Source organism: Pyxicephalus adspersus, chromosome 2 (genome assembly GCF_032062135.1).
Source record: "Pyxicephalus adspersus chromosome 2, UCB_Pads_2.0, whole genome shotgun sequence".
Taxonomy (NCBI): Eukaryota; Metazoa; Chordata; class Amphibia; order Anura; family Pyxicephalidae; genus Pyxicephalus; species Pyxicephalus adspersus.
The window spans coordinates 70,191,910-70,440,695 of NC_092859.1; the positions used below are offsets into that span (position 1 = coordinate 70,191,910).

General features: G+C 37.1%; 2 protein-coding genes across 5 annotated transcripts; both read right to left on the reverse strand.

Annotated features, from left to right (window-relative positions):
* Nucleotides 1-30,870: 30,870 nt before the first annotated feature.
* Nucleotides 30,871-84,546, reverse strand: AFAP1L1 (actin filament associated protein 1 like 1). Its single transcript, XM_072400960.1, has 18 exons — nt 84,183-84,546; nt 50,610-50,738; nt 49,707-49,790; nt 48,085-48,273; nt 47,192-47,290; nt 45,243-45,454; nt 43,353-43,532; nt 42,897-42,971; nt 40,972-41,062; nt 40,436-40,588; nt 38,683-38,894; nt 37,883-38,028; nt 36,809-36,875; nt 36,402-36,516; nt 36,047-36,211; nt 34,265-34,443; nt 33,695-33,814; nt 30,871-32,830 (listed from the first exon to the last, which is right to left on the reverse strand). Exons 1-18 carry the CDS (start codon nt 84,196-84,198, stop codon nt 32,807-32,809), a joined length of 2,256 nt encoding a protein of 751 aa, XP_072257061.1. The 5' UTR covers nt 84,199-84,546; the 3' UTR covers nt 30,871-32,806.
* Nucleotides 84,547-90,474: 5,928 nt separating this feature from the next.
* On the reverse strand, nt 90,475-233,173 carry ABLIM3 (actin binding LIM protein family member 3). Of its 4 annotated transcripts, XM_072400965.1 has the most exons (22): nt 232,633-233,173; nt 156,646-156,789; nt 138,909-139,092; nt 137,160-137,272; nt 134,074-134,200; nt 130,678-130,771; nt 124,778-124,865; nt 122,388-122,446; nt 118,699-118,770; nt 117,265-117,420; nt 116,239-116,368; nt 114,715-114,813; nt 112,744-112,794; nt 106,752-106,865; nt 105,580-105,644; nt 100,605-100,746; nt 99,778-99,807; nt 99,209-99,267; nt 98,234-98,294; nt 97,837-97,844; nt 95,714-95,794; nt 90,475-94,440 (listed from the first exon to the last, which is right to left on the reverse strand). In XM_072400965.1, exons 1-22 carry the CDS (start codon nt 232,643-232,645, stop codon nt 94,327-94,329), a joined length of 2,004 nt encoding a protein of 667 aa, XP_072257066.1. In that variant the 5' UTR covers nt 232,646-233,173; the 3' UTR covers nt 90,475-94,326. The 4 variants fall into 4 exon arrangements, with proteins under 4 accessions (XP_072257066.1, XP_072257065.1, XP_072257064.1 ...); XM_072400962.1 differs by lacking the exons at nt 90,475-94,440; nt 95,714-95,794 and having other exon boundaries at nt 95,854-97,844; nt 156,646-156,786; nt 232,633-233,171; XM_072400964.1 differs by lacking the exons at nt 90,475-94,440; nt 95,714-95,794; nt 117,265-117,420 and having other exon boundaries at nt 95,853-97,844; nt 232,633-233,171.
* Between the last annotated feature and the right edge of the window lie 15,613 nt (nt 233,174-248,786).

The window sequence follows — 248,786 nt, forward strand, 5'->3', positions numbered from 1 at the left end:
GTTTTAGAAAAATATATTACTATACAGTATACCGAATTATTGCATTTTCAGTATTTTGTTATTTATTTATGTATTCTTGTTTCAGCTGATTTTTGTGTTTTTTACTTAATATTATTATTAAAGTAATTTATTTTTTTTTTTTTTTACATAATTGTGTTTTTTAAACTTTATTATAGTAAAATTCAGGATATCTACTAGACCCTGTTCGGATATATTTCTGTAAATTACAGGTCTACAATTAGATATAATGGAACATATGTATAATGGAACATATGTAATCACATACGTTTTAACATATGGCCAAGGATATAAAAAATCACAACACAGCTTCACAAATTGACTTTTGGTCCCAAATTTTAGTTGTAGCCCAATGTCGATGACAAAATGTGTCAGTGGGAGCAGTTATGCTTCATCATTTCTATCAGTAGAAGACATAGTGCCTAAAAACGTAGTGTCCCATTATTGGTACCCGTGGAAGACTTGTGCTCTTTAACAGCTCCAAGTTAATGGTGACCCTACCACTGCTCTTGGTTAAAGTGGACCTATCATCACATTTTTTACTTTATATAAAATGGTAGATTACCCTTTTATATCAGTTACAAAAGTTTCTTTAATTTTTTTTTAACCCCTACCCTCTGCAGCCTCCAGGGATTCGTACATCACAGCAGAAGGGCTTGCTTCTACGTTGAAAAAAATGCTAATCTCAAGCATGCATAGTGCAAGATCTTCTGCCTGCATGGTGCAAGATTAGGCAATGTAAGAAAAAGAATCTGGAAGAAGAGGAAGAGAAGCCCGGTTGCCCGTCTGCTCCGGAACAAAAAGCGAAGACGGGACAACGTGGGACCAACTGGACTAGGATCGTAGGGGGATCAACAACTTTCCACCTGTAAAGATGTTTGTCATTTGTTTAGTTAGATCCGCTTTAACCTTCTTTATCTCCCCCACTCCCCCGCCATGAAAAGTTACGGGTTACTTTTTTAACAGTACACTCAGTTTAAGGCAATGTATCTGTATGTAGTTTGCTGGTTGCTACAGGCCTGTCCTTACAGGCTTCCTTCATGCTGCAATACCTGGGTGATCCTTCCACTACCTGCTTTTCTGAAATAAACTAAGCACACAGAGGCAGATCTTTGCTGGCCTTGTCAGTTTTCAACCCTGGGCAGTGAAGGAGATATGGGATTCAAATTGGAGATAAAGGATATAAGAGCCACACCTCCTGCCAGACTACCTTGTGCAGTGGTAACCTATAGAAGCATTATTTGCTCAAGACACACACTGTGACAATTCAGCATACACAGGCAGGGTGTGAAGTTCCCTGTTATGTGTGATGTGATTTGATGCCTGTCCACTGCCACTGACAAGATCATTCTTTGTGCCTCCATGTGACATTGCAAGATGCTTAATCAGCCAGTTACAAAATAGCAGTGACGTGACAGGCTCCTTCGGATTAACTCTGGTGATTAACTCTTCTAAACATCAGCAATCATTGATGCACTCAGAATTTCTAAATAGTTCAAACTAAGTCCAATTACATGTATGCCTCCTCTGTCTATATCCTGAAATGTGAGACAGTGGATGCCGACATGTTTGTAGACTGACAGCCGTCTTTTAGTTTTCCCTATCCAAAGGTGAGAACAATGTGCATCCATGATAAAATAGGAAGATCCTCTTTTCATTTTAACGTTTTGTGTCAGAAAAAACTCTCATATAAACAACACATGTAACTAATGTTCCCACCTGTGGTTTTGCAAGCCTTTTTGAGTGTTTTACTGCTTTAAAATGCTTGCAGAAAAATAGTTTCTTAAACTGAAACTGAACCACTTACAATTGCCTATGCAGTCTTTTTTGAGCGTTTTCAGGCTTTTGAATGTAGTTGTTTTTAGGCATTTGTGAAGCCTGGAAATTGCTCTGAATACCTTGAGATAGGAAATAACCTTCCTTTCACTTTCTGTCATTCACACTTGATGGCCAAAAGGATTGACGGTGCTGTGCTGGCTGAACTTGTGTGATATCGCCTAGAGCTATGAGACATGAACAATTCCAACTACAGGACACCTGGAAAGCTAAAGAATGGGAAAACCTTTTGCCCCGATTTGTTAAAGCTCTCTAAGGCTGGGGAGACTACACTTTCATCAGTGAAGCTGGCTAATCCAGCAAACCTGGAATGGATTTCCTGAAAGTCATTAGCTATTTGAAAGCAAATGTTTTTAATCCTGGACCAGATTCATTCCAGGTTTGCTGGATCACCCATATTCACTGATGAAAGTGTATCCTCTCCAACCTTGGAGAACTTTAACAAATCAGGGCCAAAGACTGACACCTGGAGGCAGGAAAATGGCTAGCGTTAAGTATTACATTTTTATGTTTCAGCAAGAAAAGAGAGTCAGGTGGAAGTGTAGTGTTCTCAAGTGTGAAAAGATGTGGGTTTGGGTGAGGCAGGAAGGGATCCACATGTATGGGTAGTTTAGGAAAGCCAAAAAGACAGCCAGGTGCAAGTAGAGGTTCATATCACTTCCATAGGAATTAGGAGGTGCTGGTAATGGTAATTAAATGCACTTGATTTATTGCTCATCGACAAGTCAGATGAATTATGTAAGAAATCAAAAGAATAGATCCGAGCAGGAATTTTTTTGTGGCAAAACAAATATATTGTAACAATAATTGGTTTTCAACATATGCACATATGTTAATTGGGTTCATACCATTCACATCATGGGATTTCCAACCTTTCACCTAGACAAACCTCAATGAACTGATACATTGTTGTGAAGAAGATGGGGCCAAAATTCCTCCACAACATGTGAGAGACTGAAAAAATCATGCAGACTACATCATGATGTTGTTGCTGGTTCTACAAGCTATTGAATCATGGGTGTTGTTTTTGTGTTTTGGCATGACTGTATCTAAACATTCTGTTATAAAATGTGTCAAGAATTTGGAGACCTTTTAATTATGTGTCAGCCTCTAATGACTACTAGGCTTCTTGTGTTTAACTCCTGAATTGTGGTAGGTGGGTCTTAATGTAGGGAGTAGGTAGAGCTTAGTTTTAGTTAGCCAAATAGGATGAGGAAGACCATTCCAGAGAGTTGGGGCAGCTCTAGAAAAGTCTTGGAGCCGTGCGTATGATGAGGTTATGAGTGAGGAAGTCAGTAGTAGGTCATTGGAGGAGCGAAGAGAGCGGCTAGGGGAGTATTTTTTACCAGGTCAGAAAGGTAACTGACAAGAACTGTGGAGGGATTTGAAGGCAAAACACAGGTGCTGGAATTTGAAGGTGAAATGGAAGCCAATGAAGAGAACTACAAAGAGATGCAGCAGAAGAAGAGCGGTGGGAAAGATGGATGAGTCTGGCTGCAGCATTCATGATCGATTGTTGAGGAGAGAGTCGCGTTAGTGGAATACCAGAGAGGTGGAGGTTACAGTAGTCCAGACGAGAGATGATAAGAGCCTGTACAAGGAGTTTGGTGATCTCTGAGGACATGTAGGAGCAGATTTTGGAGATGTTGCCCAGGTGAAAGTGACAGGACCTGGAATTGTTCTGAATATGGGGGGTATATGAGAGGGCAGAATCAAAGGTGATGCCAAGACAACGTGCCTGAGGGTAGGGACGAATACCAGTGTTGTTAACAGTTAAGAATATGTCAGGGGGAGATTTGGAATTTGAAGGGGGGAAGATGATGAGTTCGGCTTTAACCAGATTGAGTTTCAGAAATCTGGCCGACATCTATGATGAGATGGCTGACAGGCAGCATGAGACCTTATCCAGGACTGAGGGAGACAGGTCAGGGGTGGACAATGGTACTTTAAGCCAAAGCAGGATATGAGACTACCGAGAGAAGAGGTGTACAGAGAAAGGAGAACTGGTCCAAGGACTGACCCTTGGGGAACACCAACAGGGAGAAGAGTAGAAGAGGAGAAATTACCATTGAAAGAAACTTGAAAGGAGAGGTCAGACAGATAGGAAGCAAACCAAGAGAGAGCAGTGTCATTGATACCAATGAAGCACATGATTTGTACTAAAAGGGAATCAACAGTGTCAAAAGCAGAGAAAGGTCAAGGAGAAGGAGGAGGGAAAAGTTGCATTGAGACTAAGCTCTGATAAAGTCATCGGCCACTTTAGTAAGGGCTGTTTTGGTGGAATGGGTAGCTTGAAAGCCAGACTGAATAGGGTCAAGGAGAGAGTTGGTGCTTAGGTAACCGGTGAGTATTTTGTAGACAAGGCGCTCAAGAAGTTTGGAAACAAATGGGAGAAGGGAGATAGGATAATAGTTAAAAGGTATGGAGGGGTCTAGTGAGGGTTTCATCAGGATAGAGAGAATAATGGCATGTTTAAAAACTGAAGGGGTAGATACCAGTAGAATGGGAGAGGTTGAATAGTTTGGTAAGGGGGGCTTGCTCCTACTTTCTGCTCATTTAAAAGAGCACTCAAAACCCATTTTTTCAAACTTGCCTACCCATCTTCTTCTGTCTTTTGAAACCATCACTACTTCCCACCACTACATATCCCCCTCCTATTGTGTGTAAATCTCCCAACCTACTAGTTTGTAAGCTCTTCGGGGCAGGTTCCTCTCCTCCTGTGTCACTGTCTGTATTAGTCTGTCATTTGCAACCCCTATTTAATGTACAGCGCTGGACTTCTGCATTGTGCTTCACATCTCACTGCAGATGCGAGCAGCGGCGTGGCCAGGAACCGGGTGGTATTTAAAAGCAGATTACTCAGTAAGTAACAGACTGGCGCCCCGGCATCACAGCGGGACCATCCGATCGCCGCTGGAGCATGGGGCAAAGGTAAGGGGGGCTTCTAACGTTACCCTGAGTGTGACTCGGGATTACCGATTTTTGCATGTAAAAGCCACCCCGAGTCACACTCAGGATTACCGCTAGGGGGGTTAATAATAATATTATTAGATCAGATAGAAGCGGACAGGTAGTAAATGAAGATGATGAGAAAAGAGAGGAGACTTCATCCACAGTAACGGCTGAGGGAGGCCAGTGATGATTTACAGGTGGAATGGGTTGGATATGGTTGGAGTGGCCCGGTGGGCAGAGACATCATGTCTGATTTTGTCAATTTTATCTCTAAAGTAGGGGGCAATGTCTTGGGCAGAGAAGGTAGTTGGGGGAGCAGGTGTGGGGTTTAAGAGGCAGTCAATTGTTGAGAAGAGGCTGCATGGTTTGGAAGCTTGAGAAGAAATGACAGCAGAGAAATAATTTTGCTTGGTGACAGTGAGTACAGAGGTAAAGTGTTGTAGTCTGGCTTTGTAGTCCATGAAGTCAGCGATAAGGCCAGATTTCCTTCACATGCGCTCAACTGCATGAACAGTTTTTTGTAGATGTTTGGTGTGGTTGTTGTGTCGAGGTCGGGGGTTGGCAGGACGGGGGTAGCAGAGAGATTGTGGTTGAACCGAGTGCCAGCTTTATACGGAGATGTGATTTTAGAGAGGATGGGGGTTAGGGATGTGAGGCAGTTTGAGAATAGGTTGTGGTTAAGGTTATGGATATCTCTGACACTGATCCAACAATTGGATACACAGGGATGGAATTTGGCAGGCGGAATGGGAGACATAACATACACAACCAGATGAAGATTGCAAGGGAAAACGATTGGATACACAGGGATGAAATTTGGCAGGCAGAATGGGAGACGTACCATACACAATCAGATGAAGATTGCAGGGGAAAACAATTGCACACACAGGGATGAAATTTGGCAGGCAGAATGGGAGACATACCATACACAATCAGATTAAATTTGCAGGGGAAAACAATTGGATACACAGGGATGAAATTTGGCAGGCAGAATGGGAGACATACCATACACAGTCAGATGAAGATTGCAGGGGAAAACAATTAGATACACATGGATGAAATTTGGCAAGCAGAATGGGAGACGTACCTGTAGAAGGGGAGATAAATGTATTAGTTTCAGGCAGATGAAGAAGGTGAATTCATCAGTGATGATAGTAGAGGAGGATGATGGTGATGTTGATGTTATTCCCTGGATTTATTTCCATCGCAGTTTAAATTTGGCACTTAAGATTTGGGCTTGTGACCAGGGTCCCCACATGACCTTGTCTGTTTAAATAGAAGTGCTTTTTGGCCCTGAATATGGATGTTTTCTTCTAATGGCACTGACCCATGAGTGCCAGAACTGTTAAGAAATGTAAGGATCTGTCCAAAATGTGATATACTGTACTGTGATATACTATATATACTGTATACTGATTTGGCCCTTTGTTATTTTCAATTATTTTTATTTGTTTTGTCAATAACAATACAATAGATAATATTGTAAAAAAATTATAGGACAACACATGTTGTAATATGTAACAATGTCAAATATGAGGGGGTGCTGAGAAGTTCCTGGCTTTGCCCCCTTCCAGATGAAATAGAAAAATGAGTGTGTGGGCATATCTTATCTTAGTATGTAACTGTGTAAATATATCAGGTCTTTGCGATTCTTAAAACTGTTTTTTCTTTTAGTGAGAAGCGGTGATGGCAGAGGCACAAACCCGGCAACTTGCGATGCTGTGCATGAGCTGATTATTGAGGACTGAAGAATATCCGCAAAAAAGATAGCCCAGATACTTGACATCTCACAGGAGCGTGTTGGGTTTGTTATCACCCCACTATCCTAGACATGCGCAAGCTTTCAGCGAAGTGGGTGCCGATATGTTTGAACAGTGACCAGAAGAAGGAACGAGTTTAACCATCCAAAGCCGTTTTGGCCCATTTTGTAGCTACACAGGAAACCAAGAAACGTCAAAGGAATGGCGCCACAACGGGTCCCCACAGTCGAAGAAGTTCTGAGCCCAGAAATTTGCCAAAAAAGTCAAGGTGTCAGTTTTCTGGGACAAAGACGGTATTCTGTTGGTGGACTATCTACCTCAGGGCTCTAGTATCATTGGACAATATTATGCTAACCTCCTGGACCAGCTGAAGGAGGCAATTAAGATGAAACACTGTGCAAACTTGACCAAGGGGAACCTTTTTTTGCAGGACAATGCACCTGCGCACACGTCCAATGTTGTGGCTGCCAAATTGAACACCCTGGGTTTCCAATTGGTCCACCATCCCCTCTACTCACCTGACCTGGCCCCTTCGGAATAATATCTGTTTCAGAGTTTAGAAAGTATACATTCCATAAATATCTGATATTGCCAATCTAAATTATCATTAATTAAAAAGATTTTACATTTAAGAAAAGGGAACAAAAAAGGAAAGTGTGGGGAGGATAAGTTTAGGTTGCAAGTGAGCCGATTGTATAATGCTTTTAGTTTCACACCAGACCTAATGAGGTCAAATGGTCAAACTGGAGCTATCCCAATCTATAGGCTTGTAATAGTCTATCCATGGGGACCATATTCGTTAAAATTTAGTCATGGAATCGGTAAGAATTGCTCTCATTTTTTCATTTGTTAAAAAACAGGTCATTTTATGTTTCACTTGTGGTATTGTTGGATTAGATTTTTTTAGCTAGTACCATTTTTGCATATGTAAACAATTTAATAGTTTGAATTGAGACAAGCAGTTGTGGTCAACTTGAGAAAAAATCTGGCTGGTGTAGAGCTGTGCCCAAAGGTCGTTCATGACTCCCTGTGTCGCACTTACCTCCTGCTCTCCAAACTGCAGACAAATCTCTCCAGCGCATGCGGGCAGTTCTGACTCTGGGCATGCCTCTGATCCCATGCTTTATCAGTTTCACTCAATCCGCCGGCCAATCAGAAAATAGCCTCATAATCCTCCCTGGCTATTTACCTAGCTCACACACTTTACTCAGTGTTCGTATAACGTGTCACCACTGGGCACCAGTGCTCGACACGAGCCTCTAGATATGTTGAGCTATTCTATGTTAAGCTATGTGCTGTACCAGTGTTCCTGTCTGTCTGTGGATATCCCTGAGTCACCTGTGCCTCCTATTGCTTCTGATGTGACCTATGTTCCCTGTGTCCACAGTGACCCCTGTGTCACTGGTGTCTTTCCCCTGGATCACTAGTAATTGACGCCTGGCGTGTGACCTGACCTCTCTTGATGGCTGCTTGCCTCGCCCCCGGCCTTCCTCGATTATCCTTCTGCTTTGTGATTTGGTACCATGTTTTGCCCACCTTGGTGTGCCCCACAAAAAAAAGAACCGGCATGTTTCGCAAGAGACCACTTCTTCAGCGAAAATATCATATATAACATTTTTATATAACCTTAGGCTATATTTTCGACCAGAATGGAATAATCTGTTAGGTAGACATCATACAACAAAAAACAGATTTTCTTCCCAAGGGGCTAGGTATGCCATGTATCTTCAATTGACAGACCATGTATGTCCAAAATCAAAAGATCAGCAACCAAAAATGAAAGAAAGTTCCCACTTTCAGACCAAATCTTCTTACTATCTGAATAGTCCCATATAAGGACCCTTTTGTGTGTGTATACAGATTTTACATTTACAGCACAAAAGCTGATATAAAACTGTCTCTGTCTTAGTTTTACTTTTATAATTGTTTCAGTTTAGGTGATGTCCTTCAGATGTAGCAGCAGTTGCCAAATGTTGGTTATGTTGCAAGGTAGTAATATTATTTTTCTACACCCATCAGAATATCCACCACAATCAGATTCAAGATACAGCTGTCACTTGTCATGGCAGCTTGGATCAAAGTATTCTTCTTTATTCAAAGATTTTTATAGAAAAAGCCGTGTAATATCACTGCTAAAACCAGTTAGCATTTGTGCTCATACAGTATATTACTAACAGTAGAAAACTGTACTGCATCCAACATTTAGTATAAATGGTGGCTGAACTTTCCAAGATTTATTTTAGTGATCTATTTATAACTTCTTTTACAAGCATTCAGACTTTATATTTGATCTTCTGAGTACCTCAAAGTATCTTACCAATGACAGATGTAAAGATATCCATCAGAAATGCTGAACTCTAGCCACAGACTTGCTTGCTGTGCTTACAAAACATTTTGGAGTTGGCAGTGGACCAAATGCTTTAATGCTCTGATCACATACATCATTTCCACAGGGTAGTACTTAGAACGGTTAATAATTGACATAAATCTTCCAAACAAAAAGCATACCTTGGGAGATTAGAGATCAACAGTTAAGTGCAATTGTAAATGATAGAGGTAGTATTTGCAAAATAAGCTTGTGCTTTAGTCATTGTGAGTCCAAATTTTACTTGCAAAATGCTATTTTGGAAATTTGAAATGCTCCAACAAAATTCTTTCTTTATTTTAGACTTTTCCTTAAAGTGGAACCTAAACTCACATTTTCATCTTGGGTTTATGAATGATGTAAATCTAAGTCTGTCTGATCTGTCTGGGTTTACTTTTCACCTGTTTTACTTGCATCTAAACCCCCTAAACCAGCGGTTGCCAACAGGTGGTCCGCGATAATGTTTTGGTGGCCTACAGAAAAATGTGGACATTATTTGAAATTTTAGTTTATAAATATTCTAATAAATTCTTTCATTCTGAATGACAAATTTTGCCTTTAAATTGCACTAAATTTAAAAACTATACTAGAGACGGAAAAACAAGGAAGGTGCAGTGTGACATCAGTGTAGTCTTAAGTTGTATGAGGCAACTGTTGCCGAGCCGTACGCTTCAGTATTGTTTCGACCATTACTACAGTCACCTCGCTCATCCGATACATTTATTTTATTTTTTTATTTCTCAGATGCTCTTTTAGGTAAGTATGACCTTACCTGTGTATTTTCTTTAACTGTTATATTTAATGCCATCAAATAGATTGACTATGATAACTATCATTTTTGTTTGGTCTTAGGCTATGTACACACATGCAATAACTGTCGTTGGAAAGGATCTTTCACGATCCTTTCCAACGACTAATGACTGCACGATGCATGAAAGAGTTCTGTACATACAGCACCTTTCTGGTCTATGGAGAGGGGAGGGGGAGAACAATAAATTGGCGCCCCGCTGCGCTCTCCCCCCTTTCTCACTTCCATTACGATCATTCATCGTCCATCGTCTGTTGATCCGCCAAGATGGACGACGAGCGCTGTACACATGCCAGATTCTCCTCCAAAATCGGCACTGAGCCGATTATCAGATGAGAACCATTGCACTGTGTACCCAGCCTTGGATTCGAATTAAATAAACCCATATTAAGTGAGAAAATGCAAACTATTATAAATTTTGCATTTTATTAGTAATGACAAATGATATTAGTAACAATAGTAATTCTTCACTTAACCGTGAGCTGATCAATGAATCAGAGCCTCCCTAGTCCTTGTCAGGCACCATTAGGAAGATCATTATTTTATTAGGGTGTCGGCACAAAATAGGGTAACATCATGGATGAGGGTGACAATGCAGGGTATGGTGACAATGTAGATTAGAATGACAACACAATTTAGGGTGACAACACAGTTTAGAATGACATACGGGTTAGGGTGACAACGTAGTTTCAGGTGACAACACAGTTTGGTCATATAACGAGCAGTGGAGCAAATTGGAGCAGGATTTTCCCTGGGAAAGTTGAAGCAGAACATAGATGGGGAAATTTGCTATTGCAGTACCCCACTCTCTCCTTTTTCTTTCGTGGGAATCTTCTAGATCAATGTGTTTCAATGGCAGTGATTGATTCCCACAAGGGAATGTATAGGGAGAATGTCAGATTCCCTGTTTTAAAAATAAAGCCCAAAGAGTGATCATTCTAACAGCAGATCTAATGCTTCTCAAATTTAGTTTTGAAGTTAGGTAAATTTTAAAAATATAGAAAAAATTATATGGAAGGCTCATTTAGTTCCCTATTGCTGTAATAAATTACATATTGTGTCATTATTTACCCTAAAAATTCTATTCAACATTTATAACTGACGAATAAATGAAATTATAAAACAACATCTATCTCCTTTTTGTCTCTAAAATACATATTTTTTATTAAGGAATTTTTAGGTAACTATAAGGTAAAGGTACTGTTTGAGGTATTAATATTTTATTGCTACATTTTAATGTGGGGGAGTGAACAGAAAAAGAAGCACTGCTTTCATCAAGCAGTCCTTTTTTGTTTTCCTCCCTCAGCTTCACTTTTAGTTAATATTTGAGTATAGGTTTATAGTAAACATTTCATTTGATCACAATTTAATGTTTTAAACAGTTTTTATGTTGAATTATTAGTAATGCAGTTAATGCTATGTTTATAGTGAAAATACATGTAATAATTACTTTTATTAGCCAGGTGAATGCAAATATACAATGACAACTAAATAACTGTAAGCACATTCCATGAGTTGATGGTTGATATTTTTCTTGCTGAATAATTCACCTTACTGTCAGGGCATGCAGAAATTATTTCTAAAGCAGACTATCTAAAGTCACCAGTCATTAAACATTTAATAATAATCCTATATGAGGAGATAATAAACAAAGTGTAGGAATTGCTGGAGAAGTATGTCAAGTACCAGGCCCAGCCAACCCAGAGCAAATATGACACACAACTACCCATGAAATAAATTTTTTTTAAAGAGCCATAACTTGACAACTTGTTGCCTCCTAAGGTAATCCAAACCAATAGATTTCTTGATTTTATCACTGAATACTTTATTGTAATAATCCAGCTCAACCACCTCAACCAAGCTCCCACTTGACCCCACAGATGAGTTGGGATGGGAGGCGTAAGCACAAAAGATAGCGTAAACATAAAACAGAAAACATCTTATGACGTCAGAGTGCGGAGTATCCATCCCATAGTGGGCTATTTTTGAAGAAGTAAAAAACCTTGATTTTTTAATTTTGTAACTAACATGCTGAAGGGTGCCCTGGTTGGCTCACTCAACCACAAATCATTGGAAAAGGTCTCCAGAAGAAAGGTTTTCGGAAACATACTCCTAGAATGTTCTGAAAGACCCACCACTCTGATATTCAAGCGTTGGAGCTGATTTTCAGATTACTTCTGTAGCAAAGAAAGATGTTGTTGCAGCTGCTTAACATAGATATAAACTAGCTAGACAATGTCCTCCAATTACGTATTGCAAGTCTTGGCCTTAGTCATGTATCTGTTCAAGGCTCATCTAACAGCACTTCTTCAACCTTGGTTGTAGGTGCAGTTGAGAAAGTCTTAATAGCAATCAAGATTTTAGCTACTGTCTGTTGCTTTGCTGATTGATCAACCAGGGGAGAGTCAAGATAAGTCGCAGTCGCAAGCAAGGTAGGACCAGACTTACATGCCCCCAGTTTTTCTGCTGTTACTTTTCCAATTTAGTCCCTTTGTCAGAGCGTTTAAGAAGGGCCTTAGCTCAAGAAACAAAAGAAGCAGAGGGGATGCTAAAAATAAATAATTCTAGCAGCCTAGATCAGTGTATTGAAGTGAAAACGCAGAAGTTTAGAAATATATGCCCACTTCTTAACACACAGTGTCTTCCATTATTCATAAACATTATAAGTTCAACCAGAGAGACCCAATCCTATTCTATGGAACAACAAATAAAATGGACCTTTGAGCATATTTTATGGTATATCATGAGAATGATTGAGAATAACCCTCTTGTTATTTTAGTGGACAATGCTGTTTGATATTGTGTTACATATTGGTTTACTACTGTTTGCATTGTACTCCTTCTGTTGTCAATATTATTTTCAATATGGAAATTATGTAAACACCTGTTATTTATCTGATGTTATTTACCTGTTATTTATCTGATGGACTGTACGAGTACATATGGACTCGTTATATGGAGTTCTGTATGGACTCAAGGGCCAGGATCCATATGTATTTTTGGTATTTCCCCCTCTGGAACTAGACCCCCCTAGCCTACAGTATATTCCTAGATGTTTAAAGCTTTTTTTCAAAGAAGTCCAAAACCTAGTATAACTTGTAAACTTCAGCTAGGTGCGTTAAAATAAAAGAGCTAGAAATACATTTGCCACATTTAAATTGTAGGTGTAGGCAAACATCTAGATGCATAGTTAAAAAAAGCATTTTTAATTTTATTTTATGAAGTTAGCAATACAGCTTGATCAAGGTTGTAGCTACATAGTAAAGGAGCAGCTACTTTCTGATGAGGTCATCTCGTTTCTCTCCTCTTGTTTATTTAGATCCATGGCATTGTGTTATTAATTTTAGCCTGATTGACCACGAATGTAAAAAAATCAAATTAACACTTAAAAATACAAAATAGAAAGTATTTTTAATGACTAAACCACTGGTGTAAATAGACACTTGTATAACTGCCTATATTTACACTGTAAATATTTTGCACTGGGTGCCATGTTAGCTTGTGGACAATGCAACACTATTGCTAAACAGGGTTTATTCCTTCACAATGCCTTTTCAGTGCTATACCAGAACATTTAAGTTCATGCTTGTCTTTATTGGCAAAATGTTTGAATAGAATTTAAATTTAACTTTAAAGTCGATCCTGATGTTTATATTTGCATTTATACTTGAATATTTATTATAGAACCTACATGTTTACACCCTTTAATCCTTTATCTTGATCTTTATTAATGTTTCAAAAAAGTGCATGTTCAGTTAGGATGAAAAAGCAAGGAAAGAAAATTAAAACATTTAAAAGCCCCAAGCACTATATAGTTCAAAAGCAATATATATAATATGTGGGTTATTTCTATGAGATAGGAATACACTCTGTGTGAGGTCTTGTATTGTTCCCCTTCTCTACACTGCATCCATTGCTATTCTTTGTTTCTGTGCTGTTTCCTTTTACAGGTAGTCCCCGAGTTAAGGACATCCAACATATGGACAACTCCTAGATATGAACGGAGATTCCCTGCTCCCTACTGTGCAGGACAAAGGCTTGATAGAGGGGAGGGGGTGGTTTGCATAACTTGCGGAAGAAATCTTTTGCTAAACAGAGCTGAGGTTGCGGGTGATCTTAAGAGCTGAGCTGATCTGTAACATGTTGTAACTCTTTAAAGACCAAGACAAACTCTGCAGTTGTTTCTTTTTACATATCAAAGCACAGCTTGCTTTAGAAGTTAATGAATGTCTAGGCTTTATAAAGTTATGTTTTTTTTTTTTTTTGCTTTCTTTGTGATTTACCCACAGTGAGGATTTAATTTAAGGCTGGGTCTACATAGACGTTTTTTTAAAAACACATGTAAACATTCCTATTGCGTTTATATGCGTTTTTATGCACTTTTATTAGCGTTTTAAAGCTTGCCTTTAAAATGCTGTAAAATGTCTATGCCACGTTTTCCCGCGTTTTTCACGTTTTCCCGCATTTTTAACTAGTTTGCGAAAACTTCCCATTGAAATCAATGGAAGTGTTTACCCGCCTTTTCCCGAGTTTTTGGGCGTTTTCCAGCGTTAACCCAGCGTTTTAATTTTTTAAACATTGCAAGCAAGGGTTAAGATAACTGTCATAAACGTACCTCAAGGAAAAGTCCTGGTGTAGATTAACCCATTGAAATGAGTGGGGATTTCAAACAAGGGCTTCAAAAACCTCAGGTTAAGTGCTGGGGAAACAGTCCGTGTAGACTAAGGCTTATACAGTAACTGACACCATGTTGCCCAATAATATGTTGAGACAAACAGCTGTCCTAATTGCATTTAATAAAATAATGTACTTGTTCGGACTTATTTGCAAATTTTATTTAGGAACAAATCCACATTCACTATCAGTTTGCCTATTTCCTGTTCTGCTTCCATTGCTATTCCTATACTCTGTGTTGCTGCTGATGCTGCCTATTCTTTTAGCAGCTTCCACTGGTATTGTTATCCTCTGTGCTTCTTTTTTTGTTATTAAAATTAACTGTGTTACTTCTCTTTCTATGCTAGCCGAGGAAATTGGTTAGGTATCAAAGCAGGTGAAGGTGAAGCAAGATAAGGACATCTGCAATAATGTTCTAATAATATGTTACTTGATATGTGCTCATCCTCACTCATAATCAGAATGACCTACTGCTAACTGTCTGCCAATTTTTGACATTATTTAAAGTTATTCATGGATGTCCATTTACTTGGTGACATTTTGTACTGACCTAAATCTTTGGGGCTTGATCCAAATATATTCAGTGTCTAGAGATACTAAAGGTTTATGTTTGAGATCTTCTCAGTATATTGACCAGTAGAATTTCTTAGGACAGCATCCATCCAGACGCTGCATTTATTCGTTTTTACTGCAGCAATAAATGCAATGGAACAAATTGCAAATTGCTTTCTACTCATAATGTCCTTAAATGTATGGAAGTTTTAATTAACTTAAAATTTCAGTGTAAGTGCAGATGTAAAAAACCTCCTATAAATATACCGTATTCATGAAATATACTTAAATGTAATTTTAAACAGTATAGCAATCTCTCTTTCTACTAGACATCAGTATATCTCCTGCATATGTGAGCAATGACGCATGGAACACAAGCACTGTGAGCCAATTGAGCTTTATTATTCAGGGTTGTAAACCAACGGCTAATTTTTTTATGATCAGTAGACCTGAAATTCTGAACACCTAAATTTTTTTCACAGACAGACACGAGCACACTCCCCTGGTGATTACCTACTCTTTGGTGACTTCAAGGGGAACATAGGGACCTGCAGTGTGTCAGCATTTTACACCAGAAAATTTCAGTATTACACTATGCAGTCGAAATACTGTGTAAGAATTCTCCAAGAACTCCTAGGTGAATGCACATCTATGCAGCTGCAGTTCAGAAATGTATCTAACACACATATTAAATCAGTAAATAATGTCAGAAACTGTGTGAAATGCACCCATTATTACCAGAGCCTGCGTCTGAAGGGATAATTAATAGCAGCTAGCATTCATTTTCCGACATATAGCAAAATGTACAATTTTATGAGCAGTGTTAGGATAGTGCCCAACATATACTGGCCACTTACATAAACACATACATTGCAGTTAATATTAGAAGGTGAGAGTGTAAGTGGTGGTTTAGAGTTGAAGTGAATGTCCTTGGGGACAGTGTGCCAACCCTTTAGTATTCAATAGAATATATAAAATAGGCAGGAAAGAAAGAGTTTTTGGCAAAACAAGAACGTATTGATATAAGTGATACAGCTCATAAACAACAATACATCACATTATAGTACTGGTGAGCCACCATACCAGGTTGTGGTTCCAAGCAGTAAAGTTTGGGCCCTGGAGGGCGCTATACATATACAAGTCATCTACCTTTGTATGCACATATATATCTTGTCTGTATATATATATATATATATATATATATATATATATACATTGTATTACTGCAGAAAAATGTCAGTTCAGGGTAACCGTTTTTATACCTGATGCGTTTTGCCCATCGTCTTCTTCAGGGGTACTGGTACATCAGCACTTTATATGCATGCACATATAGTCTCTAAATCTATAAACATATACAAAGACAATCGTATTAGTATTCTGTAAACAATCTTGAGTCCCGAAAAATAAAGTTCTTGTTTAAGTATGTAAAGTAGGTTGCAATTGCAGCGGTTGATAAAAGGAAATAATAATTGATAGAGGGAATAATAATTGAAATTTTGCAAAAATCTGTCCAAAATATTATGTAGTATAGACATTTTAGTAGAAGTATGGAAGTAAGAATTAGGAATAAAAGATTTTTATACATAGTGATAGAGTAAACGAATGACTTACATGATATTGTGTGACTTGATTCAGTAGATGTTGGTAATATTCCCATATTATTTCCAACATTTGGGGCCAAAAAGGCAGTGTTGTTTGAAAGAGAGTGCACATGGAAAGTGTACTTAAGAGGCATACTTCAAAATACGGAATGGTACAAGATTATCCATGAATCAGACATCACAAGATATTATGATGAATATTATGCACTTATTCAAGATGCATACACATTGGGTATCATAGATACTCAAACCAAGGAATTTCTACACATCAAACATCTGGTAGTACCTACATTCTACAGTTTACCCAAAGTCCACAAAAATCTGACCAAACTACCGGGACACCCAATTGTAGCACGGATTGACTCTATATCATCCAGGGCAATTGATCTAGAGGACACTTTCTTTAGACCACTTGTCACCCAATTACCATCACCTAAGAGACACTATTCAATTACTCCAAATACTACATGAATTGTCTGTCCCTTCAAAAACATTTCTGGTAACTGTAGACATTGACGCTCTGTACAGCAGCATCCCCCACTGCTCTCTTGGGTACAGAGGACGCATCTCTCTCCAATTTATCCTAAAACTCCTCAAGTTCATTCTCGCCCGTAATTTTTTCACTTTCAACAACTGTACCTATTTGCAATCCCAGGACAGGTTCTCAGGATTTTCTCATAAATATGTGGCAAACACTACACGAAAATGACTATAATCTCAAATTTACGTTCAATTTCCACCCCCACCAAAGTTCCTTTCTGGACATATATGATAACATCTCTCACAACCTTCAGATTACTACTTCACTATACCATAAGAAACAGCAGGAAATACTATCCTCCATGCCCGAAGTGCTCACCCTAAATCCCTTGTCAAGAGCATTCCATATAGTCAGATACTCAGACTCCAGAGAAATTGTACTTCCAAAGATCCTGAGATTACCTATCATTTCTCGCTTTAATTAACATCATCAACACATACACCAAATAATTAGGGGTCACTGGAATATCCTAACCACTGATCCAAACATCAATTCCATTGTTGGTGAAAAATCTTGTATTACATACAGAAAGTCTAATTCCCTACGTGACTCTCTAGTCTCAAGTCACTATGTTTCCCAACCCCCTGTTACAGCACAGCCCTGATTGCATTGCTCATTTAAATGCGGTTCTTGTAATCAATGTGAATGGATTAATGAAAACCAAGCAATAGTAATACCCAATGGGGCGGTACACAAAATTAAATATCATGTAAATTGTCAATACTCTGGAATCATATACCTCATTTCATGTCCATGCAAAGATTTTATGCCCCTGATTCATCAATAAAATCCGCGCTCGCTGGAAGCGCGAAAGTACGCACGGCCATCGATCGCGGATTACCGCGGTCCGGACTCGAGTGTGTGCGTACACTCGCCTTACTGCCAGCCGGATTCCAGCCTTCACAATAGGGAGCGCGCATTATGTGATTATTCAAAAGTTTCTCACACAAAATGACTGTATAATGTTTATATTTAGTTCATATGTTTTTGAAATGTACTAACTCCATTACGATGTATATTCAGTTATTTTTTCAGATTGTAGAATGTTTATATTTGGTTCTTATGTACCTGAACTGTATTACCTTCATTATTATATAGATTAATTCACCTGTATATCAATGCATACTTGTTAGAAATCACTGTAAATAATGGTCTTTATGCAAACACCTTGCACTCCTGTCTGATCTTTCATACAGCGTGCATGTGGAGATCCCTGGAACGCCATCCTATTTATAGAGGCGGCGCCAGGGATCTCCACTCCACTTATTGGATAACATAAATTTGTTGTATTTTACACTGACTGTCCAGGAAATTATGGACAACACCTCTCTGAATTGTACACGAGAACCTAAACCTATATAAATGCCTTGCTACTTGCACTCAAGAAAATTTGCATAAAATACTCTATCAAATGTGCAAAATGGAAATTTCTGATATTTAAGTTGGCTTTCGCAGGGTAAATGTAATACCTCAAGAACATTTGATCCTACAAACAGTAAAAAGGAAGATTTACTCAGAAGAGGAACCTAAACAATGGAAAAAAAATACTTTTAGGACATTTGCCTTTGCCAGGTGCGCCTTGAAGTAGCTTTTACATTCAGCTCAGTCACACAACTTATGTTCACAACTCCCAAAATAGCCCTTGACCCAATATGTAGGTGTTGCAATTTAGAACAGGAAATAATAGACCTGGCTATGAGGTCTGGCAGGAATGTCTGGATTTGAAATCTCAATATACTTTTCTCACTCAATTAGGCAAGTGTGTTCACATACAGTTTATAAATTTTAAATGTAGCATTTTCCCCACTTACTTGTATTTAAAATGTTTTTAAACAAATGGGTGTTGAAAAGCTGACAGCTGAAATCACAGCAATAAGGCAGGAAACTGGTTAACTGATTTGTGTTACTGTTTGATTTTCTGGATAGATTTTAAAGTCCTTCCTAAACTTACTACCATCTACTGATGTCATACATTTAATGTGGAATAATTCATTGATATGAGAGTTTTTTCTCTGTAAGAACACAAGCCACTCATTACTTCAAGGTTAGAAGATCTGGCATCTTCATGAGTCACAGCCAAACAAGCTATTGTCCTCTTCCCAGTAATCTAAAATTATATTTCATGTATGAATGAAAAGCTTTTAATTCATCTCTCTCTGTTTCATCTGTCACTCTTTGTTGGATGATGCAGCTGCCTTGTCAGTCTGTGTTCTGTGTGTTATACTCAATATCATTTTACAAATGGTTTATCTCTAACTGATAAATTACATGATAGCCATGAGCAGGCCTAGCATGGCACCCCTTATTGGGTAAATTTTTATTTAATATCATTAATATCCCACCAGCACAATTCTTGGAGCCAAGAGAAAGAGTGGATTTGGTTGGTAACCTTCACCCTCCCAAGCCATGCACCTTCCCTACTATTGCCCCACGGTAAACACAATTTTAGTGGAAAATAACATTTTCTAACAGACTAAATGAAATCTTCACTCAAAAAAGATTTAATTAGATTTCACAAGGAGGATTTAGAAATGAGGAATGATTATATGGACAAACAGGAGACACATCTGATCTAGCTGCACAATTTCACCAATCCAGTAGAAATCAGACTTCCCTATATCTTTCCTGGCCAAAAAAACAAAAACAGATACTAGTGTTACACTATACGCTTTAATTGAGGAAATGAGGATTCCCAGGGATCCATCACAAGTGCATATGTGATAAAGGTGACGAAGAGGCCAGTACAGGCGATCTAGTGGCCAACACATCTCCAGGATAGCATACTTCCTATAACTTTATGCCTTCTCTCTATGAGCCTAATTTATTAAAGCTCCAAGGCTACAGATGATACACTTTCATTAGTGAAGCTAGGTGATCCTGCAAACCTGAAATTGACTTATTCAAAGTCATTTGTTATTTGCTAGTAAATGTTTTCAATCCTGGACCAGATCCATTCCAAGTTTGTTGGATCACCCAGCGTCACTGATGGAAGTGTATTCTCCCCAGCCTTGTAGAGCTTTAATAAATCAGTTCCTATGTCAGAGAATAGCCAATCAGAAGCATGCCAGCAAAATCATGTACATCTGCAAGTGTTATGGGGGGATGCCCTATTTCACTTTGTGAATGAGCAGGAATTGGTAAGTAATCACGGATTTCTTCTTTACCTAAGTTTTATTAAAGATGCCATCTTTCAAGATTCTTCAGGCTTTACACATCTTTATGCATCTTTCACAACTTACATTAGCCAATACATGATATCATTACAGTCCAAACTAAATGCATTAATGAACTAGCACTGTACAACACTGACAACTCAGCCACAACTTTTCTTAATGTTAGAGCACCATCTAGTGGTGAAATAGATAAATACTGCAATGGTGCTATAGCAGTGTGAAGGCAATGAAGGTGATAAAGGTACTGTGAACAAATGTAAGAAGCTTTCTTTGTGGACTTCTTTGAGGCCATTCAAATGCAGCATATAGGTATAAAGAACAGGAAGGACCTTTTATGCATCTAAAAATTGTATGTTGATACCTCAGACAGACACACACAGATTCATGTTTTTCTCATCAAGTGAGTTAATATTGAAATAACAGTGGTTTCCTAGATGCTCTTGATAATAATATGATCTGTCGAGAGTTCTGCTATCTGGCCCAGTAAATAATAACCTGAAAGATCAGTGTTTCTCAGGATGCCTTCAGATGTTGCTAGGGGTGCAATGAGCAGTTTGTTACTCAGTTAAAAACTTAGATAACAATGAACTTTTTAATATATATATATATTGATTTTACTGCATGGTCCTATTGCGGAGCATTTGAACTGCAAACAAATTCCAACCAGTGCAGCCTATTCTTGTCATTTGTTTTTGCATTAGAACCCATGTGTTTAGGTTTCACATCATTTGAAAAGAATATGCCGTGTTTTGTAACTATGACAACGGTGGAGCTTTTCTGTGCACATTTTGCATATAGAATTCTCAAAAATCTAATTTTACCCCTATTGTATTGGTGTAAACTACTTTCCTTCTCTTCTGCAGTTTTCTCTATTTACAATGCTGGAACTAATCAGATCATTTCAGCAGACAAGACCTTCCACTCAGCATTTCTAAGGTAGGAAATATCTGCAAGAAATAGGAATCCAGGTGTCAGTTTCAACAGAAATAGCAATTCTATGCTAAAATCCTTACAATGTAAATAACTAGAAGATTATTTAAAATTGGAGTTAACTCAAATAAAAGGTCTTGTTACCATGGAAACACTGGAACAATTTTGTACTTTTTATGTAAAGAACTCACCCAGAAATAATATTTCAGTAACATTTATAACATTTTAAATATAGTGGCTGTTGAGTTTTCCCTTGCAGTTTCTGCAATCCAAGTGTCAGCAAGTGTTCAAGCAACAATGAGTGAAACGTGTTATAAATTATGGGAATGATTTGCCAGTGATTTTATGGAGAATCTTTAATAAATTGTCCATTTTCTTTATATGGGTGCTACAGAGAATAGTGCTACAAAGAATCGGCATTTTACTACATATGTTCTACATTCCAATGTACATTGAGTCAGCAGCAATAATCACAGCAGCAGTTGTGTTTTATTGTACAAAATGATTTGAGATGAGATGAGATCAATGAGAAGAGTGGGACTTTGAAATGTGTCCATCACTAGTCAGTCTCTGCTTGCAGAGAAAAGCAGTATTGTTAATCTTCTGAATAATAATTTCAGAATTTTCATTAGTTTGTCCTAATGGTAAATGACAACAAGTCTGCTTTCATGATTATCCAATAACGTTGAAGAATCTTAGAATTTTAATAATAAATTAAGTTTACTACTTCACGCTTCACGTTAAATGGAGTGGGCTGTGTACCCAATGGGCTTTAATGTTTGAAAGAATTACTTGGCTTTGCTGTTTATTGACAGGCAGAAGTATTTGGTCCAGTCAGGGTTTGCCTGTCTCCTTAACCTCCCTGGCAGTCTGATTATTTTTAAGTCAAAAGCAGTACATTGTTTTGCATGGAAATTTGTTGTTTAATAGTGTAGGCCTGTAATTCTTAGGAATAGCTCCCAGGTATGTGAATAATAATAAAAATAAATCATTATAAATAATAATTATACAAAATATTAAAGATATATAAAAAACAATACATTGAATTTAATAATTTAATCAAATCAAAAACACTGAAATTTGTCCAAACAAGGGTACAATATTATTGATAAAATAGTAGACACTGCATATTAGTCTTGAAGACATCTTGGGTATGGTAAATTTTGAAACATGGGACTGCAAAGTCCAACATCACAATCAGGACAGTAGAACCTGGTTTCCTTTCTGATCTTCCTCCCACTGTCATCTCTCTTCGAGCAACAAACCAGTCTCAGTTGTTGGAATGTACTCCGTGAAATGACGCCCAGTCAGGCGTTTCAGGTTGACAACTGCAACAGCATGGCATCCAGGTCTATTCACAGCCATTGATGGTGTTTGGTGGTTCTTGACAATAGGTTCAGAAACTTTCCAAATGAAGTCAGAATGACTCACAGGCCTGTCACTGTTTTATTTGTAGAGAATGTAGGCATTCCACAAATATTGTTTAAGAAGATGCCTGAAGATCTTCTTGTAGAACTTTCTTTGCTGTTTCCTCATTGCTGGGTAGAATGTCATAGCTTGGTCAGCTCTGTCGACACCTCCCATAGTGGTATTGCAGTCTATCACTACTTGTGGCTTCATTATTTCTTTCCCACCTTTTGTTCGTACCACAACAGTGGAGGCATTATAAACTGTTCTTATTAGACACACATCTTTTTTGTCACAGCATCACAGGGCCATCATTTTGTCTTTCTGCCAGGCAACCAATTCTCCTGTCTTCAGTTCTTGTTTGCAAACATTGATAGCATGTTGCCCCGGTTAGCCCTAATAGGCATCTTGTTTTGTGTTGCAGAGGAAACTCATGATGTTCAGGAGAAGTATAAAAGTTTCATTAACAAAAAAATTGAAAATACTAGAAGGTACATCTGTACCTAAGGACTGACTTTTGGTAGCGATTGACATTGAAGCAATATATTCCAGTAAACCTCGCGATAAGGGATTTTCAGTGATCAGTGAGTTCTTGAGTGAAATAAGTCAAACAATGTTAAACAAAATTGTTTTCTTCTATCGCTTTTAAAATATATGCTTACCCCAAATATTTTCACTTTTGACAGTGATACATACCTACAGGTACAGCGGGTGACGATGGGGGCATGTTGGGCCCTGAGCTATGCAAATTTGTACCTGGGGGGATGGGAAAGAGAGATGATGTCAGACGAAGTCCTCACGATATACTTTCGCCGGGTTATTTCGTGACAAAAGTATATTGTGCTTATTGTCTGTCAGGGATCAGAAGAACACTTGTTAGAAGATCTGTAAAAATAACTACAACTTAAATTTTACTATACAATACAGTAGCTCTTCCATTTCATTTCTTGACATAGAAATCTATAAAAGGCCTGATTCAATATTTTCGTCAAAATTATATCGAAAACCAACAGCAGGAAATACAATAATTTAAGCAGAGTGTGGACACCCAGAATCATTAAAAAGAAGCATACCTTTCTGCCAATATTTAGGAATAAAGAGAAATTGCTCCAGTGAGGAGGACTTTGAGTCAGCAGCAAAAGATCCTCAATAAAGATTAGTAGAAAGCGGTAAAACTACTTTAAAAAAGCATATAACAGATTTAAAAAAGGAAAAAAAACACTAATAAAAGAAGAATCCGAAATTATCGCTATTCTGCACAACATTAAATACTGAAAAATGTGTGCAGTCAGTTCTGGTCAATTCTTATAATAGACCCTCAAATTAAAAAATTTTTAGGAATCTATCCAAAGTTTACATTTAGGAAGCTACCATCCCTAAAAGATAAACTGGTACACAGTCATTATAAAACAACAAAAGAGGTAATAACATAGAGAAAGGAGGTATACATCCTTGTGGTAATTGCCAGCAATGCGAATGGATATAAAATAGGAAAGATAATATATGTATACCTGTAAGCAATATCACCAAGTTAAAAAAAAGGGTTAATCGTAAAACGAAAAGAATAGTCTATTTGGCCTTCTACAGTTGTGGATGTTTCTATGTGGGCAAGACCAAGAGGGAATTCAGAAAGCAAATTTACGAGCATAAATATGCCATAACAAATTAAAAAATAATAACATTTTCAAGCCTACATATGGGAACACAGCACAATTTTAATATCAAAGAGGTCAATATCAAGAGGTCAAATTTTCAACATTAGAACAGATATATCATGACCCAAGCGGAGGAGACTGGGATAAAATTATCCAACAAAAGGAAGCAAAACGGATTTACCATTTTAAGGCAACACAGTGCCCAGGCTTAAGTGAAATAATATGTTTCAAACTATTTATTTGAATAAATCTTTACCTTCCATTTGTATCTGTTCCTGTCTTTATAACTTCTATGTGCAATAAAAGGAGTATCGATTCACAACATAAAGTTAAGACTAACATCAAGGTCAAAATGAAAATCTGTTTGATGATGAGAAGTAATATAAAAATCCCTACATACACATTTAGCAGACTTATGGTAACAGGGATAGTTCACAAGAAAAAAAAAATCTTCTTCTTTCCCCTTTCCATTACTTTCTTCTTTCTTTTTGAATTTTTACGTGTATTACATGATGTACAGTTCTCTTTAAAAATAATACAGTATATGAATTTGTTGAATATTATTATTAAAATGACAATGTATCTGACAAGTAGTTGTAAATAACAATTGAGTTCATGTATGCACGTATAGCAATTGTATAGGACAATGTTGACAGGTCATAAATCATTGTATGAAATTGTAAATAGCCAATGTATTTTTGCACTTATATCTGAAAATGAATGTCCCTGGTACTGGATATATGGGGCCAATCCCTGTACTATGTAGGGCTTACACTCTTTCCACCTGTCAACAACATCAAGGCATAACTTCTCTTTCTCACTGAGGTGACACTTCCCATACTCTTTCTGCACTCTTAGGAATGATGGCTGCCTCCTTTCTTGACCAGTGATAGCTTATTAAAGCTCTCAGAAGCTGGGGAGAATACACGTTCATCAGTAAAGCTGATGATCCAGCAAACCTGGAATGGATCTGTTCCAGGATTGAAAACATTTGTTGACAAACAGCTAATGACTTTTAGAAAATCCATTCTAGGTTTGCTGGATCACCCAGCTTCACTTATGAAAGTGTATTCTCTCCAGCCTTGGAGAGCTTTAATAAATCAGGGCCTATGCAAGAGGATCAAAGTGAAGTATATGCCAAGATTTAGGATGCACCCCCTAGCCAGTGATTGACAGGAAGCATATGCCTAACTACACAGTGCAGGTTACCATGGTAACCTGCATTGACAGACTACGTAACAGCGTTTTCGGTGGATGCATAGGGTGGAACAGGAACTCCTTATAAGGGTGATCCGTTCACACACGAAACACTGCCACACTGAAACGAAGCAAGACGACGTGAGATTTTGTAGCAGACATACATGGAGACATTCTAGGCAGCAATATAACAATAAGAAAACTGTTAGTAACTTGATAGAAATATAAGAATGAGTAGTAAATGTAATTTAAATAAGGAGTAACAGTATTTCCTAATTTAAGTAGGTTTGTTCATATATCTTGAGACAACAAAAGAAAAAAGGAAAACCCTAGGTGTCTTCAGATGTATATGATTTTGAAAACATAATCCCTTTGTATTCTAAATATACTGTAGGAAATACTGAGTTTGAAGACAAGGTATTTGCAATAGATTTTTGATTTCCATGATTCACAATATAATATATTAAATGGGCACAACATAATTATAATGGATACTCAGTCCTCCTTTTATAATCAATCATTCACAATACACAAGGTGTGTATAATTGGGATAACAATAATCCCAAGCACAGGTGATTAATTGAAGAAAATTGTTTAACTATATTTACAGATAGAGAGATACACTAAACCATGAATGGTACACATTTGGTGCAATATGGATTATGAAATAAGTTTCAGTAAGAAATCAATAAAACATAATATGGAACATGCAAATTTGCCTTACCTTCATATTTTATTATAATAAGGACATTACTTGGTCACTACTTATGTGGTAATATCTCCAGCTGTCGCTGTCCTCTTCGCTTTATACCAAATTAAGTGGGAAGGGCGTCGTCTTTCCATTTTTACGTGTGTCAATGTGACAATGATTTTAATAATGTTTGTGTATGTTTTTTTAAAAATGTAATTTTAATGTTATCCAATAAAAAAGTAACTACTTTTATATAACTAATGGTCATTTTTGGCCTGAAAAGTCCTACAAGTGGGTGATTCACCAAATATTGGCTTTTGGAAGTATAAAAGTTGTTGGTTCTGACACAATAGCCCTTATTTAGCAATAGTTCAATGAGTGAGAGAACAGAAGATGTTGCCATTCCATAGTTGCTGTATTTTGGATTAAATTGTGTTCCTTTTCTAGTGTATAGGACTGAATTCCAAATGTAGCCAGTTGAGGATTTGCACAGCATGTAGGATTTTACGCCAAATGGTGCTCTTTGATGCAATGTATTCCACCAAGCTGAGCCTCCCCTTGTAGGCCATTAGACTTTCAGCCGTGCTGATGTCTCTTTCTGGCACATAGAACTGTTGGAAATCTTTTTTGGAATCATTTGGGATACTTGGATACCTAATATCCCAAACTTGGTTTGGGATATTAGGATGAGTTGTTTCATCAAACTCTGTTGTTTGTGTAGTGTAAATATTTCATGATCAGAGTAAATCTGTACTCTGACATGACTGTGGCAAGAATGGAGTGGCAAGTAATTTATTGGTAGACCAATACCACTTCTGCAGGGGTTTGCCCACCACTCCCTGAAGTATCACTAAGCCCAGAAATAGCAAAATGTCATCTTTGGTCGCTGGTTCCCACTTTCTGCCTCTTGCAAACCTCAGGTGTGGGGCAGCTAATTGTTGTTCAGTGTATCTGTTTGACTCAGCAACTATTTTTTCAATAACTTCATCGGTCAGAAACAATTGTAGGTATGCCAAGGGGTCGTCGCGTTTAGCATCTATTTTCATACCAGGTGCTCCAGTAAATGTAAATTTTGGGGGCACTCCCTGAGCTGCATTAAGGTCAAGAGAGCACCAAGTTCAAGCTCAGATTTGTTGCTGTGTTCACTTTCACAGTCTGATGACAAGTTTCCTGGTAAATCACTATTGCTCAAATTCACAAGTGATTCTAAATCACTACCGCTGTTCTCTAACTGTTCAAAAACAGCTTTTGCGCTGGAGAGACGCCTTTTGGATGGCATGGTGTTCAAGTTTCCAGTAAGAAGTCAGAGAAAAGTGTTCAAATGAGGAAATGGTCAGGAAAAGTTCAGGAAAAGATCAGACCAAGGTCAGGGCTGGCAGTGGACAAAGAGTAAATCAGGGCCCTAGACAAAGCTGTTGGATGCACTAATAGATAAACTTTTGGATTTATTTTTTATAACTTAATCACTGTGATCAATATGTTAAAAGCAGATTACAATGTAATCAGCTTTTAAATTTCTCATCAGGCCAGGCCTCCCCAGCGTACCAATGCTTTACGCTTCACATCGATTAAGCCGAGGATGCAATGCAGAAGCCGGCCAGGGATCGTTGGAGGATGCCACTGGATCGTGGGGAGCAGGTAGGAATTTTTCAATGCCACCCCGAGTGTGGCTTTGGGTTAATGCTTTTGGTACTTAAAATTCACCCTGAGCCACAGCCAGGGGGGTTATATATATATATATATACAGTGATGTGAAAAAATTAAAACACCCCATGAATGAAAGCCTGTGTGTTTTTGCAACATTATTGGACATATGGATATTTAATGTCAAATTTAACAATACTGGAAGTATTAAGTACCTTACCTAAACAATTAAAACTAAAGAAAAGACTTTTCAAAAGTTTCTGTAAATTGTAATTCTACAAAAATGCAATTTCTGGTGAGGAATAAATTAGCACACCCCTACCTTTATTCCGACTTAAAATGTCTCAGATCACACACAGGTACGTGAGGTGCACATGATTAGAACACAGTTACTCAGCATTTTGAAGGAGGGTTGCCCTATTCAAACCTTGGAAATTTAGTTTGGAGGACTTCTGACTGTTGAGGTGAGGGTGAACACCATGGTGAGATCAAAAGAGCCATCCGAGGCCTTCAGAAAGAAGATTGTAGTAGCTTTTAAGTCTGGTAAGGAATTTAAAAAGATCTCAAAGGAATTTGAAATTATCCATTCCACTCTCTGGAAAATAGTCTACAAGTGGAGGACATTCAAAACACCTGCCAACATGCCCAGATATGGTTGTCCAGGCAAGTTCACCCTAAGAGCAGACCACAAGATGCTAAAAGAAGTCTCCAAAAACCCTAAAAAATCATCATAGGAACTACAGCAGGCTCTTGCTACTTTTGATGTGAAAGTACATGCCTCTACAAATCGAAAAACACTGCACAACTTTTGTCTTGCATGGGAAGTGTGCAAGGAGGAAACCTTTGCTCTCTAAAACAAACATCAGGGACAGATTAAAGTTTGCCAGAGTGAATGTGGATAAAGACCAGGCCAGAAGTGTCATGGTCTGTGGATGCTTTGCTGCAGCAGGACCTGGCCAGATCACCATCAGAGAAACCATGAATGATATTATGTATCAGAGGGTGCTTGAGGAACATATGAGACCATCTGTAAAAATTGATAGAATTGGACCCCGTAACACAACAATGACCCAAAACTTACCAGTAAATCCACCAAGGACTGGCTTAAAACTAAGAAATGGTGAGTCCTAGAGTGGCTGAGTCAAAGCCCAAATCTTAATCTGATTGAGATGCTATGGGCACAGCTGAAAGAATTCTGCATTGCGGAGTGAGGCAAAATTTCCTCAGACCAATGTCAAAGACTGGTAGATGGCCACAAGAAGCTTCTAACTGCCGTTATTTCAGCTATTAGGGGGTAGGGCATTCTAACTTTTTCCTTAGGATACACATTTTTGTTTATATATTTTAATGAGTAAATCAAGGTAATTTTTGTTTACCTGCAATTAAATCACTTTCTTTGCCAGAGATAAATAAAAACAATCAATATGTGAATATATTTTTTAATAAAGAACTGAATATTTAAAGGGGTGTCCTAATTTTTTTCACATGACTGTATAAATATATATGACTGTGTAATTTTTATGTATATACATGACTGTATATACATAAAAATTCCAGAAGCTTTAGTTAAAAATTGCTACAACATAGCAAGAATTTTAAGCAATCCATGCTTTTCATAATATATAGCTAGTGAATTCTATTTATGTCTTTTTTTTAGCATATAGTGTACACCAAGTGATAGGAGGTTGTTCAGCTTTACCTTCCAAACATATAAAACTTTGATCCTTATATTGCAGCACACTTTGGATTTTATTCAAGAGAGCTTGACATACAAAGTAGGCTATATATATAGTGAAATAATGAATACCTAAGATTTTATTTTCCCCAATTGAAACGGAGAAAATAGTATTTTTTGTTACTATAAAGCTGTGTTTCCTATTATTATAATGGTATTTGTTGTACATTTATATGTATACTGTATGTAGACTGTATATGTATACTGACTAAAGAAAGTCAGTGTTCTTGCATTTGCCTTACCGAAGTAGATAGTTCGTTTTAATTCTTTTGGAGTCAAATGTTCTAGACTTCAGATGCTAGCCTGCCAATGTTTTTCTCATAATTAATGTATGTTAAAATGTTTAAAATTGTATACCATCTAGAATTTAGGTACTGTGTGCTTTAGGAATCAAATGTTGGTGATTGCTGTTATTCTTCAAAGAGCTTCAGTTGACATAAAATGCTGAGAGATTAGGTTAAATTGGTATTATGTTGTTTCCTAATTAACTTTAAGTGTATAGTCATTGAATGTGTGTTAATGTTTTATTTGTTTGCATGCATTATTTTTATTTATACATGTGCGTGGCAACCTACATATTGGATGAAATACTGCTCTTTTTGTACGCTCTAAAGCAGGGGTGTCAAACTCAAATACACAGAGGGCCAAATATAAAAACTTAGAGAAAGTCGGGGGCCAACCTTGAAATTTATTGAAAAAAATCAAGGAAATTTTTCCTTCTCATTAGATATAAACCCTTTTCATATGGAAACAAAGAGGTTTTGCTTCACATTCAATATGGAACAAGCTTATAATAAAGAAAGAGGCATAACATTTTTTTTTTTTATTTATTAAAAAATCTCATGCCTTTTTCTCTATTTGTAGCCTTCAGAGTTAAATTTCAATGATAACCTTTTTGCACAGGCTATCAATAATAATAACAATATTCTTTTTCAATGAAAATCCAATCATTTATGTCCATGGGGTGGTGCTGGAAATGCCAGATGCGGCCAATGCGAAGCTAAATCTTATGAGTGGCCCGCCGCTAAAACTCCTTCTTCATTGAAATAGCGCCGCTACTAAAATTCCCGGCATTATTTGTGTCTATAAAACAGTCCAATGCGGGGCCACGCATAGGCAGAGAGGCCGCTGGTCTATAGATGCGAGTGATGCCGGGAATTGTAGTAACAACGCTATTTCAAAGCAGCTGCGGGCCAGCTGCAGTTCATATTAAGGATTCCTAAAACAAGGACTTTGGGGGCCAGAGTTTGAAACCCCTGCCCTAGTGTTTAGTGTTTAGTGGGACCTTCAGTCCTATTTTACTAACAGGAAATAAAGGAAAGAAGACACAATTATTTACATAAACATTTTATTGAAAAACAAATGTACGATTTGTAAAGTGCATACAGCTTTTTGTACAATAGTGGCACAATATGCAGAAAGAATGAGGCTAAGCTACGAGGGCAATTTTCAGTTGTGTAACCCCTAAATTCTGCATAACCTTTGCACTGTTTACATAAGTGATTTACAGCCATTCACTATTCTGGACAATTGTATGGGAATTACATGTAGTTGATATGGTCGATGTGTAAATTCACATGATTAGATTTGCACCACAAATTACATGGTAGAGTGCAAGGGAATGGCTGCAGCTCACTGCCACAACAGTTATAAAAGACTCCAGGGTTATTTCCTAGTTTACAATGCATGCAACTAAAAATTGTCTATGTAGTTTAGCTCTAGGGGTCATTTTGAGTTCCTTATCACTTACATTAAACCCAACAAGCAGTATCTCAAATCAACTTTCTTTATCTCTGTGTACTACAGAAATATAGGGTTTCCCTTTTTACAACACAACAGTCACAAAATCACAGCAGTGTTGTACTGGCACCATATATACAAAGTCATACAATTTGTAACAACCTGGTTTATCCATCAATATTATTTATCACAGCAGGTCATCAATATTCATCTCAGTAGAACGTTGCCACTTGCAGAATTCTATAAGTAGGAAATACATTACAGCTAAGCACTTGCTAAACCATCATTGATTGAAAGACCCTCTACATAGACATATTCTTTCGACAACATTCATACAAAGTAGTCTTTTATCCACATTTAAAAGCAGTAAACATAAATTAGAACTTGCTGGAACAATAAAAACCTTCTTATTAATACCCAGGCCTATTTCAAGGGAAACTTTCAATATACAATTATTGGAGCAGTTATTGCTGAACTTGAAGTTGTAATTTCCAGGGTTATCATCTTTCCTTTACTACTTGGTAAACCAATAACTTTGAACATGTGCATATAAGGTGTCACCGAGTAGTTAATTAAAGATCAGGATGAAAGCCCCAGAACATGCAAATTTAAAAGAAGGTCAATTGAAATATTTCCTTTATTTTTTCACATAAAGATTACCTTCAAGAAGGTTGTGCAACTACATTAACCCCTCAATAAATAGGTCATGGTCTTATAGTAAACTAAGGTTTAACTAAAAATTACTCTACTTATAGTAGAGTATCATTTTGCACTTTCTTATTGCACAAGTCTGATCATATATTTATTTTTAGAACTGTAGATATACAAAACCACACTAATTTATCTTCTGTTTTAATCAGTGGGTGGTCAGTAACCAATAGATTGCCAGGACCACTAGGCAGCTATGAAACTTTGTGGCAACATTGGTATAGTTTTGTAGCCACACTAATTGTAGTGCACAGCTTGGTACTGGAAGCAGTACTGCATGCTTACATCAATGACTTTGCATAGAGACTCTAATGAAACAGAGGTATAGTTTTATTCACACAGTTTAGTGTTTTGGAAGAGCAAATACTACTCAGAAGTGCAACCCATTCAGCGTACATTATTTGTTTACTGTATTAGTCATCAGCCATTCCATTTCATCTTTGGTAGTAGTTAGATGTCATTAGGTTGTTTTTACCAACCTAAGTAAAGACCATTAACCTATCCTAGAGCATGAAGTTGTCATATCATGTGCATGTGAGATGTAATCCATCTGAATATTCCAATCTGTTTACAAAAGTTTACTTTACTCTAGTAATAGAAATTATTTTACACATCTTTAAGTGTCTAGGACACAAAAATCCATCTTTTTTCCGTTTGTTAGTGTGGTTTATTATTTGAACACCTTCGGCTTGTGCTTAGTCTGCGCACCGGGTGAACAAACATTTTTGTCCTGTATTATCAGACCCCCCATTACAAATACTTTCACAATGTGAACAATTCTTGTTTTTCCATGTTTTTTTACGGTTTTAAAATATTGTTTTACGGTTTCTTCGCTTCCCATTCCTGAAAGAAAAAGAATTTCACATGTCAGTACAATGTAAGTTAAACGACGGGTTTTAAGAGCACAAACACATAAGCATTTTTCAAATGAAACAGTTTGTTTCAAACTGCAAAATTTCTACTGATGACCTTAACCTGTTTTATATAGGCTCATATTGTACACTTTGTGGCAGGGGATAGAAATAGTAAGCTAATTTTCCAGAACATGACACAATATAGAGAAATCATATGTTAATGTATACCAAATCCTGTCTTTTAATGAAAGTACCAAATCATACAATTACTTACAGCTTTTTACCTTTCCATTCCTCTGCTGTTCTTAGACCTGGAATCGTACAAATTATTTGACGACAATCTGTTTTAATGTACATGCTCCATAGGCTAGCCAGGATAATGCATGTTAAAAGAAGAGCTGTTTATGTCTTCAATACAACACTTGGGAGCATCAAACCTGTGCTTTTGTTCTCTTAGAATCATTTCTTGTATACATGTTTCTAGAAACCTTGAAGAAGGCATGTGCAATATAGAAATAGTGATATTATGCCTAATGACAATGACTGCAACAGTAACATTTTGAATTTGTAAACAATATATTTAATAGGTGATCTACCTGTTTACCCAGTGCAATTTCTAGCACTGATGCCTAGGCATATATGAACTAGAAAGTATGTTAGGAGCTCAGTAATGTGTTAAAATTATGCAAACATGTATCTCTATGTTATTGCTGTGATTTATTAGTGCACAATGTTGGGCAATTGTGCAACTGTGACTTTTAGTTCCAAACAAATAACCATACATGTAATAAACTGCCCTAAAAAGGAGCGCCAGTAATGCTGTGGATATGACCTCAACAGTGAAGTAGCCTACCTTGGCTTTTTGTAACACCTTCCCTTTACTGCTTGTTGCTATAGAAGGGGATCTGCGTCTCAGCTCTGCTGCACTGTTAACAGGTACAGGGCGTTCACTTTCTTGCTGTGTCTTGGGGATCTGTAAAGAACATTGAAGTTGGTGATTCTCACAAAAACGAATTTAACTGTAAATAAATGAAGGATATTATAATATTTTCTTGTAAATGATTTTGCTATCAATATTATACTGCATTGGCTCGTTTTATGTTGTACAGCATTTGACCTAATCCAGTGCAACCAAATTTTGCAGAAACTTGTCATGACCAGAATACGGAAGGTATATTTGCTGCCTTTTTCTTATAAAGAGGCTAGCAGCCTGTTATACTGGCAAGCAATATTTTAGAAGTCTTTATTTAAAACAATGTAGTAGGGAAGGAATCCATCATGAAACCATCACAGATCATAGCACAATCTTTTCTCATGTATGAATACATTTGTGTCAATCCAAATTTGCAATATGGCTTTGGAAAATGGAAAGATTCAAAATGACATATCAAAAATACCTTACTGCACAAATCTGTTTACTTACAGGATTTTCAGGTTTTCCAGTCACCGCCAGTCCAAGAGAAGGGCCTCCAGCAAGAGATTTCTTCAGGTTTTCTTTTACTTCTGTAAGCTGGAGCTCCAGGTCTACACGACTCTTCTCATTGTCCTTGCACTGTTCTTCTAGTGAGGCCAGCTTCACCTCAAGGTCTTGTTGCTGCTTCCCTTAAATCAAAGTGCAACTGCTGTGAGTAATGTTGCCATCACGTAGGAAATATTTGGGAATTATTTCTTTTCAAAAGAATATCCAAAACTTTTTGGTTTTAAAGAATAAAGGGAAAGGTTACACTCCAAATTTTAATGCTGTCTGCATTCCCTTGGGGAGAAGTCATCCCTGGTATTTGTTCTAGTGACCTTTGTCAATGAAACAGAAAGTATAGGGGAATCCAACTTTGTATGTTTTTGATTGGTGAAGGAAATGCTTCTCATAAATTTCCCCACTCTATTCAAAACTAAAATAAATGCATATTAAAAAGTTTGCCTGTATTTTTGTTTTTTCTTCTTTTTGTATTATGCAATCTGTATTATATGAAAAACGTTTCTCCAATAAAAATTATCATTCAAAGAAGTGTTACCTATAAACACATTAACTACTGACAACTAAATTTCTGATGTAGCTGCTATTGAAAGTCTTTTTGGTTTAATATAATATTAGTATCCACGTAAGGTCTTTCTCTACAGCATTGTAGTGACCCTCTTTATTAGCACCCCTTTATTACAGGAAGGTAACGTTAAGAATTAAGAGGTTAATCTCAGTGCATTCTGGACAGTTCTAGAAATAGTTCTCTCCAGGGAGTGATAAACCCAGCCTTAGCAACCAGTCACTGCGCATCAATTTTTGGACCTGTGACACTTTTTGGTGCCTTTTTAAAGAGGCTTCTGACAAAAGTTAAATATGTAGAGAACTGTGCTAAAGGAGGGGAGGAGAGGGTTGCCATGCATTACTGATGAAACTAATAGAATCAGGGCTGCTCTACCACCTCTGGGGCCCGGCTAGGCCAGTGGGGCCTGAAGACTGGACCGCTAAGGGGATGAGCTGAATTATTAGTGGTTAAGGAATTGGCTTCAGCATGGAGAATCTAAAGGATGGGAACGAGAATAGAGGTGCTTAGGACAGGATATTGTAGTAGCAGAATTTAGGACTGCCATCCACAGGGGGAACCCACTCCACAGCAGGAATGCTTCTCTCACATGTCACTACAGATTTAAGAAAAGATGCTAAAGCTTTTCATATCTACAGCATGGGATGCTTTTGTATCTAAAATGCTGCTACGCTCTGCTACCCTAACCCTCTCCCTATATTTGTTGACTTAAACCCCTAAAAATGGCTTTGCAGAAACCTTTGTGAAGTTCTTGTGCCACACTGCTGGGGGGACCCTGGCATAAACTGGTCATCCTTTATGAGGATGAGTGCTACATGTGTGTCTCTAAGCTGATTTTGTGGGTCATATTTGCTGATATAAATACTTCTTTAGGAACTCTATTATATCAGCATGGATAGACTTTAAGCCAGTGAAGAAAACTGTGGGAGAGAGGAATGAAGTCTTTTTTTTTTAACTGAAAAACTGTTTATATGCTTAGTACTCCGTACTCTGTACTTAGTGATGTCCCATTTGTCTTTTTTTGGAAAGGGAAGATTTCCAAAAAAAAAAAACTTAATATGGGGGAAAAAATCTTCAAAGTTAATCAAAGTTAACTTTGTAGTCTAAATTGTGGGATAAATCTTTACTTCAGCCTTTGCTATTATTGACAAAAATGCACCATTTACCTGTACTATTTTTTAGACGTTCTTTCAGCTCTCGTCTTTCTTTCCTAATGGCTACCAGCTTGTTCCGGATGGCCTCCTTCTCCTTTTCTAGACGTTCTTTTTCCATAACAAATTTCCGTGCATCTTCCTCAGCTCTGTTTTTGCCATATTTATATTGGTTGGCATCTGAAACAAGTAGAACATATATGAAAAATATTCTATAAAAATGTAAGCTGTATGTTTGCTATGTAAAATAATTACTTGGTAATATCCCCATTTACAAATCATTTCTGTATAGGATTAGAAATCCTCTTATGTATCTTCTTGTCTGGAATTACTTATCTATATCGTCTAAAGAAGTATAAAAAGGGCTTACTTGAAGCATGACGCTTGACCTTAACCTCGGTATCCACTCGCCGGGACTTTTCGCTACAAGAAGAGGCGTGGCGTTTTACCTGCGCTCCACCTTGTGTGCGCTTAGGATCTTCCACCTGGAAACATATCCACAAGCAACAAAAATTAACATTTTGAATGTACTGATCATAAGAATTCATAATTATTTTGTAAAAATGAACATCATCAATAATAAAATATATAATAAAATACCTGTACTTCACCTCTGCTAAGAATATATAGAGATAGCATCACATCTAGGTTATTTCAAAGAAAACCAAGAATAAAGTGTCACAATCCCCATTATTTAGAAAGCACAGAATTACATATGTAAAGAGAAAAAAACTGTTTACTTTAAATGGAAATTAAGAAACTAGCAGTTTAAATTACCTTTTCATAGGCCACATCATCGTAGATTCGCGAGTCACTACTACTGCTATGTGAAGATTTTGCCCACCTAAAAAAAATCTACTTTAAGATTACTTCTCAAAATGACATAGCAGAAGGTATTGTATTTATTAATGACTGTTGCATCTGACGATTTCACAAACTGAGAAAATATAGGATTTGCTCCTAGTTTTACTGCAGATTTCCAACTGCAATTACCTAGATGGTGGTAATTAACAGGTTGGTCCTAATGTATTCTGGATAGTGAAGACTGAAAATTTGCTGTATAATCCAGTAGAGATCTTTGTGCTTAAATTTACAGACCAGATGTGGCTTTTAAGAAGCTTGCCCCACTCTTCTTTTTGAAATTTTTAAATATATCTTATTTTATGGAGACTATAAAAGGAAAGGACAGAACATGGAAATGATCCCAATATTCTCAAATTGACAGCAACATACAGGACAAGAAGATTGTGTTGGAGTTTTGAAAACATGTAAGAACTCAGGATTGATACTGCGATTTCAGATTACTAAATTAACCCCACCATATCGCAGGATGGGGTTATTCTTTAATTCTAGACCAGCATGGGAAAACTTGGGTTATCCAGAAAACCTGGAAATGATTTTCTAAAAACAATTCTAATAGCAATTCTAATTCTAATAATTGGCAAATCTTTTGAATCCTGAGGCAGATTCATTCTAGGATGACTGGATCATCCAGGTTCTTTCATGACAGTCTATCTTCTCTAGTCTTGGTGAGCTTTCATAAATCAGACTCTCTCTGTATGTGAAAAAGGCTAAAGTTGTAAGCTTTTGCTCCCACACTTTTACTAGACTTGAAGTGATACAATGTCTACATGTGTTCAAGGAATAATCCAGCAAGTTTTTAACTTAGATATACTGTATATTTGTGGTACTGAATAAGCAACTTGGACACTGTTAGAATAACACTGTTTAAACATAGAGTAAAACATGCAGCAAAATTGGAGTATGGAACCTAAAATCATTAATGTGACTTTCCAGTTTACACCACACTTCACAATACCAAGAGGTTTAATTAAACAAATGAATACTTACAGGAAAGAATGACGCACGGCAGTGACAATGTTGGCTATTGTTTCAACATCAACATAGTCATAGTGCAGAGCATCAGGTTTGGTATTTGAGCCAGTCTGAGCTAGCAGTAGTCCCAGCCATCGACCCATTTCTTCAGAGGAGCTAGCCTACAGTAAAATAGAAAGTAGTAGAAATAAAGCACAATTCTTATATATTGCAAGAGTACCATGTTATAAAGTTCAGGGTCTAAACCTCAAAACAAAATGTATGTATTGCAGCTTGGCAATCCTTAGATGTGATGACCTTAAAGTAAAAATAAATTGTTTATTCATAGTAATCAGTGATTTCAACAGAACCTCCTGGCAACAAAAATTATCCTGATTTCCAAATACAGCCCCTATTTATTTTTAAATATTATAAATATAATATTTTAAATAAGCAAAAGAACGCTAACTGATAAATGCTAAATGTCTTCTGCCAACATCCAGCTCAAAATACCTAGCCAGGATTTTCGAATGCCCAGTCTTAGTTTCCAGTCATTGATATATTGAACCAAAGCTGCACACAGGTAGGCTTCCCAGCTAATAATGTGACTGTGAAGTTAATTAGTTTGACCAGATTTTTTTTACACAAGGTATTTTATTTATATTCCACTTCAACAATTTAGACTATATTGTTAGGTCTGTTACAAAAAATCCCAAAATTTTTATTTTACTGGCAGGTTGTATGCAACAAAACAGAATGAAAATTGAGGGGGATAAATACTTCAGCAAGCAAGAGTAGCAATACACTACAGGATATTATGACAATGGAGTACTTGCCTCTAAAACACAGACTTCTTGGTTTTGACGTAAGATTCGGAAGGCAAATGGATGCTTTGGTCCAAATCCTGGTGACACCTCACAGCCCCGCAGTGCAATAGAATTAACGTGAGTTCTTAGATCATTGCGATCCTTGTGGAAGTATAATGTATAACCCTTTAAACGACACCAACGTTCCTTCCAGCACTGGTTTACAAGTACATTCAAAAAACCTATGTAAGACAGCAAACAGTTTATAAGAGGGGATGTTAACAATCAATGTCAAGATAACATTTTTTGTATAACTGTATAACTAATAAGATTGCCATAATTGTACATTCCTGACATTCAATATGAAAGCTTAATGACAATTTGGTCTACACATAGACCCAAGTTAAACACCTTCTGTCATCGGCTCATCCGGTTTACAGCACGTCTGTTTATTTTCTTGTCACTGGATTATTGTGAGACATATAATCTTTCTGACATGTACTATAATATTAACAATATTGTGCAAATTGTTCAATACGGCATTAAAGGCAAAATTCATATTTGCTGGATGTGGGTTTTAATGTAAAACAAATGTTTGTTATGCTAAGATCTATTTGCTGAGAAAACTTAAATGAATCAATCACTCATGGAAGAAAACATCAAGTCAAACTACTAATTTTGTTAGATTGAAGGGTTTGGGGTTGGGGCAAGTAGGAATGTACTTACAACATGATGACTTTTCTCAAGCAATCTCCTCCCTTATTAATCCCTAATTAAATGTAAATAAATACATGCATTCATATATCATATATACATACATACATACATTCATCCCTGTGCTGTTTAATTTATTTGCCTTTTTGGATCATTCCTTGCTTATACAGACTGACATAATTCAACATTCTTGCCAGTAAAATAACTGGCTACACTTTACATGAAAATGTAATATATAACAGTTTAGTAGTCTTTGTAGTAGTCTTTGGATGTCTTGGCTGCAATTTTTTTTTGTTTTAGGAATGATTTCATTTATTTTCAGTTGGTAATATTGCTAGTAAAACTCCCACGGGGACAGAGCTCCTGTAGTGTATGTACTGTATAAATAGAAGAGCAACACTGTCACCCTAACTTGCTTTCCTGATTAGGACTTAAGGAAAAGGTGTTCTATATTTCACAAAAGAGAGCTGTGAATCCTTATAAAATTGTTTGAGATTTAAGCTTAGTATACAGGAAGATTCAATGGAAATTCTAGCAAAACTAAAACATGTTTTCTGTACTTGCACATAATGCACTTAGCCTAAAAAGAGAAACAAATGTAGTCACCATATCTAGGGACTGGTAAGATGCAATATCCTACAGTTTTGTTCCTAGGTTTAGCTATCCTTTAAGCAATGTGCCCCTATTTTAATTTGAGTCCTTGCAGGACCCTTCTAATTTCTCCCTAGAATTCCTACAGATAGGAACAGTGAGGGGATGAAATTAATATGAATTGTAGTTCCAGGAACAAATGTGAGCATCTCCCCTTTTTGTGAAAGCTGTGAAAACATATGATGATTATTTGCATGAAAAAAATAAACCACATTGATGGGAATGGCAGAACCTCCTTTGATGGAATTGGTTGATACTGCAACCGTTCATTTTGTGGTTGTGTTTGATGTGCATAATACAGCTCATTTTAAACATAAATATTACTGCCTGTGGAAGAACAAAGAAACTACGAATCATGATCGCGCTAAAGGTCAGATGATGCTATTAAGATTTATTTTGTGAATATTTAAGTCCATACCGCAACAAGGCACATCTTCATCTGTGGATGAGGTGTGCTGTTCCTCTGCAGATTGCTTCTTTTTGGAGAAACTAATTATCCTTGTAATTTTCTTCCCAGCTGCCCGACTCATGGAGCCTTTCAATTCTGCCAAGCCACTTCTTCGACACTTTGCTATGGGTAAAAATAAAAGAAAATTTGTTTTGGATATACAACCCTAAAGTTTGAAGGTAACTCCATCCTTGCAAATTTCTGTTTTAGATGAAATTTCATGCCAAACTCCACACCAAGTTTATGAGTTTTTTGATTGTGTCTTGTGATGCAGTCCAACCTTCCAGACCACATATCCACGTCAGTGACCTTATTTTTTACTTTTATAAAGATTAATAGATCACAGTCACCAACCTGCTCTTAGCTTGGAATTTGACATCAAAGTGTATGGGCCTACAAGTATCTATATGATTACACAGTGCATACAGTTATACCTCAGCAAAAATCAAACACTGAATGCCTATATAACATATATTTTACAAATATGCATTTAATGTGAAGATTACCATTGTCCCTGTTTTCTTTGCCACTACTTGGGGAGCTGTTGTCACCGTTTGCTGCACTGTCAGAGTCAGATGTCTTGTCATGGGACAACCTCTGCGGGAACAGAAACAGCACATAAATTACAAAACAGAAGATTCAAAATGATACATTAATAACTAAATATGTTCTTCATCATTCTCATATTAATATTCTTCATAATAAAAAACCATTACCCTTCTTTTTTGTTGTCATGAACCAGTTCTTTACCTAAAGCGTACCTAAACTCAGAATTTTCACTTTACATAAAAGGGTAGACAATTCTTTTATGTAAGGTAAAAATTCAGTTTTTTTTTTTTTTTTTTAGGTGCAACACCCTCCCTAATTCTCTGTCGGGAATGAATGAGAGCACAAAGCCTCCCGGGATATCTACGTCAAGCATCCTGGATGGTTCTTGGGCGCTCCTTCTGTGCATGCCTGAGGATCTCGGGCATGCGCAGAAGGAGCTTTTTTGTGCTAAGAGGAAAATTTGCCGATCTAACGCATGCGCAGTGAGATCGGCTAATTTTTTTTTTATCCTATGTCACCCAATCTCACGCCTGTGTCGGGTGACGTAGAATGAAGAACCTGGAAGAGAAGATGTTGGCACCCGGAGCGCCGGCCCTGGGACGGATGCCAGGACAATGTGAGACCCGATGCCGGACACCCCCGGAGTGATCGGACTGCCCTGTGGGATTGAAGGTTTTTTTTTTTCTGAATTTAGTTTATTTTTAAGGTTACGCTGAATCTGAGAAAACATCACAGAGACCCTCTGAGCTCTCCCAGCATACAGACTGCAATCAGCCTGTCTACCTGAGCCTACTGGTGTCAGGCTGCAACTTCCCCCAGTCTCAAAGACAGGTGCGCCTGAGCCATCCTCTTTTTCTGGCCTGGAAAAAGGTAGGAGCCCTTGTTTTTCGGGCTGGATGCCTGGATCTTGCTGCAATTCTTCAGAAACACAATTACTAACTGCCTTATACAGGCCATTTAGTCCTCTAAATTTGGCATCACATATTTAATTTCTCCACAGTACATATGCATTTACATGCATTACATGCACTTGTCATTTTCTAAATTGATTTTTAGGTTTACTGAATACCTTTTATATGAATAAGACTTTTTGTGCAGCAAGAAAACAAAGGGTTCCTTCATGCTATTGATTCACCAGTAGAGGGAGTTGCTGTCATAAAAGATCTGGAGTCATTGGCCCTGATTTAATAAAGCTCTCCAAGGCTAGGTGATTTATCAAACCTGGAACGGATCTTGTCCAGGTTTCAAAACATTTGCTAGCACATAGAATATGATTTTAGGAAATCCATTGCAAGTTTTCTGGATCACCCAACTTCACTGATGAAAGCGCATTCTCTCCAGCCTTGGAGAGCTTTAATAAATCAGACTTTGGTGTTCACAAATGTATACTATTTAAGAATATTTAGGTACATTTTTGGCTTACAAGCTTAATAAGGAAAACATGTAATTGCATTACTAACACGTTGGCCCCTACCTAATAAAGCTCTCCAATGCTTGGGAGGATACACTTTCATCAGTAAAATTGGGTGATCCAGCAAAACTGGAATGAATTCCCTAAAAGTCATTAGCTATTTGTTAGCTAGATTCACTGATAAAAGTGTATTCTCTCCAGTTTTGATAAGCTTTATTAAGTCAGTCCAACGTGCCTGAAAAGATTGAGCACTATTAAAGATGAGAACTATTGAAAATAGATGTATATTACTAATAGCCTATAGAGTATGTCTGCCATTTCTGTCTGTGTTCTCATCATATATTATAGTGACCAGCACAGGGAGCTTGGCAGAATGTGAACATCTTGCAATTGTGGAATGGCTGGCCCAATAAAAATAGGTGAAGAAAAGCTTCCTCTATTAAATCTATGACATACGTTGAGTATTCTCACCTTGTCCAGATCAAGTTTATGTCCCAGAGCTGGAGAAAATGTAACTGTAGTTGGGCTACTGGCCTCCTTGATCACCTGTATTAAGATAGATGGATAATTTTATTCATCAGAGCTTTTATTTACATTGGGCTTTTCCAGAAATTTACCTTTGTAATCAAACACATGATAACATAGTCATATCGTTAAATTGATAGTCTATGAAAGCCCTCTGCATCCCTGCTTAAACACTGAATCTTATATATAATGCTGACAAGTGGACTAGTCTGAGTCTCCAGACTTATAACAAATGTTTGTGTTTGGCAGCGATTTAAGGCATAATATCAGCCAGTCTCTTACCAAATTCAGACTTTTTACAAAAGCATGATGAAACATATACTGCACTTTTACACATAATATACCAATTATTCTAGGTAAGTAAATGCTATTCCATGTATACTTTGTGCTAGGTAAGCTCACCCTCATCCATTCTTCAGCCTGCTCTCCACTCTGACACGCCAACACAAGTATCTCTGAGTTGGGGAGACAGAAACGTAGTTCATGCTTCTTACGACGGCCATCTTTTGGGACATAGGTGACATTACACAAGGGCAGTGGCATCTCCAAGTGAGGATTCTGGTCCTTAGAGCTCTTGTAACACTAAAGAAAATGAATGGTATTATGGCATTAGTAGGACTGTGTGGATAACAACATCAGAAATCAAACATGCAGAAGTGCAATATCAATTTTGATCAATTTTATTGAATGAATGCACAAATCACATGCATAAAAAACTTAGGATCCACACAAAATATAAAAGGTACCTGTGGCTTTTAGAATGATCTATATATTAGAGATTGCTAGAAATTGTAAATATATAAAGAAATGACTTAAATTTCTTTCTTTAGCAGGTGTATACTTGCAGAATAGCTTTCACTATGGTAAATTAACTCTTTGTTAATCAAACTCTGTATGTTGTGGCAAATAAAAGAACTTTTGTAAGCCAAAAAAGGATTTTTCATCTTGCCAAGCATAAGAGACTAATAATTGAAGAAATGCCTATGAAAATGTGATACAGAATAGGTACTATTTTGTAATGAGTCCCATACATAAAATAAAAGGCTACAAAAAAAAAAAAAAGTATTCCAAGGTTGAAAATTGACACATTTCAGTGTGGCACACACCATAACTAAAATGGCTAGATGGCTCATGCATATTTTTTAACTACAAATTTTGTTACATTTTAATGAATTTTATTTTATTTTTTGTTCCATTCACTTGGTAATTACTTATCTTTCTTTAGCTTTTTTTCTGTTCAGCAATTGGATTTCTGCCATGCTGTCTGGCTGCAGGGTGGTATTGCGTTATTGTGTGAGTAACAAAGCTCACTACATCAACTTTAAATGTAATATAGCTCCAGGTAATAGACTGGGGTGCACCAGCAGCTGAACTTTTCTTACTTACAGGGGCTTTTGCACTCAATAGCTGGATACTTTCTTTTCAGAAGGGGGACTGCAATTGACTATACAACCATACAATGCCTAGCAATTCACATTAAATAAGTACATTTCAGAACCTAATTATAAATCTGAAATGAAAAGAAATAACTTTATTGGTGTGGCTACAGATCAGTTTACAGATCAAAAAATTTAAAGTAGAGAAGCTCCAACTTAGCCCACTGCCAATAAATTCAAATTCCCTGGTTGATCTAAGGGCTTTCTAATTTACTAACCTGTAAGTATGTAGACTTTTCCAGGTCATTTTCTGAAAAGATTCTAAAGCTAGAGAGAACCAAACAACTAGTATTTTCAGAAAATTAAAATTAGTGGCAGCCTTAGTCTTTCTCCTAATAGATTTTTCCTGGCTGTCTTACTTGAAGGTAAATTTAAGATATATATTTTTCACTACAGTCTAGTATAATATTAGAATTTCATATGCATCAAACCAAGGTTCAGAGGTGAGGTTTTGACATTGTGCTATTGCTGTTTGAGTTCCAAAACATATTATACTGACAGCAATTAGGGCTAAGCCAATGCAAACATCACATTCTATTTGTGGTGTGCCAGACTGTGACAGCTGACAGGTCGGTTATGCTGCCTGTGCTTTTTCAGTGCTTTCCAGCTCTCTCTTCCAAACACGTTGTTCACACACTCCCGCTCTATTCACAGTGGTCACAGAAGAGTGGATGCAGGAAATCCTCTTTGGCGCTCACACTGTTTTGTACAACGTAACAGAAAATATTTTCTTCCTTCCTTCCCTCCACAGTGTCAATGTTATTGTCAAATTTGGTCACTGTCTTAACTTTAGAATGGTACCTTCCAATGCTTGTTTCTACCAAGCTTACCATGAAGAATGCTTTTTTTCTCTTACCAGTAGTTTATTGTCTCTGATTAACGTTAGCTGTTTGGCCCACTGGCCAAACCGCTTCTTGCGCAGGAGAAATGCACATATTCTGCTGTCCCGGACCAGGTGCAGAGATGCCTCTTGGGAAGGCCATTGGTGCATTTGACGCTGAGCTTTACCTTCTTCATCTTCTTCATCATACGACTCGTATGAGCTGCTCAGACCATCAGATTCATTATCTGCGCAAAAAGAAACATATAGTTTACAAAACAGTATGAAAACAAAAAATATATATAGTACCTATCTTTCAACCTCAATATGTCTTTCAGTATTTATACTGGGGGAGCCACCTCTTTGGTTACAAGAAGTATAAAAAAATGGAGGAGACGAAAGGGCTTTCTGGCTCAGAGATAACGTTTAAAAATTAATTATGTCATTCTTGCTCTTCCCCTCTATCCCATAGAACCTCTGTATGCTGTAATCTTATTGGAGTTATTTATATGCTACCTACTGCGGTTAAAATTATATTGTTACAGTTTTATTGTATGTTTCGACCCGCACTTTGCTTTTTTATATGTTGTTATGTTATTTATTATATGAAAACTCAATAAAAATTACAATTATTAAAAAAAAAAATATGTATTGATACACTCCAGTTTCATACATAATTACACAATTTACATTTGAGTTGTATAGCCATAGGACTGGGATGTTTGGTACTAGACATAGATGTTCTAACCATATCAATGATATGAAGCCAGTATGGGCTTTCTCAGGGGTTTGACTATACAGTCTATTAATAAGTGCAAAAAATATGAACAAAAAATAAGTACAGAGCATGATTAAAAGGTTATTACAGCAATATTTAAAGTATATTACGTACAATAGTACCAAGTACAGGGTTAATGCAATATTTGAAGTATATTAGGCACATAAAATGAAACAAAAAATATTTGTTGTAATACTGTGTCAAGATGTTACACTTTAGAAGGTTGAATATGTATATATAGAAAAATTATGTTAACATATCATTGATTAGTCAAGGCGTATGCTAGCAGGGATTAAGGTAAGGTGTCATCATTGATGATTACCATGAAATAGATATCCTATTACACTAATTTGATATTAGTTCAGTGGTAAAGAATTGTACCTGTTAGGGTAGGTAGTGATGTGCTTCAAATTAAGAAAAATTAGGAAACTGGAGTGTATCAATACATAATTATTATTTAAATCCTATCTCTGAGCCGGAAACCTTTTTCTTTTGTCTCCTCCATTTATTTTATACCAAACACAGGGTTCTCCCCAGGCCCTTTTAGCTGCCTGTTTTTGGGTGGTTACTTAAGAGTTTGGTCACAGTACAGGGGCTGCCACCCACCTACAATTTCTTCCCACCCGGTTCAAAAAAATTTCTGGCTTGAGCAGTGAAACAGTATGGTCTAAACAGAGCAAAAAGTTTAGGCTAAATGTTCACGCTTTAGATAATAATTTGTTCTTACTAACTTAAGTAATTTCCAGCCATCCGCTAGTATCAGACTTACTCCTAGAGTTCAATTGATTAGTGGCTGTGGGAAAATTCATACACATTGATTTATATGTCCCTTAAAGACCTATACTGATCTTTGTGCCATTACTATGACCTGCAATTCTGTTTAACAGAGGTCAGTGGAGTAGGTGTCCCACTTATATGTGACAAAAGTCCCAAACCTTTCTTGTGAGACATATTCACATATAACTGGTAGTGCTAAGCCACAGAGGCAAGGGAAAATACGGAGGGGCTGTGCAAATAACTTAAAGAGGTAACAGAGAAACCTGTGGTTAACAAGGCAGTAATATAGATGAGAAATACCTGTTGGTTTATCTGATTTTGATTCATTTTGATTTGAACATAAAAAGCATTAATTTTCTAACAGACAACAGAAGCGGAAAAAAAAGAATGACCAAGATCAAAAACTGCATTTATATGCAAGGTCACTTACACGAATGTTTCTGCTCCCCATTTATGTGGGTAAGCGGGTAATTATTATCTGCTTCTTCATAATATCCATCTTCTATGGAATTGGGAGGACTGGAACTATCTGTGTAAAGTGGGAAATTCAGAAAAAATAAGCAATGGAAATAAATTGGCATTACGCAAATCACTCATCATATTCTAATAAAAACACACACATTTTGTTCAAATGTTAACAGGAAAACTCCACAAGTGTATTTGGTTGATGGGTGATAAGTGAAGCACAAGTGTAAATATCCCATGCACCACCTGTTTCCACAGTCCCAACAGCTCTGTCTCACACTGTCTGCACTTTGTATGCCAGATGATTCCCTTGGCTTAGATGGGAAAATTATTTACCATGAAGTTTAAAGTTATACTTATCCTGAAACATTCACCAACCACTACCAAGTGGAGTTCTCTTTCATCAATCTAAGATGATCTAGTGCCATAAGAACCATAAGAACATTTTAATAGTACGCCAGTACTAAAAAAATTAATATTAATATTAATAAGATGGCTTTTTCTGACCTCTTTCCAAAAACAGTAACTGACAACCACAAAGATCTGGGAAAATGGAGTAAAGGCATAATTTATGCAGGGTCCTATTAAAACTCAATATTAGCAACAGTAAAGAGCTCATCCACAGTTCGCATCTTTCAGTTTATTCAGCCAATAATTTTTCCTGATATGAACCTTGTAGACTGGACACATGTGTAAGGTCAGATATGATCAGCTCTAGATGAAATTTCCAACTACATTCCAGCCAGCTTTAAAATAGGTAAATGCCTACTGTAAGTAACCGATATTCATTCAATTAAATTTGAAAGTAGACCAAGCTATAGGTAAAAAAAAAAAGGGGAAAAGCTAAACAATGCTTACTGCGAGACGTTATATACTCGGGGAACTTTCCTGGACCGAGTGGAACAGCCTCCTCATAGTAATCTTCGGGTGGGGGAGTAGTAGGCAATGGCGGTGGAGGAGCACAAGGTGCTGGTGGAGGTGGAGAAGACTGGCTTTCTGTGTCTTTGTATTCATCTTGCATGTCCCGTAATTCCTGCAGGTCACAATCTAAAGAACAAATCCCGGAATTTGAACAATAAGTGCCTCGCAAATGGCTTCATTAATTGCTAACAACATATTGTTTATAACCACTGGGCTAATGCCAGCCCTGAAGACATCCCATACCACTTCATAGAATCCATGACCAAATACAAATCACAAGGTTTCTATAAAATTTAATGAGATGACTCACACAATAAGGCTGCTGAGGTTACCAATTGTAACTAAGGCAAAATTGTGTTGGGTAGCAAATGTGTAAAGTTTTTAAAATAGGAACATGTTTCTCAGTTTAGTAACAATGCCTCTCCTGAAATGAGCTAGGAGAGATAGAAGGATAATATGTAAAAAATCAAATGGACTCACTACACATAGGAACTTATAAGAGTTCATAAGAACTTATAAGAATAATCTGAAATACAATATATTTTTGTTCTCTAGCCTACATATGCTTGAAGATAAAATCTTACTGGTAGATTATCTAAAACAAAACATAAACTAGCAGGTCATGTAATCATTTAGAGTTAATTAATTTAATTCCCTTATATGGTTTGACTTGGTATAAGTAATTTAAATATGAAATATTAGTTTTGGGTAAGCATATCCTTTAATTCTTTGCAGTGAACAATAGCTATCCTACCCCCCATGTAGTAGATTTGGAGGTTCCATCTGTTTTCCTGGTTCAGCTTTCCTATCCCATAAACAAAAATTATTCCAATCGGTATGTTATATGACCACAAACATTGCCATACAATATCCTGTAATATATTGTGGTGTTTTCCTGCTAAAAAAGTTATACTGAACGAACATTAACAGGCAACATATGGATACATAATGTTTAAAAAAAAAGGTGGTACGGCAATTGTGAATTTTCCATAATACACTGTAATAAAAATAAATTCACAGATTTTTTTTTGGTTAGAGTGGTAGGGGGTTAGAATGGTCGAATTTAAAGCTACAAAAAGGTGTAATTTAAACAGATATAGTACGTAACTAAATTTCAAATTATCTTTAAAAAATCAACATATTTCTATGAATGACATAGGTCAATATGGTCCTATCCTTGATGGTACGGTAGTAGTGGTATTACTAGTGATCACTTCCAGCAGCAGTAGAAACAAACAAGTACTGTACAGAGCACTGTCCTATGGGGAGCAGAGTAAACAGAAAGTCATTAGTGTCTGTTGTTTAGTCATGCAGCATGGCGGATTATATGGTGGACAAGAATTTTGGAGGATAGCTATACTCAAGCTAGATTTTACTTGAGAAACAAACAATCACCCTGGGTGACCAAAATCTACAGTCTGTAGAAAACTTTAGAGTAAAAGAACTCTTAAAACACCTAACTTCTCTTGCTCATTTTACAGCCATCATAAACTTGTTTTTAACAATGTAAACAGACATCTGAATTGTTTATTGGCCTAATCAACAAAGACAAAACATACCAAACTCCTCAAAGAGTGACTCCACAAAGCTGGTGCCATTGTGATAAGCAGCAGTGTTCATATACTGGAAATCCAAGTCATCTCCTGCAGAGTAAAAAAAAAAAAGGAACAAATAATATTAACGTGAAGATTTGCAATTTTGTGGGGAATGTTTAAAAATGTTATTTTTGATGGTAAAATAGCACCTGGAAAATGTTTTCTTTATCTGAAATCCCTCCCAAAAAATAACAGTGTACTTCCTTTTTTTGGACTCGTGTCTATGGACCCATTGCTGTATATTTGTGTAATATCTACCGCATTGAAAAATGAGGAAGCCTTGCCCTGTACCTCAACATATGGACACCATGCAGAACAAGGCATGGTGAGTGAGCAATTGGGAAAGATCAGCTGTAAGGAGACCAGAGGAAAATCTGGTGACTAGTTACATGAACTTCCAGAGTTTAGTTCCTCTTTAAAGAAATCTATCATACAAAGAATATTTTGGGTACACCTGGGATAACTACCTTCTTTAAAGACACCTTGTAGAACCTCACAATCTATGCCTATCATTAGTGAATTATGAAGGCTGCCATCACTAAGCTCATCCTTTGAAAATGCTTGTTTCTTTGCTGTCAGTCTTCTGAACTTAATTTCTTCCTAATTCACTGACCTGGAACAAACAGAGTGAAGGAATTCTGACACTTTCCTGATACTCATTTACAGCAGGGATGTTTCAGGCCACCTTTATCTCCATGAAAAGTATTTTTATTACTCTGTGTTTATCTTTTGGGTTAGGAAATTTTAAATAGAAGTCTACTTCCTGATAGAAAAAAGCAAAAATGCCCATGTGAGCTGCATTTGTAAATACTGTTTTTTATGTAACAAATCACATACATCTAATAAGGGATATAGAATCATTCATACCAGGGGGAGGCTGTAGCTGGCGCAGGATGCTGCATACCGCACTTTGTTTCTCTCTGGTGGTGGCACTGAGGAATTCATGATCCAGAAGCTTTAGCAATACATTCAATTCTGGCAACAGCTGGTCTAGAACTGGAGCAAAAACAATCAATGTATTAGCTTATATGATATCTGTTTTATAGGCAAACATAGTAACTCAAAATGCAGTAATGTTATTTGAAGCCACCATTGACAGCATTCAGCTGTTAAAGGGCACCTAACCTGAAACGAAACACAAAGATGCTATGAGCTTTTTGAGTAGGTTTCTTCCATACTGGCAATTAGATTTTGCCATCCTGTTCATTTTTGCAAGGCCACATCCCTAATCCCATCCATAATACCAAATGGAGGTCTAAGGGGTTCCTCACAAAATGAGACTTTTCAGGCCATTTTTTCTGACATTGATTTGCCAAGACATTGTTGAAAGGTTTTCTGATTGTTCTGTATAACTGTTTAATAAGGAAACTATATTTTTGATACAAATATATAATTTATCATTGTAACATATTCATGGAAAAATCCTTACTTAGCACTATGCAGATCCTAATAAAAGGGATGTGTGTTATCACTGAATGCAGAACTTTACCACCCAAAACAGAGTTTTCCATACTGAATAAAACAGACAGTGAGGAAAGTGGAACAATTGCTTGAAAGACCTTAGGTTGGGGTTAATAATGCCCAGGTATTTAAATACCATGGTAGACCATTTGAAATGAAAGAGTCATTGGAAAATGTTAGAAGTGATGGATTACAGATCCTAAATCTTAAAGTTGGATAGTGGATAACAATAGTTGAAGGGTGCAAATTGTAAATAATAATTTAAATTACAGTGTTTGCTGCAAAGAACTAATAGATGTATGTACCTCTTAAATACTTCCAAAATAGGTGTCAAAGGTTAATCTTATTAGTGTAGGAACTATAAAAGATTATAGCGAGGAACATATTCTGTACTGAAATCCAGAACTGCAGAAAAAAGTAAACATTAGCACTTAGAAGATCTGGATGTATCTTGAGAACACAAAGTGGCAGGTGGAATGTGTGTAATGTATGCAATGTGAATAGTGTGTCTTAAGTACTGGAGAAGTAATGCAGAGACAGGGAATGGCTGTTTGCTTTATCTCAGCTGTTTACAGAGTCTGAACATTAAGGCGCAGGTCATGGTATGACTAATAATACAATCATGGGGTAGACTACTTACAAACCATCTAGGTACAAAGAGGTAACTGTCTGCATATTTTTTACATCTGGCAATGTTTTATATCTTTAACCTCCCTCTGAATTAATGCTATCAGATTCACATACCTGTATAAATGGGTGCAACAAAAGGTAAACACATTACATAAAATTATACCCCATTATAAGGAAGCATATGGGTCATATAGCAAATGTAAAAAAAATGGCATACTGTTTATGTAAAAATGGTAACAAAGTTAGATACAGACTTTAGAAATCATTGATGTTTAGAAATTGAGACAAAATAATATAAATGTAAAACAATATATTATAAAATATTATATATATATATATATATATATATATAAAATAAAAATGCTAACAAAGCAGCAATATGGGTTTTATAGAAATAATAACATAATTGCATACAGGCTAATAGAATTGGTAATGAATGGGACCTACAGGTTATAAAAACAGTAAAGAAGGGTTTTATAGGCTAAATAAAAATTGTATGTATAATGCATATAGACAATGTAAAAATGATAATAAAGGGGAATTCAGGCTATATATAAAAAACAGCTAAGTGGCATAAGGGAGGACTATGGTAAAAATGGTAACATATAGTCTTATAGTGCTTCTGTTTCAAATTGATAACCGAGTTGCATATGAGCTATATAAAAGAAGTAACAAAACAGCCAAAAACTGTGCAAAAATGCATCCCAAAATATAATCTATGTATAATGAGACTTTTTTGACATTCCATATATTTTTTAATGGGGGTGAGGGTGGCAAAAGCAATTTTAATTCAGTTAAAAACTATAGTTAGGATGGCCCTATTTATTCATATATTCATACTTATGTATATGACCCCTCTAACAAGCTTCCCTGGGGGGAGGTTGTCATATAGAGTGTTCAGCAGCTGTGTCTATAGTCTTATGATGTATTAGCATTGTGTAATTCATGACATGTTTATCCTGTTTAGGATTTCTATAGCATATTTTGTATAGCAACTAAGTCTGTTTATATTGGATTATCTAAGGAAGTGTCTAATATCCTCTTCCCTGTCATGGTTATTTACACCTTGATGTGGAATTTTACAGAAAGGAAGAAAAGGTGGTATTAGAGGAAGTAAAACAGTTACAACATGATACAGCAAGGATTGCGATACAGGGTAGGGAGACAGCAGACAGGGTAATGAAAAACTAAAAACTGTGGGAGCACAAAGGTCCACAGTCTTTAAAGTAAACCTGTTAACACTCTTATCAAATTGACAGTAGAACCTGAAAAGCAATACCTTGCAGGGCCCTTTCATACCTGCGGTGGAAAACTGTACAGTTGGCGGCATAACAAACCGCTGCTGTGAACCCAGGAGTCGCAAACCAAAGTGCAGGTAAACATGTTTGCATTGCTCATGGCCGCTGAGCAGTTCTTTCTCCAAAGCACTCCAAAAACTTTTGGGAACCAGGCCATGATCCATCACAACCATGTGCACACAATGGTACCTAACCACAGCTGTTGGAACCCCAACTGTAGGTCTGAAAGTTGGTCTCTTGAGCAACCCGCATGATCCTGAGGTGCACTGTCTGCAAATACAAACTTTCCACATGGAAAGGCAGAGCACCCATACACAACTAATGCCTCTCTGTTGATTGGAGAGGAATAGGGGTACGTAGTTGCACACTCTAAATTTCCAAACTGGAGGCTGCCGTTTTCTTCCTTCCATTCCTTACTTCCTAGGAGCCTTTAAAATTAAGGCAATACACATTACACCTGAATATAAACTTCTCCTTACCAACTTTGTACAACCATATGTCATATGTAAATCATGGGGCATGGGTACAATTAATTGAAACCAAATATTTTTGCTTGCTGGTGTTTACCAGTGCCAGTGTGTGTTTTCAAGCCCAAAGCCAGAAACATTAATATCCAAAAATACCGGCAGGTACATTATAAAATATAGAAGAAATAGAATAAACACACATTATTGTACAGTATTAATTAATTCATAATTAATGTAAATTAATTCATACAGGACATGTACAGCCACATAAAAAACATGAATTCTCATAATTCCATAATTTTCATTGAGCTTTGATCATGCCAGCATGAACTAACAATGACACAATAAGTAACAGGTCTGCACAAATCAAAGTGGATACTATTTAAATATATGGAACATTTGTGCAACCAGGGATGGCTGCTAGAGAAAAGCAAAGTGACAACAATGCATATTTAAATATGCCGTGTAGAAATTATGCTTTTGAATGGTAGATTTAATAAAGTCAATGTGGGTTTTGAAATATTCAGTGGGTGTCTTCTATTTCTTTCTTTCTTAATGATGTACCAAATTCACAGCAGCTGTGGACACTTTCTACCTAAGTTACATACACAAAGTAGCCCAGTAGGAAAAAAAATTAATTGCATAATGATGGTCTCCTACTCAGTAATCAGATTAAACAATGTATATGGACAACTGTGACTGTTGGGTGGTGAAAATAGTCACCTGGAAAAGATTCTACAGACAAGCTTTATGTAATCTTCACACTTCAGCATTTTAGCAGGGTTGGAGAGTGATAATCAACAAATGACACTGCTGCTATGCAAACAGAGCCTGGGATCACAGCAGGCCCAGCAAACAATCCTGGGAAAAAAAGAGGATTAAGGCCAAAAAGAGTCAACAGGCAAAGTGAGAGGCGGCTATGGGCAGGGGGCAGGCACCTGGACATATCCATGTGCTGAAAACCTTTTTCCTTCCCACGACACTCCCTCTTTTATTCTTGCTATCTAGACTTCCTCACAAACTTCTCATAATTGTCTATCTCACAAGCATTCTTTCTTTCTGTCATTCTTTCTTTTTGTGAATGTTATGAATTTGCCGTCTCCCTTTTGCACTGTGAAAGTCATGTGACCACATTCATTTCTGCAACAATCACTGGCATTCAGACTGCCATTATATTCAGCACTTTTTATGTCCAAAACATAGTCATATCATATTCTACAGCAAAAAAAAAAAAAACACAACAGTAATATTTAGGTATTCAGGGGAAAAAGCCATACTGGAAGTATTGGAGGCCTCTAAGTTTCCTGCATGACAAATATGCATTAATAGTTCAGGTCATTATTTAAAGTAAAATGATTGTTGCCTATGGGTATGGGTTCCTTATGAATTTCCCATGGATCCCTTGGGTGATTTTCCCACTTTGGATGAAAAGGCAAACCCCTTGCATACCCCTTAAAAGGATCAATATCAAGTATATTGACTTACAACTTTATGGGATGGGAAATATGGACACAGTGTACAGAGTATATAGCCAAATGAAACAGCCCAAGAGGTCAGACTAAAAATAACTAAAGAGTAACAGGTATTTGATATAAAGTGATGGACAGTCCCTCAAATGAGGGCTTACTGGAACTATGGTATTTGAGTTTATAATGTCAGCCTGCTAGTAAGGCCGAGACTTGCATTTTAATTTGTGTTCTCTTTTGCTATGATAAACTATACAGGTGAAATAGAGGTATTTATTAGTTAATAAATATATCTACATATACAGTTATTTAGGTAAACATGATGACAACAGCAACTGTATAAAATAATCTGTTACTTGTTTTGACTACTGTTTTTATTGCTGGTGCTGCATTTTTCTATTACCATTGCTTGGTGTACTGCTTGACTGATTAAAGAATATATTCAATTCCCAAACATTTAAGGAACTTTTTAGGCACATATAAAACAAACCAAAAAAAATATAACTTTTATTTGAACAATTAAAATACAAGTAAAAGATTTACACAAGTGAACACATATTTAAAAACATTTTCCATATCACACATGGTCTTGCATAGATTAAACAGAGTCTTCTTTCGACGCGTTTCATGGGTAGAACTCGCTTCCTCAGGAAACAAAGTTGAGACCTATCAATGCAATAAATTCACTGTATCTGATTTATTTTCTCAATTTACAATTCACATACCAGTTTAAAAGAAGTGTTAACACATCACTCAAAGGTGGATGTCTCCTCAAAAAGAAACAGTGCAGATCATAAGCCAAGGAGTAGCATAGCAACAGCAGCAACCAGGAATTATCAAACTGGACTTCTTAGGATGTCACCTAGCAATATTTATACTCAATGTTTGTATGTACGTAACAAAATGTGTAAAATCTAAATAGATCCAGCTAGATGTGTATATTTAAAACTAGTTTGCAACAGGGATAGTCCCCCTCCGTATAGGTACTGCCCCAGATATTGATATGCATCTATATTATATATCTATGTACATGTGTATCTTTATATTGCCATATATCTGGCAGCACTAAGGGTGGGAGTATAAACAATCAGGTAGAGGAGCAGTACATGGTCACCTACAACTGTGTACTAACATATATTCATCTTGATGGGAGCCTCATTTAAATGTCAGGATCTCTACTGCATAGCATTATGGGAAAACTGTGAGATCTGCATGACAGATTCGAATGGCTCAATGACATACCCTACATACTTTGACTCTAACATTTATTCTCATAGTTGCTGTATTTTATAACGTTCTTTATAAATATTTCAATCCTCACCTGAATCCATCCACTTCAATTTTGTTTCCACACCCAAATGCTAATGTAAATAGATCTCTAAATATCAATTCACTGCTTGCGCTGGAATCCATAGTCTGTACTACAATGTGCTTGATGTAAATAAATTACACTGGCAAGGCTTTGATCTGGACAAACATCCCCTTGGTGCTGTACCTCTGTAGCTCATTAAAGAATATATGTATGCACATAATCTATACTATATATCTATATTATAGAATCATTTTTTTCCTTGAGATTCTAGCAGTAACAGCTATTCCTAAGAAAAACTGTATATGGTGAGAAATCATGAAGATCATAAAAAATAAATATATAAATTAGGGATAACTTTTTAAACTTTTATTTTTTCTTTATCTTTGTGAGTTTGTTCTCTAACACCTGCTAAAAAACTAAAAAAATGTATTATAGTTAGCATTTTTATTCCTAGTAAAATTATTGGCACATACATGCGCATGTCCAATTTTTTTTAATGTCAGTTCTGTTTGCCTGACCATTGGTGACATTACTGGATGACCTACTCTGGGTCTCTTTGCACATTTGCTACTGTGCTGGATGTAAATGAACATTTTACCCCCACCTTCCAAACACTGCCCTTCCTGCCTACCCCTGCTGTAAACACATCAGCAGCAAATGTATATCTATCTATGAAGAACGTCTGTTTCCTTCCAGATTCTACTAGCCAAGTGAAACAGTGACTGCAGCAGAACTCAGCACATTTCTCCCAGAATGACACACAGATTTATCAATGAACAAGTTCACTCCCTCCTCCTAAAAGAGGAAGAATGATTGCAAGAGGAAAGGAGCCACTAGTAGTCAGGGGGTGCCAAACACATGGCTAATGCATTTTAACCTGCCAGCCAAAACTCAACTACTATCTAAAAGTGACAAAACATATAGACCCATCGGACAATTTAAGTTTTATAGGGAAAAATATTAAAAAAATATTATGTTAAATACACAATTAAAATACAAACAAGGGAGCCTGTTTACTTGGCAAAGGATTTATCAATCTGTGTATCCAATTGTTGCATGTAGGTAGCCACACAAAACACCACAACCAGATCCTAAACCCCTAAAGCATCAGTAACTCTATTTGCCCAAATCTATACCCAGTCTACTGACTAGAAATAAAGGAATAGCAGAAAACTAATAGGTCCTGTGCATTGCAACAGCTCATGTGCATTGCATAACTGGACCTTAATGCCGGCTCTGCATCCTTATTGCTGCTATACAGGGAATTACCAGAAGTGGATATCAATACAAATAAGAATACTTATTGTATATTAGTATATTTAAAGACCATTAAACATGGTTTAATTATTTAATCATATATCTGTGGAACAAATATACATTCAGACCACTCACACATTCTAGAACTGTGCTATTGGTAAATGAAAAGCAACACTTAGCTGGGCGTGCATGCTGGTCTGCAGAGAAGAAGAATGACAGGATGGAATTGGATTACTGTATTGGTTTTAGTAACAGTTCTAATTTATTACTGTATCTGTTATAGAAAAAAGTTACTTTTTAGGCAGCCATCAGGGGATCAAAGGATGTAACTTAACAAATGTTTTGGGTCAACTTGTGTTAAGGGTTGAAAGTTCCAGACATGCAACAACTCACATTCAAAAGCTAACGGGTTTCTGGGGATCAACAGGTCCCCATTTATCAGGAGTTGACAGATGCTGAAGAAACAAAACATACTGAACTGATTTATCTGAACTGATCTTGGAGAGTAATGATAAAAAGGTAAAAAAAGGATCTGCTCTGGACTGTCTGAACTAGTGTAATTAATAGAGGCATGTCTATTTTTGAATTTTGGGAAGCTGCTGTGCGTATTTCTAAAGGTTTGTGCAGTAATCCAGTATGAAGCTTTTGATCTGTATGAGAGATTTCTTAAAAAAAGGCCAGCTAATGATACTTTCTCTCCTTGCAGGGTGAGTGGTCTTATATGTGTCCTCTGTGGTTTTCTGTGGGTAGCCTGTAGTGGGTAGATATGCGGATTACTGCTCTACTCTCTGTATGAGGTATGTAAAGCACAATGATGGTGACAGTGAATAAATAAATATATTGAACTAATTTTAATTTTAGATTTATTGACCTATGAATGGACATTACCCACAGTAAACATATTCCATTAGTTTCTGAAATACAGAATATTTATAGAAGACCTCTGATTGCATTTTCTTTATATTTGAATTTTAAACTTCAAGGCTTTCATCCCAGGAACCAAGTCAATGTGGTCACCACAGACAGTAAAACATACAAATTGGTTTATTGCACAGTGCAAAAGCAAACCTGCCTGCAATGAAATCTCTCCCTGCCAAGAAGATATGGATTATCAAAGCTAACTATGCCATATACATTTTATGTTCAAAGGGATGATGCGTGAACCTGTACCATATGCAAAAAAGATTACTGAGATTTTCCAATCATCACCCTTGCTGCATAGAGAAAGTAACAATATGACACAGTGTTGAGAGCATGGAAGAGCACAGCAGTTTCATGGAGTTTAGGCATCAGCATGGGGCCACAGCAGTCACTGGATGGATTAAACATTTCCTGCTGGCATAGAGTTCACTTGCTTTACTGTTAGATCAGATGACTCTGCAGGGAAAACACACTCTCTTTGAAGTGCTTTGTTTGCAGAGGAGCAGATTAATAGTCACAGATAGCCAGAACCCTGAGCATAAAGATAAAATAGCTTGCAGGTCTGGAGTGTCATAGTGCAGGCCATACATACTATTTATATGTATATATATACAGCATAGCTTCCCTATTAGGTATAGGCAAAAATGAGCAGATGTACTACATGAACAATGAGATCCTCAAATGAGTCATGTGTAACTATCCTTCATTGGTTTGCACAAATAAATTTGCAACATATGTATTCAATAAGGATCAATACCTATTTCTGTCAAAGAAATCTATTAGGCCAATTCTAAACGCTCCTGGTGAGCAGTGTACAAAGTGAACAACCAGTCACAGCCAATCAGATTAGCTGATATGAGCTATTAGATATGATATAGGTTACTGCACTTTGTACTTGTTAAGCTGCGTACACACTTCCAATTATTATCGTTGGTAAACGAACGACGAACGATCCTGCACGATATCTGCGAACGATCGTATAGCACCGATCCTGTACATACACGACCGTACACACGATAGATGGTCAACGATCGTCGTCCAATCCGATCCGCCGGTCCGGTCGTTCATTTCCAACGACTATCCTCGTTCGTCGGCGTCGTTAGTTACTTTTTTTACGAACGATTTTTGCCCAATCGATCGTTCGTCCGTCGTTCATTTCCAACGATAAAAGTTGGAAGTGTGTACGCAGCTTTAAAGATCAATACCTATAGTTTATTCATAATAAAGTATAAAATTAAAAAAGGAGGTCATGCTGAAGAACATTCTGAGCTTACAATCAGAATGATCAGATCCTTGAAAATGTAATTTTAAATAGAGAGGCATATTTATTTATTATACTCTGGACATTGCATGTTAGGTAAGCTCTATCTTGCTTGCCCAGGGAAAACATAATTAACTTTTCTTTATTATCCCACCACCTGTCTCCAGCTTTTTTGGTACTTTGGGGTAAGGAGAACCTGATGACGTGCTATATATATATATATATATTTATGCTATTGGGGATAAGTGAATCTTGTGTTTGTTACTGCATTGGTAAAGACTTGTTAAAGCCATCTAGCCTACTTAGTAGATACTAACATAAATCTTTGGCCTAAATAAAGCTAAATTCTAGCCTTACCTTAAGCCTTGGACAGTTGTTCAAGCTTCTCTCCTGTACTGCAACTGCATACTTTGATCTCAATGGACCAACCATGGTCTACCTGTATTGCTTAGAGAAGCAAAGATCCAGAAATGATATCAAGGGTCCTAATATATCCTAATATCCAGTTTTAAAAACATGGCCACTGTAAATAGGTTATTTGATACTCACTTCTGCTTACATCATCTATTGCTTCTCGCAAAGCAGTTGTCCTTTAATTGTCCTTTAGAAATCAATGGAACAACCCCTTCAATGGGGGAAGTGTTTACATCCATAATTTTTATGTTTGACTTTTGGGTACTATACAATGTATAATGAAAATAATCATTAGATTTTTACATGACTTAATTATGTTACAAAAAAATCTTCACAATAGTTTTCCTCTTAACTATCATGAGGGAAATCCGGATAGTATTTGTATCATATTATTTTTAGCTTTAGGGTGTCCCTTTTCCTGAGAAATGTATTGCTAAAGCTGTTACTGCTTCCTGCACATAGGATGGACAAAGCAACAGAAACTATTGTTAAACAGCTGTTAGAATGCACAGATCACACAAATGACAGTCACACGTCAAAGTGCTGCCTGGGATGGTATTGGCTTGTACACAATTCATGCCAAGACCATGAAGCAATATCATAAACAATGGATCCAAAAGACAATCCAGCACCTTGGTCAGCCTTATACAGAAACTAATAAATCTATTCATGTTTCGTGCAGTCAAGCATTATAATAATTAAGTGACACATTTTTACAAAGGTCTACTTATTAGACAAAAAGGGATAACTAAGGATAAAAAAAGGAACAGAGGGATTTGGTTTTGAAACCTAAAGAAGGCCAGTTTGGAGATATGTGTTTATTTAAAACAGAATCGGGTCAGAATTGGGTTTAATAGAGGCATACATTTCAGCAAAACCTGGATGAAATGGAGGTTAAAGGGTAGTGAAAGACAGCTTCTTTAATGCACATTGGAGGTCTAAACGTTCACACATAACCATTGAGCACAGAAATTATTCTTACAGGTGCTGCTGATCCAGGAATTGTACTGACCATAGTTGGGGTCATCAGATGTTTCCATATGTCAGCAGTGCTGAAACCTCCATGAACAATGCACTAGCCTCGATAGTATCACATAAACAATGAGCCACGAATCTCATTTGTCAGTTCACCAGGAACAATACAGTCTGTTGAGTATTATGAATTGGCTTGCAAAGTGTGATGACTATTTACAAAATGTATCAAATATATCTGTTGAGTGTCATTAAGCCTAATCTTGGTAAATCTTGGATGGTTCTATTGTTTTATACATTGGGTTTTCTTGACAAAATACACTCAGGAGTTAGCTGTGGATAATTCTGTTATTCAGGGACATGGGAAAGCTGAACCTCTCTATACCAATTTCAATGTGTAGGCTATTGCTGGGAGTGCGGCACACACTGTCACAAGGAGTGCAGTATGCTCAGGGTCAAACAGAGAAGGAGATGGGTGTTCCAATGAAATAAAATTACATTTTTTTTTATTTAATTATTACTGCCGACAGAAAACTGCCAGATTGTGACAAAAAAGAAAACCTGCTTTTTCTTTGATTCAAAGTCACTATTTGTTTGCTGTGATTGTCTCTGTGCTGTATGGGGCCAGAGGTGACTGCTGATGATGTCAGTGATCTGAGGTTGTGAGCCATCAGTAGCACAGTAGCAAAGCACTATCAGGTTTTGGCAGGCCTAGTATACATAAGCAGATCTATTATTATTTTGCATTCGATTGATCAATACCAAAACACTGCATAAAAGTGTATGTGATTGGCCAAGTTTTACGTGAATAGTAATGATAGCCAAAATGTTTTGACAAATTAATGTTCTACAATCGACTAGCTGCCAATTTCCTTTTTTAATTAATTTCAGATCTAATCTTTTGAACGCTAAGCAGATCAAAGGTGGTAATCTACCAAAGTATACCATCCCTCAAATTCAAACAGTACTGCTCCATCTGAATTGGAAGGATTGGTTGACCACAAACTAATAGGTGTTAACTGAACTGACATCAGCACCTCCCAATGATGCTAGCACTGAAACATGTAATGTGCTGGCCATAGATCACTAGATTCAGGGCAGTTCAGAGGTTGAAAACATTCATATGATGGTTATGCCCTGATGATCCGAGGGCAGAGATAAAGTAAACACCGTGCTACCTATACCAGGCCTTCAAACTTGGGTAGAAAACAATTTCTGATTTCTTTATGATTCCAATCTCAGCTATGTTTTTGCACTACTATAAAGTTTTTTTTTATATCTTCTAGTGAGTGTAATCAGACAGAGATGATAAGGAGCCCTCTGAGTCTTCTGACCTAGGAAAGTCCTAGGAAAATTAGGCTTTTCTAAAGGATTTGACAAGACATAAAAGATCATAACCTGCTATGCATGGCCAGCCTAACACCAAATACTACAAATTCACGTTGATGGCAAGTTCTTGGTTTGTAGTCCTATTTTCAAGAACTGGTAACTAAATGGAGCACACAAATTTAAAAGGGTCAGTAGGGACAAATTGAGAACAAAAGCCCTAGTCTTCTGCCAGGATGTGCCTCCTTCACCCTAACAGACACATTGTAGACCTCTGAAGTCATAGCAGAGTATGAGTGTCTTTGAGCATGTCAATCACATCAGGCAGTGCTATAATTATCATGGCAGACATACAGCATACAGCCTCTGCACGAGTCACAGTGACCCCCTGACCCACCCACTGTTGGAAAGGAATTCTGTGCAGATGTCAATGATGAAATCAGAGCAAGAAGTGTGCACATTTCTTTCAGCAATACTTTGCAAACTACTAAAAGGCAAAAATATGAAAAGAATTCGAAATCAATTGATTTACTTTATTATGACTTGATCTTGAAATTTACCTTATTGGGCACAGTAAGCAGAACCTATTTTTTTCCTGGGTTTATGATTATTTATTTATGTATAAACTATCACTGCCTTATGTAGTTAATACACATTTATACATAGACAGAACTATGAGGGCTATTGATTTGACCATAAAACAGCCATTAGGAATATGAACCAGAAGAGCCTACAGTCTATAAGTAGGAAGAGAAAGAGGAGAAATTGGAGTTTGATAGAAATAGTTGAACAGAGTGATGTTTGTATTTCTTTTTATTTTCAAAGTTCAATATTGGATTGAGAGGTAGCTGAACCACTGACTTGAATACAGCAATATACTGAGAATCTCCAGTCACAGCATAAGGCTTCATTTAAGGCTTGTTCTAAAGGAAATCTCCCACACGGAAATGGGCCATGGCTGTAGAAATAGGGTAAGAATGCGGCCTAGGTGGTGGTGCTCGGGTGAGGGTAGGTATTGCAGTTAATTTTTGTGGATTTGTAACTGGGGAGGTGTTACCGAAAGTTTTGTGAAAGGTACATTCTCAAGTATAATGGATACATGAGAGCATCCCATGTTCTCTGCTGCTCGGAGCTGGAGTTCTGTAGAAAGAAGCAAGTCTTAGTCCGAATGGTGCATGCAATGTTCAAGTCAAAATGGAATATAGGAGGATAACAGTATGAAAAAAATAGGTTTGGGAAGTCTTGACATATACAAATTATTTCATAAAGGATGTTACAAATAAAGGAGTTTATATATATCATAGATATGTAAGTTTTGTTCCTTTACAAATACCTTGTGCTTTTTTCAGGAGTAAACATTAACAAATAGATACACACTGCGGAGTCAGGTAGTCTTATTTCCTTTAGCACAGGTTTCCTTAAAAGTATCTTTTTAGACCATACAGCATATCTAAAGGGCTTCCTGTAAATAAATTGAAAAGCAGAAAAGGAAGCTGTGAGTGGATAATTATTCTGAGTTCTTAGACAGTGGGGAGTGAACTGAGTGAGCATAGGGATTAATGGAGTGCTTAGTTCCCACTCATTCCCCCAGGCACTGATAAGTGATATCTCTCCTTAAAAACAAAATGGACAATTGTTTGTAGGTTGGGGGTCAGGCTTTTATGTTTCACTTATGTGCAGATTTATTTCATGTTTGTAGCTTGGAGACGTGTATACAAAACGGAAGAAATCCTCCCATCCATAGCAGTAAGATTCTTATCAGCCTGGGACCTTATCCACCTGCCCCCGCATGAAGACCCATTTCACAATCATGCTTTTCTACTACTTCTTCCATAATCTTTTGTGTCCAATTCATGAAGCTTCACTGTGGTCACAGGCCATCTTACAACTGAAAGCCGCCTGGGACTGGCAGTTGTTCATTGCACGAAAACCAACCCTGCGACTGACTATGCCAAGAAGTCATCAATACATCAAAAATATGGTGCTAAAGTTTTTGCCACTCATTAATTATTAATTAAAAAGTTGTATAGGGCTCTAAACATGAAATCGATAAGGTAGGGCCATAAACCTAAGTAGTTATTTTTACAATGTTTTAGCTGAGATTCACCACATACTTGTGCTAATTCAGCTACAAAAAATGTTAATGCCTGCCAATTTTTACCGCTTTTTACTGACCATGGTGATTTCAAAGTAGAAGGCATGTTTCAGAAACATATAATAATCAATAATAATTCATCTTCTGATCCTTCTCTAGAAAATATGGTGAGATGCAACTTGAACATAACTTTTTTAACCAGTGACAATACAAACAATATTACACTGCACTGTGCAGAAAATCTGGCTGATAGATCTGGTATCTTCATTTACGCTGAGTCTAATCAGCTTTCGGTGGACTTGGCAGGTATGGCATTTTAGGACTACTTCCATGATCTCTTTGCCTAATTTACAAGAGCGGTTTGGGATGTTTTGTTCAAGTTACTGATGTAATTTACTTGTATTTCCACAGATCTAGAGCAATGCACAAGGCATTGCAAGGTTTATTTTTCTCTATAAACAATGGAATCATCAGGTTTCCTGTTAGGCAAATTCTCTAGAACTGAGGAGTCTCATTGGTTAAAACATAAACATCAGCCAGGATGAAAACAACAAATTAAAGGATGGGCACACAGTGGAGGTATTTGATGCATGACAAAACAATAGAAGGCCGTTCAGAATGGTATTTCAAGGCACAATAAATGGAGAAGCCAGCAAAAGAAATCTGAATAGCCTGTAAACTTTAAAAATAAATCCTTCTTTTCACTAAAGCAAACTAAATATCTGACTGCATAATTGTTAGGTAGCAAGTTAGCAGCCACCCCTGACAGTTAGAGAATAATGCCTAGTATGCACGGGCCAATTTTCATTTCTAATCTGATTTCCAGATCGATAAAAGTATCATATCTGATGTGAATTTACCAAACGACTAATCATAAGGAACTGATTTCTGGGTTCTAAATGAGGAATGTTAGTAAATATGAATCCATACAATGAACACAGACTGTGCCATGCATTAGGAAAATCGAGCAAATCAGTTTGAGAGCCCTGTTCCGTGGTTTACCCTGTCCCCACCCTAGGATTGTAAGTGTAGTCTCCCCAATAGAGATGCCAGGAAACAAAAAAAACATGAATTGATTTCCAACTTTTCCCTGCTCTATCTAAATAAAAAGATGCCTTTAGATTTACATTACCTAAATTCAGTAAAAACACTTAGATAGCCAGAGAACACGCACTTCCATTCCCCTGAATACTTGCATGCATATCTATCATTTCTGCAAAAAATTATTAAATTGCAGGTTCCTGTATAGACTGAATTTATTTGCATTCATTATAGTATTGACAAAAAAAGATTATCTATCTTGTGAGATGATTTACTTTACTAACTAACAACAAAAAAATGGTTAAATGTAGCACCAAAAGTAATAGGGGGTGCACTGGTTACCTAATAAATATTAAAAGCCCTGTAATATACAGCTTATAAAATTCTCATAGTAGGTATTCATGGGCTACAGGCTTCAACATTTGTCAGGGAAAAATCATTTTTAAGATATGCTACCATTCTCATTCTGGTGATTCATGCATATGTGGAATTCATCAATGAAGAAATAGATACAGGAGGGCAGATATAATGCCTAAAGTGAAGCAACATGTGAGCAGCATACTTGATGATTGTGTTTCTCAACTTTGCTTTGCTCCTTAAAGTGTCATCAACCCCAAAAAGACATTTAGGACCAATTATTACACTTTTCAGACTTTACTATCTACAGTATAGCTGGGTCTTGAACTTTTACCCCAAACAAACCATCCAATACAGTTCTTATGTTTTATAGGTGAATAGATAGATTAAAGTATGATCAAATGTGGTAACAGGTGGGTGGGTGGTTGGTGAGCTGGCATTGCTGAAGCAGACACTGACATGTAATGTTGTGATCCTAGCTGGTGATTATCAGGAAAAGTACAAGCATGCCCGCTGTGTACCTAAGCAACCAGACAAAGGCTTATGTGTTTCCATCCATACTCACCTCCTGCTGACCCTATACAGTAAACCACAAAGATAATCCACTCCCTCCACTCACTGAATTAACACATAGTTCACCCAGAAATAACATTTTTTATTTAGTGCACTTTTTTTAGTGCATTTTCTGGTATCAGCTCTGTCCAGTTGTCCCATCTAAACTACCAAACCTTCCCTAGTCTATTCTTCACAAAATATAGACTAACTATTCTGTATGTCCAAGAAGAGAACTGGGGGGAGAATTAGACTTACTGAGTTAACACTGTAAGTATGTACAGGATAGCTTTGAATTTCTGACATGGTCAAATTTTGGTCAAAAAGAGATGTAAGAAAATGTATGCAATAGTATATTAAACAGATCAAGAAAACTTCAGAATTACGTTTTACATACACCTTAAAGAAAACAATGGAAATACTCCATCCAAGAGATCTGGTAAGGTAATGTTTCCCAAGTACATCAGATAATTGCTCCCTATTCTGCCGGCTATAGTTAAGTGTGGTAAGAACCATAACAACCATATGTCAATGGGAATTCTGTGATATTTTTGTCTGACTATTCCCTGGAAAAATTACTAGCCTGAAATAGGGGTAGGTTGTATTGTTTACATATATGATACCTGCATATCGGAACAGTATCTAACACTACTATAGAGAAGTAGAGAAATAAAAAAATATGATGTGCATTCAAAATATGTGTATGTTTTTAAACAGTTTAGACAATTGTTGGCAGTGAATGCAAGGAGATACCATTGCAAAGCATATGACTTATTTCATATTTTCTATCATACTCTCACTTCTGGGTTATAGTACAAACAATAATGCAGAAACAAAGCTGGGGTGTGGTACATAACTTCAGACAACTACTAAGGACCCAAAGGTATTATAAAACCAAGTACTAAAATAAGATTTCACAATGTGTAAACACCCCTTCCATTCTTAACCAAAAATACTGCAAAGTTCATGTAAGTTTATTCACACCTCCTAGCAGTTCTAATTTTATTGACTTGTCATCATTTCTGAGACCCAAAACAGATTGATTGTATTAGAGCTAACCTGTAGGCCCGTTATAAGGTATTTCAAAGTTTGGTCAGACCCAGGACTGGGCTGTATATGAGCCTTTATTTTGAAATGCTGGGAGATCTCTTTAAATTATCCCGTGAATCCGCTGATAAAATACATCCATACATATAACCTACAGTTAAAAGTAATGGGAGACATTGGAGGTCTAGCAGGTTAGCTGGTTGGATGAGCAGCATCAAGCTGTATTTGTTTTGCTGAAGACACACCTGCTTGGACTATTTCTAAGTAGGAATGAGCACAGAAATTTGACATAGTGGAAATTCTAGTCCAATTTGCGCAAGTCAATGTCCTCAGTGAAATTCTTGGTGAATTCGATGAATTTTCAGCTCTAAAGTGGCTGTATTGTCTTTTTCTGCTTTCTCAGCTACTCAGAAAACTAATTTTCCCTAATGAATTTCAACTGTGCAATTCTATAAGTTGGACGTTACCGTTGTTCTAATGGAAAGATTTTTACTGGTAGAATCCAACACATTCTACCTCATTTGCAACATGCATGTATCTTTTTTGTGCTGTGCCGCAGCCAATCAGGTTTAAACTTGTATTTCCCATTATGTACAGGTTTTATTTGGTGTTTGTAAAATACAAATAAAGGGTCCTTACTTAAGACATTTTTGCTTTAGGCTTTCAATGGCTTTTTTTGGAGTTACTTTGCAGAATTTCCTCTTTGGAGAATAAACAATTTAGGACAAGGCTATGGTTCAAAGGATCATAACCCATGCAGATTAAAACTATTCTTAGTCAGTGCCACACATTAAAAGGAACTTGTTTATATGTTAGCAGGGTATTTTGGGTGTTTAATCAGTAGAAAAAAAGGTCAAAACTTAAAACAAAGACATTTGTAAATCTTGCTACGTTTTGTTTCCTGGCATTTCACTAAAACAAAATAAGTTATTTATACTATTTGTATTTTTACATTAGGTTGCTGCTAAATCTATCACTTCTCCATCTACTATATAAATGTCAGTAAAAAACTGATGAATTCAGTGAAATACAAAATTATGTAGATTTTTTGAGCCAGTGAATCAAAACCATGGTAGCATGTTGTGTTTGGTAGTAGAATTATCTTGATCAAAATAGAAACGTGAAGGCCTATGAAGAAAGATGGTTGAATCATCTGTTATGGTTGGAAGATGCTGAAATGTCTGTCAATGTACTGGATTATACCTATTTATTTTAGAGATCCTAACATGTCACTGACGTGATAAACAACCTCAAGGCAAACTTGTGCTCTGCACATGCAGGAAAATATAATAGATTTTTCATCAGCTGTTTTTGTTTGGTCAATGGTTGCTACATTTGACTGCTACCAGCAGACTTTATTCGCCCTGATAAGCTCGGTCACCTTAGTTGATGTCTTTCTTCTTAACCCTACTTGACAGTGCAGGGTTCATAAACATTTTAGTGCCAAGCATTTTGCTTTTAAATAGGAAGAAACACAAAAGATTGCATGTTATACTGTACTTGGAAGTACAGAGTATTTCTCTTCTCTCATGGTGGCCAGAGTGATTAGGGGGTGGAGGTTAGCCAAATTGTGATACTGTTAGAGCCATCATTAAAATGAACCCGTTGCTTTGCCCTATATTCCAAATAGTCAGAATTGCAATCTATATTTTGATATGACTTTTCCCACAATCCTGTTGCTCCTGTTGTCTTCTGAGCTAAAGCTTAAACTCACGCCACTTTGTTTGAGAGCCTTGTTGCCAGGACGCCATATGTTTTATTACAGAGGAAACAAAACTATTCCTAGACACTACTCAAAATAGAAGCAAATTATATGAAGTATGCATGTCCCTTTTGACTAATGAACCATAAAGAATAAACAGGCATACAAAAGTAGGACCATGTAAACATAATTCTAGAGACATCAATGGAAAGCCGTGTACATTCTACTTAGCCTTCACCTGGGATGAGGAGGAAATGATCTCTCGGAGGAAGGAAGGAAGAACTCTGAGGTCATAACATTGCCGGTCAATGTAAGTGAAGCCCAGGAGAGAGACAGAAAAAGAAGAGGATATGACAGTCAGGGAGACCAGGAAAATATTGGTAAACCATTGACAGCTTTTATAGCCTACATTGCATGCAATGCGTCATTCAAATATTGCTGGATACCTCCTATGTGTTCAGGTAAACACCTCAAACGCTGAAAAGCTTCAGAAAAAGGCTGCCAGTCTTAAACATTTTCAAATACAATACTCCAACAATATGATCCAGCCAGTAATGGAATGGCTGCTTCCAGCACATGAACATTTTGCTGTATGACAGATTTGTTTTTTTTTTGCAAGCAATATTAGCTCAGCCATCTTGACCAACATTTTGGAGGATAAAATTTAGCAGAAGGAAAACCACATTTCTATCTACTGCAAAAAGGACAGAAGTTCCAAAACTGGTATTTTTGTTTATAACAAATGAGGATAGTCTAAATAGGCCACATCTGTATTCCCAGCTTTTCCCACCTACTGAAGATGTTGCTTCCTCTGCTACTGTGTAGATCAGCAGCCTATGTTCTGGTAACACCACTTTCCCTTTTTGCTATCCCAGCTGCCAGTACTCATGCAGAACTGTCCCCTTTGTACTGCCTATCCTGACACTTTGTACCCAGTGTGCCAATGCGCTCCTATCCACCAGTATTTCCCCATGTAGCCAAATCTTTTCCTGGCGCCTTTTCCCTCAGTCACTTTTTATCCTTGACCTCCCCCACCCACCTCTACCTGACAAACAAAACTGATCCTTAGCATGTAAGATTCTGTTGTTCAACATATTAATCTTTAATGTATGGATGGATTTGTAGTAATCAAAGCCACTCATACAATTGTGAGTAGGTGGTATAAGGCCAGCAGTGACTTAGATTATACTCAGTTGACTGCAGAGTTCTATGAATGGATATGTTTACAACAAATCCATACATACGTTATGCAGGGGTCTTATATACAGTTGCAGGGGCATGCTGGGCCTGGCAGCGAATAGGTACATTTACATTACTGTGTACATACAAGCTTAAAAAAACATTTTGGTTAACTACAGCATTGGAATTCCCACTATAAAAGCCTAAGGATAATTTTTCAGAATCCCAATAATGTGATCTGTTAAATGGTAATTAGAAACTTGAGATTTCCTACAGGTTGTTAGCTTTTCCAGTCTGCTTGTGAGAAGTCTGTAAAAATGGTGGGAAGACTTTGAACCTCTTCATTTACAAAGATCTATGGCTTGGAGCTGTGTGTAAGTAGAAGCACCTTCTCACGGTTCTAGAATAGGCCACTAACGTCTTGTAAAAAAACCTTCAGATATTCAATCTACCCACAATAAAACATACACAGACTAGAAGGTCACAGCAGAGGTCATCAGATGAGTTACTTTCTCCTGGGCATGGTAATTGTCGTGACATCTTCATTAAGGAAATACTCAAGACCCGATAGCCATGAAATTGGACAAGGACCTAGGACTAAAGATCTATCATCACCCTCATAGCTAAGGTTTCTGCGCTATATTAAGGGAAAAGTGAAAGGCTTCCATGACCTTTTTTTTTAATAAAAATACAGCAATTCATAACATCTGAGTTTTATCAAAATTCTAACATTGGAGTGCAGAAATATTTTATAAATTCGTGAAACAGACAAGATTCCACACTCTACATGAATGAGATACTTTGCCTTCCATCGCTCATAATTTTCTCCTGATCAACAATCTCATTACATTTTTAAATTATTTTTTTCCATTACACATTTTATTTTAGATTTACTGATGTAATCACTAGGGCTCAGTGCATCTCCGTGTGATTCAGGCAAAATATGACTGGTGGGGGCGGCAGCAGGGTGCTATAAAGAGCTTCCCGATGACAACAATCTGCTCCTTCTAAGCTACATACACACACTATATTATTGTTGCCTTGTTGTGACAAGTTGTTGTTAAGACAAATTGTTGTGATCGTCTTTAGCATGAAACTTTAGCATGTGCACAGTGGTCCTCCAATGTTGTTCAATCTGTCCCGGTGGATCAATCAACGACCAAGCAGCGATGATCACTGTCCTTGGAGAAGAGTGCAACCGGGTCCCACTCACTCGTTGTTCCCCCTCTCCTTTTCATAGAAAAGAACAGTATGGTGTGTACAACGCTTGTTCCTACTCCTGTCACTGGAAACAATCACAAAAGATCATTCCAGCAACAGAATTCTGATGTCTGTACAGACATGAAGTAAGTCTTGCAAATATCAAAATACCTTGATGGATGAAAGTCATTCTTGAGGAACAGGAATTCTTAGACAACCTGCATTTGCATGCACACTTACCTAGGTAATGCCCACATGTAATGCAAAGCCTACATGACTGAAACAAATGATGCTCAATAAATGGGGCAGGCCAAGGACAGTAAGGCTGGGGGGGAGGGAGGACTTCATGCTCAAAAAAAATGAAAAGGTCCCTGTACTTCTGGTAGGAATAATGGGTATTTTTTGTTCTAGCTGAAAATGCTTGTAGACTGAAAAGTCAAAACTAATACCATTTTTTTTATATTGTAAAGCTAAGACTGCACTTGACCTGATATTAGCTTACAAACTCTTTTGATCAAACTTGACTTGTCCTTTAATCATACATAACACTTGAAAAAGTTTTAAATTACATAGGTTTGACATTAGACTTGATGGCTACTCTGTTTTGCAAGGGCACAGCAATAATAAAAGTGAAGATAGCCATGTATTTTAAAGGACAATGTTCCAACAGTTGTTTAATCTACACATGTACTTAGAATCCTTCAAGACTATATATAAACATTCAAACTTTTGAGGCTGCACACACTTATGGTTCTTTATATAGGACCTTCATAAATCATATTAGTTACAGTCAAACAGCTGCACTTCTAGTACAGAGGCACAGCAATTTTAGGTGTGTAGACAGTACACTTGCTACCATTATTCTATGTATGAATTAGGTTTAGCCACTGTTAGATATATGAATGAGTGAACATAACCAAAGATTGTAAAGAGGAAAAGGGCAGGAATATTTCTTTTCACTAAAAAACTACTCTAGGAAAACTGTACCAGTAAGATTTTATGGCTGTCAGTGGCAACATAAGCACTCTTCATATATGTAAACCTATAGATCTGCTCTGTACGTGGGTCCTGAATAAGAACTCTCTGCCCAGTTTTAATGGACAAATGGTATTTGTTGGCTGCACCTTGCATCCTTATGTAAGACAGGTCTAGTATTGAAGCATGGATATACAATAGTAATACAACAATGATATACAATAATAAGGGCAAATACCAAATTACCTGGAATGACAGTTTTGAAAATGAGAGTAATACATATACACATGGGACCTCACCACTGGTCAGTAAGGTAAGGTGGTAGGATGGTTGTACCTCGGTGTCATGTTCAGGGAACACAACAACAATGGAGCCTTTGTAAGGAATTTTCTGTGTGGCCCATGTGATACATGAGATACCTCTAGGATATCTTGTTACCTATTTACTTCATCCATGCAAATTGTATCTTTTCTCACTGGGCTAATATACCTTAAAATAGACAATATTTATATAAAACCATTTGTGTTCTCTACCTATGCTGACTATCATCAGTTAGTTAGTATTATTCACCTATTTCTGTATGGTGATGTGTAGTCCTAACCCGTTTCCTGTCCTGGGATGACAACATTGTTCCTCAATAGAAATGAATGAGTGAGAGTGGTCATGCTAGGATAGAAATTGTGTAAGTGGCAGAATAATCAAGATTCTGCACAAAACAGTTCCTAATTTTCTATGTTCCCCTTTGTGTTCTGTGAATTTTGCTATTGAATGCTCTGTCATTACTGAGTCTTGTAGTCACATAGGGGTTGCAGCAGGGGACACAGGAGACTGACACCCCCAAAACAGTTTGTTTTTGTAGAGACTTTAGGGAACAATTTCTCTTCAATTGAGCGATGGTTAGTGGAACAGGCACACACATGTACACCTATACATTTATTAAATATTTACGTTCAGTATATTTAATGCTCCCTGATAGGTGATAAAGGGACCTCAACACTTTTTCTAATTTTTTTCTACAAATCAATCAACCTCAACCATCAAATCCATCCACACACCTACACCCCATTTCTATCCAGTGAAAACATTTGCCCCCCTTGTTCGAGTAAGTCCATTCGGCTTAGCCTCCCTTCTGCCATCTTTTTCTAGGGTACAGTATAAAACAGAAAGTTATAAATATATATATATATAACCCACAATTAGATGTCTCTGCAACTGGTTAGAATTCTGTACTTAAAAACATTCATTTTATCATTTATTTAATAGCAACCCTGAACTGCTCAACATTACAGTAATTGTCCTGTAATACAACCAAAAAACAAAGGTGTTCTTGTTTAATGTTCACCGCTGTGCATGTAAAGGCACCAAAGGGGGATTACTGACATACAGTCAGAGAAGTCCAGGCATGTATAATACTCTGTATATCACTGTGTAAATAAAGTGCCATCACTATACGCATAGTATAACAGGGAATTCAGCAAGGAATGAGCTCATGCTTAGTTTTCAGCTCATTTCCTTATACAAAGCCTTCAGTATAAAGCACAAGCTGGCTGCTCATTATCAAGCAGAGCTCTGGACATCTACCCACAGGCTGGCCACAGAGCACCTGAGGGAGTTCTGAGGGCCAATAAATGTGCCATTGTGGATACAGCCTGGGGAAGGCTTACAGCACGAACAAATGTGCTTGCTGCTACATTGAAATGAATATAGCACTCCATTCATACAACACTGCCACACACTGAGGTGCCTGTGAAAAGCCACTCCTTTACCATAGAAATGTACAACCCCATATTTTAGAAGACTTGTCCTAAATTGTCAGTAAGCCATAAATTAAAAGACATTGAAGCTCCCTAATTTAAATTTCCAAATAAACTGTCCCTTACTCGTTAGCAGTCCAATTCATTTTTCTTTTTTTCTGTCTATGCTTGCTAGTTAGATGCGGCAACGATCCCCAGGCTCTTCAGCATTACCAGTTTATTGTGCATGTGCCCATTTTTAGTACACACTGTAGCATAGAAAGTTTAGAGATACATGAAGAAATAAACTGCAGTAATGACACAGCCTAGCCCCCCACCCCCATTAACACGTCATGTGGAGCCTCAACAAAACAAAGGGGCCATTTTCTGACATGCTCTGACACTTGGACACTCCATGCTGGTTATGAAAAGCTTGTGTGCCCTGTCCTACCTTGTATATTAGAAAGTTAGGGTTCGCTTTAAAACTCTTTATAGGTTAAGGTTTTTAAAATTTTCATTTTGATTGCCATTTGTGTTTCCATTAAAGGGGAATTAAATTTCAACTTTTAGGTTTGTATGATCAGAAAAGGTAAATATTGCAGAATGGTACAGGAAATGTCCCTTTGCAATTATGCATCATTCCAGGCAAAAAGCTGATCTGTCCATGCCTAGCATCCGGGATAATGTATGGCTATGACATCCCAGCACAACCAATCAAGGTGGGCAAAGATCACCTGAAAGCAGAAGAATAAACAAAATATGGCGGCACCCAGTGCTGCAACGTGGACAGGGGAGTTGGTCTGGTTTAGTTCTTCCTAAAGGAGCTCTTCTGTCACTTGCTGTTCTAGGGAAAGTGTCTGATCAATAAAGGAAGTGATAGGAATCGTACTCAAATGAGGAAAGAACCACTACCAATAAACAAAATGCCTAGGGATTTTGATTGCCATCTATGATCTCCTATCTTAGGACTCCCTAACCTTCAATTCTTGTTTTGGTGTGGGGACATTTGGGTCTATTTTAAATGCAGTGGTAGGTCTGTACTCCAGCCATATTATTGTTTAAATTAAAATAAAAATAGGTGTTGTTACAATACATTTACATACAGTACATATTCCATTTACACTTCCCATGTAGTGAGTGCACTGCTCAGTACGTTTGCCCATGTCTACTTACTGTAATACATTTCAAGAACATGACAGTACATTTGCCCTCTCAGAATAAATAAACATTCTTTCTCTGAATAAATTCACTATGGAAATTGTTTAAAAAATAAACCTCTAATGTCATTTAAGTAAAGTATTGAGAAACATTTTACAGGGCATTTTAACCACAAAACTGTTTAATCAAAAATCAGTAATTTCGGTAAAAAAAAATAAGTTTTATCGGTTTAAAGGTTTTCACTCTGGCTTTTTTTTTCTTTCTATTATACAGTTATCACTTTAAACATACAGTGTATCTAAACCACAAAATTCATTTTCGTTTATAATGTGTACAAAATAAACATTTGAGACTCACTGACATGTAACGGTCTTGTGCTGCCACAAATCATAACAGACTTTTCCTTTGATCATTGGAATGAACTTTTTTTGTGTTAGCATGGCTGTGATTTGAATTAGTTTAGCTATGCAATTTTTAAAGTTATTAACATTGCACAATACTGATAAGATATGCTGATAGACCGTTTGAAATATTTCATTCTTGTTGCATATCTCCTCCACCATCCAGCTTTAGGTATATTGTTGTAAGGTCTGAACCCCCACCCATTGTAGCTGCAGTTCCTGTGGTCAGAGGCAGCCCTTCCCTTTCCCTGCTGGGGGGGACAGATCAGGTGCAGCTCCAAGGTCAGAGATTTCGGTTCAGAAGTTTCCTGTGCGAGCTGCATCCTGTGCTGGAGCCAGGTCCAGCTTGAGGAGAAGGGGGGGAGCTGGGAGAGACAAAGCCGGAAAACAAGGAAATGCTCCTATCCTGTAAAATCAGAAAGCAGGGTGGAGGTGGAGGTGCTGAGGGTGGGAATATCCCAGTTCTCTTTATGTTACATGATTTGTATTTGAACTTAGCACAGTGGGGGATACTGATAGCTGGACTACCCTATGCACCAGGTCACCCTAGGCTGGCCAAATGCCAGGTAGTGACTGCAAGTGATGCAGATCCAGAAGTCATCAACTCATAAAGTTAGTGCTGGCCTACTATCCATTTCAGCCCTCCACCTACATGAACTTAAAAAAAATTGAGTAAAACCTGCAGTAAAAAAAAAATAATAGTGACAAGTATACTGATAAAATATATGCATTTTTCATTTTCATTTATTGTAAATTATTTATTGGTATTTTATGGATTTGCAACACAATCAGTAATCCACATGCATGAATCTGACCACAGAAAACTGGTGAACTGCTAAACACACCACATGATTGGCTGGGAAATGAATGGAATTTTCCAATCCATTCAATTGCTGTCATTTTAAAAAAAATGTGAGCACTCAACACAGTAACAGAAAACAACTGATATTTGCTTGATTCAAATACGGGAAGTCAGATACATGGATGGCCAGCATGACCCACTTGATCTCAAGTTGATTATAAGGATTGTCTGTACTGCCCCATTCAACCCATTTAAACTTCATTGCTCCAGCTGCAATGTTCCTGGTTCAGTGTAAGTGGTTGGTGTGAGGCAATAAAAACAGCTATTGAAGATTCAGACTGCCTAGACCTTCGGAACTACTAATGAAACATCATCACTCAACATCAATCAAAGGAAAAATCTGAATGGTTGGTATGGACAACTCAGGACTATTCTAATGTCTAACACTTTAATGAATGACAATCACTGTTCTGTATTTCATCAAATGTTGTAGTTCTAAGAACTTTTTAATATATAGGCTGTTCTAATATAGTTTAGCAGGCAGAAATATCACATTAAACATCACAGCCCCTCCACTGTACATCTGCTGAGGTGCTAGAAGTCTCATTAAACCCCTCCAGCCACAAACCCATTGCACACAATTATTCAGCTGCTTGGACAAGTTTAGCCCTCGAAGATTTCACCACGTTACAAACAAAGCTTCTTAATAGGCAAATTCATCACAACCCAAGTATGTTGCTTCACACAAAGATTCTTTGTATCACAGAAACTGAGATCAGTGGCATCAATAGCCATCTCTATCACTGAAGGGAAGGTTTAAAGGAACCGACAATTCAGTATCATCTAATATGAAAAAATATAGTATTATCCAGGCTAGTGCCTCAACACTCTGGTGCTCTGAAGTAAATATAGGACTGTATACCAGGCTTTTAAACATACTGTAGGTGTAAATGAATATAAAAATAAAAAAGTACATACATTTACAAATTGTGTTATGGGAAAGGCTCACTAAACCATATTTAGGGAACACTGAACTACAGCAACATTAAAACCAAAATGTTGCAGCATTATGCTTTGTTAGCTCCTAGTAAGATGGACTATTGAAGCTCTTGTGGAATCTTGGATGAGGAAAGGTAACTATTAGGATGCAATGTCATTTTCCGTGATAGGGTTCCCTTTAGGTAGCATACACCAGAGGTAAATGTACTGTACAAACACTATCCTCCAGGCAGATTTGTGCATGGAATTGGCTGAATGGTGGTAGAATCACTGTCCACTGGCATTCAAAAATAAATAAATCCTTCCCTAAAAGTCTTTGCTGACCACCCTCTAAAAAATGGAAGTTGCATTTCATATCTTAACACAGACTTCCCTACCTCTGAATTTCCTGACCTGCAAACTTTAATTTCAATACTATCTGCTTATTAGTTCAAGTTTAATACTCAAAGTATTGAAGCTAGGGGGTCAGTATAACAATTAGGCAACATTAGCAGATTGAGGTGTTAGTATACGTTTCCTTTAAGGGTACGGTTTAGGTAAGACTCTGTGCAGTATTGTATCCGAACAATGCTTGGGTTTGATGACTGGTCATATAGATCTAAACACTGTAACAAAGGGAAGGTTGCTTCTATACAAGACATGGTCTCCTACAGTAAGTACACATACAGAGGAATGAAGGAAGTATGTATGGGTGGTTTTACCTTGCTAGGAAAAGAAGAGGGTGGTGGTAGATGAGCTATGAGGAGGCATTACCACTTTGCCCAATTAGATGAATGCATAGTGATATTGTACATACTTTTTGTCCATTGCAAAAAATATCTGTTCTAAAATATTATTTTACATCTCTTGTCAAGTCAGGCTACTTATTTATTGCTCACTATTGCAATCCAAACTGGCATGGTCAGAGTGAAGAGAAATGTGATCCCCTATCTTTATTTTTAGTAAAACAATTGCAGATGATAACACTTGCACTGGAGTTTTGTGGCATGAAGCACAAAGGCCACACACAGCTGGGGAATTTATTTATAAAGTGTTTTGTTACTACATGTCAGAACTAGATAGTGGAGAAGGCAACTGTTTGCATTAAGCTTTTAACATAATAAAGTGTTAGTTTCACCTGCAAATATGGATGGAGCTGTAAGACACTCTTCATAGGATCTAAAGGGGACTTTCCCTCCAAGAGGTATGAATCTATTCTCAGACACAGCTGTCTTAAGAAACCTTCTCATATAACAGTGTTTTGTGTGATACAACCAAATTCTTTCATCTCATTTTGTTCTGGAAAAGTGAAAGGAGGATTTTTATCCTAGCGTGTTAGCTTTGTTGCAATTGAGCATGGCATCTAAATCAAGTTAGTGAAAGACATTAGGTAGAGATCACACATATGGACATGAAACAAATACTTTATGGTTGTTGTATTTTTTTAAAATATTTGTTGAAACACCCAAATGTACAGGATCATATATAGGGTAAGTATGGTAGGAGACTTTATCTCTAGCAAAGGGTTCAAACCCGGCCAAAAAACTAATCCCATTAAGGAAATTTGAGTCAGATGGGGCTTACAGGCAAGATCACCAACTACCAAACCAATCCACAACAACCTATTGTCCATTGACTGCACCTTTGGCCAAGGCTAACCTAGGGAAATAGTGAGTTGATATGGTAGAAAACCTTGTCAAATCACAATGGACTTCCTCTGATAAACCAGAACCAGAGGTGATGAGAGGACACTGGTTACATTCCTCCCCCAAGGTTCTAGTTTGGATAATCACTGACTAACAAGGATGCTTGTGTGCCTATTTGCAGTTTTAGATGCCTTAAGTGAAACCTGTTTTGAGAGAGAGACTTAGGCTGCCATTGATTTTTCTTTTGAAAATGCAAGCTTTTGGTTCCTGGCTTGATACTTCCTGAGTCACTAACCCAGAATAAGAAAAGAAGAGAAACATGTATTGGTAACATTAGATAAAAGTAAGGAAACCACTAGATGAGACTAAAAGCTAGGCAACACGTATTTTAAGAAAGAGTGATCAGTAAAACGTTCTTTTAATGAACATTATTTTATCTCAACAAAGGACAGGTATAAAGCACTAACCTTTTTCTTTACATTAAGTACACTATGTAAGATTAGAAGGAGAACATCACAAATACAATACAAGTAGGCACTAACACTGCTGCTACAAGGTCACCTGTGACTGTATTCTGTATGAGATCACAAGGCGATTTCCAGACAACTGAAGTGTGGTTCCCCAGGCTTCTTTAATCAGTCCACTAAGACCCCCACTGCTCCAAGTTCAAAGGATATGACACATACTGTGTTACAATAATCACTTCAGTCTCTGTTAGGCAATTAACCTGACAAAACTTTGCCTTTACTTTTTAAACTCATGGCACTATTATTTGACTTTGTATATCACCCCACAATAAATGAAGCAATGTACTGTAGGTTATGACAGAAGTAACTAGAGAGAAAAAAAACTGAAAATCTTAACACTACCCAATGCCACAATGCTCAAAGCGTTGTGAATCATTTTTCCAAATGAAGTTTAAGAGATTGGTGGATGGGATAGAAAGAAAATAAAAGGGTAGAGAAAAAGAGGAACAGAATGAAAGCACAGATAAAATAGAGGAGAGCCAAGAGGGAAGGGAAGAGATGGCAATAGTAGAAATGCAAATGTAGAAAAAGTCTATGTAAAATCCCCCGTGTCACAACTGATGACATGGTAAATGCCTACTTGAGGGAAGTGAATGTGAGCTGGACAACCCATCACTTCCTCTGGGATTTACATGGCAATTTGAGTTCTAGCCTAAGGGGCTAAGCCTTAAGCTGTAGCTATTAGAACATGGAGGAGAGTATTAAAAATTAAGGTGATGGAATTTAACCCCCTATGAACATAGCATCAGTCTTCCATATAACTCAACAGAGTCCACTAAAGAAATACACCTGTGCAAATACAACTGCCTGAACAGATGAATTCGGGTACAGACCAGACCATATTGCCAAAAAGTGCAACAAGCAAGCTGAAGGAGGCATATATATATATATATATATATATATATATATATATATATATACAGTTGCAATGGCAGCATTATTAGGGACGTGGCGAGAAAGACAGTTCAGTAAAGAAGAAGATTGAGTATGCTCCTTGTTTTGGAGAAGTGTATTTCCACCCGAGTATACAGTGATATTAATAATTTTTAATTTAAACATAATCATAAATTTAGATTTACCCTTGAGTTCAGATATAGTGTCTCTTATGTACATTGGAGATGAGAGTTGTTGCAGGCCAGAAAAAGTGGGCTATATTCTATTAGACTAATATAATATAATACTTTCTGGGATTTTGGCATAAAGCAAGTTTACTTTGTTATAGTATACTTCACTCATTTATACTTTATTTCTTTGTGCTACATTTTTATAATACTTGTAGAAGTAACACCAATGTACACACAAACAACTTGCCAATGTATTCATTAGAAACTCTTAATAAAAACATATCTACTTTGCAGTGCTTTTATCTGTCAACTGAAACCACCAAAGTATTAATACCATCAGTCAGGTGGATCAGTCTGTCGGCAGATGTGGCTTTAGAATCACATAGTTTTCTAATCTTTTCTAATTCTATTTATTTGCAGAGTGGCAAATATAAACCAGAGGTAGAGGAGGTCTTGTAGTGGTCACATTCTTTTACAGCTACATAGTTTTTCTGTTGTACTTTCAGCTGAGTCAGGGAATACACTTGATAAAATACATGTTTTAACTTGTGCATTTACTCTGACCCTCACTTAGCTTTATGTACCACAAAAATGACTAATTTGTACAGTAAGCACAACCTGTGTATGCAATAAAGAGGAGGAGGAACCAGAGTGAATGTTGTAGTTCAGGTGCATCCTGCATACAAAGGAATAGTTTTCCATATGGGGTTAGTCTAGCTCTAGGCATTCATAATACAATATAAGGACTATAATTCACAAACTAATTCACTGGTATTCATCCAGTGCCCCCAGTTTGTATACTCATTTGCTGGTAGATGCTGGAGAGCTTATTTTATCTATCAGGGACTTTAATAGTGAAATGCATTATTTGGTCAAACATATGTAGATACTTCCACTCCCAAATTATTGGTTTATTTTGTTGCCTCAAGTGAAGAGTACTATTAATGCTTTTGCTAACACAAAAGGTGTTTTAAACAATTATCTGCTCCAAACATTTGCACAGTTTGATGAGAGGCCTTACCTTTTTCATCATGACTGTGTCTTATGCGTAAAGCCAGGTCCATGGTTGGAGCAGAACAGATCACTAAACTTATCCCTATGGATGAACTAAAAAAGTGTCCAACACTCAGTACATGACCTTACTAATTATTTTGGATTACGTGGACATACATTTTTCTAGACCTTCCACAATCTTGGAGAAAGCCTACCAAAACGAACTGAGAATGTGATAGCTGCAAAAAAATACTAACTTTAAAAAATTTGCCTGTGCTTTTGGAATGGGATGTCCACCAAGCAAATATGCACTGTATCAATGGAGGATGAATGTTGTCACTGTATATTGCTTACTCACTATCATGACATTTGTATTTGGATATGTGTAAATAATATGTAACTACACTTTATATTAACTTTATTCTGCCAAGCCCTTTGATCATATGATCTAATTCCCATTGTTATGTGAGACCCATAAACAAGGCGTGGAAACCAAATGCTGGAATTCCTCACCTGCTGTCCCAGCTGTATATGGTACTTCAATGATTTTCAGTGTGTAAATGAAATTTAGCCTTGAACTATTGCTGGTAATGTTATTTCTTTGATGATAACAACATGATTCTTAAAAAGTGGCAACTAGGTGGCTAGGTGACTGTCCCACTCATCCTATGTCTTCAATAAATAATAAGAAGATTATACAGCAGAGAACTCCATAGGGTTGTACAATAAGACTAGGCATGCAGCCATCACTATGTAGGGGTCAAACCACAACAGTACATGTGGAGGGCTGACCAGGCAGTTCTTGCAAAAGTATTCACCATAACTGTGAATGTATTATTATTTATTCTATTTCTAACTGCTGTAACATGCTTGCATCAGTCCCTGACCCCGAAGGAACCTTAGTCAGCCTGACTAACGCATCATATATCTTACTGCCAAGTGCCAGTTAACCTATTAGTATTTATTTGGATTGCAGGAAATATTCCATGTGAAGTCGAGGTGAATGCACAAACCCTGTGCAGATATTGTCCTTGGATTTCTACCCAAAATTACTCCTTACCACACAGCCAATGAGAAAATGAATGGTAAGTTTACAAAAAGATGGAAACACTACTACATGTCCAAGAGAAGCTAGATGGCCACTGCCATAGACATCACATACATACACTAGCTGCTAGAAATCTGTGCAATCTCCTGGCATTATGCATGTCTGGGAATACCTAAAAAAACTCATCTGACAAAGCAGTAATTTGAGACTGAAGGATTACAGGGGGTCACACTGCCTCACTGGCTGATGGATAATAAATAAAAGTTGTAGCTGATGACTCACAGCAAACATCACAAACCACAGGCTGCACCCAAGTACCCATACATTACATTGTTACTTGTCCCAACAATAGCAATAGTAACTAGGCTACTTTTTAGTAATTCAGGCTAATTCCATAAAGCAAACTTCAGCAACCAATCAGAATATATTTTTGCCAAAATGTTACTTTCTAAACACTTTATTATAGTAGACTACTGCTATAGTATAGTATAGTGAGTACACAAGTATTCCTTGCACTGTTATCAGCAGTATGTTGTAGGAATGAGGAACCAAATTAGGAGATGTCAGTAGTATTTTCAATTACTTTCTCAAATTGACCAAAGGCATTGAGGTCAACAAGGAAAAAAAAAATCAAGACACTTATCAAGGGTACAATAAATGGTTCCTATGGGTTTAATGAGCACCTTAGAAGCACATGGACCTGCTCAGAAAGCAGTCCCTTCAGAGAAAAAAATAAAACATGGGGAGAACAAATATATAAAACACAGTAGTACACAAATAATCTAATGCAAAAGTACAGCAGAAAAATACAAATATATAAAACGTACTAAATAACCAAAATTAACTAATTGACCCTAAATAACCCCAATTAAATTTTAGCCCACAGGGTAATGAGCAAAAGTAAAAGTTTTCATTTAGTAAATTTGCCAAAAGCATTCCACTTAGCCCTAGTGTGCAGTAACCTGTAGCTGGTACATTTCAGTTTACTATAGCCAGTAAGATGAATGGTTTGCTCATTTACTTGTTCTCATATAGACACCTAGTCTTAGGTGGCTGTAGAGGAGGAAGCAATGCCATTATATCCCATAGATTCCTGTTTATTAATAATAATAATAATAATAATAATAATAATAATAATAACAATAGACTAGACTCACCTTTTATCCTCTCCATGCTGCTCAGTGCACCATTCCCAGATGTGCTCAGTGGAGGAGCCCTGTCTCTGTCCTGTCCCAGCTAGTGAATGGAGTGTGTGCAGTGCCTTGGATGGTAACAGTTGTGGGTCTCCTGTATCAGCTGCTTATCTGATCACTAGGATTGGTCAGAGATCTGAGTCCTGAACATTTCACCTTTCCTAATTACTTCCCTATGAAGTTTCTCTGAGGATTGCAGTCTGCCAGAAGTCTTTGTTGATGCTAGCTGCTGGGCTTAGCTGAGGATCCTGACTGCACTCAGCCCCCACCTCTGTCCCTGCTTGACAGGCAGGCAGGAGTTTGAAGCAAACTTTTTTTCTGTGTCCTGTGCCTCCTTCTCTGCCCCTGTATCAGAGGGTCTCAGTCATTCCCCACCCCCTGCAAAGCCCACACATTGCTGACAAGCTTTTCCAGGGAGGGTCTGTTGCTGAGGAGTGTCCTGCCTCACCCTTCTTTCCACTCCAAGAGCTCCTCACATTCTCTCCCTATGGGAGACTGGAGTATGCTTGCCAGAAATATACCCCATGTATAGTGTCAGTGCAAGAGACAGGTGTGCTGGAATGGAGAGCCATCTACAGAGGCTTCACTTAACTCTTCATGCTTCAAGTTCCTACACTTTAAATCTTTGGGTTTTATTTATTAAACAGGGAATCAGACATTCCCTCGCAGGAATCTCCCACGTCCATGTGTTTCAATGGCAGTAATTGATTCCCACCAGGGAATGTTTGAGAGAATGTCAGATTCCCTGTTTTATAAATAGAGCCCTATGACTCTAATTGTTAGTGAGCAGATGAAAGGTGCAATGGCTAGCTGGTAGTCATGCTGATCCATTGGTTTCAGTGTTTCCTACTTTCCCTTCTGGATGATTGTTCTTGGTCAGTAACCCACATAGTGCCATAATCAGGTGGCCGGTGTTTTTAGAAGAAGATAGCAAGACTGTACGTCTCTAAGCTGGACAAAAAGCAGCCTGTTTAGGCTGAAAGGTCTGCCTAATGCTCTGTATAGATATCTGATGGATGTCAGATGATTGTCACTGAAAAGAATCTTTTGTGATCATTTCCAGTGACCAGATGAACAAATGAGCCATGTACACACAGCGCCATTCTGTTCTATAGGAGGGGAGGGGGGGGGGAGGGGAATATCACCACGCAGTGCTCTCCTTTATATTAGTGAACAGCAGTTGTTCCCGATTGGTCACTGTGATGCATTTATAAATGGCATTGGGAGACCACTGTACATGTGTCAGTATTTCACCTGATACAACCACTGTTCATCTTGGGTGACTATTTTCCTGTGCATTTTACAATGCATGCTAGTGCGATATTGTGCACTGCGGTGAATTGCAGCAATTGTGTGTTGGTAAGATGTGTTGAGGGGCCATTAATAAGCATGGCATTGCTGCTCATAGTGCAATAGTATGAACCTATACTGAGGAAAAGACAAGTATATTGGGATTATAGTATGTTTATTTGCTGCTAGGGACTTCTAGTGTAGATATTAATCATACGGTGGAATGAGCAAAACCCAATAAACATTTAATTTTTAGTACAAATTGTTTTTTGTGTTTTTTTTCTAATTATTTGTAAATATAGATTTGAATGTTTTTATTATTGTTGTTCTGGCATCCATAACATTGGGCTGTGTTTGGCAGCACATTCAAATAAATTGGACGCCAAAAGCAAACGGCAATACATGTGCATTTAGTCAAATGTACTGCATTGCTTTAATGTGAACGAGCCTTTGCAATCATTTTCAGCAAAAAGAGAGTCCATACAGGGCTTTTCAATTGTTCACTGCCTGCTTCCTGTGATTACACATCCGACTCCGCCTGATGTAGATATGTGGTTTCCACTGAAATGCTGCGAAATGTAGTCTGGCATTTTTTACTTTCAGTGTCACATGATCATATCTGAATGACTCTTCCATTAGTGGGATTCTGAGGTCAGAGGTAATGAGATGTAGTGCAGTGTGGAAGCACATTAGGATCAAAAACCAGGTATTCCGTAAACCCAATCATAATACCTTTAAATAGGCACATTAGATTTGAATTTTGTATATAAATATCTGGTGATCCTGCTATGAAGGTCCTTGCCCAGCTCTTCCTGTTATGGGGAAAACATTCCGCCCCTGTCTCCCAATGATGTTCCTGCATCGTCACTTTAATTCAGCTGGAAAGAACAAGCAGCCCATTCAGCACACATTAGTTTCACAGTCTATTGTTGTCACCTACCTTTAAGGTGCGTACACACTTCCAATTTTTATCGTTCCAATCGAACGACGAACGATCGATTGGGCAAAAAATCGTTCGTAAAAAAGTAACCAACGACGCCGACGAACGAGGAAAGTCGCTGGAAACGAACGACCGGACCGACGGATCGGATTGGGCGACGATCGTTGAACATCGTTCGTGTGTACGGTCGTTCGTTGATCGTCCATGGTCAGAGCATGCGTGATGAACGAACGTCCGTTCACTTTCCTGTCGTGCACATAGTTCCTCTATCGCTCAAACGATCGTATCTATTGTGTGTACAATATCTACGAACGATCGTGTCGTTAACTCTATGTGCAGGATCGGTGCTATACGATCGTTCATATATATCGTGCATGAACGTTCGTCGTTCGTTTTCCAACGATAATAATTGGAAGTGTGTACGTAGCTTTAGAAATGCCTTGCACATACCACCACAGATAGGCAAGAAAGGCTAGAGAATAGGTAAAAGTATTTTTCTTACAAATGGCAATTGTTTTTGACACACAATGCTTTGGTAAATTCAATGTAATTTATTAAGTGTTTACATCTACTTTAAGGAAATTGACTATGTAGTATTGTTTCTGTATGCAATTGAATGGATTACCAGGGATGGGGGACATGATAGCAGAAACTTTTCAGCATGCTGGTATCAGCAGCTGTCCGTATCCTTCATTCACATACTATGAGGTTATTTATGGAAGAGCTGGAAGGCTAGAACAAACTATACTGTTAGTGATCAGTATTCTTCCAGGCAAGTCTTGTAACTGGCAGGGTGATGTGTTTATCTCTGACCAGCTTTTATGTATTATAGAAAAAAGAGATCACCAATGGAGTCGGAACAGTCAGCAGTTTTAGGTGGATATTATAAAAATTGGGCACTGTGTTTCTTATTAAGTAGTTCCAGGTAAGAATGATGGGAAAGTAACAGTAGAACAGAAAGTTAGTGTTTGACTGCCATGTAAATGATGCGGTGTTAGATCTGTGTAAATAGATGAGCAGCAGGGTGCAAGGCAAAAAGCTGGGGGGTAGAAAACCAAAGGCTGTGCACGTCATGTGACTGCATTGTGTAGTGTTGTTGGCTTCATTCATATTTAATCATGCAAATTCTGTTCACCCACATACTAAGGAATCCATATATCATCATACAGCATACTGACTTTATTGCTTCATGCTATAATATCCTAAACACTTCTACAACATATCATCACTCTGCATTTTACCGTAACATGATAGTTATACAGTTAAAAGACAACTAAAGTCTATACAAGTACCAAATCTACCTAATGGGCTTGATTTATTAAAGCTTCTCAAGACTGGACAAGATAGACTACCGTGGGAGAACCTGGGTGATCCAGCAAATGTGGAATTCATTTATTAAAAATCATTTGCTATTAGTTGACAAACATTTTCAATCTTTTCCAGGTTTGCTGGTTCACCCAGGTTCTCCCATGGTAGCCTATCTTCTGCAGTCTTGTAGAGACCTAATAAATCAGGCCCACTATGTAATGTGAAAATCTCAAAAAGTACCTTTATTTTCCCTGACTGAGCCCTAGGACATATTTAGACTAGTGTTATTTTATTGTGGCACCCACATTTCCCAGGCACCTACTGGCAAATACTGGGCTCCCAGGAGCGATACCCCTAGGCCATTTTTTTTTTACAACTAAGAAGTTGCAAACACCTGTGCAGACATTTACAGTTCAAGCAGCCTCAATAGCTAGAAGAGAGGTGTAATATTTTTCTAGTTTTCTTTCCCTTGAATCGAAGCGGTGGCAAATGGTGACAAGTTTTACACTATGCAGGGGCAGAAAGCTGCACGCAGCATCTAAAAAATGTGTGGCAATGCTGCTGCCTGATATATTGGTGTTTTTCACTGCAGCTCACATTGGAAATGTTTCACCAATCAAGTCACTTCTGTCAATCCAAAAAGTTTTGATAGTGACACCTCCTGCAACATCTTCTAGACTACATGAGGTAGGCAACTCAGCTCTGATTTCAGGAGCAGTCCAGTATTGTTGCCCACAATCACAGGAAGCTCTATTAGGTGTATTTGACTGGTAGGATAAACAAGCATTTGTGGCTGGAGACTAAGACTCTGTTCAGATAGACATTCAGTAAGAAAGAGGAATTAAGTCAGTTTATTAGCATTTACAGTAATTGATTACAGCCTTCAGTTGTCTTTTTTTTTTATTAGTATTGCTAATGTACAGTAGTAGTTATTTTTACCCTGTGCTGCTGCATTCTTATGTCAATGAAACTAGGAAAATATTAATGACAAATGAACACCTTTCCTTCCATTCCCATTGACCTAAATTACAATGCCAAAGAGCTCATACTGACTGTGGATGGTTTGTAGGAGCGCAGCCAATCAGAAGCCAGACTCAAATGCCTCTCTGAATTCCCCAGTTCATCTAATGTTTAGTTTGTGTGCTTTATGTTCAGCAATGCTGGCTAAGAAACCTACATACTTTTCTATACACTTTCTATTTTTTACAAGTTGTAACACAGTTGTAATACAGCACAATATCAATAGGATTATTATAAATACATGATTATAATGGGAACAAAGAAGCCACCCCATTTGCACTGGGTGTTCAGATAGAAAATGTATATACGTGCATCCATCTTGAGTCTCTCAAGTCTGGTGCACAGCTTTTACTTATGGCAGATAGTTTGTACAAGTGGTCAGGAGATTTACAACAGAAACAGAAACGTTCTAGTTGTGTTCCCTAAACATCAATGGGACTCTAGGCTCCCGTCTAAGTTGCCTTGTGAATGATACAGTTGTGGGTTGTACATAAGTGATCAAGCAAACCAAGGTGTCCATTTTGCTTTAGTCTCCCTTTAGATGTATTAGTAAGAATTTCTAAACACAGTATGTTTTTGGAAAGCCTAATAAACTGTTAAAATGGAGTTTGTTTAGGATCCCCACAGGACATATTTCAGGTGCAAAAAACTATGATTCTGAGTTTATATCTGCCTGTGCAAAGACCATTTTTTTTAAACACTTCTGAAAAAATATGCAGTTTTCAGCAAATTATTTTTTTTACCAAATAACTGAGTTTGATTTCCATACTTTGCTTACACAACCCTTGTAGGGCCGTGCCTATTCTCCTTGCTAGGGTATTATAATTTATACAGTTGTCATGGTGGGGTCTCCTCAGGTTCAAGCTGCAGAAAAAGCTTTCATATATGGATCATGAAATACGTCAGAAGGATTAGGATTAAATAATCAATGAAAGAAAAATACTTTAGACTTTGTGGGGCACCATCTTAAACTGACCTAGTGATACTTACATGCATATTGTCATTAAACAGCTTTCCTTTTGGTGCTGTGCAAGGAGTATTTCTGATATTTTGTGGAAAGCCAGCATAACATCCCCAGCAGGACACAAGAAAATGACATCAGAGTGCCTCTCTATGAAATACAATATTTCTTTGAAATGCCGTTCTTTCATAATCTCACCAGGAGGTATTGTATTCATTTTGAGCAGTGTTTATTTTGGCGAGTTGCTGTTTTTGGACTTCAGATAAAACAGCTAAGACTCGGAAACTCCCAAGGTTTATTTGTATGTGGATGAGGGCTATCCACCCAAAACAGGACTTTATAATTTAGGTAGATTCTGCAGGTTTAATCACGCACATTCTTCTTAAAAGGTGCTTGAATACTAAACTCCATTCGCCACCCACCTGCATATTTTATTCTATGGATGCTTCAGTAATTGAAATGAGGCTTGTACCCCCCCCCAGGGTTGGGGAGTCAGAATATAGTACATTGGTTCATGATTTCTAATGGCATCCCTGGGCAATTAGACAAAGGCTTCTAACCCTTTCATAAAGTGCCATTGGTGTCTGTAGGTACAGCTTAGATGTGTGATCATAAGGGTGGCTGAAAATGATTAAATTGGGTTACTTCTTATGTCTATCCTAACCTCACTGAAATATCATTTATGGGTATACTGACCCACGATTTGATGCTCATATAAAACACGCAAAGAAAGTTAGAGAGAGGCAACTGTGTTTTAATAGTTAACATATCTGAAATACAAATCCAAGGCAAACAGAGATAAGAAATGTTGCAGAAAGAATATCTTTTACAGTTTCTGAAGATTTTTTCCAAGCTTTATTTTTGCCTCAGGTACTTTTGGAAAAATTGAGGAAAAGCCAATGAAACGTGCTGTTTTAGTGGCTCACTGGGACCTCTTTAGTGTGCTGTGTCTTTTGAAGTGATGTCACGGCAGGTTCCTAACAGACAACAGAATCACAGACCGACCACCAGATTTCTACAATTGTTTCTGCAGTTTACAAGTAATATATTTGTCGCCGGATGTTAAAGAAGCATCCACTAATTACTACATCAAAATCCCGCTATGCATTTACCATATTCATTCTGTGGACAGTGTACTTCCTAAAGAGTCAGTATGGCTTTAAGTACTGGCCTCATGTGAAACACATCAAAGTTTTTCTTTCTGCATGGCACTTCTACCCTTTATATGACCTAGCTAAGTGGGTGCAAACCTAACCTAGGGGACACAGGTACTGAAGGGGTCATTTGCCCATGTAAAGTGTATCTGTATTTGCAGACAAAATCCCAAAAATATTCATATATAATGTCTGCTTCTGTCTCAGATACATTAAATCCCCCATTTCTTCTGTCTAAAACTAAAATGAACTATGTTGTCAACTCCGCTTGGGCCTAGTTATTGGCTTCTATACCCAGTCACTGTCAAAATAGAAGTAGCATAGTCCCCCGCCCGGTACTGTTGTCAGCTGTGACAGAGGAAGGAGTGTTGGCAAGGGTTTCAATCAGGCAAAGTACTGGTTTACTTTTGGTGTCCAGCCTCATAATTTGTAAGTATCCTGCCGCTAATGTATGTATCAGCTGTTCTTCAAATTAGATAATAGGGGGTAAATTTATATTTATGGATATTAAACAGATTATTTTAAAACATGATCCTTCCAAAGTTAGTAGCAGGCAGGATTTTTCCTGCAGAAGTGCAATGTTCCTTTTGAAATAAAATATACTTGCCTGTTCAAATCTTCTTTACTAAACACACAGAGCTGTTCTGTGCAGTAAAAAACTGCGACCAGGCACGTATGTGTATTTTATTGCAGAAAGGTGATCACCTGTCTCTTCCCTAAAAAAGGACCTGTCTGATCACAATTTATTTTTTATATTTAGTTCCACTTTAAAGGGTTCTTCAACTATGATAGAAAAAAACATTTAGGGAGCCTTGTTAGAGGTCACTTCAGTGCTTCTATGCTACTATTACTTTTATAAAACAATATTTACCATACTTTTCCTTCAACAGTTTAAAGGGGTGGTCTACAAATGCCTTTCTTCATATTTGAGCTTACCCCCCCCCCCCATACAAGTTAATGGGAATGCAAAAGCATACAAAAAAATGTCAGAGGCAGCTCAGGAGAACTGAATACACCAAAATGCTGCGATTGCCTTATATCTAAAACTGGAACAAGTTGTATCTGCCTTAATAAAAGAAATGAACCCACACCACCTGTGGCCAAAAACACATGAACAAACTAAACCATTTTCTGATAAACCCAACCTTTCTGATTTTCTTTTCACAATGGTACCATCTATTAGCGCTGAAGCATTGTCCAAGAATATTATCTACATTTTATTGCAAGTGTCTGCATTATATCCACATTCATTTTATTGTTTTCTTTAATGTAATTGGTGTAATACATTTTTTAGCTTGACAGAGGGGCTTTTGAGATACAGAATGCGGTACTGTGCATATGGGACACCTATTAGCCACATACATTGTTCATTTACTACTGCAATCAATTTTGAAAAATTTGATATTACTAATCATAATGCTTTTGCACTAATGTATTTAAATATTACATCCTAAGATTTAGGCATATTGGAGAGGGAAATCCCTAAAAGCAATTCTAGAAGAACAAATATTTTTTCTTATCAGACTGTAACAGGAAAGGAAGTGTACATAAAAGCCTGTAAGTCAGGACAGATATGTGTGCTGTATAAGGAATCCTCCCCTCAATACTTCCTTTGATAAAAGGAAGTTACTCTCAGCATCATCAGAGTTTTTCCACATTTACAGTTTACTGGCATAAGAAAGCCTGACTGTGCACATATAACTTTACATTAAATTGTTCTATTTATTCTCTGCAGGATAAAATGTATAAAAGTAACTAGTATATAAAGGCAAAATCTAGTTATACATTGTGCCCCCCTCCTACTAGTCTAATACCAGTTGTAGCTTCTCCATTTTCCACATTCATATACACATTGCTAGATATAACTTTAATACTCACGGTTTTGTTTGGTAAACTCAGAGGTGTCTGTAAGCTCTTTATATAAGAGTTGTATAATATCCATGAAGAGATATGTGTAATGGTGCAAACGGTGAATACAACTAGGTGCTAACAAGTATGAGTTAAGTAATTAAGCACAGAACCTAAATCAAAAGAATTTAAACTAAAACTTGTTGGAAGAAACTATACAACGCAACTTCACTGTCAATTTGTACATGTCTCTGAATAAAAAAGAAGCCCATTCTAGAAACTCCTTGCTGAGTGGAGTGGTATGCTTGCTTTAATAAGACCTAGTGCTGTCATACAAGAAACACTGCATCCCTAGCACCCTGTAGAGACGACCAAATAATAACTAAAGGTGCTCTATATACCTATGGGCAAAGGCAATTTTACCTTGAATTGAGTGCAGCCTTATAGGAAAAGAGTGGGCCAACCATACAGCATTTTTAGGGGTGGCCTGTACAGAAGGTTAGTAGAAAATTACCCCTTTAAAGCGTTGTTGCAAAGAAGAAAAAATAACTTTAGAAAATCAAAGCTGGTAGGTTGAATTTTATTTTTTATAATATTGAATAAAAAATGGCTCATGCAACAATCTTTTATATTTTTTTTCAAAAGTGGAGCTTTCCTCTAGAAGAGAACTTTCCTCTAAGAGAGAACTTTCCAAATAAAGTCATGGTAAATGGATTTTGTCAGTCTTGGATTTAGGCAGTTCAGTATTAGATACAGTAGCCAATATACCAGTCTGCAGATTTGAGATGATGTTTGATCTGATGTTGACATCTGTATGACCATTTAAAATAATTGTCTGAAATATTTTAAAGTTAAGTGCAGCATGGAATTAATTGGTATGGCGGATTTAAAATAAAATAATTACTACATCTGCAATCTCTGATCTCACTTTCAGTGTGGCAGGCTTGCCTACACTTCCCCAAAATTATCTTTGCATTTTAGACCTAAAAAAAGGATATGATTACACTTACTAGATACTATAGGCCTTATTAACTAAACATATGATATATGATTCCAGGTAAAGTCAGTTTTTATTTTGGTTCTAAAAATGTCCCAAATCTGTTGTCCCAATTTTTTAAAGCAACCTGCAGTGACACAGTTGGGTCCTGTTAGACACACATGGCACACACACAACCTATCTGCCAATTGGTCACCACAAGAGAATTCTGGGAAATCCATATGGCTCAATTTCGATAATGCGTTGTAATAATGTTAAAGATGCAGGTTTACTGAAGTCTCTAAATTCTTTAAAACAGTGGCGCATAAAAAACAGCATTTAAAAAATATAACTGAGTGTTGAAAATATCTTTCTCCACTGAACAGCCTTATCAGCCATGAAAGGGAATGCAATACATTGCATAGAAGAAGGTCAGTGGCCCCTTCACTTCTGAAAGGCTTAAATCAAATTCCTGTGGAGATTTTCCTATAATACAATAAACATACTGTGTGTAATAGTTATACATAAGATCTACATATATATATATTTATATATAATATTTATAAATATATTTATAGAGGTGTACAGATTGAGGCACATGGTGGATAGAATTAGAAGAGCCTGGCTTGTTTTTTAAGCTCGTTTCTTTTCCATAGTGCCAGGCGGTCAAATTCTGCTATAGTCATTCCAAACACCTGATAAAACTCCTCAGCTGACAGATGGCGCTGTAAAAAAAGTGAAACAAAACAGAGACAAAGTTACAAATCAATAAACAAAATAAGATAATGACAATATTGAAAGTATTAAAATAAAAACACCTGAAAGGAGGATAGCAAACTAAAGAGGACTGAGGATAAACGTCTCACATCCTTAACACCCTGTGTATAGGTAGAGTGCCAGGTGAAAATCTGTATTGACATGATTAGGTGTATATCAGACTGAAGTAGCAACACATCAGTGTAATATACATCCAAAATCCTCAGGACACTAAGAGGTATCCACATCAATATCGTATTTATTGTTATCACTGAACCCTGATGATTGTGAATGATTGGGAAGTTATAAAAACATTGGCTGCTTATGTTCTGGAGAAATTTAAGATGATCCTTAAATGCACATACACAGTTTATTGGTCTGGGGCTCTAATGTTCTCCTTTGTACTGCCCGGGACCCCTGTTTAGGGGCCATTCTGTAGTAAAAGCAGCTTCACTATTAAGATTTTGAGAACACAGATCTACAATAGTGAAACTTGAAAATTTAAATTTCAACGCCTTCTTAGAGAAATGGCTTAATGATGTACACTCTTAGCTTTATCCATCCACACAACTTTAAAAGGTGCGAGGAGAGGTCTTCCTAGTAAGGTCACTGACCCAGAATAAGTATGAACAAAGACAGTATGAGAACTGTCATACGTCTCTATAGGCGTACAGAGATTTACGATTTTGAACCAGGGGGGTCAAAATTTTGCTAGGAAACGGGCATTTAGAGGTCTTCTAAAATGGCAGTTGGAATTTTCTCAATACAGGTTTTCTATATATCTGCTAGGTCCTGCCTGCTGTACTAGCACGTAAATGGAACCCATTACTTCTGAGTGTGATGCACCTAAACATATAATGAGGGTCAGAGGAAGGGATGGCCATAAAATCCTGCAGGCCTTGCTAGTACTATTTGCATCTCTAGATCAATGATCTGGATTTCCCAGCTCAAAACCTTTGTAAATGTTACACAGTGAAGGAGATTTTCCCCAGGTTCTGCTTACGTACGTGTAAGCCAAGCTGGGTCAAATTTGTTGTTAGTCTTCTATATAAGATTGCACTACCCTTTTAAATGTGGTCTCCTAAACATATTGTGGGTCCTTTACAGCGATTCCTGTGCTAGTTTTGTGAGTGGAAAATTTGCTTACTTGTACAGCATGTTTTGGGATCACTGACCTTTTACATGTTTTGGAAAAGACTGAATAATAAAAATGTGCTGATGGCTCTCTGGTAATTCACTTACTTCCAAGCGGGTCCTGTCCGCATCTTTAGGCAATCTATTCCTCCCTCTAGTGGTTACCATGAGTAATTCATAGGGATAGATCTGTAACATAATAGCACAACATTGCTGACTTAAAACTTGCAATGAAAATTCCATTTCTGTTTTTAAAGGGTTTCACTTTGAAATAATGCCCTGTATAACTTCTAATAAGTAAATAAGTCTAGAGATCTTAAGATGCTGCATGTTGTGCTTCAAATCAGTGGCTGATCGGGTTTTTCAGCTGCTCCGAATCTTAGCACTATTTGTTATAAAGATAATTGCTAGCCAGTCATGGGTAGGCAATGTGGAGCAGGGCAAATCACAATCTGAGGTCTGTAGCTAATTGTATTTATTTGTTCAGGGAGGCTAAAAAGTAAACTTTTCTTATAAGGCTAAATTCCAGGCACACAAAGACATGAAATAATACAACTGTGTAATTATTAATTTATCCCTAAAAATGAGAAACATTTTAAGAAGGAAATTAACAATGACACTTTCTCAGTAAGAAGCACAATGGTCTATAGGAATGGTGCAGGAATGAAAACCTGTGTCCTGGAATTGTTCTGAAATCCGAGCCCAAAGGTCAGCTTTCAGCCTGGATTAAACTAATGTGATGGGATTTAACAAAACCTCTAATGTTCTTACAATTCAATCTGAATTACCACTGCTAACTTTGAATGTTTTTACATCTGATATACTGCAACAACCTGAGACAGAGCAGCATGGTCCCACTGCTAAACTGGGGTTTAGCTAATTAACTTATATAGAATGTAAACAAAAGCTGAATTGTATCCTTTGCAAATGCTTTTATTTCTGGATGTGGTAGAAACAGGGACCATTATACCCTCTGATTTTTTCCTGTTGCAATGTACGTGTCTCAAAACTCAGATTTAGATTTAAGCAAAGTCTACTCTTTCTGTTGTAGTTACATACACAACTTTAGGCAAACTTGTCAGGTTTGAAGAATAAAACACAAAGTAGCATACTGTCATGACGTAACATTAGATAATATGTGTAAATTTATTTAATGTGACCCTTTCAGCAGTTAAACCATGCCAAATCAACTAACCTGTGAAGAAAGAAGCAATATACATATGTATGCATGTATTATAGGTGCAACAGAGCTCTTTGAGGTGAACCAATTCAACCTCTCAGATTGGTTGAATAATGGGTCCCACCACTGGTTTGTCGTTTTATTACTGACCGCCAGTCACAACAGGGCACAATAAAGACATAGGGGTCAGTAGGAGGGAGCAAAGTGGCAAACAGGGGAACCTGCTTTTCAACCAGCCTGAGAAAAAAAATCAAATTGGTACCAGAAGCTCTGCTACAGGTTAGTATTTCTGGCATGTTTCAACCACGTGACAGGGTAACTTTAAATTATGCACTCACAAAAAAAGTTGGATGCACATGTATGACAATTAGGCCTCCAGCTCAGTATTTACATTCTGATTTTTAGCACCATGCACTAGAAGACACTTCCTGTAAGAGGTCATAAGTTGTTGTTCTCTGGAACTCATAGCGCCTGCTAGTTCACCTGCCATTGGCCATATGCGGGATTGTTTCATGTAGGCTGGGTGCAACAAGTCAGGGGAATGCATTATCTTTGTTAATGCATTTGATCTACAAAAACATGGGGTTTATATATGTTATCCTCCAACTTTTACCCAAAACTTTCATATTGGATTTATATACTTATGATTCATACATTTTCTTTCTGTTGAACCTAATGTGAAAAACGTGTACATAAAAATGCGAGTGAATTCTGATTGAAACCATTTAAAAACAGACCCTTTTGTTCTCTTGTGCCTTTTCCTAGCATTAGTCCTGCCTGCATTAGTACAGCCACTGATCTGGAACTGCTATTCTATACATTTATATATAAATTAATGTTTTTAACATATTTATTAGAGACATTAAATGTAAAATTTTAGTAATTTGATGTGGGTCATTCAAGAAGTATTGATTTCCTTTAAGGATATAGGGAAAGTCTTGAAACCAACAGTTGAATGCAATAAAAAATCAGATTCCTCATGTGTTGCATAAACAGTCCATTGCCATTGTAAAAGTTCTACTATTCATCCAAAAATTGTGAGTCTTCTCACCTTGTACTCTGTAATACAAAAAAGAGAAGGAACACAAGTAAACACAAATCTGACTGATACTTAATATTAATGAGCAGTGTCGTGATGGCAGGATACTGTAGTATTATAAAGACAGCTTTACATTACTTTGTTATTTTATTGTTATATGATTTCTTCATCTTGTCAAAGATATTATGCCTTCAGTGCTATGTCATACATATTTGTTTGAATTACTGTATATATTCAAGTCTATGACTTAGGTAGGACCTATTGACAAGCGTGAGACTTTAGTTAGGTTAGGTTTTTGTTTAACCATTGCTAACACTTTAGATTTTAAATATTACATTCTGATATGAAAACATTTTTATAAATAAGCTGATGTTCATATGTATTTGTTATGATTATTTGTAAAACTTACCTCTCATTCCCCAGTTCACTGCATTGGCACTATCATAGTGGAAGAGTTCCGTGCTTGGCGGCTGTAAGAGATACCATAGACTGGTTACAAAGCTAAGCAAATGTCCATCTGTACTGTTTGATATTTTTGTAAATAGAGCGTTTAGAAACAACTGATAACATTTCTTCACTGCCAAGCCAGCATCAACATCTATCTAAAAGCTCACTAAATTGAACAAATGGAGGCTCTACGGTTTATCTTTTTTAATTTCACATTGAATGATTGATTCAATAATCTTAACACCAGACTTAACACTTTATTAGGATTGCTGATGTTGCTATGAATATTGTGTTAAAGGTTTGATTATACATAAGATGTGGCCTTTAATACTCTATATTTTTAAAGATAAATGTTAGTCACATGGAAGACAATGTTAAGTTTATAAAAATCCAAATTAAAACTATTCACAAAACATTATTCAGTCTAGACAATGATACATTTTAATGAAACTGGTCACTTCAACAGATCAGTCAGTGGATGGCACTTCAACGCCATAGACACGAATGGGTCTAACAACAGAAAACACAGACAGTCACCTGAAGTGCAAATGAAGCTACCAGTGAACAAAGAGTAATTACAATGTGCACTGGCTCCATTGCTGTGTTCTCCGCCTTTGCAGGTATAGTTGCCTGCATTTAGCAATCCTTATATTAAATGCAATCCAGATATATTTTTTTCTACTTTTCTTCTATATCCTCAGACTGCCCTTTCTAAAAGTTCCAACATAACCTTTCTGTTTTGGTGGTTCTGACACTTCCTCACACCGCCCCAGAGCTGGGAATTCAAAAGCATTAATCTTGTGTTCAGTCTCAGTAAGTAATTAGTTGCTGGTGAGTGATTCAACCTGCTGGCATCCTCCTCAAAGTAAAGCATTTTTTTTAATGGACATGAGTATTTCACATAGTTCCATATTTTAATGTAGTTCTTGAACCATACCCTGTGAAGGCCATTTCTTCTGTATGCTGGGAGTGAGGCAGACTTGTTGATTAGAGGATCTAGAAAATACAACAAACGTATTTAAAATTTAATTAAATGTAGAATATTACATGTCAACTTCTATCTGTTATTTGGTATGCCATTATTCATTGTAAGATATCTATGAATGCTAAAGGCATATAGAAGTTTTTTCTTTGAACTGAAAGAATGCTGCAAAATATTTATCAACTGGAACATGTCACAAATCATTATGACAGATAATTGGGGAGCTTCATACTCACAAAAAAATAAAGTTGATTCAGCTAGAATCTTTCATTAATACCACTGTTGTTTCTGAAGAAACCATGTAACATAACATATGAAGGCTTGTATGGTAACAAAATAATGTAATGTGGATGTGTGTTAAGGAAAAAGCCTGACTGCACAATGAATAAGAAATTTAGCCAAAAGCCAAGACATGATGTAATATCAGATTTATTTTGAAAAAAGGGACTTAGGAAATATATCTTCACTTCCAAATGAAAGTAGCTTAGTCCAAAGGTATAATTTTATACAAAAGATGTGCTTACCACTGTCAGCAAGGTAGCATTTGTTGGGAGCTGTAAAATAAAACAAGAATCTAGATTTATTTTTGGGCATTAAACAAACTTGAAGAGAGTTTCACTGCTTACTACAGAATATGTTTTCTGAAAAACCAAATATATACCATCCAAACATAAGCAGTGGAATAAATTATTTCATAAGCTCCAAGAGTCAAGAGATTTGCTCACATGGTGGATGTGATAGTGAAAATACACAGCAAACTGTCAGTTGCAGTGTAGGAGCGTACCCCAACTCAGTTTTTTAGCTGCATTTCCACATACTGGAACAACAGAGAGAGTAAAAATAATATAAAAAAGAAATTGTATACTACACATGGCACCTGCCATGACAACTGCAGCCTTGTTTAAGTTATTGTTTAGTGCTAGTGTTGGGTGAAGGTTAAATGTGAAGGTCTAATTGTAAGGTTTTTAACATGTTTTTCCTAATCCTTCCTTGCTCTGTTCCAAAGGACTATCAAACAACACCAACAAATTTAAAGTCCCAAGCCATATAATGGCTATAATTCTTAGGGCAATAAAATGTCTTTATTGTCCCTAAAGTGATTTCACTTCAACATTGATTCGCTCTTTATTTACAGAACTACCAGTTATCCAAAATGTATATGGCTACATTCCAAGTGTTTGTGTGGTCCTGCTATGTCAGTAACATATATACCTCTTTAGAGGACCTTCATTTCATTTACATAAAAAGGTCTGAGTGAAGTCTCCTCCACTGGTATTGACCCTAAGCACATTTTCTATAGGTTAGGAATGCTTTAATCTGTGATCTAGATTTGTATGTAGTTGACACTTACATCCATTAAGAGAGGCATCATAGCCAGCAGTGTGCAGAGCCTCTTTACTACCGGTTGAACTGCGGGGTGGTGTCCAAGGATCAACATATGACCGAGCCTTCATTTCCTCCTTGAGGATCATTCTTCCAATGCTGCCCTGGAGCTAAAGTATAACATTCAATTACTTTTAATCACATCCAATAAAAAAGGCTTAAACATGTAGAATCTTTAATAGCAATGTTTTTAAATACAGATATGAGAAATGTCAGGTAAATTTAAAGAATCTTTTCAAAGTATGAAAATGTTTGTTCTTCAACTCCGGGTACCTGTACATCCCTCTTAGACCCGAACAATTTTAATTAGACCAGAACCCCAAAAAATCGTTACAGTATCTGCAAGTAACTTTTGCAACAGTTAATGTTAAAGTGTATGCATCTACAATCAGTAAGATAGCACCTTCAAAGAAGGTGTCCCAGAAAAAACCTTGGCTGTCCAATCGAAGCATTAGAACAAGACTACAGTTTGTGATTGAACATGCAGGCAAAGTCCAGACCTTCTGGAACATTGTGCTGTGGACTGATGCCCAACAGATTATTTTGGCCACCAAATCATTGTCATGGCCTTAGCAGCGTGCAGTCATTGAGTGTATTATGAATTATGCAGAGTATCAAAGGGTTACATAGTAGGTCAGCAAATGATGCGGTATGAGTGGGCAGTGCTAAACGCGCTGCCACTCATCCCGGCGTCACCAGTCCAGCCCCCACAGGCATCCCCACGCTGCCTACGTGCACATGGATTATGGGAGGTTCCTAGGTTACCGTCCAGCATTATACTAGAAATAAAGTATACTCCATCTACAGGTAGGACAGCAATTTTTACTCACTTTTCAACCTCACTTATACATATATTGTATGATCACATATAAATATATAAACCTAACATTTTAAATTGTAGAAACCATACTTACACTACCCTATTTTCCCAGAACTCAAACAGCTCGTTTCAATCCTGAGGTTTGCTTTATTTCCCTTCAAGATTAGGCCACATTTGAACTACGTAAGTGTGATATTTATTCCTACTTCATGTATATTTTTGAAATTCCATTATTTGAATTTATTGTGTGTATATGATGTATCTATACAGTATATTTTCTTAAAAAATAGATCTACTTATATCTACCCCACTAACTTAACATATTATTCGTTTCATTTTTTAAAAACTCTATTATTTGAATAGAATTGAATGAAACATATGATTTCTGTACTGTTTAACAATGCATTATATTGAACCTTTACATTTATGTTTGTACCGTATTTTTCCCCCTATAAGACGCTCCGGAATATAAGACGCACCCAATTTTAAAGGAGGAAAATCTAGAAAAAAAAGATTCTGAAAGATTATTCCTCTTCTCATCATTCATGTGCCATTCATACCGGTATTCCCCTTCTGATCACTCATGTGCCATTCAAATTCCCTTTCTGATCACTCTACGCCTTTCAAATTCCCTTTCTGATCACTCTGTGTCATTCAAAATTCCTTTCTGATCACTCTGTCATTCAAATTCCCCTTCTGATCACTCTGTGCTTTTTTTCCACTGTACGGCAGTTAGGACAGGGAACAGCAGGTGGCGCTGTGCCGGCTTCTTTCGCTCTGCTTTACAGACAGGAGAAGACACGTGCTGCTGCCAGAGAGAAGAGGAGACAGACGCTGCTGCAGCCAGAGACACACGCAGGATCGGGTATCGGGTGAGTATATTATTTTAATTATTTTAGCACACCTTTGTAGTATAGGACGCACTAACTTTTCCCCCCCAGTTTTGGGGAAGAAAAAGTGCGTCTTATACTGCAAAAAATACGGTAAATTCAGATCACTTGAACCCTTTATGTATACATAGAAAATTCTCTGTTGACCTACCACTGCACCTGAGGAAGCCCACAATGAAGAAAGGCGTAGGGTACCACGGTTGATACGAATGGGTTCATACCTATTTAACCATATTATGGTAATGTATAGTTATTTAATGCCAGCTGAAGCCTGTATAGTGCCTCAGTAGGCCTTAACAAAATCCTGTATGTATCACAAGAAACTATTGTGACATACAGGAAAAAGGATATAGTTTTCTTTTGTAATTTTGTGTAAAACTTGTAATACCAATAATAATTTCAATATGTGTGCCGAAAACTCTGTTTTTCTCTCTTTCATTTTAATACCTATATAAACCAGGGTTAGGCACAACCAAAATATCAAGCTAAAAATTCAAGAGATCCACCATACACTACACACACACAATTAAAATACTTAGATAAATGGCTATTACAAGCTCAAACTACATGGGTTTATCAACTTAAGGCAAATTACTTTCCCGACTTGAATGACACATTTAGTTTCATTCTTTCCTGTGACACATGTGTTTTTTTTCTCTTCCTCTTTTCATCATCATCATTCTTATTATTTTTAATATATATTGTATGATACTTGATAACACTCTTGGCATTTTTTGATTGTTCGTGCACTACTATTTGGGACCTGCAGGCGAATCATGGCCCTCTTGGTGCCCTTTAAAGCTGCGTACACACTTGCAATTTTTGTCGTTGGAAAGGATCTTTCACGATCCTTTCCAACGACAAGGGACTGCACGATGCATGAACGGTGCTGTACATACAGCACTGTTCTGCTCTATGGAGAGGGGAGGGGGAGAATGACGGAGCGGCACCCTGCTGCGCGCTCTCCCCCTTCCCTTTCATTAAGATCGGTTGTCGTCCATCGTCCGTGGATCCGGCAGGACGGTCGTTCGGACGATGGACGACACCGACTGCACACACGGCAGATTTTCGCCCGATATTTGGCCGATGCCGATTATCGGGCGATAAAAATCTGCCGTGTGTACGTAGCTTAAGTCTTCCCAAGTCCAGTCCCTACTTTCATCCGCTTGGCCTGGATGGATGCCCATGTAGCTAGGTGGGTACTATCCTCATTCCCACCTGTGGTTGTTCCCAATGTGGATGGCCTCCTTTACTATTATTCATAATTTTTCTTTATATATCCTAATCCTTCCTTACGTTCTTCTTTTCTCATCAGCGTTTGGTACTTGGGTCCTCTTTTTCTCTATCTTTCACCTTTTACTACTTTTTCCTTTATGCCCCATTTTTCTTCTCCTCTACTTACCTTTCTTCTTTAGTTCTTTATGTGTTTCCCGTCTGTTACGGGCACTGTCTGATTTGTTTTTCTTCCTTCTTTCTGCGTTTCACTCCCTTGATGTTGTTCTTCCGGGAAGGCCGCCCCCCATTGGCTACTCCTCCTCTGGACATCCAGGAAGCCCAGGTTGGGACGTCCCTGCATTTCACACACTTCCTACAGGGGTGTCTGGAGCGCAGGGTGCGTTGTTCCACCTTGGAACACCGGATATCGGCTTCCCTTGCTGACATCACATACGTCGGACGTGTTACAAAATTGGGATGCTGATTAGTGAGTCTTCTTACACCCTGGCAGTAGGTGGACCCATGGATTCCGAAGACATAACGGGAGATCTTATCCATCAGACATATTTTCTTAATTCTGTGCCATCTTTTGGGCAATGTAAGGACATTTATTTTATGATTGCTTCTTTTTACATGGTGAACACTGCCCCACCTTTGAAAAGGGATTGTCTCTGTGACAAAGCCTCACTGCTATAAAAGCCTTCTATTTGGCCCATTTGTGTAACAATAATATTGTTACTTTTAAATAATTGAATGGGAGTTCTTTGTTCCTGTTATGGTATAACATTTATATGTTTCTTATTTGATATTGAAATAGCGCAAGCATTCCCTTTTGGATTCTCATACATATACATTTATCGGTCTGGTCCAGTTTTGTATGTATACAGATACAAAAACAACAAAATATGAAAAAAGTGCATATAAATCCTTTACAGCTCGCTGCCCTGTTGCCCTTATGGGATTGGCATGAAATTGGATTTTTTGAACACACCTCAACAACTTTTTCCAATTGTCCGTCGGTTTGGATCTCTTGGGTTGTCCTATCTGGATAGTGTGCTCATTTTTTTGCTGTGGCCCTCCTCTGCGCCTCTTGTGCGGATTCCTACGCCAGGTTTAAGTTGCACCACTTTTGATGTTTATTGGTATGTACAATGAATATGTATTAATTCACTTTGTGATTTTTTTTTTTACCTTAAAACTAATGGTTCATCTCTGTGTATCTTTATCTATAGTGCTGTTACATCTATTGCTTGTATAAACTGAATCCCTGATGAAGCGAATTTTATCTGCAAAACGCGTCTGATTATTAGCACTCTGATTCTAATCAAACCTATCAACCATACTAAAAATCCTGGTGTATGGTTGAACCAAGGATGTTTTTAATGTATGTGCATTGTTTCTACATTTTAAATATTTTGTAAATAATTTTTTTATTATTAAATTATGTGTTTGTATATATTGCCCTAAATGTCCCATCTACAAAAATGAATTCTATGTAAATATATAGTAACGCCTAAAATAGGACACCAAAGAGTCATATTCAATTCCATAATGCAAATCTGCCTATATTAGTTTGTCATGTCAGCACTTCCATAACAAACAGCTGTCATGATTTTTTTTTTTTGCAGCACTGGGACTGATAATGTCATTACAGTAGACAGAACTTTCTGGGTAATTTTGAAAGATTTCAGCCAAGTAACAGTGTATATGGAAAATGAGGGTGGTAAAGATCTACATTAGCACATCTGGAAATCCTTACAATATAGTTGACCTAAAGGGAAACAGGGAAGTGTTTTCTCAACAAAACTTTGTGTCTCATAATGACCTGTTCTGATTTAAACACATCTTATTACTTAGACAGTGCATTACAAAAGGGATTTGGAGTTGATCTTTGTTTAGTGAAGTCAAAGTGGATAAGATACAGCAAAAAATCAATGGGAACCAGAAGCAAATATAGATTTCTTATACCCTGACAACAGTGCAAATACGGGAATTTCTTCTATTAACTCAGAAGGTACCTTGTGCATGCTGCGATCAAAACCATCTTCCTCTCCTCCTGAAGAGAATCTCCGTGCTCGAGGCACTGCAGAACCAAAGACTTGGTGTCAGTGAAGCCTTTATTGTCATCTTGTTTTTGTATGATACAGAACAATAGTTGTTACTGGGAGAGCAGTGACTTGCAGGCATTGTACAGAAGACAACAGCTCCAGGCAGTCCCAGTCACAACAAAGGATAATAATAGTCTATTTCAGTTGTTGCAGTGGGGTTTTGATTTTTTAATTTTACATGGTGTTATAATACAGAAGGGAAAACCGTTAGTTCCCAAACCCACATAAATGCCTGCAATTATGCACGGTTTAGTACATTTTTAGAATCATAATTGAAAGAAGATCTTTTCAAAGCATTATTTTCATACTAACTAGGCAAATTAAAAAACCCCAATGCAATCACAGAAAGAAAATGCTACTTTTACTGTTTCTAGATATATAATATACCTCTAACGGCCAAAAACTTATTGCAGAATAAAAATAGGACCTGTGTGCAACCCCACTCTTTTGGGGACCAGAATACCATTTGATAGATTGTTGGACTATAAATGGCAGGTATATTTTTCTCTCAACTAAGTTAAGTTATAATCCCGGTCTATTTGTATTTTTACCATTAGAAGAGTAGAAAGGTTTTGGAACTTCTGTCAGGTTTGTATTGCTGTCTGTAACCTTGTTAGTGTTATCTGTTTTCCTTATTTGCTCTATTAACCACCACTTAGCTACCAGGGGAGAAAGTGATGGGAAACTAAAATTTCACCAAAACAAAGGGAAATCTTCCATTGGTAACTATCGTTACATAGGTGGTGTTTTTTCTGATTGAATTGAAATTTTAACTACCAAAATTGTACTACAACTGTCACTATCAAATATTAGACAATGATTTATAACTGTGAATTCTTAATTAATGTAGTACCAAATGCTGACTTTTATCTGCCTTTTAGATCCAAATATTTTTAGACTGGATGCATTCATTGTATTTTCAGTGCTCCTCAGTTTATATTAGCCTATTCTCCCTTCATCCACACTTTGAATGTTCAGGAGGACAGGTCTAATTTACACATCTGCACTGACTTTACACTGACCTGGTGCAGTTTTCGCTACAATCCTACATCACTGAGATGTTGCAGTCAAGCATTGCTTACTTTTTGGTGAGTACATCCAATACTCGGGCTCAGACTGGTAATAAGGATCGGGACTGTATGGAGGGAGGTACTTGGAGGACTGTACAAGGTCTTCACTTGTTTTACTTTTTGTTGCTTCATTAGGATCATCTGGAAAAAGATACAGACAAAATAAAGTGTCTGAAAAGCCTTTAGGACACTGGTTTTATACAACTTGGCAAAGTAATATCGAGATTGAGAGGGTTATCCATTCTTTTTTGACCTGTTTATTTCTTAACCAATAATCTTGTCTGAAAATACAATATTACATTCTACATACGGCTTCCTAAATGAATGATCCTCTATAACTTGTCAAATCTAATGATGCTTTGCCTTCTTACATATTATTTCTAACCTAAATCAAGAGTTATAATAAAGAAAAATACCCCTTTAGGCATAATATTATGTACAGTACAGTTACATTTAGAATATTACCTCTGCAGCAAATTCCCTTCTAATTACAGAATAGAACAATGTAATGCTCTTGGTAAAAAGGCACAGAAGACAGAATATAATTGCAAAAATAAACCACTGACATATCTCTTGTGTTATATGCTCACTGGGATTTAATTATAAAAACGTTATAAGTTTATTAAGATTTACCAATGATACATTGAAATTACTGTTTTAGTATATATTAATGTTAAAACACTTCTACTGCATGTAGGGTCTTATGTAATGGGCACCTGGAGGACTGGGTCAATGTTTGTTTTTTATACTGTACTTTGTGGACACTTTACCGAAAAAATCTACCTGCCATAATTCCACATTCGTGCTTCTGTTAACCTGGAAATTCACAGATCTGAAATGTCAGAGGCAAATCAGAAGATCACGTGCTGGGTTAGCCACTCTAATGTATCTAGTAGCAGTATGACTTTGCAACAGCAATAGCATTGTTTTAATAGGAAATATATATTTAAGGAAGGTGCTTTACATATGTGCTTAAATATGTGCTTGTATTGGGACCCCAAGCAAGTATAGTGGTATTAAAATGGATGGGAAAAAAAAAAGACTTAGGAGAAGAACTCACCTACATGATCTGTTAAAGTTATATGACCAGAAAGCTATTTTGGTGGACTTCATTTGAAACTAAGGTGATATAGCAAATTGACTGATTGGCATTAAACAGATCCTGTATGTGAGTGATATTTAGTTTTTTTCAATAATTAATAAAAAGTTTCTGACTATGACTATTATTATACATTATGAATTATTTCCTTTTTTGCTACATGCGCTTATATTTTAATGTTTAATTTGTTTATTTGATCTGATGAAGCAAATGCTGATCTGCCAAACTCATTATCTTGGAGATTGACAACTAATAATAGTTTACTATTAAACTAATTATTCTGCCAGAATAATCAATAAAATTTGATGAAACTTCACAGCCTAGATTTTCTACTTTCTTGGTTATATTTGGAATCTTCAGGAAAAATAATATACCAAAATTTTGTGAACGTCTATATCTTGTTGGTCAGGTATGCAATTTGTAACTTCCTTTTAGATTATAGCATTTGGAAAAACAAATCTGCTCAACCTTGAAGAGGTTCTGGTAATATATTCACAAATATGTTTTAGGAGTTTGTTTTATTAAAGATGTTATGACTTTAAACAAGTGATATGGTGGCTTTACTAAAAAGCTTCATCGTGCAGTAAAAATTCCATGGCATACCACAGGCTCTATATAGCATTTGCACAATGTCTAGTGGTAAGCAAAAAGTTACGTCCACTCTCCCTTTTACATGGGACCCTATGTATTGAAAGGGTATTGAGGGTATGAAAACTAGCATTCACAGAATGGGAAACCATATATGGTACCCATCATGAAACTCTCCGAAAAGGTTTACTTTAAAATAGATCTAGCAATATGATCACAGTTTAAATGTTAATAATATTCCATTTTAACTTTATCCACTGTTGCTTTCATGCTACTATCCTACACCAAATATATTTCCTGGGATAGATATGGAGTTTTCATATTTGATTACTTAGAAGCTTTAAAAAATTAATTAAGAGGAAACACTTGTTGGCAATAAATTCCTAAGTAAAAAGTGCTTTGACAGACTTATAAGTGTAAAAAGATCCAACTTGAGCACTCTGCTAAGAAGATTGAATCAGATGCTAGACACAAAACCACCTAATTAATTGGTTGGACAGAACCACATTTTTTTTGGAAAATTTAGAACATTTAAAATTTAAAAAATGTAGAACATATTTTATAGATGGTATATAAACTAATTGCATTATATATGAAAAGCTTTAGAGTTTTATCCACTTAAATTAAATGTTTGTGGATAAAAAAAGCCCAGCATGTAAAGAAAGCATTTAATACTTACCTGTCCTGCATCACCAATGTTTGTCAAGTTATGTTGAAAAGTGTCTGCCAAATCTTGGAGAGTTGGATGCTTGGTCTCTATCTGCATGTTATGGATTTTTTTCTCCAGCCTTTCTACGTCACTCTAGGACATTGTAGGGACCAATGGACAAAACTACAGTGTACAGCAGGGTATCAGGTATCTGACATAAAAGTGTGTATTGCAAAAGTTTTTTTTTAGCAACATTAGTTTTGCAATAAAACAAAGTTTGGTGGCACAGAACAGGTAAATATTAACTATTTTTAGGCTGGGCTTCTTAAAAATGTTTTACCTAGTGATGGGTTCACAATTTCAGTGTGACAAGTACTTATCTAAGCCAAGCATGCGTAGTGCAAGTGAAAAAATACAACCTTTTCCTCACATTTGATATATATCTGAAATGCACAGAGGTTCATTTTCCCTTACATCAAATCTTAGTACATGAAAGTTATAGTTCTTACAAATGTGTCTCTTAGTGTACTTCTGTGTGGCAAACTTTTGGCAATGTTTGGGAGAGGTGCACACTGAGAATGAGCTTTTAAAGCTCAGTTGGACACTCGGATTAAATCAGCTAACTACATATCTTAGGCATCAAAACAAATGGTGTGCAGTTTTGCAGTTGGTTTTCTGTAACACACAGTTTGAATAAAAAAGCTTGTCCCCTGCCACAATGCCGCAGATAAGGACCCTGAGGATGGAGCCAGTGCTCACCAATCAGCAAGCATCAGCACTTTGCTGAATGTGGAACTTCAGATCTTACTTAGTGGATGCAGTTTGGACATCCACAGTGAAACCACTGTATCTCTGCAGTGATCCAACTCTACAGCCGCTAGAAGGAGAATATAAGAACTGTATGACTTTGAAAATTGTGTTTTTTTTGCACCTAGAATACATTTAACTGATTTAACTGATCAGCTGGATTTTAAAGAACAGTGGCTTAGCCCAGGAAACCTTTTGTGACCTAACTTGATATATTTTCAGCATTACTATATGCACACATACAAAAAGTGTCAATGAATGCATAAAACAATAGATACACATCCTGATTTAATAAAGTGAAAAGAACCAATTACAGCACTTAGTACATCTTTGCACTTTCCACTGCCTTACTGAATAAGCTTGATGGGTATGTACATAGACACATGTGACATCTGTTAACTAGGAACATGTCAATGAAGATATGAATTGCACAGAGCAAGAAAATGCTGAGTAAGTGGTTTCAGTTTGCAAGGGTCAGCACATCTGTAAATAAGCAGCTGGGCACGAGCCATAGTTTGCAGAAAGAAAAGGAATAAAGCTTACTTACACCATGACACAGAGTTGGCCGGCATTAGACAAAGGAGAGAAGGGAGAGAAGACATATAGTAAAGCAATTTTAAGTTATCAGTCATCTCTGTTGTATTTATTCATCTCTGTAATACCACTGCTGTTATATACTATATATCACTATAAACAAACTATAAAAATACACTACTTACTATTTATATCATTTCTACATGCTGGAAGTACCAAACCACAGAACACTGCAAGGCAATGGACATTTCACAGACTTAGACAGACATTTTTCCTTTATTACAGGTTATGACACAATGAAAATGAGCATTAAACCAGGCCACATGCTCATTCATCAAAGATGCATGCTGTCCACTAGTCCCTATGTTATCCTTTATAAGAGGAAAAGCTAAAAGCAAGGCTAGAATGTATTATTGCTTAAAAAAAACTGCAAGCTAACTGCTCATGTGGTTATCACTGATAACATGGTAGCAGAACTGAAAATGTTAGGACCTGTTTGTGGCCTGCTCTGTTGTATACACTCAATATTGGGGAAATATGCAACATTGCTCTATGTAGAAAATATTGGAAGCCTTTTTTTCATCAATACAAAATATTGGATATTTAAAGCTTTGCTAATTGTGAAGCATGCACTCAAGTACTATGTACTATTTGCACAGGGCACTGAAGACCCCCCTCCGTTTCTTAAAAATGTTAGGTATATACTACACATGTGGTATCTGTATGGTCTAGGCATGCAGCCCTGCCTTCCAGATGGTACTGTGCCATGCTTGCTCAGGCAACAGGGGGTAAAGCATGCACTGAAAGCATGAGGATTACTTTAGTTTATTAGAGGCCATAATGGATTTACCTTTATTCACAAAAGAAAATGGCATCTATAACAACGTTTATTTTCTTATTAACCTAAATGACCTATTTTAACAGGATGTCTAGTAAAAACTGAATCTCCTATCTGCTCAGAATTTCATAGTAACACAGAGAGCCTACCAACACACAGGACAAAAAAATTAAATTGCAGATTTCAAACATAGCAAGTGCTGGTGAAATGTATGTTTTTGTTCAAATTAAAACTAAAACTGAAACCTTCAAAACCAATTAGTAACACAAAATTAAATATAGGTGCCTTTTTGCTACAGCAAGGGTAGAACAGACCCTGCTAGCAGCATGCTGGAGAGACAGACCACTGTTTAAATGCTTAACCACAGTTAAGTCCTCTCCCCGGACACACTGCCCAACCAACAGTGATTCCCAAGGAGCGTGAGTGCTGTTCACTGTAACAGTGTGTGAAAAAGATGGGTGGTGGAGGGGAGATGCAGCACTCTTAAGTCTGATTGCTGATTTATACCTAGTGCTACAGCAAATAGAAAGTTAACAAATATAAATATATGCCAAAAAAATTATTACTCTGTGGATCTGGGAAGCATCTCGGTAAAGGCAGGAGCGGAGCACACAAGAAAAAAAGACAGCATAGGCGCAGGGGCCTCATGACTGGGTGCTATTGGGAACCACTCATGTAAGGGTTAAGGCAGGAAGAAAAAGGGTCTGGGTTATGGTGGGGTGATCATTAGGGATGAAGAGATGGCGGAGGAAGTTTGGTTGGGTTGGGGCGATTAGGGTCCAGGGAAGGCAATGGGCTGGTTGATGATGGAATGTTGGTAAAAAGAATCATCAGCGCAATGGTGTCCATGGTGAAGGCGGGTTTTGTGGCAACTGTTGGACAATGAGGAGCTTGGTATAAGGTTGATATCAGAACCTGAGGCAAGGGGGTGCACCTGGGGGCCAAAAATATAAATCTGTTGGTCTTCGGTGGTGTGTTGGTTTTTGCTGGGGGTGCCTTCCTGGATCTGCAACCTGTAAACCAAGGTTATTTATATATATTTATGTTTGTAATGTTTTATATTAAATGTTGTAAATAAACAATTTGTTTCAAACACAGATGTATGTATTATTTGAAGGGGATGGGGGGGGGGGGGGGCCNNGGTGGTAGCTGGCTGGGGAGGATATGGGAGGGACTGGTGACTCAGAAGCTGCCCAGGTTAGTGAATCAGGAATAAGGTATTCATTCTATATATTTTTATTACAGAGGTCCCTCTATTGGTAAAGTCCACTGTTGCCTTCTAGGAGATTGTATGAGGTAGGAACCCTCTGTGTTACTTTTTCATTTCCTTTATAGATGAATTCTAGCCCAATAAAGCTAAAGCATGCAGCCAATATACAGGAAAACATGCATTTCTACATTACAAATGAATCAAGCATACAACACCAGTCACTAAAGACTAGTTCACACAATGTTTCAAGGTGCCACATGCTACAGGATTGAACAGTACCATGCCGTTTATAGATGGGTGGCTTCCGGTAAATGTTACTCTCTGCAGCGGCTGTGAGGATAAAGGAAGAGGAAAGGGAGAACGAGAGAGGAAAAAGACAGGAGGAAAAGTGAAGGAGGGAGTGTTCAGAGAGGAGAGGAAGTACAGGAGACAACGATCACACAAGACAGAGTCATGATGTGAGAAGAGTGACAAGCAGAGGTGAGTGACAGGAAAACAAAAATTAAAGGTGAGATGAAGCTATCAATGAACCAAATGTGTCAAAAAGTGTTATATAAACTAATCGCACAGCTTGGGGACCAGATATGGGTGATGGGTACCATGAAACCTGTACTGTGATATTGTGGTAACATTATGTAGGTTGTGGGATTATACAGGTGAATGCATATCAAATCTGCATTGGTTATATTTTTACAACAGCAAGTGTATACTTATTAGTGGAACAAAAATGTGTAATGCTAAATGTAATCAGTAATCTGGCTATAAAAAATGCATATACAACCTAAATGTGGTCCTCACAAGTCACAAATGCTGTAAGCATGCTGGCTTCATATAGGTTTCATCTTTGCAGTATTTGGCAGTGTTAAAAAGACACAAAATGCAACAATAGGCAGTAATTTACAGCATAACAACCATCAATCATTTTTATTATTTTGAAATCTGATCTTTCACATATACCTGTACTCAGGGTACAAGAGTATAGTGTAGAGTAATATATATAATGGATTTTTTACCTGCCATGTAGTTAAAAAATAACCACTGCTAGTAACCACTCCAGGGTGAACTCAATGGATCCTAAAAAAGTCGGGATCAAGTGCAACCGCCAAAGCTGTCTACATTATTATTATCCTTTATTTATTAAATGCCAGAGCAGATGATAAACCTGCATATTTAACAAGCACAAACTGTGACACAAGATAAGTTAGTCTTGCCTGATCTAGTTTACAGTCTAAAGGTCACTTTACAAATTACAACAATTATGAGGGAATCCTTAAAATAACTTTGAGGACTTGTGGAACCCCTGCTATAAATACTATATCCACAGCTCAGAGTACATTCACCCAGTGGCCAGTGGGAAGATTATCACCCTTACAGATAGCCAAAAAGATCATTGGCGTTGGTAATAATTGACCTTGGAGTTTTGAATTGCTCACTGCTCAAGGAACCCCTAGGAAACTCTGGTTGAAAAACACTGAGTTACTATCTGGCCATATAATCTTTGTACACTCAACTTTAACCAAAAATGTAATATAAAGAACCTTCCTAAACTATTCAATCTGTACCCAACCATGCAGTTCCTAAATGCAAAACTACGAATTGTGCAGAGAGGTGCTTAGTGAGCTCTAGAGTTGAGAAGGAATAATAAACAAAGGCAATGGGACACGGAACTGTGGATGATTAATGATTATTAAAGGAGAGAAGGCAATGGGTAGGTAACTTTGAAGAGATGGGCTTTGGGGACTTTTTTAGGTGTGGTAAGGGTAGGGTAAATGTTGGAGCTATCCTAATAAGAGAGAATTTCAAAGGGTGCGAGCAGCTCTAGAGAAGTCTTAAGTGAGAAAGTAATTTTCTCAAAGAGATTCTAATGACTATCAGAAGATCTGTCCCATATAACATCACATAAAGATATAGCAAGCATTTTTACAAGTGATGTACAGGTGTGCTTTAATAGTGAGCAAACAGAAAAAAAAGCAAGTATCACTAATAAAGTGCAATAAACTGTCCTAATATTGATCCTTTGTTTTACTGCTATTTTAAAGTTATTGTTGCACTCTGCCCTGCCGTACTCAATACACACCTATGGTGTGCCATACCATTTGAACGGAATACCAATACCATACCAATGTTTATGATGAAGGCCAGGAGACAGGATTCCTCTATATAAATACATGGAGATGACATCCTCCTAAATAGTTAAAATAAAAGCTGTGTTTTGTTGTTCCTTTTGAAAGGGCCTTCTTGCTTTCCTACCTGGAATATGGAAGTGCCGAGGAGCTTGGTAAAGTGTTGGTGTGGAGCAACGAACATCTACCTGGCTATAATAAGGAGAGTTACGACCACTCTCTGTGCCTGGAAGAAGGTTTATGGACATGAATTGAAATAGAATTGAAATGGAGAAATAGAAAAGTGCAAAGGAATAAAAGAAAATAGATAAAATCAAGCAAAGAGGAAAGAATTTACAGCAAGAAGAGAAAAAAAAGAAGAAAAGCAGAGACAGTGAGGAGCTGAGATTTAGAGGGACATTACAATCAAGATGGAAAGACTCTGTTGGTGCTATCTTGAAGTTTTGAAGGCGGAGGTCGGCATTTACCATATTCAATGGCAAAAAAATATTTAATAGTAAAAAAAACGTAAATAAACAATTCTTTTCACTATTGAATCTAAAATTAGAATTAAAGGGATTCTGGCATAGTCAAATCTTTTATTGGTAAGAAAGAATTTTGACCTCCACAATACCCTTAACTGTAAACAATTTTCTTGGTCAGCATAACAAAGATTGTTTTTTTTTGTAATTTGTATAAACTTAGCAGAAAAAAATGAATTTAAAGAATTAATTAGGTGTTAATGAAGAAATCTTGAATTAATATTCTCAAAAACAAAGAAATTTTATATAACCCAGTTGAGTATTTGTTTAGGACAGTTTGCTGGATTATTCCTTTATGACCTGTTTCATATAATGATTTACATATATTTTTGTAAATCTTATTGAAGGAACTTTTATACTATACTGCTTCCTTATAAAAAACTGCAAACTACAATGAAACCAACGCTTACTTGATCTCTAAAGGAACTCTTTATAAAGGAGTATATTCAACATTTACCAAATATTCTGTTGTGAAAAATCAATCACGGACATTGAAAATACGTGATCCTGGAAGCTTCTTCACCGGAGAATATTTGGGGAATGACAGAGTCACAGCTTTATACAGTAAAAAGACCTCTAGGTATCTGTTTTCTGGTGCATAATTTAGGCTATTTATGTCCAGATATAAATGACCATATAATATGATTGGTAAATCATATTCGACAATGTGAGTCAGATTGTTTTATTGTTCTCTGTGTATATGTGAAAAAAAAAATAAAAATAACTAATACTTCAGGTTGACAATATTCAGTCAATAATGACAGTGAAGGATTGTTGCCTGACATGCACACACCTAGGTTAGCAGATTAGGTATCATGCATCTTGCCTTGTATATGCCCAACTGACAATAAAAAAAGGCCAGTTGTAAATTATCAGAATACATATAAACCTCTTAAAAGAAAACCAGTACCACTTTTGGCACTTAGTAAATGAATCATTTTCAATTGGATATCTTCAGTTCTAACTCCACAGTGGGAAAGGAAAATGCCAACCCATTGAATGGTGGTAGAACTAACATTTTTTTTGAATTTTTCTATTTACCCTTACGTTTGATGGTCTAAGGAAAGCTTTAAAAAATAACAGGGTCAGTTCTCCTTCCCTGAAGTGTCTAGGAGAAGACAATTACATACCCGACATATAGTAATGCTGTGGAGATCGGGGCATGGTGAGGGAAACATCTCGATGGCTATAAAGAGGAGAATCAATATATCCTGGGCTGGATGATCTCCTCTGTCGCAGATCCATTCCTTCATAGATATCCTTTGGAGAGTAGGGAATAAGAAATAATTAAATCCAGGCTGGTATTAGGAGTAATCATTTCTAAAAGTAACAGTTATAAATTAAAGGAAGAAAAAATTCAACTTCAAATTCAAATTCAACAAATCAGTTTTAAGATTTAGTAATATTTGCCTTTGTGACCCATGTCTTTTGATTTGCCATGTAGGGCTTCTTTCAGAGTTGCAGGGCTTTCAAAGTGTTGTTTCAGCAAGGAGCACTAGGAAGGCACTCTTTACTGCAACCTATGTAATACTTATCCAAATTGTTGCAAGCAAACAATGCACTGCTGTATTCCCAGGATAAATAGGGGGGTGGGGGTATTTAACATGTAACTTTAGTCAGAACGTTCTTTACTGAAAGAGTGTGTTCTAACTGCGGTATGTGTCCTTCTTTTGATATTTTCTGTCTTCCTGTGTTTTCAAAACGTTGTCCCAGGACAGGAATTTAAAAATGTTTTCCTCTGCCCCAACTTTCTTTCTGTAGTAGTATTTTGCAGACAAAACACTGAAACAATGTGAGTACTTTCATTAAAACCTTAGGCCATGAAACATCTAATAAATGAGTCCTATCATGTAATAACGTATTGGTTTTAACATTTTTTTCATGATCAAGAAATGAATACAAGCACAACAGAAACCACTGAATAGCAAGTTGTATAAAGTTCCACGTTGTTGTTGAAGTCCAACTTTGAATATGCTTGACTGTCAAGTGATTTGTGGCTAGCCTTATATGTTGCAAATTGTAGGTCAACAACAACAGACATAAACCATCCAAGCCTTCTTTGGGGAAGAACTATGTGGTGAATGGTAAAGGAACAAGGCATATCAGGAAGTAGGTTGGCTGCAAACAGCATCATTGGGCTAAAATTGATTCTGTACCTCCCCATAGCTGTATCTTTCCAGCATCTCATCCGATGTGTATCTGCTATAAGGCTCGTAAGAAATGAGGTCAGGGCGCTGCACTGCGTAGATTGCTTTAATCTTAGGAAGAGCAGCTAAGTCCTTGTAATTTAGAATCTCATTGTTTACTTTAGCCTGAGAGAGAAAGGAGGAAAAGAAGGGAAAAAAGAAGAGGTGACAAAAGCCCATATTTCCAGAGAGTATCCTTCTCATAGCACCACATGAAGGCTCCAAAAGAAGGAACACTGCTCACTAAATATGGCTAAAAGGGTTATCAATATACAATATACATGAGCCAGGGAAGCATGCAGGAGAAAATGTGATTGCGATTGGATTAGATTGAACATCATAATATCCCCAGTACACATGTGTATTCAGGAACAGAAACTACACATCTGTCTATGCTACTCACACTCACAATAGAATCAAATTGTTTATAGGCCTAACCTTAGGGCTAAGAAACAGGTCCACTTTATTGCAAGCCCCACTTGTAGCTTATACTTAACTTCTCTCTAAACCCTGCTGCTCTGGGTACTGGGAATCATGTGTCTTCTTCCTCCCATGTGAGAGTCTGGTGCTTGGTCGTTTAGTAAACCAACATGGTCTCACATGGGAGAGGAGGGGTCTTCAGTGTCCTGTAAGCTCCAGGCTATAGCTATACAAGGCACATTTTCTGTCTCTTTATTAGTGGCAGCTGAACTGAAAAGTAAGTGAAAGTGAAGAAAAAGTGAGTATAAGCAACAGGTTTGGCATTCTTTAAAGTAAACCTGCTTCCCTGCCATGTATGGACAGGTTTACTTTAGGTAGTTTTTGGATTACTGGCCCTCAAAAAAATTTGCAAAGTAAAGTAAGAGTAAAGTCAGAATGCAAAGTACTTAATGCAAGGCTTGTGACTATTGTACTAAATTATTAGGTATTATACTAAACTATTATTAGAGCAATGAAGGACAGCCATAGCAGCACACCTCATTTATTTGTAATGGTTTCTCTTTATTTGGTGCACATGATTTTGCAAGAAAAGGCAAATTTACACATAGTTTTCCACTATATTGTAGTTTATACAATAGAAGGCCTACAATTTTCAGAAAATAATCAAGGGGAATTTTACAAAAGTTGCTAATGACTAAATACAATTCTGTGCTGTATTTTCTTAGGTAGCTGTCCAGCATCCTAATTGCTTATCCCCATTCTTACACCCTGTCATACATATATTATGAGTGGTAGTTACAATCTTTGGGATCAAACCATAGATTAGCTTGCAAGCAGGTTAAACAAGGATTATTGTGCAAAAAAAAGCCAACAGGCAGGAAAACAAGAAATATGAAGCTTGCCAAAAAAGGTATGAATAATGGTATCTTCTCACAAATACAACCAGGAAATTTGATTTATACAGTTTGAATGCAAGGCACTTACACAAATGACCCGGTTGGGAGAGCCAATGCTGGATCCCGGAGGAGAGATTGAAGTCTCTGAAGCTCTTCTGTACTGTGAACACATAAATAACAAAAACATAATCTATGAATACTCTAGTAAATTTTATGCTACTACTTTCAACTATGAGGAGTAAGGTGCTAACAACAACATAAAGATTGAAGTGTATTTATGTTCAAATTTTATTAAGTTTCTTCCTGTTCTTGTAACTTTTTAGCAGGGGTAAATCTGCAGTGGATAGGGAATCTAGCATTTTTTTTTAAACATAATTTTTTCTTGTCTGTGTTGACGTTACAGAGTTTCTTCACTTACAGTCTAGGTGAGGCTTTTTACCAGACAGGAAGTGAAGGTATCTGTCCAACAGGACTTTAAATATAGTAAATTATTTCCTCCCCCCCCCCCCCTTAGTGATAGATATATTTCTCTAGATAGATCTGTTCCATTTATATAACTGCTACAGATAGGTCTTATTAGGAGGTCTATTTAAAAAGCATTGATCTGGCCTTAGCATGACCTTTCTACAGACTTAAAGAAAAAAATGGCACATACAGTATATAAATTATCGCATTATACTTTACAAAAGGTAAAAGCTCTCTGCAACCAGCATTTAAACAATTAGTCTATAAAATAAAGAATTTAAAAAAATGGGAGGGAGAGGAACACCTGGTCACGTAACCCATCAAAATCAAGTGACCAATCCCTACTCCATTTATTGTTCTCTCAGCTGTGTTTATCAGATACACCATATGACATTGTAGGTTCCCACAATAGATATAATAAGGTGAAGAATGACAAAGAAAACTTACTACTGTGTCCCTATAATTCTTCTTCAACTGCTGTTTGGTTAAAACGGGTGAACACATTTTTATTTTGAAGAGTCACAATAGTGCAACTCTTTCTGTGAACTGAAACTGATTTGTTTAGGTAATGCAGAATGACATTGACTCGATGTCAAGTTCCCTGTGGATTTTCTTAATCTTTCTGACTTTTTTGTAATGGAAGATATAGTAGAAGTCCATGACACTATTCTGCTTTGCTAGCTGCTGTGTATGGTCCTAGCTTGTGCTATTTACTGAAATTCAGGAACTAGGGTTCAGCTGAAACTGCAGTGTTAAAGAAGTTATGGAATTAAAATGCCTCATGAAATGCCAAAATTGCAAGTTAATCTGTTATGTGAATTCTAGCCCAAACCTGGATTTTAACATTAAGGCCTTCCCATCCTCTACCTCCATATGTTTCACTTGCCATTAATATTTTACTATTTGTAAGGGAATAATTCAAAAGAAAACGAAGGACAGGGGTTTTTTTTTTAGGCAAGTGTCAATTGTGTATAATTAGCGTACCTAAAGTATGCAAATAAATTTACAGTGAGTATAACACTCATGGTACATATAAAGTAATGAAAAATACAGTGCATGCTATAGCAGCCCCTAAGGTTGGATCATCAAGGGTCGTGTATAATCTTAACTAGACAATCAGTAGTCTGACTATATAATAGGGTATCATTTAAAAATCTCTACCCCGCCACGTTTCGCCAGTTGGCTTCTTCAGAAGATGAACAGAGAATGTCAAAGCAGCTGTACAATAATATATGAAAATATACATGAGTATGGACAGTTTCAGAGAATCTTTCAAAACATAATCAAGTGATCCTTACGAAAAGGACATGGTGGCGCATGCACTTATGGTGAAATATGTAGTAGTTTTCAATGTTATAGATTTGTGACGTGGGTAGTCATAGTATTTTGGGTAATAAGAGATTGTATATAAGTATGTGAACAAGAGTGTCATTGGTATCTATGGTAAAATATTATAGGGGGTGTATTCCCAAATGGATTTGAAGATAAGGGTAAAAATATATATCAAGTGGCCTATAAAAAGAAGGTATTGATACAAATATAATAAAAGAGTGCTTCTGGATATTGTTATTTTCATGTATTTATATTAGTAAATTTAATTTTAAACATATCACTTACACAACTGTTAGAAAGGGGTTCCTGTCCTTCAGAGATGCTTGAAGGAATGAACTAGCAGTTTTAGTGTCAAAGATCACGTGGGAAATGCTAGTTATGTACGGACAGCCTAGGGTGACAGTTACTTCACTGTCAATCTATAATGAAACACAAAATAACATGCGAAGCGGTATAAAGGTGACTAGTCATAGGTTCCTTTATAATGAAGCCAGAAAGGGTATATATATGTACGGTATTCAATGGGGGTTAAGGATTGCCAGTGGCATTCGTTAAGAGATTATCCAGATGGTGGAAGATATATGTTTAAAATCAAATTTACTCACATATAAATAACTATTTCCAAAAGCACTCTTATTATGTTTGTATCAATACCTTCTTTTTATAGGCCACTCAATATTAATACCCTTATCTTCAAATTCATTTGGTAATACACCCCCTATAATATTTTAACATAGATACCAATGACACTCTTTTCACATACTGATATAAATCTTATAGTAACCAAAATACTATGACTACCCACGTCACATATCTATACCATTGTAAACTACTACATATTTCACCATAAGTGCATGTGCCACCATGTCCTTTTCGTAAGAATCACTTGATTATGTTTTGAAAAATTCTCTCAAACCGTCCATACTCATGTATATATTTTCATATATTATTGTACAGCTGTTTTTGAGTTATACTCACTGTAAATGTATTTGCATACTTGCTTAGGTATGCCAATTATACACAATTGACACGTGTCTAAAGAAAAAACCCTGTCTTTCATTTTCTTTTGAATTATTCCTATTTCATATGGGGTTGGCAGATCTGTAATTATTGGTAGGGCCACACACCTCCTCCTTTATCCTCCACTATTTGGTCATTGGGAGGGTTGTGGATCAGCCAAAGTGCCAAAGTCTGAAAAAGCATAATAGGGCATAAAAGTGCATTTTAAAAAATACTATAAAGAATTGTGCAAGAACTCTCCATGAACTGAAGTCTATCCAAAAAAGGCATTTGTATATTTTTAAATATCTGTGCAATTTCAAATTAACCAGCAGTTATGTATTCAGGCAAAGCCTGCTCTCAGGCAAAAGCTATGTCACTAAGACTGTAAGAGGGTTCGAAAATTCTTAAAGACAATTCCAAACTCCTACATTTGAGCTGTTGTTAACAGTTTTGGCACAATATACAGAAAGGCTGAAATACCAGTTGCAGACACCATTTATTAGGGGTCCTGTAGCCCTGGACACTGAATATACTTAGTCATTACCTGCAAAGAGAACACAGCCCTCCTCAACAAGAGCATAAGCAAGAATTTGTTTTTACTCATACAAATACTGCAAAAAGCAAATAACAAAAGCATGTGATACATTTATCACTCATTCATTAAAGTAGGATTGTACATACCTTGGCACCTTGGCATGCTTAAACAGTTTACATGTCCTGGCAAATGTATGCAACCATGACCTATATTTTAACACTTGAAGCAGATTACAAAGGTTCTCTTTGCTTATGTAGGGTGTAGGTTTGAAAATTTTTGTTGTTTCTGTACTTAGTAAATATACTACCGCCCAATAAAGCTCTAAATGACTAATGAAGCTGCTGTTAACTTCTTCCATAAGGTTGAAAAAAATGTACTAAATTTATTAAACAATAAAATGTATATGACTGATAGTTCTTCATGGGTTAATCTGGTCCACGCACCTTTAACTTCTTCTCTGCCCGAGCTGCCTGCTTACAGATTGGATGCCACACTTCAGAGCCTAAATAACAGAAATATTTCCGCTTAACAATAGTAATGGCAGGTAATTAAAAGCATGCTGGTAACAGGTAAGACTGCAGAAAAAGTAATGACAGCAAAGGAGACCAAGTGGAACCTAGAAGCTGATGAAATAAAAAGCAGAATTAGACAGCGCTTTGTGTGCGCCCCACATTCTGCCCTATGAAAACACATTTCCATAGATCACTGGGAGTTAATGGGATATTCGGTACACACAGCAGTATTTGAAGGTCACCTTCAGCATGATGACGGCTCTCTTGGGAATCCTAGATAATAGCTCTGTCTGAATTCTTTGTGCTACTGGCACACAAGGCGTGATGTGGATTTACATCTCCAAGAAACGGTCAGTATACAGTGCTCAGCAAACATGGGAAATTAAAACTCTTGCTCTGTGATGGTATTTATTGACAAATGTGGATAAGTTAACAATGAAGCCAAAGAGAACTGTGCCCTGAAATATGCTGTTTGGTGTACAGACAGAGCCAGAAGTCTGTTTCCAGGACATTGATGGGAACGTGGGGAGCAGCCAAAGGTGATCAACCCACGCAAGTGTACAGGGAATCCACAATGAAAAGCAGATTTACTGACCTGCAGCAGTTTTTATTGTAGTCTGATCTGTATTTAGTTTTCGTACAATATGATGTATCGCACTTTTCCACTAAAATCAATAAATGCTCTAAAAGTAAATCATTATTAGGTTTTAATAAATTATAGAGACTCTAATAAAGGTAAAGGTTAAAAAACGTACAAAAGAGCTGCAGCAAGTAACAGCTTTAAAAAGGTTTTAAAAATGAGCTGCAGCAGGTTCAGGCACTACTGAAAATATGGCACAATATTCAAATCACGCCAGCAGAGGGCACTAAAATGTCTTTTGCAGTGATCTGTAGGGAGTGAAAATGTGTGATGATGTAATCTTTTAGCTGGTTTATAAATACATTACTGACTGCAGCATGTATTAAACAAATACATATTATACCGTATTGTAATTGAAAAGCCTGTCTGGTGTAATATTTAATACCTATGTTTATATATCATAGGCAATACTAATATTAGCACCAATACAACAGAATTTAGACACAATAAGTAGGTTGTTCAGGTCTGCCAATTAATGAAGTACATTATCAAAATAAAATAAAAATCTATTCAGATATTCACAATGATGCACTGTTTTACTTAACAACAAAAGATATATTTTTACCACCCAGCTAGGCAAGACTATATTGTACTGCTTCCTGCTTCCATAAATTGGTATATTGTTTCATAGGAGGAATTATTTATATAATACCCGTGGTTTAGCACATCCAATTAAATATGCCATTTTTCTTCCCCAATTCTCCCTAATATTATAAAATAAATGTATTTATTTTTTAATTTATTTAGCTTTTTACAATCACTGCCATCTGTAAGTGTAATATAGTAAATTGGTTGGGCATAGACATTTCTTTTAACATTGTTAGACATCAGACTGTATAGTATACAAGGTGGTAAAGGTGTTACAGCATTCATGATAATCAGGACAACTCCCAAGTGGGGCCTCAATAGGATGCAATAAATAAACAGATAGAAGTGCTAGCCCTTCCATAGTCTCCCCAATCATAGTAAACTTTTTGTAAAAGACACAATGGTTGCCATTACCAATCTCTTAGAGAAGATGCTAACTGTCTAGCTAGTACTCAATTGAGTTCACAAAGGTATCAGTCACTAAAGCAAATCTTTGTAATGTATAGAACAATGATGTGCACTTTTCAATGATCACTCAGTGTGAACTATTCCATGACAATCAAGCGTATATCCGCATTGCTGAGGGAGAAGGATTGGAAATGAAACTGGACCCATTTAATAACACCAGCTGCAACTCTTTCTATATTCATACATACTCCTGAGCAGTTGCAAAGAACACACCTCTCTATGCATCACCTGTGCTTGGTCATGTTACTGCATAGTAACCATTTCTGCATTTTTGTGTAGCTCTTCTGTGACTGGCACATCTCTTCTATGCACTTTCTATGTGTTATAGAATGGTAGCAGCTAAGTGGAGGGTGGAAAGGCACAGTGGATCAGCAGAGATTTGTATTAGACCATTAGAATGATTTGAGTGCTAATGTTTGATTTTTAATAATATTAGGAACTACTGTTAAACATTTTTATAACAGGACATGATTTTTTACTGCATACTATTTTTGTATGAGTTCTGTTCTGAATCTGCATCATAGGGTGGTATGGAAAGATGGGGTGTTGGTAGTATAACAACCAGGTTGCGATAGTATAGACATTGTGACAGTGTTCAACAAAGCCCCAGTTACAAATATCCTACCTGTCAGGTACATCTCCTCTCCTTCCGAGAACATCTGCTGACAGCGTACACAGCGGGCACATGTTGGGTGATAGTGTTTTCCTCCTGCCTAAATTAACAGACATTCATTAGCAGTTCCATTACAATAATATTGACATATTTCAGTTCTGCTAACAAAGTACTGAACTCCCTTAAAGTGGAAACTCCAGGCTAAAAACCACAATCAGTGAACTACAAAGAAATGACATTACAAATGTCATAAAATCAGAAATTCTACTTTGTTTTAAATAATTATGCTCTCTTCTCTTATCTCACGTGTAGCCACATTTAGCAAGAATGAGTTAGAATGGTCAGGCTTTGTTTTACAGGGACGATTAACATAAGGATTAGTGTTACAATATGTTTAGTTATAGCATTACAAGGGAGAATTCATGTTAAGAAAGTGTTGCTATGAATGCTAGTTTTAGAGATACTGTATGTGTTACACTGATACTTACTGTGGGGGTTAGGGTTGTAGGTAAGGTTGGGGTTACAGGGAGTGTCAGCCTATAGGTTAGGCTTATAGGGAAGATTAGTGTTAGGTTACAGAGTGGGTTTGACTAAGGGATGCTGGAGGATAGGCATCATTCTCAGCTGCAAGTAGTGCTCCAAACTTCAAATACTGAGCTCTTGGCACTGAAAGTTATCTTGGGCTGATGCCGATCCCCATACTCCCCCTTAATCCTCATGCAGTGTTTGCCGTTAAGGTTTTTTGTTTAAATGTTCCTTTACTTCTTCGTGGGTCAATTTGTGATAGTCACAATCATTTAATATAGAAATGATTGACAAAACATTGATTAAATATATTTAGTAACATTATTACAGACATGCTGTATTATTTTTGCATGACTATAACAAACACAGTCCTTTGAAGCCTTCTCTAAGTAATTGGACAAAGCCAATATATACCTTTGTATATTTCACTAGTAAGGGATGCTTTATGCGCAGTATGAAATTCAAGATTAAAAGAGCTGCTACAGATGTACAAGCTTGTAAGCTATGCATCCGAACACACTGATTCAACTGAAAACATATCTATATGTAATCCTCTAATCACAAATACCTTTTTATGTGATTTCAGAGAGCTGTGTTCTGGTCTAAATTTAATGAACAAGGAATACCAAATAAAATCCTAGAGACTAACTTGTTCTATTAGTAAAAACAAAAGCCAATGAAAAATAAACACACAAAGTCAAGAAATTCAGTAAAATAGGAACAAGCAACAATAAAAACAAAACAAAAAAAAATACAAAGCTTTATCAGTAGACCCACTCAAAGAACAAGGATAATTGTGTATTTTTCTAAAAAATGGTTGATTAATAATTGAGATGAGTTATCCTAAGTGTACGCTCCAGTTAAACTGACTGCCGAGCCTGTTAAGATGCATTTTGGCATTCAGGTGCTCCTAGGCAATAGCAGCATTCCTAAACCTTATTGATAAGCTTAGGCAGTCCTATAAGATGGTTTAAAGGTAAGAATGCAGTTAGACCAGTTTGAATCTATTCTGTTGCTATCCCAAAACATATCCTCCAAGATCTGTGGAAGGATCAAAAAGAGTTGTTTGGTAACAGCAAAGCTAGTGGTTCAAACCAAAGCCATCACTTCAGGTGAAGATCTTCATTTGCACATTACGAACTATGGTGGAAATGTTATGGTATGGGGCTGCTTCTAAGGCACTCATGAGTCAGCTATGAATTTTACATTACATAAGGTGAGGTCATCTGTCTGAAAGTTGATCTGAAATGGACCATTTACCATGATAATGATCCAAAACACACTAGCAAACTATGTAATGGTTAAAATGTTGAGCTTGGACCGACCAAGTCCTAATTTTGTGATACCACTGAAATGTTGTGGGGATTTGGAAGGGGCAGACTGTGGAACCCACATACATCTTGCAACGAAAAGAATAGTGCATAAAAGAATGGTCAAAACTTTCATTGAGCCAAAGTCAGAAACTGGTAGGCAGTTATGCATGAAAAATCAAAAGTGGTCAAAGCTTTTTTTGTGGCCACAGTACATTAACATACCAGTGATGTTTTTGCTTAATACATACATACATTTTACGTATGTATGAAGACACATACAACACATTTTCTATTATATTTGTTAAAGTCTATTACCCCAACAGAAATAATGTTTGCTTACAAAAAAAATGTTTAAAAAGTCAACTATTTCCATGGTGTGTACTTTTACTTATTTTTACACACTGTTGTTTGTTTTCACCTGAACTTGTTGTAAGTGAGCATGTCTATGTCCTATAAGCATGTGCTATAACTATTTACAGTGGTAACTAATAACTTGGCAAATGTTTTCCAGAACATGACTGCAAGACAACTACTTGTAGTGCCAGATTCTTCCTGTGTTGCCAAGGTATCTTATCCAACTTATGTGTAAAAGATTCAAAATTTTAACGAAAAAAGAATTGTGTTCAAAAACACATGTAACGTAGCTATTTACAAAATGTCATTATTTTTTTGATTGTAACCCTGTGTGAGCATTAACTAAAGGCACTCTGTGCTTAAACAGGGCTTTATTATTGTGCATGAAATGAAAGGGCAATGATGCATAGGCGAGTATGTAAAATAAAGTGAACCTGACGCTGTTCAGTTGCATTGCATGATAGCTCCCATGTACATGTCAACTGTGTATTTAACCTTTTGCCTCATGTTCAGCTATAAAACTACCTTGTAGTTGAAATGTGGGGCTGGAAATGTTAGTCTATTATATTGATCCTCAGGTTTCAATACCTTCTGCAACACTAAACTCGTATGCAGATCAAGAGAGACACAAAAGTCAGAACTCCTTTTATGCCTTCACAATCTGGGTTGGGGGAAGGGAAGGGAGGGTCAATAAAATATCTATTCGGCAAAGGCATTCCCTGTGTTTCTGTAATATAAAATTCTAGACTTTGGAATTAGATACCGTTTATTAATTTGTTTCCCAAGACGTATTGTGTGATTTTGGTGGTAGGCATCAGGAACTGTAACACGTTTTTACACAAAAGTTTAGGTTTTCTTATAATTTATTTGACTTGCTGTGAGATTCACCCGCGTGTATTGTGGGTGACTTCCCAGAAAAGTCACATAAGTTAAGGTCACAATGGCAATCTGCCTCCGGGAGCTGAAGAGCTAAAGTGCTTTATTTCCACTCCATTGGCTCAGTACTATCCAGGCAGATCTCGCTGAGGTGTGCTGGGAAGCTGCTGACATGAAAGACATACGGGCAGACAACGGAAACTGTAGCAAGCTGAGCAAACAGCAGAAAGAAGAATGGCATTGTAATGTACAGCACTACATGAGGAGGATAATAGCAGTGAAAATGATATACATATCAGGAGACAGCAAACTGAAAACTGACAATGCTGGAAATGGCAACTACCTAACAGGACACCACTGTCTCTAAATTCACTTCAATAATAGACTTGATTACTCTCTCTCAGCCATGAAATACATGCAGGCTTAGTTTATCCCATTGCTTCTTCATATCTAAAGATGTGACAAACTCAAGTGTTACTTTATTCATTAAGTAACTAAGCAAAGCCATAAAACCATTCACTTATGCTGGGTCTAAATGAAGTTTTTACCCAGCATTTAACCTGAGGCTTTAAAAGTCAAAAGTTTGAAACTTCTATGCATTACAATGGGCTAATCTACACCAGGATGTTTCCTTGAGGTACGTTTTTGAGCATTATAGATAACATTCCTTGCAACATTTTAAAAATTAAAATGCAGTGTTAACGCAGGTTATTGCAGGTAAATGCGTCCATTGATTTCAATGGGGGCATTTTCCCGCTTTTGTAAATGCTTGAAATGTAAACGTGGTAAAAACGATGAAAAACACAAGAAAATGCGGCTTAGCCGTTTTCCAGCGGCTTAAAAGCAAGCTTTAAAATGCTAGTAAAAGTGCAAAAAAACGCATATAAACACAGTACAAATGTGTACATGCGTTTTTAAAACCATCCATGTAGACCCAGCCTTTAAGATAAAAGCAGTTTCAGTACATTGCAGTTTTTACTAGCACAGTTTTGCATTATTTGTTTTCTGCATTGATATCTTGCTACTCATGATCCCGGTGTGGATCAAGCAGTGTTGGTAGCGCCAGGCTCCCTTTAAAACTAGATATAGTCTTTTAAGGGTTTATTTAGTGTTCGGTTAGGGCTAAGATTAAGGACCGCATTTTGGTTATGCATTAAAGGAAACCTTTCTAACAGTAATATAGTATGATTTTTTTTTAATAAGGTTACTAGCCAGACAAAATGATTTTCGCCTGACTGTTATGATAAAGGGTTAGCTAAAAATTTATGGTAGGAATATTGATTAAAGACAAAAATATGAAAATAACAAAAAAAAAATAAAACCAACAGTTTATTGCATATTTAACTTCAATGCAAATCCACAGATTTATGCTTCTTGATGTCCTCAGTCTGATGGCCAGCATCATTCAACCCACTTCCTCTGAGTCCAGGTCATCCTGTACCATTTGTTACTAAACAGTAATAGAAGAAGCAGCACAGAAATGAGCTCATCCTTTTCCGTGCTTTCTCTTATCAGAATGCAAACTGATTGGTTTTCCCCTAATAATGACTACAGAGCTGTATTAATATATGTCTTTTATATCTGTCTTAAGTCTAGTAGTTGGGTAACAGTTAAACAATATGCTTCGGATTAAGAATCAGGGTGCAAGGTAGACAAGCATTGGTTGAGGACAGTGATATTAGGCAAACTACATATTAAAAATGTTCTCTGTACAAAAAGCCCTGGGCCAGGACAGAATGTTACCAAAGCAGTATTTTGGGCGTTACACCTGCAGTACAGTGCAGCATGGTAAATCATGTGAAACTGGGGTATCTCTAATAAGAGGTTTACCAGGCAATCCTAGCAGGCAAGCAATCCTGTAACTAGACTAAAATGTCCAAGCAACATCATCCTGTAAAAGTGGATGCTGAGTATTTAGTTGTCCGGCAGGCATAAAGTCAATTTTTCTTTCTTCCAGTGCTAAGAGCATCACTGCTTTAGGCAGATTGTAAACATAGTGAAGAATGAACTTATCTCACAAATGACAGTGCTATGACAGTACAATCCACAAATTTCACACTTGCAATCCTGTTCTTGGCCAATCATCTTTTGCCAGTGTCAAGAATAAAAGGCCCTGTTCATTTTAAATACACATACAATGTTTTTTATTGTTCCTCACAAGAATAGGTAGTTCAGGGAATGCTGAGAGGAATAAAATGTTCTTCATAGATCTGGAACCATAAAACATGATGTTTGGAGGTCTATAAAACTAAAAAGTAAGTCTACATAGAAATCAGACAACACATTCGATCATTATTAGGGCAATCAAAATGACACAAGAGTAAGGCTGGCACACATGTGCAGTATCATTTGAATGTGACTATGGCTTAAAAGGTAAGGAAACTTTAAAACACAGTTCTGGTATAGTTATAGCTGTGCATGTGTTAGAATGTCTAGCAGTGTGTAGAGTGTTCACTAATGTGGGTAAGATATGGCTTTATGGTTTTTGCAAGGATATGCGCCCTTGGGATTCCAAAATTTAGATAGGTGGGAAAATTGATTATTTATTGATATCAGGCAAATAAAAGATGTTAAAGGACAATACTTTGATTTGATATGATTAAAACATTTTCAGGGTTTGCCATTAGATAAATAAATTTTCAACAATGAAAAGGAAAAAGTCTGATGCGTTCCACTGAAGGGATGTCAGAACATTTTAAAGTATTAAACAAGTGAATAACCTTGAAATATGACAGTTCATTTAAAAACATATGACAAGTGTTCTTCCCTTGCTTTGATCAGGTATTCTAGAAGGTCCAGCTGCACTAAATTGCTAGATTTGGCTTGTCATAAAAAAAAGCATACCTCCAAGACTCTGCCACTGATGTATTTGTTGCAAGTCTCACACTTAATTCCAAACTGAGCATGGTAGTCTGTCTCACAGTAAGGCACGCCATCTCTGGAAAGTGAAAAGGAGATCATAAATTTTGTTTTTTTCATGGGTGATACATACATCTCTTAGCAAAGACCCAAAAAGAGGAAAACTAAATTATTACTATAACTAATTTATATAGTCACAATTAAGTACAACAAAGCACTGCATGATTACAGGAACTCAAAAACACTAGTGACATTAAAGGGTGTGTATGTTGTTCTGTATAAATGTCATTTTTATGTTCTAGACCAGAACACACACATACAGGCCTGATTTTGGTACAAACTGAGTAATTTTCTTACTTTTTATATATCATTTCATATCCTAATTCTTTTCTTTTATTCTTTATTTTACGAAATACCAAAAATATGTGCAAACCCTGACCCTCAAGAACTGGATTTAAGAACACCTGTGATGTTACTTTAACAGGTTTTAACACTGAGAGGTGTGGCAAACACAATATGGTCTGTAAAAATGTTTTTGTTAACTACAAGAAAGCTTTTAGCATTACCCTAACAGATAAGTAATTTGAGGATGTTGGGAATACTACAGAAGCCTTCGGATACAGTATGGTTGTAGTAAATATACAAGGATAAAGAACAATTGGTATAGTTGGTGGTAAATTGATGGCTCCATCTAAAGTAAAGGTAAGAGCTAGGGGTGCATCACTTTATATCTTGATGCTGGCAGTTGCACTTAGAACAGCTGATATGAATGGTAATATCACACTTCAAATGAATTAGGTGTTAGCATATCTAGTGAATATACCGAAAAATTAGAGAATAATGAGAGAAAAAAAATCAGAGATGGAGGCTGTGACAAACTAGTACTAAATCATAAAAAATGAAATATTTGAGTATAGATAAAGGTCTCAAGAAAGTCAACAATAGGAGGATGGTAAAACATTTAAATATTTGGGATCAAAAGTTAACATAACTATTGAAGAAATTAAAACTAGGACAAAGAAGAAAGAAAAAGAAAGAATCGGTTCACTTACAAAAACTTCTCAGTTTCACTTTTCTCCCCAAAATCTATCTAGCTATCTACATATGACTGATAATGACTGAATGTTTTTTTGTAATCCCTTTCAGTGACAGTAGAACAAGGGATCTCTGCACACACCTGATCAGTTCTATGGAAAAATGAGGCACCTGTTGTGTCCCCCACCATGGGAAATTACAGAGGTTGTCTCCAGTAGGTCATTTATCGATCTGCCATGGAGGATCACTAAATATCAGGGGGCCACTGTAAACACACTAGATTTTCTCCCAAGTAATTCACCTTGGGGACAGTTATCTAGCGTGTGTATATAGCTCAAGACTAGGCTAAGAAAATGCATCTTTTATCAGGCATTATGTTGTGAAACATTGACTCAGCAAGATGTAGGTAGACCGACAAATGTGGGACCCAAAAAGACGTATGGATGAAAAAACAGTAAGAAGAACTATACATTAGAGGATAAAAAATATACAGTAGTTCATTTTATAAATACCCAGAGGGTAAGATGAATTGGATGTGTCTTCAAAACAGGTAATGACAGACACATCACCTAGCTGTTTGATTGGCATTAGCAACACAAGATCCAGAGGTAGACCAAGTAAATGATGGAAGAATGATACAGAAGATGACCATAAAAGACTTGAAGTGAAAAAAAAAACAGAGATGATATCCAACAGTCTGAATAAGAACTGGAACTGAAGAAATTGCAGATTGTCAGAGGAATACCAATAATACTCGTCATTGCACACCACAACACTGCACATGCACATTTTTTTTTAATTTCTAATCTCAATAAAGGAAAAAATAAGTCCTGCTCTTTCTAAATGCAGGACAATTATATCATTACTATCTGTGCATGGTTGTGGGCTAAGATCAGATACGCTACAGAACAGGGCATATGAGCATTAAGGACGTTAAGAAATATATTGCATAAAAAATTATTAGTAGGACATAATATAATGTATATTGTGGATATATTAAGCTCTTCAAGAAAAATTAATTTTTTGCACATAAAAAAAAAAAAGAGAATTTATATGTACCATTATCAGTCAGCAGATAGAGCTCTCATATGAGACTCATCCATATCATCACTACTTTTTGTGGGCTGCATACAAAGTTTCAGTTAGAGAGTTACAGTCTAGTTATTGTTGTACACTGAAACTGTGCTTTCAGACACCTGTGTAAGGGGTTCACTCAGTAATAAACTTTTATTTTTTATATATGCAATAAAAATTTAGCTATAGATTACAGGCATAACATTGTAATTTAACTGCAGGATCCAGGATAGGACAAAAAAATCATATGTTTAGCCCAGATTAAAGAAAAACTGTCCTTTTGTCAATTCTGGTTCTCTTTAAAAAACAACCTTCTACATTCCTCACATTCTCCTGACACTGCATTGGAGACCTCAGTAAATACTTCCAGGAACTGAGAGCATAAGACTTCGTGGATTCAGTGTTTGGGCTCAACCAACCAATTCCCATGCCCAAACACTTTCAAATGGAGGTAGGAAGAAACCCATTAACACTCTTTTAAGAGTGCCTGTCTTTTATCAATATCATATGCAATCTATCATTGCTGGCTTCCTTCAACAAATCATAAATAATAATTTACTCCCCAATTCTGCACATTTTCTCCACATCAGTGGTTCCCTTTTCAATCAATAGTGGGTCCCCTTTTTATGACAGTAATAAGTGACATGCCATTATGAGTTAGGAAAAGAAAACAAAATTTTAGCAGTTAATGAACATATACTATTCTGAAAAATCATTCGGAATTCTTCTTGAAAAGTGAACATATTGTTAAGAATTAAAATCAGATTTTAAATTTACTTTTGATCTTTTTTGTCAGCAGCTAAAATGTGTTTAAAATTACCATTGAGGCATGTCAAGAAAAGAACTGTTGAAAATAAAAAAAAAAATCCCAGACTCCAATACAGTTCTGCTTCAGGCGTGGAAGCAATGGAGCCAAATATATACAGTAAGCACCCCTAATAAACATTATCGGATTAGTTCACTCCCAAATCCCAATAAAACGATGACAAATGTGTTCCTGTTTATTTACAGCCATCTTTTCAAGTAATTATCCTTTCCATAGCCCAGAAAAGAGGCTCTAGCACACAGTCTTAATGATGCAACTGACTGTCTTACATACATTTTGATCTGGTTATATTTGCTTTCCAATAGCCAAATACACAAACACTGGCTCCATCAACAGCATTTGACTGAGTGTGACTAATGTTTTGACATATGGGCTACTCACACTCGCTCCCAGCGCTCATCAATTTGTCACTCAGCCCCTGCACATACCATGTCATGTATACTCACTTGCTGATGTATTCTCCGGTTAGGATGATGCCGCACGTCTGACACTTAAAGCAGCTGACGTGCCACTGTTTTTCCAGAGCCAGTAATGACTGTCCATGTTTAATCTCCTCCTTGCAGCCCGCACAGTCTGAGTAATAAAAGTGAATAGGGTCATTACATAACTGTCCCTTCACAGCATCAAGCTCCAAGGTGCATAAAAGAGAACAGCTTTGATTAATGTGAAGCACCTTCAACTACTGTATCATGCAAGTTTTAATTCTTAACATTTGTAAACCCATCACTGCTTTTGTTAAAAGACGCAGAATTGTGGGTGCTGGGGAACCTTTGACAATGATGTATTATTCCTACACTCTTTGCTTCTATTTGGAGCTGCAATGTGACACTGTTGTATGATAATAAATGATTCAGAAAAAAGCCTTCCCTGTTCGGCATAGTAAAGTTTTGCCCTGAACTAAATGCAGTGTGTGGATGTAGATGTGGATAACAGGCACGCTATTGGAGCCAATGTGTATTATAGACAGTGAAGTTAAATTATCAGTGAATACACATACAATATAGAGTATACAGCTGCCACCTCCGCAGGACTATCAGTGTAGACCAGATTTGTATTAGGTCATGCACTCACTAACCGTATGACCACCATACACTGGTAAAGGTAAAGCATGGAAAACTTAGGCACCACTAGTAAAAATCTTCTTTTGTCCTTAAAAAGTAGCAGTAAAACTAACATCTTGTATTAGCAGTGGGAATTTTACTTTTTTAAACCGAAAATCTACCGCAAGGCACCCAATAATATTTTTGTATAGTTTGCGTTTAAAAAATACCACTCTTTTGTCATATTTTTGCAGGAAGACAGGTGTCAGCAGAAATCTGACCATGACTGTCTTAGCATGGCTTCCTTTATCGTTTAAGCAAGAAAAAAAAGACGCAAATTGCCTATGAAGATGGAGCTGCTTCCATTGTAGAGTGGTCAGTATAAAATAGGATAGGAATATTTCTAAAGGACACTACAAATAACTATTATGAGACATGAAGGAAGCAGTCCCCAATTTTACTTTGGTAAACCCCAACTAAAAAAAGGGGTTTACATACAATTGTAAGATCAATCACTAAAAATTAAAAATCCAACTTCATGTTGTAGTTAGACATTATGGAGATCCAGTTGACAAATATTTAGGACTGTTTTGGCTACTGTAAATTAGCAAAAGGTACATTTAAAACAATTCCAACAGGCTATGCCACAAGACTGCTTTGTTAAATACTGCAGTGGAATCCCCATTTTGATGTAAAATATGATTTTTTATATCTACTGTGGAAAAAAAACAACTTTTATGATGAGATAATGAAATCTTATTTTTCCTTTCAAAGTGTGCTTACTGCCCCAGGTTTTCTGTCTCCAATCTCAAGAAGGCAATGAGAAATTCTTTAAAACTGGCAGCCAATAAATTCTTAGAGATCAGTATACCTATATTAGATTTCTGCTACTGTTATAATTGACACATTAAATAAACTTAGTATTAAAAGCAAATCTAAATTGAGGAATCCAGAATTAATTTTGCATCCTATACAAAAAGGAAAATTACAAAATAGATATTATTGGAAAAATGTAGCACTTGGTTTCTTCTTTTTGAGTTTGAATTGGCATCAACAAGAGCAATTATACTGTACTGCATGATACATTTAGAGCCAATCAAGTCTTTGATGCAGGTTGGGTAAATTCTGCAAGGTTTAGTATGTCTTAGGAGTGAAGTGAGCATGGTCTGTTCCAAAAAAGGTCTACATTTAGTTTCTCCAGTTTGCATAGAGACGATTAAGGATATTTTTATCTGCATCTATATCTATCTGCAATGTATTCAATTTCATTAGCACGCTCAGAAGTATAGAAGGAGCTTTGTTATAATATATAGTCTCATTATTAGATGTAGACTAAGGTTGTTTAGACCCAAATGTAAGATGTGACATGAGACTGCTACTTTTTAATACTATATGGTACTGAATCTGACACTATCTGAATCTGAAGCTATGAAAAAAATGTTCATTTTCTCAGAATATAAAAAATAAATTGATTGATTGATTTAGGCAACGGTTTTTTTTCTCTCCAATTACAACAGTCAGATAGGAGAAAGATGGTTGCCATTGGTTCTTGCACTTGTTTTCTCCATCCTGTAGAGAGACCGGTGTCAGGGCACTCCTATGACATGTAACAGAAGTCCAATGGATTTTTTTCTCAATGCCAACAGCTGTATACAATGTTAAATATGTCCAGAAATACAGTGATGAAGGTAGAGATTGAGAAAACATGATTTTCCTTAGATTTATGTGTCTTGCATTTCTCTAAGGCACAATCCTGAGCTGTCAATAGTTCTATCCTGTAACACTTGCTGACAGGACAGGAATAAAGGATTCTGCTCTTGGAATGTAAGTTTAGCAGAGTGCCTTTATCATCTATTGTTCCACAAAATGACATGACAAGGGCAGGGGAGGGAGCAGACAATGGAGTGAAATGCAATACCAAAGAAATGAAAATATGCATTTAATCCTCCCTATTGTAAGCCAGAATGTGTAAAGATTTCCAAAATACTGTTTTCAGTAACATATTGCTGTGTTTTTAGAAACTGTTCCTTTCTGAAAAGCAGATTAGATATATTGTGTATATTTGGATAAGCATTGTGTAAACAATGCTTTGAAATAGTTTATACCATGTCTATTAACCCTTTTATGGTGAACTTGTCAGAAGAAAGGTAGTGGCTGCTGTCCGTGGTGCTGATCCCTTGCTAATATAATCATGGCTGGCCAGTAAACACCTAGATCATTTACGTATTATAGGTCCTAAGTTAAACTTGTCTATTTGTGCAGGATCAGATGACGATCAGAGGACGATTCATACATATTTCCCCAAAATTAACCATCTGCCACGAACTATTGCCATACAACATGTTGTTGAACATGTTTTCGTAAACATCTAATAGAATATCATTTAGACCTAATTTTGCTGTTCAGATTATTAATTCTGTGTGCAGGACTGACCCAATCATCTAATATTCTATTCAGTTCAGCATATGAACAGCATTTGCTATCATACTTACGGCTTGGTCCATGGATCTTGATTGGCTTATCAGAGACTAAAGCCTGGGAACAGTTCTGGCAAATACAGTCTTTCCCTCTAAATGTCACTTTGTCTCCAATTGGAAATGGTTTTCTTAGAAAGACAAAAAAAGCAAATTCATGAAAATTTGTTTCAAATGTTTCAAGAAAGCAATACACACAGCAAGATTTGGTAGTTGCCACTGCCCAACTTACCTTTTGAAAATGCACATTTCCTGGCCTTTCTACTGATCTAAAGATTGTAGCCTTTTCTGAGTTTGTAAGAATTTTCTTGTGTATTGAAATCAGAGGATAATGAGTATAATGTTTTCACATACAGCCACGTACATTGTTTAGAAACTGCTTCCCTTTAGTACTAGGCGAGATTTGACATACTGCATCACCACTTGGCTACTAGGGGTTTCAGAAACAAGAACGCTCTGTGGCCATAAGAGAGCAGTGAGCTGAACAAAGTAGTAAACATCACTTCTGCATAAAAGTTTGGAACAAACAAAGTCCACAAATCTCAGGAAAAAAAATGTTCTTGTAGCCAATAAAGCCAATACAATAAAGTGGTAATTAGAGGAATGACAATTGTATATGATGATGTGTTATGTATGTTTAGGTATAAAGAAACCCATAACCTTTTTGCTATATTGATCTATCACACATGTAATCTTAAACATTAAAGCAAAAACATCCCCATTTATTCAATATGACAGTCTAAAATGGGTTGTAGAAAATACATTCTTCCTGATAAATGTAGCTAAGTACTTTCGCCTTACCTGGATCACTTTATCCAAGTGACAATATTTATGCTAATGATAGACAAGAGGTCAGTGTCATTTACAAGCTCTAGTTCAGTTCTTCCAGAGTGTTTGACACTGCCAGCAGGGTTTAGACAGCTGAAAACTGTTTCATAGGCTTTACTGGGTTTTGATTTCTTTCTTGGGAGTAAAGTGTATGCACAGCTGTTATGCAGAACAACTTAAAATAGAAAGAGCACAGCTGCATTCCCAGCCTCACCCCATTCTGTCTTTCAGCACTTGCTGCACTAGAGTCATGTGAAAATCATTTGGTTAACTCTTTATCTACATTATATGGCTACCTGGTCAGTATTCAATTGCAAACAATTCAATAGGAAGAACTTTCACTCCAGTGTTATACATCACATATCCACTTATCATATTGAATGCAGGATATTGTCTGGTAAGGTCTTTGTATTGACAATATGTCTACAATACATATTAGTTAGGGCCGCAGATATCTACAGCACCATGACTTCATTTGCTAACTACTACTGAAGCCAACGCTGGCATGCAGTTAGGGAGGCAGCTGCCAGCTACTTCATTCACTAAGTATAAGTTGATCCATGGAAATCTCTCCACTGAACATGTTATATGCGGCTTAATCTTGTACGAAAGATTCCATGCCACAATGCTACCAGTGTTGATAGCGGACAGATTCCAACTCATATTACTGTTCTACAACACATTCAGATGGCAAAATGTTGTCAATCCTCCCTCTGAGCATATCTTCATTTTATACCCTAGTTGGAAAGCCCTTACTTTCTATACATAGGCGAATCATCAAGGGTGTAAAGAAGGCCTCAAAAGACATTGTCTACTCTGCAACTAATAAACATGATTCAGATAAATAGACCCAAACTTATAATTTCGGAGTTTGGATGACACAATTTTAAAAGATGTTATTAATATGTTAGATACTGTACTTAAAACTATTAAGATTACCTGCACATACTGCACACAAAACATTTCGGATGATATGTCCGTCCAAGAGCTGAAATAACTTCCCCTGTTATAAAATCTCGACAGCTATCACATCGAGTTCCATAGTGCTGCTGGTAATCTCGTGTACATATGTATTCTCCATTCTTAAAGAAGAAGCCAGACTTAGCCAGGTCACATCCACAAACTGTAGTAAAGAAAAAAGAAGCCACTTTCAGTTCATGAACCTGTAAACCTGTGACCCAGATTTAAAAAAAAGCCATTTCAATGCTGACATCATACCTGTCTAATAAACATAACTTTTTCAGACTTTATAAACATAACTTTACTTTTTTGCCAATCATTGGCAAAAACAATCATTTACTTTTTCCCCAAATCATAATTTACTTCCAGGAAATGATTTATCTGCATCTTTAGCATACATGAAAAATGCACGATGTATTGATCATGCCGGCTAGACTAATGCAGTAGCACTATTACAATCAAAACAGTGAACTGCTGATTGATTTCAGTGCCCAAGTAGATGTTTATAGGGGAAGGAACATTATACTAATACTAAATAATGACAATTTGTCCACATTACATTAACATTTCATTGTTTTGGTAGAGGCACTAAAAATGACCACAAATAATGATCCTGGATGATCTATAAAAACAGAACAAAACATACGTATTTTAATATACATAATATATGGGTATTCTGTGTGTTTTACAATACTATTTGAAAGGAATTTTCAATTTTTTTAAAATATATACCTAATCTGAAATATACTTTTAATTAAGCCAATTACGAAGTATGGACATGTCAGTCACCAGTGTATGAGAGATAACATCATGATTAGTGGGGGTTTTTGCTATTAGCTGATGGACAAACCCATTTCATTATATATTCACTGGGAGCCACCTTTGTTGCCTGATGCCAATTCCCACAAATAATGGATACACCTTTGTCTGCTGATGGCACACAGAGATATTATGCAGGCATGGATGTCAACCATTCCCCAACTTTGCAAACTCTCACTGGAGATCCTACTTGTCTCAAGTACCTGGGGAAACTGGATGCCAGTAGACCACTGAATCCGAATGCCACAGCCAGACAATTCTTCAAAAGGTGGTTCAACTTCATTCATGGATATGTATTGCCCTACGCTCTCTTTACAGAAGAAAGTACACAGAAAGTTTTGCCCTTGAAGCACTTTGGGGCAGGATTCAAATTGATGCAACGTTGCCCGGTTTGCACTTAGTGACCCAAGTACACTTATACTCCCTATGTTGGCCCTATGGGAGGCATGATCTGTTGTGGCAGACACCATAGGCTTCCTGATACTCCTTACAGCACTATTTTGCATTGTTTCCCCCATCTTCTTTCGACCCCCCACCCCTTTTTCTCTAACTATATATTTTGTCAGTTATTCTTCTATAAATAAAAATATTTTTTCTAAATGTTTTTGTTTATGGTTTATTTGCACTTGTATATATTTTTAGCATTTTTCAATTAAAGGGTTTAAAAGAAAATTATAGAAAGCTGGACACTGCCAATGGGGACATGTATCAATGGTAAAAATGTACACTAGGGTAAATGTCTTTTTATGTGACTTTGAGGGCAATGTTAAAAATGCACACATCCTTCAAATAACATGCTCAGGGCATATGTTACAGCTGTACGTGGTGTTACAAAACAGTGTCTACTGGCTGCACATATTTGGCTGTAAAACGGATTCTTTTTAACAATTAGTTTGGGCTAAATGCAGCAGCAGCCTAATCTCATTTGTTTCAGTTTAAACAAGAAAAACAAGTTTTTTTTAAAGGTAATTTTAGAAGTGACACATATCTTTTCATCAAACAGTAACATTCCTGCATTGACTGATAAATTTAGAAAAATCAATCAGTTTAATGTCAACATAAAATATTAAATAATATACCATTAAAGCAGATTTCCACCTCGTGAAACAAAAGCATATATATGTTAAGGTACACATATATATGTTAAGGTATACATTAAGGTATGTTAAGGTAAACCTTACAGCCACTATACGTAACCACAAGTCAAACCAAAACACATAATAAAATTACAGACATAAAAGCCCCCAATAATAATAAAATCATCAATTTCTGGATACTTAGAATTAGCAGCACTCTATGGGAAAATTGTGGATCTGGGTAAACTGTGGGCACTGTCATACTTTTTACATTTAGTTGGTTCTGCCGAGAGCTTTAGTGGAGTCCACCAATGATTTACCACATCACATTCATTATTTTCATCCATTTTCCCTAGCTGCCACCTTCTCTACACTGAAGCCACCTACACACACCAACATGTAATAAATTGCTCTTGCCTGCCACATCCACATCCATCAGAGTAACCCACTCCAATGCCATGTTGTTGATCCAGAGAACATCTGATAGCCTATTTTTTCCTGTTGGAGCAAAGTGAACCTAACTAACAATATAACTATATATGCACCTCCTGATCATTGCACTGCCTCTACATGTTCTTCTATCATGTCACCCCTGCTGTTCTAACCTTGTCTACTTTGATGCCACATACCCTCAGTATAGAAAATAAAAATAATGCTACCTACAACCCAAATAACATAATCCAGCACCCACATTTTTTATTTTTACCTCAAAATGTAAATCTGTATCAAATCAAGGTACTGATGATTTTGGGCTGCTGAGCATTGTTTAGGTTTGTGTGGTGGTTGGAGTTCACCAAGCTACCACGGTGAGTGCTACAGACACAATACTGTGCATCCAGGATGGATTAAAAATAATGGACATTACAGATAGGCCAAATCTTCATGTTTTCATCGGTTGTCTATATATTTACAAACACATGGAAGCACTGTAGTGCATTAAGTTTTATTAAAACAATGATACATCTCCTATGCTAATTTTATTGTGCAATACCCATTTCCAAACATTTTTTGTAGCCCCAAATAGCTCAAGTTGGAATACACACACAAAGGGATGCTTATTACACTTCCAGGCATGATAACTAAATAGACAATTTGTTTTAGTTAGGAAACATATAATTTATAAGATACAGTATGAACACAGACACACAATTCTTAAATCCCATGTTTTAAACACACTGTGACAACAGACAAATACCTATTCATGTCCCGGAAATAAAATATATTATGCTCCTACTTTACTCTATACTATGACAACACAGCTCCTAATTTACTGACGTAAAGTCAACCTCACTTTCTTCATTTCTGATGAATTACAAAGATCATAGACCATGCATCTTACCTTCCCCCCATAACACTTTCAGTGGCATATATAGCATACCAAAAGTGAGAAAAAATAAGAATTCATTTTTAATATTCATACTTTAGGGGTTGAAACTGTCAACTAAGACAGGAATGATGACCTACAAAGCTCCAAAGCATACACTGATCGCAAGCAATGTAGTTACAAATGGGTGTTCCTTAATCAACTAGCAGTTTGTGACTCTCAGGCCAGTTCAATACCAATGATCCATTTGGCTTTTCATAAGGAAGACCTCTTCTTCTACACACTAGCCATCAATGTAAGAGGCATTCTTCCTACTGACCACCACACTAATGTACTGTGGGCTGTGGATCTAGTAATTATAGCAGGTAATTCACAAAAATGTACACAATGTGATAGAGGCTTAAATTCATTCCAACTAAGTTTCCTCAAAAAGAACATGCTTTCAGGTTAAATTGATTCCACCAATATTGTGTGTAAGACTTTGGCAAAGACTTTAGATTGAGAGCTCCCTTGGTTGAAAGAAATAATGCGTGTGGTAGTGTTGTAGCAACAAAGATAGAATGCAATACAATACAATAGCTTTTAGGCTTGTCTAAATGTCAAATAGTTCTAGGATAGAATAACATTTTATCACCACATCATCTTATAAGCACATCCTTCTCCTGACACCGCTGGTGGGTGCACTGGCCAGAGCCGTGGCCCTGGGGTTGGGGACCCCTGACGTAGGGGACCTGTCAAATAAGCTGAACTGCAGTTGCACGGGGTACCCGGCAATCCTGGCTGCCCTTGGGCATGGCTGGAATGAATGAACTGAAGTTACATCATCCTAGCATAGCCAATCAAAATGGCTGAAGATTGTCTCTAGGAAGAAAAAAGAAGAAAGATGGTGTTGCACCATGCAATTGAGCAGGGTTAGAGCAGTCATAAGGGTTTAGTTTCGCTTTAATCTGACATGTGCAGCTTAAGTCATTTCAGTATAGAAGAGAAGCCTGCATCATTGTGCAAGACTGAAAATAAATGCAGTATTCAGTCTAGCTATAAAAAGTGGCATTTACTGCTCCTGGGTACCTACTATCCACAGCTGGGTGCCCAGAAATGGTTTAAAGCTAAAATGGATTTTGCAGGTGTTTGTTGAGGTGTCTGCTTTTAATACACGTAAACAGTACCCCACTTTTTTTTAATACAATGCATTAAATCTTTCCAAAATTGCCTGCAAGGGCATTTGCAGACACTTTATAATAAATAGGGACTCCAGATTTCAATAAGTTTCCTGTATCAGATCCCCAAAAAACAGGGATCATAGTGGACATAAAGCCTTCTGTCACTGGGGGCAGGCGGGTCTGATTTTTGACAAAAGTGAAGGGGGCTACATGCATGCCAGATTCTAGGGGGAAGAAAGAAAGGCTTGCTGCCCTATTTTCATTTCTAGACGGTACCAAGCCTATTAAAGGGTCTGTCTTTAATAATAGGATAGCATTAAAAATACCCTTAAACATCTGCACAGAAATTTGCAATTGCTTGTACAAGTGTTTTTAAGTGTCTGCAAGCAGTTCCAATTCAAGTCTATGAAGGCAGAAGGGGCGGTAAACTACCCCTGAAAGCTGCATTGAACATTCAAAAAAATAATACAGCAACTCTGCCACCTCCTGCTGCGTGCCAAATATAGGATTATTAAAAGACATATATGGTCAACTGTTAACCACTTCTTGCAAGCATTTTTTACAGATAAAACCACTCAAAAATGCTTGCAAAGCTGCTAATCTAAACATAGCCTTAATCTATGACTGTCCTTACAATACATTCTTTTGACTGGACAGTAAAGGAGAAGTACAATAGCTTTTTTTATTTTTATCATTCCACTCTCTCCAAATATCAGAAAATGTCTGGTCTGCACTTGAATGGATTGTCTTCTTGTCATAGCAGCTGAGCTGCTACAGAGCTGGGAAAATGGTTCAATTCATGCATGTGAGAATAAAAGTTAAAGGCTTTGAAGGATCATAAATGTAAGCTTTCTGACAGTGAATGGGCTGAAGTGTTTGTAATACATAATGTTCCTATAGATAATGCAGCCATCGTAGATATAAGGAGTGCTTATCAGAATTTAAGTGTAATGTAATGTAATTTCTCTAACATTTGTTTTGTACTGCTGCAACTAACTGTATCATCCCCCATTCTACACTCTACAGCTCATTCCAGCGATTTGAAATACGGCTAAGCTATAGTGCAAATCTCAAGGGGTTAATAGCGTATGTACTTTAAAATCAATAAAAGCATATAAAGAAAAGAATGGTTAGTGATGTATATGAAAGATTACAGCTCAAATTCCCCATCCTTGAAGTTCTAAAGTGAGGAAAGCATACAGTACAGACAGCCAGGATTTAGTGCTTACTAGTGCTTGGCAGCAGCTAGCCAGGGTGGGTGTAAATCCCAGCTACACTCCATTCCATCACAGGGCTGTGTGCTATCTGCATCTAAGAGACCATGAAACCTGGCTCAGCAGCAAGTCAAATCATTATGCTTTTATTCTAGATCAATCCTGCTCACAGTGTCAATTAATTAACCTGACTTGCAATGTAATGCCTTCAGTAGAAAAATCTTTTTGACATTGCAGGCTATGATCACATTGACATAGACTAAATGATGAACTGTTTTAATTTATCTTTGTTCAAATAAGCGGTATGTTCCTTATGGTTTAATTATGCCCTGGAGTTAACAGCTGAGAGTTATAACCAGTTTTACTGCACTTCTGCTGGGCAACAAAAATGTTTGCGTACCCTTTATACTTCTCTACTTACTGCTTTTTTCTAGTTTGGGCAATCACAGTCAAACATTACAAACAGGCTTGGTTTTATATAAGAACACAAGGTTTTACATAGCTGTGATTGAAACAAGTAACAGCCAATAGTAGTCGTTAACATTATTGTTTATTCCCCCCATCTCAGCCCCCACTGGCCCTAGCATACTCCCCATATTCAGAACTAACTGATTACATAAAAACTGTGACCTGATGGGCTCTTGCAGGCAGGTGATGTCCCTTCTGTCACAAAATAACATACCTGCCTTTTTTTAAACACACTTACCTGGAGCGTGTGCATGCGCAGAGCCTGGTAAGACACGATTACCGGAGCTCCCGCTCGTCACCGCATTTCAGCACTAAAATCTGTACACACCGGCTGTCTCCCTGGTACGATGGGTCGTAGACAGCACAGTGCTACTCCACACGCCGGGGATCGCCGCCAGTCTCCAGCAATGGAGACTTTCTTTTTATGTACAGATCAGGCTCCCTCCTCCCCTCAGGGATGCAGTGATGATTCTAAGATGGCAGCAACTGAGGCCACGCAGCGGGAAGACAAGCAGAAAGTGAGTAAATATCCGCTGCCAACTTCCCCCCGGAAAGACAGGGAGTCAAATAAGTCCCCTGCACTCTCTTTAAAGACAATAGGTGGGTGAATCTGGTACTCACCCAGGCCTCAATAAAGCAGATCTAGAGGCGTTCATGAATCATATTGAAAGCACAGTGAGGAGTGAGATAGCTAATCTGAGGAAAGATTTGGGTTCACAGGTCCTGGCAGTGGAGGAGGCTACAGATAATTTGACACAGGCCTGTAACGAACACAGAGCACTCCTGAATGAGCATTCTCTTTAACTCCAGCGGTTGGTTTTGCAGCAAGACGATTTGGAAAATTGTAATAGGCGTAACAATATACGCATACAAGGCCTTCCTAAGTCGGTGTAATCAGCTGATCTACACTATGTGGTAAATTGATGTCTTTCCCCATCAAAGGAGATATCATGGGGGCGGCTCCTACACAGGAGGAAATCTTTTATAAAGACTACCCGTTAATGCTCTTGCAGGATTTATCACGACATACCTTAGCTCTCTGCAGGGCCCTGTGCCCCCTCTCGGGTGCTCTGAGGGCTCGAGGGATCACATATCTTTGGGGGTTCCCCTTTCACCTTGCGGCCTCCAAGGATGGTGTCAGAGCTGTTTTTCATAGCATCGCAAACCTACCCTCATTCCTACCTCAGCCGGTTCAGCGGAAACAATGTAATCAGAAAAGACCTAAAGTGGACCCTACTACCAATGCTAACTGACAGCAGAACTAGAGTCTAATACTCATTTCTCTGTGCATTGTGCTGATGCACTTTACTTTTCTAGAGAACTCAAACTCAAGCAATTTTCTCTTTCAGATTGTTGACTTCAGTTTATGCTGTGTTCAGTTGAATGGATGCGACCTCGACACTGATAGTGGGGTTGATTCTCTATGATCTCAATATCTCTTTTTCAGGTTATATCCTTATTTCAGTGGTATGCAGGTTTATTTTTTGAATGCGGTTTAATGAGCAAAGTATTACTGATTATGTAATGTGCTGGTGTGTTTGGGAACAGGGGGTCCCTTCCATGTTGGTGCCTTCGCAGTTTCCACTTTAGGGTCCTCACTCCAGCAGTGAGGGTAAATTTGGCTGTTAGCCTTTACCCCCAGTACCTATACTTTATAGTGACACCCCCGTATTTGCTACTTCGGTGTTATCACTGTACACCTCCTCACCCCTGAGGAATACCTCCTCACACTGTTCTGTTTTGTTACTGACCATATCGTCACCCAGATACATAGTCTCAAGTGTTCATGATATTTGTGTGTCTCTCAGAAAAATGTTTAGCCCTGTTAGCTGAATTGTTTAGGTTCAAGGCTCAAATAGCCTTCTTACAGGAGACCCACTTTAGGCAAGATAAACTTCCCAGGCGTTGTAACCGCTTATCATAGCTGTTCCAGAGACTCCTGTTCCAGAGGGGTGAGCCTATCGCTGGGAAATTCTGTGTCCTGTGTAAGTATGATGACGAAGGTCGGACTCTTTTTTGTGAAGGGTACACTAAACAACCAACTGGTTACTCTGGCCACTGCTTATACCTCTAAAACAGCACAGGCCCATTTCATAGCTAATACCCCGGCAGGTCTAGAAGAATTTCGGAAGGGCCTGGTAGTGTTTGGAGGGGATCTCACGACCCTCTGGGAGAAGAATACCTGGGCAGGGACGCATTAAGCGTTGCCTATGGAACCACCATTTAGTAGACATATGGAAAGTATTACACCCTACTGATGGGGACTTTACCTTTTTTCTATCTATCACAAGCAGTAGAGCGTTCAATAGGATTTACAATGTTTGCTGACCAAGCCCCGGTGTTCTTAAAGATTTCCCAAAGATATGACACCCCAAATTTTTGGAACTGGAGACTCAAAGAGTCCTTACTGAAGAATGAGTCCATCAAGGCGGACATCTTGAAGAAGCTGTCAACTTATTTCTTGACTAATATGACCCCTGATGTTAGCCCTATGCTGGTTGGGGAAGCCCACAAGGCTGTTGTGAGGGGGCTTCTGATAAATACAGCAGACGCATTTGTTATGAATTTGGTAACAAAAATAGCAAAATCTTAGCCAATTCACTAAACGCACAAAGGGCACAAGGCAGGGCAAAAACTTAATTTAGTGAAAGATATAGCAGTGGGTTTTAGAGAGTATTATTACTCATTATATAATCTACATCCTTGAAAACCTGGGGGAACCGGCAAAACTGAGAGGATGTCTAGGATACAGCATTATCCAGAACACTCTGGCTTGCCTCAACTGTCCCAGGAGTCTGCGGCCCCAGAATCCCCTATCATGGCTGCAGAGTTCCTCAGGGCACTTAAAACTACTCCTTTAGGGAAAACTCCAGGCCCGGACGTATTTTCACTGTTATATTATAAGACTTTGCAGGAGCCGCTTACCCCTCAGTTTTTGAAGGCCTGTAATTCACTCACATCGGGAGGAAGATTCCTCCTAGAATCCTTCCACGCAAACATTTCAGTTATCCCAAAGGAGGCAAAGGACCCATCTGCATGTGGGAGTTACAGGCCGATTTCCTTGCTAAGACTTGAAGCTGTTCACAAAAATTCTGGCCTTTAGGATGCAATTTATCATAAATAAAATTATCCATCCGGATGAGGTCGGATTCGTCCCCTCCCGAGAGGCTAGGGACAACACCACTAGGATGCTGAATTGGATCTACGCAGCACAGAACTCTAAGGTTCCCACTTTTTTTTATCCACCGATGCCGAAAAGGCCTTTGACAGGGTGGATTGGCAATATATGACCCAAACGTTGACCCATGTTGGGCGGGGGGAAAGTATGTTGGGTTGGATCTGCTGCCCCTTGTACCCGCTGGTTTTCATCCTTACCCTGGAACATTTCCTGTGCCGTGTCTGGGCTTTGGTAGACATCATGGGGCTGCAAACTGCAGGCAAAGTACAGAAGGTTGCGGCATTTGCGGATGACCTCAGTTTTCTGGTCCCCAACCCCGTGGTATCCCTCCCTAACCTATTACAGGAACTCAAGGAATACAGTAGTCTCTCTAATTTTAAAATCAATCATTCCAAATGTGCAGGCGTTGATGTGTTACTCCCGATAGCCCTGAAAAATCAACTAGGTGACAATTTTCAATTTAAGTGGGAAGTGGAGGCAATCAAGTACTTAGGGGAATTGATCCCAATCAACTTAGACAGATTGTTTAGGTTGAATTTTGTCCCAATATTGCATTAATTGCTCAAGGAATTAGAGCAATGGGTGACCCGCTCCTTTTCGTGGTTTGGCAGGATACAAATTGTGAAGATGAATTTGCTGCCTAGGCTATTGTACATATTTCAAGCCTTACCCATACATGTGCCTCAGTCCTTTTTCAAACAAATACATGCAAAGATTTTAAAATTTATATGGGGTGGTCAGAGCCCAAGGTTAAGTAGAAGATTGCTTTTTCTTCACAAAAGTGTGGGTGGTCTGGGTGTCCCCGACTTTTCTCTTTACTATGCAGCTTCTCATCTAGTGAGGGTGATAGACTGGGGCGCACAGGCCGATGCAAAGCAGTGGGTTACAGTGTAACAAAGTTTTAGCAAGGTTCTGCTTCATTCCCTTCCGTGGATCACATTGCTGGGATACCATGTTGACAAACTTCACCATACTATACTGGTGACCATAACCATATGTGAGAAAAATTTTCATTTAGGGGGTATTTCTCCCCAGCCTAGACCCTTAACACCAGTACTTGATAACCCAGACTTTACCCCGGGTTTGGAAGATAGAGGGTTTCAGAAGCTGCGAGAGGAAAGTTTAGTTAGGGCTACATTTTGGACTTAGAGGACAGTGGTACTCACAGATGGAACTCCAATATCCATCTCTACCTTTTGGGCTGGATTTTTGGAGGGCGGCACAGTTACCACATTTTCTTAAGACACTCCCAGGGGCAAGGTATTTTTAGATACTCTTTTCTACTTTTGAAAGGATCTGTCTGGGGGATATTGGCTCTAGACATGCTTTTTCCTTTCTCTACTCGATACTCAATACTCCAGAGGATTTTATTCCTACCTTTGTACGAGTTTGGGAACAGGAGTTGGGTTTACAGTTCTCACCCACCCGATACGATATTGTCATAAAAGGTCTATGCATATTGAATTCCAAGCGTTTTTGTATCTTAATGATTGGCCACATAAAGCCTATACCAATTCAGTGGTAAAACATATATTGACAGCGGCAAAAGCGTGTATCCCAGGTCTCTGGAAAAAGACTTCACCGCCCACTCTTGGCATGTGACTACGTAAAGTAAATAATATTAAAACTAATGAAAGACCTGACTTCGTGGATATACGATAGGAAGGAAAGGTTCCTGGACACCTGGGCTCCATGGATAATGTTCCAGAACTCAAAGGTATACAGAAATATTTTAGGAGGCCCAGAGGGTCAAAACGATTAGACATCTTTGATTGAGTGCGGGTCCTAAAATACTGTTTGAGGATACCGGTAAAAGGGATTTATAGAGGGGCCAGTAGCTAAGTCATTTAGATAGATTTGGATTTCATCTTCAGTTTTTGTAAGATCAAAGGGTCTTATTGGAGGATGTTCTCTATTTGAGTTTCATGGAATTACTATTGTACCATTATGTGTACTATGTATCTGTTCTTTGTTTGGTAATTCTGACGATTTTTGGATTACCATGTGTCTAATTGTACTTATTGTTTTGTCATATAAAGTCTTTGCAAAAATCAATAAAAATATATCAAAAAACACACTTAACTGTCCTCATTTTGTTGCGGTAAAACAAAATATGTGCAGTGCGTTTTTGAAAGACGTGCATATTTCCTCAAGTTTGTATTTTCTTTGTGGACTGAGTAGTGTCAGTCCTGCTAATTTGTCTAATCTACTAAATCTATCTCGCTGTCTTCATCTCCAAAGCATAGGAAGATAGATAGTCACAAGATAACTACTGGGAGAGAAGAGTTTTGAATTTCCAACAACTTTTTTCTCCATTTATAAAACATATGGAGGTATATTTACCAAGCCTAAAAAGAACAAATAATAGAAGTTCATTGTCGAAGTTTACATAGTGGTCTTAATGGTGTATGGTGACTACACATACACTCATCTTTTCCTGACCACTTAGGTTAGCAGGTATAGGCGTGTGACTAAATCCTCTTCCATTTCCCTCATGTAACTGGTGATTGGCTGCTCAGGCACCCATCTTTGCCACATGGGGATCAGGAGGTAGTTCTCACCTTTGTGTGAGCTCAAAACTTCTTCTTAATCTCACTAAGAGACCATCTCATGTCCTCCCTGACCCCAACATCTCTTCTCACGCATTCTCATTTCCATCTGTATCTTCTAAGGCATTACCTCTGCGAAACATCCATCTCTTTAAAATACTAGGCTAAAACAGCTAGGGAATCCTTTTCTGACCTAAATCTATGTTTAAATGTCTAACTTATTCAACCTATAGCTGTCATTAAATATTATTTTTTAGACTCCTTAGTGTATGTTGGCTTTTACAGCATTAGTATGTAACAACAGACCTCAGGTCCATAGGTTAAAGTAACAAAAGTGGCATATAATGAAAACAATTATATTCTCTTAACTAACTTCTTCAGATGGCAGTGGTATTGATTGTTCGTCACAAAGCTATTGCACATAATCAGTACTTCCATTGATTCTAAGCAGTAATGTTTTTTATAAATGCTAAAGAAGCTGGTGTTTTACAGTCAGTGCTGCAGAGGCAGTCAGCAAAGAGCCATTTCAATTAACACATAATGGGACCTAATATCAAAGCTAACACACAGAATGAAAAGGGATGTAGAGGCCTAACTGGTAAAATGTTTCATTTCTTCATATTCTCATGCATTATTCCTCACTGTACATTAATATATTGCTTTTATAGCACACCGGTATCTGGTTATGTGTAAATTGATGTGAGTCATAGAGTAAACTAGTAAAGGTCTAAGCATCACTGCAATCCATATGCTAGTTCCTCTGGATTTTATGAAGAGCCATACACAGTAATAAAACTAAGTGCCTGCTTAGCTGACAGGTTTATGTGATTTTGCAATAAAAGTCTTAAATTCACTTTATTTTGCCTGCCAATGGTACAGGAAGCATTCATGTCATTATTAGAATGAATAACCTAAAGGCCATCTTTAGATGGTATTAAAGAAAGAGTCGAGAAGTGACTCAAACAACCTGGTGAAGTATTTAAAGCTGACCTCCATGCAGATATATAGAACAGGACTATTTAATCTAGGTATGAAGTATTTGGAAATCAAATTATTGAAAAACTAGCTTAAATGGAAAATGGAAGCTGTTCTGCTATCACCTTTCTTGCAATACTTTGCATAGGTCCACATAGACTGGAAAGAGCATAGGCAGCACTCTGTGCCAATGTTGTTCTCTATGGCAATTTTATTTTTTAGACTTTAAGATATTATACATATATAAATACACACACACACACACCAAATAAAACAATTTCACTTGTGAATTCAGCTGTTTGCCCTTTATTCAGCTTTATGGAAAACACAAATGCTAATTGCCATGTCACAATTTTATCACATAAATACATTCACTTATTAAACAATTTAATTATCTATATGTGTTAATTAATGTGTGTGCTTAAAACACAACTTGTGTTTATAACATTTTTAATTTTTAAATACTCAGATGGACTATTTGATGTAATATAATTTCTTCATTTAAATTCCTATTTAATAACATCAAATTAAAGTTTAATTATATCATGTGTTAATACGTTTGTAAATGCACATTACCAACAAAGGTATGTTCCAGTTTATTTAGCCCAACCTTTTCACTGCATGTTAATGTGGTACTGAAGACACTGATAAAATTACTATTATAGGTAGTTTCCTGTAAACCGGTCATGTTTCATGTTTTATGTTGCCAATCAATAGCTTCCACATATCTCTTCAAGTGTTTCTCTTCTAAGACTTCGTATGGAGTGAAGACAATATGGAGTGAGTTCTTTCATTAAAATCCATTGATACTGAATTATTGGAGATTCAATTTTAACAAGTAAGAGAGACTAATGTGGACCTGAAAGTGACACACCCAACACTACCCTGTACTTGTAGTAAGAAGCAATAGGTTATTATTACCTATATTCCCAAAAGGCAAGCCATGGCATCCTTTATCGTTCTTTTTATGTCAGCTTTTCTTTAAGAGCCTTTTTGATTGAATTTACAATCTTCCACTCCACTAGGGCTCTAACATGGTAATTGTTCTAACTGATACTTGCTAACAGTGTTATGTACCTGTAAGAGGGTCACAATGCTTTTCCTTAAAAACTTCCTATATTTGAGACTGTATAAAAGTAGTTGAATGGGCTGTAAATGATGAACAAACTATTAAAATTTCATGGGTTAACTTGCAATAGCCAGTAATACCAATAAAGGACTGACTTGCTCAAACCTAGTCTTGACTGACCTTCTTTAAATTTACCTTACTGGACCACCATAGGTTGAGCAATCAATGTTGTTTGCCCTGCAAACATTATATGAATAACCTGCTAGTGATAATTGGTGATAAACTAATAATTAGATAGCGTTAAATATGTCATCATTAATGTCGTCACTGAAAAGATGATTGTATTTCATATGTAAAAACTCTAACACTCTATATAAACAGATCAACCATGCATTTCACATGAATTCAGAAATATTAACAAATGTTTTGAAAAGTAGACTAACAACTGACAGTCACAAGCTTTTGAAGATGGTGGCTGAAGAACCTAGTTCTGTGTGTATCTATGCTGTCTGGTTACTGCTATGGTAATGTTAGCATAGAAGGCAGAAAGTTATTAAAACTAAAATGAATGCACTCAAAAGATCAGAGCATACTTGCAGTAACCATAGATAACACATCTGAGCTGAAAGCTGATACTATAGGGCTGGAACTTTATCTCTTAGATTGTAAGCTCTTCTGGGCAGGGTGCTCTCCTCCTCCTGTGTCACTGTCTGTATCTGTTTGTCATTTGCAACCCCTATTTAACCCCTAAACACATTACCCTTCTAAACATCAGGAGACTGTTATGACTGATAAAAAGATTATGTTCACCCAACTTTGAAAGCTGGTTAGGAGCAAATTGCCTGACTCAAAAGTCACTGTCACTTATTCTTTATTTGAGTCTAACCCTTCAACAAAACCATTCTAAAATGTAACCTATGTATATGTAATATTTTTTTTTACAGATACATTTTATACCTACTAACAGTAGGTGATTGGTGAAGGGAGAGAGGGCCCAGACAGTGTAAGCATCGAAGAAGAAAATATATATGCAGAGGTATTTCAATTCCTTCACTATTTCAAAATATCCCTGTTATCAAAATTGCACTGCACCATACCTTGCTCAAAGTAGATCCCTAGTCTGCTGTCAGGACAATAAAAAACTTGGTCTGAATGCTCTTGAATATGGCATTACATAATTAAATTTTATTAAAATGCTTCTTAAACCCTAACCACAACTCCTAATCCCTGAACAATGGACCCTTACCTCATTAACCAATAACACTAATTTAACATCCTACTTCCACCCGCAGGGCCATACTTACATTACTGGCTATTTGCTTTAACAGCACCAAGATGTCAGAAATAAAAAAAAAACTTATCTGTCCCCTACATTTCTTTGCAGCATATCATTCCCTGAATTACTTGTACTGTACACTTGTACTGTACTGTACTGCCGAGAAAAAAATTGCTTCACTTGTATCAATTCATTAGACATGCAGTCAGAAGAACAAATGCTTTCTGAATTATTTGTTGGCCATGAAGACAAAGACTGGGACCTGATTTTTTGAGTGAGTACTGTTAAAAAGTGATAGCCTGTAGCGGGAATAGCAACATTAGTGTTTAGCATCTATAAAGAAGTTAAAGGCATGTCTTTATGTAGGCTTCATAAATGCCATCACCTTCTATTTAATCCCAGCACTCAATAATAGCCTTGCAGATCTGATTTCTGAATGGTACTTCAGCATGGCGTTTATTCTAAAGCCGCTTAACTCTCCTTTCTCTGATGGATGACACTGAATAATATTTACACAACACTAAAGGTGCTTCACCGACATTTCTTTGGCTACACTCCAGCTCCCAGACAAGACTTTAGTTGTCTGTTTTACTTTTTGAAATAGAACCTTAAAGTTGAAACCTCTTGGTAGAAAGTTAGTTCTTTTGTCAAGTTTTTTTATAGCTATGTCCCTGTCTTTAAAATATGCATATATTCCCTCTTTCCTGTGATTTAACAGGAAGTAAAAGGGAAATTTCCCCTAAAACTCCACCCTTAACAATTGTCACTGGAAGAAGTGTAACCACTGAAAGACTTCCCCTCTACTGCTGACAACCATAATATTTTGGACCTCTCGTCACTCCACTCCTAGTGACAATAGCAATAAAATAAATAAGTATAGCTTGTGTTATTGCTAAAAAAGGCTCACATCCATCTGTTAAAATTCTTCAAAAATGTAAGGATGGTTGGCAAGTAAACCACAGTGTACATGTGCCAAAATATTGAATCAAGGTACAATGATTCAATTGTATCAATTAAAACATGACTTTTTCCACATGTTGAATGTCTTGTATTTACTGTGGTATTGTGTTAATATTTATCAATATGAGATAAAAATGTATATTGTTAATCAATAGGAAGCTAAGGAAAGGTGCAATACATTGAAAAATGGTGCCAAACATGGTAGCTCTCACATTCTAACCTCATGTCATTCTTACACCCTTACAGTATTTTACAGGATACATACATATTATTATCTATTATACTTCTAAAAAAGGTCTATTTTTCTTTAGCTTCTTTATCCTGCCATTTATTTATCAGTGGTTTTTACATAACCAAAACCCTATTACCTTAATCCTCCCAAAGGGAATTTTATCTCTCCATAACATAAGTCCACAAGCTGTTGCCAGGAAGATGAAACACTGTATTAGTGTGCAAATTATAAACCAAAAATAGCAACAGAATTGTTGTAATTACACAATAAGCATTCTAATAACTTAAAAGGAAAGTAAACTTGGAATGGTAATAAGAGTTTAGGAATCATCAAGGGAAACACTGTAATATTTTGAATATTCATTGCATCCTAGTGCAGTCATTATCAAATATGAATACATACTAAGTACCCTGTAATTTGTTTGTTATATTTCAATATATTGAAATTGAATGAATATTGAAAACACTCTTTGGGCACTGACATTCTTTTTCTCAATGTTGTCCTTTTCCTATTAAAAATGGGTAGTCAAAAAAAGCGTATAAAATGAAAGAAGTAGAGCTGGAAGATTTCGGGTAGGTTAAATTTATGACACTATAAATGTTCAGTTCATATGGCACATGGCTGGGTTGAAGCCATCTTCAAAGCAATTATATTGGTGTCATTTCAAGGCTACGCTGTGGCTGACAGTTTTCTATTCTCCCTTCAGGCTGACATCTGTTTGCATGTTTTGGTGTGGATTCCAAGGGAATTACATGATGATACTAACAGCCAAGCTCATCAGATACAATCAGATTAGGGTTTATTCACACTAAATATGGTTTGTTGCATCTTTTAGCCCAGACTAAATTTCAGGACAGGAGATAATCTGTGGTTTACAACAACGAAATAGGATGTGTAGCTGGAAAGGAACAACCGTCCCGGCAGATCTGATTGAGAAACGATTGTTCACTATCTATTGTGTGTACAGTCGTTTAGTGTTCATGGATAGTTCTGCAGTACACTTTCTCCTTTAAATGTAACTTCCTGCATCGTTCAAACCATTGTATCCTGCGTGTGTACACTATTGGTGGGTTATATTTGAACGATCATATTGTTACAACATGTACAGAATTGTGCACAATACGATCATTCAAAATAATCGCACATAATCGTTAGATGTTTGTGTTCTTACAATAATTATTGCAAATATGTACCTAGCTTTAAACTGCTCTATTTACACAGCAACTCCTGCTGTCAGTTTTGACAGACAGGAAATGCCAGCAAGGGCTCCAAGCAGAAGTGTAAACAAACTGTTGCTAAGGTTTAAAGCTAGTCTCAAAAGAAGTGAACATACTGTGGAAAAAATAGCAAGTGGTTAAAAATATATATCATTGACAATATGTTTAAAACAAACAGAAATAAAATAGTAAGTAGTACCTTGACAAGTAAAGCAGCGGATGTGGAAGTGGTTGGTTTGCACCCTCACTACTTCTCCTTTACATGTCTCTCCACATCGGTAGCACTGAATGGGGCCCGCATTCCCTGATGAACTATAGGAGTTGTGTTGTTGGTAGGGTACTGCTGGAAACAAAATAACTGATTACTATATGATTATTAGGCAGTTGTAATCACATTAAAGTGTTAATTAATTAATACAAATAAAACATATACTTAAAGGCATAGATTTAACCTCACAGCTCTCATTAGCATTAGGATACACTAAAAAAGACCCATATATAAAATAAAGAGTATTTCCCATGGAGTGTGGTCATTGGCAAGACCTCCATTTTTGTTTTTCTCACGCTGCAAACCAACTGCTGGCCTTTTATTACACAGCGCCTGGTGCACAAGTTTACTCGGAAAACCCACTTTTGTACGCATTGTCCATAGAATTGCAACCACCTGCATTACATTTACAATGCTAACAATGGTATTACATCACATAATGTGACACCATAATGGCACACCACAATGTGAAGTTATTGTTCTGAAATACACAGCACAATACTGAGCTTATGTTTAAAAATATACAACACAATGCAATTTATTCTGATCCACACTGCACAATAGAGAGCACATTTAAATAGACAGCACCATAAAAAAACATCACTATGTAATATAAAAAGCACAATAAGAAGCCTATGTGAATACATACATAACAATACTCAATGTAATAACTGTTTCTAATGTGGTGACTTAACACTTTATACAGTTCATATGAGCAGTTCAAAACATCAAAAACTCATGGAATCCTGAAAATTAGGCAGGTAAAGTTGAATACAAATCATTGACATTTGCAATAAATAAACTGACTTTTTATAAAAATACTTTTTTGACGCCTTAAAATCCCCAGCTTTCAGCAACCATTGTACTCTATATGTTCAATGGGATGTAGCATGAGTATAAAGTAAAGGATTCATTAAAAAGTTCAGATGTTGCTATGTGAAGCCAAAACTCAATATTTGCATATACCTAGGTCCTTAATTTGCATAAGGTAACTTTATACATAGGGCAAGTTTATCCATGTTTTGCCATATACTCTGTTTGAACTTGCCTGAATTTCCTAATGGTGTAGCAAAACACACAATGAAAATACAGTAACCAAGATAAAAGAAAAAGCCTATTGTTTGTACCTAGTGGTCTATGGTTTTCCTGAAAAAGACAACCACTGTGATCTAATGTTGCAACACATAGAAATATACCAAGAAGACATGCGTTAGATTTGCAGTAAGAAAGATGTGCATGTACAAGTTCTAGAACAGAAAGCTAAGCTAGAAATTCTTCCTTAAAGAACAAAAACAGAGACTATATTGGAATTTCTTTCTACTACAAGTACCAGCATGCTTAGTCATGCAGACCAGAATTCATCAATGACAAGGACATCTTATGATAACATTGAATGAAGGCAATTGAAAAGCTTTAAGATTGTGAGTTATAAATACACTTGTCTTTATATTTGAATACCTAGAAACCTCTCTTGTGGCATCTATTTCATAGTCATCGCTTGTCTATTTCAGAGCCTTAAAGCTATGGAACAATAGCAGATAGCTGGTGGATCAGCTAGCAAAATTGCTCCAGGTCTAACATAACATTCCTGGGTATAGATTGCTGTGACAGCGAACCAAACTGAAGTTCACTAAGAGGTTTAGATGTATTCATTTGAGCATTGCGATCTTAGGGCATGTTCTGGGTGAAAGCAGCCTATTCATGCTCACATTGGTTGATATCCAGACTTTCCACCAGAATTATATCTAGATAACCTTTTCAGACACTGCACAGACTTGCGCTGCCGCTCCTGGGTTTCCATCCGTAGATACGTTGTCCTGACCTGCTATTCCCTTAAGGGGCAAAACAGCAGATGAAGGTTATTCCTTCACCCTTTCCTCTCCTGATCACAACCTGACAGCACTCGTCTTAAAATTCCTGCCAGATTATCACAGAACAATCGTAGAAAAATATAGAAATATTTTTAAATATTTGTGGAAACATATTGGGGATGTCTATTATGATAGGTCTCAGATAGTAACTTCTTTTTATCAAACTGTATTGTGACCAATTATGCGAGTTTTTACAACTGGTAATCTGTCCATGTTTTACAATCTGATTGAAGAATCTACTATGAATGTCCTCGTACATGATCCTAATGGGGGTGGGCTCATATAGGAGACATTGGGGTTGATTTACAGAAGAGGCTGTTTATTTGCCAAGATAATACTAAATAATTTGAACCTGCATTCACTTAAAAAAAAGGTAATAATTAGGTAATTAAAGTAAACAGAGCTTCACCCTATTTACTGGGATCAGTTAACTATTCATTTAAATCATGACACTGGTTTGAAGTCATTTGAAAATGTGTGTCTACATAAGTTTTTATGCTCTATGTTTGCCTGGGTTTTCCTTGAGCACTGGTTTTAATTCCGAACACACATAAAACATACTTGTATGTTATTTTGCTTTTCCCAAAAACATTTATTGAATTTTTTTTTAGGGAGACATTAGGCTATGGCTGTGCCAGGGACACTATCTGCAGGGAATTTGCATGTTCTCCCCATGTTTGTGTGGGCTTACTCCAACATGATATTCTCAAACATAAAAAAAGAAGCAGTTAGGTTACCTGGCTTCCTCTTAAAAATTGGCCTTAGACTGTGTTCATGACAAGTAACTAAAGTAGGAAAATAGTCTGTAGTGTAGGGCTTTATAAATAGAAGTTGCTGCTATAAAAGTATTGTTATTTTAAGTCCATCATTGGAATTCATTAATTTTTTATGCGGTCTGGTGGGCCTTTGCAATATAAATCATGTAACAGGAGTGCAACTTGCCTTACCAATCCTTGCTGTACATTATTTAAGATTTACTGATTATTGTAGGCAGTGATATTTCCTGGACAAAGTTTTACACAATTAAATTGGAACTAAATTTCCATTTTTTAAAATGTGCAGTCAGTCAGGGCTTTATTGCAGAAAGAACAGGCGATGTCCCTTCTACAATAGGCAGTTACCTACCTGCCTGATTGATCCTGTCGGTCAAAATCGCTGAGCTGCCCATTGGTTCCTGGGTTCCTATGGTCTCACTTGCAGGCATGAGGGGAGTTATATCATCCTGGCCCGGATGATCAAATGGCTGAAGCAAGGAAAAAGATGGTGGCCCTTCCACAATGGACCATGGACAGGAAAGAATATACTGGGTTTAGTCCTGCTTTAAACCTGGGTCTAAAAAGACAATTAGACTATTTTATTTTTGCTATAGAGAGAAAAGAATTGACTGCATGGAAATATCCAGACAAAACATAAAATGTATGATTTGCCAGTTTGCCTTTTTTGGGAATCAATTTGCTTATCCCTACTACTGTGAAATGTATTTGTGTACAATTATCTCATTAGCATCACATTGATTTTAGAGTGCTGTAAATGATGTTGCTGCCCATAAGTGGTTAAATCTCTCAGTAGGAAACAGATTAAATCCCCCATGTAGCCATAGTCTAAGAAAGTAGCACACAGTGTGATTAGGATTTGTTCACACTGCCCTGGATGCATATTACAGTAGTATCCAATGCAATGTGTTTTGGGTAGTTGTCTGTCCATGGCTAGACTGTTCTCACCCTCATCAGAGGCCTACCAAAAGAAATCATGAAACCTGTAAACAGTGTTCTCCCTCCCAGGCTGCAACTTTCAACCCTCCAATCATAAATGTGAAGTGAGCCATTAAAAAGGAACAGAAACAGAGGACAAGTGAGTGATCAACAGTATAGCCTGTGGTCTACCTGCAGCTGCCCCCCCCCTACTTACCATCCCTTGATCTGCACTCTGCACATGATTTATTATTTAGCTCTGTAAAGCTGGAAAAGATACAGTTTCATCAGTGAAACTGAGTGATCCTGCAATCCTGGAATGGAATTCTTAAAAGGCATTTGCTATTTGTTAGCAAATGTTTTCAATCCTGGACTGGGTTTGTAGCACCCTAGGTTTACTAATGAATGTGTATCCTCTCCAGCCTTGTAGAGCTTTAATAGATCAGGCCCAGTGTCTCCGTGTGGGGGTGGCCATTTTGGTAGACGTATAACTCATGTTAAAACCTCCAGGGGGTATAAAATAGTAATCGGCATCATAGTGACATCAGCAAATATCACCTAAATCTCTTGAGACTAGAAGTCAGAGGCAGCAGCACCATAGTTCTGCACTGCAGATATACAGCTTTAACGTTGTATACACAAATCTGCCTAAGCACCCTCTCACACCACAATTTGAATGGTTATGTTTAGGAGGACAACAAAAGGTACATTTTCATGACACTACTTAATCACAATTACCATTTATTTGTTTTTTTCGTTCACTTGCTCTTTAAGATCCCATCTTTAGATGCAGCACTTGCAGGGCATTTGAACAGGGACAAAACTGATCCACAATGATGTGTAAAATCCTAAAAGATGCAGTGGTATGAAAAGGATATTGTAAATTAAAGTAAATGTATCTGCATTTTAATTTCTGCAGCTGCAAGTACAAGTAAATAAATAAATCACAAACATGGAAAAAAAGAAAGGAACACAATTTAAAAAAAAAATTAAAGAATTTTGAAAAAAATAGGGGGTAAATCTTCCAATGAGGAGCTGTAAGCAGCTTTTATGAGGCACAGATACGGAAAAAAACAAAAACCCTAACAGGGTTTTTTTTTCCATTCCATTCAAAATTAAAAGAAACCTTTAGTTTAAATTTAGTTACAAGTAAACTCGTTCCTTTCCCAACTTCAGGCCTACATATTCAGTGTCCTTTGCTCTTTACTTTGCTGCCCAGGCCTGGGAAAAAAGTTCTGTGTAAACTTCAAACTGAACAGTCAGAGCTTACAAAGGGCCATGGACTTGTTTCACGGTCCCATGTATAGGGTATTGGGTCGATGGAAAATATTGAAAATTGCCTAAATTTGTGACACTGGAGAGAGAGACCAACATTACTTGAAAGTACTGGGTATTTATGCTGGGAGGCCACATAAAATGCTAAATAGCTGAAACAGGAAAGAGGCTTGCACTCCTGCAAGCTTTGCATTATGGCTCATGTGTGTAAATCACAAGACTGATTTATTTGTACTGCTTACCTGGAGTTCTACTTGGGATGGGAAATCTCTTTAACAGGGAAGCAGACAAAAGACACAACTTTGTAGGTCGGTGTAAAGGTAGATCTTTTGACAGTGGCTTCATTGTCCCCTGCCCTAAAGACAACCGATCTTGTCTATAGACTAACATGTATAAAAAAAATGAAGAAAAGGGCAAACAGCTAGTTTGTCATTCCACTTTACTACACATAACTTCATTCATTGCCATATTTGTTTTGATTTCTTTGTATGTGCAGATTACTTGGGTTTTATAGACATCTGGTGTGTATAATACATAAAAATATCTAAATACACAAACACTATATATATATCACACTAAAATGTGATTTATCTGGTTCAATTTATGAGCAAATAATATCACGTGTAAGTTCGAATAATGATGTTACCATGACACCCATTTATTTTCTCATTTGGAAGCTGTAAGACAAAAGAAGGAATTCTTCTGACAGGAAGAATACAGCTTGCATTATGCATGCTCCTGGTCAGCCGTCTTCAATCAGCACGTGTTGTCTTTAAAAGCGTTACGCTGATTTGCACAATTTTCCCCGTCATTGCAAAAAACATGCAATTTAATCAGCTGCAATAGCTTTATAAATATCCCTCATGTGAAATTTAAATCCACCCACTGAAGCATCACTTTGCATTTAAAGTGACTTAGAGTGAAAAATTCAAACTAGAATTGATTTTAATTCTTTATTTTCTTGTCTTGTTGTTTTTGGCCATTTAAATCTAGCTTCACGGGCAGTACCACCCATAATGAATAGTGTAATTTTGTTTGGCTGATGGAGAAGGGGAATCAAGTTGCCAGTTTCTCAATGTAAGGCTAAGTTCAGACAAGCAGTATTTTACCAATGTTTTTACTACTCCAAGTGCCTAGTGTCAAATCTAATTTTTGTAGGCAGTTGTTTTGCTATGCCTAGCAGAGTGTTGTTTTTTTTATTTTACAGGAACCACTTGGCAAAACCTTAATCCTGCCTTAAATGTTTCTTGACTTTGCAGGTAAAGTCTGGATAAAAATTCAAAATAAAAGTCCAACAGTCTACATTCCCTATCCACACAACCAGTGTCTACAAATTTTCAGATACACCTAACTGGAAATGTATATACATTGTAGCAACCTTTAATAAAACAAATATACATGTAAAAAAATATGTTTAACTGAATTGTTCCAGTAACTTATTAAAGCACACATTTAATAAATCAGATCCATAATAACAAAAAATTATTGAAAGTAAATGAATTACAAAAGGCAGCAGAATCAGAAATACTGTAATACCAAGACGATTACCGTGACGAATTACATCTATAGGTTATCATGAGAGCTCTGAAACCTATAAAAAAAATCAATCCAATATACAAATATTAATTTATCTTGGGTAAACTGTGTACTTGCCCATGCCCTCCCAAATCCCACTACCGGTCCATCACTATTGATAGGTCCATTAATAAATAAGGAGGTTTGGCAAGGGGAAAAATTGGCATTGCCAACATCTATCAGAAACAGCAATTTTCATATTGGAATGGGGCTTCAGGGGCTTATCAGGATGTTTCAAGGAATATGCAAGCACTAGTAGGGTATGCATTTTAATAATGCATTGTTCTCCCCAGCCCCTTTTAGCTGGGCACACCACCGGTCACTTTTCGGTGACCACCTGGCTGTTTTTGGGTGGTTACCGAAGTGTTGGGTCACAATACCCACCCTGTCACCTGCCTACAATTTCTTACCACCCAGCTTAAAAATATTCTGGGTTAAACACTTTAATGTATTTTAAAGCTTTAAGTTGGATAAGGACGAGGGGGTGCTGAGAAGTTCTTGGCTTTGCCCCCTTTCAGATGAAATAGAAAAATGAGTGTGGGGGCATATGACAGCCTAATATCTTAGTATGTAACTGTGCAAATATCGATTCTTAAAACTGTTTTTTCTTTTAGTGAGAAGCTGTGATAGCAGAGGCACAAGCAAGTTTCACGTCGTTGGAGTTACAAGCCGTCATGAAGTTATCGTTTCTCCAGGGAAAGTCAGCAAAGGACATTTACACTGAGATGTCACAAACACTGGGGGAAAAGTGTCATTCCTACAGCACTGTCAAAACCTGGATATCTCGTTTCAAGACTGGGCATTTCAGAGTTGAAGATGAGTCCCGCAGTGGGCGCCCCCCAACTTCAACTGACCCGGAAACCTGCAATGCTGTCCATGAGGTAAATATCGAGGACCGGCAAAAAACCACAAAAAAGATAGCCCAGATAGTTGACATCTCACGGGAGCGTGTTGGGTTTGTTATCACCACTATCCTAGACATGCGCAAGCTTTCAGTGAACTGGGTGCCAAAATGCTTGAACAGTGATCAGAAGAGGGAACGAGTTGAGCTGAAGCATCCAAAGCCGTTTTGGCCCATTTTGAAGCTGCACAGGACTTTTTGGCTAGCTTAGTGACTGAGGATGAAACCTGGCTCCACATCTATGATCCTGAAACCAAGGAACAGTCAAAGGACGAAGAAGTTCCGAACCCAGAAATCGGCCAAAAAAGTCATGGCGTCCGTGTTCTGGGACAAAGACGGTATTCTGTTGGTGGACTACCTACTCAGGGCTCCAGTATCACCGGACAGTATTATGCTAACCTCCTGGACCAGCTGAAGGAGGCAATTAAGACGAAATGCCGTGGAAAGTTGACCAAAGGGACCTTTTTTTTGCAGGATAATGCACCTGTGCATGCGTCCAATGTTGTGGCTGCCAAATTGAACACCCTGAGTTTCCAATTGGTCCACCATCCACCTCACTCACCTGACCTGGCCCCTTTGGACTATTATCTGTTCCCGAATTTGAAGAAACACCTGAAGGGGCAACGTTTTGAGGACTTTTTTGATGTCAAAGATGCTGCTGAGAGCTGGTTTGCGGCCCAACCAAATTACTTTTATTTGAACGGTTTAGAAAAGCTGCAATTACCCTGTACCAAGTGCATCAGTCTCAGGGGGGATTATGTTGAATAAATGTGTTTTTTCATAACTCTGGCTCTCTTCTTTCTAGGCAAAGCTAGGATCTTTTCAGCACCCCCTCGTATATAATGTAATGTTTGCAAAGCTTTGCAGAAACCTCAGTAGAAGCTGCACATGGCTGGAATTATTACTGCTTTGTGTTTGCATGCTACAGATAATTATTCACTAAGACAATACCCAGAGTGAATTTTGTATTGTTCGTTCAAATTAAACTTGGCACTGACAGGGGAAAAATAATGCTGCTCTATCTAATTAGTAATGTGCTGCATATCCAGTGAGTGTTTTTATTTATTTATTTATTTTTTATGAAGGATTCTGTTTACATGTTTGACACTTTACTAATATAGCAAATGCCAGAAGCAACTAAGTCTCTGCTACAATGCTGTAGTGGCTCCTGCATAACCCTTTCACCTGCTGCTGCTGTCACATTAGAAAAGGCGCCGAGCAGCAGACTGAAAATGACATCACTCCATAGTTTAGTAAAAGATGTCAGCATTTACTCATCAGGGTCTTGGACTGTCCTTGCCTGCACCAGTGTTAAAAAAGTGGCTACATTAAATTATGTAAATATTGCTAAATTATAAATTTTAAAGGATTTAAAGAAATCTGTAATTCATGGTATTTAGGTTTAAGGCTTATCTCCATGCAAATATGTAAATATACAATGAAAAAATAAAAAAACACACTACATACAGATAAAATACACAAGGGTACTTTTTACCTGTCGAAGGAATATATATATATATATATATATATTATATAAGACAATCCTTTTATGTAAAGTAAAAGTCAATTCTATTTTTAAAGACACTAAAAGAAAAAAAAAAGTGAAAGCTCCTCCCCTTCTGTCTTTACTTCTGCAGACAGAAGGGGAGCACAAAGCCTCCTGCAATAGCTAGGTCATGCATCCCAGGAGGCATCTGGCTGCTCCTTCAGGCATGCGTAGATGGGTGTTTTTTATTGCAATGAAGGAAAATACTTACCCCCCCCCCCCATTTAGGCTATGTCACCCTATCTCGCACCTGCGCAGTGCAGGATCTGGTGATGTAGCCAAAAAAGAAAGAAGACGAAGGAAGATAGCAACGCCCCCGAAGCACAAGAAGGAGGACTTTTAAGCCGCATTATGAAACATTTATTTTCTTGGGTTTTAAAATTAAAATATGATGATAAAACCCAACTGCATAGTGTTGCATGTAGGTTTAGTTTATTTCTATTATCTTGTAAAGCAAAGTAGACATTGGTATCTGAATGAACCTTGATTCTCATGGATAGAGAAAAGAAAAAAAGCATGTGGATTTTCTGTAAATAAAGCTAAATTATTGGTAGGAAACACATTTAGTGACAAAGCTTAATTCAAGAGCTGTAATTGGACTAAAGCAACTAGATACACTTAGCAACATATTTTCATCTAATTACACAAAGGAAAAGTATATTTTGCAGACCTTTTTACTTAAAATATGTCTTCATTTCAGTCAATCATGCATTCAAGACCCATGTAAAAAGGATCAGTAAAAGCTCATTACTGGTTAAATCTACAAACGTAAACAAGTATGAATTTTTACCTAATGGGAAGGAAAAGAAAAATAAAAAAAAGAAAGAAAAAGTAAACCACACACTTCGTACTTCTTGAGTAGTGATTCCAGCTACAACAAATGTAAATGAGGGTCTCATCTCTTGCCTTGATACTATTATGATGCACATAAATGGCTGCTTCCATCAGTCCCTTCTTACATAAGTGCTCTGCTTTAAGACGGATTCCTACTTTAACTATAGATTCCTCCTGTCTCCTGGATAAAAAGGAAGCTTTTATATTCAGACTATCTTGTCATATCCACACAATAACTGGGACTCAATTCAATGTTTACGTTCCTTTTACATATGAGTGGGCAGCAATGTTGTCAACCATTTAATTATGGACAGTTAGTAAAAAATGTTGACTGATTAAGGCTATCAGTGAAAATAAATATCTTTGAAAATACAGATTTGAGTTTCTGTTTCAGTATAATCTAAGGACATTGTTTTTAAGTATGATAGAGGTTTGAATATTTGTGGTTTAGGGCCCCTACACACCTTTGACATACTTTATATATATACACACATAAATACATATATATTTAATTTAAATTGGACAATATTATTATTTGCATATTGCATATTAATGTGTGTTAAATTGTTGACTGCATTTTTTATGCAATTATCTGGATCAAAATAAGAAAAAAAAATAGATTCCCAACACTTTTCGATCTATCATTACAAAGTGCTGTTTTTGGCAACTTTCTAATGTTTGAAGACACCATGCTAACAGACAGAATTCCTCTTTAATCGTAAATGTTTTCTGTTAACCGTCTAGATTTTTAGGATTTCTGCAAGTATTTGCAGCTTTTTTGAACACATCCTACATTGCAATATTTCTAACAAAACACAAATTGTGAGATTTGTTACCAAAATACACCTAAATGGTGCAGTATACTGTTTTTTTTTTCCGGTGGGTGACAACTTAATCCTCATTATTGGCATATTCCTGTAAGTACTCTTCATGTAATATTATGTTATAGTGTGGAGGTATGAGGTTTTCTATTTCTGCCTGTATTCCCGATGGAGAGACTTGCACTTTGTCCTGTTGTCACCAGGGTCATAAGTGATGGGAAAATCCATAATATAAGCAGTCACAAGGACATGAATGGAAGGGAAATCTTCAAGTATTGGGCAAATATGCTGCAGAGTTGTCCCAGTAGCCAAGCGCAGGCTTGTATTATTCATCCTTTATATATTCAATGACCAAATCTGCAGGATCACAAGGAATGCCTCAATAGTTTTGCAACAGTCATTTCTGTATGTGCAGAAGGAAAAACTAAGGAAATATACTTATAAATAGAAAAGATTTGCACAGACCTTAATTTTATTGTCTTCCCCCAAGAATGTTTTCTATATCTGGCATTGTGGGGAAGCCCAAATATTATTACAAAATGTTTATAAGTTTAGTCCGGGTTTTTTTTTTCAGTTGAAGTTGCAGCTTCAAGTTTGGAGAACTTAGAGATAATATATACAAACTTTGCACTGTATATTAAAACCATTGGGGTTCTGTTCACCAAAACAGCCCATCCTGCAGAGTATTTGCCACACATCATTTTGTATTTGTAAACTAACAGCTCAACACATCAAGATTAAAATAGGTCCTTTAGATTGCCATCTGCTAAAGGATCATTATCATACATTTACAAAAGACCTTTTTTTCCCCGGATATGCTAAGTGCTGAAAACTGATCACCCAGGCCTCTTATTCCTGCTTGAATCAGACAGGTTCTCAGGTATGCAGAACAATAATTTAGGTCTGATAAAGCACTTTGTGATCTACACCATGGTTATGAGAACTGGGAAGAGGAAAATTCCACTTATTTGCAATGAACAAGCTATTGAGCGTCACAAAATTATATTAATATTTAGATTTTTCTTTGAAAATTCCTAAAGATCATGCTTATTGCTGAGCTTTATCATAGGTAGAAATGTCTGTAAATGCAAGCAATAACTGTTAGGGTTAGCAGGTGGAATCACATACAAGAAACTTGCCAAAGGGAGTCTAAAGCTCAACCTTCTGGCTGGACAGAAGTACATATTACTCAAATGTAATCATACATTTTTACTAGAGGGTATGCATTTTCATTTGGTTCATATGCAATAAACTGCAAGGAACCCGTCAAATTTAGTATTTTCCAATAGCTAATTTACTGTGGGGCCAAAATATTTCTCATTTGAACACCATCATAGTGGACTTAGCGTATATAAAACTGTTGAATTACAGAACAGCTTTAGCAGGAAGAAAGTCTCAGTATCACACAGCAATATAGGCTATCTACTTTCTAACCCCTTTACTGTCACCAAGAGTTTGCAATCTGACGATTTAACACCTGGTAAATTCTTCTTGAAATGGAAGAGTTTGATATATTGCCTAAACACAAGTGGAGGGTTAATAGCTCATGGCATTGTATCTTCAATGAAGAAAAGAGGGGCTCTCTTACTGGATTATCAAATCTTGTTAGCTGCTATTTATGTTGATCCAATGAGCTGAATTTTGTTGAGCGATGACCTGACTGATACTGCAAAAAAGGTTGTCTATGATGTAGCAGTTCGCATGAAGGGATTACCTTCCTGAAACATCACCATTGAATGAAGCAATAAGCACTGGTAACTCAGGATCATCCTCTTCCAATGAAGAATTGGACTTTGATTCCTACATTGAAAAAATGGAACTTTCAACAGTAAAGCCACGTTGCATATGCGTGGAAGATAAATGACCAGAAAATGTCCAAATAAAGAGATTCTAGCAGGAGTTTTTAAAAGAATTAAAATAGGTAGAAAAGTATGATCGCTCATCGAAACTGACTGTAGAAGAAGCCATTCTTGTTTATCCCAAGATTATTAGTGATGTGGCTAGAACCGTAACAGCAATGCCACCCACCCAAGTCAGTGTTGAAAGACTATTTTCAGCTCTAAAAATAATCAAGTCAAGAGCTTCTATGAAATGGGATCTTTCCATTTAGAGAACATGTTCTCAACAGGATTAAGAAATGTAGAGTATGGTGCTAAAAATTAGAGTTGGGGTCCCTTACTTTCAACCAAGCACTTTACCTGGCTAGTTTTATGAAAGGGGACATTATCCATAATTAGGATGGCATGCTGAACACTCTTTTCACTAAAACATTCAAACCTCATCAATAAACTTGAGGAATGCTTCTTGACTAAATGCTCGTGCTTGTGACTTAAAGTGGAGGGTCCCATTTTTATTTCGCACACAACTAATAATTTTTGGAACACACTCCAGTCACAAAATGCACTGCCCTTTGCCCAATAAGAGATCTTCCCCTTTTGGTTCTCATTGAGATGTTAAAACCTACTTCATCAAGAAAGTAGATGTTTTTTCCATCTTACCTAGCAATGAGATCAAGGATTTTGTTAGCATAGTTAAGCCTTTCCTGAAGAGAGTGGGAATAATTGCGCCTTGCAGGAATTAAATAAATTCTTTTTTTAGATTCCATTGGAATCTATCAATGCATCTATCTATTGTTAGATAAATAGATACATTAATGTCACATTTGACAAATATTTGATCCTTCATTTTCCTGAGGCTTATTCCGCAATCTTCGGACATTAACTTGCGTAACTCCTCCCTTATGGGCTTCATCCAACTTCTAATTTCTCAGACCTCCTCCTGGTAATTTTTCCACTCTACCAGAAGATTCATACGTCCTAATAATTTTGGTTATGGTTGTACGAAAACAACTCAAAACCATTGCTGGGAGGCATCACTTCCATTCAGATAACGGTCTACCACTCTTTGATGTTCTACAATACTTAATTCTCTGGCCATAAGGGTAAGTGCAATACTAAATTTAAAGTTAATAACTTTGAAGATAAAAAGATGAATAATATTGTTATCTTAAAACTTAGTATAAATCCCTGAAATAAAGATATTTAACTTTAAAATTATATAAAATAAAAAACATATTAATTGACAAGTCATCAACCTATTTTCATATATTTTTAATATTGTTTCTTTAGAAAAACTTTTATGGTAAAAATATTGTGTTATATTTAATTTCATAATAAATGTATTGATTTATGAATAATTAATTAGGGGGTCTAATTTTTTTGTGAAGTTTGGTTGCAAAAGTGTGAAGATAAAATAAGAAACCCTGTAAATACAGAGGAGTCGGAGAGTCGGAGTCGGGGGTACCAGAAACTGAGGAGTCAGATTCGGAATCAAAGTATTTATCTACCGCCTCCACAGCCCTGTTTATAATATAGTATAATTAATTGCAACAAATTGTTTTTTTCACATATATTGTGTTGTTAGTTTTGATATTTGGCACCATTAAAACCCATGCAAATTTTCCCTGTTGGGGAAAGAAAACCTTTTGGTATTAGTGTCCGAAATGTAATAGAACATTTTGACCTAAGCACATTTTTCTAGAAGTTTAAGACTTTCTAGCCTAAAAAATATTTACTTCACCATCAGTTCCTTTTTTATTACACAGCTGTCATTTGGAAGCATACTTGAAGCAAACCCTGACTGATACATTATACCCTAGTTTTATTAAACATGCCACTAAGAATCATTTTGAAGCTTGTTGATGGTTGACGTTTCTTTTTTCAATATGCAGATTCTCCAGCAGTTTGAACTGATCAAGCTGAAATGCATTTGTTGTCTGACATTCAGCACAAATAAAATAAGAAATATCCATAGGTAAAACAAGCAGCTGCATTTTGAGTTTCAAAATTATTGTGGAAATCCATCAAGATGTTATTTTTCTCTTGTGAGACATCAATCTGACTACTTCATGCAAGCGATTCATCAAACATTCATTGCAGCCTGCTAAATTGGAACTAATATTGCATCCAGATGAGCACAGATCTAATACCTAAGCACACTGTAGGAGCTACTGACTAAGCACTCAAAGCCTTCAACTTAATTAGGAATTGTTATTTCAATATAAAGAGTGAAATCATTTTTCATAATATCATCATTAGAAGTGCCACATGTGGTTCTGTCACTAATACTATTAGATGCATAACCATACATGACTGGACGTAGTCGTAAAATATTTGTTACAAAGCTTTAACTTTAGTTGATCCAACTAAATTACTTCCCCGAGTCATTCTACAGTTACACGTCATACTCCAAAATATCAGTGATTATTTATGAAAAAATATCCATCAACTGCATTTATTTTAAATCTATATCATTAAGGCTCTGTATTCTTTTGTCCAAATTGTTAAAAAAAAAAAGAAAATCAAAAAAGGAAAAAAAAATGCATCAGTAAAGAATAAATTCACAGTAAGCCTGCTTTGGGCAAATTCTTCATCTACCACTGCTTATCAAGCAAGACTTTCCTCCTATTTACAGTCATGATTTATCGTACAGAGAATGCAGAAGAGAAGTTCTTGCATGATAGGTCCATCAAACCCTAAATACATGATTTGAAGACCACAGATAAAGGTGCAATGTGTGGAACAGACAGTGGGGAAGGTTGGGAGGCTTTCTATTTAAATGCATAAAGCTGCATACTCGGCCAGTAAGAGACAGTTTCTTCAACAAATGACAAAATCAGAAACTATAGGCCACATCTTATCTTATTGTCTGCTCACTGCTATACATTTTAATGATGGCTCTCCATGCTACACTTTTTACACTTCATATAGAGAGAGTGGTATAGAGTTCCTCCTTCTGTAATTTACCATGCAAGGCAATGCAAACCTAGAAAAAGTTTCCTAAAACCTCTATTCATCATCTTTACAGCAGTACAGCTCACATGGCTAAAGAAATCTTCTGGTTATTGTGCACAAAACAAATATTGCAAATCCCCATAATCTCTTTACATTATTACAAGTATGGTATACTATGCATAAGAAAGGCTACTAAAATGTGTAACTTTTTTTGTTATTGATATCAGAGTACTCATAACTGGAAATCTCTTCTGATGAATTTTCACCAGAAGTAATTGAGTTCTAGGGCAGACAACATGCGTCAGGCTCTGGCCTACTAATCAGTCCATTGTTTTGATTCACAGAGGTCTGTCTTATAAGCAGATTGTTCCCAAGCTCTTCTAAAGCTTTCTACGTCATAACTAATTCATAGCTCAATTTGTACGGTGACTGCTCAAATTAATATACAATAACTGCATCCAGCATTGAACAAAATATCTGGAACAAGCATTTATTAGACCTCCGCCTTTGTCTTATAGTAAACGAACAGCAGCATGTATAGATCTGAAGACAAATAGAGTGGGATGCTGGGACATAAATCCCCCCACCCCTTTCTTCTCATCTATCCCCAGCTCCACAGTGATTAATTACAGTAATCCGGCACATATTTCCTGCTTTAACTGGCCTGTAAGTCATCCTCTTTGCAAAATCCGCCTTAAGCTGCCACTGCCAAGACCAACTAAAAAATATGCTCGCACAGTCACACTGAAGTTCAACAGGGCTGGAACAGAAGTGGCAGTTCTTACAAGGCCAATTAAAATAACAACATAAGATGCCAATAAAAAGGAGAAAAAGAGCATGTTTTATTTTAATAGGCAATTATTTTCATTTACTGTGTTAACTTTATTGCCCATCATTTAAAGAGTAACTCAAGGCAAACAGTTACCTACACAGTTAAAGGACAAACACAGAAACTGCTTTACCTGCCGTTTACCTTGCCCCACTTTGCTTCTATTATGTATTCTTGGATAGAGTTTCTCTATCAACGAATACAGGGCACTACAGGGGATGAATGGGGACAAGTCCCCATTCATCACCTGTAGTGCCCAAAGATCGTAGTGGAACTGCAGAGGTAATCTGCAGTTCAGTTTCCCACGTGACATCACATGGGAACATGAACTGCAGACCTCTGCAGTTCCACTACAATGTCCGGGCACTACAGGTGCTGAATGGGGACTTGTCCCCATTCATCACCTGTAGTGCCCTGTGTTGTTGGATAGAGTTTATCTATCCAACAACACATACTACAGCGCTCATTCATCACCTGTAGTGCCCTGTATTCTTGGATAGAGAAACTCTATACAAGAATACATGGTAGTAGCACAGCGCAGGAACAGCGATTGCTGTTGCAGCGCTGTACTATGTTTTGTTGGATAGAGAAACTCTATCCAACAACACATAGAACAAGTAAAGCAATCTGATTGCTCTTGCAGCCCTTAAAAGACCCTTTAGAAAACCTGAATTCTCGCACCATTGACTTCAATGGTGTTCGAATTTGGCATTTGATCACCCGGAGAATTACTTACTATTCGATCGAATAGCTGTTGAATTGAATAGTGAGATATTCGACCAACACTACTTACTAAGGAGACAAATGATGTGTGTAGTTTATTAAACTGCTGAACTACACTAGGCTTGGCTATAAATTACACCAATTTGCTGTGATGCCAAAATAGCAATAATGTTAAGTTGTTTACTTTTTTTTACAGTTATCCTATAATTCTTACAATTCCCCGTTATCCTATAATTCTTCTAATTCCCCCATCAGCTGCATTTTACCCAAATGTTTTGTATATGTATAACACAATGAACTTACGGCAATATTTTAGTTAACATTCTACATTTACATTGATTTACATTCTTTGCATGTATATTTGTTCTGACCAACCCATCTTTAGTATATTGTTATCACCTTTTGTCATTTTTAATGCTTTCATGACTACTGAAACTTTAACCTATAGCTTTGAAAAGCTTTTACCTACTGGCTTCAATGGCTGTACATCTAAACTTTAATAATGTAAAAGCTTCTACATAGTTTGTTCAAACACAACTCCAAGACCAAAAGGTGCATCTCTTATTACAGGGAAGGATTTTAGTAGCTGAACGGTACCGAAATGTCACAGCTACATAAAAGGATAATCATGCACATCAATACGGCAAACATGCTGAAAAAATTTGACAGCAATCCGAAGATCGATACAACATGATTTTGAAGTTTAAACTTTACAAATATGGTATGACAGGTAATAAATAATACACAACTCTAAACTTAAAAGAGATGAATTAAACTGTTACATTTTAATAAATATTGTTTACATATTAAGGTTGGATTGAGGGATAGCAAGCAAATGAAATAATATACCACTGCAGGAGGCTCTATTTTTGAAGTTGTGAATTTCACATTCACCAAACATTCTGTGGTAAAGAACCAATCAATGCCAAAAAAACACAGGGACCTGGGAGATTCTCCACCAGAGAATGTTTGGTTAATGTCATATTCAGGGGTTTATAAATTGACCCCTATGTTACATGGTGCATGACATACATACTCAACATTATTATGCCTATAAACTGTAAAAAAGCTACGTCAGCTGGAATATTATAAAATAGAATTTACTATAACAATAAAGAAAATATTGGGTGATTATATACAATTAAACGGTGCAAAACCATCTGTTGCCTTTTCAGTAGCAATGCAGCAATAGTGTGAAGGGACCCTAATGCACATATTTGCAATATAGCTTGGACACCTCCCTGTCCTAAGCCTGTCAATGGACAATAATGGAGTAGCAGCAAACTGATGAGGTTATCTTAATTCACCTGCCAGTATGTTAAATGTAAGCACATGTACTATAATTATTATTAATATGTGGTATTTATATAGCACCAACATATTATGCAGGGCTGTATATTAAATAGGGGTTGTAAATGACAGACAATGACACAGGAGGAGAGGACCCTGTTCTAAGAGGACACTGTCTAAAATATCTCATATAAACATCTTTAACCTGCAGTAAGATCCCTAGGTCCTTTTCACAATTGTACCAGGATAATCTTAACTGCTGAAAAAGCCTGTTGATAGTAAAATGGCTGTTTCTCACTACCTTCTTTTTTTCTGTTTTGTTCCGAGGAGACCATAGTGATATTCATTTTATTAGAGACTGAGTCTAAATGAAAGGAACTTTCGCCCTAATGTCTTTTTAGAAAATGCACTGTAACACCTGAGCCATGGTTGCATTCTGTATGAAATGTGTTTGGTAAAATATATATTATATAAATACTATAATAAATAAAAAATTACTTTACTTTATGATAAAAACATAGCAACATACTGTATATTACTTTCTCTCGAAACTATTATAGCTTTTTTTTATTATCATTGTTATTATTATATTAAACAGGATTTATTTAGCACCAACCTATTACGCAGCGCCGTACATTAAAAAAAGGTTGCAAATGACAGACGAAAATGAACAGTGACACGGGAGGACAAGACCCTGTCCCAAAGAGCTTACAATAGCAGGGGGATATGTAGTGGTGGGAAGTAGAGACGGTTTCAAAACACAGAAAATGATGGGTAGGGGCAAATTTAAAAAAAATGGGTTTTAAGTGCTCTTTTAAATTAGCAGAAAGTAGGAGCAAGCCGAATAGGACAGGAAAGACCATTCCAGAGAGTTGGGGCAGCTCTAGAAAAGTCTTGGAGCCGTGTGTGATGAGGTTATGAGTGAGGAAGTCAGTAGTAGGTAATTGGAGGAGCGAAGAGAGCAACAAGGGGAGTATTTTTTACTAGGTCAGAAAGGTAACTGGGACAAGAACTGTGGAGGGATTGGAAGGCAAAGCACAGGAGCTTGAATTTGATTCTAAGGTAAAATGGAAGCCAATGAAGCGAACTACAAAGAGATGCAGCATAAGAAGGGCGATGGGAAGGATGGACGAGTCTTGCTGCAGCATTCATGTAAGATTGTAGAGGAGAGAATCAGGTCAGTGGAATACCAGAGAGGAGGAGGTTACAGTAGTTCAGACGAGAGAATAAAGGAGTGTGTACAAGGAGTTTGGTGGTCTCTGGGGACAGGTAGGGGTGGATTTTGAAGATGTTGCGTAGGTAAAAGTGACAGGACCTGGAAATGTTCTGAATATGGTGGGTAAAAGAGAGGGCAGAATCAAAGGTGACGCCAAGACAACGTGCCTGAGGGGAGGGCCGAATACCAGTGTTGTTAACAGGTAAGAATATGTCAGGGGGAAATTTGGAATTTGGGGGGGGGGGGGGTGATGAGTTCTGTTTTATGCAGGTTGAGTTTCAGAAATGAGATGAGATGGCTGACAGGCAGCATGAGACCTTATCCAGGACTGAGGGAGACAAGTCAGGGGTGGACAGATAGATTTGAGTGTCGTCAGCATACAGATGGTACTGTAAGCCAAAGGAGGATATGGGACTACCGAGAGAGGAGGTGTACAGAGAAAATAGAACCGGTCTAAGGACTGGAGAACACCAACAGGGAAGAGAGTAGGAGAGAAGAAATTACCATTGAAAGAAACTTGAAAGGAGTGGTGAGACAGATAGGAAGCAAACCAAGAGAGAACAGTATCACTGATACCAATGGAGCGCATGATTTGTATTACAAGGGGGTGATCAACAGTCTCAAAAGAAGAGGAAAGATCAAGGAGAAGGAGGAGGGAAAAGTTGCCTTGAGACTTAGCTCTGATGAGGTCATTGGCCACTTTAGTAAGGGTTTTTTGGGTGGAATGGGCAGCTCAAAAGCCAGAGAGGAGAGTGGAGAGGGTCAAGGAGAGAGTTGGTGCTCAGGTAATCAGTGAGTAGACAAGGTGCTCAAGAACTTTGGAAACATATGGAAGAAGGGAGACAGGGCGGTAGCCAGAAGGAATAAGGGGTCTAACGAGGGTTTCTCCAAGATAGGGAGAAAAATGGTATGTTATGGACATGGTGTAGATCAGAGGGAATTGGGTCAAATGGACAGGTAGTAGATGAAGATGATGAGGGAGGACAGAAGACTTCATCCACAATAACAGAGTTGAGGGAGGCCAGTGATGATTTACAGATGGAAGGAGTGGATATGGTTGGAGTGGCCCGGTGAGCAGAGACATCATGTCTGATTTTGTCAATTTTATCTCTTAAGTAGGTGGCAATGTCTTTAGCAGGGAAGGTAGGGAAGAGGCTGCGTGGGTTGGAATCTTGAGAGAAAATGACAGCAGAGAAATAATTTACTTGGTGACAGTGAGTTTAGTGTTAAAGTGTTGTAGCCTGGCTTTGTAGTCCATGAAGTCTGTGCTGAGGCCAAATTTCCTCCACTTGCGCTTAGCTGCATGAAAAGTCTTTTGTAGATATTTGGTATGATTGTTGTGCCAGGGTCGGTGGTAAGCAGGACGGGGGGTAGCGGAAGATGGGGGGGGGGGGGCAACTTTATCCAGAGCCAGAGAGAGAGTGAGGTTGAACCAAGTGGCAGCTTTATCCGGAGATGTGATTTTAGAGAGGGTGGGAGTTAGGGAAGTGAGGCAGTTTGAGAATAGGTTGTGGTCAAGGTTACGGATGTCTCTCTGCCATTGACCAGGTCTGGGATGTGGCAAAGGAGGGCAAGAGTTTGATAGGTTGTAGGTGATAGGGTTGTGATCAGAAAGGGAAAATATTGAGTTGTCAAGGAGAGTGAGGTTGCAGAGGTTGGAAAATACCACGACTAAAGTGTGTCCAGTGATGTGTTTGGGGCCGTTTATGTTCTTTGTGAGTCCAAGTGAGTCCAGTTTTGTTACTGGGCCGGGGGGGGGGGGGGGGGGGGGGTAGTAGACAACAGCAACAATGAGGGGTAGGGGGCGGAAAAGATGGATGGAGTGGACTTCCAAAGAGGTAAAAATGAGAGAGGGTGGGGTAGGAGGGACAGTTAGGTGGGAGCCCACACCACCCCCTACTCTGTTGCCAGGTCTAGAGGTATGTGTAAAGTGCAGGCCTTCATTGGAGAGAGCAGCAGCAGAGGCAAAGTCTGAAAAGGAAAGCCAAGTTTCAGTGGGAGCCAGGAAGTTTAAAATTTTAGAGAGGAGAAGGTTGTGTATAGCGGTTAGTTTATTGCAAACAAATCTAGCATTCAATAGAAAGTTTTCCTTTAATTTACAAATTTGTTTTGAATATGCACAAGATGAAACTCTATCATATAGGCTTTATTAACCTCCCTGGCTGTATTCCCGAGTGTAGCTCGGGGTTAACTTTCATTCCCAAAGCAGTAACCCCAAGCCACACTCGGGCTGGAATTGCCAGGGAGTTAAGTCTTACCTGGTCCCCAAGTGCCCTTAGCGTCCTCCAGCGATGCCCGCGGCGTCCTCCAGCGATGCTCGGCATCTGCGTCCCTTGCGTGTAAACATTGGGGAACGTGAAGCCAGGGGACGCAGATGCCGGCCAGCCCGGGCAGTGTGAGCGTGGGGCTAGAGGACGGGACCAGCATGGAAATATGAAAAAAGTATTTTTAAATGTACTGTTTGGAAATTTAAAAATACTTATTATTCAGAAGGCCAGGGAGGTTAATACCAGCATGACTGAAGAGCAAAATAACTTGCATAATTTGAACATTCTCATGCGCTTTACATTGCCTTACTGCATAAGCATGAAGATCTATAATACATATTATGTGCCTTTCTACTAGTTTAAAAGACACGCTGTAAAATGCAATTGAACATAAATGAAAATATTAATTATGAAATAATTTCCATCCTCTTTAACTACTGTATTACCATGACATACTGAGTCATTCCAGATTTTTATTTCATCTGAATATAAAAAAATAATAAACTTTCTAATTAGAATTTGAGTCTCCACAGAGCCCCCACTGGAGCCGACCGGTTAGTGCACATGTCTCACAGTAAGAAAAAGGATAACTATTTTACTTTGTAATGCAGCTAGTTACAGATATGTGATATAAAATATTATACTATTACTACACATTTGGTTTGGGAGCTTTGTGAATCTGTCTCTGATAATTAAGAACAGTGTAAGGTGCCTAAAGTTTGTGCCATGGAATTTCTTTGGTGTTATGAACAGCTGTGTGATGCCTTTAGTTCTCTTCTGCATAATAACGTGAACCAGTTTGTTTCATTATGAAAAACTTTACCTCTCCACAACAACACATGACTAAAACAAGCATGTCAAGTCTTTCGAAAAACTCTCAACGACAGATTTCTGTGATAGAATATAGGATGTCTTTGGCCTGAATAGTAGGAAGTACAAATAACTGTTTTGTCTCCTTTATTCCTGTATTATAATGTGAATCTATTTATTGAAATTTTATGAATTTGTTCATAATAAATGTACTTTTGCACTAGATGTTATTTGGTTTTGAACCTAAAGGCCCAAGGGACCAAGCTGTTCTTGACTGTTCTTCTATAAAGTAACCTAGGTGTTGGTGCCCGGCCAGTGCCCTTGTATATATGCTCACAGTAAATGTTGTCACTAATCAGCTTACTTGCTTGCACAAGTCAGTAATTGCTTCTACCCAGTTCACCAACTCATCATTGCAAGTTTGCTCCATTCCAGGTCAACAACTAATATGTTTGCTAACCATTCATTAGTTTACACTGTTTGCCATGGCCTGCTTAACTTGATTGAAAACTCCTACATCAAACATCACTGAATATATTGGACTAAGAAACATTTATTGATCTTTTGGCATTATTGAATAGCAAGACTCCTTCCAAATACTTACTAAAGAACATTGCCAGACCATTTATCCCAGTAACAAGCTGTACCTGTAATAGTATCTCTTGCTTAGGCATTTACAAGCCCTAAGGCTGCTGCATGGCACTGCCACCTTGGATGAGATGTAAAATGCACCAGCAGACTTGTGGTTGTCAAAATGTTTCCCTTGAATCCGTCCTTTAGCATAGGGAAGATGGGGAAAAGCTGAAAAAGCTGGATTACACAGCAATAAAACTCCCAGAAGAATGCAGGGTTATGACTTGTCTGCAAATTCAATTTTCTGCAGTGCCAATTCTCCATTAAGTTCAGAGAGACATTGCTAATTAAGAAGCACTGTTTATGGATAGGGTGTTTATATTTGGATGCAAAATCTTTTTTAAATGAGTTAAATTACCACTACACTATCAACTTCTGCATTTCTCTGATGAGTTTCTCTTAATCAAAACAGCACCAGTACTGACTGTACTGCTATATTGTTCTTTCTTCAAAAACTGGAGACAGGTTCTTTGTTTTACACCAGTGAATAATCTATATGATTTATGTCTATTGAAGATCTTTAGCTTTCTTAGCTGATACTCAAACCTTGTAAAAGCTTTAAGGTTGAGAGTCTGCCATCTTTGCACAGCTATTATGCAAGAACTGTGAGACTGTGGTTTCAAAAGCCCTTCTGTGCCAAGCTCTGTGTGTGCCGGGGACTCCTGTGCAGGATAATTAGATCACAGACACAATTTTAGCTGCCACCTGTCTGCTGCTGTCACAGACCATACCTGTCACAGTTATGTTGTGTCACCTCCTGTGGCTGTAGTGGAAGTAAACAAGATGAGGACATTTAATGGCAGATAAAAGGACAAAACCAGAGTGACAGAATCTGGGCTCTGTATAGAAATTTGCTTCTAGATGAACACAGGCTTAGCAGGAAAATTAAAGACACGCATTCTACTCGCTAATTTAGTTTTAGAAGCACTGATGCCATTATAATTACATAGCTTGACAAGGCAAATTAAACTATATGACTGCAATGTTGAAGATTGGAAATGTCTTGAAGGTTGGGCAATAGTAAATTTTCTGCTGTATTTATCCCAAGCACATTTACATGTTCCTCTAAAGATGTCCATATTTCTGTCCAATATCTGACGTTATGTGCCAAAAACAACGAGGTGATATATAAGCTCAAATATATGGTAAACCCAACTGTTCACTAAGATGTTAGAATAAAAAATCGTTTTTTGTGCAGTTGTTATCATTATGGTCAACTGTGCAGTTTAGAATGCAGAATAACATGTTTTTTGCCTAAAATCACATAACTGGTGAGATATTGGGAAAGAGTAAATAACTGATATGTAATACTCCATTCATATGGATTTTTAACTACATCTATCTTAGATATACTTACCATTATAGATGACTTTATATCCTTGTTTATAATGTGTAAAATGGTTGTACTGAGGGGTGGGAGGACAGGAGGTTCCACATATGCATCCTTTAGTCAGAGACTAAATAGTTAAACTAAACAAACACACTAAAAAAGTGCATATGAAAAACATGGAACTCCTAGTAAATTTACTATATATGGTCCAGCTGGTTAGATTCAACTGTATGGGGGTAGGGTTGAAAGTAAGGGGTAAGGGATGGTAATTTCTTCTGACATTGTTATACCATTTATTCCTCAGCCTACACCTAATACTAGTTACACCCAAATTTTGTCATTATTTTAACCACCACTTACTATGCTACAATTACTCTGAATCCCTCCATAGCAATCCCTTATCAGATGTTTGCTCTGGTAGGTAGAATGCAAATGTGTACTTAGAACAGTATCCTTGTTTCCCCAATGATGTATGTATTTTCCTTGGCAGCTTCTCTATACTGTATTGTTTGTATGATTGTGTTTTTGGTATTAGTATGCATGTATATGTATGAGTCTTTATTGATAAAAGGGTCAATTGGGTAGAGGTAGTTAAGGGTGGCACTGTGACTATTGACCAGCAGCTAATGGAAATGCTATCTGCCATGTACATAGGAATCAGCCAGCTGCTGTATTGCGAATGTAAATAGAAGGCAGTCATCCTACTAGCTGGAGGTGGGAAAGGATGGTTAGTATTGTTTAACTGCTTTACTTTGGTAAGCTTATTGTGCCCTGGGTTGGGTTTTAAACTATGGTCCTCCTTAAAAAACAAAATAAATATATACAGCAAGAGAGGCTTTTTTCAAGGTAAGGAGGATATAAGGGAACAATAATTTCCTTTTGTATAAAACATAGGGGAACATGTTGTTTGGCAAATAAAGGAGTGCATTGGCATGGTTTTGTTATGCAAACTGATATTGTTTTGTCACATCTAATAGTTTGCAGGGGTTCATATAGTCCCCATAAACCATTGCAGACTGGATCAACTATTGATGTCCTGTTGTTTTTAAGTTAATTTTATGTTGGCTATTGTATTACAAAAGCACAGGCTATAGACTGCCCTGTGTCTAAAGTGTGAAAATGTATTGTGATCTTGGTGAGAAAGAAGATAGGCTTCCTTGTAAAAGTAATCAATTTTCAAGACAGCCAATACTGATGAAAATATATTTATTGGGAGCCATTAACTGTGAACACAACTGTAACTCTAGATTTGCACGTCTAGCGTTTATTAACGCTAGCAAAGAATGGCCTCATCTGATGTTCAGAGAAAGTTTGACATTCTGGCTCCGGTTTCGGAAATATTAACGCAGAAGGAAGTTCTTAATTGTCTTGTTGTGAGAAAGGCGAGAATGGATAGCAGAGGGTAGCTTAGCTTGAAAACTATAACAGTTTACAGAGTGTTTATTTCCTGCTGAGAACAAATGCCAAAATCTCAGAAGAGATAGCTAGGAAAAAGTTGGGAGTGTTTCCTGACCCCTTGACTTCATTCACTGTGTGAATTACTCAATCGACAAACTGTTCTGTGTTAAACATGTGAACTTGAAGTAAATGTGAATTTACTAAAAGCTCATATATTCTTTAACATGCTAATGTAAAATAAATCTTTAAAATATTCCTAATTCTGCAGTTTTCAACAAATACCTGTTGATCCTGCTATTAAGGTCCTTGATCTGACACTTAGTAACATGGAAACAAAAGGTATGTGTGGAATTGCTGAATTGTCTTGAGGTACACTGCTCCTTACATAGAGTCTTATATAAAAAGCAATGCCTTGTGTTCTCACTTAATACTTTGTTGTGTATATTGCCCCATTCAATGCAATTAGCTATGAGTTACCAGGATACTTGAGCAAGAGAATGAGCCTCTGAACTTTGAAGACAATATTTCTCAACAACGTCTATAGCTACAGAGGTGTGTAGGGGCTCGTTCAAAAGTGCTTTTAATTCTGGTGTACATAGTCTAAGCACGGGTTCACTTGTAAAATAAATGCTTGAAATTTCAGTACACTTGTATTCTACTTGTTCCTCACAGAATCTTTGCAATAGTTCATAATTACCTAAACAATGTCCCTTCTCTAAAATCTCAACTCTGTGACTGAGGGCTGCACATCTTTTGCCCAAATCTTCATATATATCCATAGGAGTACTTGCGAATGTGAACTGTGGGCCCTATTCACATCAATAGACAGTTTGTCTAAGTACCTATCATGTAGTTATCTATAGTTATCTCTAGTTAAACACTGCAAGTCACTTTTGTAAAAACAGCAAACATTAAATTGCTCATTCACAAAAGCTGTGGGGAGGGGGGGGGGGGGGGTGCAAATAAACAAATGTGAAATGGAGGTAGCAACACATGAATAATGCTGTGATGATATCTGGATATCTGCTCATAAGCTCTGCTACATTTGGTAGGCCACATAATTTTTAAAAGAGAAGGCTTTAAGGTAAACATGATTAAAGAAAGCAGTTTTTTTTATCCTTTATCAAATTATGCATTTTACAGAAACATATGCAAACACCCAAAAAAGCATTAAATACAAGGTCACCATAATGCAATAACCATAAACGCAATTCAATTTTTATCTATGACTTTCTACTACCAGACTCAGTTTTTTAAGCTACTTTTTTTCTGACCATAAAATGAGTTTCCTAGGAGCAAAATGGATTACATTGATCAACACTATTCAATTTCCCTTAGTATAATATCAACAAAGCTTTCTGGTAACTAAAGTTCTACACAATATGTGATCAGCATAAGCCAAACATGTTTTATGGAAACCTTTTCCTTAACACTGGTACAACTGGTAGTCTGAATGGAGCCAAAATGAAAGCCTGAAAGAAGACAGTGGGTATCAAAGGAAGTGTTCCAACAAATCCTGATTCAAGCCACAAATGGCCTATTAGCATGGCTATAGCCAAATGTAGTCAGCACTTCACGCACAGTCTGAATGAATAACAAGTAAGGGAAGTCGTTGCTGTCAATAGACCTGAATTATTCCCCACTAGCTCAGACCTTCTGAGCAACTAATGTAACAGCTATTAATGTATAATCTGATTATATATTCTGGCTACATCATAAAGAGAAAAAATATTATAAATGTACCATTTTCTCCTTTCATGCAGAGTGTGATCACTAATGTGTGTGGATGACTAATTCTCACTCCTGAGTATGACATGAGTGACAGAGGCTTTTATATAACGTCATTCAGCTGAAAGGTTAGCATACACAAACAAAACAGATCGGTATATTCTTTGTATTTATTTGATTCAAGTGCAAGAAAACTCACTCCTGTGTTTAGATGACGCTACCTGGTATCAGTGTCTCTTGACGTAAATGACGTCTTGGCAACCATACTTCTATTTTATAGTTATCCTATCTATGTCAATCTCTGAATCTTGCTGCTTTTAGATGTACAGCTCTTACAGGGATGTCCATAGGAACATGAAACACACTGAGAGTGTACATGGTTGCTACAATACATCAGCTTATACAGCCAAAAGAAGACTGACTTTTGAAGAAAAATATGTTTCAAATAAAGATGTAGTTCAGTAAAAAGCAATAAATAAATTGGAGCAAATCTTTCTTAGCAGGATGCTTTTATTTTTGGAAAATATATGCTTTTAGTTATTACACTGGGAAACTCATTTTTTGTTGAGTTAGATCTTGTTTTTAACAAATTTTTGTGCGGTGAATCCAGAAATGACCCCTTTTTTTTTGCTCTCGGATGCTCCAACAATAGTCAGCCATCATACGTACATCCCATCTACCCTGATACCGTCCTTCCATGACCTTCAAATCTTGGTGAAATCGTTCACCTTGCTCATCACTCACTGCACCAAGGTTTTCCGGGAAGTTAGAAAGATGGATATGCAGAAAATGCACCTTGATGCTCATATTGCAACCAAGCATTTTGTAGCTCTCCAAGAGTTTCCGGACTTCTGACATTGTCCTGATAAAATGTTCCTCCTTGATGAGCTGCCGAATCAGTGGACCATCAAACACACCAGGCTTCGTTTTTTCAAATGACAGGCTAGGAAATGCCAAAATGAGGTACTTGAAACAATCTCCTTCAGTTGGCAAAGCTTTAAGAACTGCTTCATCAGACCCAGTTTCATGTGCAGAGGCAGGAATATAATATTCTTTTAATCAACAAGTGGCTCATGTAGAATGTTTGGATAACCTGGTTTTAGGGCAGATCTTGGAGGCCAGTTCCTTTCCACCCAATGCCTCTCACGAGCTCTGCTGTCCCACATGCACAGATATTTGGTGTATCCGCATTGCTGACCAAGAAGGAAGCATACCATTTTAGGGTCATCATAGATGACCCAATTGTTTTGGTGATATTGTAACAAATCAATGACTATCTTTATGTCTGCATATTGTTCACAAAAAGAAACTGAATGGCCAATTGGGACTGACCCAAATATATAGCCTTTGTGAAGGAGGACACACTTTAAGCTCTGCTTTGAGCTATCCATGAATAGTCACCATTCAGTTAAGTTACATATTGGAATTCCCAATTCCTCTATTAAAACAGGTATGTTATGGCAATACACAAAGCCACTGTCAGTTGTACTGCAAGTACTGCAGAAATGCAATTTCTCTGGTTCGAAAGTACTATAGCTTTGTTCCTTTAAGTTTTTTTTCAAACAGTTTTGATGCTAGGAGTTCTGAAAGCTTCTTTGATAGTCCCAAATCACGTGCCAAATCACTCAACTCATGCTGATCAAAACCTTTACGGACAGAGTCCTCTTCAATTTCAAACTCTTCATCATTGTTGTCACCTAGTTCATCACCATAATCATGTTCTTCAAGATAGGGTAGTGTAACAAAAACCGGAACTGGGATTTGATCTGAATGAGTCATTGGGCGTATAGCCGATGGTAGACTAGGATACTCTATGTTACATTTATTTTTCTTGTTATATCCTGAAGCTTTCACTATACAAAAGTACCAGTCACTGAAATGATCTCCTGGCTCCCACCAAACCATAGGCATACCTATTGGCATCTTATCATGTGTTCCCTTTGACCACATCTGTAAACCCTCAACACAGTTTGCATACCTTATGAAGGGCCCAAGACTTATCTTGATCACCAAGTTTAACTTTGAAATATGCCAAATAGGCTTGCTCTACAAATGTGCTGGTGATCGCCCTTTGACCGGGAATGGCGAAACTGCCACAGATATAACAAAATATATCAGGGTTGTTTAGACACTTACGACGAGAAACGGCAGAGCCAGACATGATCTGAAAGAAAGAAAATACGTGTGTAAGTAGAAAAATAAATTTTGCCTATTCACTAAGTGGAGCACCACACAACCTCTGACCACACTGTCTTGCGTGTATATGAATAGCCTATACAAATCCACGCTAAAGTAATCGGATTAATAAAAGCGGTAGAGAAAAAACCTGACGTGATAAAAGAAAACTAACTGCACTTTCAGAACCAGCATATCTATTTTAGTGTAAATAAGCTTAAAAATTTAAGTCAACAAAAAGTTTGTTCAAAATTGTTCCCCAGTGTTATTATTCTTCACTTTTTCACATATACATGTATATAACATTTTGTATATATTTTATTTTTTTATATATATAATCATTATGTTATAAATAGACATTTACATAGACAATAGAAATTGTGGGTATGTCTGACATGACATTCTTAGTCTGATGACAGTATGGTTCAATCCGCTGCTCATAAACCCAGGCAGTCCTGGACTGACACCAATCTTTGAACAGTGAATAGTTGGTAGCATAGTGATAAGATCATTCCTCAGTTTCTTTGCTTTCCTATCCTATAAGCATGCTTCTTATCATATCAATAATTGATTTGATTGGCTCATTGTGCTACTCTTCTTCCACATTTCAGTCCTGCTCTACAAGGCAAATACCAGGCCATATTCATGCACTTATACTACACTAAATGATGTAATTATAAACTACAAAAGTTACTTTTAATCAAAGTGTGAATGATTGTTTAGCTAAAAAAATCATAGGAAATGTATTCTGTAGAATTTTTCAGGTGATGCTTGAAGAACAAACTTTTACACCTTGATTTATCTATCCAACGATAGATAAATGATTGCACACAATACCCACAAGCATTTCCTGCATCTGGAAAAATTTTCCACATTACCTGGAATTGTTAAGTATTGTTTGAGTGGTGATAGGATTTTCCTGGAAGTCATTTTCCTTAAGAAAAAATTCCTTGTCCAGGAAACTGGACCCAAGTCTGCTGAGCTTCTTTGTCCGAGTGGCTTTATGTCTAGGATGGTTCATTCATCCAAGTCATCCTATAGGTAGTAGTTTCTAGCCATAGCTTCAATAAACTCAGTTATCAATGTAACTAAATGCTGGGGTATGTACCGAACATTCATTACAACTACTACAATTTACCAGGAAGGTCCAATGCAGAGGACAACAGAACTGAATGCAGGATGAACATGTACATGCATAAAGATACATGCAGTCAGTGGGTCACCTGATTTTACATTTTAGACATTGAAGTAGACATTCTAGCAGAGATGGTGCAGGCTTCAATCTAAACATGCTTCTCTAATTGTCAGATTATCATAGACCTATAAATGAATTATAGCTTTTGTAGGCATATTAAAAGATAAGTACACTTTTATCTCTAAAGCTATGTACACATGCTAGATAATTGTTGCCTGAGGCCCATGTCGTTTATTAATTCGCTGGTTGAGCACTAAATGACTGCCCATGGGCAACTGCTGTCATTTCCAGTGGTGGAAAATACAACAGAGAGGCTTCCACTTGCCCTTTCTTTTCCCTTCTCTATAGAATTAAACAGCACTTTGCAGGACCAGATTTCTCACACTGCCACCTAGGTCATATTCCAGGGCGTCATGAAGGTGGCTGCATTGAAACATCCCCTATCTCTGCCATGCCCTCTTTCTCCCCTCTCCTTCCCGCTCTCAATCTCTGTCTCTCCTTCCCTCTCTTATTTTCTCTCTTTTCTCCACTTTTTATATCTCTCTCCTCTCTATTTCCTTACAACTCTCTCATCTGCACTTCTCTCTCTCCCCCCCTTGCTCTTTCCCTTCTCTCCTTCCACTCTTTTCTCTCCCCTTTCTTTCTCCCTTCCTCCCTCTCTCTTTCCCCTCTCCATCTCTCTTTTCCCCACTCTCCCCCACATTGTATTTCTACACTCTGCCTTTATCTCTGTGCCTCTCTGTGCTCTTTCCCTCCTCTCTCACTCATACTTCTGCCTCCTCTCTTGTTCCCCTTTCCCTTCATCTGTCTCTCCCCCAACCCTTTCTCCCCCTCTTTCCCACTCCACTTCACCTCTTTCTCTCCCCTTTCCTTCTCTGTTCTCTCCCTCCTCACTCAGTTTTTCCCTTTCTCACCCCTCTCTCCCTTTTTCCCATTTCCCTCCTTCCCTTCTCTCTCCACCTCCTCTACCTACTTTCTTCTTAACCTGCCCTTTCCCTCCTTCCTATGTCCTAACTTTCTCTCTCTTTCCTATTCTCTCCCTCTCCCCCTTTCTCCCGCTTTCTCTCCCCCCCTCTCTCTCTCATTCACATAGAACAGCTTTGATTGTGTGTTATGTGTATGTCAGCTGTATAAATTGGTATTGGCTGGGGGAGAATTAAAAGCTAGTTGTGAAGTTGCTGTAAAGATCATTTCCAATGACAGTACAATAAGTATAATACATTATACTGGTATAATACAATAAAAGTGCTACAGGAGGAGTCTACCATTTGATATATAGAATAAACTGTATGATATAAAAATTAAAAAAAAGACAAAATATGGTCACTTTTAGACCCAGTCATGCTACCTCTTTCCCCCCCAACCCACAGGTATTCTTTGTTTGAATCTCCTTGCCACTTCTCCTTTGAAGTTGGTCCTCCCCAAGTGGATGGGTTGAATTGTGTTGGGTGACAGCACCAGAAAGGAGGGGAGTATTGCAGTCACAACATATTTTTTTGTATTACTGAAAGCTGGAATTGGGCTTTGACGACTGTATAATAATTATTATAATTTTTATTAACAAAATGACATTCAAACACGAATAGGTTAACAGAGATGTTGTGCTTTGTGTTTATTCTATCAATGGATCCCTATAGTACACTTTTTTTTGGCTTACCCCCCAACACAACATTTATATGAATTGAGAAGTGTCTGTTTTCAGACCCTGATTATTCCCACTCATCACTAGGACTAGATAACAGAAAGAGTACAACAATACACAGTGTAGAATAAACAGAACCAGAGGGAAAAAGAGTTATAAGCAAATAAAATCATCAAACCTTTCCGCATTATCATTATACACATATGAAAAGTGACAAAGGCAACAAGACTAAATATTTTGCTGCATAGAGAGAACAAAAAAAAAATCACTTTTAAAGTGTGTCTCTACGCCTGATACTAATGAGGGACAGATCCTAACGATACCGCAGATAACATGTAAGTGGCATTACAAGGAACAGAGACGCCAGCTTGTAGGTTTTACCAGGCACTAGAAAGCTGTTCCTTGGTCTCGCTTCATTGCAGAACTGCATAATTTCATGTCTCCATGGCAACTGGCTGGCTGGCGGCACAGCACTGATGCCCCCATGGTGACTGCGGGGTGGCGAATGAATTAACTATAACCCCAAGAGCACAGCTATCTCCAAATTGCAAGGATAAATGTGTAATAGTGACATAAACGTCTGAAATTGGGACACAGAACAGAGCAAGATAGCTGAATCCATTTTCAGTGGTGTACAATGCTGGCGGTGAGGGGTAAATGTAACAAAGTAATGATGACACCAACAGAAAGTAATGAAGATGCCAAGCAAAACTTTGTTAGAAGTCCAAAAAGGATGGTACTAAGTACCAAATGACCACCTAAATTATATTATAATACTCTAATACCAACGTCCTGATATCTAAAACCTAAACTTTTTACATTTAGTTTTGGAGTAGGGAAGCCTATTATGCCTGCAATTTTTTTTTTTAATATTTTATTGGTACCTACCTGTATTTCTTTTGGGTGGAAATACTTTCTCTATTATTTCATTGAAACAGAAAGTTAAAGAAAATCCAAAATCTAAAAGTTATCCCTGGTATAGGAAAAGAGATAAAATCTTCCAGTGGGGACATTTGTGGTGACAACTAAGAAAGGATTTTCTATGTTATACAGAGACATTCTTTTGTCTGATGTGTCTATGGAACAGGTAGCGGAGGGAAATTTCTCCAAAAGAACATATACCGTACAAGTTCAAGAAAAAATCACATCCTAACCCATTTTGTATAGAGAACAGTTTGAATTTAATGTTATAGACACAGAAAAAATACTCAGAGAATGCCAAACACTCAAATATCAAACAAGTCTTGTTTTAATCTCTATGGTTAGGGACTTACGGTATTCACACAGATACATTGTGGTGACACACGTTACTCAATGTACATTACAGGATTTAGAGCTTTGTGGTGCCATTCATGCCACCAAAACATGTTAAAACAATGCATATGCACTGCATCATGCAGCAAAGCACAGTTGTTCTTGGTGCATGTCTATTGCCCATGTTGCTGTGCCCAAGAACGCAGCTATGTTAAACCAATGCACAGGAAGCAAAGATGTGAATTGACACTTAGGCTAATGTTCAGACAATACAAGTAGCTTCTTCCCATGACAGACCTATAGAGAATGACTGGGGATGGCAAAGAGCAATTTAGTACTGATCACTAACCCTTGCTGTCAAATCTGCAAATGCTGGTCCTTGGAACCAGGGCAGTGGAGAAAGTGGCAAGGTGCCAGCCACCATTAGCAACACAGGATCGCTTGATCCCAAGAAAGGGCTAAACAGAGCCTAAATTTATCATCCTAAATTTGGTCATTATTTTCTCATAAAAGACATTCTATAGTTAGGGGAAATTACAACATTTTGAAAACATTACCATATATCGACACTCACAGAAATTAAATATAAAATATTGTTATAAACTGTGTATGTGGGATAGGTGTCTGCTTTCTTATTCCCTTAGGTGCGTTTGTAAAGCAACATGTAATTGTCAGCAAAGATACGACATGGACTAAACACAATACACTGTCGATGAAATGGAACAAAGAAGTAATCCAAAACAGTCATGCCAAAATGTAATGAAAAGGTGCCTTACTTGCAGGAAAAATAAACTGACATTTTAGTACACATATATATGGGAGTGTGTGTTTATTTGTGTATATATGTATATATATATATATATATATATACATACAGGTAGTTCCCGGGTTACATACGAGATAGTAACTAGTTTGTTCTTAACTTGAATTTGTATGTAAGTCGGAACAGTTACATTATTTTAATAAATGCAATTAGGACAAATGTTTGTCTTAACATAGTATTAGGAAGCGTGGTGTCAGTTACTGCATAAAATCCTCACTGTGAACTAATCACAAAGCAAATAAACAAACTTTATGGAGCCTGGACATTAAATAACTTCTGGAGCAAGCTGGTATTTGATATGCAAAAAGAAGCAACTGCAGAGTCTTGGTCTTGGTCATTAAAGAGTTACAAGATGTTGCAGAACAGCTCAGGTCTTAAAATCAAAGATTTCTTCTGCAAGTCATGCAAACCCCCCCCCCCCCCACACTATCAAGCCTCTTGCACCTGAGCGACCAGGGAAGCCCCGTTTGTATCTAGGAGTCGTCCGTGTGTTGGAGGACTCGGGGGACTACATATATATATATATATATATATATTGTACATGGCTGCACAGATAGGTCTGGATGGGAGACCAAGAATAGATGGTCTTGTTAGGAGTGATGAAAAGAAGGACAGACCTCACATGGCTAGGAAATGTGTAATGTTTTTTAAAAAAGTTAAATATATTAGGTAATATAAAATATTCTGTTTTCATCATTTGTATTCTCTATTTGAGTCATCAAGCAAGGGTTTAGTTTCATTTTTTTCATTTTACAGACTACCTGTTGGCTTCTTAGGACCACTAAGTTCACAGAGATAGAAAAATCAAAGCAGAAACTTCATTTGTCAAAGCAGAAACTTCATTTCGGTTTGAGTCCTCTTTATCAGAGGACTCAAACCGAAATTTGAATCAATGATAGCCTAAAAAGTATATATTTTATTATGCCGTCTTTTTTGCCAAGCTGTAGAGCTTTGCGAACTCCATGACATATATTAAATATTTAATTGTAAGAGAAAGATTGTATATAGAAAGTAAAAAAACAAAACAAAAACATCCTGGTCATGGGTAAATACTTATACTGTTGAGCTGGATCACCTGCTAAGTTGCTCTGCAGACCCCAGCCCTCCAATTTTATCAATATTTATAAGCAAAAATGTAAAAATAATTTATGTTGCCAACTTGCCCAGTGATGTGTCATTGAGGCTTTTAGAAGTTAAAAAATAATTACTTTTAGGGCTGTGAGGGCAAGCCTTTAAGCTTGTGATGGTGGCATCATTGACATCAGTCTTTAAGGCCTGCTGAGATCATTTACAATTTATTGACAGGTGCATTTGACCTGCCTCTTACATTTGTCCTACTTTAAGCAGGATTTGTATTCCCATAGATGTTTACATAATACTACTTAACTATTACAGAGAAATATTTATGTGACTGCAGGCTGACCAACAAAAATATGAGTGGATTGAGTAGAAGATTTTATTGATGCAAAAAAAAAGTATTTATAAGAAAATCTGTGGATATCTTCAGCTGTACACTAAGTTGTGCTGCTCATAGAAATAGCTGCAAACTGAACATCCCATGTTCCTTTTCTCTTTCAGCTTGGCTCCCATGGGCTATCCCCTGGTATTGAGCATAACTTCATACTGTCTCTTTCTCACTCCTGCTGCATACTTGTGTGGATAAAAATTAAACAACCTTGTATCTACTTACAGCACACTGGTGAAAATTATGGAGAACTACAAGTCAACATTGGAATTGAGCCAAAGCTCTGCTTGAGATTCTTGGTAATGGTGATGAATTTATGCTATAGAATCAAGGCAAACCAGACCCCAATACACCTACTGTCTTAAAGGGATGGTCTCAAATAAGGGGGGTATTACTGTGCACCTGTTCTGCCTTTTTGAGTCTTTTTTGAGTCAGGCCACTTCTCATACTCAGAGGAAATCAGAGGAATATCAATGCTCCTGCTGCTATAAGTCCTTTAATACTATTGTAGAGTGGGACCTTTGTGTGCTGACCATGGCAGGTAGAAGAAGCAGAGAACCACTATATGAAGAGATAAGTAATGAAATATGTGCTTATCACAGCTTCCTTTAACTAAGCTAGGCAAAAAATGTATCAAACTGCTGAAAAAGAAGCATTAGGATGAAGATGGGAAATTGACATAAACACTGCTCTGCTGCCAACAGGCTGGTCATTGAAAGGTTAATTTGCTTTTTGCTATTTTGTCTTGTCAAACCACCAATAGAGTCCTATTATAAAGAAGGGTGATGGGTAAAAGGAAATGAAATTGTATGGTGTCCAAGTATTGATTTGATTTTCTCCTAGTGCCTAGAGCACCAGGATTCAGAATACAGCCATGGATATGAATGCTTTTCTGCCTTCATTTTGTTGTATAAAATACAGAAAAGAAGAGGGCTCAATAATTACAATAATTTCAGCCTGTATATTTACAATGCAATTACAATAAACCTTCATCAGGAATAAAGTCACTACTTTTCCAGCACTGGAGAATTACTATGATTTATGACCAAATAAGGCTCATCCGTCACAGTACAGAGCTACAAGTAGGCTAATAGCATTGTAAGTGTAAAAAAGGCTAATATAATTTTTAGTGTAAAGATTTCTTCTATATAGAAAGGCATATAATACAGCAGATGAGGCTAAATGTCTGTTTTGTGTTTTATGAAAACCACTTGGATATTAAAGGGCACATGTGCATACTGTATTTTCAAGATATTCATAAGTATATATTGGTATTCCATCTATAAATCTATACATTGATTCCATTCCATATTAGTGCATTGCCTATGAATGTAATAATGAATGTACCAAATAGCCTGAGATGTATACTTTGGGACTACAGGGAAGGGATGGAGAACAGGATCTCTATGTATCAACTAAAACTCGCTCCTTAGAAGTTTATGAGAAAACCTCTGACTCCCCTGGAGGGTAAAATGTCAGATATCAATACACAGACTTGATCTAACTTGAGTTGAGTATGTATGCTATATTTGCGATGGTAACTGCCAATTGGCATAATTTTGTTTTGGGTTGCTGGTATGAAGTCATTTTACACAAGCATTTCTGATTTTAGACAGCTGAACTATAACAAAAAAATATGATTGGGCTTTTACACACACACACACATCATAGTCTTATGATGTACAGCATTTGAGGGTAGATGTTTCTAGGAGATGATGTAGACACTTCTTCTGCACTGATTACAGTGCTTGTGTGATGAAAATGACAAGCAGGGTTGTAACATGCTAGCTGAAGACTGACCCCCACGACAGCTTCAACAGAACACACATCACAACCAGAACTTGCAGGGTAGGGGATACTAGGATTGTAAATTTTTATTAAGTATTGGTTGTCAGTGACTTAGAAACTACTTAGTTCACGAGCATAAAACTTGTGTTTTTTGTGTGTTTTTTACTTAAGAAATATGCCTGCAATAGTAATATTAGTGGAGAGACATTGGCAATAGCATAGTGATAAACTTTACAGACAGATCTTGGGGAATGCTTCTTCCACACCTGAATACTGACGCTCAAAAGGTGTTAGTGATCTGATGACAGCTTTAACAGTTTACAAAGTATTACTCACAATCGATGGTTACTCTTTATGTGGCTATTAAAAGTGTTACAAATGTTTCACAAATCTGTGTAATACTAACCAATCCTATGACGAAAGATTGCATACATAGAGATTATTCTTAGTGAAAAGTCCATGACAAAATGTTCAGTAGATCTGGAGATACACTCTGCTTCAAACACAAATCTAGACAATTCATATTAAGTGAATTTCTCCATTAGTAAAAGAGGCCTTTCTGTTTTTGCAAAATGTTGGATCTCAGGGGTCCCTCCCGCATGTCACAAGACACAAGGTTTTACGTACTGTATGTAGTAAAATAAGTTTGGTACCTAACACATTTCTAGTTAGGGAATATTTTTGACAAATTCAATGGTTGCTACCTGACTTTTTTTTAAAAGGTAAAAAAAAAAAGAGGATCTTCTAACTTACTATTATAAACCCTCTAAATAACCATTTGGACCATTTAGAACACATAGGTTGTCTTAAGGCAGCTCATTCATATAAATGGTTCTTTATTAAAGGTTATGCCACACATTTTTTTAAATAAGCTGACCAAATGAGGTGCAGCCGCTAATTATGCAATGTAGGATGTTATTTTATACATTGTGATCCACGAACCTACTATGTACTATGCAGGGATTTTGTATTGATATACTTGCTATAGCAATACAAATATACAGCTTTATCAATTACAGTTATCCACACTTTAATTGTATTATGAAATCTTTGGTGCCTACCTGTAAATAATAAACCATCAATAAATATTTACAAGAAGAGTACATTGTGATAAAAACCAATATGGTTCTTGTCAGGTTCTACAAATCTTCAGCATTTACAGAGTATTGCTATTTCATGATAAAATAGGTTGTAAATGATCGATGTTATTCTGGGCAGATTTTGTAGAAGTGATATACTGCTACTGAGGATAAGATCATGGTAAATAATATTGAAGTGTCAAATAAAGCTGGGACTCACCGTTCTGTTAGGATTAATGTGAAAGCAAAGAGAACTAAAAAGCAGAATAATAACTACAGAAACGGAAAAAGAATACTAGATCCATAGAAATGGTTTTGTGTTAATTAAAGCCTGTACTTAGTAAACAAGGAGGCTGCCATTATTTACCTAGTTGCCTTGCTGTCATGTTAATTTAGTCGCTTTTATATGTTCTCAGGTACTGACCTTGAACAAGTAGGTAGATCGGGACTCTTTAATCTACAAGCTTGGTAAAGGTTGGTGATTTTGTTTGTAAAAAAAAGAGAATGTTAAGCAAACAAGGTCAGCCATGGCAGCTCTTGTATTTCATCTACAACAGGATTCTTTTCCATGGATCTAAATTCCTTTCCGTTTCTATTCACTCTCTCCCCAGTCATGCAATGTCCAAGAGCTCCCTCATCAATGTTAACATCTTATCCCCTCCTTCTTACATGTTCAGGTACTTAGACTATCTTGACTGGATCAGTTCATCCAGGTATGCCAAGAATGAACGCCAAGTAACATGCACTCAATGTTCACTTTACAAAGTAGGAATGCTTTATTTTTTATTTATTTATTTACTTTAATATACTTTAATGTGTTTTTTTAAGCCCTGACATTTTACACAGCCCTGCTGAAAAGATTTAATAAAAATCTTTTCTCCTTGCAAGTTTTCAAATCAAGGCAAAGGTCTGCTTTATTTTTTTGGAGTTTTCAAAACGAAACACTTTTCTAAAGAAGACTTTATCCTTTACCTGTAAAGGGCCATGTAACAGCTTTTCTTAATTTCTCTCCCATCCCAAGCAACACTAGATACGAAAAGAGAAATCCGTGTGTAAGCTTTAGGTTGCAATGTGTTCTTTACACAGGAATGTGTGAGGACTCACAACCAGGAGACAGTGCTGGGTAAATGACCAAGCACCAGTACTCATATCTGGAAGAAAGGGAGTTTAATGTTCCCAATCTTGAAGGAATGAAAGAAAGAAGATTATGGATACTGATTTTTTTAAGGTTTATAAGGTGTCAGCTTGATATGTCAATAATAAAAAGATATTTGCTATTGGTACACAAACTGCAAAAAAAACTTCATTCTCCTCAAACCAAAGGTATATGTTGGAGGTAGGACTAGACCAAAATGTGTTATTTAACTCCCCCACCATGCCAGACAGGGTGGCTGTTGGACAGAGCTGTATAAATCTCAGGACTAAACAGACAGAAATAGAAATCCTCCGGCAGGTAAAACAGTTCAGATACATACGGTACATATTTCACTGTACATATTTCATCTGTGTTTTTAGCTGTTTGAAAGGGTTCAGCTTTAGGCACAATTCAAATTACAATTCCCTAAAATCTCAGTAAACGTCCTTGTGGGTAAAACTAGTTAAGAACTAGTTATAATTCATATTAAGCCACTATAATAATGATCAACAAGCAGGGTGCATTTATAATAAATTTCTATCCAAAAGCCTATTGAAGCTGGCTGCCTAAGACACGTCTCTTTTCTTTCTCAGTAAGTATTTGTAATTAGGGGATAAGAAAGCTCGATAGATAATGCAGTGAGATGGTACAAGGTTAAGCAAGAACAATAAATCAAAAAAGAATAAAACAAATAGCTGTAATAACGGTGTTTTAAACTGAACCAAATCCTTTTTTGCTGTGTGATGAAGGAATTTATTGTATGCGTAAGAGAATGTGACCGCATCCAAAATTTTATTTATAACAACTGAAATTAAAAGGAACTGCAGACAAGAAAAGAAAAATCAACAGTACATAATAAAGGTTTACATTACAAACGTTCACTTATTAAAGGAGTATATTTTTCACTTTGCTCAGTGGGTGTATTAAAGTCAATCGAAAATTCCTTTGTTTTTATATATGATGAATTTCCTCTGCAAATGCACATTTAAAGCAGAACTGAAAAAACAAAAAGCTATGAGGCAAACTGTTTATTGTAAAAAACACATGTGATGTACCTATCGAGTGTCTTAAGTACACTTATATCTTCTTGCCCTGTTTTGGGCACTATGCATTTTTCCCTGATTCTCTCCTGGGTTTTGTATCTTCAGACATCATGATTGGCAAGGTGGGAATGACATTCAGTTATTCTCAGCAGACCTGCTTTCTTTAAAAGTATAGCCTTGCTTTAAAGCACTTGACTAAGTCAATTGTACTTCTTAAGGAAATCACCCTTGGTATGAGATGTAGAGGTTATAAAATTAAAGGTGTTTTTTACACTACAGATTGACTACATTTACACTACAGCTTCACTATTGTATGCAGCTGCATAGAAGCTCTAAGCAGATTTATACTTCCTGCACCCCTATGTCAACTGCCCCCTTCCTATCACTAGAACTTGGTGACTTTAATATCACACAAAGGACTTCTTCAGACAAGCCACCATTGGCTACCGGAACTGCTGCGCTGGCTTTCATATTAACTTGCATTTTAACATTTTATAGCAGCTGGTACTGAAGCGATCACTACAACACATTACATTGAAAAACTACATGTATAGTTTCAACCGCATGAGCAGTTCACACGTGGGAAGATTCTGTAGCTGAACAGCAACTTCACCAACCACCTGAAGTAGCCCCAACATAATTTGAAATCTTAAATGAAAAACAGGTTAGAAGGAGAAAAGAGAGGGGCTTCAGGCTCTTGTTTTAAGTTGTGTATTGTTTTAAAAAGCAGTTTAACAGTCTGGTGTCATACATCAGTACAATACTGACACCAGAGTGTTAAACTGCTTTTTAAAATAATACACAACTTAAAACAAGAGCCTACATTTTTTTCCTTCTAACCTGTTTTTCATACACAAAGAAGAGCGGCTCACATATATTCCAATTACCTTTTATGGAAAGGAATCTGCGCTCATACCCCTGATTTAAAATCAGAATCACACCAAGAATATTGAATATAATTAGCCCCAGCAAGGTAACTGCTGTCCTGTTATGCTAGCATCCTACAACTTTACACTTATTATTAATATCCATGTGAACTGTACAGTACAAAAAATACTCAAACTTTGCAGACATGACAGCAATGGGTTCCTATTTGTGTTGAGATTCTAGACCTCAGCCTAGAATCTTTTTATCACACACAGGAAGCTGTTACTGTCAGCACCATGAAGCAATAGTTGTGTATCACCCCTTGCAGCCCAGACATCAGGACTGCAGGCTATGTTAGCTATCCTAAAATCTGGCCTTGACAAAAGACATTTTAGAGACTGGCCTATTTTTCTACAACAGGATCAACATTTGATGAAATATGTTTAACCCTATTGTATAAACCGTGCAAGGAAAAAAAGAACTACTTGCAGAATGTAGTCACCAATATCAACTACTCAGACCAGTAAAAGATGGATTCTAAACGGCTGTGATGACAATTAGTTTCATGTACTGTTACCTGAAGTACTACACCAAAACAAAAATCAGACCAACTAAAACTGATTTCAGCTTTATATACTCTATTTATCACCAAACTGCATTTTCATGGATTCCCTCTTTGCATAAAACCTGGCACCTATATGCAGCATTTTATTAAATCTTTCTGTGAATATACAGCCTAATATTTTTTATTTGCCATAGTGTTTCCTGTGTCTTACCATTTCTATATATGAATATCTTTGCTTTCACCATGAACCCCTGATCGGCTACAAATGCTGTTATACCCTGTTTCCCCGATTATAAGGCACTGTCTTATATTTTTTTGTCCCCTTCTGATCACTCTAGGCAATGATTGTCCTCTTCTGATCACTCTATGCAATGACTGTCCGCTTCTGATCACTCTATGCCATTGATTGTCCCCTTCTGTTCACTTACCGGTAATTAAGTGTAGGGATCTCCGTTAGGGCAGGGATCTCCGTTAGGCAGGGATCAGCAGCTTGAAGCAGAATGCCGGCTTGTTACTTTCAGTTTCACTCTGCACTGCAGCCAGGAGCAGACACGTGCTGCAGCCAGCATCAAGGAGACGCACACAGGATCAAATATCGGGGGATGTCTTATTCACGGGTGAGTGTCTTATTTAATTGTTTTTTCAAAAATCGGGGGTGGCTTATTTAATGGGGATGTCTTAAAATCGGGGAAACACGATAACACTTCCATCTGTAGCTTTTTAGGGGGATATTTTACAATTGAAATTTCTTATTAAAGCTAAGTTTATCAGTAACTAAAAAAAGAACTTTTAGCTTTTATTTTGACTGATAAATATTATTGGATCAATGCCAGCATTTCACTGCATTCACAGAATTTCTCCCTAGAAAACATTTTTAATTTATAACATTTAATATAGTAACCCTTCAATACATTCTCTAGCATGAAATACACTATTTAAAATTTGTGAAGTTATAATATGCCTACAAATAGCCTCTTTTGAATAGATTGTGAATGTTGACATTGGAAAAGATTGTGTTACATTATAAAGTCACAGAAACAGTTTGTAATACTTGACCTTGTAAAGAAGATGCATAGCATTATCTTAACAAAGGTCCTCTACGCGCTCAATACTTGGAATAGTCTCTGAAATTGTTGCAGATTGCTTGCATGTCATCGCCTGAGGTCTAATGCTCAATGAATAAGCATCAAAGCGCAAACACAGTCACTGGAAAATATGTATCAAGTGTTACCAACCAGAACATTGCTTAATAAGACAGATGGAAATTCTTCCATTTTTTATTTGGTGCTCTTAACTAGTCACTGATTTAGAGACCAATACTTTTGAAAACCTTAGCTTGTTCAAAATGCCCTTGAATTTTCTGAACAGTGAATTTAATGGGCCACAATGGTAGCAGTTATGTGACTGAGCATGAGGTTCAAAACTAAATTGTGTTTAAATAAATGCTCTGCAGGGAGGGGATTCTACTTAATAAATATCATACAAATAATCATCACATGTTCAACTTATTAAAGTGTATGTAAACTGTATATGTTTTTCAGTATGTTTGGCATTATGCATCATTGTATAAGGTTTTAGAGATTTACAGATCCTGCCACTAATACTACTTAGGCTATGTTAAGACTGGCAGTGAGGTTGAGATGCGTTTTTCCGCTTTTTTATGTCAGGGAACCACTGCCTCTGGGGAAATGCTACATGTCGATTCTCCCTGCGGCAGTGCCAAAGAGAATGAACTGGACTTCATTCTCTGTGCTGAACAATTTTCTTTAGTACTGGCTGCGCCTATGCAATAACTCCCTATAGACTTTCCTATGAAGGGGGCCCTACTCCTATATTAAAGAGACCTTTTAAGTTTTAGGGAGTTGCAGAACAATGATGTATGGTCAGAGGAAGGAACCAGTCAGTTTTACAGTGGAGTTTAGGGGTCCAGTTCTTTGTGCTGGACAGCAGGAGAGGAAATTATTCAGCCCCTTCCCAATATGTAGATGCCTTGACAGATGATGTTGATTATGTGACAGAGTCCTGTTAATACCATTACCTCAGATGATTTCTAAATAAGTCTTTTTGTCTTTATGTCTTATTTTTATTGCTGGTTATTTCTTACAAAAAGTTAAACACAAGACCAAGAGGTGACTCACTGGAGGTAAGACCACAAATACAATATTGTGCTTCATATCACTACATTTTTAAAAGCACAACATGTCTAACATTACTATAGCAGCTTTAATTTGCTCTTAAATATATCCCATAGGGTTGGAAAGGAAATATGGTGGATATATGAGTCAAAGATAACTAAGGGAGAAGTTGTAAGTAGTGTTCGTACCTGTGGGGGAGGCAACTTCCAACCTATGCTGACAGCAGGCATGTAATGACTATAGTTGTGAGCTAGTCAAAGTAAACCTATCCAACTTATAGTGTGACTTTTTGAGACCAGGAGAATCTAGCTCTTGGTGCATTCACCCTTTTTTTCTGCCACAGTAATAAAAGCATTGTATGGATACAATGACTGTGGCATATATGTACAATGTCTACATTGCGTAGGTTTAGAATTTGAGTTCTACAAGCCATACTCTTCTACAACCAAAGGTTGTTTTGGTCATTTAAAGACCCTTGCAACTCTACTGCAAATACCTTACTTTATTTTTTAACCTACAGCAAAAAAAATAAAAAAATAAACTGAAACACAATTGGCAGTGATAGTCTATACAGAAAACATTTGTCAAAACATCTAACATATTATACTCCAAATTAACCAAAGTATATGTATAATAATTTGCACAGTCTTATCATTCACAGACAAGTACAAAGCACCTAGTTTATATACTCCTTGTCTGTAGTAAATATTCCCAGTTAGGAACTCCATTGGGATACTGCTGGGGACTCAGTGGATTAGTCTGGCTTCTGAGTATATTTGTCCTTGGTAGATGACACAGAAGCAGATTTACTTGAATGTCTTTACTTTTACCACTTATTTCAAAGATCAGCATATTAATGGCTTTCTATTTCAACGCATTTAGTATCATACATTTTTCTTCATAATTCTGAGATCGTAATGTGGATATAAAACTCAAAATCTTTAAATTGTATACTTATATGGATATTTAGTGCCAACATCTACTGCTGTGATTTAGGGAATCCACAGTCATGTAACTATGCACTATGCATAGGCACCATCTTAATAATATGAAAACAGGCAATTTAACACTAATACTGCATATTCAAAGTAAGTATTTAACATAAATTTTAGTTAGTTTAATGGCATTAAAAATAATCATACTATTGTAGAATACCCTTGATCTGGTGAAAGGGGTCCATCTGTATCCTGATAATCCCCTTGAATCCCAAATGGACAGTTAGACCCTCAGGTAACCCTTCTCTCACCCACATGTATATTCATAATCGAGTAACCCGAATTTTATCCACAAATATCATTAGAAGATTGGGTAAAGGTTTTCACCTACTGGACTCATCTGTTTTTTTGGTCTGCTGAATCCTACTATTTTTTACCACTGTGCTTAAAATATGGACGGAAAAGTCTTGTCTTGTAAGTGAAAGTCTTGAATGTACAACTGAACTCAGGAAAATAAAATACTGGTGGGCACTTTTTGGTAGATAAGATTTGTTTCTCTTGCCAAAAAAACTCCACTGCACTATTGTCTATACCTAGGAGTGGAACTTAATGATAGGAAGGGGTAACTTCATCTTGCAAGAACAGAAGTTGCATCATCACTTGTGGCCCCATGGCTGAAGAAGCAAGATGTCGGCTGCAGAAGAAGCTTAGGTAAATATGGCAACAGCATATCTGGTTTGCTGAGGAAGAACACAAAGCTGTTATCCCTGAAACACACTGCTTTACCATACATACTTGTACATTATGGCTGATGTGCCCCCCAGATCCCCAGCCTTCAGTTCTGGAATGCACAAGCAGATAACTGATGAAAGAAAACACAATCAACCCATCTCTGAAACAAGCACTGCAAATCTGCATATTTTTCACCATGCACAAAGGACTCTTTGTAGAACTTGCAGAAATCTGGTAAAAACATACTTGAAAATAAACCTTTTTTTTATTTTTTGCATTTATTGTGGTATGTACTCAAATATATAATATATACACAGTGTATATGTATATATATATATATATATATATATATATATATATATATATATATTATTAAACAGGATTTATATAGCGCCAATATATTACACAGCGCTGTACATAATTAAATAGGGGTTGCAAATGACAGACAGATAAAGAGAAGAACACATGAGGAGGAGAGGACCCTTCCCCGAAAAAAGCTTACAATCTAGGAGGTGGGGGGAATTATCACACAATAGAAGGGGAGATATGGATTGGTGGGTAAGTCGTGAAGGTTTTAAAAGACAGAAGAAGATGGGTAGGCAAGTTTGAAAACATGGGTTTTGAGTGCTCTTTTAAATTAGCTATATATATATATATATATATATATATATATATATATATATATATATATATATAAATATATATATATATATATATATATACATACATACACACACACACACACATACATACAGCACTCTGGTAGGAGGAGCAAGAGCCAAATAGTACCGCAGGTCAGGATTATTAGAAAATAATTATATATATAATTATTAAACAGGATTTATATAGCGCCAATGTAAGTATAAACATGGGTTTTGAGCGCTCTTTTAAATGAGCAGAAAGTAGGAGCAAGCTGAATAGAATGTGGAAGACCATTCCAGAGTGTTGGGGCAGCTCTAGAAAAGTCTTGGAGCCGTGTGTGTGATGAGGTTATGAGTGAGAAAGTCAGTAGTAGGTAATTAGAGGAGCTAAGAGAGTGGCTAGGGGTGTGTGTGAATACAAATGATCTAATTGTATTTTAACTGTGTATTTACTGTTCAATTTCAAATGCAGTTGCTCCTAAACTCCGGGCACCGTCCTCTCCTCCTGTGTCACTGTCTGTATCTGTCAGTCATTTGCAACCTCTATTTATTGTACAGCATTGCCTAATATGTTGGAGCTATATAAATACTGTTTAATAGTAATAATAATAATAACAGCCATAAGAATTCAAACAGTACCAAATAATTTAATGAGACCATTCAAGAAATTATGAAATAAAGTGTGCACACTGCTAGAAACAAAGAAAGTAGATTGCACGAAGAAATCTATGCCTATTCTATGCATATATGTACCGCAAATTCAGAGGAGATCAGTGATTAAAATGCACAATCACCATGACAACTGTAATATACAGGTTGAGTGAAGGCTTCCAGTGTAGAAAAAAATTAGGATTTGCCAAGAAAATTTGAGATGGTAGAAGTCAACTGAGGTCATGATGTGACTTGCTGGTTGCCTTTGTTCATCCTTTACAAGTCCATATGTTGCAGCTTCACAAGACAGCTTGCAAATATGGTCTGCAAACCTCAAAACAGTTTTAAGATGACATTTGGTTGATGTTTAAATATGCTCAGGCAAGTCTGATTCCTGTACTTGTTGTTTTCTGTCTCATAACTGCATCTGATCTGAGCTGTTGTTATCATGTCACATACAACAAATACTTCATAGCAAAAAAATAATTTATGTTGTTTGGCTCCCATACTCTCTAGACATAAGCTGGTGCTGGCATACAATGAATGGAAAGTATCAGTATAATATCCACGCTAGTTATTATTATCACAATAAAGCGTACCTAAACTCAGAATTTTTACTTTACATAAAAGGGTAGACATTTATTTAAAGTAAAAATTCTGTTTGTTTGTGTTTTTTTTAGGCAATCAAGAATGAATGGGAGCTCGGGACCTCCAGGGATACCTACGTCACGCATCCCTTCGCTGCTCTTTCTGCACATGCCTGAGCATTCTGGGCATTCGCAGAAGGAGCCCTTTCCTCAAAAGGGAAGGGACTGTTAATCTCATGCATGCGCAGTGAGACCGGCAAGTTTTTTCCCCCAATCTATGTTACCCGATCTCACGTCTGTGTCAGGTGACGTGGGAAAAAGAAGACGGAAGAAGAGAGAAGATGCTGTTGCCTGGTGCTCCCTCTGCGCCGGCCCGAAGACAGATACCAGGACGATGTGGGACCCAATAAAGTAAACCTCTCAAAGGATTGACTGCTCTGTGGTAGTTTTGGGTTTACTTCCTCTTTGAGATTACATTGTAATGTGCACTAATAATAATCAGTTTTTCATGGCAAAAAAAAACAAACACAAGCACTGAAATCACTCAACAATGCTACAAGTTGCTAGGGATGAACTGCATAAAGGAGCAAATACTCCACAGGGGCTTGGTGTTTTACCTTACCATAAAGGGCCATTATGGGAACAATACTTGCACAACTAATGGTCAATGACAGTGTTACAATAGTCAACCGTGGGCACTCATGATAATTTGTAAGCAACAAATAGGCAATTGTGACAACACATGAAAAAACAATTGTTACCAAAGGTTGGCAAAAAATGGGCAATTTTGACAGGTAGTAGACAACTGTTTTAATACTTGGGCAACTCATAGGTTGTCATGGAATTAAATGGGAAACTTATATGCAAATATAGACAGCAAACAACAATTTTGATAACACATGGGCATCAAAAGGGCAGTAGTTAAAATACAATAAGGGAGTAATGGCAATATGTTGACAACAAATAAGCAGTTGTAACAAATATTTTGGAGGGGGCCACTGAAGTGTATGTCAATGCATTTTTCTCTCGTTTTTGAAAGTGTATGGAACTATTTAAAACCCAGTCGGGATTTTACAGGTATCCGGGGCTCTGTTTGAGCGATTTACCCTTACTTCCTATCCTGCTGAAAACAGTTTTAGCAAACAGAGAAAAAAAATTATGGACAGAAATACAAATTTGAAATGGATTCTAGCCTTCTTTTACTCTACTTGATTTTTTTTACCACTGTACAGGACTGCAAGTCCTAGATGGGAGATGTTTCTCCAGGATATAAAGTAAGGGCCCTTTAAAACCAAGGTGTATGCTGGGAGAGGAGTCCAGAAATAGTAAAAGGAACTTTGAAAGGGAAAAGGAAAAGAGGACACTGGGTGGGCCTTCTCATTACATCCCAGGTACACCCATAGGTTTTGCTACAGAAGAATGCAGGTCTGCTACAAGTAGCACAGGTGTGCTGTGAGATGGAAGCGTTATACAAACTGCTATGTGTACTTGCTGCAAGGGCTAATTCCCCATATCATACTCTGAATGTTGTCGGTAGCGAACTCCTCTTACATTCTGTCTGTAAAATATATGTAAACGCATATGTAACATATAAGAAAAGCGAGGATTGTGGCACCAGTGAAAACCTTACCCATCCATGTGTAGAAAACCCCTACAAATTGGCAACAGGTTTGGGTATAAGCCCTTTGTCAGGCCACAAGATATTGGGGCCTGATGAAGGGATTGTGCTCAAAACTGTTTTGATGCATATGATGTTCTATCGTATCATATGATGATATGATAGATAGACCCTCATAAAAGCACTAGAATAATTTTATAGTTTGAATATAATATATATAAATACAGTTTATCTAAAGAACTGTACCAAACCATGTGTGTGCACAAATCCCTGTAAAATATATCTTTCTATTTGCGAATTGGTAAAATCTGTACATCCATACAACAGTCTCCCAATTCCTTAAACTGGTCTGTGACTGTCAGATGCAGTCACACATGCACGCTACATCACTCATTTTATTTCATATATTGTATGTATAAGAACAATTCTAGAAAAAAAAATCTATTGCCGGTTACAAGCTACATCTTGTTATCATCCGATTGGCTAAGGGAGAACAATGAAGGCAGACTTGTTACCAGGAAGAAAATGCACCAAGGATGTAATTTAAAGAAAAACACCTCAACCGAAATTACCTCTGTCAGTCAAGACTGGAGCAATCACAGCTCAGGCTATGGATGGTTGAGAAAAGGATGAACGCCGATATAAGAAAAGACTAGCGACTGATTAAATACTACGGAGAGGCAATAGAAAATACACTTGTGAATGTAAAATTCCAATCATTAGTGCATACAAAGCAGCCACCCAAACATATAGTAAACAATACGCCTTGATCACTTACATTCTTCAACTCCTTCATTTCCAAGCCTGGGAACAAATATGCATGTTTACGATATGTTTCAGCACTGACATGTGGCATGAATAACAAAGAATTAGACAATGCTATTTCATTTCCAGTTTAATTTTCCTCATAATAAATTGAAATATTATTAAATTGCCAAAGGAGACTTCTCCGGGCTGGAGCCCAATAAAAATTAATTGGGTGTACTGTGCAGGTGTGGGCAGCAGAGCGGCACAATATAAAAACCTTACTGCTAGAGTTCAGTAGCTGGCAGGTATATCTACCTGTTCTCATCGGTTCATAAGAAACCTTTACACTGCAATGTACATTACATACTCCAAACAGTCCATCCTCATGTGCAATTATTACATTACTATGATGTGCCACTCACTAATGTTATGGATTTAATAATCTGTATAGCGATTATTTATAACAGATATTATATTAAGGAATTTAGAGTTTCACCTTGCTAAATGAACAGACACACTTTCACTAGTCGAAAGTAAAGAAGACCTGTTAGCTATACATAGTAGCACATTACATGTGTATCTGAACAGGCACAGCAAACCTGTAATACATACACTACATAAAAATATTTTCAGAGATTCACAGTTTTACCTAAGAGCATGAACAGTCCATTTACTGGCATGTACTTTTATTTAAGAAGCGTCTGAAACTTTGCTGACAATCTGATAATGTGCACCACTCATTTGCCTTAAGTACCCAATGATGTTTGTATATCACCCTTCTTGCATACACAAATGTGCATCTAATTGTGAATACATGATTTGAAATTATTATTTGCACAATCTTTTTATTCTAACTATTTTGCATGCGACTTATTTTCCAACAATATATACTGTTATTATAGGCATGTACCTGAGTAGTAGACTTGGCTCAAAATACTTAAATGACAATAAATACAAAGAATCTGGATTGGACTTCACGCTAAGCTATCTGTAATAGTAACTGTAGGATGGCATTTTTATTGACTATGAAGTATTAAAGTGTGTTAAAGCAGAACTATAGAACTATATAGAACTAACATTTCCCCTCTGTTCTGATAGATTTGTCACACCAATATTACTTCTTAGAACAGAATCTTATTAAATTAATGCCTGTAAGGGTTCAGTTTAGTTTTACTTTTAAGGCTGGCAGCAGATAGTGGAAAATAAACTGCAAATTGCAGTAAAAACAAAATCAGTAAAGATGGTCGGTGAAAAATAAAATAAAAGCAATTACAAAATGCTTTATTTGTGACATGATCAGTTCTCTCTGTAAATAGGATATGACCTAACCATACAATACAGATGCCTGTAGAACTAATGAACTATCAAAACAGGGTTTTTTCTGTGTTTTTTTCACACAGATGACATTGCTGTGGGGCAAAGGAAGGTAGGATAACTATATGGGCAATAAGAAGTTGAGGGACAGGTGTATGTTATGCTACATATGTTATGCACACCTTGCCATATAGAAATACAGTGTTTTAGGAAGGCTTAGAAAAAATAAATAGTTCAGAAAACTTTGTTGTTGGGAGAGATGTGTCAGCCAATATAAGCAGGATAAGAAACTAGGGAGGCTATTTTAATGGAACAGGAACACAAATAAAGCAATAATACCCTCATACAGGTTATGGTAGGTTATGGCTATGGATAAAAAGAAGAAAACTTCTTTCCCAGTTTCATATTATTAATCATATCATTTCTTGCAGCATCTTTTATATTTTAGCATCTATATGACACCATTGTAGAATACATTTAGAAGTTTATAGTGATTATACTATACTACTTATCTCTAAAATATCAATAAGTGAAAATGCCTGAAACTCTAATTTATTTTGCCATTTCCTATATTCTAGTTATTCATATTCTAGGTTGCCGAGATTATTTCCACTGGCAATTTAGCTGGCATGAAAGGCTGTGGGAATGCAAGGTCATAACCTCCCAATGAAAAGATTTTAGGACAGGTGGGCATTTTCAGGAGGCTCAAAGAATGGAAAAAGCAGTCATCAGCTTTGTTTGGTCAAACTCTTGTTCTCATTCTGCACCTGTTGCCCCTTGCTGATTTAGTTGGCTATAGTAGGTACTCAGATTTCATCCTATGGGATTTCTCTTCTGTGATGGGGATAAATTGTGTGGGAGCTGCTAATGTGATGACAATTTCAGTGTCAGGGTTGAGAGTCACAGGAGGCCTCTGGGTCGTATCTCCTTACTTTCTGCATTTCTCCCTTAAAAATGACCCTTTATCATTGTGCCAGTTCTCTGTGATTGTGGTGTACTGTCAATGAACTAGGATCCAGTTTCAAGAAGAACCACATGACCTTAGCTAAAGTCATTCAAGTGCAACTCGAAATCAGGTTACAAAATCATATGTGTTAAACTGGTCTATACCATCGTTTCTAAACTGCTGCCTATACACACTGGAGAGCTTAGAAAGCTTTGCCAAGTTCTTTGCATTCCAGCAACTTCAGTCCAAGATCTTACTTTGATTTATGATCCCCTTTAAAGCAATGACGTTATGCTCCTTTTTATAATACAAGGTTTAGACCTAATTTTAGACATGCATGCTTTTGGTTGCAATCATTTTGTGTTCTTCTGTATTTGTTTCACAGTAGATGCTTCAACTAACTTGCAATACCTCCATCATGAGATTCTTATAAAATATACATAGAGAGGAACATCACAGATCACAAAGCTCCGTGTTATACATTTTTTATATCTGGCCCCATTTAAAGGGGCAACGTGCCAGCTTTGCAGCAATAATAACCTGGGAATCGATGGCCTACTTTTAAAAGGCCAGAATGACCTAAGTGTATAGAACAGTAAGAAAGTATTACACTGGATAAGTCTACATATCCTATTACTTTTCCTTTTCGTTTCTTCATATGATCATTTTTTAAAAATGTTATTTAGGTAAACTGCAAAGTCAGGTAATACTGAATTTATAATCAGTAGTGTTGGTGTTCAAATTCAGCAGACCCAAATATGGCTGTTCGAATTCGGATAGACCCGCCCCGAAAAACACGGGCTTGGACTAATTTGTGTGTAAACATATGTGTAAAAAATAAAAATGTTAAAGCAATGTAATGTTAAAGCTTTAATGTTAAAGTAATTTTAATGAATGTGTGTGATTTGTGTAACTAACTTTTATTTTTTTACAGGTTATCCCACAATGACAGGATGATACCCACAGCTGCATTCATTCTGAGCACAGCCGTGGGAATCCTCCTGTCAGTGTGGGTCCCCGGTAACTGGAGGTTAAATGAGGACGCTTGAGAGGTCATCAGGGTTTACCTTTCCTCACCCAATCACAGAGCACTAAAGGTGATGAATAGGGAGACTTGTCCCCATTTAACCTCTAGTGCCTGGGGATCCCACACTGACAGGTGGATTCCCACGGCTGTGCTCAGAATGAATGCAGCCGTGGGAATCATCTTGTCAGTGTCACAAGTCGTGGAATCACATACAGTTCTGCTAGGGTTGCAAGAGCAATCAGGGGAGTGGAGCTGACAGCTCTGCTACCGATTGCTCTTGCAGCCCTAGCGGAACTGTATGTGACTCCATGGCCCGTGACACTGACAGGATGATGTTCTTGGATACAGAATCTCTACACTGTGTTCTTGGATAGAGAATCTCTATCCAAGAACACATACTACAGTTACGCTGTTCCGTATGTGTACTTGGATAGAGATTCTCTATCCAAGAACAGTGTGATCTTGGATAGAGAATCTCAATCCAAGAACACATACTACAGTTACGCTAGGGCTCCGCTCCTGATTGTTCTTGCAGTTCTACACAGTCGAGAAAACAACCCGAATTTTCCCCCTCAGAGAGTTTAATGGTGTTCAAATTCGGCGTTGGATCACCTGAAAAATATCGATCGAATCAAACACTGAGCTATTCAACCAACACTAATAATCAGTACTTGAAACCTAGACCTGGTCCAGTCCTGGACATGGATTACACTGGTCTAGATTTTCATTTTCAGGGCCATTTGAAAGTTCAGATTTCCAGCAGGTTTAGCTAGTGTGGGAACAGGGGATAAATGTTGTATGTCACAATTACCAATAAAGCCATTAGGAAGGTGGATAATGTCTGCAAACTGGGGAGTACTTTTCTTTTATTCTGGATACAACAAGCTGTATTCATGATCCAATGGAAAATATAGAATTGTATCACCTCTTAAAAATTAAGGTACTTAACATATAGAATGTAAAACAAAACTGTACTTTGCCCATTAAGAGGAAAGCTACAGTTTTGCTTTCATGCCAAACAGCCAACTTTCCAACAGCAGTACACATTGCTCTTTGCTTCACTCTGTTATGCTACTTGGAGAAAAAAAATCCTGTACTTGGTGATTGGCTTAGTGCTCCCATTCCTGTGTAAGCTCCAACTGAAACATTTTCTTTGCTCCTCGAGTGGTCGGGAAGCAAAGGGCAAGAAAAGTATGCGCTTTCCTTCATGAATAAAGCACAAGTTCATTTTTAATGCATAATTAGTGTCAAAACCTAGAGAAGCTGTCAAAAATCACACTGCACCTTTGAGCTTTTAGAATCAATAGAAAATAAGGTCTCAAAAACTTTGCATAACCAAGCCATTCTAAATATGACCTGGGCAGAGAAATTCCAAAAAAATTTAGATAATGGAAACAAAGCAGCTGATAGCAAAGTCTAATTTAAGTAATCATAGCACCATTCGGAAAGCATAGCAAGTTAGGGGTGAACACAAAATGTTTACATCGCCATAGAAAATTATATGTCGCGTCAATCCCACCCAGACCATCTGACTAATTATCTGCTAGGCACTATTTATAAATGTGGCAAGCTGCCCTCCTATCTTCTTTAGGCAGAAAAGATAACAATATGTTTTGTGCTTAAAGGGCAAAGTGCGGAGGAAGGATCTATCTCACTGAACCATTTTGTCATTACAAGTGGCCCTGTTATTATGGGAGGATGTACCCTGTCATTCGTGGGTGGCTAAAATCTGCATACACAGAAAAAGGGCACTGGTAAAGGGCATCATCAGAGCGTGTAAAACATAACAATATTTTATTCCAGTTAGAGATTAAAACAAAATATGTTTAAAGGGACAGCGTGTTTTCGTGGTTCCTGTATTCATTAGTGCTTTGCGGCTAGCAATAAAATACTTGGTCCTATTGTCAAATCAGACCTAAAAACAAGAAAAGAAGATTCTGATTGCTGGGGGCATCACTTCTTTCAGCCACTATCAATATCAAAGGTTATGCACACGTCAGAGGATACTCGTCTGAATATGAGTCGTGCTCATCTCGGGCGAGAATCTGACATGGATCCATGAACAACCAATGGAGAACGACTGCTATACAAGTCAAAGGAGGAGAGAATAGTGGGGTGCCACTCGCGCCAAAATTGCACCTGTGTAAGCAGAGTAAGTGAGAATGTAATAACTTATACCCTTTGAGGCAGGTAACTGGGTTGCACTCCGAGTATCTTGGGTAGAGCTAGTTGGGGCTGGAAAAGATCCAAAACCTCAAAGTGCTATTGACGTGGACCTGAAATCTAGAAGTATGCAATATACAGTTCCATAAGTGGTAAAATCATACCAAAACACATTACAATACATGAGATTCCCAGCCCTGGCCACAAGTTATCTAGACCTTTTAGAAGTATTTTGGGAACATGATATAATCAGACTTGTGCAGATTAGACTGGATGGAAAGAATAGGGAGAGGGAGTTTGATACACAAGGTAGTCAAATGCAGAACAAGATTCTCTTGACCACCACTACTTCCCACCACTACATATCTCCCATCCTATTGTGTGTAAAATTCCCCCACCTACTAGATTGTAAGGTCTTCGGGACAGGGTTCTCTCCTCCTGTATCACTGTCTGTATTAGTCTGTCATTTGCAATCCCTATTTAATGTACAGCGCTGCGTAATATGTTGGCGCTATATAAATCCTGTTTAATGATATTAATAATGGCAAGATGGTAAATGATTACAAGAGAATAGGTTTCTATGCTGAAATCCCGCAGACAAGTAAGGTTGGAATGTTAATGTGAATACATTCTTTTTCATTTGCACTTGTTGAACTTCCTGACACTCACTGTCCTAAATCATCCTAAATCATTGAGGATCACCAGAGCATCCCTTCCTCCAGGACTCTATTTCCCCCACAATTTAAAAAATGTTTTTGCAAATATACATACATTTTCTACAGTGTCCTTTCAGGAAATGATCCAGGATCCTCTTTACCTGGCATTGGCACTAAGTCTAATGCTTAGAGTGAGGTCACTCACTAATACCTTGATTTCTTGCCCTGATGTCACAGTGAGGGGATTTTCTACTTTCTTAGTACAATACTAAAAAAAAATGGAAAATGTTTAGACTAGGACTTTGCTTGAAAGTAAATGTGCCCTTTGCCTTTGGAGAACAAAGCAAAATAAATTAAACCACCTTCATAGCAGCCTATAGTTACGGTAAGTTTCCATTGATTTCATCGGTAAACTGAGTGACAAAGGAGTGAATGGAAGAAGTGAGCTGATGGAGCAAAGGCCTTGTGTAAGATCCAAACCTAGCCTACAAGAGGAAAAAAGTCTGCATACCCAAACTTACACAGATACATTGGAGATAGATCTAGAAGCCTTAAATCCACCAAAAACATTTGAAATAATATGCTAGAACACCACCATAGGCATTTTGTAACTGTGTTTTCAAGTCAAAAGTAAATATAAAGATACATCTGTAAAGAATGCCACCCAAAGCTGCATAGGTAAACCAGACATGCAATAACTATCACAGGTTGAGTAGTACTCTTACAGCTACATGAGTAGAAGTTGTTGTGGAGGCAAGCATTAAGCATGGTGGAGTTTAACAAGGATTTCATTAACACAGTTGACCTGTGTAATGTGTTGCAATAATACTTTTGTATTCACGCGAAGCTTAGTAAATGAACCCCAATAGTAAAAAAATATCCATAAAAATATTTATAGAAAGCTCAAATAAAAAGCAACACAGCATTTAAAGTTTTGTAGTGGGCTAGTTTTGCAAACATTAATTATCAAATTCTTTAGTAGCTGTATTCCCTAAATTTGTTCGTGTTGGCAAACAATCAGAAAACTGCATCTTTTTCCTTGTAAAAGCAAATGACAGGTAGCAGCTGTGGAATGAAACATGTTTCAGCGAGTATCCTATGGGGGAAGAAATCCCACCTGCCTCAGCAGATAGATGCAAAAGATAACGTTGTCTGTTGGTCACATAAGCTCTTTTGTTTCACAGTTTTAGGAAGAATGCCTTGCTTTGTTTTATGTTACAAACTATCTGACTGTCACAATTCCACATGCTCTAAGAGCAAGTTGGTCTGGAAACATACCACCAAACAGCCCTTACATGTTGAACCGCCTGTCGTATATCTCTGAACTGTCACTTTTCTCATTCTAGTTCTTCAAGTCAATAAGGATGCACAGCATAGCTATCTTCAATACAGTTCTTCTAATAGTATTCTTTCATTACAGGTATTTACAGGTTATTTCTTACAACAGAAGGTTCATCCAGAACTAAAGTCTATTACATTTTTATCTGGCTGCAAAAATGTATTTAATCTATTGGTTTAAAAAGGTCTTAAGGGCCCTATTTGAGATTCCCCCTTTCACGGTAGTTAGTAGTAGTGGTAGTATAAATGGTTTCTCCCATCTGCTGCTATACTCTTTCGACTACAACCGGTTAAGAAGGTTTTTGTGCCAGAGCTCCAAACATAACAGGACTACCAAAAGCCTATAGTGAGTAACCCTGCTAAAAAAATTTTTTTAAGATGCATGTTGTTATACAACACCCCATATTTAAGAGGAATCCTCCTGAAATTTGTCTAAAATTGCTTTATCAAATGTAGGTCAAATTTAGGTGTACCTTATTGGCAAGCTTGAAAGTTTTTTAAACAATATTTGTAGTATTTATTGCCCTACTCAGGACAGATTTGTCTTTAGCTACTTTATGGAACATCTGGTTAAGAAGGTAGCCTTCCATATCTATGGAATATGTTTACCCTCTTGAAAACTATAACTACTGTTTGATTTCCCTGGTACCTTATACAACCTTGCATGGGTGGCAATTGTGGTCTCTCTTGGAGTAAAATTTGTAAGACTGGGCACAATTTATTGAGAATGGATAAATCCAAGATATGGCTTAGGGTTTATCTAAAGCCAAAATTTTGTTTTATATTTTGGGTAAATAGAATGAAAAGAACCTCTGCAAGATTTCACTTCAATAGTTAGTTTGTATACGACTTAAAGATTTTCCCCATTTTTGTACCACTGAGAAGGACTGCGTGTCTTATTGTATTGTTCATGTGTTTCTTGTCTTTTTGCTGTGACATACATTCTGTAAATTAGAAAACTTTAAACAGCTTAAAGTAAATCTACTTAAAACTTTGTTCTAAGTTTTGCTTGGTGGTAGACATTTCTACCACTCTTAGACCTAACAAGAACAACCAGGGTTCCTCTAGAGGTTGCTAAGTTTCTTGAGCAATGAGCAATTTGCACCCCATGTTAAAAACACTGTCAAGGAACACTGTTTTGGAAGCTGAACTACAACCCAACTAGATTCAACTAGATCTAATCTGACAAAGGGTAAAATGTCCCAATGCAATGTCACTGTTAGGGTCTGCCTCCATTGATCCTTGTTACAGGGCCCACAATCCTCTAGTTGTGAGACAAAACTGCATTAAAAACAGCTAATCCAGGCTCTTTAGAAATGTTTTCTTAGATAGAAAGAGCCATCCAAGATGATAAAGAACATACTCTAAACTTTTACTTTTAACATTATTATTCACTATTTTGTTTTCATTAAATGCTTTAGAATGTATTATTATATAAATATAATAAATATAAAAATCGTCATATAAAATATAAATCGTCATATAAAGAAACATGTGTTGTTGAGGTCATATTTTGATAAAGGTTTTTATTCAGAACTATTCATTAATGAAAATGTACCCTAATTAAATTAGGTATAAAAAACTAGAACATATGAAATTGCTGCTTCAGTCATGAGAAGGTTATTAAAAGGACACTTGCCAGAGCATTAATTTCAACTACAATATTTCTGAAAGATTATCTACACATTTAAGGTATTTTAGGCATAATATTTACCTGCAAAAGACTAACTGCTTCTGGAGGCCACCATCCTGGATGAGCCAGAAGCCTCATACGAACAGTCACTAAACTGGCACTGGTATTTTCTCCCTTGTTTTTCTCCCTTCACTTCTTTTCCTTGCTTCTTCCCCACAGCTTTATAAAAGTTACGTATGGAGGTATAAAGAAGGACATAAAAGCTTGGCAAATGGACAAAGTAATAGGACTCTCCTAGAAGAGTGGAGGGCTGTGATGAGCAAGAAGGGAAGGGGTTGTATTAAGGAACTACCAAGTGTTGGTTTCTTAGCAAGTTCAAATACATATACGTAGTAATAACTTTGTTTATGAAAGTAAAGATTCTACAAATAAGCATAAAAAAATATTTGTTTTTTCTTTTTTTTTCAGGGTTAGTGACAGGGTCCTAATTATGTGACCATTTTTTTCCCAATGAATGGAACCTACATATTCAGCTGTTTCAAATATGCTCTCTCTTTCTCCAAAATGTGAGCTTAAAAACCATTGTTACAGAAATGGATGAAACCATTAAAAACATAAAATCTATGTTGCTATGGACCAACAAGCTTGGCCCTACATTCTAAGCTCAGGTGATTCATGGCTCATATAAAAATGGAAAATATTGCTTATGTGACTAAATTAAACTTCTACAAAAATTTCATATTGATTTAATGCACATAAAAATGCTATAAAAAGCCACAGTGTAAAATTTTAGTTTACCTTTACTGCCACAATTCACACTCGAATAATGGCAGGAAAAACCTCAAGCAGAAATGCATGTGAGCAAAAACATAAGAAGCCTATATAAAATAATGAATAAATAGAAAAAAAGGCAACTCTCTCTGCCAAGATTAAGCCTTTCCTACTGTGACACTTTCGTTTACTAAAATGGTTTAGACTGCTTGATTAGAAAAGAGAACTATAACTCTGTAAGAAAAGTTTCATAGTTTTCTAAATGTGGTGAAGACTCACCATTAATAGGTTGCCCAAATTTGTTTGCTTAAGCCAGAAGTGATTTAGCTCATTGATCAAGCTAAGAGAAAATTCCTGTGCAGTGAAACATTTCCCTTTGCTAAATTTTTCTACCAATCCCATCACAAACTACATCCTGCCATAAACCTCTTTTTCCAGTCCAATCTTTCTCTGTCCATTTCACCTTCTATCCACTTCTATTGGATTCTTAAACTATCTGTTCAAGTCTCCTCTCACTGTTTCTTTTACCCATTGGGCCTGATTTATTAAAGTTTTCCAAGGCTAGAGAAGATACACTTTCATCAGTGAAGCTGGGTGATCCAGCAAACCTTAAATGGCTTTCTTAAGTCATTTGCAAGTAAATGTTTTCAATCCTGGACTAGATCCATTCCAAGTTTGCTGGATCACCCAACTTCACTGATGAAAGTGTATCTTCTCCAGACATGGAGAGCTTTAATAAATCAGGCCCATTCTGTCAGTCACTTCTGTCCACTTCACAATCTTTCCACTTTATCTACCATTTACACTTTGCCCATTCAACCATTTGCCCAGTTTGTTAATTTTTTCTCTTTTCTGCCTTCTCCAGGTTTTGCCTGCTTTGCTGACTTCAACCATCTGTGAACGAAAATCATGTTTGCACATGACTGGAGATTCTTTGCACACTAAAACTATAAAAAATGTAAAACAATTAAAAACACAAGGCTGTTTGGAAATTACACAAAGTTATTACATAACTGCCACATGTGATGATAATATGATGAAATGTTCATAATAAAAACTTCTTGTAGTGACAGTGGGTCTGTACCAGTGACTTTGGAAAAACAAGCACACCAGGTCTTGTCAGGATCTGATTGCAGCAACTTATATGATATGATATAAGATATGCAGAAGTTACCCTCAGATCAATGATGAGCCCTCACCAACATCAGTGTCTACAAAGTGACTTGTCAGTATGTCATCAGAGTTAAGTACTGTCTGTGATATATTTTTCTTCTAATTTGCACTAACAGTTTGTTTTCAGGACAAGTAGGTCTACCTACTTCTCAATCGAAGTAAAACTAACACATAAAGGTTTATCAGAATTTTAAAAGATCTGAAATCACAGCAATCTGTTTCTGTGATCATTTTGCAATTGTTCTCACTGTGTGCATAGGAAAGGAAATAAACATTTCTATGTGTGTGTGGATGTCAGTCGAGTTAGATGTGAAGATGGTAGATATTGATGGTTGAGGAATGAGTACCCTAAGAGCTCTACTTGATAGTTGTCCATTGTGGGAAAATGTCTATGAATAGTAAGCAGAAAATAGACTGAGGTATGATTCTCCTTTAGTTTCAAAACAGTAAAATTCACTGCATGTTTGTCTCTTGTCTTTGTATTAGTGTAAAAGGCTGGCTTTACCAGTAAAGAACTGTGTACTGCAATATTCCATATGATAGCGATTATATGTCCTAGCCAAGCACACTGATTAAAAAGGCATAATTCACAAATCGTCCTTTCAGTCAAGATTACCTCCTAACAAATAAGTCTAATTACCAACAAGCAACTTTAGATCAATGAATCCCTCAGCTCACATTAGCATATAAGGATTAATTACGGCCTCATCCCACATGAGAATAGATTGATCAGTCAGTGTCACAGCCCACACAAGCACAGATAGATCAGTCAATGTCCTATTTCCGATGATGCCTGGTAAACACCAATAATTGCTTCATTTCATATAAGCACACAGTAGGTACCCAGACCAATCACTGAGGGCTGTTAGCATTACTAATAAAACTCATGGATATCTCTTATGTGGAATGACTGTTTTTATACACATTTACCTATTCTTTTTTCTGTCAACTTGTATTTTATCTCATGAGTCATTATTTTATCTCTACCTGAAATGTCTCCTCTGTACTCCCCACCATACTTTAGCTAGAGGATAGTAAAATCCTTCATAATAAATGACTTTGCGAATTGACTTTTGCTTACAAGTAATCTTTGGAAGACACCTTTACCTTTAGTAAACATTGAAAAAAAAGTAAAAAAAACATTAAATAAAGGTAAAATTTAGCATTATGTACATAAGAAGGAAAATACAATTTGGGTTTTGCTTTTGTGAATGAATGGTTTTAGAAACTTGGTTCCCTAACTGTGAATAATAAATCAAAAAAATCACAAAAATACTTTAAAGTATACATAAATCCAATCCCTAAACTCTTATTTGTTGCTTAAAATGTTGCATAAATTCCATTAAAATAACATCTGGTAATCTTGCAATAAAGGAAATTAGGAGCACCAAGATGCAAAATAAATAAATAAAATAAAGATAAAATAAGATAAAAAGCAGTAAAGAAAGGTTTGTTTCAACTTTAGCTGGGTTGTGCTTGATCCATTCATCCATTGTGTTCTTTATAGGAATAAGTTAAATGAAATGGTCAATCAAGAGATCAGAGTTTCTTCTTTGACTGGTAAATTGGTTGACAAACTGAAGCACTTTGATATTCTTCTGAACTCACCAGAACAGACCATTTTTTACTTCCTGTACCAGGAATAACTATTACAATGTGAATTTTGTTTTCATTGAAAATCTGAATGTTCTAGTTCTAAGTCACCACAAAGAAGAGGGGTTATGATTACCATTTAAGACTGCATGTAGTAATTTTGGTTAAGGCCATCCCCACTGTATCATTACAAAAATTGCTATGTATTCAGTAACAGTAATTTAGATCTTGAAATCTTATAATTCTGCTCAGTTTAAATGCCTGGGTTTTTGTTTGCCCTATGCACAGATAAACAAAAATTGAATCTGGGACAAATATACCAACAATAGAATTGAAGATGGGCTAGATGGTTTGTACAGTTGTGTTCAACTACAGTGAGTGGAGTCCATCTGGGGGATACCCAGCAGTTTGTGCAAAGAAAAAAAAGGTAAAAACTAGGAAGATAGTTTTCATGTTTTACCTGTAAGACCCAGTACACATGAGCAGGCCTGATTCCAATATTGTGGTTAGCCAACTGGACTATTTAACTGAATTGGTTGATTAGAGGTCCAAAAACAAAGCACACTTGTGTATGATAGTCTGCCCTTTCCAATCTGGTGGACCACAAGATAGACAGGAGATCTTGTCTGGATTTTCCCACACACTTAAACACACATGAACAGTGAACTTTAACCTAATATTCATCGACACATCCTATTTATCCAAGTCCATTTGAAGACCCAGAAATCAGACTTCCAATCTGACTTATCGTTCGACTGATGAATTGTCTTCGGATTCACCTTAGATCTATTTTGTCAGATCAGCAGAGAAAAATCAGCCTGTGTGCATCAGCCCTAAACCTGGCTATAGCAGTTGGTGTCTGATGTGGTCAGCCATACCAATAAAGGGTGGTTTCCTGTGCAACATGTATATTTGCCAGATAAAGGGAAGGTGTAGTGAGGGAAATCTGCTAACTTGCCTAGGGCCCTGTACTTCCCAAATCCACCCCTGACTATATTGTTCAGGGAAAAATAAAAGCCCAACTGTTATAGGAGTAATATAACTACATAGTGTTTTTGTCTTCGTGTTCAACCTACATAGGGGAGCCATAGGGGAAGATGTCCATACACCTCATGAATTGGAGAAGGCTTTACACCAATCTGTTCCTCATTTCTCCACACAACAAACAGCTATGCTAATCTGAAAGACATGAGATGAGTGTCTTAGCTTTCCAAAAATTATAAAATGGGTAAGTTTGAACTTATTTTTGCATTTCAGCACAGTTGTCATTTCTATGAGCTATAATGCATTACTCTTTCACACCTCAGAAAGCTGTGGAATCTGGGTTTTTAATGCTGTGCTGTGTAATCGCTAGCTCCCAAAAGTTGGTTGCACTTCTGGTTAAAAACTAAATAGTCAAGGATAACTCTGACAGATAATAAAACAGAATAAATGTTGGTATATATTTACTTGGCTGGCAAGTTATTGGCAGTGGGCGGATATTTACTAGCTTCTTTTTCTTACATAACAAAAGTAAATGTGTAAGTAAAAAATAATAAAAAGTGTATTATCAGCAGTTCATTCTATTTGGAAGCTTCAGGCACCCTTTAAGATTTCCATTTTTCAGCCTTTCAGGAAACAAATTGAAAGCCCTAATGTTACTGATCTAATTATAAACCCTACTTTCAGATTTGGTCAATTCATTTTCTTTCAGCATGGTAGAGGCTTGAACACTGTAGTACAAAATCAAGTTTTCTTGCACTATATTTCTCATTAACTGTGGAGAAACAATTGAATGCACAACCACAGTAATACCTGTTGTTAAATTGTTTATATAAAAGTGTAATTTAAATGCATGTGTTTTGTATATCCTCACCTAATCTCTAGCATTGAGAGGAAAAGTAAAATGTGATGTTAACCTTTGTTTAATGCCATGTTGTTTTCTTTAGTAAAGACTGCATTGCTATGTGCTGAAGGTCACGTTAAATAGCCCCTAAAATCCTATAATTACATCCACTTCTTCCTACAAACTACATTGTGTGCTTAGATGCACAACATCATAGCAACAACATCTATTGGCCTTAAAATCAGATGCTCTGCAGATATCTCGATCGGCAAATGTCTAATGTTGGGTAGTTTACCCTAATGAGCTGTTGTGCTAAGAACAAGATGAAATCCTTAAATGCATACAAAGACTTTTTTTTGTTTTTGAAATGGACAATTAAACCATTTGATGCAAAACCAGAAGGAGAGAGTTGAAGAAAAAAAAAAGTTTTATACTGTCGGTTTTCAAGGTAATTCTAGTTCTGTCTAGAAATTGAAAAGTAAACCCACTGGAGCTGCAAAAGTTAAGGCAAATCCATCAACAATTTCCCTCCCAAAACAAACACAAAAATATTGCATTCTGCACACTGCTAGGTATAAACTAGTAGGATTATACACAGATATTTTGTGACAGTGAAGGGGGGGGGGTCTGGGTAGTGGCCTAATTGTAAGTTAAGGGTAGTCTCAGGAAAGCTTTTGATTTGTCCTGGAGCAGAACCATGCAATGTTATCATGGGTCTATGCAGAACAACATAAGTGTAAAAAGGTAGATCTTTACGGGGAATCCTAATGAGGTGTAAGAGATCACAAGCAAAGTGTAAGTGATTACTGGGTGTAAGTATTATAGTTGGGAATCTGGATCCTTCTAAAGTCAGCTTGCTAATTGGACAGGGAACATCAGTATTTAGTAACTCTCACTGACCCAGATTCTTTATATTTAACCTAAGTTATATTGATATAAAGTGATAACTGGTTGTTGTTGGAAGCAGACCATTATTCACACTGGTATTATGTAACCTCCATTTATATCTTTTAGGAGGCGCTTTTTGGGCCTAAGATCCCAGGCGATACCCCACCGCAAGAGGGCACACGCAATCCTATTCCCTCTGGTGGCTGCGCTCGCGGAAGCACCGGGGTTTCAGGATTAGTGCTCTGAAGGTTGCAGCACTCCTGTTTCCCTGGAGCTGGGGTTTTTTCCCTCAGAATTTATTATTATTATTAAATCTCTGCACTGAGGTTGCACAGCTGAATGGAATCGAGCTGTGTGAAGTTGATTAGCAGAGCGGTTCCTTGTATCCCATGCTGTCATAAAATGCTGGGGCTTTATAGCCTCTCTGCTTCCAGTCATCTGTGCCTGTTATAGCGTCTGCTGGGCTTACCTGTGCTGGAGGATTTTGAGTGTTTCTCTGTTACTGACCTGTGCCTGTTCCTGATATTCTGTTTGAACTTTCCTGGACAGACTTTTGCTTGTGACCCCGAGTGTTTGTGCCCTTTTCCTTGTACCTCACTTGGTGACTATGAGGTACAAGGAACTGTGTTTTGACTTCGGCTTTTTTTCAGATTTCCTGATAATTCTGTACTCTGTATTTGTGGGCTCCTGGTCAGCTGCCGGCCTATCTCCACACACCATCTCTTGCGCACCTGGGGGCAACCGAGTGCTGGGCCGAGTGGGGGCTGCTATAGGTGAAGACTGCGGTGTTATATTGGGGGAATGGTGTCCGGGGAATACTGGTACTGACCAGGCCTCGCAATATCTTTGTCCAGATAAAACATATGGATAAATATTTTCCTAAACATCCCTGCTAAAATCTGCAAAAGTTTTTGGAGAGTTTTCAGCTCCAGAGCCTTATGTTAGCTTGTGTATTTCAGTTTTTTCAGAGTGACTGTATGATATCACATAACAGTATGAATTGCTTAGTAACTACTTTTACTTTTTACATTTTCCTCAGTGATATTGTATGTATTAAATAAAAACTTTGTGTATTATATATGTATACACTTTGTTTGAATGCAATCATGCAAACATAGTTTTGTACAAAATGTAGTAGACAAATCTACTTGTTGGCACAGCCCATAGGTCACATCTGTGGGGCATTTAAGGGCAGTGTAGTGTAAGATATTACATCATGTGGCTCAGCTCCTGATATACATCTCATGGGTGACTATTTATAAACTATTAGAATCTTCCAAGGGTGAGACTGGGCAGATCACCAAGCACACAGGAGGGGGGGGGGGGGGCACACAACTGTAGTTAGCTTCAGTGACTTCGGAATTAGCTTATGCAGATATTTTCATTTGGGCACTAAGCCTGGAGCTGCCAGTGTCGTCAAAGCAGCTGAGATTCAATGAGAAGGGAGATTCTGTGACAAGACCTAGAGGTCAGGAGCAACGAAAGGCTGTCAGTGTATGGATACAGACCAAAGTCTAGCTGCTGAGCGTACAGGGACAAGGACAAACCATCTGCTCCTGCTATCTTTTCTGCAGTTGGATAGATGGCCTGTTTACTAAAATATACATACAAATATAAAAGCAAATGTTTAGATCTGTTCATGCAGAGATGCTATGCATTTTCTGTTTTCCAAATGTCATTTTCCGAGAGCACAAATGTTCTATTTCTTCGGAGACCCCATTTATGTGTTTCTTACCAGACCTGCATGGTGTATTTTACACCTATGTGTTACATCTTAGATCTAGCAACACAAAGAATGCAGAAATACTAGAATACCTGTATCAATACATACAGTATATATAGTTGTCTCCTATTATATTATCTTTAGGTTGTTGGCACACTGCAAAGGATGGCTCACGTAAGGGATTCTTACAACCATTTTTAAACTATTACTAGACAAGGAACGGATAGAATCGGCCCTTATACCAAGACCCTGCTATATAATTACCCATATCCAAATCTGCATACAACAACAAATCCATCACAATAACATACCAAGGATTCCATCTTGTCATGTGCACCCTCAAAAACATGTCTGTTCATATTCATCTTCTGCTCTACAAAGTCTTTTACACATCAAGTCAGTAGACACGTACTAGACAGACAAACCTGCAATATTGGTCACAACCTGGCAAATGGTATTTGATATCCATGAAACCAGCTCTTTCAACTGTGAATCTTACTTGGCTATGTAATTCTAAACAATAGAGGAAGAACTCCAGATTTACCAACATAATATTCTACACACTCTGCCTAAATTGTCAATATGCTGCAAATGAGACATTGAGAATAATTAATTCTCTCCTGAAATAATGAATTCAGGTACCCAAGCAATTCTACGACGTGATTTTTTTGGCAACCTGTAAACAGGAAGTTTCTGCTCCTTGACCGTCCGGTGATATTTACTCACCAAGTGGGACCCCATAGGTATTTTTAAGGGGCATTTTATGTATAAACCCTCTTTTGTGGAGTTCTTCATTAGGCTGAACCTAGTCAGACAGCTAAATGAAATATACATCAGAAATACATGTTCCTGGTTTACCTGCCAACAATATGCAACCCTGTGCAGTGATTATATTGACACAATAATACTGTATCACAAACCCATTAATACCATTACCTTTTATTATTATTTTTGTTATTATTAATACACTGTATTTATAAAACATTAAATTGGGGTTGCAAATGACAGACAGATACAAACACTGACACAAGAGGAGGAAAGGACCCTGCCCAGAGGAGCTTACAATCTAAAATGTGAGGGATTTAGCACACACTTATGTTTCTGTGTCATCTTCCTGCTTACTATCGCTATGAAAGAGAATTTTTACACAGCTTTTGCATATTTTGCTTCCAGTAAGCAGCCCAACAGCATTCACTCCAGCTCCCAGTGCCCTAAAACAGAACTGTAATACAAACCTTTAAAGGGCCTGACTGACTTAGCCTATATACATCTAATTTTTAAGGTAATTTCAGGCAACCAGCTAAACACATAAGTGATGTACATGGATACACACAAACAGAACTACAGGTGTTTTACTATTTAAAAAATTGTTTTCAGAGCATCTGGTTGTTGGATTTATAAAGCGCTATCAGTCAAAGTGACCTGACTTTCACCCACTACAGGTAAACAAATACAGCTTGGTCACTTAAGTCTATGACTGGACAGTAAAGGAGCAGCAGTAGCACACTGATAAGATCATCTGCTCTCTTCTTCTACTGGCATGTGCCCTGATATAGATATGGATGCACCACACCACGCCGGTGCCTGGAGGTCTCAGGAGGTTGATACAAAGACAAACTCTGGTGCTTATACAGGTTGCATTTATATAGGATGTAATGATTTTAAAAACATACATAACTGCAATTGGTAATGTTTTATTGTGCCCAGAGGAAAGCACAACTGTATTAAATGGTGTTTTTCTTAGATCTGCCTGAAAATCGCCTTATTTTAATTGAGGCAATGATTTCTGAACACACTGTATCATTATGGTTACATTTATTCCTTTTCACATTTGCACTGTCAAACCTGTCTAATACTGGCTATACATGACAAGACTTCTGTAGGGAAGCAAGCATAATAACCATCAATAGCAATAACAGCCTTGTGGCAATCTCAGAATCTGTTGCAGAGACTTTCTGCAAACCGAAAAATATCTCCTCTTTTTACTATGCCTCTTTTTACTATGCCTGCATACAGCCGTAAGAGGAACATCTGCATATCATTCACTGCAGGTTTTATAGTATTGTTTTTTTTGTTTTTTTTTTATTATATTTCTCATAAGTTACATTTTTTAGAATATAGGCAGGTGGGGAGGTAAAAACATGAAATCTCTTAGGTACATAGGGCCTTCAGGGTATGAACACAAATTAGTTGTTTGGAGCTGCAGATAGATGGGGGGGCTGTTTCATAAGAAAAATAGTATATTGCATACTTCCATTTTATATTATTAATAATATTACACAGTATTTATATAGCGCCATCATATTACGTATCGCTGTACAAAGTCTATAGTCGTGACACTTCCATGATCTACATTTAAAGCAACATGTTCCTTGACTAACATTTTCATGCTATCTTTTACTAATTGCGTTTGTTGATTGTAAGCAAGGCATCGCATGTATTATGATTTCAGGAACTATGGCCTCCTATTAAATACAATGGGTGATATAAAATTAATTGTAAATTCACCTACACTTACAGTTTTCTCTCAGGCCCTGCAAAGTCCCACCATTGAAATCAACCTTCTGCAGCTTCTTGTAATGGGATGGCAACAATGTTGCACTGCTTTTAAATTACGAACAGTTGCCACTCTATGTGGGCTGTATCTGTTTGCTTTACAACCGGTTAGAATCATATTGCAGGGAGTGCCACTGCTAATTCACAACCCTGTAGATTGTCAATTATCATTTGGCCACACTTAGTCCTACCCACTGCCTTATGGATTGACTGCACTCCTTCTGTTGCAGAATCCACTGTGAGCTGTAGTGTCTGGGAGGGGGCAGCACGTGAAACACACATGATGAAGGACTTGGCTCAGGAGATAAGTTTATTAAACAATTTTGGGCTACTCCTGTCAGTAAAACAAGAAGTAACGGTAAATAACATGCAGTAACTCACAGAAGCCTATTTCAGGTCAGCAAGGAAGGGCCACATAATTTTTCTTAGTTTTCTTCTTACTTTTTCTTTGAGTACATGAATGAATAAGACAAGAAAGCCCAAAGAGGGGCTTTAAAAAAACACAAACACGCTACATGTTATTGACTAATTTAAAACAAATTATCCTAACAGGTTTGATTCAAGGGCTGATGAACCTACGGGTCTTTGACCTGTAGTTGTAAGGTGTAAAAGGAAGTCACAATATCCATTTGTATCTAGAACATACGCTCTATTGGTCATAAAAGCTAAGTAGTCACACACACACTACATTAGGCTGCAGAATAGCCCTCAGTCTATTGACTGTTCACTGTAAGGACAGCTAATCAAGGATACTAACAAGGACATTTACATTACACATAAAAGAACTATATACTGAAGCATCACAGTTTATCAATTTAAAAAAAAAAAAAAGAAAATAGGAGCTGTAAAACAGTAATGATAATACCTTTAATTTATTAGATACAAAAAAATAGGTCACAACCATTAGTAAATATTTAAATTGAATAAAAGAATTTAATAATTCAGCCTACAGACTTTATAACATGGTCCCACTATACAGTTCATCTGGGCATTGCCGAATGCATAGTAAAGCTTATTTTGGTTAGGCAGGCCATTCCTTTTTGCAACTTAATGCAGTTTTTAGTAGACCTTCACCATTGGAGCTGATTTATTAAAGCTCTCCAAGGCTTGAGATTAGACACTGGGTGATCTAGCAAACCTGGAATGGATTTCTTAAAAGTCATTTGCTCTTTGTTAGCAAATGTTTTAAAACCTGGACCAGACCCATTTCAGGTTTGCTGGAATGTTTCCTACAGCACTTGTAGCCTTGCACCACTCTCACTTGCTCATTGTATATCACACCTGCTTTAGACATTTGTCAGCTGCCTTTTTGTGACAAATATACACTCATTATTACTAATGATTACTTTAGTAACATGCTCAATATATATATGCTCCATCTGCATGGAGTTTGCAGGTTCTCCTGTGTTTGTGTGGGTTTCCTCCAGGTACTCTGGTTTCCTCCCACATTTCAAAAACATGCAGTTAGGTTAATTGGATTGCCCCAAAATGTCCTTGGACTGTAATATTACCTATAACTAAGGTAGAGACATTTGATTGTGAGCCTTTGAGGGATAGTTAATGGCATGACTATGGACTTTGTACAGCGCTGTGTAATATGTCTGCGCTATATAAAGAATAGTGCCTGTCTCAATATGGACATTTAATGTGACCAAGGAAATAGGCTGGATGGCAGAATCAATGTATCTGACCAATTGGAACATAAACTTAGAGTAAGTTTGCCCTAATGTGCATATTGTGTCACCCATTGGAATCCAATTTCTCAGTTCTTTTTCCAGCTAATGATAAAGATAAGACTGAATTTTCAGCTTTAAGAATTTAATAATTTATTACAAGGAATAGATTATTCAGTTCTTAATGATAGTGAAAAGAGTTATGTCATCCAGATAATCATAAGACAATAACACATTCTTGTGAGCGCCAAACTACACTGCTGAAACTGGGACAATAGAGCACAACCCTGTAATTCATTTCATGCTGTCACCACCCAGGAATTTAGTGCCATGAAAGACACAATTAAACATACTGTGCTTCATAATGCTTTTCTAATTGAATCAAAGTAGACAATGCAATGGGTCATAAACTACTTTTAGAAATAACATAAAAATGTTAAATTAATGCAAGCTTGAGAGGAAAAAACTAGCAGATTAAGGATATTACCATTATGTAACAAAGATGCAATCTTGGTATATTTTCAATTAGTAGTTTTGCACAGTCAGCACCCTGTGTATTGTAGCCACATGGTATCAATATCAAGCAACAGGTCAGGCAAGGCAATCACATTCTTGTACACAGAAGAAACATATTATAATTTTTTTAGAACTAACTAAAAGGAAATGGATAAGATTTTTTCTTTGCAATAAAATCTCAAAAGTAATGGCGGTGTATGATAAAGTTATGTATATAGAATCTGGCTGCCATAAGAAGCTGGGTATTTTACTTTGTAGGAGTATTGGTCCTCATGCCTTCTGTTAGAAGCAAAGCACATCCTTCCATTTCATCTTCTTTCTCAAGTATGCATGTCTGAAGATTTTAGACATATGATCCTGAAAGACATTCGTCTGGTTATCACGTTCCAAGTCTCCTTCTAACAACTGCAACAGAGCTTAAAGGGTATATCCAGCCAAAACTTTTTTTAGCTTCAGAGTAGGGAAAAATTAGAACCCCTGCTGGGTTCAATACTATCCGGGGCTCCCTTAGGCTGTGTACATACATTTAAATTTTGTTGTTGGAAACAGTTTCATGATCTTTTCCAGGGACAAAAGAGTGACAGATAAATGAATGAGTGCTGTACACAAAGTGCTGTGTCTGTTCTATGGAGAAGGGAGAGCAAGCAAGCCGCACCCTTCTCCATAGCCTGGTACAGCGGTTGTTCTCCATCAGTCATTTATGGATCTGTCAGAGTGTTGTATTCCTTTTTCAAAATGTTTCTTCTGGTTCCTGTCTGGATAAACTTTTGTCAATGAAAAAGGAAATGAGGATAAATCTCTCCAATGCAGTCCTTGGTAGCAGTAAATGCATATAAGGGTTTTAACCCTTTTATTAATTACATTCTAAAGGCCTACTGTACAGGACCTGTACACCAATCCTAGGGATCAATTTTTTTTAAAACTATCACTCATTTGTTAGGTTGTGTACAGCAGCTTCATCCAATCATTGAGTGTTTTTGACTAAAATGGATTAAGAGCCATTCATTGCCATTCTACTGCAGAATATGGTTAGCATTTTTTGTATTCTTCTTACTGCTTCATAACATAGGGGAGGTGTTCTGCAGTCCTAACATACTTTCTGATAGCACTGTTTCAGATATGACTGCAGAGTGCACAGGTCATCTGTGAATTTCGGTCAGGTTCGGCAGGTATTTTTGTATTTATCACACAGATATAACAAAGCACTTTTAATGATGCAGTGTACAACTATATGAGCTTCTCAAAGCATTAGAAGTCATTTATTGGAGCATTTATAGCGCAAAGCTAATGAGATTCAATAATCGGGGGTGGGAGGAGGAGAATATTTCTGAATTCACAAACAAACAGACAGACAAGTCCACACAATGCAAAGTAACATGTTAGATTGTGTCATGTTCATTCTATAATGGCGTATAGGTTTTAAAATTATAACCCCCTGCAGTGAGGAAAATAACCACACTGATAAAGTAAAAGCTAATATAGTTAATACTATAGAGATAATATAGTAGGATCAATTTTATTCCATAGAATATGGCATCTTGCTCTATTAATTACCAAGAGGTATTAAGATTTTCCCAACCTACATGTAAACAAGAATACCCAACCAATGAGTACATCCAAACAACCAACAGTTCCAAAAAAACAAAGTGTCTAAAATTTATACTGAAACTGATTTAGCTTTGAACTTTGCTCTTTGTTTAGCCTGATGAAAATCAATAAAACACGGTAGCAATGTAGGTGGTGACATTGACCTGTCCTCTGCATTCCAGTGACATGAAACTGCTCCGCATGTAGCAATGCAATAAAGTTAGACTTGGACATCTAACCAGTCTGACTGGTGATGGTGACAAAACACACATCGCCTGGTGTAAATTATTATTATTATTTTGTTACACAATACTGAAACAACTAAGCCAGCAAAACAATATATGTATGTATAAATGTATGACATATACATATGCATAATACAGACAAAGCACATAAACAATGTGCTTTGTTGATGTTCATTATAAATTGCCAATCTGCATTAGAAATAAATCAAGGGATCATATTCTACTGCATGGATTTATACAAAGGTGCTCAATTTGTAGCTAGCTGTAGACTAAATCCATACTACAACAGGGAATTTGCTTAAATTCCTTCCAGTGATCATTACTTTTTTACATTTGTTTTTAGATTCATGACATCAATGCTTTGAGCACCCATCAAGTTTCTGTCTCCTCATATTAGCCTTCCTCTACATCTCCTGGCTGTAATTTACGCTCACAACCTTGGAGGTAAATCTCTATTAGTCATGTTGGACAATGAGAGAATACAGCCATGATGTCATTATTCCATGTGTCCAGTGAAATGCGTTGGCCGCCTATTCCACTATTGATCCACCTGGTCAAGGTTTGGTTCCGGAAGAGTGCTAGAGTTCTGAATACTAAGTCTGGCTTTGCTATTTTGTTTGTTCCAGACAAAAAATCTGATCAAGGAATACTAGTAACAGAATGAAAAAACGTGTGAAGTTGTCAGACCAAATCTACAACAAAATGCAAGTTAATGAGTGAAAACGATGAAAGTAAAACAATGCCTGTAAAGGAATGCTTTTTACACCCTTAGATAGATCAGTGGCTGCTTGTGATACCAAGCTTTGGTGTATGACTTCCAAACTAAGCATGGGATTTGTCATGAAGTCCTTGGATAACACCTTATGTAGTCAGGCAGATTGCTATTGTTCAATGCATTCACCATCATATAGCACGCAGGTTCTTACTGCCTGGATAAGAAAGCCTCTAGATCAGGGTTTCTCAACTAGGGTTCCTTCAAAGGATGCTGAGAAATGAGCAGTTTGTGACTCTCAGGTCAGTTACCACTGATGCCAATGACTGTGCAAGGGTGATATTCTTCCCACTGTACACCACACTAATGTACTGTGAGCCCTGAATATAGTAATTATAATAAGGGTTCCCTAAAGGTCCCCCATGTTTTAAAGGTTGAGAAAGCTTACTCTAGCTTATGGAGATTTTACAGTCCAGCTTAAATTTTGCTAAAAGGTTGGCTGATGTGAAACTTGAACCAATGAAAGCCTTTTGACATCAAGTTACCCTAAGCCACACCATTTCTTGCATATGGACCCCAAGGGCAGACAAGTGATTACCGTTCTGTGTTCCTCTACTGGGTTATTATTTTCACCCCATCCATTGGCAACCTCTACAGCTAATGCTTGTGGTAGCACCATGCCTCATGGACCATATTTGTGAACGAACAAAGAGCAACTCTTGGCGTATACAATAACACAACACAAAAGGTGCAAAGTGCAATAAACCCCAACAAGCAAAAATGATCTGTTTACAGATCTGACCCCAGCAGAGTGAATATTACCCCTTGGTATAGGTTGGTGTACTTTGCACATCATGGTCCTATGGACTTTGTGTATGATGATGAGTTATAGATGAGCACACAATAGCAGCACATTTCCCTAGCATATCACACCCAATACACAGTGATCGGTGTGGTGGCTGGGTACTTACAGCTGGTGCTCATGTTGCTGGTCTTCTCATCAGACAGTACAATGAAAAGTGAGTCCTCGCCGGTGTGAGCTCTATGACAGCTGCTGATCAGTTCCAGGCTTGTGTCTTCCTCCACTTACATACAAGCAGTCCCTGGAGCGTCCATACAAGCCATGATCACCTACCTACACACTGACAGGTAGGCAGCCACATGCACTGCAAAGGTCACACAATAGGAAACAATAGGAAGGTGTGTGTGTGTGCAGGAGGGATGCCACAGACACACACAGAGGTAGTCAGGAATGCCAAGAGCACACGCCTAGAGCCACAACACGCCTGTCACCTTGCTCACCACTGTCACCACTCGGGGGTGTGGACTGTACTGACAAGAGGGGGGAGCACGTCCATACACAGCGCTTATTAGCCCTGACTGCTCTTTCCTCTGCCTGGCATCCTCCGTCTGCAGCCTAGGCAGTCAGTGCAATGGTGTGCAGGGCTCCTCCGGGACGGGAGCAGCGTGAGACGGAGAGCACAGGATGAGGCAGCCACCTCTCACATGCAGTGCTGACACCTACCGCTCAGCCGTGGAATCGCATCGTGCCAAGCCATATGCTCGCCCGGCTCATCAAAGCAAACAGCGGCTCGCGATCAAAGTGAGCTAATTCGCTGCTCAATTCAAGGAGAGCACTGGAGGGGCTTTCTAATGGGGGGTATAGGCTGACAATAGCTGCAAGAATACAGGGATACATTGCAATTATTCTTAGAGGCAGGAAAAGATGAATTTATATAATAACATTTCATATATACCAAATAATTGGCATGTGTATATATATATTGACAAAACACTATATTACTATCTAGATTTTGCCAATAATATATATATATATATATATATATATATATATATATATATATGTGTGTGTGTCTTTTTTAACAGTCTTAGATTGTAAGCTCTTCTGGGCAGGGTCCTCTCCTCCTGTGTCACTGTCTGTATCTGTCTGTCATTTTCAACCCCTATTTATGTACAGAGCTGTATAATATGTTGGTGTTATATAAATATAGTTTGTTAATATTATTAATATTAATACCAACACACATAACTATCTTTCTCTTTGTATATATATATATATATTATATTTTACAATTAACATTCATTCTTGTACATTACAATGCGCAGTCAGAGCTGCAAGAGCAGCTTGTGTCCACCGATGGAGAGCACAGAAACAAGCTGGGAGATCTCAGTTCCCTTACCCTCTTCTTCTCCCATTCTCCCCCCTACTAAAATTGCAGATGGGTATTATATGGGATTTTGGCTTTTTTTGTTTAACGTTAAACTGAAAAACGGTGAAAACAGGCAATTTTTACCCTGGAGCATCCAGGAGCCTCTCGGGATGCGGATGCGTGACGTAGGTATCCCGGGAGGCTTTGCGCTCCCATTAATTTTTGATTGAGAATTAGGGAGCGGTGCTGCACCCCCCCCTTTTTTTTTTTTTTTTTTTTTTTAAATAAAAGGGTGTTGCACTTAAAAAACAAACAACATTTTTACTTTACATAAAAGGGTTGTCTACCTTTTTATGTAAAGTGAAATTTCTGAGTTTAGGTACGCTTTAAAGTTTTGATATACGGAAATCCAAGATGATTGGTTTTAAAAGAAACAGAAAATCCAGTTAAGGATAGAGATGATAGTGGCCATGCTGTTAATATCACAGATGCATAGATGTGAAGAGGGTCTTGGGTTTTTTTACCAAAAAATATTTTTTTGAAGCATATGTACTTGAGTTCTGCACTGGGAGAGAGAGAGTTGACCCTAATTTATCATTTATGTCCTATGTTGTTCTACAACCACAAATCAGATTCCTGATGACAGATTTGAAAGATGTATTTACTCTAGTGACCTTGGGCAATACACAGCAGTCCTTACTTTATGTATGTATAATTGCTGATATTTGCACAATTATATTTCTCTCTTTCCCTTTCCCTTTCTCTCCTTCTCTCTCTACCATATTGTTTAGCAATTTGTTGGAAATAAGTAGATCAGTAGCCACCATTTGTAAACAAAAGAATAACTATTTATTTCTCACCCACACTCTTTTCTTGCACACAATACCTGCTGTCATATATTTTACAATTATCTTCTGTATTACCCCCCTCTTATACTTTTAGAATCCTCTGCTGTACAAACTGCCTATTGTCATAATCTTGATACCCTCTACACCATCCACATGATAACCTCCACACTCCTTAACATTCTGCCCCCTTCATACCCTCTACACACCCCTCCTGCACACACTGTCTGCCCCCTTCATACCTTCCACACTCCTCTCCTGCATATACTTCCCCCTTTATATCCTCCAAATCCCCTCCTGCACATACTGCCCTTTCATACCCTCCACACTCCTCTTCTACATATACTGCCCCTTCATATGCTCCACATTCCCCTCCAACATATCCTGCCCCATTCACATTTGCTCTTTATTCCCTACCTGCATATACTGCCCCATTCATATGCTCCACATTCCCCTCCTGCATATATGATATTTTACTAATTGGGTTTACATAAACTTAATGTCCAACTTTTGTTTATAGTTTTTTTAGTTTTGGATAGAGAAACCGATCTTGGTAATTTACTGCATATATTTAAGAAAGGATATGTGATGCTTAGTCAGGGGACTGTCTGATTGACTTTCAGTCAGATTCTCCAATGACAAGGAAAAAAAGCTGATGCTGAAATACATTTATTTTTAACATGGAATACTGCAAAGCTACAAATGCAGGGTCACTAAATTATAGCTTCTGGCAATTGTTGTCCTGTTTATTGCAAGACTAAAATGTGATTTTCCTGATTGCTGCCCACTCCTCGGTGTACTAGTTACTAACAGCTTAGCTTTGGAAAACAGAATATAAATACCAAATATAAATTAAATACCAAAAAAAAACAGCATAAATACCAAATGAGGTGCTATAAAGACAATATCATAACTAATGAGTATCTACTGTAACTTTTCATTTGAAAAAGTCCAGGTATTCATTAACATTCAAGCCCAACCCCAGCTTGGGAAAAAATGTGATTACCTAGCAGTTTTTTTTTTTTTTTACAAAAGCTTCTATACTCACCTCTTCTCTAGGTTGTGCCCCCACCACCACCTAAGTGCCATGGTTTCATTGTTTGTTTGCTGACTATGGAAATAGACTAATTCTGGTTTTCCTAATAAATGAATCCACTGAAACAAACAAAGTCTGCAAGTTCCTTAAGTGGGCCTACACTCTGACCCTGCTTGACACATCTCACTTGTGGGTGTAGGGTTCCCTTTTCTGGTTTCTGGTTCTGCTTTGCTTTAACACACTTTGTAGATCTTATGGTGCTGATATTGCCCCCATCAGCTGCAGCTGAGATCAGAAATTGAAAAGGCATGCAGAAGGTGCTAAGTAAATTTTTGAAGTGAGGCATTAAGAAATGTATGTTGCTGTTTAAGGTGTGACATGATATCGTGATCAGATATCAAAAGCAACTTTCAAATTTATCATCACCGGTCCACTTTAATTCCCACAAGGTAAGCTTTTTAATGGCTGTCAAGTATTCTTTGAACTTGGTAATAGTGAAATAGTCTGGGTATATATAGATATATATATATATATATATATATATAAATATATATATATATATATATATATATATATATATATTGTGTTCAAAAGACTGGCAGCTCACCTTAAAGCACAAAAAATAAACATTTTTATTTCTGTTAGTGCACTACTCTTCAGGTGTAACAGCACATTGGGTTGCCATTCAAAATGAAAAGCATGCAAAACAGTGGTTCTTTCTTTAACTTGCATTGCAGTAACATATGGTAAAATGTGTGACTTTCACTACAAAGTCTTAGGCTCTCTAAAACTTTTAACTGTGAGGCACACCATATAATGAAATGATTCCTTTTATAGTTATCCTGCATGTCTTTGTCTTGGTATTGGGAGACTATTTCCCCAATTCACAGGACATCAGCTTGGGCAGTTTCATGGCTAAATTATATACAGAGAGAGCAGTCGTTTCATTTGTCACTGCAGTCCTCCTGATTTTTTACAGAGCAATTAGAAGCTTATCTTTTCCTCCTTACAGGTACCTTAAAAAAGGCTCTATTCCTGAAAGTAATAATGCTGTGATAATCCATTGCCAAATTTTATTAAGTATGTGTTGTATAGCATGTTGACATGCATTGCACACACATTTTGTTTTGGGGGTGCACCCCTTTCTTTTCTAAAGTTCCGTTAATGCACATCTGTGCAGCAATCATGATCCAAATGCTCTACAAGAAAAAAAAAACTGATTCCCCGGGTTTACAGTGTATTTCCTATAAATTTTAATAGCTTTTTATATTTTGTATATTTAAATCATCAGAGTTGCTAGAACTAACTTCCACATCTGCACAGCGCCTGCTGAAAAAATACCTCAACCTGCAATAAATTATGAGACAGTATGAGAGCGTGCTGTAGTAGAGAAGGAAAGAGATAAAGCCATAAGATTGACAGCAAATAAATAGAAGAAGTGACTGATTTTTCTAAGATTTATCACCATATTGAAAAGTGCTGTTATACTTCAAAGACACAAAATATGACAGCCTGATCTGAGTACAGAAACATTTTAGGTACATATAGAACAGCAGAAGAATTCTTGAGCTCCATCTAGTGTTTAAAATACACAGTATAATATTCTTCTTCTACAGAGTTATTAGAACATTGACATAATATGCAGCGCTTTACAAAGTCCATAGTCATGTCACTAGCTGTAGTGCCCTTGCTAAGATTTGAACCTGGGACCCAGTGCTGCAAAGGTCAGAGTGCTATAACCCATAAGCCACCACGCTTCTTATCCTACATCAGCGTTCCTAAACCCCTAATAAACACAGATTCAGCATTACAGTGATCAGTTAGCATATGCAAATTATATTAAAGTATATAGACACATATTTTAGTAAATGATCATGCTTTATTTGGTGTTTTATGAACCAATACATGTTTTGTAAGTGACATAATACTGTTTTAGACTACATCAGTCTAGAATGAATTGCGCAAATGTGTATATTGAGCGGTCAAAGCATACAATTATCTCCAGCAGATGAGGAACATGAATTTTAACCTGATTTCTGTGTATCAATGAACGAACAAATGAAAGAGAGAAGGGTTTTTGGCAAACAAAAGAAAGTGTATTCAAAAATGATATTCATATATTACAGGAAACAAGATAGTAGTTTTTTGGCCACGATAACTTCTTGTGTTTAATAATTTAGGTTTAAGGCCCTTTAGGGAACTATACATGTAGCATCTATCCTGTAAAGCATATACATAGCCATAAATTATGGTAACTTGCGTTAAATAAAATGTCAGTGTATAACTGTTGTACCCGGCGCGTTTCGCCTTAGACGGCTTCTTCAGGGGTAGTGGTGTTTCAGCAAGTTGGTTCAATCAGTGCAAATGAGAATTCTAAGTTCACAGATATAAATATTGACAATGTAAAATAACAGCCATAAACATATAAATATGTATATATAGGTACTAAATATACGTGGTACAGTGCAATAATAGATTACTATATAGTAGCTAGATCAATTTAGCATGAAAATGCTAGTAAATATCATTGACAAGAGTTATATGCTAGTACATGATGAATAAATTAGTATATAGGTTTATAACTCATAAGGCTTCACATAATGTTGTATAAGATATAATATGTATTGGTGACTTACATGGTCTTGAAGTATGGCTTAATACAGCTGTATCAGTTTATTTCCCAATATATGAAGATGGAAGTTGGGTAAGAATAATATAGATCGAATTCTGTCCACAGTGATGGTACCTCAAGCAATATTATCAGTAAATGTGTACTACTAAACACCCCCTCACCCCAGGTTTTGGAGGTAGGAAAAGTTATTCTGTAACCCATATCTAGGGACTGGTAAGCTGCTTTATATTATATTTTTGTTTTTTGGTTCAGATACACATTAGTATCTTATCCTGTGTGGAAGCTTATATAAATATGACTGTTGCTGATCTTACCTTGCTGCAAGAAATAAAGCTTATGACAAACATGCAAGCTTGGGTGTCTAAAAGCTATTCAGGGCTAGCCTAGGGGTGGTAAGAAGTGTTCCCAGAGATTTCTTTTGCTGCAAATTTTATGTAGGGCCTTATCAACTATTTATTGTGTATAGACAATAAAAGATGATGCATTGCCTTTTATAAACTCTTTTTATTAAACGTTAAATTTATTCATCATACAAATGAGAAATACAATATGGTACGTACACACAAACAAAAAAGTATAGTAGAACATGGTTTTATTGGTGCAGTAATGTCTTATCAATCACTCAACTTAAACATCTATTGCATTCAGTATATGCAGAACAAATGCAGCTAACCTGGGAACTGTGACCACATGTTCCAAAATTATTGGAATCTAGGTATCATTTTCCTCTTTTAATACATAAGGTTTTCAATTGTAGTTACCTGCTTAAAAAAAGTTTTCCACAATCTTTTCAGGGGTGATTGGAGTAAATTTTTAATTTGAAGATTAGCTCATAAGACAAGAAAAATCAGTTGATAATATCAAGGGATATTCGAGGGTTTTTCATGGCCATTCAAAACTTATGAAGCCATATAAGGGTAAGGTATGTCTGATAAAGAATAAAGAGTTGTATTAGTTTATACATTACAGATGGAGCATCCAGGGTGTGCAACCATCTTCCCACTTTCCACTTCATTTGTGAAAGAAAGAATCAAGAACTTTCATTCATGTCAATCTAGGAGTGGTATTTTACTTGTTTTGGTGTGAATAAAGTGAGAATGCAAAATAGAAATGTTATCCTTTGGTTACTATCTTAAAATTCTGGTATGTGGTGTGACATGGCAAAAGGGGTCATCTATGGGAAAAATTAACCAGCAACAGGTCTGCGGGGATTCCAGACCTGGGTTTTGCATGTCACTCAGAGTTTGGTTTTGTCTGGCCATTAATTACTGCTAAGCTGTGAGCAGCAGGTAAAAAGGGAAGGAGAGGAAGTAAGCTCTCTCTGACCTGGGGTACAGGGAATCTGCCTGAGATAGCCATTGTTGTACTACATGTGAGTAAAGGTTGCTGGTACGTTTGTGTTGGGTTGGCTTGGTCAGCCACCAACTGGTAGAGAGGAATCTGCCTGCTGTTTAGTTAGTGGCTGACTGGCTAGGATTTATTTTTGTTTTATCTTAAGCAACCTTTTATTAAAACTGACTGCGGGTCAGTTTCTAACCTTATCCACTGTCTCCAGTGTGCTTCATACACCTCTCCTTCAGTCTGAGAGTACCTCCTGCCCCAGAAAAGGTGATCCCACAAGGGTGGTATACCACAGTGGGTAACTTTAAACCCTAAAATATCTCTGTTAGAATTGATTAGCCAAACTATCCTATAATTGTAAATATCTGTGTTGGGCTCACTCACTTTTAGGAATGGCGGATACCTGGGCCTGATGACAACTCTACGTCACTACAAAATGCAATATCAACTCTTGGACTGGGCTGAAAAAACTGTAGCATTGGAACTTGGAACACTAACAAATACGTCTTGGATCACAGTATGCTACAGTGCCAAACTTCTTCATCCAGTGAAGTATATTGTTATCCATTTCCCACAATTTTTGTCTTTTCTCGGTATTCCTTTGCCTGTGTCAATACTAGCATTTTCTGGGAAAGACCACCAATTAAGGGATTCTATCAGACCTGCAGAGCATTATTGGAGGTGCCGCAACCACCCTACATGCCCAACCACACAAAAGAAAATATGGAAGAAAAACAGAATCTTTGAATCAGGGATGTAGAACATATGTAGATCACTAAAGCAACATACTTCATGTCTTGAAAACTGTGAGGGAATGGTACCCCCACCCTCTCAGGGACAGCAACAAGCATTGTAAAGGTAAATAGATACGGGGTCTAAGAGTACCATATTGATACATATACATTTTAAACTATTCCTCAGTCACCAGGGCGGTAAGGAAACCATAAAGAGGAAAAATTACAGGTGTGTGGCCTACCCACCCTCCACATGTGCTCTTGTAAAACATCTACATTCATTTCCTTTAGAATAGTGGCCCCTTCTTTCTATAGCCAATTTTTCCAATACAAAAAGTAATTTTAACCACTCCATTGGTTTCAATGTCAACTAGGGCTTAGGGGAGTTTGAGGACTGGTTAATAGCAGTGAACTGCAGTGGTTAACCACTGAACAACCACCCTTCTGAACTAAAAGAAACATAAACAAACAAAAAACAGCAATGGTTCATGTCCCCTACATCAAACTTTTCTGTTCACAGACTCTTTTTACAATAAGTTATGCAAAGAAGGCAGCAGAAGGAAAACAGAACCACAGTAATGAGTTTGGAATAAGTATTTCAGGGATAAAATGTGAGAAGAAGTAAAATTAATAAGGGCCCTATTTATGTCTTATTTGTGAAAATGACCTTTATAGCTATATCTCCAATGTATGCTCTTCAGAATTATACTGCTAAATGTATAACTTATACCAACATTTAGGCATTTTCCCTGAAAAAAACAACAGAATAATTCAGGGAAAATAATCATTAGCAGTAGAAGAGACACCAAGTGAGAAACAGATGCTCTTGCCTCCTCCAAGACTGCAAATCACATTGAAAGGCAATTTAGTCTAAGTGCAGTATTCATTTGAAAACATGAAATTTACCGCTTCTCAACAGCTCTGTCTATAAAACCTTCCTTTACTTCACAGAATACCAAGCAAGACCCCATGCCTGAACTCCACATTATACTAGCACATTTAATGAAAATGACTTTCATAAACAGTTTAGCATTCCCAGTAAGCACATAGACATACACACAACATGCATTCAGCTAGGAGTGCCCTGAATTCAATTTATAGAAGCTGACATTGGAGAAAAATATAACATTTCACAATTCATTTTCATGTCCGTGTTTGATTTTATATAGATAACATTCAAAATACATCCTAAGGGTTGAACACAAGAATGATAACAGACACAAACATGTTTAATAGTGTTCCTTGGTAGTATTAGATAGTGATTTATTTGTAATTATATATATTTATTAAGGTTTCAATATAAAAAACAAACAAACAAAAAAGCAAAGTAAACTGTCAACACCATAACTTAGATAAATAGATACCTTAGTTGCCATTAAATAAAAAAAAGGAATGCAAACAGCGTCTCTCTTTTTTAGAAAAGAAAAAGATCAATAGGATCATAAATAACACTATATATAATACATATATATATATATATATATTTATAATTATACATATATTATGTCTGCAGTTGCAGTAGAACCACTAGAATAGAAAATTTTCTGTCTGTGCTCCCACTGCCGTTTACTTTGTTTGCCAGCACTGCAAGGAAAGCATTAGTTGTGATTTGTGTATTTAGTGTACAATATGTGCATTATGGTGTGTGCTTATTGGGTATATGTTCATGTGTTTAGTGTATGTGTGCAGAAGTATAACAATTTTACTAGGGATGGGGGCTTTAAGGTTGCAGTAAAGCCAACAATTGCCATTCCACTCTTCTTTGTCTCCTCTTTTTCTTTTCTGTGGGGGCTCAAAATTTAACCTCAAACATTGAGGAAATCTAACGGAAGAAATGAATTACAACAGGTGGAGATGGAATAAAGTATTGCAGCAAAGGCTGCTGTTTATTGCATATGTTAATGGTTTAGTATTATCTTTTGTTGCCTAGAGATCTTCCTTAGAAGGTAGCATGGAATTCAACTGAAACACAATTTCTAGCACATGATTTTCTGGTACAATAGAGTACCTACAGGTTCTCTTTTGCCAAAAACTATTTTAATTCTCTGTTAGCAATGTATTTTGTGTGTGTACACAGCCTGTGGTATGTGCGTTTAGCAGTGTGCCCTCATGGATCATTCCCTGCATCTTGCAGATGCGAGCCAGGTGATGGGGAAATCAGTGGCTGCCATGACCCGGGTAGCTCGGACCTTTGCCCATTTTCCCCCACTCTCATCGCTCCCTCCCACAACTTACCAGCCTTTACCCCCCCTCAACTAAATAGACTTAAAATGGTTGGCAAGCAGCTGTTTATTTAACACAAATTAAATAAACAATTTAACAATAAATAACAAATAAATATAAACTCTATGCAAATTTGCAACTAAGCATAATTTAACATACGAACAGTAACATAACATTACCATAACAAATTTCTCAACAATTCAATCCCCAAAATTTACCACCATATTAACCACAATGTTGCATTTGTACTACAACAAACAACCTGTCCCAAACCCAAACAACTAGGCTGCAGGTCTTGGAAAGTAAAGTCCGCATCCAACAACATATATGATCCAAACCTCAACATCACCACACCTAGCCGCCCAGCACTGCCTCAGGGGCCTACACCGTACCCCCTTCAAAGGGGCACCCCGCCAATTTGGTTGCCCTTCCAGAAATTACCAACAGGACTCTTACCTTCAGCCAGACCTCAACCGCTCACTCGCTTATAACTAACCCATAACCCTATCTACAGGGCGGGAAATTTTTCTCTCACAGAAACTGTCCTTAACTTCCGTTCAACCGTTCATTTAACCCTTCATATTCTCCTCCAACCTAAACTTCCGACCCCTTAACTAACCCCTCCTTAACCAATCATTAACCCTTTGCCCATCTTCTTGGGCAGCCCTTGCACCCTGTGATGCAGGCCCTACGCCTAGTTTCCTGCTGCTGGCCTCTCTTTAATCAAAAATAGGAGAGCAACAAATGTAGATGCTGGTGGAGGCCACATTAGTTGATAAGTATGCCATATTATAAAAGTATTTTCTGCACACTTGCACATTATGACCATTGTTTTGAGGACCAGCAATAAATGTAGCTCTGCTACAAGAATGAGGAGCTCTTTCGCTAATAAGGCCGGAAGTGTTCCCAACACAGAGTACAATTTGCAGTGTTCACAAATATTCTGGATTAATTATATAAATGGCTTTGCTTTGGCAGTACTTAAAGTAGAAACATGGCCAAGAAATAAGTTAGGCTTAATTACTTTGAAGAAATGTATTTTCTGTGGAAACAAGTCCATTTAATGAGCACTTGCAGTGTTCTGAAACACTGTTACATTATGGTATTACCTCTACTGCAGAAAGTAATGACAATTTTTTTATAGAGAAACATACATCGTTACTATTTGAGTGCTTTGATGTAAGATAGATTTTGTAAACTGAAATGATAAATGCGTAAGAAATTAATAAAGTAAATTAAATACTATCATCACAAATAAGCCTCATCATTCAGTTTCTGTTAACAAATGTCCACATTTCACATTACACCTATTTGAGCTTGTTGGGCATTCCATTTTCAAACCAGGGGAAATACTACTGAGCTGTTTCCACCCTTTTGTGGCTTCCACTTTTATGAGAAGGGTTTTCATCTGATTTTTGAGTGTGTCTTGGGGAATGTGATTCTATTCAGTCTGACAAATGCACAATAAAAAGTCATGGCTTGAAATTAGCATTCTAATGCATTCCAAAGCTGTTTTATATAGCTGCGATCAGAGACCCTTGTAGACCACTTGAGTTCCTCCCCACTAAACTTGTCAGAACTCAAGTTTTTGAAGTGGATGGCACTAACTCAAGATCTCAATGGGGACAAAATGTAGTAAACAATTCCTCAGTTTTATATATAAACCATGACCGTCATAAAATGTATCATCCAGGCTAAAGCTATGATTAGTATTTCTAAAGACAACTATTTTAGTAACAAAATACACCTGCATTGGGGCCCCACACACTGCAAGGGGTAAATTCCTGTTCAGGTCTTAGGGAGGGATGGACAAACCACTTTTACTTACAATATTCCCTATATTCCCTTGTTTTCAAAGGCTCCAACAGTATAGGGAAGAAGAGTGTGCCAGCTGTTAGTGGAATAAAGGATATGGTAGAGAAAAGTCCTTCTTTTGACCCCCCCCCCAGACCTAAATCTTGAATTTCAGCTGTAAGGTTTTTGGATGGGGTATGGAAGTACTGGAACAATTTGTCTGAAACACAGGGTGAGCACAAATCTTCAAAAGAAAATGCCTGTTCTGGTATGTAGATTTTACACTGTTTGTAAATAAGCTTGAAAACAAAATAGGTATTGTATTACCTTTGTAATCTTTAGGATGAAGAAAATACAACAATAGCAACCATTACAACAATTTTAGCAGGTTTTCATGGCGTTTTTAGTGACTAATAAGACTTCTAATATAGCATAGAAAAAGTTAACTGTGGGTTGCTATGGAGTCCTGCAATTCCCTTAGATGTCTCATGGTGTCAATACAACTCTTCTAATAAAGCCCAACTAATGGTCTATGTAAAGTAATATTCTCCAAAGTGATCCTTTCTAGTTTGTACAGATCATTTAATGGGCAGGTAAACAATACTACAGGAAAATAAAGCTGTCAACTAAACTGCAAGTTTTTTATAATATCTCCCAGTCATTTCTACACAGAGGGAATATTTAACAGAAGAAGTGGAAAAGACTGTGGAAAGTGAATGATCATTCTGCAAAAGATATTTCATGTAGATTAGTGAACGTGGGGGAAATTCACTTTGCAAAGAATAGCGAATGATGTGCAAAGAAATATAAAACAACTGTTTTTTTTTTGCGTGCCCTTGGATGGCTGAAGTCAGCAGAATTTCACCTTATTTCCTAGGTCACCTCTACCTAATTCACTTTGCTTAAGTGAGCAGCCCAAACTCCTTTAGTAAATCAGCCCCAGTGTGAAACAGGTCATGGTAAGAAACCAATGGGTTAGGATCAGCTGCAGGCAGTCTACAGGCAATATTAGTAACTAATAACTTGTCCTATGCCTACCTGTTTTGGGAAAGAGTTTGCTGACGCAATCTATGACCCATTAGACTGCATTTCACTCAGCTCTTCTACAAAAAATGTTTTTTGTTTTTTTTTTTGTAAGGAAAGAGTTATCATGTCAGTGCAAAAAAGATATTATCTGGGACCCTTTTTCTGTGCTTATAGTGGCCCTGATTTAATAAAGTTCTCCAATACTGGAAAAGATAAACTATCATCAGATAATCTGGGTGATCCAGAATACTTTGAATGCATTTCCTAAAATAATTTGCTATTTTTTGGCAAATGTTTTTAATTCTTGACCAGATCTATTCCAGGTTTGCTTGATCACCCCGGTTCACTCATAATAGTTTATCTTTTCCAGTCCTGCGAGCTTTGATCAGTTAAGTCCAGTAAGTTCAAAGCAAATAATTACTTTATAAGGAGCAATCAAACCTTTCCTTTATGGGACTGCCAGGGGTGATATAAGAAGCAACTTGGAAGTGTCTGGCTTCGGAGTACAATCGTTTCTGTTGTGTCTGTTTTCAATATATACTTCACTGAGTTCCTAAGTGTTCAACCTTTAAGGATTGAACCTTATTGTACTATTACCTTTAGATCTAAATGCTATGGAGTGCCATGGCCTGTCTGATTCTAAATTGGTTGGTATGTTCTAATAATGCATACATTTGGTGAATGTAAATTGGATTTTATATAAAATGTGAAATGTGTATAACAAACTTCAGCTTTCTCCATATTAACAGCGAGGTGAATAGGTAAAATGTGTAAGATTCCATGCTATGTCATAACAATATTGCCATCTAGGGGCACACAGTACTCATGCAAATTCTATACAATTCCAATCTCTTTTTATGTTACGCACATTTACTTGCTTTGTCATGATTTACCAATTTCTATTTATCATCCATCATATAATATAATGATTTTTGTTACTCCCACCACCAACTGTCCAAGCTTTCCCTCCTACTTATGTACTGCTGAGCATATGACTCATACTGATTCACACTGGCTGCATCATAGTGTAGAATAATTACAGACAGATAGCTCACAATAAGAGAGATATATTGATAAAAGACACAGGTGTATTGTGACTGCAGATCATTCCTTGCATCACACAAAGTTTAGGACTAGAACTAGAAAACTCTCCACAAACCAGTAACTTGTAAAAAACAACAACATCACAGTAACCACTGGATTATACACTAGAAGAAATTTTAAATTGTGATTATTTTGTGGTTTAAAATTAGACCTATCACCAAAAAATTCATTTTGGGTAATATGATTGCTTGCTCTATTACATTAGATAAAAAAAATGAAATACTTTTATTAATTTTATATTGCCTCCCCTCACTTCCGAGGTTCTCGCCGTGGCAAGAAAGATTGCTAAGTATTCCTGCAGAATAAATTACCTAATAATAATGTGTTTGTTAAGCAAATGTGTCCACATTATAAATTCCTGACAACCCCTATTTTATGTACAGCGCTGTGTAATATGTTAGTGCTATATAAGTACTGTTTAACAATAATAATAATAATAATAATAATTATGTAATAAAGCTTTACTTTGCTTGAAACAGCAAACTTAAAGGTGCAATCTGTGAGATTGATATCATCAGTGTAATTTTATCTTTGTAATTTTTTAATTTAGGAATTTTAATGCTATTTAATAAAGTATCTTTGATTACACAGCTCAACAAAAAAACATTTTTTTTTCACTTGCCAAGGATTTTTCAATATATTTAGTGTATTTCAGGTCTGCTTAATCCAGAAAAGACATCAATTTCAATGAATTGGCTCTAGTTCTTGTGACACAGGAATAGGAATAGACGATTTTACCAACAGCAAATGGTAACACAGCATATTATTATCAATCTTTATTTACACCGATGTTTTGCATTTTATATATTAAATGTAGCATTATATTCATTAAACTTTCATTTGCCTTCTTTTTATTCATTCATATGAGTTCTTCAATCAGAAGTTGTTTAAATGACCCTAATGTATTTTGCTACATTTGTGGTGAATATTCTCAGCAAAAACAGAGAAATATTACAGAATTTGTGTAACAAGCATATCTTGCATATTTTGGTATTAAACTGGGGGGCCAAGATAAATATTGAGCTCCCAATATGGTATGCAAAATTTGTGTAGAGTGTCTACGTCAGTGGAAAAACGGAAAACTGAAAAAAACTGGTGTACCTATGGTATGGTGAGAGCCCAAAAATCATCATAATGATTGTTATTTTTGTGCTGTGTAATGTAAAAGGTTTTGTTACAAGAAAAACAAGTGGGAGTACCCTGATTTGGAATCAGCAAGATGACCTGTGCCTCATGGTGCTGATGTTCTCATACCAGTGTTCAGTACACTTCCTGATATTCCTGTATCCAACATGGAGGATATACAGGGTTTGGAGTATAATCCAGGAGTTAGCAGTGGAAGTGAATATGAAGGTTAAAGTGTTTCATCAAACCAGCAGTTCTCCCAAGAAAAGCTCAATGATGTAATACGTGACCTAAGTCTGAACAAGAATTTGAACTTTTAGCATCCAGGCTAAGAGGAAAGAACTGTCTGAGACCGGAAGTTAAATTAATAGTTTATAGGACAGAGAGGTGACACTCCTACCATATTTCAGTGAAGATGGAGACTTTGTGTACCGTTGTAACATCCCTGGACTACTAGCCCATATGGGAGTACAAGAATACCAAAAACAGAAGACTGGCGGCTTTTCAAAGATCATTCGACTCGAAGTTTGAATCTGTTTTACTGCATAATGGCAACTGCTTTGCATCAATTCCAATTGGTCACTCAACAAAACTTAAAGAAGAATATGAAAATATGAAAGTGGTCCTACAAAAGCTTTGCTATCATGAACACCATTGGTCCATTGGTTTTAAAAATGGTGAACTTCCTACTTGGACAGCAAAGTGGATACACAAAGTACTCATGTTTCATCTGCTTGTGGGATAGTAGAGTAAAGCAGGATCACTGGGAAAAAGTGTAATGGCCTTCATAGGAAAGCATTAAAAAAAGGTTCAGTGAACATCATTAAACAGCCAATGGTTGACAAAGAAAAAATCATTCTCCCTCCACTACACATAAAGTTGGGATTAATGAAGCAATTTGTTAGAGCTCTAAACAAGGACGGAGATTGCTTCAAATACATTTGTAGATTCTTCAGTGGATTGAGTACTTACCGTATTTTTCGCCGTATAAGACGCCGGAATATAGGACGCACCCAATTTTAAAGGAGGAAAATCTAGAAAAAAAAGATTCTGAAAGATTATTCCCCTTCTGATCACTCATGTGCCATTCATAC

Bases quoted from the DNA above. Each gene is read 5' to 3' on its own strand.
- AFAP1L1 (XM_072400960.1), bottom strand. The intron at 41,063-42,896 runs GTGAGAATACTC...CTGTTCCCGCAG, and splicing joins ATAAACTTGATCTGGACAAG to AGGTTGTCCCATGACAAGAC. The intron at 36,876-37,882 runs GTAAGTATTCAT...GATTTTTTTTAG, and splicing joins GCCGTGCGTCATTCTTTCCT to GTGGGCAAAATCTTCACATA.
- ABLIM3 (XM_072400965.1), bottom strand. The intron at 117,421-118,698 runs GTAAGTGCCTTG...TTTCTCTCTCAG, and splicing joins CTCCCAACCGGGTCATTTGT to GCTAAAGTAAACAATGAGAT. The intron at 98,295-99,208 runs GTATGGTTCAAG...TATCTCTTACAG, and splicing joins GAAGAAATGGCCTTCACAGG to CCGCCAAGCACGGAACTCTT.